This window comes from Lissotriton vulgaris, chromosome 7 (assembly GCF_964263255.1).
Source record: "Lissotriton vulgaris chromosome 7, aLisVul1.2, whole genome shotgun sequence".
In the NCBI taxonomy this organism is placed as follows: domain Eukaryota; kingdom Metazoa; phylum Chordata; class Amphibia; order Caudata; family Salamandridae; genus Lissotriton; species Lissotriton vulgaris.
This window is the reverse complement of record NC_141695.1, coordinates 42,206,763-42,458,033: the sequence shown is the minus strand read 5'-3', so window position 1 is coordinate 42,458,033 and position 251,271 is coordinate 42,206,763. Positions and strand designations below refer to the sequence as shown.

Genomic DNA, 251,271 nt, shown 5'->3' with positions numbered 1-251,271 from the left:
CTTGCCAGAGAGAGATAAAGAGGCACGGAGGGTCTGGTGATGGATTAAAGTTGAAGCATATGGAATCAAGAATATGCAGCTTTAGTATTTGGCACTCCAACTTTCCTTTTTTTTTTTTTTTAAATCTTTTTATTAACATATTTTTACAAATATTTTCCCCCCTCTGAAACCGAGAGGGGGTGAGGAACAGTTTGCTAAAGTAAATCAATAATGCTTCCGCCGTGGAAGTGTAAAAAATTAATATATAATCTTAAAGTATACACATCATATGACACATTATAACTTAAATTGCATCTAAAGCTTCTCCCTCATACCTTAGTATTTACACAAACCATACTTAACACAAAAGCAACACATCCGTTAAACTTACATATTTACATATAAACAAATTATACATCACTTTATTTCTTATTAATACCAGTTCCCCTCCCTTATACCCCGATGATCCTTATGCCCTTTTATGCATTATATACACATTATATACACTTTATATACACTTTACACTTCTTCCTTCCATTTCATTATTGGCTCCCATATTTTCAATCCTAGTTTCCTTGCATTCTTTCCTCTTCTTGAGTATATTGCTTTTTCTAGATTATATATACTTAGAAGCTTGGCTAACCATTGCTGGAATGCTGGTGCCGATTGTTCTAACCAGGCTGAGGCAATACATAATCTAAAGACTGCCATGGCGATAAAGATGAAATAGTTACCCTCTTCATGTTCATTGCCCGAGTCTACCCCCAGCAGAATAATTACAGGTGTTAAATTAATAGATAATTTCAATGCCCTTTGAAGAAATATTTCTATCTCGTTCAATATTGTCAATAGGCATGGGCATGTTGCAAAAATATGAATAACATCTGCCTCTAGACTTCTGCATCTAGGGCAATTTATACCAGTAGTCGCCCCCCATTGTGCAAGTTTCGCTGGAGTGTAGTATAGCCGATAGATGGTTTTATAATGCTGAGCCTGCAGAGACGCAGAGCACAAGATATTCTTTCCTAGTTCTACTGATATATTAAAGCACTCCTGCTCTATGCCCAACTTCGCCGACCAACTTTCCCCCCACTTAACCATATCATCTGTTTTAGAGTCAATTAGCTCTGCGTAAAACCTTTTGATTGTGCAATCTGCTCCATTATGTATTGCCTCTAGTATGCAATTTTTCTCAAATCCTCTCAATCCCCCCCTTTTATTTTGCAGGAAACTTCTTACTTGTAGATATTTGAAGAAGTGTCTTGTTGACAAATCATATTTCACCTGTAAATTTGCAAATTGTTTCATCCCCTGTGGGGCCATCAGATCCCCCACTTTTATTATCCCTTTTCGGTACCATTCTGTGTACACTAAGTCAGAAAATATATCTTCAGGAAATAACGTATTCTCTTTTATCCTCGTGTATCTATTAAATTTCCCCAGTCCAAATTTCTTAATAAACACCTTCCAAATATTATGTGCACCCAAAATAGTCTTAAATCGTGTTCTTTTAAAATAAGCTGTGTCAAAATGTTTCAAAAATATATTTTTAACTTCTTCTCCCATCAATATGCCATATATCACTAATGAACCCAGGTGATCTTCTCCTTCCACTTCTGCTCCACCTATTAATCCTACCATATATTGTAGGGCTGCAGCTCAATAGTAAAGTTTTAGGTCCGGTAGTGCCCATCCTCCTCTTTCCCGTGGGAGTGCCATAAATCTTGTTGCTCTCCTAGTTTTACCTTTAGACCAGATAAATCTGTTAATCATTCGTTCAGTTTTTTTGAACCAAAGGTTATCAAACCACAACAGGATTGTCCTGAACAGATATAAAAATTTCGGCAATATTAGCATTTTTATGATATTTACTCTGCCAACCAATGTGAGATGTAGATTGTTAAGTCTATCTAGCTCTATCCCCACTTTCCGTATAATGGGGTCTATATTTTGCCTCTACTAGCTTTTCTAATTCTGTGGTTATAGTTATGCCCAGATACGTTCCTGTCTGTACCACCCGTGGATCCTGACATATAGCCTTGTTATTTTTTATAATTTGTGTTTTTCCAGTGTTCAAAGAATATCCTGACACTTTCCCAAATTCTATAGCCTCCAGCTCCACATATCTTATAGCCTCTGTGGGTATTGGTGTTACGACAGCCACGTCATCGGCATAAGCAAGTATCTTACAGTCCCCCCTAGGTGTGGCAGCTGGAGGTATACTCACATTTGCTTCTAATCTCCGTATTAACGGATCTAAATATACTGCAAAAAGTAGCGGGGAGCACGGGCATCCCTGCCTAATACCCCTATTTATTTTCACTTGTTCCGTTGTTCCCGAATTTATTCTGATCGTAGCTACTGGATCCCTATACAAGGTCTTTATCGCTGTAAGAAAACCATTTCCAAACCCCATTCTTTCCAGAACACTCCACAGATATATCCATGATACACGGTCGAATGCTTTTTCAGCATCTAACAATAAAACCGCGAACGGCCCCCCAATAACCTCCATTTTATCCATAAGGGTTATTAATTTCCGTATGTGATGCGTGGTCCCTCGCCCAGGTATAAATCCATGTTGACTGGCAGTGACTAATGGTGTTATTACACTGGCGAATCTTATTGCCAGTGCTTTTGAATAGACCTTTGTGTCGGTGTTCATGAGCGTGATTGGTCTGTACGACCCCGGATCTGTCGGTACCTTTCCTTTCTTTAGAATAACAACTATTTCAGCCCCGGACCAGGAATTTGGTATTGACATTCCCTTCTGTGCTTGTTTCATAGTGCGTACCATATCTTCCCCTATCTCCTCCCAAAACACCTTGTAGAACTCTAGCGGGATCTTGTCAGGCCCGGCCGCTTTTCCAGATGGTAAACTCTTCAAAGCCCCTTTTATTTCCTCTTGATCTAATGGGTTATTTATCCTCTGCTTCTCTGTTTCATCCAGCTCAGCCCCTTCATAATGATTCAAATACTCCATTATGTCTTCGGGATCTTTTACATCATTTTCGTGGTATAGATTCGTATAAAAATTCCTGAAGACTTCTCTAATTTGTTGCACACTTGTTACAATCCCTCCTGAACTATCTTTTATTGCTTTTATCTCTCCGAATGATACTTTTTGCCTTGCTCTAATTGCTAGCATTTTACCAACTCTTTCACTCATCTCATAGCAATTCTCTCTATTAACCACATATTGTTTAGCCGCCTTCACTGCTATATATTCTTCTGCTTCCATTCGCAATTTCGCAAGCTTCATACAGGCAGGATCTAATGCACCTCCATTACTACTCTGATCTGGTCTATTACTTAATTCTTCCTCCGCTAGCAATAATTCCCTCTTTAAGGCATCACTTCTCTCTTTCTCCTGTTTCCTTCTCCTAGCCCCAAAACTAATATTCTCCCCCCTCACCCCTGCCTTAAAACAGTCCCATACTGTCCCTACAGCTGCTGTATCTCTATTTGTTGTCATAAATTCAGTTATCCAGCTCTTCATGTGTTGAATATATGCCTCATCCTCCAGCAGTTCTTTTTCAAATGTCCACTCTGAGACCCTCCTTGCAACTACCAATCCCTTTAAGGTGACAATTAGGGGATTATGATCCGCTAGTAATCTTGGTAATCTCTCAATATCTGCACCATCAATGCCTTGACTACTAATTAAAAAATAGTCTAATCTTGCACTTAGTTTGTGTGGTGCTGAGTAGTACGTATACCCATCTTGTCCTGGCTTAAGAGTATCCCAAACATCCAATAACCCATTATTCCTAGCTAAGGAGCAAACTGCTTGAAACACTCTTTTCTTCCTTCCTTTATATTTAACTGGAGGTCCTAACCCCAGACCCAATCCCCCTGCTCCGTTGATATTGAAATCCCCTCCTATTACTACATATGGGGCCCAGGTCGCCAACTCAATATCGATCTCTTCAAAGATTTCCGAATCGTCTCCTGTAGACCCATAGATAGAGCCAAGGGTTACCCATCGTTCTCCTATCAAGCATTCTATTAGAGCCCACCTTCCCCAAGCGTCCTCCCATTTTTTCCTAGTAGTGATGTCTCTTTGTCTTGCCTTTACAGCCATCCCCTATTCCTGGCCCCCTGTCTGGAGTACGCTATGACGGTAAGACCTAACTGATCAAGCAGTTGAATTTCGGACGCCTGTATATGTGTCTCTTGAAGTATTAAAAAATCTAGTCTTAGACTTTTAATCAGGACAGCCACCTTCTGCCTTTTTAGTTTATCATTAAGTCCGCAAACATTCCACGTCATTATTCGAGTGTTCATCCTGGTTTTTTAGGTAATTTATCCTTAATTTTACAAATACCGAACTGATTCATAATACATATTGGGCAGCCTTAGTATTTGGCACTCCAACTTTCCAGAGCACCGGCTGCAGGCTTTTGACCAAAGTTTGGAACCTGGCACTTACTCTTTTACAAAATCAGCCCTGAGTAAGTCTGACAAAGCTCCTCAGTCCTGACCTGCAGCACCATAAAAACAAGTGCCCTTAAAAGCAGATCTGCCAATAGATGGCAACCTTGATCCACAGCACCATTACCTCGCTGTTTACAGTTGGATCGGGCCACAATTCTGGCACAATCGGACAAAAAAAAGTGGCCCACATTCGCAGATTGCAACCTTTCGCAATACACTGCTTAATGAAAGTATTTTTCGGCTTATAGGCCCAGTACTTAAATTGGAAATTAACATTCAATTGAAAAAATATATATGTTGAAAGCTCAAAAATTATGAAAAATACTAGGAACTAGTCTTAAACTGCTTTTTGATCACGTACATTTGCTGTGGATAGTTTAATTAATGTCCACTGGGAAACAGGAAATGACAGAGACCTAGACTGCCTCTTACATTCACCCTGGGATTTTTAGATATTCACTTTATTTTTTAAAGAACTTAAGAGAGGCCCTTCAATGCTCAGGACTGGTGAAAGGTGCATCCGTTTTTAGGTCTCAACTAGGCAGTACGCAAGCGCTGCTTAAAGGAACCTCTTGCTATTGCTCTGTACTTTTTGAGAAACTATGCATGTTTTGCACTGTTTCCAATGCAGAGCGTTTGCTTTGCGGGAGCCAGCAGCGGGGCCATCTGTATGCAATTATCATGCCTTGCTGCTCTCTCCAGCAGGGCAAACACTCTGCATGAACGAGTACTCGTTAACTTTCGCGGCCGCGGGCCGCGCTTGTGTTTCAGCACTCGTTTCTTCTGCAAGCATTTTTGTTTTTCAAAGAAGCTCTGTCAAATGTCACTACGCCTTTGGTGAGGTGACTTACTGGCCAGCACCCCCGCTCTAAAAATCGTCCCAGCCCCTCTGGCTGCCGTAGTTCCCAAAAACAAGGTAGCACTCTACCGTGTACTTGTAAAGCAGTGGTGTCGTGCCCCGCCTCTTCAAAGTATAAGTTGCAATTAGCAAGGTGATCAGTACCAGTGGCGTAACGAAACTTGAGGGGCCCCCCTGCGAACTACATGGAGGGCCCCCCCCATTCTCCGTGCCATTCTAGAGCTCTCAAGGCAGCGACCCGCCATACTGCTCCTGGGGATGCAGGGCTATTGTTACGCCACTGTCACCACTACAGCCGTTATAAGTAACACTGGATGGTGGAGTTAAAGGTTGGGCTTAGTCTGCCAGCAGGCTGTCATAGGTGGTGGTCCATTCATTACAGAGTCCCTGCCATCAGTAGGCCGGGGAAGTTTGCCTAATTTTAGGTGGGTTTCCTGATGCAGACTCCTGTCATGATATACAACATCGGACCCACTCATCGTTCTGTTTTGACAAAAGTGCATCCACTGCTCCTTCTCGTTTCCGTTTTAAAACATTAGACAATGCGACAATGCTGTATTTCAAAAGCAGATGTAACTACAAAGAACAAATGTTGATAATACATTTTTATCAGCAGACAATGGCAATCTTAAGAGGCATTGCATAGCTTCATACACACTGTGACCCCAATTCCATCACAGTCTCTCTCTTTCTCTCTCTCTGTCAGTCAGTCTCTCTCTCTGTCTCTCTCTCTCTCTCTCTCTCTCTCTCTCTTAGTCAGTCAGTCTATCTCTCTCTGTCATTCAGTATCTCTGTCAGTCAGTCTCTCTGTCAGTCAGTCAGTCTCTGTCAGTTTGTCAGTCAGTCGGTCTCTCTCTCTGTCTCTGTCCCTGTCAGTCCCTATGTCAGTCTCTCTCTCAGCCTCTCTCCCTCTCTGTCAGTCTCTCTATCTCTCTCTTTCTGTCAGTCTCTCCCTAAGTCAGTCAGTCTCTCTCTTTCTGTCAGTCAGTCTCTCCCTTTATGTCAGTCAGTCTCTCAGACAGTCTCTTTCTGTCAGTTTCTCTCAGTCAGTCAGTCGCTCTCTCTGTCAGCAAGTCTCTCTCTCTGTCAGTCTCTGTCTGTCTCTTTCTCTTTCAGAGTCTGTCTCTCTCTGTCAGTCTCTCTCTCTTAGTCTCTCTCTCTGTCAGTCTCTCTCAGTCAATCAGTCTCTCTATGTCAGTCCCCTCATTCTATCAGTCTGTCGCTGTCTCTCTCTCTCAGTCAGTCGCTCTCTCAGTCAGTCTCTCTCCCTGTCAGTCCCTCTCTCTGTCAGTCTTTCTCTCTGTTAGTGTCTCTCTCTCTCTGTCACTCTCTATTTCTCTCTTTCTGTCAGTCTCTCTCACTCATTCAGTCTCTCCTTGTCAGTCTCTCTCTTTCTGTCAGTCAGTCTCTCACAGTCTCTCTCTTTCAGTTTCTCTGTCTGTCAGTCAGTCTCTCCCTGTCAGTCTCTTTCTCTCTGTCAGTAAGTCTCTCTCTGTCAGTCTCTCTAGCTCTCTCCCTCTCTCTCTCTCTCTCTCTATCTCTCTATTTCTCTCTCTCTGTCAGTCTCTCTCTGTCAGTCTCTCTCTGTCAGTCTCTCGGTCAGTCAGTCTCTCTCTTAGTCAGTCTTTCTCTTAGTCTCTCTCTCTGTCATTCCCTCTCTCTCTGTCTCTCTCTCCCAGTCAGTCAGTCTGCCAGACAGTCTCTCTCTCCCTCTGTCATTCTCTCTGTCAGTCATTCTCTCTCTCGTAGCCAGCCAGTCTCTCTCAGTCAGTGACTCTCTCTGTCAGTCTCTCTCTCTGTCAGCCAGTCTCTCTCTCTGTCAGTCAGTCTCTCTCTGTGAGTCTCTCTCTCTCAGTCTCTCTCTGTCAGTCAGTCTCTCTCTCTCTGTCGGTCAGTCTCTCTTTATCTGTCAGTCTCTCTCTCTCTCTGTCAGTCTCTCTCTCAGTCAGTCTCTCTCTCAGTCAGTCTCTATCTCAGTCAGTCTCTCTCCCAGCCAGTCAGTCTCTCAGACTCTCTCTCTCTTAGTCTCTCTCTCTGTCAGTCAGTCTCTCTCCCCCAGTCAGTCTCTCTCTCTCCCAGTCAGTCAGTCTCTCTCAGGCATTCATTCTCTCTCTACCTCAGTCAGTCAGTCTCTCTGTCAGTCAGTCTCTCTGTCAGTCAGTCTCTCTCGCAGTCAATCAGTCTCTCTCTCAGTCAGTCAGTCGCTGCCTCTCTCTCTTAGTCTCTCTCTCTGTCAGTCAGAATCTCTCTAACTTAGTCAGTCAGTCTTTGTCAGTCAGTCAGTCTCTCTCTCAGTCAGTCAGTCTCTCTCTTTCTCTCTCTGTCAGTTTCTCAGCCAGTCAGTCTCACGGTCAGTCAGTATTCAGTCTCTGAGTCAGTCAGTCTCTACCCTCGCCATTCTCTCTCTCAACTCTGTCCACTCTATCTCCATTGTCTCCCTCTCCACTCCCTCTCTCTCCACTTTCTCTCTCTCAACTCTCTCTCCACTCTCCCACTCTCTCTCCACCCTCTCTCCACTCTCTCTCCACTCTCTCTCCACTCTCTTCACTGTCTCCCTCCACTCTCTCTCTCTCTCCACTCTCTCCACTCTCTCTCCACTGTCTCCCTCCACTGTCTCCCTCCACTCTCTCTCCACTCTCTCTGTCTCCACTCTCTCTCTCTTCTCTCTACTCTCTCTCCACTCGCTCTTCACTGTCTCTCTCCACTCACTCTCCACTCTCCACTCTCTCTCCCCACTGTCTCTATCTCCACTTTCTTGCCACTCTCTCTCTACTCTCTCTCCACTCTCTCTGTCAGTCTCTCTCTCTTTCTCTTAGTCTCTCTCTCTGTCAGTTTCTCTCTGTCAGTCTCTCTCTCTCTCTGTCGGCCAGTCTCTCTCTCTCTGCTGGTGTCTCAGTCTCTCTCTCTGTCGGTCTCTCTCTCTGTCAGTCTCTCTCAGTCAGTTAGTTTCTCTCTCTCTCTCTGTCAGTCTCTCTCTCTGTCAGTCCCTCTCTCTGTCAGTCGTTCTCTGTCTCTCTCTCTGTCAGTCTTCCAGACAGTCTCTCTCTCTCTCTCTCTCCCTCTCCCTCTGTCAGTTTCTTTCAGTCATTCTCTCTCTCTCGCAGTTAGCCAGTCTCTCTCTCTCCTTCAGTCACTCTCTCTGTCAGTCACTCTCTCTGTCAGTCAGTCGCTCTCTATCTGTCAGTCAGTCTCTCTGTCAGTCTTTCTCTGTCAGTCAGTCTCTCTCTCTGTCAGTATCTCTTTCTCTGTCAGTCTCTCTTTCTCTGTCAGTCTCTCTGTCAGTCAGTCTCTCTGTCAGTCAGTCTCTCTCTGTCAATCTCTCTCTTAGTCTCACTCTCAGTCAGTCTCTCTCTGTCAGTCAGTCTCTTTCAGTCAGTCAGTCTCTCTCTTTCTGTCTGTCAGTCTCTCTCTCTCTCTGTCAGTCTCTCTCTGTCTCTCAGTCAGTCTGTTTTGCAGACAATCAGTCTCTTTCTGTCGTCTCTCTCTCTCTGTCAGTCAGTATCTCTCTACCTCAGTCAGTCTCTGTCAGTCAGTCAGTCAGTCTCACTCTCTGTCAACCAGTCTCTCTCTCTCTCTCTCTCTCTCTCTCTCTCTCTCTCTCTCTCTCTCTCTCTCTCTCTGTCTCTCAGCCAGTCCTTCTCTGTCAGTCAGCATTCAGTCTCTGAGTCAGTCTTTCTACTCTCTCTCCACTCTCTCTCTTTCTCTCTACTCACTCTCCACTCTCTCTCTCTCTCTCTCTCTCTCTCTCTCCACTCTCTCTCTCTCTCTCTCTCCACTCTCTCTCTCTACTCTGTCCACTCTATCTCCACTGTCTCACTCTCTCCACTGTCTCACACTCTCCACTGTCTCACTCTCTCTTCACTGTCTCACTCTCTCTCCACTGTCTCACTCTCTCTCCACTCTCTCCACTCTACATCCACTCTCGACTGTCTCGCTCTCTCCACTCTCTCTCTCTCCACTCTCTCTCTCTCCAACCTCTCCACTGTCTCTCTCTCTACTCTCTCTCCACTCTTTCTCTCTCTCCACTCTCCCCCCACACTCTCTCTCCACTCTCTCCACTGTCTCTTTCCCCACTCTCTCTCTACTCTCTCTCTCTCCACTCTCTCTCTCCACTCTCTCTCTCCACTCTCTCTCTCTCTACTCTCTCTTCACTCTCTCTCTCCACTCTCTCTCTACTCTCTCTCTCTCTCCACTCTCACTCTACTCTCTGCACTATCTCTCCACTCTCTCCACACTCTCTCTCCACACTCTCTCTCCACTGTCTCTCTCTCCACTCTCTCTCTACTCCCTCGCTCTCCACTCTCTCTCCAATGTCTCCCTCCACTCTTTCTCTCCACTATCTCTCTCTCTCTCTCTCCACTCTCTCTCTTTACTGTCTCGCTCCTCTCTCTCTGCACTCTCTCTCCACTCTCTCTCTTCACTCTTTCTCTTCACTCTCTCTCTTCACTCTCTCTCGGGTCACTCTCTCTCTCTCCACTCTCTCTCTCTCCACTCTCTCCACACTCTCTCTCCACTCTCTCTCCACTCTCTCCACACTCTCTCTCCACTCTCTTTCCACTCTCTCTCCACACTCTCTCTGAACTCTCTCTCCACTGTCTTCCTCCACTCTCTCCGCTCTCCCTCCACTGTCTCTCCATTGTCTCCCTCCACTCTCTCTCCACTCTCTCTCCACTGACACTCTCTCTACTCTCTCTCTCTCCACTCTCTCTCCACTGTCTCCCTCCACTCTTTCCACTCTCTCTCCACTGTCTCTCTCTCCACTCTCATTCTCTCTCTCCACCCTCTCGCTCTACTCTCTCTCCACTGTCTCTCTCCATTCGCCCTCCACTCTCTCTCTCCACCCTCTCCCCACTCTCTCCCACTCTCTCTCACAAAGTAGTGTGCGTTCTAACAAGAGTGCTTACCTGAGGGCACCATTTTGCTGCCTCATCCCTTCTCATATGAGCATTGCTCTGGAGAATGCTGTCTCTGGGGACCCCATCCTTGTCCTTGTCTCTTTCAGAGGAGCAGAGAATGCTGTCTCTGGGGCCCCCACCCCATCCTTGTCCTTGTCTCTTCTCAGAGGAGCAGAGAATGCTGTCTCTGGGCCCCCACCCCCATCCTTTTTCTGGGCTGGGCTCTGACTGAAGAGAAACAATTTAAGTTGATACTTTGTTTCTCTTCAGTCAGAGGGAGGGGCTCAGAGCAGGCTGCAGACAGACTGCATCTGCTTTAGTGGGAGAGAGGCTTGCTTTAGCGCAAGCCTCTCTCACAGTTCTCACTGAAGAGCTGAGGGGGCCCCCTTCATTTACTGAAGAGAGTGGGGCCCCCTTTCACCGCGGGGCTTCAGGGGTGTTCGTTACCCCTCTGATTAGTACCCCTTCGAGCCATTTTCTCTCTCTGTGATGCTCGCCCGTACACAGACAGAGCTGTACCTACGGTGTTAAGTGGGCATCAGAGCATGTAAACACACGGCCATTGTCAAGTTAATTGGGGGCTGCACTGAGGAAAATGCACGTGCACACATGGGTCTATTGTTTCCAAACACATTACACTGTTTGGCAAGATCAGGGGACAGAATCAAGCCGATTATCTGCAGGGCCTGTCACAATCAGCAGGGGGTCCCTGGCAGCTTTTCGAAGGCGATTGTGCAGCAGTAACTTTGTGATTCTGAGACAGGAAGGGCTCTGCTCTGTCTTTCTGTGGCTGCTGATCTGACTTTGTGTCGGCCATCAGCACTAAGCGTCCAGGCTCAGGGCTCCTGGAGTCACGTGAGTAAAAACATAGCTGGCCTAGTTGGTGATTGGCAAATCTTGAATCTAGAGTTATTGGCCCACATGCATCAAGCACTTTTTCATTCGCAAACGGTGCGATTCCTTTAAATTGGCCGTTTGCGAATGCAAAAGTGCTTTTTGGGATGCATGAAGCAATTTTAGAATTCGTAACATGTTTGCGAATTCTAAAATTGCGGGTGCTTTTAAGAAGTCGCAGATGTGCGATTTCTTAAAAGCAATGCATCAATATTTTAAAAAGTGAAAATTCGCAAATAGGGTGCCAAATTTACCGAGTGGTTGAACCACTCGGTAAATTTGGAAAAAGTGTTTAAAATGTTGAAAATGCTTTTTTTTCAACATTCATGTTACGGACACACATGTCCTTAGGACATGTGTGTGTGCAACATGATGCGAAAAATACATTTCAGGGGTGCATGGGGGGGTCCTTTGGACCCCCCCCTGCACCCATGAAATTTTCTAAGTGCCACTCGCAATTTGCATTGACTCCTATGGGCCTGGCCCATAGGAATCAATGGGAATTGCGAAAATTAACTTAAGAATTCGGTATTTCTTTGGGATTCGGTAAAAATTGCGATTTTTACCGAGTCACAAAGAAATACCGAAAAAAATGATGCATAGCATTTTGCACTTCTTAATTTGCGATTCCTTATTTTTCGCAAATTAAGAAATGCAAAATGACACAATGATGCATGTGGGCCAAAGTCTCCCCCCAATACCGCAGCGCAAAAATGTGTGCTACAATGAGCATGACAGGTTTGCATTAGTGTTAAAGTTTTTTTGGGGCCTAAAAATGTTGCTAGCCTATCATCCGTGGGAACGTGCATATCTACAGTTGAGAATCAGTGAGAGCTCTCGCTGTTCTGTGCTGTGTGTAAGGAGGGATCTCGGAGAGTAGAGCAGAAGGGCATTTGGCTTGAACCTCAAGTGAACATGCATTGGCAAAGTCATTAGGTCTCACCTTTATGACCTACTGGCTTTGCCAATGCCTTTTGGCGCTGCTATACAGCTTCAGAAAGATACTATGCAACATGACTAAAATAAATAAGCATTTGCAGTGCAATAGGTCTCACAATTGCGACATTTTGAGTTATTGGTATTGTAAATGACAATGCGTTTTGTGTTTAAAAAAACCCGCAATAATAAAAGACATTGTCATTTACAATACTAATAGGCCAAAGTTTCTAAAATGCAAGACCTTTTGCGTTGCAAATGCTTGTTTTGTTTTACTTCTGCTAGGATCAATTGTAAGTTCCAATAAAGGGAATGATGCAGTGTGTAAATGTGAAAATAAAAATAATAGTGGCATTTTCCTCACCTACATGGAGTTTTATATAGCATGTAATTGGCCCAGTGGCATTGGAGCACTTTACATGAGCACCAGATAATAGTACAGAAGGTCAGATTAATTTATTTTGGGCATGTGTAGACGAAGAGACTCAGACCTGGTTTCCCAGATTCAAAGTGGGTTAAACCCACAACCTCTCCCTGTTGACTACAGTAATTGATTTCTCTGCAGGCAAAGGGGAAGAGCAGATTCTATTTTATGTCTGCCTGTTCAATGCAGGAGAGAGTGACCAAATACCTGAAGAGCCCCCTTGCTAGTCCTCAGCCCCCCCCCCGCCACTCGCTCCTGTCCTCGCTCCTGCCTGAGTCCTCTGCAAAGCAAGTTCTAATGGCTTCTCATCATCAGCTCCTTGAAGCCTCTGTCACACTTGGAGGGAGCCAGGGGGCGGGCACACCTCATGCTGTGACAGTCGGAGCAACCCATTGTCATTCTGCCTCTGACAATGAGGCGACCTGACTTAATGTGCATCAGTTCCTGCTCCTTATACCCATGCAAAGGCTTTAACAAACGCCTATGAGGCTGTGTCCTTGTGGTAGAGTCTGAGACGGCCACAAAAAAAGGACTACCAACGGGTCTCAACCACAGGCCCAACGGCCACCGGCCAATTGCCCGCCTTGCCAATCCGAGGCGGTTCCAAAACCAGGGCCCTTGAAAGCAGTTCTGCCAAAGCACCTCAATCCTAATCTGCCGCCATCACTATGTTTTCTATGAACTAGTGTCCTTATGAGCAGGTCTGAAAGTGCCCGGGATCCGGGATTCCTGACTTCAGCACCTTTGTCCTACTGTTCCAGAAACAGGACCTTACAAGTCTGCCAATGTACCTCAGACTGAGCTGCAGCATAATCAGCCTTCTGTTCCTTGAACACGGCACGTGCAAGCTTCTCTGCCGATGTACATTATTAATGATCTGTATGACCATCTTGCCTCCAACGCGAGTGGTCGCTCCCCCCGCTTCCTCCCTCACCTGTGGTATTGTAGCGCCTACATTTGCTATTTGCTTGCTGGCTGGGCACTGTGTTTGTACTTGCTAGCGTGCACTGTTGTTTATTCAATTGATAGCGCTTTGCTGATTGGTAACTGATAGCGCTTTCACCGTGCAGTACCTGGAATAATTGTAGCTGCGCTTTGTGTGCATTACATTGGCTGTGCTCCTATTTAAAGTGTGCCACGATCTCCTCTGTCTCCGCGCACGATCTCGCATCTTTGACCCTCATAGCGCTCCATTGCTCCTTGTTGTTGTTGTTGGTCGGCCATTTCCCAGGTTGACCCGAGCCCTCCCTCAACCTCGCCCCCGCCTCCCTGCTGACCCTCCCACGCTCCGCCCCCTCCACTCTCCATTTATGTCAGATGTACCAACGCGCAGCGTCCACGCGCTACGTACACGCCGAAGGTGCGCCAAAGGTAAGCCCGTCTACGCCCGTCCGCGCCTGGACCGCGCCCAGCGCCAGCGCCAGACCCCCTGCCCCTCGCGCTGCCCAGCCCCCCCACGTTACCTACGATGCCGCCACCCTCCTAGCCCTTAACCCCGGTCGCGCCCCCAACTGCGTCCAAGCCGCTCCTGGACGTACCCATGGTCCGTTCTCCTGCTTCTCCTGCAAATTTAGCGGCACCGACAACATCCCCGCTACGACCACACCACAGATTCCCGACCCCAACCACCTAGAATGCATCCTTCTCAACACCCGCTCGGTCCACAGACACGCCATTGACCTTTGGAACCTACTAGACACCATCTCTCCTGACGTCGCCTTCCTAACGGAAACATGGATGAACGCTTCCTCCGCCCCTGACATCGCCATCGCTATCCCTGATGACTATAAGATCACACGCAAGGACCGCACCGACCATACAGGAGGTGGAATCGCTATCGTCCATAAGAAAACTATCCGCATCTCAACCAGCTCTGATGCCAACCTCGCCAACTCCGAACACCTTCACTTCCAGATCCACATCGACCCCAAGACCACACTCAGAGGCACCCTCCTCTACAGACCACCAGGACCCCGCGCAAAATTCAGTGAAGACATCACGGACTTCATCACCCCACACGCGCTCCCCTCCAAAGACTACATCCTTCTGGGAGACCTCAACTTCCACCTTGAAAAGATCAACGACCGCAACACCGCCACCCTCTTAGACAACCTCGCCAACCTCGGACTTAAACAACTGGTCACTTCCCCCACCCACATCGCAGGTCACACTCTCGACCCCATCTTCACCTCCAGCAACCATGTCTCCTTCAGCCACACTACAGATCTCCTCTGGACTGACCACAGCTGCGTTCACTTCACCTACAACAAGCCGAAACCCATCATCCACCTCCAACCAACTCTACAAAGAAACTGGAACAAAATCACCACAGAGCAGATCTCCACATCACTCCTTCAAACCTCCCCAGCCCTCTCTTCTAACGCCAACGAAGCCGCCTCCAACCTCACCCTTTGGTTATCCAACACCGCCGACACCCTAACACCACTGAAAAAACGTCAACACAAACTTGGCATCAAGAAGGCCTCATGGTTCAACGACGACCTCAAGAAATCCAAGAAACTGTGCCGCTCCCTTGAAAAGGCCTGGAAAAAAGACCCATCCACCAGCAACAAGGACGCCTTCAAAAGCGCCATCCGCACTCACCACCAACTGATCCGAAAAGCCAAGAAAACAGCATTCAAAGATCGACTTGACAACAACGCCCACAACAGCAAGGAACTTTTCAACATCGTCAAGGAATTTTCCAACCCCTCGGCCAACTCCAACGACATCACCCCCTCTCAAACCCTCTGCGATTCCCTAGCCTCTTTTTTCCACAACAAGATTGCTGACATCCACAACAGCTTTGACAACCAACCCGGAGACCAACCCACCCTACCATCAACTGACCATCTTCCCCCCGTTAACACCCTTAACGCCTGGAACCCAATCTCCACTGAGGACACCATCCGCCTGATGAACTCTATCCACTCAGGATCCCCCACAGACCCATGCCCCCACCACATCTTCAACAAAGCTGACTCCGTCATAGCTCCGCACCTCCGAGACGTCATCAACTGCTCCTTCAACTCCGCTACCTTCCCAGAAGATTGGAAACACGCTGAACTCACCGCCCTTCTGAAAAAACCAACAGCAGACCCCACCGAACTCAAAAACTACCGCCCCATCTCGCTTCTTCCATTCCCGGCCAAAGTCATCGAGAAAGCGGTCAACAACCAGCTCTCCGCCTTCCTCGAAGCCAACAAATCACTTGACCCCTCACAATCCGGCTTCCGAGCCAAACACAGCACTGAGACCGCCCTCATCGCAGCAACAGACGACATTCGAACTCTACTGGACAATGGAGACACAGTCGCCCTCCTCCTCCTCGACCTCTCTGCAGCCTTCGACACAGTCTGCCACAGCACCCTTTTACAACGCCTCAGAAACATCGGAATCCAAGGAAAGGCACTGGAATGGATCACCTCGTTCCTCACCGGAAGAACCCAGAGAGTCCGCCTCCCACCATTCAAGTCCGAGGCCTCTGAAATCATCTGCGGCGTACCACAAGGATCCTCACTCAGTCCCACCCTCTTCAACGTATACATGAGCCCCCTCGCGGCCATCGCCCGCCAACACAACCTCAACATCATCTCTTACGCGGATGACACTCAACTGATCCTATCTCTCACCAAGGACCCCAGCACCGCTAAAACTAACCTACACGAAGGAATGAAAGAAGTCGCCGAATGGATGAAACAAAGCCGTCTGAAACTGAACTCAGACAAAACAGAAGTCCTCATCTTAGGTAAATCCCCCTCTGCATGGGACGACTCCTGGTGGCCGGAAGCCCTCGGAAATGCACCCATCCCAACAGACCACGCACGGAACCTTGGCGTCATCCTGGATTCTTCACTCTCAATGAACAGACAAGTCAGCGCCGTATCCTCTTCCTGCTTTAACATTCTTCGCATGCTCAGAAAAACATTTCGCTGGATCCCCTCCGAAACAAGGAAAACAGTCACCCACGCTCTAGTCACGAGCCGACTGGACTACGGAAACACCCTCTACGCAGGTACCACCGCTAAACTCCAGAAGAAACTACAACGAATCCAAAACGCCTCAGCCAGGCTCATATTAGACATCCCACGCAACGAACACATCTCTGGTCACCTTAAAGACCTCCACTGGCTACCCGTCAATAAGAGGATCACTTTCCGACTGCTTACCCACGCACACAAATCACTCTACGACATCGGACCAGATTGCCTCAACTCTCGACTGTCCTTCTACACCCCCTCCCGCCAACTTCGCTCCTCCAGCCAAGCCTTCGCCACTGTACCTCGCATCAACAAGACCACCATGGGAGGCAGATCCTTCTCATACCTGGCTGCCAAAACATGGAACTCACTCCCCGCTTACCTTCGCCTCACCCAGAATCACCTAGCGTTCAGAAAGCAGCTTAAAACGTGGATATTTGACAAATAATCCAACTCCCCTTCCTAAGCGCCTTGAAACCCTCTGGGTATGTAGTGCGCTATATAAATGTTTTGACTTGACTTGACTTGACTATGCCCTGCCATGTCACTCTAGGACCTTTGCAAGCAGCTCTGCCGATCTACATAGTGATCTGTATCACTGGCTGATGCAACTCAACCTAGCTCTGGCTAAGGTCAGTTTGCAGCTGTCCCAGCAAGGCTGGTAACCTGGAGGCTGTAAATGTGCAGCCTTTCCTAACAAAGAAGCACCCCACAACCTTCCTGAAAGCACCAACAGCATACAAACCAACATTTTGGAGAAGACAAGTGGGAGATTTAAAAAATAGTCGAGAGAATGTATTTTCCCCACTCACTTTTATTGGAGCCGAGGCAATCTGCCTGAATTGAGTCTAATGGTGGGTATGGTGACAATCAGCATTTAATTATCATCAGTTAATAACATAGCACAAACAAAATAGGAGTTCTGACCTCTGTTTTTTGTTTGCGCTATGTAAAACTGGCAAAAATAAAATGTTGAGGGCTGAAACATGCTCTAATTTCCCCCTCCAAGTATTAAAGACAAAGCATAAACATTGGATGTCAGAGGTAATTCTGGGAGGGGGGGTTGGAACGTGACTAACAGGCATCAGTATTTCATTTTTGGCAGTTTTACAAAACTCCGAATGGGGTTTCACATGCAGGAGACTAGCCTTGAAATCGGTTGCCTAACCGTCTGTTTCGGGAGGATAGGCATGCATGCAACAGTGCAAGGCACCTGATCCAGCGCGACACCAACCTGCAGACAAGTATCACTAAATCACACAAATTCGGGCCCATTAACCACACTCACTTACAATATCCAGTTGATGAAACCCGCCGGGTATCAATTTAGGGCATTCTTTATATGTCCATTTGCCTAGAGAATTTGAACCTATTTATTTATTTACTAAGCCCTTCCTTTACTCATGGATCTATTAGTTGAGTTAGAGATGGTAATTAAAGACATCACAACATTTGCCTTATTTATTCATTGAATAACCACAGACTCAGTTTCTAATTTAAAGTTTTATCTGAAAATATGTTAGTGAGTCAAATACAAATTGCAGTGTTAACTCCGTCATTCTGGAAAGGTAAAATTCAGTAGCCTAAATTAGTCTATAAATGTAATGACGAGTACCTCAGGAAGAGAAGACAGAGAGAAAAGGCACAGCGACACAATACAGTTCTATTTACCCAAGATGGTGTGAGATCAGACCCCTCTGGCCAAGAGTTTGGACCCCACGAATTACCAGGTATCGGTTCAGGACAGGATTAAGACAGGACAGTTCACCTCTTCTGGATTCAACACCAGCGTCAAACCCCTCTTAGATACTAGTTCCCTCCTCGACTATCTTCCACACCTCATTCCTAGTCCCTCGCCTCCTCGGTCCTCTTCCGCACTCTCGTTCCTCAATTTTATTTTAAAGTTCTAAGTCTGCTTTCAGGTAATCAATCAGCAATCGGACAGCATGGCTATCTCTCAGCGTTCTGTCAGCGATCCGCTAATTTCATTTTGCTATATATCCCAATTATACCTTCTGGTGGCATGTTCCACTCCCAAATGTTTCAAACTTGTGTAAATTGTTTATTCTGATAGGACAAGCCAAGGGAGATGATCGTCACACCATACTAAATTTATTACTTTTCTAAAGAGTATTGTCTTATGTTCCTCCCCATTTAATTAGTTTTTTCCCAAGCTTTATTCCCACCCGTTTCTCATATTAAAATTAAACATTGTATTACATTTATACATTTGTTCATTGAGTCTTTAGGATGTTCCATCATTTCCCCCTATGAGAAAAGATCGACCATGACCATATTACAAGGCTTGAGATCACGACTCCAGGGTTGCTGTTTACTGAGTCTGTGCACATTACCCACATGGGTTTAAGCCTCGTCTGTCGATTGGGGCCCAATTACAAACTAACAGAGAAGTCAAAAAGACAAGATGTTCGATTTGTATAAAATGGTTTCACTGTATACCACTTATGTCTACTCTAATCCCATTTAATTAAAATAATTCTTTATGCAATATGCGCCCATTTTAGTCTTATTTAGTTACTTGCTAGTAGACACATAGGCAAGCTTACCCTGCTTCTACATTGTGTACGAAATTCGTGTAAATTAGTATAACAAACAATTATTAATACTTTACTATGATTAAAGGAGAGGATTCATCCAGTAAATTGCTTATATGGAAAACCTAGCTTCATCACACCCCAAACCCAGACTCGCCCTCGTTGCACAACACAACCCTCCTTTCCTTTCATCGGTCTCTTCTACACATCCTTCCTTTTAACACAGCAAAGTGTCCGTTTGTGGTGCATGCTGGTTGTGTGGTTCTGTGCATCAGTAAAGCAGTGTCTGATGCCTGATCTTGAAATCCCAGCATGCCCCGCGGGCCTCGCCCCACTCCTACTGGCCAAGTCCAACCCCACCCCTCCCACCTACCAAGCAGCAAAAGATTACAAACTCACCATTAAAAGCAAAGCAATATACTAACTACAGCCTCTGGAACCATGTAAATTTGACGATTCTTACCCTCACCCCTAACATCTGTAGTACCTAAGTGATAACTTATTGGCTAAAGGAGAATAAATAAATGTGCCAGAGGGAAGGCCACCTTGTGTGCCCTGGTTAGTCATCTGGGAGCCCCACCCGTTCTTTAGAGGGGTCTTCTCAAATTCCCAATCACAGGCTATGCCTGGAACAGAAAGAACTATTTGTTACTTCATTTCTGGTCAGGCCTGGTCCAGCGGGGCCTCCTCTGAGCGAGCCTGCTACAGAAGGCATGTGAAATGGGGACACCATCACACAAGCCAAGTACACAGACAGCTGGAGCCCCCCTCCAGGGCTGGGGGCCAGTCCCTCGCCCCCACACTGCGAGGGCTGCCAAGGCGTGTTTCATGCCCTTGAGCTGCACATGGCATTCCCAGCTGTGGCTCACACTAGGGTCCCAGGACTATACTTAGTTCAGCCAGGTGGGTATTAGGGTCCCAGGACTATACTTAGTTCAGCCAGGTGGGTATTTAGCGCCTCCATGGGGGCTCTGCTCCTTACATTGGCAAAACATTTCGCTGTAAGAGGTTTTTGCGTTTCCTCTTGGCAGAGGTACTGGAAGTGGGGGTGTGGGGAGGTGCCGCGGCCCCGCCCCCAGAAATAACCAAGCTGAAGTTCAGAAGGTGAATGAGCAATAAAGATGCCTTAAACTTTAGATTTGCTGTGTGTTGGAGCCAGAGGTCAAATGTCAGGCTGTGTCTTCTGTCAAATTGATGTTTATTCTTCTAATATTGACATTGGTGTTTTCTTTCCTTTCTCTGCTTTGACTGCAAAATAAAAGAAGTGTGAAAGGACAATCTGTAGGACGTCATCTTTCTAACCCAATTTTTAAATATATTGTAAACATATTTCAAAATATAGGAGCTGTTAAGCAAGCTCAAAGGAAGTACTGTTTTGTAAGTGAAGTGTGATGGAAGCAAAGATTATGAATGGATGAAAACAAAATCAAGGCGCTTTACTTAGTGATGTGTAAATGAAACCCAATTACTCTCCTGCTGAATGGGTGGCAATCTCCACTCCCTCTTCATGAAGTCCCAACTCCTTCACACCATTTCTCCTCCGGGTTCCTAGACTTTTCAGAGCCCTCTTCTCCACCAAAAACATCAACTTCATGGCCTCTTATATTTGTCACCATTGTTCTGTCCACATGACTTGGATTTTGTATGTTTACAACACAATAAAGATTGTTTTCCATCAAACCTGATATGTGCACCCTGCTTACATATCTGTACTTTGTGCATAATGCACTGCAATTGAAACACTGTATAGTGTCCTGTGCAAATGTTTTGTAATTACACACCTTGTAGTTTTAATGTACAATATTTGCAAAACGCGAACTAATCACCCATAAGGTTCTCAAGGCACTGGGGGCCGTCGGGGAGATTAAGTGAGCTATTTCCCAGAGACACATGGTGCTGGGCCGGGCTGCCGCTGGTGCCGGAGATCGAACAGTGAGCCACGTGCTGCATAGTCAGCCGCCCTGGCCGCTGCACTACACCTCTCTCCGACAGTGTAAAAAGTCATTTACATCGAGTGGCCTTAAGCACTACTACACAACTTAAAATTGCACAGCAGAAAGTTACAAATGTAAACAAAAAAAAGATTAATAACAGTTAATGAAAGGCTTACCTATTGATCAAAACACGAATATCGGTAAAACCAATTCAACAGTTAACATTAGTTAGAAGGCTTTTAATTTTGTCTGTATTAAAGAACCCCATCTATTGGTTACCTTGTCAACTATAAATACACTCACCAAGGGTAGGTGGGAAAACTTTAACCAATCTTATATATGCAGATGACATAGTGCTGCTTAGCCACACTTACATCGACCTTCAACGACTATTGACTGAAATGCAGAAATACGCCACAGAAAACAACCCAAAAATAAATCTTAGCAAGACACGGACAATGTCAATAAATAACATAAAGAACCCACAGAAGATCTGGTTCCTCCGCGGTACAAAAATTGACCCAGCTTGTGAATACAAATATCTAGGAGTTACATTCGACAAAGAAGGGTCTTTTGTGCGTCAGAAACAAGAATTAAGAAGGAGAGGCTTATTGATCGCCATGAAGATGAAAAACCTGGCAAATCAAATGAAAGGCCCGAATTTGACCGCATTACTGAAGGTAATTCAGGCCAAACTGCTCCCCTCGATCACCTATGGTAGTGAGGCAATGCGGGGAAGAGACGCTAAAGACCTGGATAGTACGCAGGTTAAAGCCTATAGAACCATGTTCTCACTCCCGCTTTACACAGCACCTGCTCAAATAAGGCTGTAGTTTGGCCTGCAGAAACAAGTTTTAGCCAGGTACGGGGCATATATCATCTGCTGGCACAAGATAAGAAGCGCCACTACAAACACGCTAAACTATCTGCTGTGGCGCGACATAAAACACAGGGATTTCTCTGAGGCGAGAAATCATCTTCGACTAGTCTTGGAAGTCACTAAACTCTCTGATCTTTGGGATGCACAATTTGGTCACCCCAACTTCAAAAAATGTGTTTGGAAAAATGTAAAGTCACTCTCCTTACTGGGTATAAGGAGGTTTTCTCAAAAAGATCTCACGCACGGATGACTCTCAACTCCTACAAACCACTAACTCCACAAATGTACTTTATTCAGGGCTATCCCAAAGCCATAACATTGAATTTCTTTAAGCACAGACTAGTAACTGGGCACCTACCACCGATGCTGAGGAAAAATGGACAAGATGCTTGCAGGATGTGCTACTTCAACAATGGCGACATCATTCACGTAATCTGCCTATGTGAAGAGCTGCACCAAGCTCGACAACAGTTTCTTAAAGAACAATTCAAGCAGAAAGGCATCCACACCAGAAGGCAAGCATTGCTGGCCTGATTAAACCCATCAAACACCAAACTAAATTGCAGATTTGTAAAATTTCTGATGGTGGTCGAACGGAGAATGCACAAAACAGTGAAAAACTCTCTACAAAATCCGCCAACCCAAGCCGACCAGTAGATGGGCAAAAGCACTTAGCGGAACCTTATCAAAGATGTCCATTTAGCACCAGGGGGACAATTTGTGCAACAAGCAGAGTCCATGTGGAAAACGCGACAAATGGTCAAGCTGGGCGAGAGATAAGCACATTCCAGCAGCCAGTGTATAAATGCTTGTCTTTAATCAGCTCCATTGAACTATCATTTTAAACTGTAATGAATTTCTCACTCTTTTGCTTTTTATTGGTTTTAAACAAGGATGTTTTAAGAACTTTGGAATATTTTATTGCAATGGTTTTAATTAACTATGCAAAATAAAAAGAAATGTGTAAACTGTAAATATAAGAAAAGTTAGGCAACATGTTGGTCAATCAAGGAATTATTAGACCATGAATTGACAATAGTAATGTTAGACCCAGTGTACCAGTATTAATTATGAAAAGCTAAATTTTCTTAATACAAAATGTTAAAAAGAAGGTTAAAAAATTCAGCAATCTATACATAAGGAAAATAGGCATAAAATGACAAGACAATATGACACAATAATCACAAAAATAGTCAAGGACTTTATCACAATGGAGTTGCAACAGCTGTAGAAACTTTAATATTGTTTTTCACACAGTGAAATATGAATCATCACAAAGAATGAATATAACAAAAGGCTATATACAAACAGTACATATAACTATACATATAACAAGCCAATGAGAAATGTAAGGAACAAGGAAACGCAAGGAGTTGTTGAAATGATACAATGTTGTTTCTTCAGAAAATCAAAGCGCGTTTTGGCCTTCATCAGGAAACCAACATTAAAGGAAAAAAACAGACCCAAACTACAACAAATGTCTTTGCATTTATATGTACTTCAGAGGAGAGCCACTGGGGGCATCAAAATATTTCGATGGAGTAGGTTCTTATCAAATGACGATAAATCAGTGGGTGTGATTTAAATAAACCTGATCAAGTGTAGAAGATGTCGACGATAAATGGAACAATATCTTTAATATGTAACGATGTCTACTCAAACAAGCATTGAAAATGCAATAGATCTCGCCTTGGCTTAAGTTATAGCCATTTGCTTTGCTAATGGTATTGTACAGCAAAGCAAATGGCTTTAACTTAATCAAAGGCGAGACCTATTGTATTTTTAATGCTTGTTCAGACTTGCAGTGCTCAGCTATATCAGAGGGGCTCGTGGACAGAGTTTGGCCTGTGTGTGACTGTGTAGTAAGCTGTACCCAGGGCATCAATAGCATCAATAAATCGGCATGCTATACATAACACACTCAGACAGAAAAATAAGCGTGGCATAACACCCATACACCACTATACTGGGGATACAAAAGCATCCACATGCAGAAGATCAGACTTGCGTAAAAGAAACACACCTAGGCAGAAATGAGATATGGCATGAAACAAAAATGGCAGCAGAATGATACCAGAACTAGAAAAATACATAGCATAGCATCATCACCAAACTTATGATGACAAAGAATAAAAGTGACCAAAACCATCAAAGTCTTTCCCCTCCCCTGTGAGCGATTTCTCACCTAAATAAAATCAGTACAATATTGCACAGTTCTTTTGCTTAAAGGCACCACAGGTTGTACCAGGTCCAATTGTCCATAGCCGGCTCCCTCCTTTGCTTGCTGTTCACTTTAAGGTAACACGAACCAGTCCTTCACGTACGCTGCAACCACTTGAGGGTGGTTCTAGTTTTCCTGTGACGTGGGCAGGCACCACTGCGCAGACACATCTTGGCAACACACATCACAACGCGTCTGACTGAACGTAGCCGCCAATACTCGGCATGAGACCAGGACCCTATTCCACGCGCTTCCCGTGACAAGCATGCCCCTCCCTTGGCAACGAACACCTCACAACAGCAGCACAGCCATATAAATCCTTTCCTGCAGAGTGAAGACTCACCCTTCCGTAGCTGCATCCTGGGAAGCACAGATGACGTGCATCACATCAATCAGAAGTTGCAGTTTAAACGTCACCATACGACGTAGTGTGATGCGAACAGGCGATGCGTAACACCAATCAGGAGTACCTTGATGTGTGATGCGCACAAGATTGACACGTGTCACACAAATATCAATTCAGGAATCTCGAGGCAAGTAACTTGCAGGCTCACGAGCTCCCCGCACGAGCCGACATCGGAGTTTGCACTCACCAGCATATACACTCTGTATACTCTGTCACGTGGCCCCCGTGCCATCTTGCAGCTTGAGAAGTTGAGGTGAGTAACTTTGAAGGTAAATACATTCTCAACGTTGTACACACTCCAATTAAGTTCGAAAAGTTCATAGAAATACCTTTAGGTGTAATTCATGTCCAAATGAGTGCACCACCAAAGTCCCTTTGGTGAATTAAGCACTGCCAGATCTGTCAGTTCACCTCATGACTTGCCACAAATTTGTAAACAGCGCTGCCGGTTAATTTCAAGTTAATTCTCATGTACCGCTACCTGTAAACTAAAATACAGCAGAGAGGGAAAGCGAAAGCACGCCACCAGGCGAGCGCAAGGGAGGACAAGCGAAACAAGCGGCCGGGCTGTCTACAAGCGCTTGCATTTTTTTGTCCCTCCATGTGTGTTGCCATGACAATACAAAGCTATTTGGCACAAGTTGGCGTCGGACTGTCCACTGTTCGTACATATGCGTGCATGTTAGCTTTGGTTGAATGGTGAGGGCAGCCATCTTTGTCCATCCGTAAGCGTGCATGGAAAGCTTCGGAAGAATCGATCGCAAAAGGCCCCCCCGCATGGAGAGTGCAGCGCATGTGCGCTGCTAACGCCAGGGGAGACCTAAAAAGAAGTGCTCGAAATAAATCATTCCTATGGCGAAGGCAGAAATTCAGTTCTTAATCGTATGAGACACAAAGTCCTCAGAAGGGGCATCACCGTTAGGAAATAGCATCGAGCTCAGGGCCTCAACTCACATGTTGCTCTACGAAGGATATTTTGCAAGACATGAACCGCACAAGAACCCTATTGTTTACTATGTCTTCAGGAGGTTCTCTTGGGCACTGTTCAGCTACTTTGGCAGTACAGGCATCTGCATGTATTTTCAGAACCACTCTAGGTTGTATTGATTTACCATCATTTGACCAGCAGTGCATTCTAACTTCTGCATTCCCCAGTAAAATGTGCTAACCCGCCGCGTCTCTCATCTTGTTTTGTGCGCTGTTGTGTCATTAACACATCATTGCCACCATCAATAGGTGGTTACTGGTCACTTGCAACTGGGATCTTATGCCACTGCTGATTTGGCAAATCAGCGTTCTACTGTGTGTACTTCTTAAAGGAAGATCTCCTTATCAAGCATTTCCTCTTCATTCTTTTGAACTTCAGCTAAAAAATCATAACTTGGATTCAATTCAATAACTAAAAATTGCAAACTAGCTACTAGTTGCTTTTCAGGCTCATGAGTACCTTCATTAGGAGCGCAACATAAAACACTACTCCAAAAAATAAAAAATGAAAGCACAGTGAACCACCACTCTTTTTTATGTCATGGGCAACACATTTTTAGGTTTTGCCTCTCTGTAAATACATTTTAAAAATCTTAAGAGGCTTAGCGCCAATCCATTACTTACCTTTACTTATCAATAGTTGACTCCCATGTCACTCTTGTTTCCTTGCTTTCTATTGGTCAGCATTTCCTCTAGGACCAAGTACTGCTTCCTGTGGCTAGTGACATTCCACTGGCCGCAGGTGGCTGCAGGTACTCTTTTTTTCATTTTTGCAGATGCACTCTTGTAGAATGCACATGTCTGCAGTCCCTCTCCCTCATCACCCCCTCATCCTGCTGTCTGTTGTCACCCAAACCCTGCTCTCCTCATTCCTGTTGCTTGCCCGCCTCCCAATCCCCCGCCGTTTTTCTACGTTATGGCCCAATGAATGCTCCTTATTAAAAACACACATAATGGTTCTTACAACTGTGGGAGATAAAAAGGTTATCCTATAAACCATGGCTGTCATTTGTTTTACTTTTATGAACACTTTAAACTGTGCCGTTCTTTTTCATATTTCACATTTCTTTATTAACATTTTTGTTCTCAAAAGTACAAAAACACTATTCTGCCAGCAGAGAACTCTTCTACAGCCGCCTCCCAAAACGTCCTGGGACTAAATAATCAGTTACTATAGTGAAGGTGGCGATGCCGATGTGTCTAATAAGCGTTGTTCTTGAGAACAGAGAGGTATATAGCTCAGGACCTGTAAACGACTGCTCCGTTGAAGGGACACTACATGAACACTGGCAAGTTAAAAACAAAGTCCATGAAACAGTGAGTGCATAATTAAGTGACTTATTTCTCTATGGCTTCGCGCTGTCTGCAGATATTTATTTGTTTATTTATTTAGGATTTGTAGTGCGCATGGTTGCCTCAGCGACAAGGCGTCCCAGCGCAACCAGAAACCAGAGAAAAAAACAGAGAGACCTCCTAGCGCCTAAACATCAGATAATGGAGACAGCCAGGTTTTTATGGTCTTGCGAAACATCAAGAGATTGGGAATACCTCTAATGTGCTCTGGGAGAGAGTTCCAAAGTTTAGCCGCTAGAAGGCCAAACTAACGGCCCCCTGCCCTCGCTCTCCAAACTGGAGGGACACAGACAAGCGCACGGTCGGCAGATCTCAATGCGCGCCTGGGCACATAGGGCGTCTGTAGACAAGATAGCCCAGCAGGGGCTTGGTGCATCAAGATTTTATAAGAGATGCACAGTACCTTAAACTGAATGCGCTTCTCGATGGGCAACCAATGAAGCTTGGGAAGCACATGCGCCACCGAGCAGGATCTAGGTAGAGCCACTAACAGACGCGCCACCGCGTTCTAAACCCTGTGCAGGCGTTTAATCTTGCTTTGTTGGCACTTAAGTATAAAGAATTTCCATAATCAAGCCTAGCAAGAATGGAGGCCTGCACAATAGTCTGACGCACTCTGGGAGGAAAAAAGCCAAACAATGGTCTGAGTCCTCTCAAAAGCCCAAAACAGACAGCGGCAACAACTTTTGTCTGTTTGACAAATGTCAATTCATTATCGAACCAAACACCCAGGTTCTTACCAGCCTCCTTGGGTGACGGGGCGGGTTTAAGATGATCTGGCCACCACTGTTCGAACCAGAGTTCCTGATCCTTCCCAAACAGTAAGATCTCGGATTTGCTGGTGTTTAACTGAAGACAGTTAGCACTCATCCAATCCGAGATGACCGACAGATCCTTCTTAAACTTCTCCAAGTTGGCACAGCAGTTTTTAGAAAAGGCAATCACCAACTGGGTGTCATCGGCATACAACACCAAGGACAGCCCCCTGCCTCTAGCCACTCCCGCCAAGGGTCTCACATAAAGGTTGAACAAGAGCGGGCTCAGAATAGAGCCCTGTAGTACCCCCTGGCACAGGGCATAATCCTGGGAATGGAAAGGTGGCACTGAATCCTGGAAGGACCGCCCTTCCAAAAAGGACAGGATGCAATCCAGGGCACCGCCCCTAATCCCAACTACACAGAGGCGTTCAAGAAGGATCGTATGAGACACTGTATCGAATGCGGCACTCAGGTCCAACAGGAGAAATGCCGCAGAGTCTCCCACATCCAACCTACTCCTGATGGATTCCTTTACTGCCAAAAGCGCCGACTCGGTGCTATGGCGTGGGCGAAACCCATGCTGAGATGAACCAAAGATGTTAAACTTATCGATAAATTTGGACAGGATGGAGTTCACATGTGCTTCCACCAGCTTAGCTAGAAAGCTTAGCTGGAAAAGGCAGCTGGGAAATAGGGCGATAATTGCCAGGGTCTTCCGGGTCAAGAGACAACTTTTTTATCAACGGAATGACTTTAGCGTGCTCCCACGCCCTGGGGACAGAGGTTAGCCTCAGAGACAGATTGGCCAGTTCCACACCCACGGGGCACTAGATGAATGGAACTGGCGAAAGTGGGCAGATGACATCGGGACGGCTGGGAAGCCAGACTTAATTTTAAAGCACAGGGCCTCAAACTCCTGGGGCGTCAACAAAGAGAAGGATGACAGGCAGTTGCCCTCCATAATGTCCACCCCACCAGACACAACATTCTCAATATAAACAGTCTCCTTAGAAAGGCCCTGATAAATCTGCTCCACTTTATTCACAAAGTGGTGCGCTAATACCTCACATTGATGGTTGGAGGCTATAGAGGAGGCACTGGTAGCGCCCGCACTCTTCATATTTTTGAGCAGGGAGAAAATTGTCTTTGCGGGATTCGAGCTAGCCAGGATTTTATTAGCTACAAACTCCGCCCGAGTTCTTCGAATGAGCTTATGGTATTCCTTAACCACCACTCGATATTCTAATTTTGCAGAAGCCTCATAGGAGCGACGCCAGGCACGCTCCAGCTGCTTGCACCCCTTATTTGCCTGAGTTAGCGAGTCGTTAAACCATGGGTTTGATGGCCCACATCCTTTTCCACCCCGTTTGGCTGGGATGCAACTATCGAAGCCGGCCAACAGCCAGTCTCGGAAACACAAGTTCGCCCCCTCAATATCTGTGGGAAGTTGGGGTCGATGCTCCGCTAACCAAGTAGCTAACACACCATGGTCTATCTTGTGCCAGGGCCATTTTTTCACTGGAGCTGGACGGGACACATCAACTCTGCCCTGCCACTGCAGAGAGAATGTGACCAGTGAATGATCCGTCCAAGCCTGAGGAACTGGGGGGAAAGTTTTTAAACAACTAAGATTAGAAAAACATGGGATCTAGCAAGTGACCAGCCACATGTGTGCCCTCGAGAACATGTTGCGGCAACTGGAAGGCTTCCTGGTCCACCAAAAAACTGGCAATCTCGGCCTTCCCTCCCTTCTCAAGATGAAGGTTAAGATCCCCCAAAATGGTAAAGTTTGCTGCCTTGTTGGCCAATTGTCCAATTTTGCTCACTAGATCTTCTCGAAACATTCCAGATGGCCCAGGGGGTCTGTAGATTAAAAGACCGGACATTGTGAAGTTGCAGCTAAGATTGATTTTAAACAAAGCACTTTCACAACCCGCTATCCCCTCCTTGCCCAGGCTAACAGCATAGGCTTCCTTAGCCACCACTGCGATGCCGCCCCCCCTCCCCCTCTGTTAATATTTTTTAACACATAACTGTCATGTATACATGCACCCATGGCATCTGTATATTAAACGTGGGACTGGTGTTTTGATGCTGCCTATGGCTATACACCATAATGACACCACGCTTATCCCTTCACCCCCACTCCCTCTTTCCTCCACTCCCTCTTTCTTCCCATGTTTTGCAGTTGTGACACTGTGTTTTCCCTTAATAAATGGCAATAAAAATAATAAAAAAATAACATTTGGGACTGTTGAATGTCACTGTATTATAACTCGAGAGTAAGTGTGCGATCACGTAATGAGCGTGATGCCCAGTCCTGGGTGTAGGAGGAGGTTCCTGTTATCCTATTTTTGGTGGTGATGCATTGGTGGAGTTGGTATTAAATTTTAATATGTGTGCCAAAATGAACCACTGCCAACAAAGGATAAGACCCTCTACAACAACTTCGACAAACTGACTCCGGACACCGAATCCACTCCTCCTCCCAGCAATGACAACCAGACCACCATCTCCTCCTGGACCCGGCCACCACCAAAGACACTGCATTGACCATGAAAGGCATTCACTCAGGAGCCCCCATGGACCCCTGCCCTCCACACATTTTCCATGGCACCTGAGCTACAATGCACCATCAACACCACCTTTGAAACTGGCACTTTTCCTGATGACTGGAAACACGCAGAAGTCAAGCCCCTCCTTAAGAAGCCCTCAGCAGATCCAACGGACCTTAAGAACTACCAATCCTTCTCTCTCCTCCAATTCGCAGCCAAAGTCACCGAGAAGATCGTCAATGTCCAACTAACGAAATTCATCGAAGAGAACTCCATCATTGACCCTTCTTAATCCGAATTCGGTAGCAACCATGCACAGAGACCACCCTACTCACTGCCACAGATAGCATCCGCACCCTCCTCGACCTAGGCCAGACCGCAGCCCTAATCCTACTCGACCTCTCTGCAGCCTTCGACACGACTCCCACCGTACTCTCACCGCCGGACTCCATGATGCCGGCATACAGAGAACCACCCTCGACTGGCTCCGCTCCTTCCCCACCGGCAGAACCCAAAGAATCAGAATGCTGCCCTTCCTCTCCGAACCCACAGAGATCGACTGCGGAGTACCCCAAGGATCATCGCTCAGCCCCACGATCTTCAACATCTACATGGTCTCCCTCGCCACCATTGTTAGACATCATGGACTCAGCATAGTATCCTACGTAGACGACACCCAGCTCATCCTCTTACTCATCAAGGACTCCCTCACCACCAGACTCAGATTCCAGGAAGAAATGAAAGACGTTGCATCCTGTATGAGCAGCAGCTGCCTGAAGCTTAACTAAATGAGGAAAGAAGTCCTTGTCCTCGGACCCTCCCCCTCTGCAGAGGGCAACACCTGGTGGCCCACCGCCCTCGGCAGGCCCCCAACGGACCATGCCCGGAACCTTGGCATCATACTCGACTCTTCCCTCACAATGACCCACCTGCTTCTACATTCTGCATCCTTTGCAAGACCTTCAAATGGTTCCCCTCAAATCAAGAAAAACCGTCACTCACACACTCATAACCAGCAGACTGGACTACGGAAACACCCTCTATGCCGGGTTCAACAAATCTCTGCTCTGCAAGATCCCGAATCTTCAGAACACTGCAGCCAGACTCGCCCTCTGCATCCCTCAACACAAATACATCACCCAACACCTGCAAGACCTCCACTGGCTCCCTGTTGCGAAGAGAGTAACCTTCAAGATACTTACCCACGCCTACAAATGCCTCCACAACACTGGAACCCAACATCTCAACGAAGGAATCTCCTTCCACGTACCCAAGAGAGACCTCTGATCTGCCGACCTCCCCTCGCCGAATCCCAAGCATCCGCAGAGCCAGAACAGGAGGAAGCGTCTTCTCCTACATCGCGTCCAAGACCTGGAACGAGCTCTTGATCAACATCAGATGCAACCCACTCTTCACATCTTCAGGAGGACCCTCAAGACCTGGCTCTTTGACTGACCGGCGCTGCACCCCCTCAACCCCTTCTGCCCAGCACCTTGACACCCTTATGGGTGAGTAGGGCACTTCACCATTCCCTGATTGATTAATTCCTAAACATGCATTAAAGTTGCACTTCGGCCAGGCAACCTACTACTCTGACAAAATCCTGGAAGCTAAGTCAAAGCCCAAGGAAATTTTCCACATAATAAAACAATGCACCAGTGTCAACACTGCCCCCCCTCCGATCAAAACTCAGGACCAATGCAATGAGCTTGCGGAATTCTTCCATAATAAAGTTTTGAAAATCTACTCCACCTTCCCAACAATAGCCACAACCCCGGATGCGACTGATCTACTCCCCCCTAGAATCCCTTTTTCCCCAGACCAGCCAACTCTTGATGACTTCCCCCCTCTGGACCTTGACACCCTTGGCAAAGTGGCACGCCAAGTTAAGTCGGGCTCTCCACGTGACCCAGCTCTACCAGAAGTCCTGATGCAGGCATGCGAAGCCACCTTGCCTGTAATCCTGGAACTTCTAAACTCGTCCATATCCGCATGCTCAGTCCCCACAGCTTGGAAGCAAGCCATGGTGCGGGCGCTGTTGAAAAAACCCAACCTGGACCCTGATGATCACTCCAGCTACCGCCCCATCTCACTCCTCCCTTGGGTTAGCAAGGTGCTGGAGAAGTATATAAATGCCCAGTTGGTCCAGTTCCTAGAGAACCACTCCCTATTACATACGTCCCAGACAGGCTTCAGACCAAAGCATGGCACTGAAACCGCCTTATTAGCGGTCACCGAAGAATCTCGAAGGGTACTGGATCGGGGAGGATCAGTGGCAGTGATCCTCCTTGATCTAAGTGCCGCCTTCGATACGGTCAGCTATGCCACCTTGCTGAACCGTCTCTATGACATCGGAGTTTCAGGTGACGCATTAAGGTGGTTCGACTCTTTCCTGTCTGATAGATCTTTTCAGATCTTCGACGGTGATACAGTGTCATCCAGCAAACCTCTTAGCTGCGGAGTACCGCAGGGCTCTTCCCTGAGCCCTGTACTATTTAATGTATACATGAAACCGCTGGCTGGGGTCGTCGAACCGTACGGCATTAAAATTGTGTCGTACGCCGACGACACTCAGCTAGTGGTTTCATTGGCCCAAGAGAACAACAGGCAATCCCCGGTAGGTCTGCTGAAATGCTTAGAGGACGTCAAGGAGTGGATGACCAACTCCTTCCTCAAGTTGAACGGAGAAAAAACAGAGCTCATGCTTCTAGGCCCAGCCTCGCCAGTACCTTTCACTTCCTTGTGGCCCCGCGGTCTGGGCGCTCCCCCCACCCCCAAGGAAAGTGTCAAGAGCCTAGGAGTATGGCTGGACAAAAAGCTCTCCTTCTCCATCCAGGCCACCAAGCTGTCCGCCACCTGTTTTGGCCTACTCAGAACCTTGAGGAAGGTCCTCCCGCTTTTGCCTCTAGAAGCCAAAAAGGTGGCCGTACAAGGCCTCATCCAGTCCCGCCTGGACTCAAACAATGCCCTATACGTAGGGGCCCCTGAGATGACTCTCCGGAAGCTGCAGGTGGTACAAAACTGCGCTGCACGTACCTTACTCCAGATTCCACGAACCCAGTCAGCCAGACCTGGACTGAAAAGTCTGCACTGGCTGCCAGTGAGGCAGAGAGTGGCATTTAAGGCGCTGTGCATTGCGCATCGGGCCTTTTGGAAGACGGGATCAGCAATCAATAACAACCTTGTCATCCCCTACCACCCAAACAGGAACCTCCGGTCCACGGAGGCTTTCCTGGCAGTTGTTCCAAGAGTGAAGAGAGCCAGGACCGGGGGTAGGCTGTTCTCGTTGAACACCGCCAAGCTTTGGAATGCTCTCCCCCTCTCACTTCGGTCCAACCCTGACCTGCTCTCATTCCGAAAAAAGCTGAAAACACTACTGTTCGCCAAATCCTCCGAGTTCTAATCTCCTCTGCTCCGTCACATCTCTGCTTCAACTCAGCGCTTGGACGCCCGTGGGTAGCAACCGCGCTTAACAAATTTATTTTCATTTCATTAATTTCATTTCATAATTTCCACAAACAAAGGCACGGTTACAGGAAGAAGTTCAAATTCAAATTTGGCCACTATTCAACAGGTGAAACTGTTTTCACTGAATACGGTGTGAACACAGGCCATTCTGTGCTTAATGTGGGCCGGTGTCTTCCCGTGCTCGGCACCGGTACTGAAATGTCAACACTGGAGCTTGACAGCCTGGCACAAGGTGGCGCTGTCTGGCTATTTTAGAGATTACCACCAGAACAGTTAATTATCAATTCAATGTACATTATAAATGACTATTATGTGCCACCCAAGCCATTCTCAGAGCTTTGGGGGGCTGAAATGGTCTGAACTGTCACACTTGTAGGATTGTGGTGGTCAGTAGTTGTGTTGTTATTATCAGTTGCAGCACAGCAGGGGAACAGCTGTGTTAACTAAATTATTGACTGTACTAAGGCCGATTCATGCACATTGAAACATCTAATAATGGTGGAACTCTGTTGTAAAAATGTAAGAGATCTCCAACTATCTAGTATAATGATGGAAATAGACTCCTATGATCTGCCTGTTATACAGGAGATGCGGCGAATGACCAGGGATGTGCGGAAAAAAATAATATGTAAAACATTAAAGTTAACACAGTGGAATTTTGATCTTCTACAAGCCGGGAAATATAAACATACATGCTTAATAATTGACACATATACCTTGCAAGAATACTTGGGATGGAATCTCACCAGTTATATTAAATGGAAATACCTAAGGTTCAGACAATTTTACATTCCGATAGGGGAGTTCGTAGGGATTTGGAATTAGGCACTCAAAGATACACAGGTATGTTGGCTCTGTGGAATCGGCAAGGAAACTCTTGAACATTTAATATGCATTTGCTCGAGGCTGCTGCCTAAACAGAGGAAATATCTATGCGCTATGTTTAAGAATGCTAAAATAAGAACAACTACGGAGGCTATACGTTATTGTTTTAGGCTTGCAGGGGCAAGTGCAGTTAGAAGGATGGTTCCGTTTTTAGGACATGCTGATAAAACATTAAACTACTAGATGGCTTTTACTATTGAATATGTATATATATGCAAAACAAGTATCCAGCACTATGTATGTTTTCTTTTATAGGATACCACACATGGAACGTATGTGTTATTTTATTCCATTTTTATGCTTGTGTAATGGCGGGCTTCGCTCGCATCGCCTTTCTCGTGGGTTTTGGCTCGTGGGGTTTGGCTCGTGAGTTCGACTCGCGTCTTATCACGAGCCAAAGCCCGAGGCTAACTTTGTTTCTTTTCAAAAGTCGTATCCACGAGCTGAGGCCCGTGCTTACTGTTCTAGCATGTTGTGTTTCAAAAGCCCTTCCTCGTGCTTGGTCGGCTGTGTCTTCCCGTTAGCCATTGTAACCGCAGGCTTAACGGAGACAGGACGTCCATCACGGGTGGAGTCATGTACTATGGATTAAACTTCTCTTACCTGGAATATTCCGCCTCTTCCTAATTTATTACATATTTTGGCGACAAGACGGAGACTCCACCCCACCCACGCTGATATTTTTCCGTGATTCAAACCTCGTCAATCACAAGCATTTTCATTGGACGGTCGAATCTCTGGCTTTTCCAATCATTAGAGCTGCCTCTACAATTTCTCAAACCGGCAACTCTTATTGGACGGTGACAATCCTCTTCGAAACGATCGACCTCATTGGATATCCCTTTTTCACAACTTTATTGAGGTATCGTACGAAGACTGGTTTCAAGACGCAGCCACAAGGTACTGTGTTGATTTAAAATATTTCTTTATTGTGCGCTCCTTCAACGATACGCACGTTGTAATTGAAAACTTTGCGTGTCACTTCAGCGACACGCACGCTTTCGACTTACAACGCACCTGGCAATTTAAATATCTTCTGTTAAGGATCCAAGCATCGCGTGTCATTTTCAACGATACGCACGTTGTTGTTGGATCGACATGTAAACATCGCGTATCATTTCAGCGATACGCACGCTTTCAGCAGATAATTTCAGGATATTTACAAGGTTGTGTACAGCGTATCTTTACAGCGATACGCACGCTTTTTCATGTGTTGAATTTACATATCTACAACGTTTTAGACGTTTTTGAAACATTCTATCATCATTTAAATAACATATTGTTAATGTTAAGATAATTGTGATTTTAGAACTATAAACCCCTCTCGTTATTCTACTTTCATAATTAACATGGCTAATAACCAGTGGCATCAGATCACCCAACCTCCACCGTTCTTGAGCAAACCAGGCACTCCAGACATAATTTGGTCTGAGTGGTTCGGGTTGTTCGAGAATCACTTAATTGCTATTGATGCCACTGAGTATTCTGACAAAAGAAAATTCGCTATTCTTTTTGGTTGCTTAGGACAAGCTGGTCAACGAATATTTAAGAGTATTGTTCCCATAGCACCACCTATTTCATTAGATGAAAGCGGAGACAATCTTTGGAACGTTTACATTGAAGCCATTGCAAGATTAAAAAAGCAATTTTGTGATGAACCTAACATTATGTTAGAAAGACACAACTTCTATGCCAGGAAACAAAATGAAGACGAGAAGGTAGAAGAGTACATCGCTGCACTCAGAGTTTTAGCTATCACTTGCAATTTCGAACCTTCTCCTGATAAATTTATAAGGGACCAATTCGTATTTAATTGCGCATCAAGGAAGATTAAACAGAGAATTCTGGGGTGCAAGAACCCATCTTTAAGTGAAGTCATAGACCTTGCTCTTAGCATTGAACGTTCTACTTTAACCAGCAAAGTTGTCATGGACCAACCTAAACAGGGTGTTAATGTTATAGACTGCTATGACTCTGATGAAGGAGAAACTCTCTGTGCCATTACTAATAAAGGCAGAGTTCAACCAAATAAGTTTAACCAAAAGAAAAAAACTTACTTTTGTTATAGGTGCGGCTCAAAGGATCATATTGGGAACGCACCAAATTGCCCTGCCCTCAAGAAGCGATGTTCTATTTGTAAAAAAATCGGACATTTTCAAGGGGTTTGCAGATTCGCGAAGAAACCCCCGAATGTTAATATGGTAGACTTTGATGCATGTACTGAGTCTTTTAAGAACATTATCGTAACTCTTGATGCTAATGGTGACATTGATTCTATTAAGGGTCCACTATGTGCAGCTATTATTGATAATGTACACCTTCAGGTCATGGCGGATTCAGGCTCCCCATACACTATCCTTAGAGATTCAACCTTTTATGAAAAATGGGACAAAAGAGTTAAACTGATTGAATCTGATGTTAATCCACTAGCATTTGGGGAGAAGAATATTAACATGCTAGGGTATTTTGTAGGATTAGTACAGTGCTTGGGGAGGGAGACTGTCACTAAAATTTATGTAGCAGAAAAAGGCAAAGACATCGTAGGCTGGAAAGACTTAGCCTTGATGGGTCTTTATTTAGTTCCAGGTGACGAGAACCCCATTAAAGTTGGGAAGTTACCTACCTTTAAATCTGATTTATCTGTTACTGTGATTGATGATCATAGCGCAAAGGTTCAAGAAATTTTGTCAGAATTCAAACCAGTATTCATGGAAACGGTAGGGAGTGTCAGAGGATTTGAGCATAAAATTAGACTCATTCCTGGGGCACAACCAGTTAGTCATAAAGTTAGAGCTGTCCCATTGAGTGTCAGATCTGAATTAAAAATAATGTTGGATGATTTGTGCAGACAAGGTATAATTTCCCCCATCAATTCTTCACAATGGGTCGCACCAATCGTGGTCGCACGCAAAAAGACTGGGGAAATTAGATTATGTGCGGATTTACGCACATTAAATAAGAACATTATTGTTGACTGTCACCCGCTACCGAGAATCCACGAGCTTCTGGCTAACATAGGCGACGCTAAATGGTTCTCTTTGATTGATCTGAGGTCAGCGTACCATCAGGTGCCTTTGGCGAAGGAATCCCAAGAATTTACCTCTTTTATTACTCCTTTCGGAGCTTTCAAATTCCTTCGCCTCCCTTTTGGGTTAGCGTCTGCTGGAAGTGTTTTCCAGAAGCTGATGGATGTGATGTTTCAAGGCATAGCGGGTGTGCAAGCATACCTTGATGACATCCTGATTTTTGCCAAATCATTAATTGAACATGACGCTATTCTTAGAAATGTGCTTTCAATTTTAATGTCTAGAAACATGACTGTTCGCGCTGACAAATGCAAGTTTGCAGTTAACAAGATTGATTATCTGGGACATACAGTATCAGACCAAGGTATCACCCCCAAGTTTTCAGTCATTAGAGCCATTGAAGACGCTAAACCCCCTCCTGATAAGGATGCTTTACGATCTTTCCTAGGTCTTGCAGAATATTATGCAAGGTTTGTCCAATCATACTCCCAAATAGTGGAACCTTTAAGAAAGCTTTTGAGAAAAGGGTCTAGTTTCGTTTGGACACAGGAGTTAGACAAGGTTTTTTGTGAGATCAAGAAAATGATTGTTTCCGCAAAAGCCATACATGCCTTCAGAGAAGATGCCACCTCAGTTATCACTGTAGATGCGAGTATTTCTGGTCTAGGGGCAGTTCTTACACAAAAAGTGAATGGTCAGGAACAAACTGTGGCGTTTGCATCCAGAGCACTCAAAGAGTTTGAACAGAGGTACAGCACCATCGAAAGGGAAGCTCTAGCTTGTGCTTGGGCGGTCCACAAATTTAAAATGTACATTTGGGGTAGGAAATTTGAGTTGGTCACTGATCACAAACCACTAGTTTACATCTTTGATAAATCCAGTTCAGCGTCCATGTCAGCTCGATTGATGAGACTAGTCTCAAAATTACAAGAGTTCAGTTTTACTGTTAAACATATTGTCGGTGGCAAGAATTTTCGGGCTGATTGCCTATCTAGAATGGCTATGGAAAAGGACGATGAGGAGGATTTTCTTGTAGAGGACGTCGAATGTGTTACCCTTGTGGATGCAGTGGATGAAGTTAGTGATGTGATTTCTGAGGGCGATTGGAAGGAAGCCACTGCTTTAGACAATGTATTGTTAAAAGTGATAGAGTTTACCACACGGTGTTGGCCTGAACCAAGATGTCTGAATGGCGACCTACGTAGTTTTGCCCAAATTTCTGAGGAACTGTCTGTCGAGAACGGTATTGTACGAAGAGGCGAGAAATTTGTCCCTCCTTTTAAACTGAGGGAGTCTATTATTAATAAGGCACATCAAGGGCATCTGGGGACAACTAAAACCTCTATGCGCATTAAGCAGCGCTATTGGTGGCCCTCAATTGATGCCCAAGTCAAAAAATTGATTGACTCGTGCCCAGAGTGTTTATTATCCGATAAACATTGGCGCACACTGAAAATTCCCCTGCATCCCACGGATTTCCCTAGTTCCCCCTGGGAGAAAGTGGGGGTAGACTTTTCGGGGCCATATTCCATTCTCCAACAGGAGAATAAGTACATTATTCTTTTGGTAGACTATTTTTCGAAGTGGATGTACTTTGATTTTGTTAAGACTCCTGATTCTGATTCCACTATATCCTTTCTCAAGCGGGTGTTTGAGTTAGAGGGATCCCCCAAGTTTATCGTCACTGATAACGGAACTCATTTTGTTTCGGATAAGATGTCTAAATTTTTGAAACAATTAGACATCAAACAACTCAAAGTCTCCCTTTATTCCCCAGCTTCGAATGGTCTCGTCGAGAGGGGGAATAAGGTGCTTAAAGAGGGTGTTCAAACGGCGATTTCTTGTGGCTACAATGTGGTTGATTTCGTAAAACAAAAAGTGTGGCACTACAATACCTCCCCACACTGTGTAACTGGGATCTCCCCGTTTTCCTTGCTTAGAGGTAGAGAGGACCGTTCTGTACTATTCCCTTCATGGTTGCATCAGGACTCTGCTGGTAAAGTTATCGATTTGGATTCTGTTAAGAAATCTGTTCTAGAAAAACAGAGTCAAATGAAGCTACAGTTTGATGGTACCTCAGTTGGTAAATTAGTAGACCTGCAGGTTGGTGACTGGGTTTTAATCAAGAGTCCAGGTAAAGTAGTGAAAGGACGCTCAAAATTTTTTGCACCCATTCAGGTAATTAAAGTAAGTAGGGGAGCAGCCTTTCTGGGAAAAAAGGGTTGGTGGAACAAACGCCAACTGGTGAAAGTCTCTGATCACCAAGCGGAGATTATAAAAGGAAGGAAGCATAATGGTCACTCCAATAATTTGGATTGGAGTTTTTGGATGGATGTTCCTTCTGTTTCCAGTGTTCCCAACCATTCCTTTTCACAAGCTCCTCAGTCCTCATTGCAAATCCCTGGGGAGATTTCTCGGGATCCTGTTGTTAGTCAGGGTGCCCCTTCTTACACAAAAGTTTCTTCTTTCGGCAGACACATCAGGGCCCCCGAGAGATATAATGAGTTCATTAGATTTTAAGCATTTGTATTATTTTTGGTCAGATCCAATGTGTTTTTTTTTTTTTTTTTTTTTTTTCTTCTTTTATTGACTGTTGTAAGGGGGAAGGTGGTGTAATGGCGGGCTTCGCTCGCATCGCCTTTCTCGTGGGTTTTGGCTCGTGGGGTTTGGCTCGTGAGTTCGACTCGCGTCTTATCACGAGCCAAAGCCCGAGGCTAACTTTGTTTCTTTTCAAAAGTCGTATCCACGAGCTGAGGCCCGTGCTTACTGTTCTAGCATGTTGTGTTTCAAAAGCCCTTCCTCGTGCTTGGTCGGCTGTGTCTTCCCGTTAGCCATTGTAACCGCAGGCTTAACGGAGACAGGACGTCCATCACGGGTGGAGTCATGTACTATGGATTAAACTTCTCTTACCTGGAATATTCCGCCTCTTCCTAATTTATTACATATTGCTTATTCTCTATTACTGTAATCACATGATTCATGCAAGAAAGTAATTTTTGCTACTACAGCAGGGGTCAATGTGTGGTGCGAGCTGCAGTGGCCTCCTGACAAGAGCCCTGGCGCTTATATTTTTTTCACAAATTAAGCACTGAGGCCATTACATGAGAGTAAAAAAGCAGTTGGTTGGATATTATACTTTGCTTTTGCCATACAGAAAAACCAAAGCAACAACTGTAAACAGACAATTATACCTCCGCGCCTGTAAAACAAAGTACAATATTACATTATATCAAATTGACAGATATTCCAAGGTGTGATCAGATATACAATTTGCTTGTGATTTATTCAATCAGCAGTATTTCGCTTGTTCTACTAATGCTACTACAATATGTGCACACGATTTTCCAGCACAAATGGTTATGTAACGCACAGATATCTGTAACCAAGCACTATGTGCATGATATGGAAGACATCTGCTGGTAACTACAGCGCCGCTGCTTCTGTTCATGCAGACGCGTTTACGTCACGCTGCGCTCTCATCACCTGCGCCTAACATCACGCTGTGCCTCGCGCATGTAACGCTGCGCCTCGCTCACGTCACACTGCGCCTCGCTGTCGTATTGCATTATGTGATATAGAAAGGGCTTAGAATTGTCACAAAAGAGTTTACAACACAGTGACTTAAGAGGGGACATCTAACATCTCAAATGTGTTTTTTTCCCACCTTTGATTTTTACCAGTCAAACCTGAGATTTTTCAACAGAGTTTGTCGTACCTCGGCACTCAGATATTTATATCATAGAAGCCACTGCTTCTAAGGCGTTTATTCCCTGTCTTGGCCTGCTTAGAGAGTCAAGACCACCGATTGTTCATATACACAGCACCATAGAGAGAACATCCAAAACATATATTGGCTTAGATTCTTTCGCTGGGGTTCCAGAAGTGTTTTTTGAGACTCAAACCACACTTCCGGAACCCCAGATTACCGCGGCGCGACACGGCTTTCAAAGGGCCTATTATAGCTCCCACACTTGAAACTACAGCGAAAGAATTGAGAAAGTCAAAGAAATACTTTTCCGTCGTACTTGCAAATCGACTGGAACTGATCCAATTAGAAATTTTAGTTTGCTGGCTTCGTCGTTCTTTCAGACTACTTTCATGACGCTTGGAAGCACAGCAAACTCACTTATAGGATTGGGAGGCAATCCACTTGCTAAATTTAAGGTGTAGCAATCCCTTTACCCATGAAAATTCCGGATTGACCTCGACACCTCCTAGCCACAAAACTTAGAAGCCTTGAGGAAGTTACTTTTTAGTAACGAAACACGTGTCGGCTGCCTGTCTCAACCTTTTCTTTCTGGGATTTCAGCACAGAAGGATTTTTAGCAATAACAATTTGTGTATTATTACAAAGGACTGTACAGATATATATGTAGAACAAGTTATTAAGACATCTAAGCCAATATATGTTTCGTATGTTCTCTCTATGGTGAAATATTGGTGCTGTGTATATCGGTGGTCTTGACTCTCAAAGCAGGCCAAGACAGGCAATAAACTCCCTTAGAAGCATTGGCTTCTATGATATAAATATCTGAGTGCCGAGGTACGACAAACTCTGTTTAAAAATCTCCGACAACTGACCCTATTTGGGATCTGAGTGGAAGCTGACATCTGAGATAGTGGGATGTCAAATGTTACCTTGAGGGGCACCGTATTTTGAATATGAAATAATTTCAATTGACAGATTCATCTATATTGACAAAATTAAGCACAGGATTGGAAAGTGCGACAATCTAAGCCACCACTACCTTTGTCGTTTTATTGTGAAACCATTTTGTTTTCGAGTGTATTTCTATCCCTCACGTTCGTATGAGAGAAGAATACAAAACAACATGGTATTCATGGATTTACGGGAAAAATGAAAACTCACAGGTGCGATTCCATAAAATTGACCACGTAGCAACGCTTGATATGCTGACCATGCAAATATTTTAAAATAATTAGGTCTACAACACTCTACAACAGTACTTCCTGCAAAAAAAAAAATAGTCTGACCCTCATCCTTCATGTTTTTCATGTTGTACAGTAGTGCGAGCTGCTGTGCAACATGTAAAAAAGCATTGACAAAGCCAATAGGTCTTGCATAGGCTAAACCTATTTGCTTTGTCAATGCTTGTTTTATATATATTAGAGTAATCCTTTTAAGCAATAATTGTGGAGCAATAATTGTGGCCTAGTGGCTTAGTGGACTAATGCGTCCACTGCAGGGGGCTGTGTTTGACCTCATGGTCACAGGTTCAAATTCCGGCGGGAATACTCAACAATTCATCCTTTTGAGTACCATTGAGTTGGGTAACAATAAACATCTGTTATTCAGCGCCAAGAGGGCCTTCTAGTTGAACGTGTGCTTAACAAATACACATGTTATAAAACTAATGAAATAACTTTTCATTAATCATGAAAGATGGATGAATGGTGGAGGCGCAGAATTTATTCTCTTAGCTATGCTAAAACAATTTAGCGTAGCGGCAAGCATTCAAAGATGTTGTAGATCATAATTGGGGAGAGTTTTTTTCGGAAGACATCTGCAGAATGTTTAGCAATAAGCAAGGTTAGAACATGTACACATATTAGTGGAAAATTTTCAGTATTTTATTTTTTATATGGGGTGCAATAGTTTGTGTTTATTTAATGATTTCCTTTATCTTGTGTGTGCCCTGCACAATAAACTCTAAACATGTACAATACATAATACATTTATATCAAACTTCTTTGAGCAATGCACGGGCCAGGCCACAAAGTTATATCAAATGCACGATTTTCTGCTTTTTCACTTCACACGTTTGATGGTGAAGCCAAAAGCTTTGTAACACTTGTATCTAAACTCTACACCAGAGAATTCACCAGCAGCTCAGAATAGTTCAAGTTCAAGTTCATCTTTATTTCGATGGTTAAAAACCATCATAAAAATACATAATACAAATCCACATACAACAATTTACAATGTATTTCTGAACTTTACAATAATAAAAATTGTTAAAAACAATTTTAAAATGTTGTTAACATTAACATTAATTGAGCAGCTCAGAATATCTGGGGGGGGAGGGGGGGGGGTTTAATGACTGCTCCCATTTCACTCCTCCTTAGGGTGATTGATGCGTGTGCCGGTTCACAGTGGGGTGATTGACACGTGCAGGTTGACGAGCGGTATGCAGATCACAATGGGGTATTTGATGTTTTAAAAATATCTAAAGCTAAATATAAAATGCAATAGAAAAAGAACCTTAAATGATTACATAAAAAGATAAAGCGAACATGAAACCAGGCTAAATTCTGCAACATAGGTAGAGCTATCATAAGAGCATGGCTCACCTCCCTGACGAGCACTCGACAATTGGCCATTTTCCAGAAGATGTATAACATTTGCATGCAATGTCACCGCAATCTGCTGCTGAGGTTTTACCAATGGAAAGATGACACCCACCTCCTCATCTTCAGTATCATTTGGCCTAGATTTACTGGGCCTAGGTCTATGCAGACATAAAGCAACGCCAAGTGTCCCGAAAAGCATCGGTTATCTAATGTTGCATGCAAAAGGAGGGGCATATTTACAAGCCCCTATTGCCACAGGAACATCACTTTCAATATTCCTGTGAAGATATGGGCATCACCTTATATAGAACTGGATTCAATATGCTTACTTGTATTATTACTTTCTATGTTTGAACTGAGTTTTTACAGTTATTTTTTGTGTTGACTGCATTATAATACTTGATGTAAAGCGCTCTGACACCCTCGAGTCTTGCTAGCGCTAAATAACACTCTTAAATAAATAAATGTGCAGGTTGATGTGCTCTTGTTTACATCACAGCGGGGTGATTGATGCATGTGCAGGTTAGATCACAGTGCGGCGATTGAGCCGGTTGATGTGCAGTATGTAGATCATTGTGACATGATTGATGCATGTGTAGGTTGATGTGCGGTACGTAGATCACAAATGGGTGATTGAAGATTGTGCAGGTTGGTATGCTGTACGTAGATCACAGTGGTGTGACTGATAATTGTGCAAGTTGATGTGCCCTACATAGATCACAGTGGGGTGATAGATGCATGTGCAGACTGATGTGTGGTACATAGATCATAGTGCGGAAATTGATACATGTGCAGATGTGCAGATTGATGTGTGATACTTAAAATCACAGTGGGGTGATTGATGATTGTGCATCTTGATATGCGATACGTAGATTACAGTGGAGTGATTAATTCATGTGCAGGCTGATGTGCAGAACGTTGAGAACAGTGCAGGTTGATGTGCAGTACCTGGATCATAGTGATGTGATTGATGCATGTGCCGGTTGATGTGTGGTATGTAGATTACAGTAGGGTAATTTATGATTATGCACCCTGATGTGTGGTACGTAGATCACATTGCGGCAATTGATGCATGTGCAAATGTGCAGATTGATGTGCGGTACTTAAATCACCAAGGGGCGATTGATGATTGTGCAGGTTGATGTGTGGTGTGTAGATCACAATGGCATGAGTGATGATTTTGCAGGTGGATGTGCAGTACCTAGATCATTGTGATGTGATTGATGCATGTGCAGGTTTATGTGTCGTACGCAGATCACAGTGGGGTGATTGAGCATGTGGGGGCTGATGTGCATTATGAAGATCATAGTCGTGTGATTGGTGCATGTGCAGGTTGATGTGTGATACTTAAATCACAGTGGGGTGATTGATGATTGTGCATCTTGATATGCGATACGTAGATTACAGTGGAGTGATTAATTCATGTGCAGGCTGATGTGCAGAACGTAGAGAACAGTGCAGGTTGATGTGCAGTACCTGGATCATAGTGATGTGATTGATGCATGTGCCGGTTGATGTGTGGTATGTAGATTACAGTAGGGTAATTTATGATTATGCACCCTGATGTGTGGTACGTAGATCACATTGCGGCAATTGATGCATGTGCAAATGTGCAGATTGATGTGCGGTACTTAAATCACCAAGGGGCGATTGATGATTGTGCAGGTTGATGTGTGGTGTGTAGATCACAATGGCATGAGTGATGATTTTGCAGGTGGATGTGCAGTACCTAGATCGTTGTGATGTGATTGATGCATGTGCAGGTTTATGTGTCGTACGTAGATCACAGTGGGGTGATTGAGCATGTGGGGGCTGATGTGCATTATGAAGATCATAGTCGTGTGATTGGTGCATGTGCAGGTTGATGTGTGATACTTAAATCACAGTGGGGTGATTGATGATTGTGCATCTTGATATGCGATACGTAGATTACAGTGGAGTGATTAATTCATGTGCAGGCTGATGTGCAGAACGTAGAGAACAGTGCAGGTTGATGTGCAGTACCTGGATCATAGTGATGTGATTGATGCATGTGCCGGTTGATGTGTGGTATGTAGATTACAGTAGGGTAATTTATGATTATGCACCCTGATGTGTGGTACGTAGATCACATTGCGGCAATTGATGCATGTGCAAATGTGCAGATTGATGTGCGGTACTTAAATCACCAAGGGGCGATTGATGATTGTGCAGGTTGATGTGTGGTGTGTAGATCACAATGGCATGAGTGATGATTTTGCAGGTGGATGTGCAGTACCTAGATCATTGTGATGTGATTGATGCATGTGCAGGTTTATGTGTCGTACGTAGATCACAGTGGGGTGATTGAGCATGTGGGGGCTGATGTGCATTATGAAGATCATAGTCGTGTGATTGGTGCATGTGCAGGTTGATGTGTGATACTTAAATCACAGTGGGGTGATTGATGATTGTGCATCTTGATATGCGATACGTAGATTACAATGGAGTGATTAATTCATGTGCAGGCTGATGTGCAGAACGTAGAGAACAGTGCAGGTTGATGTGCAGTACCTGGATCATAGTGATGTGATTGATGCATGTGCCGGTTGATGTGTGGTATGTAGATTACAGTAGGGTAATTTATGATTATGCACCCTGATGTGTGGTACGTAGATCACATTGTGGCAATTGATGCATGTGCAAATGTGCAGATTGATGTGCGGTACTTGAATCACCAAGGGGCGATTGATGATTGTGCAGGTTGATGTGTGGTGTGTAGATCACAATGGCATGAGTGATGATTTTGCAGGTGGATGTGCAGTACCTAGATCATTGTGATGTGATTGATGCATGTGCAGGTTTATGTGTCGTACGTAGATCACAGTGGGATGATTGAGCATGTGGGGGCTGATGTGCATTATGAAGATCATAGTCGTGTGATTGGTGCATGTGCAGGTTGATGTGTGATACTTAAATCACAGTGGGGTGATTGATGATTGTGCATCTTGATATGCGATACGTAGATTACAGTGGAGTGATTAATTCATGTGCAGGCTGATGTGCAGAACGTAGAGAACAGTGCAGGTTGATGTGCAGTACCTGGATCATAGTGATGTGATTGATGCATGTGCCGGTTGATGTGTGGTATGTAGATTACAGTAGGGTAATTTATGATTATGCACCCTGATGTGTGGTACGTAGATCACATTGCGGCAATTGATGCATGTGCAAATGTGCAGATTGATGTGCGGTACTTAAATCACCAAGGGGCGATTGATGATTGTGCAGGTTGATGTGTGGTGTGTAGATCACAATGGCATGAGTGATGATTTTGCAGGTGGATGTGCAGTACCTAGATCATTGTGATGTGATTGATGCATGTGCAGGTTTATGTGTCGTACGCAGATCACAGTGGGGTGATTGAGCATGTGGGGGCTGATGTGCATTATGAAGATCATAGTCGTGTGATTGGTGCATGTGCAGGTTGATGTGTGATACTTAAATCACAGTGGGGTGATTGATGATTGTGCATCTTGATATGCGATACGTAGATTACAGTGGAGTGATTAATTCATGTGCAGGCTGATGTGCAGGACGTAGAGAACAGTGCAGGTTGATGTGCAGTACCTGGATCATAGTGATGTGATTGATGCATGTGCCGGTTGATGTGTGGTATGTAGATTACAGTAGGGTAATTTATGATTATGCACCCTGATGTGTGGTACGTAGATCACATTGCGGCAATTGATGCATGTGCAAATGTGCAGATTGATGTGCGGTACTTAAATCACCAAGGGGCGATTGATGATTGTGCAGGTTGATGTGTGGTGTGTAGATCACAATGGCATGAGTGATGATTTTGCAGGTGGATGTGCAGTACCTAGATCATTGTGATGTGATTGATGCATGTGCAGGTTTATGTGTCGTACGCAGATCACAGTGGGGAGATTGAGCATGTGGGGGCTGATGTGCATTATGAAGATCATAGTCGTGTGATTGGTGCATGTGCAGGTTGATGTGCATTACGTAGATCACAGCTAGGTGGTTGATTATCGTGCAGGTTGATGTGTGGTATGTAGATCACAGTAGGGTGATTTATGATTATGCAGGCTGATGCGTAGTACATAGATCAGAGTGGGGTGGTTGATGCATGTGCAGACTGATGGGTGGTATGTAGATCACATTGCAGCAATTAATGCATGTACAAATGTGCAGATTGATGTGTGGTACTTAAATCACATTGGGGTGACTGATTGTGCAGGTTGATGTGTGGTGTGTAGATCACAGTGGCATGATTGATGATTTTGCAGGTGGATGTGCGGTACATAGATCACAGTGGGGTGATTGTTGCATGTGCAGGTTGACATGCGGTATGTACATCTCAGAGGGGTTATTGATGATTGTGCAGGTTGACGTGCGGTATGTACATCACAGTGGGGTGACTGATGATTGTACAGGTTGATGTGCGGTGTGTACATCTCAGAGGGTTTATTGATGATTGTGCAGGTTGACATGCGGTACGTACATCTCAGAGGGGTGTTTGATGATTGTGCAGGTAGACGTGCCGCATGCACATCTCAAAGGGGTGATTGATGATTGTGCAGGTTGACGTGCCGTATGTACATCTCAGAGGGGTGATTGATGATTGTGCAGGTTGACGTGCGGTATGTACATCTCAGAGGGGTGATTGATGATTGTATAGGTTGACATGCGGTATGTACATCACAGTGGGGTGATTGGTGATTTTTCAGGTGGATGTGCGGTACATAGATCACAGTGGGGTGATTGTTGCATGTGCAGGTTGACATGCGGTATGTACATCTCAGAGGGGTTATTGATGATTGTATAGGTTGACATGCGGTATGTACATCACAATGGGGTGGTTGATGAATGTGCAGGTTGATGTGTGGTGTGTAGATCACAGTGGCATGATTGATGATTTTGCAGGTGGATGTGCGGTACATAGATCATAGTGGGGTGATTGTTGCATGTGCAGGCTGACGTGCGGTATGTACCTCTCAGAGGGGTTATTGATGATTGTGCAGGTTGACGTGCGGTATGTACATCTCAAAGGGGTGATTGATGATTATGCAGGTTGACGTGCGGTATGTACATCACAGTAGGGTGATCGATGATTGTGCAGGTTGCCGTGCAGTATGTACATCTCAGAGGGGTGATTGATGATTGTGCAGATTGACTTGCAGTATGTACATCTCAGAGGGGTGATTGATGATTGTGAAGGTTGAAGTGCAGTATGTACATCTCAGAGGGGTGATTGATAATTGTACAGGTTGAAGTGCGGTATGTACATCTCAGAGGGGTGATTGATGATTGGGAAAGTTGACGTGCAGTATGTACATCTCAGAGGGGTGATTGATGATTGTGAAGGTTGACGTGCAGTATGTACATCTCAAAGGGGTGATTGATGATTGTGAAGGTTAATGTGCAGTATGTACATCTCAGTGGGGTGATTGATGATTGTGCAAGCCTGTTCTAACTCTCGTTTTATTGTGAAAACTGCCCGTTATTCAGTTCAGTACCTACTGTTGTCCCTTCCGTACGAGCAGAGAATGGTGATTTGCAATGAGAGCATGATTACCTCGGTTTATTTGTATAATATATTTTGTGGTCAGCATATAGCCCGAAAGTTAGAGTTACGTCATTGTATCGTCCTGCGGATTTCTTGTAAGTCACTGCGTTGCCCCTAATAGATGGCTTGGATCTGCAGGTCAGTGTCTTCCGCCTACAACCCTGTGCTGGACGTGAGCGATTGGGGCTGGCCTAGATGTGGTTTCCTCTTCCTGCCAAGATGAACATGTTCTGGGGTTGCTGACTTTACACCAACAGAAGATATGAATGAAGCTGACTCCCCGACCCTCCACCAGATTGAGATGGCGGTTCAAGAGTGGGGCGGGCGGCCAGCCACAAAACTCAGACGAAGCCAGGAGCTGCAGGACTTGGGTCTGTTGGTGATGTTTTTCCAAGTTATAGTCAGTGTATGGGTAATGCAATGATTGTGCTCAGTAGCAGTGGCAGGGCAGATCACATCCTCCACCCCCATGAAATGTTGTCTCTTTGCCTGATGGGGTAAATGCCTCAGTGACCAGGAAGCGGAAATCCTTGCACCAGCATTAGCTCTAAGTCCACTGGTGAACTGTGTCACTGTATTGATGGAGGAGAGAGGCGGGGGGATTGGTCCTTACCACTGTCAGATATGAGGATTAACAGAATCCTATGGGAGTATGGGATGGGAGAGATGCTTTCTCAGGCCACAATGAGATGCTTTAGTGCTTGAATACCGCTGTCAGGGTTGCAAAGTTTTGATGGGTTACCACGAGCCACCACGGGGCGGGAACCCCTCTGCAGTGTGGAAGCTTGTTCAATAGGACAGCTTTCACCCTGTGAATGGTAGCACAGGTGACACTTTAAAGAAAATGTCAACATGCATGGTATGTAAATTCATGGATGGAAGCCTGCTGTCCCCCAAGGCATCCATGCTGGTGTTTGTGGGAGGGGGCATAATACTTCCTGAAGAGGCAGGGGCTGGTGCAACCATCTACGAATTAGCATTTTGCGAATTAACTGAATGATACAGAAGTCGTATCACAAAATAAAAGGCAGCCAGCCAGTTGATGTGCAATAACAGTGTCTGGTTGAGACCAGCCTTTATTGTTTTTCGAACTAAAGTTTTTGGACTATGAGGGAGTAATGTTGCATGGGTAGGGGCTGTGGTCTGATTACAGAGGATGAGGGGAAAGATTGCCATGTCTGCAGTGTTCACCATGGCCATAGAGTCTTACAAATCTGGCAGGTAGCTGTGGTATTATGTAGTTTAACACAAGAAGGGGTAGAATATTTTTTTCGCCGGGTGTTTAAGTCCACTTCACAGAACGAGAGCACCTTCTTGATTCACTCTCTAACCAACTGCACATGGGAAACCTGACCCTTCTCAGTAAGTGAAAATATGCATTGTTGAATTTTATGTCTCGGCTGCCCTGTCCCACACCTACATGAATGTGCTTATAAAAATAATGCAAGCTAGCTATTAATGGCAAAGGCATGTGGTGAAAATCAGTGAAGGGACAGAAAACTGGGACACTGATAAACGGTTACTTATTTTTGCACTGTATAGAGAAAAGACACTGCTAAGCTTTGATAAAATGCAGAGAAACCGTTATAGGGCAATACACTAGAAGCAATTTTATTTAATGAATGTGCACACTCCAGTAGCTGCCCCTGACAAATTCAGCGTGTGCAGAGGGTTGAACAATGTTTCGGCAGACGAGTACCTTCTTCAGGACCAGTAATTATTAATTTGATGCTGAGTAGTCACCACAAATATGGGTTATGTTGATGGAACTCTGGTCGAATCCTTGTTATCAATGTGGATCAAATAAATTAAATACGAATTTAAATCAAATTAAATATATCAGACACCTAAGGGTGCTTTGATAAGTGGCAGACAGAACAGAGGTGTTCATTTTCACACAAAGATCCGTTTGTTATTTTGCAATGAATATGATTTATTATTGACACAATGATGTTCTTTAAAGATAGCAGGAGGTTACATGAATAAGCATGCATGACCTCCATGAAGCTTATTTGGTAAACTAGTAATTAGAGCGCACTTTGTGGCTTCGCGCACAGCAGATCATTATTGTTATCAGTGCTTATCAAAGTGAGAAATTCAAATCATTCCAAACAACCAGGCACTGTGCTAAATTGCAAAAACTCCACGGAACAAATTCCATTTGCATAGCGTTTCTTCCCAGTTTCGGAGCCTAAGTTTGAAATTGGATTTTTTAGGCCTGTTTTGCCTGATGTATCACCACACCTTCACTGTTGTCAGCTGGTTTTACGGTGCACAAAAGGAAGCGAGCACAATTAACACTAAATCTAAACCTGTGCAGTGCCTATGCAAGCACATACACTTACACCTGCCTTAGCGCTGCAAGCACCTCTGAAAAAAACAGAAACATGTAAAGTATTAGTAGCTACTCTGATATCCATCAAAAAAGCTGGCTGAAGCCGAGTTTATAAAAATTCTATATTTGATTTTTAGAATACAACTTATTAGGGCAAAGCAACATTTAACTACTTTTAAGAAGCTGGGTGAAAGAACCCGGGGGAAAGTGTTTAGAGGAGGAAGGCACTTTATTTGCCAGACACAAACTTTATGATCAGAAGAAAGTGACTCAGAAATCATTGTCACCTAAGACTATACATTTGTGCTTTGTCTATCAGGCTGTAAGAAACTTTAAGAAACATTTAAAAATGTGGCTAAGCATTGCACCTATCATTTAGGTTCAATTTACTCAGAATTATTCAGTTTCTATGTTTCTATAATTAGAGAAGCATGTTGGAAAGGTCACTAAAAAAGATTATCCTTGGTGTATCAAAGGTCTTTTTTTAACAGAATTGTGGGCTCTTGTTGAAATTCATTGACAAGATTTAACTTTATTTCCACTCAAATCTGACCAAAGTGTAGACTAGAGCATCTCTTCCAGACAAACCTTTCAATGGCTATTATTTGAAACATGCACATATGTGAGTTGTGTAACCTTTTTATTTAGCGGACGAAAAATACTCCCTAGGTTTCAAGAATGTTTTCTCCTACTTGGCATTGTTGAGCTGACCATTGTTGTGATCAAATTGTCATTATTCTGGTATAATTTCCAGGCACATCAGAAGGGCCTTTGTTAGTCATGCTTTAACTCATTATCACAATTGATTGAAAACTTAAGCACTTTGTTATGGGAATCAGTCAGTCAGTTAACGTGTCTTCATTTGGCTTAAAACAGCAGCCAAAAAAAAGGGCAGAAAACAACACATATAATATATTGATTAGATGTAAACAATCAATGCCTTCAGCAAACAATTAATTAAAAACATTCAGTGGACAAAAGCTTGACAGACTAAAAATAATTTATTGTAAGCAAGCCGTTTAAACAATTTATTATACACTTAACAACAAACCACATTATTTCCTTAATTTCAGAGCACTTTGAACAATTACATTTTAATTTTTCAATTCTTTGAACATATTGAATTATAGCCGAGCAGATTTCTTCTGATGCTAGTTATTGTGAAGCCAGTAATACCTGTCTTGCCCTTTGGATCTTTACATATCACAATAATGACAGAATATGACATTTCCTAAGCCGAGTATAGAATCTACAGAAAACTATGAAGTGCAAAGTGCTCAATGCATTATAGCTGTTGCAAGGGCATTCAATGAGATTCCAAAACAAGGTACCACAATTAGAGAATGCAACCAAAACGTGCACCGACTTGAAGCGGTTACGCGGCAGGAACCTACACTGCTCGCTTACGGGAATTTGTGATTTATTTTCCGAATAGAATGCTAAGGTGACCCCAGAAGATATTGACCTGGCCTTTACCAACGTCTGGCCCCACGTAGGATACACATAGCATCCAACTGGATGGGCCATCTTCACTGAATTAAACCTAACCAGGCCTCTCCCCGATAATCGTTAGGCTGCCACTTCACCCTCAAGTCCTGATGAAGACCCGCATGACGATTTAATATTGCATACATAGGGTTGAAACGTCGACACATCTTGGCCCAGTTCAACGCCCCGCTTGCAAAATACCTGAATTGTTTAGAGCAGCAGGGTCATTGTTTCTGTTTCTCGTACTGGCCTCCCATAAACCTGTACATAACTTTGTAATCACCTCGTATATATCGCGCACTTATTGTGTCACCAATCTCACCATCATAATCACAGCTCACCTTGAACTTTCACATTGTTGGCAGCTACCTTTGTTACGAAAATTACGTGTATGTGGGTGAATATAAATGATGTCATTTATATAAAAATATCCTATCTCCCAGCAAACCTGATTTGATTGTGGTTACTGTATCCTTGTTTCATGTGTTCCTTTTCAAAGATTTTCCTTTCACATTTGTCTGTAGCGTTGAATAACTTCTGTTTAGATTCAATTATAATAGGAAGAAATTTTGTGGTCATACCCGACAGAACCACTGTACTCTTGAAGCCAAAACATGCACAGCATTCCATCTAAAACATGTTACACGAAGTCTGTGTTGATGATTTACAACCATCAGAAAGTGGGCTCCTGTTCCCTCCCTGTCAATAGATCTAAATGATCCTGGATTGAGGATTTATTCAGTTATTTTGCTAACCTGGTATCTTCAAGCATAGTAGTGTGCAGTTGGCTACTTGAGGCCATTATCCTTTCTAGGTTACTAAAAAGCTCTGACAACCCCAGCAAAAAAATGTGTTTTTTTAGATATGTTGGTGAAGGAATATGCAGTGCCTTTTCCGAATTTAAACAATCTTTTATAATCAGTTTTGTGCGATGAGGCTCCTGTTTCAGCTACACAGAAACCCATAATAGAAGTGGACACATTTTAATTAGATCCCAACAAAAGGCAATCCCAACTCAGTGTGGCATATATAGGATGAGCAGCCTTGCGGGACCGCCAGTATCCACCATTAAGAGTTATTCTTAGCTTTCCACATTTGGCCGGCCACTTCATATCTCCACATACTGCCTCTTTGTCCCTCCTTTTCTCTTTCACTCCCGCCAGCAGCAGGGACTAACTACGGAATCATTACACTTAGTTGTGTTTATCTGTTCCATAGGGACTTTATTTTTCTTGGTTTCCTGCTGCTGTTTGGGGAATGTTCCCTTTTGTTTTGCAGAGCATTCTTGCTCTGGGCTTAGCTTCACTGCAAGGCTGTTTCTGTAAACATGGCTGAAAATCATGCTATCTCTATCACATTTACAACAGACTTCCCCAATTGTGTTTTTATTTTTATTTCTCCATCAGGCCCACTGCTGTGCTTGGGTCATATCAGTGCAACCGGGCCCTGCCCCATGCTTTCCTGTCTCTTTCACATTCTTGCGGTCTTCTGCTGTACTGAAGGTCCCCACACCCTCTGGCTAGTTTTTTAGGTCTCACCTAGCAAACACAGCGCATGCGCTGCTTCACTTGGCAAGCCTCTATTGTTGTGGGTTTGGTGAGCGAAGGGAGACAAACCCTGAGCGCGCACGGACAGGCGATGTGCCCGTGCATGGTGTCTCCTCTATGCCTCACACAATCCCACTGCGCGCTTACACTACAAGGCAGACACGCGGTTGTTGCTTACTGAAAACCGTGACTTGAAGAAACGGTTCACAACCTCGCTTTCCTTCTTTCATTTAGTTGATTTTCTGTGAAATGGATCCAAAAAAGAAAAACACTTGCGGGAAATGCTTTTTTCAGAAATGTTTCTATTCCATAGTGCAGCCTCAGGATTGAGAGAAATAAAAGGAATTAAATATGAAAAATAAATACATAACTAAATAAAGCAAGGCAGAGTGGTTGCAAAGTGACCAGATTGGTTTTATTCAGATCCAAACACATCAGCCTCACTCTACAGACTTTGCAGTGAAGCGCTAATTTTGTTTTCTCGTCTTTCTTTGAACAGCATTTTTGTCCCCAGGTGGGGAAGTGTACCATTCCTGGATGTATTGCAATACCTGGTTGATGGTTGGATTGGAAAACAAAATGTGTACCAAGGCTCTGTGTTTATGGACGTGGTCTTTTTGAACCATACTTCTTACGTTTTGTAAGGATATAAGCAATGGACATTGAAACGGTTCCATTCGGGGCCCTGTAGTCATGTCCTTAACTTTTCAGGTAAAACCACTCGCTGATTTCTGAATAGTGATTGAGAGATCATTAAGGTAACCATGTTGTTTCTGCTTACATTTCACATGCTTTACTTAATCTTGCACTCCCTATGAGTGTTTGCTTTTACTTTTTTTTTTTGGCAGGATATTACTCTTATCAAGTGCATAATTTGAAGTGAGCCACATTCAAGTGTTTATAGCGGGCACAATTTGGTTGTAGCTGAAGGCAGTGTGAGTTTCTCTCAGTGGGGCAGTATGGTGTTCAGTGGGGAGAGGATGTGGCACTATGGACAGAGCTGTCTAATTTGGAACTGGGAAACTGGGTTCAGCCTTCATGACCAGTCCACCAGACCACTCTACTGAGGGAGAATATTCCCATGCTTGACCTTTGAAGGCCCTGAAAGACATTAGAAGGCTTGATGTCTTGGCACAAGCAGGTGTACAATAGTGGTGTCAATTGTGGGTTAACCATGAAGGCCTCTCCACCACAATCCATTCTGAAGTTCATCTCCAGTCTTGCGGGCAGGCCTACGAAGCAGCACACCCTAGAGCAACAGTGATCCAGTCACTGTGACTCTGCCACTGAGGTCACATGAACCTTGAGCAGGTTAGGGTGGTGCGAACGGTGTGACCACACTGGGTACCTATTTCGGGTGGGTGCGTAGTGTTTGCAAGTATATTATGGTTTAAAAAAAAAACTTGCTGCTTCCTTCCTGGCCTCCAGCAATTTTCAGCAACAATAAAAATGGCATGATAACTTCGGTGATTAATGTTCTTCCTAGAGAGAGATCAGAGTTTTGTCTAGTGGAAGGGTTGACTCCTGGAAAGGTAGCATAGAGGGTTAATGGGCCTGCTGCAAAGAACATGTACCATGCAAATCACAAAGTGCACATAATTATAATTAGGTTAGTAGGTTACTGCTTTTGTCAGAGAGATCCTTTTGTTACTTGCAGTCTATAATTGAACATCCTAACATAGAACAGTGAGCTATTAAACTATACTGCCTACTAGTATGGTTGTCATGTGGCTTCTACACCTTGTAGTCCTTTGTCTTATGTAACATTTCCTATACAGTGATTTATACACATATAAATGATTGTCTCTGTGTAGTGTGTGTGATGTAAAGTGCTCTGACACCGTACACTGGTATGCTGGCATTGTAAATCAAATTAAATGCAATCTGAGAAAAGAGTGTGGTTATGGAGACTTGAGGGGGACTGTTAAAGGGTGGTACTGAGGGAGTCCGAGGTGTAGGTGATCATTGGAGGCACCAACAAACATTGTTACACAGGGCGCCACCAGCACTAAAGCCAGCCCTGCCATCGAGGCCAGTCTGTCGCACCCATTGGTACCTCCATTTGCCTTGTTGCAGCTCAGCAAGGATCGGCTATGCAGGATTTACACGCACACCAAACTAAGTTTGCAAACTCCACAGTCTCTCTGCTTCATGCACAAGCACTTTTAATATTTTCTACCTGCTCTGGAGCTACTGGAATTATGCAGCAATGGGGACAAAATGATGCTGCAGTGTTGACTAAATTATGCAACAAAAAAGAGGCTGCAGCGTAATGCAATACATTTTCTTATACTTTATTATTTAGACATTTTTACAAATGTTAAGTCCGCAAAGATTCTGCCTCATCAGTCCCAGTATAAAATATAAATGCAGCAGTGAGAAAAGTGATCAGTCAACCTTTACAAAGGGCCATCCACTTTGCAGCAACTCAAGTCATGTTTTTTAGTAACTTTTTTGTAACTTTTTATCAGTTTGAGCTACAAAAATGATTAGTTAAAACTGTAAGATTATGCAGTGGATGATGTATTATGTGGCAAATATGGCAGAGCCATAATTATATAGAAAACATTTGCAAACTAGGATATGTTGCCATTCATGTTTGAACTGCTCTTGTGGAAGAAGGGAGTAGAAGTGCTAATGAGAGAAACTGCATGGCTTGGAGAAAAATGGCCTGTGATTCCACTTTTAAGCCTACTTGGGACATTGTGTGATTGGAAATATATCCCTCTTTGTGAATGTATTTAAATGCCAATAACTCCTATTAAACGTTAAATGAAGTGTATCCATTGGTTGAATTAAATAACACAATAAACTGTAACTGGTCGGTGGAATGCAAAACAAACACTAAAAATTGGGATGTCTGGCACATTCTGGCCACACCTCTGACTCCGCCCACTGATCCAATCCTTGGGTTATCCCCACTCTCGGAGTCCCCGCCCACAGTTCCCCTTCTTTTTTCCCCCCACTTTGACAACAGCATACATGTAGTGACCCGCATCAGCACTAGAACTCCCCATGTCCTTCCGCAGGACCAGGGTGGAACATGAACCCCATTCTTTGGAGGGCTTCACCCCACGGTGTAACGGTGCCCATCATGGGTGGCAACAAAGTGCGAACTGCGCTCTTCGAACGGAAACAAGGTCCCTATACAAGGCGGTATTTACTTTGCTTTTGTTCTCTTAACACACAACAGTGCCATCTTCTGTAGCATTTGCTGCTCTGCCCAACCTCCTCCCTTCGCTCCCGGGGGTCTCCTCGCTCGACCATGCAATAAATGTACCGCCTGCACTTGGTAAGCGGCATGCTTTATTATGCCCATTTGAAGGTGTTTGGGACTGTTTAATTCGTAAGCTATTGTGGCACACAATTATGCAGTAGTAAAAGCATTTATGCCCGCTACGTAGACTTTTGTTGAACACTGAATGCAAAAAACATAGTAATTGTGGGCTGTAAAAGTATGCTTACCAACAAAAATGCCTTTGTAAATTGGTCCCCAAGTTGTTTTAGACCCCCGTACCCCAGAAAGTGAACATTCAGCATTTGCACCACTTAGGATCTTTGCCAGAGTGCAAAGACGGGCCTGGAATCGGAGCAGGTTGGCGCTGAGGCGCAGCTCCCAGGAATGTGTGTAGTCTGTGTGGGCCAGGCTGTTTCAGGCTCCCTCTTGTCCATGTATCTGAGCACAGACCTCTTCTTTTGCTTTCATGCTGTGTGAAAACGAAGATTCTTAGACTACCTGCCTGTTATTACAGATTTGGTGCTCAATTGTTACCGCCCTCACATTTTTAATTAAACGATTTATGACTCAAAGTAAAGTCACAACATTGTTTATTCGCCCTGGCTTAACCTGGGCAGCCTGCCACCCTGTGCATCCTTATTTTCCTGACCTACATCCGGTTCGAACATTAGTTTGGAAGAGGGTAGGGGATGGGGGTTGAGAGGTCATGCACTTCCTGCTGTAATTTGTATATTATCTGCAAGTCACTCGCTCGAATCCAAGTGTCTGATTAGTCATTTATTCCCTTTCATTTTATAGCACTTAATACTGTGGCTTGGGCTTCAAAGAACTTTGAATATTGCCATTAGTTATTACCTATCGACACTGGTCCCCATTTTACTGGCCTTGGTAAGATGAGCGGTGGTGATGTGAGTCCAGCTTGGTGTTTTGAAGGGCTGGTCTCCCCCCACCCCCATCCTCGTTCGTTACATCCAAGGGAGCTCCCCCCCCCCGCTTTAATGTGATAGATTAGTGAGCTGTTGTATCTGTGTGTCGCAAGTTACAGTTCAAGCTGGACAGTCTTTCATCTTTTAGCTGTCAAGACATTGCGTACTATTCATCCTGTAATAGTGTTTTTCATCAAACGTTTTCTGAGACAAGTCTTCCTGTGATAACTGATATGAATTTTCAATAACATCAAGGCCCTTGTGGGCATAGCACAGAGGCAGCCTCTCTTTTTAGGTCGAGCCTGGCCAGCGCATGCGCTGCCCTGGGAGGCATGCTGTATTCAAGTATGGACCTGAAGCTCTGCCCACTTTCCATCCATATTTTTCATTGGCTTGTGTCATTGTCCACTGTGAACTGTGGCTTTTCATTGGTCAATAGGCTTAGTAGTCCCTCCTTTGTAGCGCTTTGTCTTATTTTGTAACCTCCCATAAGGACACCCCTGTTACGTTTGTTGTTGCATGGTAGGCTTTAATTATAGCTTCTAAAAGCACTATTTTTTAAATCGCTTTGTCCACGCTCTGTCCTATCTCTCCTAACGCTTAAAAAAAAATCTTTATAGCACTTGCGCCGAACGCATTTGCAATGCTAAAGGTCTTGAATATGCAAGAGTTTGAGCTATTGGCATTGTAAATAAGAATGGCTTTTATTTATCTGTTTGAAAAATAACACATAAATAAAAGACGTTGTCATTTACACTGCCAATAGCTCAAACTCTCGTAAAAGCGAGCCCTATTGCAGGCTGACCTGACAGCGGAGGTCAATTCCCTCTTTACTGGGGGAACACTCGGGCCTTGTGTCCGGCTTCCTCGTGGGTTTCACTGAACATTGCAAAACAAATATTTCCACACACCCAGCTCGCTCGGTGCCCCGTTATCATCTGAATCGAGCCATGCCGCAGTTGCTCACCTTGAAAAAAATATTCCAACGGATGAATGAGAGAACCAAGTCATCATTCAAATGCAGAAGTAAACTGGTAATTTTCTTAGCATCACACAACTTTTAAATACATTGGGCAGATTTACAAGCCCCTTGCAACACTTTTACGCCGCCGTTGTGTCACATTTGTGATGCAGCGGCGGCATAAACAATACACCACTATGCGACATATTTACAACATGACGCATCTAGTGAGATGCGTCACGTTGTAAAGCCCTGCTCTACATTATACCTGCGCCAGGTATAATGTATGCAGGGTGGGCGTTCCGTCACAAGGAAGCCCTGTAAAAGTGACGCAGTGAAATTTGCAAGATTTCACTGAGGCACATTTACATCTGCGCTGCGTCAAAACCTTACACCTGCTTGTAGCAGGCGTAAGAAGTGACACAGCACAGGAAGTATAGGGCGCCCTTGAGCAGTGCTGGTGTTGCGTTGCGCTTGCAACACAACTCCAGCACTGCGTCACCTTTACGCCGTCAGATGCATCACGCAACTCTCTATCCGTGCGCCACATTGTAAATGTGGTGCATCCATGGTGGCTCAAGGGGTTTTAACTGTCACGCAAAATAACTGGCATATCCCTGCTGATATGCAGGGATGCGCTAGTTATTGTAAATCTGCTCCATTGAATGCTGAACACGTCAAAAGTGGAACTGAACATAGGCTTGTATGCAGACCGTTAAGTAAGTCTAGGGGACGCAACAGTGGGCCATGGCCCTTTCAGAATCAATCATTTTTTAACACATTATCAAATATGTGCAGTATAAAACAAAAAAATGCCTTTTTAGGCTTTTTACATGAAAGCGTAGTCAATAGTTTTCAACTGTACTTTTTCCTCATTATTATGCAGTAGCTTCATATAACAACATAGTTTTGACCCTCACCTCAATCCGCTCGTTTTTGGAACACAGCCTTTATAAATTATAATATAAAAGTTATCTTTGGTAAAAACGTGCCGCCCTTCAGTTTGTTGTTTTTCTTCAGTTTGTACATTGATCCGTATTTTGCTAACCTGTATTGATTGAGTTAGTTATTTTCATTCAGTATTTTTTTTCAAACACAATACATCCACAATATAATGATGCGGTGCTGTGGAAAACTACTGTTTCTACTTTGTATAAGAACACAGGGGCATATTACCAACAAGTAGCGATATTTATCGCTCAATAGGCTTAGCAACGATTTTTTTATCGCTGCCTATCGCTGGATAAGTTAGCAGAGAAAACATGATATTAGCAAAGTTTTTCTCCATTGTGCTAAAATATACAGCGATAGCGGTGAAATGCGTGAATATCGCTGAGAATACGACAAAATGCTCTTAGCCATGTTATCCACCTCCCATTGGATAACATGGCTAAGAACTGGTCTGGGCAGGTGTTAGTATTTGGAGATATTCGCGCTTGGCACGAATATTTCCAACACTACGCCTGTCTTGGCAATAGGCGATAGCGACGTTAGCGACTGCTTTCAGTCGCTAACTGGTTGAGTAAGCCCACTTTGCATGTCATTAGCGATAAACATCGCTGACATGCAAAGCGGGCCCCAAACCGCTCGCTATCGCCTAAAAGCTGTCGCTAACATAAGTTAGCAACAGCTTGCTAATAGGGCGATAGAATTATCGCCGCTTAGCGGCCGAAAACGGTCACTAAATCGGCGATAATTGCCCATCGCCCCCCTTGGTAATATGCCCCACAGTTCTTACAATAACGCCACAAGATGCTTTTTGTAAGAAAACTGAGCCCCTGGAGATGGTATTGTGAAAGTGCTACCCGTTGTTAGGAAGGCGCTCTTTAAGAAGATGTATTACAGGTCGGTCCTGAGTTACCAGTACCTGCTGCCTCTATTGGAGGAGCTGCCTGTGATTTGAGATTGAGTGTATGCCGCCCCTATCCCTGCTGATGCTGTATTTTAAAACTCCCTGCACCGGTCTTGTGAGGTAACAGGAGCTGCATGCGGCCCCCCTCTTCTCAAACAAGCAATGCCATGCAGCTGCCTAAGATGGAGGCTGACCATAAATAAATGTCTGATACCAGCACACTGTACCAAAGTCTTCACCCTAAACGTATTATAAAATTCTATTAATTCAGCTCAATATAAAACATTTGGATGGGTGTTAAATTACAGCAACAGATGCATTTTTCAATGCTGCACTAAATTTACTTTTCTTTCTTTTCTTGGTTCTTTCTTAGTTTTTTCCTTGTTTTCCTTTCGCTTCTTCTCTATCTTTTATTCTTTCACCTCTCCTTTCCTTCTCTCACCTTTCCCTTTTTTCGTCTTTCTCTCTTCCTCTTTCGTCCTTTCTGTCCTCCATTCTTCTTTATTCTTTTTCTTTGTTTCTCTCTTCCATTCCATCTACCTTTGCTTCTTCCCTTCATATTTTCGCTTTTCCTTTCCCTCCATTCTGATTTCATTATTTTTCCTTCGTCTCTTCCTTTTTACCGACATTTTTCTTCAATATTCTCTCATTTTGGGCTTGCCTTATTAATGTCTTTCTTTCTCTCAGGCTTCTTTCTTTTTGTCTCTTTTTTATCAATCTCCTTCCTGTGTCTTTGTTACCACCTCATTTTCACGTTTCCTTCTTTCTCACCTTCATACCTTTTACTTTGTTTCTTTTTCGTTCTCCTCTGTATTCTTCCTTAAAAAAATTCTCTACTTCTACTCTTTCCATTCATTGCCTCTATCACCTTTGTTTCTCTTCTTTGTTACTTCAGGGCTTCCATCCTTTTCTCCTTTGTTCCTCCATTCTGTTTTAGATCTCGCCTGGGGAACGATTTCTTTGTCCCTGCGAAACATGCTGTATTCAGGATTTGGGCTTTAAAAGCTCTGCCCATTTTCAAGAACTTCCCCTGTTACATGTGATGTTCCTCAGAGTTTGTGAGCGCTATTTATTTCTTTAAGATGGAGCACTGGAGACCAGTGCTCATGGTTTACAGAACTCTGTTGTAAACAGGGCTGCAAATATTGCTCTTATCTTGCCTTATTTGCTGTGCATTGAAAGACCAAGGTCCGTTTTGACTATATCTCTAGTAAAAGAGAGGGACCCACAAACCAAACGGGTGGGGTTCCAAAAGAATATTAGTCACAGCAAGAAATCCCCTTTGGACAAACTTTTTCGACTGTAGCCAGGGCCGGACTGGAAGCTTAAAACAGCTCTGGCTAAAATTAAAAATTAAAATTAAAAATTAAAAAACAGCTCTGGCTAAAATTAAAAATTCAGGCCGCAAGAATAAAAGCAACTCTTTCAAGTTGCGGCCGGGATCGGTAATGAGCACCACCATTCCTAGAGGCTGAACCCGGCCTCCAAGTGTCAGAACCGACCTCCTGGCGCTCCAGCCTCCCGGGGAATTGCCTGCTTGCCCGGCTGGCCAGTCTGGCCTTGACTGCAGCCACCTCCTCCTCCCTCCAGCTTTTGAAACGCATGGCCTGGCGTAATGGTCCCTGCCTTCCTATGGTTGCTGCCGCCTCCGTTTCAGAACTCAACAAGCATTTCCAATGCAATAGGTCTCGCAAGAGTTTACGTTCTTGGCATTGTAAATGACAATGCCTTTTATTCATGTATTTTGAAAACCTGCAAGTGGTGCATGAACACGCACTTTGTATCTATAGTCGTTGCTTATCAGAAGCAAGACTGAAAGTAACTGCGCCTCTTTTACGGCCAGCCCTGCTTCTCTTGAGCAACAACTATAAGTATAAAGAGAACAAATGCGAGACCTATTGCATTGCAAATGCTTGTTAAAAGCAAGTGAACATTACAAATTTTTAATGTGAGCAGGGGCATGAAGCACAAACACCTTCTCTCCCCTGCAGTATCCCTCTCACAAATCATACTGATGAGCACATCAGAGAGGGGGTATTGGAAGGGCAAAGGTCACATACAAGATGACATGGATGGCTTCCTTGTTAAGATTCAGCAGCATGTGCAAGGATCGAGGTTGTGACTCATCACCTTAACACAGCCACTTCCTGGACATATCAACAGACTGGGTGGGGGGGGGGGAGTAATTAAATGGAGCAACACAGTTGTGTAAAACAATAAAGCCAGCACTACAGGAAGTTGTACCCACACCATCTGAAGCTATGGGATGATGAGGGAAGGAAATATTGAACACAGACAGGAAAAGGGGCATTACAAATGAAGTTAAAACATATTAAGAAGGAGAACAACGGAGAAAGAATATCAAAACCTAAAAAAAAGAACGTAGCATACAGGGAAGAAAAAGAAGAGACAAAAATGAGGTGAAAGCCAACTTTAAAATTCCAAATGAACAAACCACAACTCCAGTCGTTCTTCATTCTGTGCCTGTCCTGTTATGCTGTGCTAATTTAATTTAATATACCGCACGAGTCACACCCGAAGGTGTATCTCAGCACTTTGCTTACACACAGGTAAGTTAATATTCAAAATTAACACAGAGTTGTCTTACGAAGTTTCCTGAATTCGATCGACATGATCTGTGCAGGAACGGATGTGAAAAGGTAGATTGTTCCAGTAGGAAGGGGCAAGATAAGAAAAAGACCTGCCTCAGCATCTGACTAGAGGAATCCAGGGGACGATAGGTAAGGCTTCACCCTTAGGTCTCAAGTTCCTCACTGGACGGTGATAATTAAGATTCTGATGTAAGAACCTGGGGCCTTTTCCCATTAGGGATTTGTCTGTAAGGCAGCAGAGTTTGAAAATTGCTCTTTTTAGGTTTCGAACCTGGCGAGGGGCACGTGCCCCTCCCAGTTTGAAAACTTTTGTCTTCAGTATGGATGTCTGCACAGCCTCTGCCTCTCATTGGCTAGCTCCATAAATGGAGACTAGCCATTGGGAGACAGAGGCTGTCAATCGCGCTTTCTCTTGAAAACGCGATTCGGGGGCGTTTCTGGTGCTTTTTTTAAGCCCCACCCCTTTGTCCCGGGCCGCGCTGCGATTGGCTGCCGGCCCGGGACACCCCGTGACGTCATTCCCGGGCCGCGCTGTGATTGGCTGCCGGCCCGGGACACCCCCGTGACGTCAGCCAATCACAGCGCGGCCCGGGACCTGACTTGTTATGGTTTGCGGTCTACCTGTACATCTGTTTTGTCAAAGATGCGTCCTACCCAAAAACGTTTGTATTACACGGACTGCTGCGAAGACAGATTTAGGAGACTGAGTTAGCTAGGCCCCCCTCAAATATTTATCAGAAATAATTTTTAGATACAGTTTAATTCATGTAATTCACAACTAAGTTACATGCTCGCGAGGCCCATGCACTCTCCAGTAGGAGTTTGACAGTTCCAGCAAACCAAGCAAAAAAATTATTTGGCCCAGGCCAGGCACAAATAAAGCCACATAACATTTTACAGTGTGGCTTTTAGAGAAAGCTTCGTTTGCAATATATGGAAAAACATCAAATAGGGCGGCGAAGAACGGCAGAACTTCACAGCACAAAAAGTAATTACCTTTGTAAATTTGTTTGTAAATGAACATAAAACAGATGCAGCTGCATTTCCACACTGGCTCCCGAATGAGTCGCAGTCATTTTTATGTAAATGTTCTTTTCTGCAAGCCCGCCACTGTATGAAGCGGTTGCAAATAAATGATTTTAATATTCCTCTCATGCTCATTTTGCCCCTTATCGCGGCTCGCGCTTAACTCCGAGACGCTTGTCTGTCCTAGAGCAGAATGCTGTTTTTATGAAGATTTTTTTTTACGTAACCAAAATAAATCGAAGCCTTAAATCATTTTGAAACTGTGTAAGTGAAGCTGCGGCAAGCTGTTATTTCTAAGTTATCACCGGTATAATTCTTATTTTGCAGGAAAAAAGGCCAATTTACAAAATCACTGCATCAACTGTAATTAGGGCTGCCATATTCCATTAGGGGATAATGGAATATAAGTGCGCGGTAGGGCAGCGCGCGGCCACACTGGGGCGGCCCTGATAATCCTTAATCCTTGAATACTTAATGGATGCGCCAAGGATGTGTGTGCAGCTGAACAGAGATGTCCTGAAGCACAAAGAAAAGAAAAGGCAGATTCTGTGTGCTATAAACACAGATGTCTAAACTGTTTGTGCTGTAGAGGGGGAGGACGGGTGGAGAGATTTGGCAGGAAGATGTATGCCGCGCCTTTGTTACTTGTTTGACTATGTGGGTCTAGACTAGACTTTACTTAAAAATGTCCCCCTACACAGGCATTTCGAGCTGTTTGCATTTCTAGATACAACCAAACTGTGCATACATTTCAGGGGGGTTGAATTCCCCCACTGTTCTGAGTCTAGTCCAAGCGCATGCAGGGGACAGGGCTTCATCGTGGGAATAGATGACGGGCAACATTTTTCGGAGTCAGATATTAATGTGAGGGGGAGAGTTTGGCTTCTTTTGTCTGGGAGTCTATGTTGTTGCAACTGATGTTATTGCTGTCTATTAGGCCATCTAGGATCTGGTGGAGTTGGAAAATTCCCGAAATCTGACAGAGCTCCTGGTCCACCACACCTGTGGATCACCCACCTTTATTTAGACTAGGGGGACAGTGCAGTTTCCAGGGGCACTGTGCCAGGTCCCCCCCCCTTCTGAAATCTTTGACAGGCGCCCTATCCACCAAAGGGCTAGTGACCCTTAAATTCATGTTTTCTGCCTGGGCCGCAATCTCGTGCTCAGCGTAACCAGGCGGGAAAATGGCAGCAAATGAAAACTCCCTGTCCGAGGGTTCTAAACTCAAAAACACATGTTGAAGGGGCAGCAATGACATGGTAGGCCACCAAGATGCATTTTTGCTGAAAGTGCTTCCGTTGAGTCAGAAGGAGCACTTTTGGTGCAAATGGCTCACCAGGGCATCAGTCAGCTCCACGCAGAGCGTGGCAAGTGGAGTTGGACACCTCTACCACCCTAGAGACATGGAGATCCACCCTCCTCACTTTAAATAGTCCCTATGTTTTCATGTGCTACAAGCGGTATAGCTTTATACGTAGACTGCCAAACAAGCACATTTGAAGAAGGAGAACCCACTCACAGGCCTGAACATGCACCCTGTACATGCTCATGCACGTTTTAATGGATTCGCAATGACACTGAAGTGCTTCTCTGGGGACAGACATCTGTAAGAGTCACTGCTACTAATCATAGCAGATGATAGATATTTGACAAGATTTATCAGCTACATGCACACAGGCTCAGATGGTGCATAGCTCAAGTTTCTTATGTCACTGGGCATTGCAGATTTATTATCAAGCTCACATTTTGATGGATGGAAATTCACAATAGTGTGGAGCTCGCCTCTGCACAGGGAACTCAAAAGAACCCTCACATCGGATTCTAATTTGTCCACTGTGGAATGGCTCGATTGATGAAGTGGGAGAAGGGAAAGTACCAACATTCCCATGTTGTGTTCTAGACCAAACTTAGCACTAAATACAGATTAAATCTAACTTCGAAAGAAATCTCTTAAATAAGCCCCATTACTATTTTTTTATGCAGGACCATGAAATGTTGCTTCATGCTGTAAATGATAAGGGGCAATGTTCATGTAATTTCAGGTCCCAGGGAAATCCACATCACAACGTTGTATCGCAATTTCCTTGAAACACATAATACAAATCTTCCTTATTATATGCAACGGAATACCACTTGATGTTGTAAGTTCTAAAGCACACATCAATTAAAGTTTACAGTATGTTCTCATAAACTACTACTGTATTATGCTAAAAAATGTATGGTGAACCGAACACAGTTTCACGTTGTAAATACTAATCAACACTCTTTCTTCAGCTTCCCAATCCAAGGAACACTCTTACAAGACAATTATAAGTTCTAAACTACTTGGCTACTTCAGCATGCCTGCCTGCACATGTGGTGGATGATCGACTGTAAAGCGTCTGAAACCGGCTCAGACGTAATGGTGTAACTTTGGTGTGATCTTTACATGTCTTCCATACTGACACAGGCCAGAGAGGGTCTTCGGGCGTGGAGCATGCTTGTTCGGCAATGACAATACCAGGTTAGTGTTATGATGGACATGTAATGGGAGTCAGGTTCTGGTCCCTTCTACTTGAGGCGGCAAAGTTCCTTCTGGGTCATACTAAGCAACACGTACACACATTTAATGCAGATTTGCGATTCAATGGACACCTTTGATGCAAATTTCATGTTCTAAGAAGCATTCCAAATAGGCTTATGTGCTATAAGAACACTTATTAAAGAATAGTGTTTAACTTTAACTGTTTCCATATTAAAAGGCTTCTTGGCATGAGAAACACACATAGTAGTTGTCACCGCCGTTAGGAATCTAAGGCCTGTTAGCCTGGATCCTGTTTCCCTGGATATGATAGATTACCTATTGGGCACGCCAACATCTCGGATTTCTTTATTTACCCCGTCATCGATCCACCAGCCTGCAAACATAAATATAATTTGCTCATGTAAACGGTCTGCCATGGTTCGCGGCTCTGGTCATAGGAACGCAGACTCGAATAAACGCACCTACTTCAATGTTTGTGCACCATGGTGAAATACAGAATATGAGAAATGGCGCCCATCAACAATAAAAGAAAACACGAGGATATACATTAGATCAATGATTTCGAAATGATAATATGACCCAAAAGTTACTTTGTGGATATAGCACAAAAGTAATAACACCTGTGTTTGCCGATAAATCTGGACTGCATCGGAGGGGGAAGTGGTGATTTTGCAAAGTTCTGTAATTTAACTATGTTCATGCAGATTAATACCAAAATTAAAATAATAATGGATTAGTAAACGAGGAAAATGCATGTCTAATATTATTGAACTGTGATTGCCATCTGGTGATATAATACCCTTGACATCTGTGCAATTGTAATAATTTAGCATCATTTTAGAGTTATTTCCTTTTTAGGTTTCGCCTCGCCGAAAGCTGCACAAGCAGACTTTCGCGCAAGGCGAAAACTTTTGTTTACCATTATGGACAAAAGTCCCGCCTCTCATCGCCTCCCACTTCCATTGGCTAGCTCCATAAATGGAGGCAAGCCATTGGAAGTGAGACCTGTCAATCATGGCGATTCGTGGGCGTTCCGGGGATGTTCTTCTCATCCTGCCCCTTTAGCACGTCAGGCGGCTGTGGGCGGATGTTAATTTTTTTTTTTCGACGCCATGTTTTGATCATTTGCCGGATTAATGTCCAGGTGAGTGCGCCCCCCTCCCGCTGTCCGTTTGCCCGTTCCTGCCCCCCCTTCCGCTGTCCATTTGCCCCCCCTTCCCCACCTGTCTGTTTGCTCGTTCCCGCCACCCCCCTCCCGCTGTTCGTGTGCCGCCCGCGCCACTTCCATTTGTGCAACTTTTGCTTCCATTTAGAGAGTGCGTTTTGTTCGGTCCCAGAAAGCGTTGGTTTTGCTCGCTAAGGATGCAGCCTGCCCTTCTACCCAGCCTTTAGTAAACACACTTAAATATAATTACTTTACGGTGATCGTATGTGATTGTGAGGGTTTTCAGAGGACCAGACACCTCCCGAATTGAATTGCCTGATATAGGAGCTGCGGTCCCCACGTTCGCAGTCACAGTACGGGGGTGGGGGGTCCTCCAAGGGGCAGACGAGCAGCTCTTCTACTCCCATGGGAAATACAAAGGGAACCTCCCCGGCCCCAGAAGCCAGGGGACAAACAACATTTAAACCCTTCGGGCTCCAGCTGCACTCTGGATTACACTTTGGGACAGCCGTCTCGAGTTTCCGAGGGGTGTTTGGAATTGCTTCTGCGCCTCTGATTTCTGAGAACTACTCCTGGCGGCCTGGTCCCTTCCAGAATTGCAGATGTATGCTACAAAGGAATAGCTACATACTAGTATCACTTATTTAATGAGAGCCCATATGACGCATAAATAAGCATTTTGTCCTCACTCCTCTTCCCGCTCTTTTTGCGAGCCCTTCTTTCACTCTAGTCTTATTCCTACTCCCCTTTCTGTCGCCGTTATCCGTCTCTTCCGCCTCCATCTCTCAGACTTGGTGTGTGTTTCCAGGCAGAACCGTGGTTTCTTAGACAGTTCCTGCCTGCCGAGTAGGCTTTTTTTTTAAAAAAGGTTTTCTCCATCAATTCGACTTGACATTTTTATGATTAGTATTTTAACAGCCATTACGATTTCCAGGGGTCTCTGAACGCTTAAGCGCAATAAATAATAGTTCCAGATCCCCAAAGGATTATTATGATAAAACACAAAAAAGCAATTAGGGTTGTCAAACGTTTTTGAAACGTAATTGAAGTGTATACATGCTTGCTAAACTCCATAAGCTAAGTACTAAGCATAACCAGTAATTGATTGCACATGGGAGCTTCCAAACCGGGACTACATTGTGTAAAGATTTGTATAAATGTCGCAATTTTCAAGAGGAGATCTCTTAAGCCTCCCGAAAATTGTACTTCAGATGCCTCGTATGAAAGGCACAGAAGGTGGCCCTGCCCTGGAAGCAGGCAGGGAGTTTCAAACTGTACCAGGTCGCGAAAGCCAGGGCTGGGCAGGCTGATTTCCGTGTTTCTTAAAAACCGCCCTCTTAAAGGCAGCGTCCTAAACTAGGACTAATATACGAGTCCCACAGTTATATCGTTTTACGAGGCAGGATGCTTCTTTGTTCCCATTATCGGCCGAAACCCAGTATGTCTTCCATGTGCTCAGTTGTGCAGATCTTGTGCTGTTTTATGTTTTGGACAAGACAAGACACCCGGAAGTGACCTCCCTTCCCCGGGGCTCAGAGACAAGAGGAAGTGGAGAGCTCCGGGGTGCAGTAGCAGAGTCCTGCAGTCGGCGCCTTCCACGGGGCTCCCAGGAGTGAGGGAAAGCCCCGCGCTGCAGAGAGGTGAGCCTGCGCCGTTTCTGCTTCCCCCAGGCGGGAGGAAGCTGTCTTCAATCTCGCCGTCAGCCCTCCCCGGCTCCGGTCCCAGGAGAGGATCGGACAAGAGGCCAGCACCAAGCGGGGGCTCTTCTGTGTGAAGAAAAGCCCCGCTCCATGCCGCATCACCAGAGAACAGCCCGACACAGAAGACCCGGTGAGTGTGGGAATCTTGACTCCGGGGGCATTGCTTGTTTTCAAATGAATTCTGGAGCTATATCTATTTGCTTTTGTGTAAGCTGAACAGAATGTTGACCCGCAAGTGATTTTTCTCAGGTGAACCCCATATTTCATTAGGCTGATGGAGGCATTATTTTTTTATTTATTTATTTGTGCAATTTTATATAGCACGAACTTTACCCGAAGGTGTCAGAGCGCTTTACATAGGATCCAGTTGAAAACATAAGGACTAACGGTTACATGCGAAAAAATTGCAAATTTTTGCTTTACATAAGAATCAGTTGAAAACATACGGACTTAGGATTACATGTGTTACAAAAAAGGTACAAACAGAAAAAATTGCAAATGTACAAGAGATAAAGTCACTCAAGGAGGAGATACAAATGGATATACTCTAGGCATATACTAGTAATATCTCTATCTACATAGGGAGGGGATTTACTTGGATATACTCTAAGAGTCACATAGGAATGGTAGAAAGCACAGCGGACTACTGCATATACTAGTGATTAGAGTTAACTCTATATACATAGGGAAGGGATACACATGGATATACTCTAACAGTCACATAGGAGACTAGTCGTTAGAGTTATCTCTATATACATAGGAAGGGATAAGACTGGATATACTCTAAGGGTCACATAGGAATGGTAGAGAGTACAAAGGTCTACTGCATATACTAGAGATTAGAGTTATCTCTATATACATAGGAAGGGATAAGACATGAGTTGGTCACCTTTGAGGCAAAGAAACCGCACACTTGGGTGTTTTTTAAAACTCCGTTTCCTATTCAGCTAAGCCATCTCCTAGGAATTCAGGTGTGTTCCCTACTGGGTTTTTACTGCATGTCGTATTGTACTGCAGAATTTATAGCGCGCCATACTCTTGATGAGGCTGCAAAGCACGTTTGCATCTGACTCTTACTTAGACCAATAGTTGTAAGGATCGCGGATGATGTAGGTCCCTTGAGACAGCATTTCAGGTTTGAAGACTTGCTGCTTACACAATGTGGTATAGGACGCTGTTCATGAGTCGTTGGGCAGGGTGTGAGGATAGTCATTTGGAAACTTACTTTCATTTTAGTTTCTTTCAATTAAGTGAATGGAGAGAAGCCAGGATTTTGGTGCACTCAATTTTTTTTTATACTGCAATTGATCACATTCAGTAGGCTTGCTGTCTAGACTTTGGATTTCAGTGGTTGGAAAATTATCATTATTTTACTTACAGTGCAAAGGTCCTTTGGACCTGCCTGGAATGTAAGGGCATTGTTAACTGATAGGTGCTCTGTCTGTGTAGTGGTCCATTCTCCTGGATTGCTTGATTGGCGATGCATATTACTTTGAAGGAGATGTCTACAGGCTGCCTGTGTGAAGCTGTTACACGAGGTGCTCGGAGGTTAGTGTTTGCACTCTCTGGCGAGAACGTGTGAGGCTCACCTGGACTTTCATCAGCCTTTTGTTCTGGGCTTCAGAGACCTATCCTCATGTAGAACCTTAGTAATCCTGGTGGAGTTACTTCTTGCTGAGCTGGTGGACCTAGTTATGAGCAAACACAAGGAGATGACGTGGGGAGTGCTGAAACTTTTCAACCCCCACCCAAAATCACAGATCTGGGTGAAATCAGTCCTCATTCTTTAGCTCAGTTCTCCAGCCCATACCCAGCCATATGCAGATCTGTGGCTCTGGGTGTGTGTGGGGCTTTGGGTGTGTGTGGGGCTCTGGGTGTGTGTGTGTGTGTGGCTCTGGGTGTGTGTGTGTGGTAGTAATTGCTCTCTGCTGAGCTCGTTTGTAGGGTACAATAGGTCTCACATTTGCGAGAGATTAAACTATTGGCAATGTAAATGACAATGCCAGTTATTTATCTGTTTTCAAAACCAACACATAAATACAAATTTTGTCATTTACAATGCCAATAGCTCTAACTTTTCCAAAGGCGAAACCGTTGCATTGTAAATGCTTGTTTCTTACTGGCAGCCGAATGTGAGGCTCTCAGTAAAGGTGCAGAGCTGGAAGGAAGATTGCAAACGAGCCGAGCTGCGGTGTTCTGGACCACTTGCATTCTGGGCATCGGAGTCTCATTTCCTGATGCGAGTAGTGCATTTCACAAGCCGTGCCTGGCCTAAGGGTTTCCTGGCAGAAAGAGGAAGCAAAGGAAAAGCTCTCCTCAGCAAGCGCATCATATTGAAACAGTTCCCACTAGTGGAGGCAACACCCTCTCCACTGATAATGGTTGATCCAACTTGATGGCAAGGTTCTTAACTGACTGCCTAGGCATACGTGCATGAGCCAGCTCTGGGGCCCGCCATTCCAGAGACCAAAGTCATTGAGCCTTGCCAAACAGCATCATCTCTGTTTTATCACAGTTTATTTGTAAACATGTTGTGGTCACCTAGTCTGAAATTCCTTTCATGCCTTTGGAAACCAACCTTTAACTCCATCCAGGTCTTTCTAAAAGGAATACCAAGCTGAGTAGCATCAGCGTTTGATAGCATTTCAAATCCATAGGTTTTAACAATCTCGGCAAGAGGGGCCACATAGATGTTAAATAATGTAGGGCTCAAACAAGACCCTGCGGGACACGATCACCATCTCTGAAAGAGCCAAGAGAAATCATTTGTGCTCTGTGAGCTGCAAAGTCTCTGAACCACTTCAAAGGAGAAATTTACCAAGATCCTTTACAGCTCTTAAAAATTAACAGTGGATTCATTGTATCACTCAGTTAGTATATATTTTTTCGATTATCATTATTATTGTTTTGAGGACTCCGAGATATTTATTGGAGAACAGTTATCCATGAGCGTTATCGGCAGGGAGAGAGTGAAGACCTGCTCTCCTGAGATGAAAGGGAAGACTCAGTTCGTGTAGGTCTAAACAGCATCAACTATGCATAGATGGAACGGTAAGCAAAAGTGTATATTACGGCTTTTGTTATATGAGATTATCTGAAGCCTCAAAGCACCTCTGTCAGAACCTGTGATTGGTGCTGTCGTCTTGCAGGGGATAGAGGCAAGACTGCCGCGGCCATATTGAGTTGAGGAACTACATTATTTTGTATATGGAGTTCATTGTGCCGTCTTCATAGTACTATTTCTGATGTTTATGATAATGAGTTATCCTACATTTTTGTACTGCTTGCTCCCTCTCCAGTGCGGAATGCATCAGCCCCTTCAGAGAAAGTGTAAAGTGCAGTGCACTCATTTTCCGATGGATGTGCACATGTAGGGGCAGATTTATGTTAACTGGCGCATCCCCAGGGATGCGCCAGTTAACATGCGCCACAGCTCCGCCACCCATGTTGCGCCGCATTTATAATGCGGCGCACCATGGTGCAAAAACAGCACAGATGCGTGACGCATCTGTGCCGGAAATGTGGCGCATTGCTGGAGTTGCGTCACAAGGGCGACGCAGCTCCAGCAAGGCTCTGGGGTACACCATGTGGACAATGCTGCGTCAAGACCTACGCCTGCTTCAAGCAGGCGCAGGGTTTTGACGCAGCATTGCCCTGAAAGTGACTGAGTGAAATCTCATAGATTTCACTCAGCCACTTTCAGGAGGCGTTCCTGCGCAGGAACGCCCCCCCTGCGCAGGAACGCCTCCTTATGGCGCAGTGCTTTACAACGTGACGCATCTCCTAGATGCGTCACGTTGTAAATAGGGCCCATTGTTTGCGCCGCAGTTGCGTCAAATAAAGTGACGCAATTGCGGCGCAAAGAGGCGCAACGGCCTCATAAATCTGCCCCGTAATTTTGCAAAAGGCTGTCACTCACAATCAAAGTCAGCCAGTGGCTAAAGGGGGCAGGCTCACTACTCTATCACTATATGCTGGGGAGAGCAGAAGCAAACTATGAGAGACAGCGGAACAGGCCCAGGGTGAGGATGGCTGGCTGAAAGCCCTTCTATGTATGTATGTATCTAAGGATTTATGTTTACTATTATTTTTCGAAAATATGGAGCTGGCAACACAACTATAGCTGTCCCTAGGCCAGACCTAAAAAGTAGTACATTGAGAAACTGTCAGGGCACTGGTTACTGCTGAAGCTGTCTCTTGATCAAAGCATTTTTAGAAACAAAACAGTCTCCCACAGCCCAACATTATGTAAAATTGTATAATGTAGAATTCCAGAAAGGTTTTGAAAATAGACGGGTGTAAAATTGACATATTTAGCACTTTTGATAAATGTAATTGAAATTTTGCCTATCTGGACATTACACTGTCTGAACAATTTGGGTGGGGCCCAAAGATGGCTAAAGCACGGCTTAGGTTCACCCAGACAACGAGTGGGATAACGAAACTATATAGAACATCTGCTTTTAAGCCAGCAGTTCCTGTGGTGGAGATATTCAAGGCCCAAGCAAGAGGGGCTACACTATATGGGGCGGAGCTTTGGGGGCATAGTTCCACTGTGGACCTTGTGAAACTAGAAAATAATTGTATGAAACAACTTATAGGGCTACCACGCATCACCCCACTAGTTCCCCTCCACATGGACCTGGGCATGAGGCCAATTGATGAAGAGATCGCCCTTAACCCATTAACATTCTGGTGGCGGTTAAGGGTGACTCCCAAGCTGTCCCTTTACAAAGATGAGTTAAAGGAGCTCCTCCCCAGACTCAACCCCAGTAAAATACAGTGGCTGGCCCATATCAGGAATCTCTTGACTCGGCTTGGGAGCACAGAGTTATGGTCATCACCAGAGATATTCTGTGCTATGATATCCGGTTGGATCTCACAAAACATTACAGAAAAGTGCTAAAGAGGGCAGGCTGACGATGGAGGTCCTACAAATAAAAGAGGTGTACTTGAAGGAACCCTTCTTGGATGGAATCTACCCACCTATGGCCAGGAAATTGTATCTGCAATTTAGATTGGGGAATTCACCATTGGCAGTGCACACCAGTTCATGGGCTCCCGAGAACTCACGTGTGTGCCCCATTTGTAATTTAATGGCTGATCTGAAATTCATGTGCTGTTCTTCTGCCCTGCTTATGTGTTGCCTCGTAAACGCTGGATAATCCAAATATGTAAAAACCTAGGGTTTGTCCGTTGTGTAGAGACTTTTAGAGTTTTAAAATATGATACTGACCCTCCAATTGTATTTGCGATATCTCGTTTTTTAAATGCCATGTGGTACATTAGGAGAGGACTTTTAAAGTAATTATAGGGGAGGATCATTTGGAGGAATTCTTTGCTAACTTTTTTAGTGTACTGCAATGATTGTTTTTAGGAATCTAAATCTGATATGAGTTTGTCAGTGGTTTTAACTGTGCATAAATCTTGGAAGTGTAATTACTGAATAATTTGTGTAAATATTTGGAGATTTTTTCTATGCACTTTTATGGCCTGAACGACCGAAATAAAGTTTTAACAAAACAAACAAATTGTGCATAGTTCTATTAAGTAAGCATTGGCATAACACTAACACATCCCATCATTGATTGCTCATTAGAGAATCCTATACAAAAGGACTGCCAATATATTTAAATAGCACCTTTCCTTACAAAGTCTGTACCGTTTTATTCATTGTTCGACATTTCTTATAATTGGCATGGCAAATGAGTGTGTGGGCTGTACCCAGGCAAGTATGTCGGACCTGGCTATTGACTAGGTGACATTCCCCCTTCTTAGCTTGAAACCTCCAATATCAAAAGTTTTCAACTTCCCGGGATTCATTACTGTGACCATGGCGACTGCTATGGGCCTGTGGTGATGGGGCGGGTGGGAAAGAGGGGGGACCAGCAGGGGGAGGGTGATAAAAAAAAGAAAAATGCACTTATCTGGTCCCTACCACCTCTCCTCTCCTCCAGTCTTCTTACTTTGAGGCAGGAACAGGAAGCACCCAAGCTCCGTAGTCCATCAAGGCACTGCTGATAGCAGTGTCGTGATTGGTCTGAGCTTCGTGGATCGGCGCTCAGAGAGGGAGTGGGAGCCTGGGCATGTTCTCAACCCAGGCTGTGATGCAGCATGGGTGGAGAACATGCAAAGTGTGCATGACTGGTTTGGCCGGGCCGGGCCGAGACAGCCTTGCACCACTACTTACTCCAAACTGTCCTAGCCCATTACCATAATAAAAACGTTATGTTATTATAATTTTATTTTTCATGTGGGACGACGCTCATCCTTCTTAGCGGAGGAGCCGCCACTGACTGTGACCTTCCTATAACACACAAACTTTAACTCTGAGCTTTGCTGCTAGTTAAATACCAATATACATCCAATTTGAAAGTGCAATTCATAGACTTCACTTATCAAGATCTTTGCCTCAGCAGTGCAAACATGTGCACACATGCAACCCCCCCATCTCCAGGGTAACCCCTTAGCAAGTATGTACATTGAGTTTCCCCACAGAAAATGCATTTTGCATGTTAGACTTTGTATGCTTTGGGGTTTAACCGCGTACAATCTGTTCATGTCCTGAAAACATATGCATGCTATAAGAATGTTTCAGCAAAGCTTATAATCTTCTGTCAAGCATAGGCTTGCATTAAGCAGGAGCCATGTGCTCTGCCTACGTCAAAATGCACTGCGGCAGAGATGCACAGCAATGAAGACGCTCTATAGCTGTCATTTTCTTCTCCATGTCCCACTCCTCTAACACCAATGGGTGGAATCCTGCTGAGTTACATAAAAACTCCACAAGATTGCGCTGAGTTCCACAAGCAGGTGGAATTGGAACATTGGGCTAATATTTAGCGCTGGGAGCTTGATCTGCGCTGCAAAATCAGCACAAACTGCACCATGGAGCGCACCAGAGGGTGCCGCTTCTTTGCTGCCGCTTGAGTAGATTTTCGAATAGAGCTGCAGCTTTCTCACCGCGAGTCACAGCTTTCTATCCTGCATTTTTTAATCACTATATCGTTTTAAAAAGCAGTAATTGGTTTTCCTTGCACTTACTTGTTGCCTGGTGTGTTTCCCCTTGCCCCGGTCCATCACGGCTGTATTGCTGATTGCGTGGAGGGTAGGGCGCCATCTTAGGTCAGTCCCCAGACCGGCAGGACCCGAGGTTGCGGTCTAGCTGGGGGCGGGGCTAGCCTACTTATTGCACATGTCAACTTGTACGCGCAGCGGGCGCGTCGACGGAGCGCCGAAGGTGCGCCTAAGGTAAGCCCGTCTGCGCCCGTCCGTGGCCGACCGGGGCACGGGGCACGTTCTTCTGCCCGTTTTCTCGAATACTCGTTTGCAGATCTGATTCGATTGCATGCTCATTGGCCCCCTTACCCTGTCACCTTGTCGAGACTTGAGCCACTGGGATTACTCTGTGTTAGAGAGACCTTTCCTGAGATAGCTTCTTCCCTGGCCTCAGTTCCCCTCCTGGCCACATCGCCTCTCTCAGCTATCAACCCCCATCCCCCCCACAATAGAGTCTATACATTCTAAATTTACAGTGAGCTATCTTAATACCCGCTCACTGGTAAAACACCAGCTGGAAATTTTTAATCTTCTAGATTCTGAAAAACCGGATATATTACAACGGACAGAGACTTGGCTCAATGAGGAGTCGTCCCCAGATATCCTCGCCGCTATCCCCCCTGGCTACTATATTCTTCAGGCTAATAGAGCTTCTGGCAGGCCAGGAGGTGGGGTAGCAGCGATTATTAAACGCCCTATTAGATTTTCCGCTCTGACTACCGCCAGTATTCCCTTGGTGGATTACCTTGTGCTAAGATTGGATTCTCCAGTGACACCCCTCATCTGTGTTCTTGCCTACCGTCCCCCTCAGTTCATGCCTAATTTTTCTACGAGGTTTGGTGACATGCTCTCTCAGTTAGTCATCAACAATTCTAAAATTTTAGTCCTAGGTGACTTTAACTACTGGCCCTCCGATGAGAATGAGAGTGCCTGCTCTGTAACATTCTCTGACCTGTTATCTGGCATGAACTGCCTTCAACATAAAAAATTCAGCGACCCACATTAAAGGTCACGTCCTGGACTAGGTCTGGACCTCCAATTTGGATATTTCTGTTCCCCTCATTTCACCCTGCCCATGGTCAGATCACTTTATTATTTCCTTTTCTCTCACAGTTACCACCTGCCCCAGTAGGGCTCTGGAGGGTAACCTCTCGGCCCGGAACTGGAACTGGGCTGATCTTCGCAAATTTGTCACCTTTCTTAGTACCTCCACTCCCTCTAACTCCGGCTCTATTGATACCCAAGCTTCTGCCCTAAAGTGCTGGCTTGAATCAGCCAGTGACATTGTTGCCCCCCTTAGACAGGTTAAACTTAAGCCCCTTCACGATGCTCATAGGTGGTTCACCGAGGATCCTAAATCCCAGACTCAGGCAGGCTGAGCGCCGCTGGTGACGCGGCTACGCTCCCGACACAAAGTTGCGATTTACGATCCTGGTTAAAGAGTATAAACTAGCAAAAACCTCTTATTTTTCCAAAAAGATTGTCGACTACGCCACCAAAACCAAAGATATCTTCTCCATTGTGGAGGAGTTGTCACATCCAGACAGGGTTACTATTAAACCTCTCCCTTCCCGTGTTCTTTGTAATTCCCTCAACCAGTTTTTTGTGGACAAAATTGCCAATATTAAAAATAGCATTCTGTCCCTGACCCCGTCCAACCCCCCTAGGTTCGATCCTCACCCGCCCCCGTCTAACCCTCAGTGGCTGACCCAGATCCCTCCAATTCCGGAGACGGAGTTCCTAGCTCTTTTAAACAAGGTTGCCTCTGGATCCCCCACTGACTGTTGTCCCCCCTTGATTCTTCGCGAGGCCTTCGCGGCCTGTCCTACTCCCCCTTTGACGCTACTGAATAATTCTCTCTCTTCTGGCCTGGTTCCTAACTCATTTAAAGTTGCCGAGGTTGTGCCCATTCTTAAAAAAACCCACGGCAGACCCTATGGTCATGAGTAACTTTCATCCCATTTCCCTCCTTCCCTACCTCAGTAAAGTCCTCGAGTCTCATGTAACTAACATCTTGAGCTCATTCATTGAAGACTCACATTTCCTTGATCCCCAACAGGCCGGTTTTAGACCCGCCCATTCTACAGAGTCCGTTATACTTTCAGTTATGGAGGAACTGCGGAGAGGGGCGGACTCTAACATCAGTCAGGTTTTGATACTCCTGGATCTGTCGGCCGCCTTTGACACGGTCGACCACGATATTCTGATCAACCGTGTCAGGGAGGCTGGCATCCGGGATACCGCCCTTGACTGGGTTCGCTCCTTTCTGAGAAATCGCCACCAGGCGGTCCGGCTTTCTCCGTTTTCTGCTGACAGGGTCGGGCTGACATGTGGCGTCCCACAGGGTTCCTCCCTATTCCCTCTTCTTTTTAATTTATACCTGACCCCCCTTATCCGATCTCTACGAGGTAGCAATGTCACCGCGTTTAATTATGTGGATGACATCCAGCTGGTCTTTGACATTAACTCCTCGGACCAATGCATTGACAATTTCCAGTCTACCCTCTAACCATCTCAAACTGAACCCCGACAAGACAGAGTTAGTTCTTGTCGGGGGGCTGCCAATCCATGGAAATCCAACTTTTGGCCAGCAAGGTTGGGTCTCCCCCCCTGTCCAGTCAACTCAGCGAAAAGCCTGGGGGTTGTCATTAGCAACAACCTGACGATGAAGCCCCAGATCAGTGCTGTGGTTTCCTCTAGTTTCTTTCAGCTGAGGAAAATCCGAAAGATTGCTCGTTTCCTGTCTACTGAGGCTCTCACCCTGGTCTTGTTGGCTTTAGTCATCTCTAGGATAGACTATGCCAACTCTCTTTATGTTGGCATCCCGGCCTATCTACTAAAGAGGCTGCAACTTGTTCAGAATCAAGCTGCACGCCTCATCTATCGTCAACCTAAACACCAACATGTCCGCCCTCTGTTAAAATCCCTTTACTGGCTCCCTGTCTCTGAGCGCTGTAAATTCAAATTAGGCTGTATTACTTTTAAGTCGCTGGCCGGTACAGGCCCGTCTTTTATTTCTTCACTTTTGCACTCCTATGTCCCCTCTTGTAACCTTCGTTCCTCCCATTTGGCCTTACTTAAGGTCCCTGCTTTTAAACGGAAGAAGCCGGGAGGATTGAGATTCTCATCCCTTGCTCCTTGTCTTTGGAATGCACTCCCTTTAAGTATTAGACTTGCCGCTTCCTATACCCATTTCAGGTCCCTTCTTAAAACTCACTTGTTTTGTAATGCTTACAATTAACGCTCTTCGCTCTGCGAACTGTCTGTCCCTCCATGCACGAGCGCCAAGAAACCGCCTGGTGTTAGTTGCGCTTTATAAATCTTTTTTACATTACATTACATTTCTCACCGTGAACGGTTGCGACTGCCCTTGTCAAGAATATCTCGCCAGGTGCTGTCCTAGCGCACGAAAATTGTGCTGTGGTCACCAATTCTCGCTCATGCAAGCCAACTTAACTTTGAAAAAACTTTGCCACATGGCGGTTGGCGGAGTTTTGCTGGAACTCCACGTTACATGCTTAAAGCGGAGTGGTCAAAACTCGGCAAACTCGGAATTCATCCCCATCCCCCACCCCTAATGAAAACACACCTTTTACTGCTAGGGTTTAGCAGGACATTTATAAAAGAAAGGAAGCCAGGTCAGCTCTTCCCCATGTTTTAAGAGGACTCGCAAATAGGAATGCTGTTTTAAGCAGAACAGATTTTTTTTAAATCTTCAGCAGCAAAGGCTTGAGAGAGCTGATGCCATTTGTACTTTCTGCAGGTAGCCCTTGTGACAGAAGTGACCCATACTTGATGAAAAGAAAAGTTTTACCGCTCAATGTGGCACATTTTGTGACAGTACTACTCCATTATTTTGTCTGTTTGCACATTTAACACTTTCTGGGCTAATATTCCTCCTCATAGGGAGGGGTTTAACACTTAAAACAGCATTTGGCAAAAGAAAGGTCACCAGTGGACTTTTGGGCAGGGCCTTCCACTGTGCTGCAACACCTGTGATTGCATTATTAGTAACTTGTAATCTATTTGAGCAAAAAAAATATTTTGGCAAAGTCTGCAAATTATGCAGCAGATGATGGAATATGTGGCAAATGCAGCAAATCTATAATTATGCGGAAATGGCTGCAGCGCCAGAATCGCATAATTCCAGTGGCATGAGGCAGTCCACCGAGCCCAGGGGAGAAGCCTCCTGTGACCTCATCGGCTTTGTGTTGCTTTCATGTACCATGGTAATCTGCCCAGCACTGGGTACTTTGGGGCTTATTTACAAGCCCCTTGCGCCACTTTTGCGTCACTTTTAACATGGGGAAAGTGACGCAAAAGTGGCGCAAGGGGCTTGTAAATCTGCCTCTGTTGTGTCTGCAGTGGTTGGTTGATAGTTGAGGAAATATTTAGAGCTCTCGCAGCAACCGATGCCCTTTCTGCTCCCCTTAACCACAGCTTAAAAAAAAAAATTTAAAGGTGTGAAATAACTTCTGAGATACGAGAAGCCGCACGGTCACGCGCCTGCAAACAGGAAGAACGCGCGCAGTGTTATCCGGAGCAGGCAGGGCCGAGTGAAAGTGAAAGTGGAAGTGATATGGGCGCGTAGGACGGTGAGGCCACAAGCATTCTCACCGCAGGGCGTCTGAAGAGAAGCACTTCATGTGATGACAGGCTCCACAGACATGGAAAGGGCAGAGCAGGCTCTGGGCGACAACACTGGCAATGAACTTTGTTCCAGACGGAAATTCCCTAGAAGTCGTAAACTTTTATTCCGCAGCCAGAAGGGCCAGTTTCACTTGAGTGAAAATCAATGCCTCATTTACAAAAAATGGCGTAGGGCAGTCATGCACCATATTTACGAGATACAGGGTCACATTTAACAATATATATTTATAATCTTTTTTCTGGGCACGTACCAAAAATAAACCTCATCAGAAGTGAATCAGTTGTTGAGACTGACTGCTTGTTCTTTATTTGTAGTGAAACCCCTGAAGAAGAGCCGTTTAGGGCTTGAAATGCATTGGTTCACTTCTGAGGATGTTTATTGTTGGTACGTGCCCAGAAAAAAGCTTGGATGAGCATATCTGAGGCATTAGAAGCAATTCAACTAATAATATCTCACGTGTGATTGAACTTTGGAAAGAAAGGAATATATAACAAAAACTTCAAGGAGAACTGTGATTATTGTTTACAATTTGAAAAGAAGCATAAATGGAAAACAATCGCTGAGCGCCCGTAAAGGATTGCTATCACGGTCCATTTATTTCACTATTAACTTAAGCGTGAACCAGGGCGGATCAAGTGAAAACGGGTTGCACGCCAAGCCGATGATCAAGGAGGAAACGTAGAAACAAGTCAAATGAAGGTGTGCACAGTAGCACTTCTCAGAAAATATGTTTGTATTTAACCAGGTTTGGGGTGGAAATATTGCCTGAGGCCCACAAGCTGCTAAACTTGGAATTGGAAACAAGCCTAGAGTCCCGGTGGTGGGTCAACGTCCTATCTCCCCTCCTAACAAAAATCTGACTTTGCGCAATGTAATCTGGTGCTCTTGTAAATCACTTTAATGGCCATATGCCAAGTTTACTCTGTATAAAATTGTAATAAAAAACTTGTGAGGTTTTTTTACTTCCCAAAGGGAAACCTGCACATTTGTCTTCAAAATTATATTTAACTCCTACAGATTTTCTATTATAATGGTATCCAAGTGTACTTAAAAAATGCACAGTTTTCCTTTATACTCACTCTCTGACAATGCTTCTGAGTCATATCAAAGTTCGGTCAGTGTAACTTGATCAAAATGCTCACAGATGCACCGTTAGCCATTATTTTCCTCAAACTTAATGAGAGAACAATCAAAATCCACTGTAAGCGTGACACTGATCTGATCAAGTTTTACTTGCCTGAAGTGGTAAACACTATATATTTTGCAATGCTAATCCCACAAGTTCCTTGAGATAGAGCCAAGATCTGGGAACAAATATATGGCGTTACTTCGCAAGCCATTAGTACGCATGGCATTATTACAAAGTATTTACTTCGCAATGACCATTACTTCGACAGTTTATAATGCGAAATCATTTACATTGCGAATTAATTGAAATGTACTTAAAATGCGTTTTCACGGCATGTAATTAATACGCAGACCATTTGAACTTCTTTACTGTACAAAAAAATCTCTAATACTAACCTATCCCCTGGAACAGGATGAAAGGGAATTATTGTTTTTGGGTGGGGGAGTATTGCACATGTAATTAAAAACCACTTTAAATTTTCAAAAAGTCACGTAATTAATGTATTTTAATGTTTTCAGCATGCTTTTAATAAATTAAATATGTGTTTTGGGTGAGGGATTCCTTCCACTTTTTTTAACACATTCACATTTACAGATAGGAACAATACACTACACAAATCCTCAAACACTATACTACCCTACACTACTCAAACACCTCTACACTACCCTAAACCCTAAATCTCTACCCCCTAAACATCCTTCCCCCAGTCCTGTCCCTATAATCTTACACTACACAGGATGACCCCCTCGACACTACCCGAAAGCCTAAAACTGTACCTACACTACTCAAACACCTCTACAGTACGCTAAACCCTAAATCACTACTCCCTAAACGTCCTTCCCCCTTCCCCCAGTCCCGTCCCTACATTCTTACACTACACAATATGACCCCCTCGACACTACCCTAAAGCCTAAAACTGTACCTGCACTACACAAACACCTCTACAGTACCCTAAACCCTAAATCACTACCCCCTGCACATCCCTTCCCTGACCCACTGTCCTGTCCCTACTCCCAAACACTACCCTTCACGACCCCAACACTACTTTAAACCCAAAAACAAAAATAAACACTACACAAACAAAACACTACAACCTAAAAGACTACCACCTGCACAATCCTAAAAAATACACAACCCACTTACCTCTCTCTCCTCATGATCCCTCTCTTCCCCTTCATCCGTGGTTCCTCTAAGTAAAGGCATGCGTACAAAAAGATCCTGCAAAGTTATAAGTGCGTACTAATGGTAATGCATACTAGTGCCCGCTAAGTAAAGGTAGATTACCGCCATAAACAGGCTAAAGCCATTTCCACCAACCTGTCAGCTCCACTGACTCTCTTAGATGTGGGTCAACCGCTGTATTCCCAATGTCTGAGTCACTGCTAGCTCCACTGTCGGAAACAGCATCACGACTGGACAACTGCTACCGTGAGGTGGCAGCCATGGTGTAGAAGATCCCCCTTCCAACAGTGGAGCCTTCCAACAGCAGGGTCACTATTCTATCCTCTGGCATGTCGAAGGTAATTTTTTTAGTAAAATGTTTTTGTCACATGGGTGAGGATCCTATACTATGGTGTAAGGACCATGGCTGAGACATTATAGATGGAGGCGGGACATGTCCACTCCCAGCTGGTTAGTGTCCCTCCCACTCACTTCCAAAGAAGGCTCTTTGTCTATTATGGTTGGTGTGGTACTGTTGTCCTTTTGGACTTAGCATCTTTTGGTACTATTCTATGCTGTCCAGATTGTGTGTACTAGGTAACAATGGAAACGCTGTTGTCTGGACCCAGTCTCCCTTGTCAGACTAGTTTAAAAACTCAGATTCACCCTTCTCAATCAAAAGTACAGATTCTAAGTTTGGAGTATGCAATGACCCTGCCATGTCACTTCTTTCTACATTTATAAAGTAATGCCTTGGCTGCTTTGTGTGTTGGGCTTCCCTTGCAAGGTGGCTGTTTCCATTTTGTCTGAAAACTGACCCATTCCCATCAGAATCCTGGCATTAGAGACACCTCCAGCCAGTTATCCCAAACAGTAAGAATTGACTTCATGATATTCTGGGGATCATCAGAAAAGGTTTGGTGGAACAGACCCTATGACAAGAATCACTTGTGTGGCTGCAAAGTGAATCATTGATTTCCCCCTCCTTAGGTATGTTTCCAAACACAGATAGTTACCTTTTGTGCCTTTGGAAATGCATTACCCAGTGGTCGGTCCACCGCGGGTCAGGGATCACCACGTCACTAATCTTGGACTATTTAGGGCAGACCTTCTGATTTACATTTTTCTAACCCATGTCTGCCATGGCAAATTCTAGAGCAGTCCCTGAGTGCAAGGAGATAGCTTCCTACGTGTCAGGATGTTTACTTTTTGTTTGCATTTGAAAATGAAACCCATGTCACTCAAGTATGTTTCCAAACCAGGCAAAAAATGCCGACCGGATGTTAAGGGTAGTTGGCAGAAGCCCTTTCTTCAAAACAATACTCAAAAAACCAATGGGCGTCTTTAAACTCAATGGGTGGTCACTTGCCAATTATTTGGTGTCTCATGACTGGCAGACACATAGATAGTTTGGAGACATTCTTCTCTGTGACTTGCTGCCCACTGCCCTGTTACCCAGCAGTAGCCGGGCACCATACTTGAGGAAGTCTCTGTGGCGTGTTGCTTCTGCTGTCTGCAGGGTGGTGAGGTTACCTTGAGGATTTCATTTGGCTCTTGTTCCTTCTAACTGGGCCCTTTTTCCATCCACAGATTCGCCCACTCCTTCCCGCTGCTTGTCGCTGAGCACCGCCTTGGAGACCCTGGCCATTCTCCTGCTTGGGATGGCGATAGCTGTCGGAATTCTGAGTAAGTATCTGGTAGTGGAAGCCAATGGACATCTTCATCACTGCATTAATCATGGATGGAACTGGTTCAAGAGAATGACCACTACAGCCGAGGTTTGTAGAGGGGCAAAACCCAAAGACACAAGGGCAGAAATCCCAGGGTGGTGGGTTAGACATATTCAATGGATGGAATCAGTGCAAAAAATGGTAAAACACCTGATTTATCGATTTCTCGATTCAAAATCTTTATTCCGATTTCAGCAAATCCATAAAAGCAGCACATTTAAAAAACATAAGAATTGTAAGAATTAAATTCATTCCAGGAACTATATACTACAAAAGGTGCATACAGACACAGGTATAAACATTCCATATAAAACCAATTATTAAAGTGCAAAATGCTTTGACAACTGTGGAACACATAAATGATTCAAGGGCATTCCATCGTTTTGCGTGTATAGGAGATAACTTTCAAAAAAGAACTTACACGAAAAATCAATTCATCGTTCTCTAATTTTAGGAGCATGGAGTAGGATTGATTCAGCGAAAGTGGTCTATGTTTTTTAAAATATGGGGCTAAAAACCATTTAGTGTATTTCATATAAAAATTGCAATTAAAAAAGAAATGTAGATCATTTTGCCTGCTGACTCCATCGCATGGGCAAGGCGTATTTCCAAAGTTCATCATACTATGGCCCAGGGGAAAACAAAGTGAGAATTTTATGGTCCCTGCTCTCATGCGAAATAATAACGATCTCTCCCAATTGGTCGTTGGCAGTGTTAAATATAAAGGGATTTGTTGCAACAATAGATCATTATTTACATTATTCACATAGAACTCAACAGTTTGTTTTCGCAATTCTTCTTCCAACCTCTTTTTCCTAAAAAGGGCATATAGTCCAAATTGTACTTCCTTTTTATCAGTGTTCTTAATCTGAGAAGGATCGTCAAAGAGGTGGCCTTTGCCTACACTGGTCAGGCTTTCCTGCGTCGCTCGGAGCCATGGAATGCTCATCCCTTTGTCACAGACCAAGCACTCCTTCAGAATGTCCTGTGTTAGGGTAGCACAGTCATTGACCCAAATAGCCAGCCAGAACAATGCAGGTCTTCCTGCGTTGAAGTCAGTTATGTAGGGCAAATTTAGTTCAGCATGGCAGATGTACCCAGATGAGGAAATTGGGGCTCCCAGTAGTTTCCTGCACAACCGATTTTCTTCTATTTGCAGACTGGGAGTTTTTACTGCCCCCCAGATCTCGGCGCCATAGGTTGCTACCGGGGCGCACTGCAATCTGTATATCTTTAAAATCGCTTTAGTTGCTCCAGTCCTCTTTGGCCGTGGGAGAGAAAGAATTGAATTTATGGCTTTTGAGAACTTGCCTGTGGCGTGGGCAAGATGCCCACTCCACAGGCCGTTCGCAGCAAAAACCATGCCTAAGTGGGGGAATGTTTTTGTTGATTGCAACTTGTCCTGTCCTACAGTAATAGAGTTAAGTTGTCTGGACACTGGCCCACAGGACATAATAAAGGATTTTTTAAAATTTACTTTAAGATCAAGGTACCCCATATAGTGTGCAAAGTTCTTAACCAAAACACGTAAGGCGTTTGGTGTTAATCCCATGAGCACCTCATCGTCGGCGTACAGAAGTGCGGGTAACAATCCCCCTTTAATTTTGGATACATCAGTGGTCGTCCTCTTCAGAGAATCACTCAATCCGTTTATATAAATAATAAACAACAGGGGTGCTAAAACGCACCCCTGCCTCACGCCTCTTTCAACCTTAATTGCGCCCTCCATGCCAATCCGTACCTGCGCTTTTGTGTCTGTGTGTAAATAGGCCAGAAAGTGCACTAAGGGCTCATCAAGACCATAGGACAGAAGGGTCGACCACAGTTTAGACCTATTTACCAAGTCGAATGCGGACGATAAGTCCATAAATGCTAAGTAAATAGGCGATGCCCTAGCTATATTATATTTGCTAATTATAAGATTTAAATTCAGGCATTGTTCAATAGTCCCGACCTTACTTCTAAAGCCCATTTGGCATCGATCCAACACCCCCGCTTCCTCAGCCCAGTCATTCACTCTATTATACAGTACCCGGCCCAGGATTTTCAAAGTGTTGTCCAAGAGCGAAATGGGCCTGTAATTTGCGGGCTCAGATCTTTCGCCCTTTTTGTAAATAGGGACTATTATACTTGTTGACCAGGTTTCAGGAATTGGCACCAGCGGGAGACTATTAAAAACATTTACAAGAATTGGTCCCCAAAATTCCGGCTTGTGTTTGATTATATCTATTGGGAAGCCATCAGGCCCAGGCGCCTTGTTGCCAAGGCTCTGGTTAATGGCCGCGGTGACCTCCCCCTGAGTTATGTCTAGTGGGTGCAAATTACCGGGACTATAGTCTTCTATAGCAGTGCCCGGGTTGGCATATATTGTGGAGAAGTGTTGTTCCCATTGCTGACTTGAGATGGTGCAACTTATTGGGGATAACTGCTTTCCCATATCCCGCATCTTTCTTACTGCAGGCCAAAAGGTAGCACCATTCCCCACAGCGGCGGAGACAGGTAATTCCTCCCAGTGCTCTTCCACTATGGCAGCCTTCCTTGCCCCTATAGCTATTTTGTAATTCTGTCTGGCGGCCCGTACTTCTGTTTGACATCTGGGTTTGGAGTTTAAAGCCCTACGAAGGGCCTTATTTGCTGCTGAACAACGACTATCGAACCACCTGGGTTCATAATTAGTCCTTTTATTGGGAACACTTAGAAGGGTCTTTATAGTATTACAGAGATTAACAAAATCTTTAACTATCCTCTGATGATTCCCATCAGTAAGTGAACAGGAGTCAACTATGGGTCGATGATTACGTGTGATTGCATTCATGATGCCACCACTATCCACCCCCCTCCATTTCAGCCTTAAATTATTGGTTGAGGGCATGATATCCCTAGCTCCAGGGGTACAAGCAGGGGCATTGGCGGATCCTAATCTGATGTTCACCTCCAGTGCATTATGGTCTCCAAAGGCGGTTTCTAGGACTCTAGCCATAGTGACTCTGTCTATTAATTCTGCTGACATAAAAATATAGTCCACTGTGCTAGAGAAATCTCTGCCTCTGAAGGTTGGGATGTATGTGGATGCATTGGTCTTGCTTACGTCCATTATATCCATTAGGATGTGTTCATTGATGAAACTTTCTAATTCCCTGCCCCGTTTAGTGGCCCTATCCATTTGTGTGGTGCCCTCTTTAGCGTTGGGAAACTTCGCATTAAAATCCCCAGGTAAAATAATCCTATTGCTCACACAGTTGTTGGATAATTCAGCTATTTTTGATAGATTTCCAAATAGTTCTATATAATTCTTATTTGGGATAGAATGGAAATCATTATTGTAAAAATTAATCAAGTAAAAAGGGAACCTATGTGTAAACTCAATTATTTGAATATTTGGACTTTTAGTAGGTATTAATTTAATGGACCCCCCTAAAGTTATCCTGAACCCGATCAATAGACCTCCAATCGGGCGTCCAAAAACAGGTTTTTGAGCATTGATACTATAGCAGTGGAAGCCCTCTATATCTACAGCAGAAGTAGCCCATGTCTCTTGCAGCAGTATTATGTCTTTTTCGGATAGGATGTTTAACCATTCCAGATCCGACACCCGCTGTTGGAGTCCTGCGACATTCCAACTAAGGATCCTAAGCTCGTTGTTAGGTTGCTTTTTTGGGTGTTGTTTCCCATGGGTTGTATATATATCGAGAACTTTTTGGGGGCGACTTAAATCTTGGGGCTCGAATACCACGGCCTCCTTGATAGTACCACCTATTTGCTCTTCCCTTAACGGTGCCATCCTTGGGCCAATTGGGCCTGAGATTGTACCAGGGACCTCCTCGACACAGGTCTTTTTAGTCTTCATCACCTTCCTATGACTGCCCCGATTATCTCCCTCCAGTTTGATATTTTGCAGCCTAGTCGGTGGTAGAGGTCAATCAACCATCTCTAGGCTGCTAAATCTGTTAAAAGTTGGGATTCCCCAATGGGCATCCCCACTTATTATGCTTCTCTGGGGATTTCTATAGTTGTCTCTCCCCCACTCTCCCCAATTGTTCCCCGGGTCCCTCTGCCCTACCCGGCACCAGCCTCCAACGGAGCCATGGTCATGGTAATCAAACCTAGCATGACTCCTAGATGGATAGAAGAAGGAGAGGTGCCGTGTCTCAATACCTTCACTGTACCCCTCACTTCTCCAGGAACAGATATAATCTACCGTGCGTGGGTCTTCGAAATTAATATTCACACAGTCACCCTGTGTTTTCTTTCTCTCATGGCCCACCCACGGTACTCTCCTGACTGTTAAGATTTTACTTTTGCAGTATGGGGGTAGGGGCCTGTTGTTATTTAGCCAGTGATTGACCTTGTTTAGTAGGGACCAGGTGAGTTCATCAGTGTTATCTAATGTCTCTGGAACCCCGTCATCACAAATACAAAGGGGTTTGAGCCTGGGGGCAAATTGGCGGCAAATCTCTCTTTGTTTCCTTTATTCCCATCCTTATTGCTGTTGGAACTCCCGCCCTGCAGTTTTGGTGGATTCCCTTGCGAATTTGTATTTACAGTTGGAGGGGTTGGTCTATTTACTACATCCTTAGGAGCCAAAGATGGCTTTGGTTTGATGTTTGAGGCTACCACTGCTTTTTTTGCGGGTTGGCCCAGTGATTGGGGGGTACGAGATTTTGCTGCCTCTATTGTGGGCGTTGTTTTTATAGGGGGGCTTCTGACTAGGGTACTTAATTCAGTTAATTGTTTTTCTATGTTCCCTAGTCTTGCATCTATAGTTGCCAAATGGGCACTTATGAGTTCCCCAACTTTCATTATCAGTTGGCTATTTGAGGAACAGTCTTTACATGATAGCCCCAAGGTGGGCAAGTCCCCTGTGTGTTCCAACCCTGTATTTGCTTTCTTATTGCCCTTTTTTGAGATGTTAGGTGGACCTTTCCCCTGCTTTCTCTGTGGTAGAGGGTTCCCCTTGGGTATAGATGTGCTTGAGCCTCTAGGCTGTTTCTGTATGGCTCCCTCCCTTAGACCTCTCAGCGCTCTTGGGCTTGGGGTTGGCTCCACCAGTGTGTGAGTAATGACTGGTTCTGTTGCAGGGATAGAATTCGCGGCCACCAAATCTGAGTCTGCGATCAGAATCAGATCAGTAGCAGAGACATGTGTAGTATCCGTCGTGGTGGTGGGGGGTAACTCAAACTCCAAAATAGGGATCGTGACCTGAACCTGAACCGGGCTCACAGCTGGGATCGAATTGGTAACCAGATCCAGTTGTATGTTAAAGTTATCAGTTAAATCTAGGTTTGGAGATCTTTCTAGACTTAGTTGTGAATCGGAAAGTGACTGTGTTGCTGACAAGTCAACTATATTAGGCATACTATGAATTTCCACTCTAACTCCAGGCATAGCACCAGTGTCATTATCCCGATGTGGGGTGTTAGCTGAGGCAATAAGGCCCAATGATGAGCGTTTTGCATGTGCCAGATCTAAAGAAACTCTGCGTTCCAAGAGTGAAATCCCATGATCTATGGCCTCATTGGCCCTTGTAATAAAGTTATCAATTGGGCCAGTAACCTTACCTCCTCCTGCCGCAGTCTTACTCCGACTGCCCCTTGTTGACATGGTGGTTATTATCAAGAGTGGTCACCCGCTGAACAATAGATTTTGAGGCAGGTACTTCTCTTTAGGTTTTCTGTTTTAGATATCAGGGATGTGGAATAGTCAAAATATAAGGGGAGTGGCCCGTCCCGTCCTCCTCCGTCCCCGGACGGCCACAGACGGCCCGCTCTTTGCCCGGGCTTCGCCCCGGGCGCTCCCGCGCGCTCCCGCGACGCGGGTGCTGATGTTTAATTTATGCGCCTCCTGGCGCGTTGCCAGTAGCAGCGCCGCAAGGGAGCTTGGGAGTTGTGGTTTCCCTGCTCCCCTCGGTCCTCCCCACACAGCGGCCGTGCAGCAGTGGTAATGCAACAGTGGCGGAGAAGGACCAGGCGGTGGCTGCGCTGCTACGGGTGGGTTTCCGCCTCCTCCTCCTCCCTGGTGCACTCGTGTCAGCTCCTTGACCCAGCAGGTCGGCACTCGAACAGTTGATTACACGCTGGAGGTTTCCTGATTTATCAAGCTTCAATGCCTCAAGACCATGACCAAAGGCAAGGACACCTGGCATGCACTCCAAGTGGCATGTGTCAAGAATGATTGTGCACTTTTACGTCACAAGCAATAGTGCTCCATTTTCCTCTTGGGTATTCTACAGGTCACATCTATGTTCTACCTCACCTACACTTCTCCAAGTGGATGCATGGTGTAAGCAATGTTAGATGGTTATGAGAAACTGAGGAGTGGGAGATGAATGTACGCAGACCACACAGCACCACCATATTTGTTGTAAAGGACTGGACATCCTCCTCGGGGACCTCAACTTCCACCTGGAGAACAACAACGACCGTAACACCACCACCCTGCTGGACAACCTCGACAACCTCGGACTCAAGCAACTGGTGACCACCCCCACCCACTACGCCGGACACACACTCGACCCGGTCTTCTCTTCAAGCAAGGACATCGCCTTCAGCCACGCAACGAGACTCCACTGGACGGACCACAGCTGCGTCCACTTCAGCTTCAGAAGGACCACGTCCCACCATCACCAGCAACAGGTTCCCCGCAGAAGCTGGAACAAGTTCACTGCAGACCAGCTCGCTACCTCCCTGAGCAAGAACCCTCCCACCAGCACAACGAACCCCAGCCAAGCGGCCACAAACCTCACGAAATGGATCAGCGACTGCGCAAACGACCTCGCCCCTCTGAAGACCCCGTCGAGCAGACCCGGCAGCAAGAAAGCACCATGGTTTAACGACGAACTCAAGAGCTCCAAGAAGAACTGCAGAGCACTCGAGAAAACCTGGCGCAGAGACTCAACTCCGGACAACATGACTGCCCTCAAGCTCGCCACCCGAAAACACCACCAACTGATCCACGCCACTAAGAAAACGGCATTCAAGGAACGACTGGATAACAACGCACACAACAGCAAAGAACTCTTCAACATCGTGAAAGAGCTCTCCAACCCCAACGCCGGAAACAACGACATCACCCCACCACAAGACCTCTGCAACTCCCTCGCCTCCTACTTCCACAACAAGATTGCGGACATACACAACAGTTTCAGCACTCAACCGACGCACGCCACGACCGAACCACCGCCCCCCACAACCACCCTCCGCGCCTGGACCCCGATCAGCACCGAAGACACCGTCCACACGATGAACTCCATCCACTCCGGATCTCCGACGGACCCCTGCCCTCACCACGTCTTCAACAAGGCCAACGCTGTCATCGCACCCCACCTGCAGGACATCATCAACACCTCCTTCGACACCGCTACCTTCCCGGAGAGCTGGAAGCACGCCGAACTCAGCGCCCTACTTAAGAAGCCATCAGCCGACCCCACCGACCTCAAGAACTACCGCCCCATCTCGCTGCTCCCGTTTCCGGCAAAAGTCATCGAGAAGACCGTCAACAAGCAGCTGGCCGCCTTCCTCGAGACGAACGGATCCCTTGACCTCTCGCAGTCTGGCTTCCGGGCCAACCACAGCACCGAGACCGCCCTGATCGCAGCCATCGACGACATCCGAGCCCTGCTCGACAACGGAGAAACAGCGGCCCTCATCCTCCTTGACCTCTCCGCGGCCTTCAACACTGTCTGCCACCGTACCCTAGTACAGCGCCTCATCAACGTCGGAATCCAGGAGAAGGCACTGGAGTGGATCATCTCCTTCCTCGCCGGAAGGACACAGAGAGTCCGCCCCCCCCCCCGTTCAGATCGGAGGCCACCGAAGTCATCTGCGGCGTTCCTCAAGGCTCCTCGCTCAGCCCAACACTCTTCAACGTCTACATGAGCCCCCTCGCAGCCATCGCACGCCAGCACAACCTAAACATCATCTCCTACGCCGACGACACCCAGCTGATCCTCTCCCTCACCAACGACCCCGCCACCGCCAGAGCCAACCTACACGAAGGGATGACAGACGTTGCCAAGTGGATGATCAACAGTCGCCTGAAACTGAACTCGGACAAGACGGAAGTCCTCATCCTGGGATCATCACCCTCCGCCTGGGACAACTCCTGGTGGCCCCCCGCCCTGGGCAGCGCACCCAAACCCACAGACCACGCACGCAACCTGGGCTTCATCCTGGACTCCTCCCTCTCCATGACCAGACAAGTCAACGCCGTCTCCTCGTCGTGCTTCAACATCCTGCGCATGCTACGTAAGATCTTCCGATGGATCCCAACCGAGACCAGGAAGACGGTCACCCAGGCCCTCGTCACCAGCCGTCTGGACTACGGCAACTCCCTCTATGCCGGAATCACCGCCAAACTCCAGAAGAGACTCCAGCGGATCCAGAACACCTCAGCACGACTCATCCTGGACATCCCCCGCCGCAGCCACATCTCTGGACACCTGAGAGACCTGCAGTGGCTCCCGGTCAACAAGAGAATCACCTTCCGGCTCCTCACCCACGCACACAAGGCCCTACACAACCAAGGCCCAGGATACCTCAACAGCCGCCTCAACTTCTACGCTCCCAAACGCCAGCTCTGATCGACCAGCCACGCCCTCGCTGCCGTCCCCCGCATCCGAAGAGCCACCACAGGAGGAAGGTCCTTCTCCTACCTGGCCGCCAAGACTTGGAACTCCCTTCCGACCCACCTCCGCCTGACCCAAGACCACCTCGCCTTCAGGAAGCAGCTCAAGACCTGGCTGTTCGAGCAGTAGCGGACCCCCTCCCCCAGCGCCTTGAGACCCTCCGGGTGAGTAGTGCGCTATATAAATGCATTGATTGATTGATTGATTGATTGATTGATTGATTGATTGATATCTCTTTGGCATTGAGGAGTATTCCATGCAAAAAAAAACATTTCCATCTCTCAGTGCAGGCCAGCCTTGAGTAGCATCTGGTTTGAATCTTCAGCTTTTGGGGGAAGAGTAGAGAATATGAGTGTTCACCCAAGGAGTAGAGGTTAAAAATCCCAGGGTGGTCCAAAATAAACAATGCCTCTCAAAGTAGAGGGTTTTTAAGTCAATGAAAAAGAAGACAGGACAGACTTACAAGAGAGAACCCAAGATACACTAAAATAATGTAAACTAACCGAAAGTATGCAATCTATATATACAAGGAAAGAGAGGTTTGTCTTTTGTATGGTGTATGCACACAAAGGAAGCTATCATTTGGGAACCTATGCAGATATAGCGCATCGATACATGCTCGCACACCACAACTCAAGCAGCCATACAGACACCCGGACACAAAGGCCATTCAGGGTTGTCATCAATCTGCTTATCTCAGGACTCTACTTGAACTGACTCATTTGTCATAGTCCCAGCTCAGCCTGGGATCTTATGCTCCTCATCTGGTAGGGTTTATGGCTGTTAATATGCCACAGTTGTAAGCATAGTGTGTGCTCACACTGTGTCCACCCTGTGAGGGAAGAGAGGCAGTGCTTTAAATGGGCAGGTACTGTCCGGTGCTGAGTACCTGCACTTCTTTGATTTGAAATTAAGATACCTACACTTCTCAGTACTGCTGCAATACTTTTAATGGGAGAGATCTGGCACTTATCAGCACTGCTATATCAAATTTAATGGGAGTGTACCCGCACTTCTTAGGACTGCAGCCATACATTTAATGGAAGAGTACCTTCACTTTTCAGCACTACTGCAATCCATTTAACGTAAGAGTACCTGCACTTTTCAGCTCTGCTGCAGTGCATTTAACCTCATCCATGCTCATGACGAACCCAGCTCGTCATGAGTCACAGTGGAGCTGTGCTCATGACGAGCTGGGCTCGTCATAACGGCCGCGATCCGCCCACGTGCAATTGATTCCCCGCCTGTGCAAGCGAATTAACCAGTGGGCGGAGTCGTAACGAGCCCAGCTCGTCATGAGCACAGCTCCACAGTGACTCATGACGAGCTGGGCTCGTCACGAGCACAGCGGCGCCGCGGCCACCCCTCCCCCCACACCGTGGGGGAATTACCCCCGTAGCGAAGGGGTTAATGGGAGAGTACCTGCACTTCTCAGCACTGCTACATTACATTTAATAGGAGAGTACCTGCACTTCTCAGCACTGCTGCAGTACATTTAATAAGAGAGCACCAGCACCTCTTAGCACTACTGCAATACATTTATTGGGAGAGTACTGGCACTTATCACCACTGCTGCATTACTTTTAATGGGAGAGTACTGGCACTTCTCAGCACTGCTACATTACATTTAATGAGAGAGCACCAGCACCTCTTAGCACTACTGCAATACATTTAATGGGGGAGTGCCTGCACTTCTGAGCACTGCTGCAGTACATTTAATGGGTGAGTACCTGCACTTCTCAGCACTGCTGCAATACATTTAATGCAAGAGTGCCTGCACTTCTCAGAACTAGTACAATCCATTTAATGGAAGAGTACCTGCACTTCTCAGCACTGCTGCAATACATTTAATGGGAGAGTACTGGCACGTATAAGCACTGCTACATTACATTTCATTAATTCGCAGAAAAAGATAAAATGCAACAGGTTCTGTCTTGTTTTGCAATCACAAGGGCAAGGATCCAGAGAGGCCTCATGATAAGTTTGGCTCGGATATGAGACCGGTAAGTGAGCAGAGCCAAACCTAAATCTTGTGAGGCAAAACCTTTTATAATGACTAAAAGGATACAAAAGATATGGCTCAATTCCTTCGGTCGTAATCAGGGGTGAATACTCAGCGTCCTGCTTTTTACTGAGCTCCTTGTGATCTCTATGATCTCTTAAGATATTCAAGAAATCTCTTTTTAGTTGGGTTTTTGTGACAGAGCTAATAAACTGGGGATTATCGAAGAAATCCTGGCTCCCCATACGGGTCAGCTGGGTCTTCACATAGCTCAGCCAAGGTATTTTATAAGCATGGTCGCAGTTTAAGAAATCCTGAATTATCTCCTGGTTAAGCGACGGTTCTTCATTAACCCAGATTGAGCGCCATAACATGATGGGAGTGCTTTCAATGCCATCCACCAGGAGGGTTAGCCCTAATTATAGAAAACAAATAATGGAAGGCAAGCTGGGGGGTGCCAGTAATCTTCTGAGGAATACATTTTCAGTTCTTTGTAGGATGGCCGAAGTGCAGAAACCCCACACCCCAGCACCATAGAGAATCATAGCAGAGCATCGGGCATTATAGATGTTGGTCTGCCACAAAGTTTCCTGGAGAACCTAAATAGGGCCTCAAGTGTTCTACCAAAACTCCTCTTCTTGACATTTATGAGGTGGGTCCAAGAACCTTTTTGATCAAATGGGATGCCTAAATAGCAAAAGGTTGACACCTGAGCTATATTTTCATTTTTAATAAAACAGGGTCTCATTTTGCATTTGGCTCTCCCCACCACCATGACCTGTGACTTAGCGGTGTTGGTCTGCAAACCCAACCCCCTCATAAAATCATCAAATCTATTTAAAAGCTTCTGCAGATCCACACCTGTTCATGAGGTTGAATGCACAGTCATCTGCATACAGTAGTGCTGGGAGATCTCTCCCCCGCACTCGTGGCACATCAATCGCCCCCTCATTCAGAGAACTCTCCAAATCGTTTATATATAAACAAAGCAGAAAGGGGGCTAGCACGCACACCTGTCGGACGCCACTATTCATTCTGCTTGGGGCTGAGAGTGCTCCATCCGCCAAGGGTGGGGGCTTCAGGAGGCGACACACTTTAGCCGCCATCTTGGTAGAGGGGCCAGCGGCTTGCCCTCACGGGACTTCCGCGATCGTAGGTGGAGGTTACTTAAGGCAGGACCGGACGCGTGGAAGGTAGACTTGCTGACTTGCGCGACCGCGCTGTTTTATTCTTTTATTATTGACTGCACTTGTATGACTTTTAAAATAACTTCTCTCTAGTGTAACGCTGCTGGGTATTTCGCCCTACCGCGCTGCGCTGTGTGTACTTTGAATGCAGACGCCTTTAGATATACTGGCTAAATAGAAATACTGGGCTTCTTGTTAGTTCTTACCCGCATCATAATTGTTGCTTCACCCGCACTTGCGGGACAGAGGGATCTTGTGGGTGGGCTCAGATTGCTCAACGCCGTATTCTTGCCGCCATATTGGGTGGGGGCTTCAGGAGGAGACACACTTTAGCCGCCATCTTGGTGGAGGGGCCAGGGGTTTGCCCTCACAGGACTTCCGCGTTCTACGGTATAAAGGATGGATATTCCCCAAGCGCGCAGCGATGGCGCGCAGCGGGCGCGATGTAGGCACGCCGGAGGTGCGCCAGAGGTAAGCCCGTTTGCGCCCGTTCGCGCACAGGTTGCGCCGGGCGCCGGGAACGCTGCCCGTCAGCCCTCAACCCCTATTGTATATTCTAGAGACGAACTCCTAAGTATGGACCCTCGTTCCTCTCTGGGCTATCAGTCTCCAACTACTGTTACTGATCTTGAGAGTTTGTCTTGTGGGCTCCTTAATGCCAGATCCCTTAGTAAACACTATGTTGAAATTGGATCACTGAAAGAGACGTATGACTTAGATATGCTCTGCATGACAGAGACATGGACCACACCAGATAGCACGGTAGAACTGGGCCTGGCCTGCCCTTCGGGTTATAAAATTAGACACAAACCCGAGTAAAGAATAGGGGGGGGGGGGCTAGGCCTTATTTACAGAGAAAGCATAGATATTTCCCAGTTTGAGACAAGAGAAATACCAGGATTTGAAACAATGGGTTTCTCTTTACAGGGACAAGGGGGTGTCCTTTATTCTGGGCTGCTGTGCTACAGACCCCCAGCCAATGCCTTATCAGCCATACCTGATTTACAAGCTCTCCAACTCTCATACTAGGTTGCTGGTCCTGGGAGACTTCAATCTATGGCCAGGAGGGCCGACGGATTCAGCTTACAAAGAGCTGGTTCAGTCATGCTGCAATATTCTTCTGCAGCAGTTGATACTCTACCCAACTCACTCAAAGAGTCATGTTCTGGATCTGATCCTAGCAGATTCTAATCGGGTGCCGATACGGGACATTGTCCCCCAATGCTGGACGGATCATTCACTTGTCCAGTTCTCTCTGTCTGTACCAGCTAATTCTTTGAAATGTGGCAGGACAAACGCTGTCTCAAAGCTGGGTAGACAATGGTCACGGCTCCTCAAACAGTCGTGTGTGCCAACCTTGCTAGCTGATGGTTTTTCCCTGGGTAACAGCGTGGAGGAGAGCTATGAAATCCTCAGTCAGAACATTTCTAAATCTTTAGATGAATTGATCCCTTTGCGGAAAATTAGAGATAGGGTTAGACCGGCTATGCCTTGGTTCACTAAAGAGCTTTTTCAGTTGAAACTCCAGTGCAAACGAGCAGAACGAACTTGGAGGAGACAATATCTTGAATCTGATAAGGTTGCTTTTAAGCAGGCATTACAGAACTATAAAACTCAGATAAAATGCGCCAAAGCTACTTTCCTGGAGGAAACCCTACTGACAGCGGCAAATAAATCTCAGGCCCTGTTTAAGATTGTCAGGGAACCATCGCATCCAGCATGTGCCTCCAAGGACATTCCGGCCTCCAAACTGTTATGTGATTCTCTGGCTAAGGCCTTTGAGGATAAGATTACTCTTATCCTGAGCAACCTAGGCTCTTCGCCCGCGATGTCCCCTCGTGATACGCTTAATCTGGCAGGAGGGACCACCCCGGACATCCCGTTGGAGACGGATGCTGGGAAGGCTCGATTAACTAGTTTTCCTCTCCCGTCCTTTGAGGATTTTTGTTCTGTGGTGAATGGGATCTCGTCGGGCTCCCCCCTCGACCCACTGCCATCCAAATACTGGAAGCTATTTCAAGAAGAGCTTTTTCCCGCTCCTCATGCCATCTGCTGCCAATCTTTCAATACGGCTCAAGTCCCGGATTGCTGGAAGCTGGCTGTGGTCTCGCCGCTTCTAAAAAAGGATACACTGGACCCGACCTGTCCAGCAAACTATAGGCCCATTTCCTTGCTTCCTCTGCCAATCAAGATCTTGGAAAAACTAGCGACAAAACATCTGTCCAGTTTCTTAGAGACTAACACCTGCTTGGACATGGCTCAGTTTGGTTTCAGACCAGCCCATGGCACTGAGTCTGCATTGGTGACCGCTTTGGATGACCTTCGTTCGCGTGTCGACTCTGGTCGAGCAGCCTTTCTTGTGCTGCTCGACATGTCGGCCGCGTTCGATACGGTCAACCATGCCATCCTGATCAGGAGACTTGCGGAGAGTGGGGTAGCTGGCAAGGCCCTTGACTGGTTGGTCTCTTACCTTGGTAACAGACACCAAGTGGTAGCCTTACCGCCCTACCATTCGGACATCAGGCGGGTGGGGCAGGGCGTGCCGCAAGGGTCGGCCATTAGCCCTATTTTATTCAATCTATAGCTCCGTCCCCTGGTCAGTTTATTTAAGTCCTTTGGCATCGCGATCATCAACTATGCGGATGACACGCAACTTATCTTCTCGTTTGAGGGTAGGGATGCTGTGTCTCAGGAGACCTATCATCGTTGTATGGCAGCTACTGCAGAGTGGCTGAGTCTGAACTCATTGCAATTTAATAGCTCAAAAACTGAGGTATTGCATTGCTCCTTGGACAGCATTCCTCGTCCTTTGCCACCGGAATTTTGGCCTCCTTCCTTCCAGGGTACAGGGGCAGCAGCAGTCTCCACTCGTAATCTGGGGGTGCTGTTTGAATCCAATCTGCAGCTTAACGAGTTTGTCAATAAAACCGTGGCAACGTGCATGCTGCTGCTCCGAACACTGCAGAAGATTCTATCTTTCCTGCCGGCTCATGCCCAACCAGAGGTAGTGCGCAGTATCATCTTAAGCAGGCTGGATTACTGCAACTCGCTACTTCTGGGTGCACCGGCTGCCCTAGTGGGCAAACTGCAGAATATGGCGGCCAAGTTGGCTCTCTCCAGACGGCGTCTTGACTCATCTTCCTTGGCGCTCATGGACCTCCACTGGCTGCCTATTTCCCTGCGCATTGACTTTAAGGCATTATGTATTGTCTTCAGGGCTCTTCATGGCCAGGGACCTTCCTCTCTACAGCGGATGTTCTCCTGGTATATCCCCACCAGATCTCTCCGTTCCTCCTTGGCATGCCTGGTGGTAATTCCCAAAATCCTAAGGACGCGGATGGGCGGACGCTCCTTTAGGTTCACTGCAGCCAAGTTATGGAATTGTTTGCCCCTGTCCTTGAGAAGTAAAGAAGACCTCCCTTCCTTCAAAAAAGGTTTAAAAACTCACCTCTTCCCCAGGTCGGTGTAAAGCTATAAGGCAGTACAAAGCTGAGTATGGCAGATCAAGTCAAGCGCCAGGATACCCTAAGGGTGACAGTTTAGCGCTATATAAATATGCCATACAATACAATACAATACAAGTATCTAATCTGCCCGTAACATTGGGATGCATTTGTGCTAGAAAGGGTACCAAGGGGGCATCTATCCCCATTCCCAGCATATTTTGCCATAATTTACCTCTCACGACTCAATCGAAGGCCGATGTCAGGTCCATGAATCCCAGATAAAGGTTGGTGTTTTTTACCATGGTGTACTTGCCAATCACTAAATGAAGGTTAATGCTTTGTTCCACCGTGCCAAGGCACCTTCTAAAACCATATTGAATATCTACGAATTTCCCCTTTTCTGCTATCCAACTTTCAAAACGGTCGAGTAAAACCCTGCCCATCATTTTGCATGTTGTGTCAATTAGTGAAATTGGGTGGTAGCATTTGGGGGACGACCTATCTCCCTTTTTAAAAATGTGAATAATTATTGCTGTTGACCACGAGGCGGGGGCCGTAACTGTGACACAGCATAGAATGTTAGTTAAAATTGGGAGCCAAAGGGCAGGTTTGGCCAGGAAGAGGTACGCCTGTATACCGGCGGGACCAGCCACCTTATTTTTCTTAGTTAAATCTAGGGCCTTTGTGACTTCCTTAATTGTCGGTGGGTCTAGTTTTCTTGCAGCCCCTTTTATGTGGAGACCACAATCTACAGTGTCAGATGGTCCCCCGTCATTGTTGTAAATTTCCTGGAAATGATCAACCCACTTGTTTAAAGGAATTGGGGTGTCGGTACTATTGTTGTGGTTATCTTGAAAGAAAGGGGCGTTGATGGTCTGACAGAAAAAGCTGATTTTTTTTAGTGCTCGCTTCCTGTAGCCTCTCCCATGCCTCCTTCCTAACAGACACTCTATAGATTTTTTTATACTGGGATCTGCAGGCTCTCACCTGTGCAAGATCTCTGAGTTTCTGTTTAAGTGCTTCAACAAGCTTTTTATGACTCTTTGAACAATTGTTATTGAACCACTTAAACTGTCTGACGGTCTTTTATTACATTCTTTGGGCCTCATTTAAGAGAAATGACGCATCGCTGCGTGAAAGCAGCGATGCGTCACTTCTGAGTGCGCACTCCTTGCAACATTCCTGACCTGACTGTGGTCGGTGACGGTCGCTCCACCCGCCGCGCGCCTCCCCGTGAGTGTGCCCTGTGCCCCCACCTGCCTGTCCCTGCTCGCTTCCAGTGCCTCTGTCCCTGAGCTTGTTTTATAGCCTTCTGGTTCCTCCTTGGTTCCTCTTTGTTTTGCCTTGGTTCTCCCTGGGCTTCTCGCCGTCTCCTCGCCCTCCCCGCTCCCTGCCGCTGCACCCCTGCGCCCCCCCCCCCTGCTGCCGAGTACCCGATCCCCTCCCCGTGCCTCCCAGCTGCTCCTCCCTCCCTCCGGATTACTTAAGTGGCGGCCAGCACGACGGGGGGCTGTGACCTGACCTGACTGTGGTCGGTGATGGTCGCTCCACCCGCCGCGCGCCTTCCCCTTGAGTGTGCCCGGTGACCCCACCTGCCTGTCCCTGCTCGCTCCCAGTGCCTCTATCCCTGAGCTTGTTTTCTAGCCTTCTGGTTCCTCCTTGGTTCCTCTTTGTTTTGCCTTGGTTCTCCCTGGGCTTCTCGCCATCTCCTCGCCCTCCCCACTCCCTGCCGCTGCTCCCCTGTGGCCCCTGCCCTCCCTGCTGCTGAGTACCCAATACCCTCCTCGCGCCACCCCGCTCCCGCCTCCCAGCTGCTCCTCCCTCCCACTCCGCCCCACCACTATGCCATATATGGCGGAGTCCGCAGGTACGTGCAGCGTTCATGTGCAGCGGGCGCGCCCTTTGCGCACCGAAGGCGCGCCAAAGACAAGCCTGTCTGCACCCGTCCGCGCCTGGACCGTGCCCAGCGCCAGACCCCCTGGCCCCCTCAGATGCCATCCCACCCGCCGGACGTACGACGCCGCCACCCTCAACGCACTCAACACCGGCGGGATCCCGGATTGCCACCGAGCCACCCCAGGACGCACCCACGGACCTTTCGCCTGCCAATCCTGCAAGTTCACCTGCATCAGGACATGCACCGCACCAGCACCCGTCAAGCCGAGCGCCAACAGCAACCACCTGAAGTGCATCCTGCTCAACACTCGCTCTGTCCACAGACACGCCGTGGAACTATGGAACCTGCTCGACACCACAGCTACAGACGTCGCCTTCCTCACGGAAACCTGGATGAACGCCTCCTCAGCGCCCGACATCCCCATAGCCATCCCGGACGGCTACAAGATTATCCGGAAGGACCGCGTCAACCAGACCGGAGGAGGCATCGCCATCGTCCACAAGAACACCATCCGGATCACAACCAACTTCGACGTCACCCCCACAGCCGCCGAACATCTCCATTTCCAGATACACACTGACCCCAAGACCACTCTCAGAGGCACCTTCATCTACAGACCCCCAGGAACCCGCACACAATTCAGTGAAGACATCGCAGACTTCATCAGCCCACACGCCCTCGCCTCCGCCGACTACATCCTCCTAGAGGACATCAACTTCCACCTGGAGAACAATGACAACAACACCACTACCCTACTGGACAACCTCGCCAACATCGGACTCAAGCATATGGTGAACACACCCACCCACTACGCCGGACACACACTTGACCCAGTCTTCTCCTCCAGCAAGTACGTCTCCTTCAGCCACGCCACCGGACTCCACTCGACAGACCACAGCTGCGTCCACTTCACCTACAGAAGGACCACAACTCACCACCACCCGCAACAGGCTCCCCGCAGGAGCTGGAACAAGATCACCTCCGACCAGCTCACCACATCCCTGAACAAGAACCCTCCCGCCAGATCAACGGACCCCAACCAAGCAGCCGACAACCTCACACAGTGGATCACCAACTGCGCTGACGACCTCGCACCCCTGAAAAACCATCCCAACAGACCCGGAAGCAAGAAAGCCCCCTGGTTCAACGACGATCTCAAGAACTCCAAGAAAAACTGCCGTACCCTTGAGAAAACCTGGCGAAAAAACCCGACTACAGACAACATGACCGCCCTCAAGCACGCCACCCACAAACACCACCAGCTGATCCACACCACCAAGAATTCTGCATCCAAGCATCGGCTAGACAACAATGCACACAACAGCAAGGAACTCTTCAGCATCGCCAAAAAGAGCTCTCCAACCCCAGTGCCGGAACCAACGACATCACTTCCTCAGAAGACCTCTGCGACTCTCTCGCCTCGTTCTTCCACAGCAAGATCGCAGACATACCCAACAGCTTCGGACCACAGACCATGCACCCAACCACCGAGTCGACACCCCCCACCAGCACCCTCCGCGCCTGGGCCCTGGTTAGCACTGAAGACACGATCCAAACGATGAACACCATCCACTCCGGATCGCCAACCGACCCATGCCCCCACCACGTCTTCAACTAAGCCGACTCCATCATCGCACCCCAACTCTGGGACATCATCAACTGCTCCTTCGACACCGCCACCTTCCCGGAGAGCTGGAAGCATGCCGAACTTAGCGCCCTCCTGAAGAAACCCTCGGCAGACCCCACCGACCTGAAGAACTACCGCCCCATCTCGCTCCTCCCGTTTCCTGCCAAAGTCATCGAGAAGACCATCAACAAACAGCTTGCCGCCTTCCTCGAGACGAATGGATCCCTTGATCACTCACAGTCAGGCTTCCGAGCCAACCACAGCACCGAAACCGCCCTCATCGCAGCCACTGACGACATCCGAACCCTGCTCGACAATGGGGAAACAGCGGCCCTCATCCTCCTGGACCTCTCCGCAGCGTTCAATACTGTCTGCCACCGCACCCTAGTACAACGCCTCGGCAATGTCGGAATCCAGGGGAAGGCACTGGACTGGATCACCTCATTCCTTGCCGGAAGAACCCAGAGAGTCCGCCTCCCCCCATTCAGATCCGGGGCCACCGAAGTCATCTGCGGCGTACCACAAGGCTCATCACTCAGCCCGACCCTCTTCAACGTCTACATGAGCCCCCTCGCAGCCATCGCACGCCAACACAACCTCAACATCATCTCCTACGCAGACGACACCCAGCTGATCCTCTCCCTCACCAGCGACCCAGCCACCGCCAGAACCAACCTACACGAAGGGATGAAAGACGTAGCCGAGTGGATGAAGACCAGCCGCCTGAAGCTGAACTCAGACAAGACGGAAGTCCTCATCCTGGGATCATCACCATCTGCCTGGGACGACTCCTGGTGGCCCCCCGCCCTGGGCAGCGCACCCAAACGAACGGACCACATACGCAACCTGGGTTTCATCCGAGACTCCTCCCTCTCGATGACCAGACAAGTCAACGCCGCCTCATCATCGTGTTTCAACATCCTCAACGTGCTCCGAAAGATATTCCGAAGGATCCCCACCGAAACCAGAAAGACGGTCACCCAGGCACTCGTCACCAGCCGACTGGACTACCGAAACACCCTCTACACCGGAACCACAGCCAAACTGCAGAAAAGACTTCAACGCATCCAGAACGCCTCCGCACGACTCATCCTAGACATCCCCTGACACAGCCACATCTCTGAACACCTGAAAGACCTGCACTGGCTCCCCGTCAGCAAGAGGATCACGTTCAGACTCCTCATCCACGCACACAAGGCCCTCCACGACCTGGGCCCCAAGTACCTCAACGACCGCCTGACTACTACACGCCCACCCGCCAGCTACGGTCGACCAGCCACGCCCTCGCCGCCGTCCCACGCATTCGAAGAGCCACCATGGGGGGAAGATCCTTCTCCTTCCTGGCAGCCAAGACGTGGAACTCCCTCCCCATCCACCTCCGTCTTACCCAAGACCACCTCTCCTTCAGGAAGCAACTCAAGACCTGGCTGTTCGAGCAGTAACGGACCCCCCTCCCCCCAAGCGCTTTGAGACCCTCCGGGTGAGTAGCGCGCTATACAAATGTCTTGATTGATTGATTGATTCCTGATGCGTCATATTTAATGTATGACGCATCATGTCGCAAGGAGTTACAGAAACGTCAGTATTTCTGACGTATCTGTAAGCGCAAAAGTGACGCATTGCTGGAGTGTGTCACAAAAGTGACGCAACTCCAGCAATGCGTCCTTTCACATGGGGCAAGCCCCATGTGAAAGGGCCTGCGTCAGTCTTACGCCTGCTGTGAGACAGGCACAAGATTTTGATGCACCTGCGTCCTAAAAGTAACGCAGTGAAATCTCATAGATTTCACTGTGTCACTTCTACGACCCTTCCTTGCGTCAATACGCCCCCCCTTGCATACATTATACCTGGCGCAGGTATAATGTGGCGCAGGGGTTTACAAAGTGACGCATCTACCTAGATGCATCACTTTGTAACTATGGCGCAACAAGGCACATTTTTTACGCCACTGGTGCGCCACAAAAAGGGACGCACCGGCGGCGTAAAAGTGACGCACAGCCTCATAAATGAGGCCCTAAGATTTTATTTAAGGTCAGGGAAAAATCTGTGAACGCTGCTAGCATGGTCTTTGGATTTACTTCATCTTCAAGGCAGGTCCGAATTTGTGACCTATTTTTTTCCACAAGTTTTCCAAGAACCACCTCAGGGTTCATCGAAGCCCATTTGCACAAGAGACCCTTATTTTTTTTGTGGGTTGCAGGTGGTGCTACGGTTGAAGGTAAATTCTTGTTTTGTGTTTCAAATTTGATTTCTAGCGGAAAATGGTCGCTAAAGGGGACTTTTAAAATTACAAAATTCATGGACTTGGGTTTGTAATAATCGGAAAGGGTAATAAAGTTAATAAGACTGCCCTGTCTACGACTAATATAGGTAACTCATCCTGCCCTGCCCCCAGGGTCAAATCAATACTTAAAAAAAGAGAACGTTTAGATGAAATGGAATTAAAAGCATTTCCACAGGGGGTATGTTCAAAGTGACTTTGGCCCTCATGAAGATCTTCCATGTGGGTACAAGCAGATACCTGTGATAGTGTACAAAGTCTGCATTTGTATTTACAGAGGAAAAATTATCATGATAAAAATTAACAAATATAAGTATGACATTTAGTTCATATGCAACATTTATAAAATGAAAATACGGATATCTAGGTTGAAAGTGTGTATTTGTTGTCCCAAGCTGTAGTTATTAAGGTGAGCAGGCCACCTTGGTCATGTCCTCCACGGGAGCAGGCAGCAGGTGTGTCGAATGATATAAAACCATCTATTCATGTCTTCTCACAGGCCTCGTCTCTTGAAGACAGATGATTTTGTAGCCTTATAAAAAATCTAACCAATCAACATTATTCACTTTAGACGCAAGACCAGATACATTCCAGAACATTCAACTGAACTTTTTACCGCCGTGCGTGAAGGGACCAGACTATTCATGCAATTGGGTGCAGCCCATATAACTTTTCCTTTTGTGTTGTCTGTAACCGTACAGGGGGAAGCCAAGGGCACGGAATTGACCACATATGCTTGATTTGTTGCCCTCCCATAATTACATAAGCTTCAACCAAAACAGTCACCAGATTGTACAGTTAGTCAATTAGCTCAAGGGGTGAGAAATGGTTGTAAGATGGAATTGAAGGATGCTCCAAACCCCCCCATGCCCAAAAAAATCCTACATTGGAGTTTGCATAGTGGGCCTATGGAAGTAACCCAAGGCTACTGCCTCTATTGCTCCCCCCTCCCAATGTGGACAAATGGAATGTTCTATCCAGGAGGCAACCCACCATATGCTTGTTCCTGAAGCACTTCGGGGTCCGGCATACGAGGGTGAGGCAGGTGCCAAGCGGATGCCTAGCTAACAGGGCGGTGTTCCAATTTGCTACCACCCCCCTCCCGAGACCTATGGTGCTTTGATATTTAACGCCTCCTAATAAACTCGGTTCCACTCCAACGCCCTGGAATCTTAAGAGAACATACTTTTCTATTTTTCACACTAGTAACCCCAGGCTAGGGTAGGCCTTAGCGCGCCCATACCACCGGGGTTCTGACACTACACTTACTTTTTATATTCACTGGTCCTGACGAATGCCTGATATACCATTTCACGTAGGCTGAAACATGTTGACCTCACACTAGGATAACACTGGACTTGTAATTTTGGTCCCTCATCCTACACTTCCATTCTTTTATCCTTGTCCAATTGGCAAAACCAATAAATTCCTTTTTTGACTCAATTGTGCCATTTTAGTATTTCACTTCTCACTTCACATTCACAACAACCTGCTCTGCAGTAACCTGGCGTTGCAGCACACCAGGGTGGCACTCGGCCACTCCTGGTGGGGCCCGATGATGAAGCATGTCACCAACCAGGTTGGTGATTGAGGGCTTTCTATTTAACCTATAAAGGTTTTCATTTGCAAGCAACTTAGACTGTGTGCTAGACTACTTGCTTATCCTGCTCTTTTACATTGTAGTCATTCTAATAGTGACGATCCTCTGTTGATTTTTTGGTTTACTGCTCCTCGTTCCCCTTTCTCTCTTGTTGTTAAAAGGTGTTCCTGAAGTTAACCACAATACAGTCACCAGGTGTCTCTTTTGGACTGTTGATATGAAGCGTATGTGTGATTTTTGAGATGTATTGATGAGTACTGATTGTATGATAGCATGAGAGTGATGTGTGAATCTTGCTACTTATGCCTTTTTTACTGGTGGCGATCCGCTTGGTTGGCTTGGATCATTGAACGCGATCATGAGGTTGCCATTAAAAATGCATGGATTGCCAATGTCCTTGCAAATGTGGGCCTGATATATGGGCTGTGAAGGCTCGGTTGTATACCCATTCTCGGCAACGGCCCTCCAGGGGTTTCGTATGTAGTAGCCCCCATCCTCTCCTCTACACACCCAATTTAATTGTAAATCGCCCCCATAGCTGTGGTCAAGAAACTCGTTATGGTTGCAGCCAGTGGGCGCTCCCTAGTGTTCAACATGGCTGCCTTCGTCTTCCCCATGCTCTTACCTTGCCGGAAGGCATAGATCCTTTCCTTGGCCACAATCCAAAATGCAGGAGCCAAGAGATGTGGCCCAGCCCAGCTTTGAACAGTTGCGGACGGGCGCAGGCGGGCCCAGGCATGCCCGCGCGCGTCCGTCGCTGCGGGGAGCCGGCAGAAGAGATGTAGGTGAGTGGGGCTCCTCCCCATCGCAGGAGCAGAAGACTTCTGGGGGACCGAGTCCCAACACAGAAGAGTTGCAGCGATGGCGTTTGCGGGCTCTCGGTGGCCCAAGAGGCACGATCATTTTCACATTTTACACCACAAATCAACTAACACCCCTATAAGGCCTAGTATTTCACACTCTCATCCGGCATCCCATTCATACCACACACCACACACTTGTCATGCAACAATCTGGAAAAACAAACATCCCCCATACCCGGGCAGAGTCTGACCTCTTCCCTCCTTCTGGTGTAGTGGCCGGGACTGGACTCGCCCATGGTCTGGATCTGTTGACGGTCGGATGTATTGCCTTGAGAAAAGTAATTCAGGCCAGTGGGACCCCTGTGCATTTTATTATACCGCACACACATGTGGGAATGTGCTGGGAAATAGTTTGGGGGGAGTACGAGTGGCCTTCAGTATGTACAGTTTTATTATGTTTTTATTGTACTCACTGGGGTCAAAACACTGGATGAACCCGTACACCAGATCCCGCCATACATATATCCAAGAAAAGGTTTGTTCAGTGTGAAGCAGGCACCTCAAAAGTGTTACTCACGCGTTTTCCAGACTTTATTGCCCCTGTGAGACATGCTAAACCCCCTATAGAAAGGGGAGGAAGGGGAAAGAAACGGACCTTTGAAATCCTTTATTGAAAAATTCACATGTGGGAAACGCAACTTCGGGTCCTCGTCTCAGTGTGGCCCCCACAAAATGTAAACCCCGCCCTGGAAATGCTGCGCCCAGGCTCAGGGGCCGAAATGGAGCCCATCACCCCCATGGTCACCTGCCTCCACCCATGAACATCAGACTGCATGTTCAGCTTCTGCCAGTCCAGCCTGGGCTTGTTTTTCATCACTTGCAGCTGTGCCAGATGCCAAAGGAAGACAGGATTACAGAGTCGAGGACTCCTGACCCCCAGGCTGTTTGAAACACTAAAATCAGAGGTTTTTGGGGATCTGTCCTTGGTAGCGGGAAACAATTCAGAATCACATAATGTGATCAAGCAGATGGGACAGAAAAGTGCAAACATCAACAACCACTTGACCACAACTGCTCCCCAGGAAGAAAGTGGTTCTTGACATTATAAGTGACTATCAAGCCATTTCAATTATTTTCCCAGTTGATGGAGGTACGTCTGCCAACCAAACCTAATATGTTATGTTATGTTATCCGGGGTTTTGTAGAGCGCTCAGCTACTCAATCAGAGTGTCCCGGCGCTGTCAGACCCGGCAAAGCACAGAACAAGGAAGCAGATGGAGTTATTCTCGGTTAATATAAATGGTACAGTAAAGGTGCTTAACACCATCTCACCAAATTATTTAGCACTCGAAGTAACCCTGCCTAATAATAATAAAATGTTATATATTAACTTCTATATTGCAATGCAGGGAGAGCGCCCAAATGAGCACCTCCAATCATTAGCACATTTTTTAATCACATATAAGGAAGCTCAAACCACTTTTTTCTACGTTATTTTGATGGGCGATTTTAATACTCATTTATATGTTCTAAATTGCCAATATAGAGATTCTAATTACCCGGATCATTCATCTTATCAGCACTTTGAACACAGCGCAAAGGGGCTGCACTGGAAGATCTGCTCTCGGTCACAGACCTGTTCGAGCCAGGGTTTGCTGACAAGAAGGAACGGGTTCCCACATATAGTGCTAGGGATAGTGAAACTATTATAGACTTTATGTTTATATCTCCTGGCTTCTAAGTTCAGTTATATTTTATAATGCTATACAATCTATTTTTAGTGATCACAACCCAGTGGTGCTGGAACTTGATAATAACTTACTTTGCTTTAATAAAACAGGGACCACTGAGAAGTGTGGCTCAATGGTTAGAACTGCAGACCCTGATGCAGAGGTCTGGCCCAAGACCAGGGTTCAATTCCCCGCCTCAGCGGGTCTTGGGCTCAAAATTCCACGGACCTGATAATTCTCGCCTCGGTGCCTATTCCAATCATGGAGTCCCACTCTGCAACTCTGGGCAATAGCTTGCTTAATCTCCACAACGGCCCCCACAACGCTAAGGGTGCCTGGCCACCACCTTGGGGGTGCCCCGGAGTGGACGCCTCACAGGGAAAGCCAGGATGGGTTCCACAGCGGTATTTGTAAAAGCGCCTTGAGACCCTTGCGGGTGAGTAGTGCGCTATACAAGTATCAATTTACAATTTACTGAAGCTGTAGTTGAGATTTTAACAAAGGACCAGGGGAGTAGATTAAAATTGAATAAAATCACCCCTGAGGACTTTTTTAACACAATCAGATCTAGGGTCGGGAAAGAGCTTAACACCTGTAGTGATCTGCTTAGATTTGGTGGGGATGTAATTACCTCATACGAAGCAATCTGTCAACAGGTCTCAAGTGATCTCACAGTGAAGGTACAACAGAAAACAAAACCGGCGCACGGATGGTTCAACCACAAATGCACACAAACCCGTATTGAGCTCCTGAGGGCACTTAATAAGAATCCTAGAGACAAGTATGAAGTATCCATGTTAAGGAAAAAATATAAAATCATCCTGCAAACACGTAAAAACGAAGTTAAGAAAGAGGCATGGGACTCGTTATATGAGAAAGCCACCTTGAAGAACAGCTCCAAATTCTGGTCAATCATTAACTCCCCTCTGTTTAGCGGTGACGAGAATGCCCCGTTAGAAGTTAACATCACAGAAAGGGAATGGCTAAACCATTTCGAGAACATTTATGGAAGTAACCTAGAGCTTGATATCTATGTGCCACATAATAGAGAAACAATGGGGTCTCCCCTGAGTTTCACTATAAAGGAAGTGCAGAAAGCAATAGCAGATACGGCTGGACACAAAGCTCCTGGCCCTGATGGGGTGCCATCTGACATGTATAAGGCCAACTCTGACTTTTGGTCAGTAATTCTCACAAATGTTTTTAGCTTAGCAGCCTGCTCTACCCCTGTCACCTTCCCCGCCTCTTGGTCCCGCTCCATTATAATCCCGGTATTTAAAAAGGGCCAAAGGGGGGATCCAAGATGCTGCAGGCCAATTTCTTTGATTCCTCAATTAAAATATTGGGGAAAGTAATTTTTGCCAGGATAACAGCCTGGCCCACAGAAAATGCCATCTTAAGTAACGCACAATACGGCTTTAGAGCCGGGAGAGGCATCGAAGATCAGTGCCTAAACTTACATCTTATAATTAATAAACATACGGTTGCGGCTAAAGGATCAATATTTCTGGCTTTTATGGACTTATCCACAGCTTTTGACCTAGTTAATAGGTCAAAGCTGTGGATGATGCTTCTGGAGCTAGGACTTGACCAGGCCTTGGTGAATTTTTTGGCTGAATTGCATAGAAACCTGACTGCATCTATCAGGATGACGCAGGAGGGAAGATGTACGGCTGGGTTCAAATCTTCTAGGGGGGTGCGCCAAGGGTGCATCTTGGCTCCAATCTTATTTACATTATACATAAACTCCCTGGAAGAGGATTTGGTATCTGCAACAGCTGATATTCCGCGTATGGGAGGAACGTCCTTCCCTGTACTCCTATACGCGGATGACACTGTGCTACTGGCTAGGACTCCAAACGCCTTACAACGTCTCCTTAACTCCTTTGGGGAGTTTATGAAAAAATTGGAGCTAGTTATTAACACTGAGAAATCGCATGTCATGTCACTAGGGAATAGGAGGAAGTGCTTTAAAACTGTCTCATGTAACGATTCAGTAATATCTAAAGTAAAAGTCTTCACGTACCTAGGGGTCGTGTTTGACGATGTAGGCTCATGGGTCCCCAAAGTTCTGAATAAAGTAGCCGTCGTAAGAAGATCCTCGGCTGCTATTTTAGGATTTGCTAAGAGACTGGGTGGTAAACCAGGAGAGGCAATATTGTCTACCTATAAAGCTAAAACTATGGCCATTGCAAGGTATGGGGCAACAATATGGGGCTATAAGGATACAGCTCTCATTCAGAGAGAAGAAAATAAATTCCTGCGAGCCCTATTAGGTCTCCCCCAATCAACCGCTACATATGCAGTACACTTGGAGCTTGGGATGGGATATATCTCAGACTTATTAAACATGGCCCCCATCCTACTATGGATCAGAACCTGGTTGAACCCCAATCTCACATTGAACCATAAGATCATCAGGGACTGTATGCTACTTGATAAAGTGACGAAGTGGCTGTCCTTCATTAAATCTACATCTAACTATCTGGGACGTCCAGAGATTTATACCAACCCAGAAGGTTTAACCAAAGCTGACATCAACTGGGTAAAAACAAACTTTTTAAGGTCTAGAGAACTGGATTGTGAACTCACAGAAACAAGTAAACCAACTGTGAGGGCCCATTATATGTTGATATTATCTATGTCCATTCAACCGTACCTGTCAATTGTCACTAAACCCTTTCATCGATGGTTGCTTACTAAATGTCGTTTTAATCAGTCGCACTTGTTATTGGGAATTTTTAGTGAGTGGTGCAAACCAGATGGATGCCGCTCCTTGCAAGTGTGATGACCATTCATACCAGGACACGATGCACTTTGTGTTTTTCTGCCCATTTTATTATGGGAGGTAGGAAAAAGTTCATTATCCCACTATTAAAACATAGGGGGTTCCTGCAGGTAAAACCTGTGTTACTCTATCTCCAATTAATGGAATCCCCCGCTGTTATGTTTGGGGTAGCAAACTTTATGGTAGCATCCATTCGTAACAAGAAATACAGATCATTGGGGAAAACATCCTCGGAATATGTAATATCTCAAACTGTAATAAATTCCACCAACTAATTGAGAATGCACATGAAGTTAAACCTGCTGCTTTTAAATATGTATTGAATCGCCGACTATCTTGTGCAATTTGTAAGCTATAATGAACAATTATCAATTCGACACCTCCGTGTGTCTTGTATATATGTAAATTTTTGTAAATTAATTTTTATATATTTGTATTTCTGATTTTATCTTGTGATTGAATAGCAAACTTTTATGATTTTAAAATAATCGAATAAAGTGGATTTGATTTGATTTGAGATGGAGTTATTGGCAGAACAGCCAAGTTTTGAGCTCTTTTCTAAATGACAACAGGTTGTCAATCTTCCTTAATGACAATGGCAGTGCATTCCACGCCCGGGGCGCCAGATGTTTAAAGGAGCGACCCCCGATACGAGCACGCCTAATTGCCGGAATCGTGGCTAGCGACAATGAAGCTGAGCGTAAGGCTCTAGCCGGATAGTGAAAGCCAATCCTGTTCCTAAGATACGGGGCACCATTGCCATGAAGGGCCTAGAACGCAATTGTGAGAGTCTTAAAGACAATGCGTTTCCGAATGGGCAGCCAATGGAGAGATTTCAGAAGTCCCAGATTAATAATGTCCCAGATTATTGAGGCCTGGTTTTTATGTGGAACTTGGACACATTAATGAGATACCAGTATGCAATGACCCCCAAAACTCAGTCCGTTCACAGAGCAATGTTCACTTGTTCTAAAGGTCTCTGTTGTTTGGTCCCCCTAGCCTCTTCTACTGGATTTGACCCATTACTCTTCACACTTTAGAAGGGATATTGAGCTAAAGCAATCATCTCTGAGGCTGACCATCTGGACACCAGCACATAAGAACCTCCACCCTAGGGAGTCAAACGCCTTCTCCGAAACCATTAGTACATCTATCACATGAGGGTCTGGGTCAGCTTGGTTTAGATGGTCAAAGATTGTGCATAAGCGTTGTGCCATGCAACACTTAAGGACAAACTCGGACTGGTCTGGATATATGAGACCCAACATGGATGGCATGAGTTTCTGAGCAATTATCTTCACCAAACTCTATATTGAATAAGTGCAATGGCCTGTAGGAAAGTATTCCTTCTGGTGCTTTCAAGGCCTCGGGACCTTAGTCATCAATACCTCTCTCAAGGCTGGGACTAGAAGTCCCACTGGCTCTAAACATCTCTTGCCTTGTGTATAAGATGCTCCATATCCCAGGTCTATCACCATTTGGACTAGACTTGCGCAACATAAGATCTGAAATTTAAAACATTATTGACTTGGAACTGTTAGACCTGGCATCCCGGGACTGGTTTCCCCTGTCTTTTTGCCTCTACCTCCTGTATTTTTGATGGTGTGCAGGACTTCGTGTTTGTGTTGGTTTGTGTACTCTGGGCATTTTATCACTGCTGATCAGTGCTAAAGTGCAAGTGCTCCCAGTGTAAATTGTGATTCTGATTGGTTATCCATGATTTGCATACTTGACTTACAGGTAGGTCCCTAGTACAGTGCACTGTGTGTGCCCAGGGCCTGTAAATTAAATGCTACTAGTGGGCCTGCAGCACAGGTTGTGCCACTCTCATGAGTAGCCCTGAAAGCTTGTTTCAGGCCTGCCATTGCAGTGTCTGCAAGAGCAGTTTTAAACTGCCATGTTGACCTGGCAAGTGCGGCCACTTCCCAGGCCGAAACCTTCCCTTCTACTACATGCCCCCCTATGGTAGGCCCAAGGTACCCTCCTGGGCAGGGTGCGGTGTGAAAACAATTGCCTATTAAATGTACTTCAAATTTTTATGCATTAGGTAAGCAGTGGTTCCTGATAAGGCATGGGGCATGGGGCACCTGAGAAATGACTGACAAGCCTCACACAGATGGAATTTTTGTTTGTCAAAGACCGCATGTAGCTTAGTGCCACTCATCTCTGCTTTTTGTCTTCCCAGCGCGATGTAAGATACACAGTACCGACATGACTCCACTCTGCCGCAACTTCACCTTGGAAAACCACAGCGCCTCGCTGATGCTGGAGACATTCAAGGAGCATCTGTGTGGGAGTACGGAGCCACAAACCCAAGGTAAGGGAGTGGTGCTCCCTGCAGCGGAAACTACCTGAAATATCTTAAAACCTACATGGATGTGATGTCTGTCCGCATAGCCACCTGCAGCCTTCCAACCAGCCAGTACAATGATGCCAAATGCTAAGCCTGGTCACCAGGCTTAATTAAAGACCTAGGTTCAAAGCCTGTGCACTGATGCATAGTTAGCACTGAGGGTTGGAGAACAGATCCAGGGATAGGCAGGGAGATTGGCCGGTAGACAATAGACAATCGGACAGACAGTGCTATAAACAGACAGATAGTCAGGTAGCCTGACAGCTGGATAGGTGTATACATAGCTAGACATACAGGTAAATCGATTGATTAACAGGTAGTAGACAGGCAGGCAGGATGGATGGATGGATGGATGGATGGATGAATGGATGGATGGATGGATGGATGGATGGATGGATGGATGGATGGATGGATGGATGGACAGATGGATGGACAGATGGATGGACAGATGTATGTATGTCTGGATGGATGGATGAATGGGCAGATGGACTGATAGATTCATGGACAGGTAGATGTACCAATAGTTAACTAGATAAGACATTAGACAGGGAGATCGAAAGGCAGACAGGTGATTGGAATATAGACAGCTAGAAAGGTGCACAGATAGACTTGTAGATACTTACACCATGATCATGAGTTGCTTGGTACTGGGGGGTGGATCCCTCTGCACCTGTAATCACCTGCACCGTGCAGTAACACCCTGCGAGTGTTGTGCAATAACACGTTAAACCCTTTGGAGCGGGTGCCATTGCGGGGGGTTTAATACAAATATTTACCACCTGATCTGAAGTGAAATAGCAATTCTTTACACTATCTCTTTATCACATCTTTCTCAGACCAGACTCCCTCAATATTCCTGTCTCTGTTAGCTGAGGCTTTCTCAGCTGTCTTCCTGTTTCGTCTCCAACCTCTCTTCCTCTCTCTATCACTCTGCAGGTTATGTTTCATCATGTTGCCAGTTTGCTATTTTAATTCACCTTTCTTTTTTTTTGTTTTTGTTTTATTGTCATTTTATTTGACAGTGGAAAGTTGCAGAATACAGATACAAAAAAAATCATGATGAGGAAAAGAAGAAACAGAATAAATAAAACACCATTTTCAAATAAATATTACAAATTTTACATCAAATACAGAATAACATTATCCTAAAAGAAAACAGATTCACTTTGTTTTTAGAAACATAATAAACCAGTTAAATCCAATTACTAATGGGTGACCATAATTTTTGACCAAACATCCTCTTACGCCGGCCCTTAAGTTTATATACCGCATTTTCCAGCCGGTATACACTTAATAACTTTGATTGCCAATGATAGAAAGCCGGGGGCTCCACATCCAACCAGCGTGAGGTAATACAATTTCTATACACAGACATAGCTATAAATAGAAAGCCTTCTTCTTCGACTGTTCTAATACCAATTTGATCAACTTGAATTCCCAATATCACTAGTTCTGGTGATAATACTGGTGTTGATTCTAAGATACTATCTAAAAAGCCTTGCACTTCTCTTATAAATTGGTTCAGTTTTGGGCATTGAACAAACATATGGATTGAATTGGCAGCTACATATCCACAGCGATAGGCAAATGGTACCATATTCGTACTTGCAGGAAAAATATAGTTTAACAAGGAGAGACTTCTTCAAATATCTCCAAATCCGCAGCTTTATAGTGTTTAAGAATCTTCTAAATACCAGTTCTATGAACAAAATAGATGTACTTGAAAGCTGTATTAGGAAAAATAGAATTGGCACGATATACCAACTGATGCTAAATAGAATAAAAGATGACCTCGAGATATATACCGATAAATGGCAAAGGAATCTGGGAATAGCTGAGATTGACATATCTAGATCCTTAGAAATGGCCAGTATGGTGTTATTCAACGGGTCTTTTAAAAGCCAGCATTTCATGGCCGTTTTCGATTTATACTATACACCGTCGAAATTGGTGCTATGGAAAGCCAAGGGGGGCACGAATTGTAATCGCTGTGGATATTAATTCACCTTTCAGTGTTCTTGCTGAACTGTTTATAAAGGCTTCACAGCAGACTGCCAAGGCAGCTCAGGCCGAAGCCCCCCACCCCAGGAATGGTGGCAACAATTGTTTCATTGCTTTACGAGTTTCACTGTTGAATGTATTTAAGGCTGTAGAAGTCCCTGTGAGCTGTAAAATAACAAGCATTGGCAAAGCTAATAGGTCTCGCCTAAGCAAGAGTTATTGGCTTTGCCTATGTGTTATAGCCATGTTGTACACCAGCATAGCTGCTGTTCAGCATGGCTAAAGATTAATGGCATAGAGGCCAGGGGTGTGAAGTGGAATGGAGTGACATATTCTGGAGTAGAGTGTTGTAGTGTGGAGTTGCGTAGAGAGGGGGAGAGTATCATTGAGTGGAGTACCGTGGAGTGGCATAGACTGTAGACCAGTAGAGTGGAGAAGAGATATGTTGAGTGGACTGGAGTAGTGTACAGTATCGTGGAGTGAAGAAGAGTGGAGTGTTTTTGAGTGCGGTGCAGACAGTAGTGTTGTAAAGTGGACTAGAGTGTAGTGCAGTGGAGTGGTAGAGTATTGTAGAGTGGCGCGGAGTGGCATAGAGTAGAGTAAAGCATTTTGGAATGTTGTAGAGTGGAGTGGTGTGGAGTAGAGCAGCACGGAAAAGAGAAGCATAGAGTAGAGTAGATTGTTGCAGAGTGGAGTGAAGTAGAGTAGAGTAGAATAGAATGAAGTGGCATAGAGTGTCGCTGAGTGGAGATGTGTAGAGAGGGGAAGAATGTCGTTGAGTGGAGTGCCATGGAGTGGCATGGAATGGAATGTGGTAGAGTGGAGTGTTGTATAGTGGAACAGAATAGAGTGGCATAGCGAGGAGTAGCATACAGTGTTGTGGAATGGCGTAGAGTGAAGTGCTCTAGATCGAAGCAGAGTAGAGTGTCATAGAGCGGACTACAGTGTAGTGTTGTGGAGTGGTAGAGTATTGTAGAGTGCAGTAGAGTGGCATAGAGTGGTGTGGTATAGCTTAGAATGGAGGGCCATGGAGTGGAGGAAAATGTTGTGTAGTGGCAAAGAGTGGCATGGAGTGGAGTAGAGGGTTGTGGAGTGGCGTTGAGTGTAGTTGAATGGCATAGAGTAGAGTGCTTGTAGAGTAAAGTGTTGTAGAGTGGACTGGCATAGAGTGGAGTGAAGTGGAGGGGCTTGGATTGTCATACAGGGTGGTGACGTAGAGTGTCGTAGAGTGAAGCGGCATAGAGTTTCATACAGTGGAGTGGTGTAGAGTGGCAGCTGGACACTCAACATGAAGGCCACATCTAGCCTTTATATTTTTTGCCAACAGCACTTATTTATTTATTAATCAGTGATGCAAAGTGCAATGTGCCTCCTTTCTGTCGCTCAAGATCACTTGACATAAGTTTGGAAAAGTGTAACCCTACTGCAGGGTTTTAGCACCCAGGGGGATGGGGGTTTAACCATGATTGAAATTCTGCTCCTGCACATACCTTCTCCTCCCCGCGCCGTTCTGTGTCTAGGGCAGGTAAAGGCAAGTTTGAAGTGTTTGGTTTTTGAAAGTTACCTGAGCTCTATGTAGTGGTTTGGGATCTTCAGTCCTGGAAAGGGCTCCCCATCCTTTAGGTCTATGTGAGCCCAGCAACCTTCCTTGGTTGTTCAACCTCTTGAATGATTGTTGGGTGATCTGAAGGGCAGTGACTGAGCAAAGAGCTCTGGTTGGGTCATAATGACATGGACGTTTCAGTAGTATAACTGTTCTTTGCCCCAGTATACTTTGTAGATGGTGAAGAAAGCCTTGATCCTGGTAGAAGTTCACGTGAAGCCTGCCTTCATGCTTCCGATAGATCTGAAGTCTGGCACTGGTGTTTTGGGTGACCGGGGTAGATGATCTTGCAGTAATCTAGACACACGAGAATGAGGGTGGTACTGGTAGTCAGCTGCACTCTGGGGCCTCTATGGAGGATTGAAAGGATGCTCTGAAAGAGAGAGAACTGGATGTTTGCATCCTTTGTCAAGGCCTAGTCGCTGACATGGGCACTTTTTTATGTTAACAATGCATCACGGCAAATACGTTAGGTCCTGTCCAAATACTATGGCAAATTACAAGCGGGATCTCCAAATCTCGACCTCGCCTCGCCTCTGACGGGCCTCATATTTTGCTTTCCATTGGCTGATTTGAGCCTGGGAGGCCAAGGCCAGCACTGCCATGCAAACCATTTGCAGAATCATTCTTCTGGCCGGGCTACAACTGGATTGGCCACATTTAGAAACCTTTCCACAACGAATAGGAATTGTCCAGTTAACCGAATTTGTCATGCATTTACATTGACTGTAGTTTGTGATTTTCTAATACATTTTTTACTACAAATACCAGAATGCAATGGAAATCAGCATGGAACAAACTACTTAAACCAAACAGGGTACAAATCAGGGTGAATCCATTACATTGCAAACACAAATATTTCCCCATTGCTTCGTTATGGGAGCGGCATCGGCACAGAAGCTGTGTCTGAGAAAGGGTGATCAAGTAGGATGGGGCTGTGGCTGGCAGAGGGCAGCGTCATCCTGCAGCTTCTGCTATTAATGCCCGGGCACATATTTTTTTAAATACAAATTAAATAATGGCCTGTTGTTTAAAACAGGAGTTCCCCATCGCCCATTTCAAGTAAATACCTTTGGAGCTCAGGTACCTCCATTGCAATATCTTCATAAATGCGCAAGTGAGACCTTGAGTGGGTTGCACACCCTCGAACCTCAAAACCATGATGAGTGCACGTATCGTTGGCCCCTGTTCTTGTTTGTGCCACTACTGTACTCCTGCGGTTGGCTGCAGGCGAGATACGGAGCCACTTCGGGTGTCAGTAGTTTAGACCAAAATAAGTAGAGCATTTTAACCAAATTTTTGTTAACATACCATGTTTACATTGGAGGACATGAACGGGCAGTCTCCCAAGGCATCTCCTGCCTGCTCAGCTCAGACTGCCCTCCCACTGCCTCCTTCCAGTCCCCAGTGGGCCAGTGGATCCTGCCTCGTAGCTGTGCCTCCCCTTTTGATATCCAGAGCTTAATTTAGAATTGGACAAATAAGCGCAGAGAGTGACATATCTCTGCAGTCAGCTAGGATTTCTTGGATTTGAGCAGAACAAAAACCACACAAAGAGTGGACAGACCTGCAGCCCTGCCAAGGCAGCCTTCTCCCACTATTGCAGGCACGGCTGCAACTGCTACTTCCTCCTCTGGAAATAAGGGCTTCAGTTATGGTATTTTGGCACAGGGCAGCGCAGCAAGACACCTTCTTGTGCTTGCCTACGCCAAACTGAAAGCACAGGAATTCACCGTATTTAAGCAATCCTGTTCATGCCTGTCCTTTCTGGCAGCGCTGGTGCCGTTTCGGAAGTCTAGCTCCAACGTAGGCACCCTTGCACCATGGTACAAGAGCGCCTCTGTTGCACAGAAAAAATCCTATGAGGTATTTTCGACTTTCCGTGTGTGCTGCACTATGCAGCACACATGGAAAGAGAAAAAAGTGAGGAAAATGTGCATATTTCTCCTTGTTACATCTCACTTCGGGAGGCATATGGATTTGCTGCTACCCCAGGTTTACATCACTTTATAAATCTGGTGCAGCGTCAGATTCCTTGGGCGTTGCATGGGAAAAACCATGGCAACGCCCATTGAAAGTCTCTCGGCCTCTAGTAAGGCAACGCAGTGATTTATGCTGCATCCTTTTACTCATGATTTATGAGGCCACTAAAAGCCACACTGCATGGCTTTTCGTGGGTTTACATGTCTTTATATGAGCCCTGCGTCATGCATGTACCTCTGTACGTGGTGCAAAAGTGGTGCAGGGCTCTCTTAAGTAAGCCCCCAAGAGTCCTGAAAAGCAAATCAAGGTGCATCTGCCGGAACTCGTTATTTTTTAGATCATTAATAACAGCTGTTTATGTAGGGCTTACACCCGAGTAAGAGTGCTTCGTAGCGGTGTAAATCTTTGTACTAGTACAGGTCTTTCCTGGACTGGAAACAAGCATCCTAGGACCGGTTTCGGGGTTTCACTCCTCATCAGCCAGGATAGCATGTTTCCAGTGGCATGGAGAGCACGGGACCCATGTCTGGGCATATCTGTCCCACTCAGGGTGACAAATGCAAAAAGAACAATTGATGGACAGAATGCAGAACAATGTCATACATTCACCCCTGTACAGAGAGCTGGGCCTAAATCCGACGTTTTGTTGTGCTCCCCATGCCATTCCAGTTTGAAAGCAGCCATATACAAGTCAGTCTTGACCCTGCGTCCAATGGGAGCAGTCCAGCCCGAACTGCCAGGCCAGGTCTTCCCTGGGCTGCAAACAGGCATCCTAGGACTGGGTTCGTGGTTTTACCCCTCATCAACCAGGATAGAATGATGCCCAGAAACCCGTCCCAGGAGGCTTGTTTCCCGGTCCAGGGAGGACCTAGCTTGGCAGTTCGGCTGGACTGTTCCCACAAGGAACAGGGTCAAGACTGATTTGCATATGGCTGGGTCCAAACTGGGGTGGTGTGGTGAGCAAAAGAATGATAGATTTAACCCAGATCCTTGTGGCTAGGAGTGAATGTTTGCATTGTCCAGCATTCGCTTCATCAATTGTTTCTTTTGCATATTTCGCCCTAAGTGGGAAGGGTATGCCCAGACGTAGGTCCTGTGCTCACTACACCACTGGATTCAAGCTAGCCGAGCTGATGAAGGGTGATGTTCAGAAACCGGTCGCAGGATACTTGTTTCTGGTCTAGGGAGGACCTTCCTTGGCAGTTCAAGCTGGACTGTTCACATGAGGCACCGAGCCAAGACTGATTTGTATATGGCTGGGTCCAAACTGGGGTGGTTTGGTGAGGAAAAGAATGATGGATTTAACCCATCTCCATGTAACTCCGGTGAATGTTTGCATTGTCCAGCATTCCGTCCATCAATTGTTTCTTTTGCACATTCTTCTCTGCAGCAGCAGATCTGATTCAGTGGGGCTAACGCCTTCTGGCATTCGAAGATGTCGAACCTTTTTTGCACCCAGCCTGCATCTTGCCCGACTTCAGGTAAATTCTCGAAGTCCGAGGGGGAAATGTTTTCCAGGCCTGAAGCTATGCAGCTCCAGATCATAGTTTACTTCCTGGGCAGGAAGTCCTGTCTTTTCCTGTTCTAAGCTGTTCCGGCCTTCATCAGCGGCTTCACCAAGACCTCATACTTTGAATTGCATTGTCAATGAGCCAGTGTTCACCTCTAACCTGCAGCCTTGCCCTGCACATGACGTAGAGGATGTTACCTTCTTGAAAATTTGTGTGAAGGTAACTGTCCAGCCTAGACCAACCTGGTCCTCATATCTGACCCACGCTCCATCGCGGTCGGCCTCAAACATTACCCGTACTCCGGTCTAGCATGACCAGTCACCTGGGGTTGGTGCTTTGCACTTTTTAGCTCTATTTTTATTAAAAACATCACAAATGCAAAATCTCTGGTTCCACATATTTTTTATTGTTTTAGTGTCATTTTGTTTAATAAAATATCTTTTATTTTTAGAAATTGCAGATGGCAGTTTTTATTCTGTTGTGTTGTTGACTTTTTAGCTGTTTGGTTCTGACCGTGAGAAAGACTGAGCAGGTTGAAATGCATCGGTTTTGTTGGCGGTAGCCCTGCTAAATACTTCATTACGTTTCGGAGGCTCGGTCCACCACCATATTGGCACCAGCTAACAAGTGCGCAGTCATTTCACATTGCAGCACCACATGGCAATATATATGTAAATATTTAAGGAACGTAGATGTGTAGTTTAGAATGTTAAGTATAGTGATTACTTGCCTCTTTGATATTTTGCTACTTGATATTCTTGTATTGATATTCTGTCCCATTGTTGTTCCGCCTTCGATGCACCACATCACAATCACACCATTGCGGTGGTTGTATTTCAGCTAAGCAAGCTCTGTGTACTGGGAACACAGCTGGCTTCCTTTCCTGGTCACAGTCTTCTCCTGGGAGCCCAGGCGCCCTCCTTCCCTGTTTGAGCAGACAGTCAGACAGCCAAGCTTCTAGTTGCAGTACATAACATCAGCTTCTCAAACCAATTATGTGGCCTTGCGGTAATGTTCATGCACCTCTGGGAGACTGACTTTCATGCAGACATCAGCCCTGCTCACAGAGCAGCCCTTTTGAGTACTGTGTGCATCACTCCCTTCTTTGGTCACGAGGAACCTGCAGGAACAATTAACTACTTAAATACACTTAAATACATATTTCCCAAGTAGGGGGTATGGATCCACTATCCATGTCTTCAGAACCAGTTTGGGTTGGTTCTCCTTCGAGTGTTGTTTCCCGGCGGAGAACATCGTTTACAACAAAACGTTTACCACGCACAACCATTACAACGCAGGAATTACAACGCAAGTCGTTACGACTTTCGCTGGAGGGCGCTGTTTGATAGGGAATAGTTGAATTTTCTATCCAACACCTTCCCTACTATCCACGGGGACTGGAGTTGGAATAGAAAATTAAACTATTCCACTATCCAGCGCCCCCAACGCATGTCGTTGTAACGACTTGCGTTGTAATACCTGCGTTGTAAAGGCATGCGTGGTAAAAGCATGCGTTGAAACGTCATACAACCAGACACAGGCATCTGTGTAAGGTGTTGTTCCTCACAGCAAGTGGAAATGGGGTTTCCCCACAGACTGAGTATCCAAAACAGGGGCACAATGGAGAGTCTCTGCCGTTTGCTGCATTCAACCTTCATTAAGCAGTAATCAGAGACAAACAAAAGGACAGGAACTGCCTAGAAACTTCCTCACCTTGAGCAATAGAAAGTGCAGTCTCACCCTCACCCCTACCATCTGCCAATGTTCATTGAGTGGGCCGCGGGTCAGTTACTTGCTGTTGATGGATGGCTTTCTTTTCTACCTCAGTTGTCTACTCTTGACTCAGATGCATTCTTTCTTAGTCATGTCTCTGTACTGTCCAAGAGCATTTCGGTCTCGAAGTGTTGTGAATAGTTCATTTGTATCCTTCCACCACTGACCTTGCTTGGATTTAGGAACTACTTTTTTCATTTTTTTATCACTCCATGTATATGCCCTTTCTTTTTCTCTGCTGTTGCCTTTTACATTCTCCCACTCCCCGCTCTGTGTTGCTTTGCCATCTTCTCCCAGCTCCTTCCCTCGCTCTGAATAGGCCTGGACAGTAAACAGCTAAAGTTATCCATAGCAGAGACCTAATTAGTAGGCATTTCCATGTTATTTATTTTCAAAATAAACATCAGCGTTTCATACGTGCCTGGTCAACATCTGGTCTATAGAATGGAGTTGTCTTTCTGCACCTTTTAACAAACACAGCAGGCAGAGTGGTGGCAACACAAGGCAACTCTCCTTCTCAGGGGTAGTAAGAGCTTTATAAATACAACTGCAAAACACAATGCAATATCATCTGATATCACACTCTTGTAATGCAGTATTTTATCAGGGTACGGTTCCCTTACCAGTGAACCTATGAAAACCTATCTTGTCTAAACTCTCTCCTTGAGATGATCTGGATTCTGGATGACTTGGTCATGAATATTCTATGTACCCAGAGCACAATTCAACATTTTAGCCTTGTAATCGGGAAGATGCATCAACCGACCTCCGTTGAGTGATTTTTTTATGAATTTCAACAAAAGCCCGCTTTACAAGAGGATCCTTAGGAGTCGACTCCCAAACTGTACAATACAAGAGAAAAGGTGAATGCGTGTCAATTGCGCTGGAGTATGACAATAGTAAGAGTTCTCAGTCTATCAGAAGCTCAAAGGATAAGGTTGCGGTCACCCACCAACAACCCAAATGGGTAATGTTCCACACAAAACCACATATAGGAGGTAAACAAAGTATATCCTGAGCCCGGCAACAGTACGTTAATACAGGTGAACAAATTCCAAAAGACGAGGGATCTTCAGATCTTCCTTTATTAGTGCTGTTTTTCTTCATAAAACACACTAGCCGCCTAGTGTGTTTTATGAAGAAAAACAGCACTAATAAAGGAAGATCTGAAGATCACTCGTCTTTTGAAATGTGTTCACCTGTATTAACGTACTGTTGCCGGGCTCAGGATATACTTTACTCCCAAACTGTATTTTGTATTATTTTTATTTAGAGTAGTACTACAGGAGACCTACTCACATAGCATAAAATGCTATTCACAAACCTCGGCTTTGGCTTCCCCTTTCTTTTCAGTGTGGAGATCTTTATCCTTTTCCATGCTCATGACGAGCTCAGCTCGTCATGGGCCGTGGAACGCTCAGGTGCGGGGATAATTCCCCTGCTGTGCTGAGCGTTCCACGGGAGCCAATGCACCTGTGACGAGCTGAGCTCGTCATGAGCACAGGAGCACTGTAGCTCATGTCGAGCTCAGCTCGTCATGAGCATGCGGGCGCTGTGCGCGCCCCCATACCCCCCAGCACAGCGGGGGAATTACCCCCGCAGCAAAGGGGCTATGAAGGCGGTGGGGATCACAAGCGCTGGTATACAATTTAGTAGTAAATGTAGGAGTGGTCAGCGGGAATGGGAAAATGGGGAAAACCTACTGCAAATCAGAGGGGCTAATGAAATTCAAGGAGGGGTTTATGAAGATATATGACAATACAAGCATACACCCACAAAAGACCAAGAACATTGCTATTCACAGACTCCACTTCTAAAGTTACTACAGCTCTAAAGGTGACATATCAGGCGTAAATGTACTCCAGAGTGCCATAAATAACTCAAGCCGCACATATGGCTAAAGACTTATACTACAACATACTCCCATAGAAAACAATGGTGGCAGGGAATTACTATAACATCCAATTTTGTGTGTTTGGTGAAAACAAATATAGTTATCAATTGATTATTTTAAATTGTAATAATAAACCTAATTTGAAAAGCCAGGTCTGGTGGCTTAGTGGACAAATGCATCTACTGTAGGGGCCTGCGTTCAATCTCATGGTCACAGGTTCAAATCCCTGTGGATCTACTGACCATTTCATTCTTCTGAGGTTCATAAAATGAGTACCATTGAGTTGGATTACAATAAATATATGTTATTCAGCACCAAGAAACCCTTGGGTAAACATGAGATTTACAAATGCACATTTCATGTTATAAAAAAATGTAAGTTTTGCACTTTTATTAAAATAGTTCAAAATAATTTTAATTAAGTTCATATCTTCTAACAAAATGTACTAACTATTAATTCTTTATATATTCATGTTTTTAAACTAATGATTTAATGCACCAATAATTTCAGTTGTACTAGAACAGTTTATTTTTATTTGTTCTAGTTTAATACAAATTTAAAAATTATTCACATTTATGTTATGCATTATTTTTTCAGTTTTTTAATGATTAATAATCTTGAATGATTATTCCCTTACTTTGCTATAGGAGGATCTATGCCGCCAATACCAGTAGTAACGTAACACCTGTACATTCTATTGTAGGAGGCACCGCCCCTTTATTTGAGGGTGTGGAGACATTTAAGTGTACACCTAGATGTAAATCTACACTCAGACATGGTGAATATTATTAAAGTGTATACTTACACCTAGGTGTGGTAGTAAGTATACACATGACTGAATATACATGTGTATATATATATCTTTATGAGTCAAGCCCATACAGCTTCCTTTAAAAAGCTTGTCGCGTCTATAACTCTCGCACCCTCTGATTTCTCTGTTCCCCAGTGCCGCCTGCATGCAAGCTTTGCCCCAGCGGGTGGTTGCTGACAAGAGGGAGATGCTACTTCTTCTCTGAAGCCCAGTGGTCCTGGGAGGCCAGCCAGGAGCACTGCCGGAAGCAGGAGTCTGACCTTTTTACTATTCAGCATGAAAATGAGATGGTAATGTGTGAATTCCACATTTTGGTCATTAATTTGTTTTTGGTATGTAAAATTTGTTTGCCTTTGAAATGGAAGCGTAGGAAACAGAATGTACAGTGGTGGCTCCTCCGCTAAAGCGGAGGAACAACGACCCACCACTCTTTGAGCAGTGGAAAAAGTCAAAGTAAAATGATAATGGCTCAATGTAATTATCAATTTATTTTTCCATACTGAAGTAGGTTTACGGACGGGGCAGGGCTGTGCTGTCGTCACAGCCAGCTGGGGAGGCTTGCGCGCGCATGACAGTTTGGCAGGCCGTTTTAGCCTGGCCCAACCATCATGCCCACTATGCATGTGTATTGCACAGCTTGGGTGGAGAACATGCACATGCTCCCACTCCCTGTTTGAGTGCTGAACCAAGGCTCTCAAACCAATCACAAAGCGCATGTCATGCTAGTGACAGCAGTGTCAAGATTGGCTTAGAGGACCCTGTATGTGCTTTCTGCTTCCAGCAGGAACAGAAGAGGACAGAGATGAGGCGGCAGCCGGCAGCCAGGTAAGTCACTTTTTCTTTCTTTTTTAGCCCCAGCCTCACCCGTACTACTTGGTGGCAGCCACCACTGATGTACTTAACCTACCTTTTATGGGCTCAGATATGGTCCAGCCCCCAGGTTAAATTTTTAAGGCTGCAGGACAAGGACAGGTTCAGGGGCTTCTTCCTTGAACTAGAGTGAATGTCTCACGGTACCATACCTCAGTGGCGTAACTAGGGGAGGGCGAGGGGGGCGGTCCGCCCCAGGCTGCACCATTTTTGAGGCGGCCGCGGTCGCGCGGCACTGGCGGCCCGATGCGGCTGCGGCGGCCTTTATAATTTATTTGGGATTCTTGGGAACGATTCGGGAAGTGAACACAGTGTCCTAAATAAATTATTAAGGCGGCTGCAACGAGCCTCCAGTGCCGCGGCCGCCGCAGACAGTAAAAGTGTGCAATCATCCCAGCCTGCTCTCCTTCTGACATGACCTGCTTCGGTGGGTAACTGCAGACTGCATGCATTGCACAGTGCACACAAACGCGGGATTTACTTTTGGCAATTTAACTGAAAGTCCCGCGTTTGCACGGTCCTTGCCTGCTGCAGTTAAAATGTTAAAGCAGGTCAGGAGTGTATGCAGGCTGTGTCCTCGTCTGTCCTCCGACCGTTGTTGCTCCCCCGCCCAGCCTCGCTCAGAGTCCTCCTCTAGGCCAACCCTCGCCTCCCGATCAGAACGTAGCAGTGACGCGTTACGCGCTCACCGCTACGCTCTTGTCGTGTGACTCGTGTGGAGGAGTCAATTCTGGCCTGGGGGCGTTGGCAGGAAGTGCTTGTTTTTAATGCCTTTACACTTGCAGGCACAGTCACTGCGGGTGCAGGCAGCTTTCAGACAGACTCAGCCTGGACTAATTAATTGAAGAGGTGAGAGAGACTCGGTCTTTGATTCGGCATTTTGACAGCAATGAGGGAATGCTGCCAGCTTAGAGGGGGTATTGGTGTCTCTCTCCTCTGCCCCAGTCCTGCAAGTCGTCCAGGTGAATCGGAGGCCAAACAACTTTTCTGTCAGAAATTCTGAAAACACAATATACAATATATTGCTATAGACAGACACAATTAGGCCATTTCATGAACAGACATATGTCATTGTTGATTGTGGTCTGTCACTTGTCACTCCCTGTAAACACACCAATTGATCTATCAGTCTCTGTCTAGCTTTCCATTACTTTCTAACCTCTATTTCTATTTCTGAGTGCCACATATTTGCTATCTGTCTCATTTTGCTCACCCTTTCGTATTCGGTGTGTGAAGTGTTTAGCTCCCACCTAAGGTAGTAAAGCAGCCACGAAGGTTATGCTGAATACCTGAATGCTATTTCCACGCCCACCGAAATTACGCATTACCTCCTCACCCGTCTTACTCCTCCCAATCGTTACCTATAGGAGTGATTGTTTTGCGCATGCAGGCTTTGTTTACCAATCTCAGCAATAGCATTAAAAAAAACTTATCCAATATAACTTCATCCTATGACTTCACTGTTCCCTCCTCTAGAAAAGGAGAAAGCACACCTCCAAACATCTTGTATTATCCAGGGTATATAAAAATGAAGCTGTACAGTCGGTTTGCATGTCTGTGAAGAGGGAGGGTTGTTAACTAGAACTGCGACAAGTAATAAAGATTACAAGTAATTAAACTGATCATTACCTCGTCGCCCATCGTCCTCGCTCCATTTCCCACATACATGCGATATTACCCAAGAACATTCAACAGCTGGTTTACAAGTTAAAATTAAAACTCTATAGTTATATATTCAGCAACACCAGTGATTTAGTCATATTTATTATTTTAGCTATTCTCATGTATGCTGCTGATGATGTATGTTAATCGAATAACCAATTTTTTAGGCCCCTCTAGAAATCCTGCAGGGTGGCAGTCTGTGTGTTCTCCTTTGTAATGCCGGTCACTGGTGTATTCAACTGTGTAGCCTTGGACCGTGTCATGTATGTGCATGTAACTAGCATGATCGAGGTAACTATTAGCGGCAATACTACGTGTCTCTTGGTACTTTTTCCCCAGCAAGTATCCCTCCCCCCCCCCACCAGGGGTGCCAATTTGAGGGATAGCCCCGGGCGCCACAGGCTCTAGCTACGCCTCTGCCATACTTACCAAAAATTGTACTGAGGTTCACGTTCCTTTACCAAAACAAGGGATTCTGCCAGTGCTTAATTTATATTAAAATAAGTGGTAGGGCCCTCTTCGGGACTTTACTGCAGCTTGCACCATCCATTCCTCCTTGCAGCATTGTCAATAACCATACTAACACATCAAAATCCATCACACTCCTACAAGTGTGACAACCCAGACTATTCTAGGGTCCCCAAGCTATAAGAATGGCTTGGGTGTAAGGTATTCGTAAATTTTTGTTGTTAATTGATTTAATTAACAACTGTTGTTGTACTCATTTCTAAACTAGACAAACATCGCCACCTTGTAGCAGAGTGTCATAAGTACCGGTGTTGACTATTACGTGCTGGTACCTGCTCAAATTAAGCATTTAGTACATTCAGATGTTTCACAGCAACAAAAGCATTTGCTAGTCTGTGGATTTGGGAGGTATCCCTACGTGAACTTCCAATGTTTTTCCCAGGACATTTTATGTGGATTTGAACTGATTGGATAAGCAACAATCAACACAAAGAAAGGACTGCGATGCAATATTGGAGCGGCCTGCCCTAGAATTCCAGTGAGGTTGTCACTGATATCATTATGGGTAGTGCATCATAAGAGGTCTGCGTAGAGTGTAAATAAGAGGGGTCTCGTGTAGTTTAGGGGTAAACAGGGTATGAGAACGAATGAATGAATGAATGAGTACGCTCTTGTATTGCGCATGGCTACCCTGAGGCATCCCAGCGCTGTAAGACCACGGACAGAAGAAGACAATCAGTGGAACAAAAATGTCTTCAATCGCTTCCTGAAAACAAGATGATTCATTTCCAGCCTGATGTTATCTGGGAGTTTATTCCAGGCCTTGGCTACATGGAAGGAAAGCTGGCGGCCACCCATACGGACTCGCTTCACCCTGGGTACCACCAGCAGATTTAGCTGATTAGATCTCAAGGATCTAGCGGCATGATGCCGGCAAAACAATGGGCTGGAGAATGGTAGGACCAACATTACTTATAGACTTGTGCGCCATACAGAACGTTTTAAACAGGATCCTTTCCTGGATCGGCAGCCAGTGAAGTGACCGAAGTGCCGCCTTCGCCGAACAGCGTCTAGGAAGATTCATAAGCAGCCGAGCTGCACAGTTTTGTACTGAATGAAGGATTTGGATAGAACCAGCTGGAGCTCCCAAATAAACAGCGTTTGCGTAATCCAGACACGATAAAATCAGCGACTGGACCAGCACGCGTCTGGCCTCAAAAGGTAGGAGGGGCAGGACTTTCCTGAGGACCCTAAGCAGTCCATAACAGGTTGCCGCCACCTTCTTGGCCTGGACCTGAAACCCCTAGGAGGTGTCTAACCAGACCCCCAAGCTCTTTATTTGGGTCTTTGGGGTGGGAGGGGAGCCCAGACAGTGCGGCCGCCAAGTGTCAAGATTGATGGGAGCTTTATAACCCAGGATCATGATGTCAGTTTTGGCCCCATTTAGCTTTAAAAACGACGTCGTCATCCACTCCAGAACCTTGGTGAGACAGGGGGTCAAGTTGTCACTCCCCTGGTCTCCGGCGTCATCCCTTGCCAGTGAGACGACCAACTGCATATCATCAGCGTAGGTGATAAGCTGAATTCCCCAGGGAAGCACCACCTCAGTCAGTGGACTCATGTAGATGTTAAACATGGTTGGACTGAGAGAGGAGCCCTGGAGAACGCCGTGATAAAGGTGCAGTTGGTCGGATGAAAACTCCTCCTCAAAGACGGAGAAAAAACTCTCCGCCAGAAAAGACTGTAGCCATTTAAGGGCCATTCCTGAGATCCCTGCCCGATGGAGGCGCTGAAGCAAAAGTGGATGATAACACAAATTATACAATCCAGCTAAAACGTGGAAAAATGTAGGGCCGTATGTAACACATTTTCCCATTGACACCGAATTGGTAAAACCCGTTGATACATCTGGCCCTTATTTCCAAAGAAACCCCCCACACAGATGGGTGGATCGGGTCGGTTCAGAGAGCAATTTCATCTCAACATGTCAACGCTCTGGAACACCATAAACATTCTAATAGACTGCAAAGCATAAAAGAAACAGTAATACATTAAAGACGCCATATAACATTAAATGAACCTGTATAATCAATCAATCAATCAGTGACACTTATAAAGCGCGCTACATACCCGTAGGGTCTCAAGGCGCTGGGGGGGGGGAGCCGCTACTGCTCGAACAGCCAGGTCTTCAGCTTCTTCCTGAAGGAGAGGTGGTCTTGGGTCAGGCGCAGGTCGGTCGGGAGGGAGTTCCAGGTCTTGGCGGCCAGGTAGGAGAAGGACCTTCCTCCTGTAGTCGCTCTTCGGATGCGGGGGACGGCGGCGAGGGCGTGGTTGGCTGATCGGAGGTGGCGTTTGGGAGCGTAGAAGTTGACTCGGCTGTTGAGGTAGCTCGGGCCTTGGTCGTGTAGGGCTTTGTGTGCGTGGGTGAGGAGGCGGAAGGTGATTCTTTTGTTGACGGGGAGCCAGTGAAGGTCTCTCAGATGTCCGGAGATGTGGCTGGTTCGTGGGATGTCGAGGATGAGTCTGGCTGAGGCGTTCTGGATCCGCTGGAGTCTCTTCTGGAGCTTGGCGGTGGTACCGGCGTAGAGGGCGTTGCCGTAGTCCAGTCGGCTGGTGACGAGGGCCTGGGTGACGGTCTTCCTGGTCTCGGTGGGGATCCACCAGAAGATCTTCCGTAGCATGCGTAGGATGTTGAAGCATGCCGAGGAGACGTTGTTGACTTGCCTGGTCATGGAGAGGGAGGAGTCCAGGATGAAGCCCAGGTTGCGTGCATGGTCTGTCGGTTTGGGTGCGGTGCCCAGGGCGGGAGGCCACCAGGAGTCGTCCCAGGCGGAGGGAGAGGAGCCCAGGATGAGGACCTCCGTCTTGTCCGAGTTCAGTTTCAGGCGGCTGGTCGTCATCCACTCGGCTACCTCTTTCATCCCTTCGTGCAGGTTGGCTCTGGCGGCGGCGGGGTCGTTGGTCAGGGAGAGGATCAGCTGGGTGTCGTCGGCGTAGGAGATTATGCTGAGGTTGTGTTTGCGTACGATGGCCGCGAGGGGGCTCATGTAGACGTTGAAGAGGGTGGGGCTCAGAGATGATCCTTGGGGGACGCCGCAGATGACTTCGGTGGCCTCTGACTTGTACGGTGGTAGGCGGACTCTCTGTGTTCTCCCGTCGAGGAAGGAGATGATCCATTCCAGCGCCTTGTCCTGGATTCCGACGTTGCTGAGGCGCCGTACTAGGGTGCGGTGGCAGACCGTGTCGAATGCCGCGGAGAGGTCCAGGAGGATGAGGGCCGCTGTTTCTCCGTTGTCCATCAGGGCTCGGATGTCATCGGTGGCGGCGATGAGGGCGGTCTCGGTGCTGTGGTTGGCTCGGAAGCCGGACTGTGAGGGGTCGAGGGATCCGTTCGTCTCGAGGAAAGCGGCCATCTGCTTGTTGACGGTCTTCTCGATGACTTTGGCTGGAAACGGGAGGAGCGAGATGGGGCGGTAATTCTTGAGGTCGGTGGGGTCCGCTGTTGGTTTCTTGAGTAGAGCGCTGAGTTCGGCGTGTTTCCAGCTCTCGGGGAAGATGGTGGTGTCGAAGGATGTGTTGATGATGTCACGCAGGTGGGGTGCGATGACAGCGTCGGCCTTGTTGAAGACGTGGTGAGGGCAGGGGTCGGTCGGTGATCCGGAGTGGATGGAGTTCATCGTGCGGATGGTGTCTTCGGTGCTGATCGGGGTCCAGGCGTGGAGGGTGGTGGTGGGGGGTGGTTGTTCGGTCATGGTGTGCGTTGGTTGGTTGTTGAAGCTGTTGTGTATGTCCGCGATCTTGTTGTGGAAGTATGAAGCCAGGGAGTTGCAGAGGTCTTGCGATGGGGTGATGTCGTTGTTTCCTGCGCTGGGGTTGGAAAGCTCTTTGACGATGTTGAAGAGTTCCTTGCAGTTGTGTGCGTTGTTGTCCAACCGGTCCTTGAATGCTGTTTTCTTGGCGGCGCGGATCAGCTGGTGGTGTTTCCGGGTGGCAAGTTTGAAAGAGGTCCTGTTGTCCGGTGTCGGTTCCCTTCTCCAGACTTTCTCGAGGGCTCGGCAGTTCTTCTTGGAGCTCTTGAGTTCGTCGGTGAACCATGGGGCTTTCTTGCTGCCGGGTCTGCTGGGCGGGGTCCTCAGTGGGGCGAGTTCGTCCGCGCAGTTGCTGATCCACTTCGTGAGGTTGTCGGCGGCCTGGCTGGGGTTCGCTGAGCTGGCAGGAGGGTGCTGGCTCAGGGAGGTGGCGAGCTGGTCTGCTGTGATCTTGTTCCAGCTTCTGCGGGCGGCCTGTTGCTGGTGGTGGTGGGTCGTTGTTTTCTTGAAGGTGAAGTGGACGCAGCTGTGGTCCATCCATTGAAGCTCTGTGGCGTGGCTGAAGTCGATGTCCTTGCTGGATGAGAAGACAGCGTCGAGTGTGTGTCCGGCGAGGTGGGTGGGGGTGGACACCAGTTGCTTGAGTCCCAGGTTGGCGAGGTTGTCGAGCAGGGTGCTGGTGTTGCGGTCGTTGTTGTTCTCCAGATGGAAGTTGAGGTCTCCCAGGAGGATGTAGTCAGCGGAGGGGAGGGCATGTGGGCTGACGAAGTCGGCGATGTCCTCGCTGAATTGTGTGCGTGGTCCAGGGGGTCGGTAGATCAGGGTGCCTCTGAGGGTGGTGTTCGGGTTGGTGTGGATCTGGAAATGCAGGTGTTCGGCGGTGGTCAGGGAGTTGTCGGTGCTGGTCGTGAGACGGATGGTGCTCCTGTGGATGATGGCGATGCCTCCTCCCATCTGGTTGGCGTTTCGGTCCCTCCGGACGATCTTGTAGCCCTCTGGGATGGCGATGGCGATGTCGGGAGCTGAAGAGGCGTTCATCCAGGTCTCCGTGAGGAAGGCAACGTCTGGAGCTGTGGTGTCGAGGAGGTTCCAGAGTTCGATGGCATGTCTGTGGACGGAGCGGGTGTTGATCAGGATGCACTTGAGGTGGGTGCTGCTGGTGTTCGGCTTGGTGGGTGCTGGTGCGAGGCAGGTCCGGATGCAGGTGAACTTGCAGGCGTGGCAGCTGAAGGGTCCGTGGGTACGTCGTGGAGAGGCTTGATGGCATTCTGGGAGTCGGCCGGTGTTGAGAGCGGTGAGGGTGGCGGCGGAGTACGTCAGGCGGGTCGGTCGGGGTCTTCGAGGTCCAGGGGTCCTGGCACTGGGCGCGGTCCAGGCGCGGACGGGCGTAGACGGGCTTACCTTTGGCGCGCCTTCGGCGCACAATCGGCGCGCCCGCTGCGCGTGACCGCTGCGCGTTCGCACGGTCGCCATTTAAGGCCAAGTGCGTGGGTGGGCGGAGAAGCTGGGAGGCGGGAGCGGGGAGGGTACAGAATAGAAAAGGGGCGGGGAAAAGCGGCGGTGGCGGGAAGGGAGGGCGGAGGGCGGCGAGGTAGGCGGACAACAAGGAAGGAAACCACAACACGGGGGAAATAAAAATTATACAGAACGGGCACAAATTCTCAACAAAACAAGGAAAAACAAGGAAAAACCAAAGTTATATCAAACAGGCACAAATGTTGGACAAAACAAGGGCAAAAACAACCGCAGCGGCGCCCGCCGGCAATCGGCAAAACGAGGCAGCAGCGAGGCAGAGGGCAGGCAAGGGGCACACGCAGCAGCTGGTGGCCGTGCGGCGCGGGGGTGTCCCACAAGTGGGTCACACTCACCTGCGTCGCACGGTCGCCATTTAAGGCCAAGTGCGCGGGTGGGCGGAGCAGCTGGGAGGCGGGAGCGGGGAGGGTACAGAATAGAAAAGGGGCGGGGAAAAGCAGCGGTGGCGGGATGGGAGGGCGGAGGGCGGCGAGGTAGGCGGACAACAAGGAAGGAAACCACAACACGGGGGAAATAAAAATTATACAGAACGGGCACAAATTCTCAACAAAACAAGGAAAAACAAGGAAAAACCAAAGTTATATCAAACAGGCACAAATGTTGGACAAAACAAGGGCAAAAACAACCGCAGCGGCGCCCACCGGCAATCGGCAAAACGAGGCAGCAGCGAGGCAGAGGGCAGGCAAGGGGCACACGCAGCAGCTGGTGGCCGTGCGGCGCGGGGGTGTCCCACAAGTGGGTCACACTCACCTGCGTCGCACGGTCGCCATTTAAGGCCAAGTGCGCGGGTGGGCGGAGCAGCTGGGAGGCGGGAGCGGGGAGGGTACAGAATAGAAAAGGGGCGGGGAAAAGCGGCGGTGGCGGGAAGGGAGGGCGGAGGGCGGCGAGGTAGGCGGACAACAAGGAAGGAAACCACAACACGGGGGAAATAAAAATTATACAGAACGGGCACAAATTCTCAACAAAACAAGGAAAAACAAGGAAAAACCAAAGTTATATCAAACAGGCACAAATGTTGGACAAAACAAGGGCAAAAACAACCGCAGCGGCGCCCGCCGGCAATCGGCAAAACGAGGCAGCAGCGAGGCAGAGGGCAGGCAAGGGGCACACGCAGCAGCTGGTGGCCGTGCGGCGCGGGGGTGTCCCACAAGTATAATGAGTAATTGACACAGATATCATTACATGGATCAATATTACAGCATGCTTGAGCCCCGGGGCCGCAGGCAAAGAACCAATAGAGTGACCCCAAGACAAATGATATGATGAGAGTAAACTACCTTGGGTCGTATTTATTAGAAAACTCATTATAATTTACAACTTAGGTCAACATGAAACACCCCGCAAGAAGAACCTCTCCAAATAACTATGTCTAAACAAATAAAACATTCTATAAATTTAGGGGCATATTACCAACGAGTAGCGATATTTATCGCTAACTAGGCTTAGCAACGATTTTTTTATCGCTAAGCATCGCCGGAAATTATTGCTGAGATAACGTGCTATTAGCAACGTTTATCTCCAAAGCAATAATTTTTCCGGCGATAGCATGAATATCGCTGAGAATACAGCGATATTCACGCATTAGCGACGAAATGCTCTTAGCCATGTTATCCACCTCCCATTGGATAACATGGCTAAGAACTGGTCTGAGCAGGCATTACTTTTTAGCGATAGCGGGAATATTTCCATCGCTACACCCGCCTTGCTAATAGGCGATAACGACGTTAGCGACTGCTTTCAGTCGCTAACAGGTTGGGAACACCCACTTTGCATGTAATTAGCGATAAATATCGCTGACATGCAAAGCGGGCCCCAAACCGCTCGCTATCGCCTAAAAGCTGTCGCTAACATCAGTTAGCGACAGCTTGCTAATATAGCGATAGAATTATCGCCGCTTAGCGGCCGAAAACGGCCACTAAACCGGCGATAATTGCCTATCGCCCCCCTTGGAAATATGCCCCCTATTTTGCTCACGATCTGCACCAGTGCAGGAGATTTTTTAAGCAAAACCAGTTATCCAGGGGTCTCAAACGACCTCTTGTACCCATTTCCTTGTAACCAGCTAAACAAGCATTGGAAATGCAATAGGTCTCGCAGCATTAGAGTTAGTGCTTTTAGAATTGTTTATGGGTTTTTTTTGTAAATCTTTAGCATTTTTGTTTCCTGTAGCCAATGCTAAAGAATTACAAATAAAAAAAGCCATAAACAATTCTAAAAGCTCTAACTCAAATGCTCCGAGACCTATTGCACTGTGTGAGGGTGAGGGGTTGAGGGTGAGTGAGGGTGAGGGTGGGTGAGGGTGAGTGAGGGTGAGTGAGGGTGAGTGAGGGGTTGAGGGTGAGTGAGGGTGAGTGAGGGTGGGTGAGGGTGAGGGTGAGTGAGGGTGAGTGTGAGTTAGGGTGAGGGGTTGAGGGTGGGTGAGGGTGAGGGGTTGAGGGTGAGTGAGGATGAGTGAGGGTGAGTGAGGGGTTGAGGGTGAGTGAGGGTGAGTGAGGGTGAGTGAGGGTGAGTGAGGGTGAGGGGTTGAGGGTGAGTGAGGGTGAGGGGTTGAGGGTGAGTGAGAGTGAGGGTGAGTGAGGGTGAGGGTGAGTGAGGGTGAGGGTGAGTGAGGGTGAGTGAGGGTGAGTGAGGGTAAGGGTTTGAGGTTGAGGGTGAGGTGTTGAGGGTGAGTGAGGGTGAGGGCGAGTGAAGTGACGCATGGCTTCTCCTGGTGATTAAGTATGCAGCAAAGCAGAGTGAATCTGATTCTAACAAATGGTAAGCAATGGGCAGGTTGCAAGCCCTTTACTGTATACAACAGAGTATCGCTAGCAAGAGTGTATATTCATGAGCTGTTGCAGGTTGACCCTAAAAAGTAGCACCTGAGAACACAGCAGTGGAAGGACACAAGGAAGGGGTCCTTTCTCCAGGGGAGGGGCAAATGGTAAAACTTGAACTTGTTTTGAGCAACACCCTTAATTACACCTGCAATGCCTCTTAGAAAGGATGTATGTTCTTTTTTGGCCACATCACGTTTTGTTTTATCCCAACTTAAAGCAGTGTATTGTACAAAACCATTGTTAGCCGAGTAAAAGGTTTTCTTAATGAAACACGTCTTTTAATACGTTAAGGTAACAGGCACTTCAAGTCATGTGCAATGAACGCCACAGGGTGGTTCTAGGAGATAACACTTGTAACTATCACCAAAAGAGTTGCACTGATATACTAGGACGCAGCATGTTCTATGGAAAAGAAAAGCCAATACATTTTCTACTGTGAACGGAGCAACGTGCTTCTAAAAATATGGTTTTTCCGTTCTTCCCACAAGAAATAAGACATCGATGAACACATGTTTGCAGACAAGAAACGGTGGGCACTTATTTTTTACACATTTACTCTCACACAGTGAGAAGCCCCGCTTCGGAGCATCAACTAGCTGGAAGCCTGTGGGTTATGATTAGAGTATTTGCCGTATAAACCATACCAGAACAAGGGCCAGAGAAGCACAGTGCTATGAAGGAGCACCTTAGCAGGGACCAAAAGCGCTAGTTTAGATGGCAATAAGAAAATAAGCTGCAGGAGATGTGTCACTACTCACTGCAAGGCGCGTGAGGCAGGCGGACCCCACTGGGTCTCGCAAGACTTAGGTGGGGCTGCAAGGCCATAGCTCTAGTTACTGTTCCCAGCACGACTGCTCTGGGAGGACTGGGAGCTAGACAAAGAAGACAGACTACCCATTGCTCCTTGGTCGCCGTTTCTGTGCATATAAGGACCATACCTTTGCTTGCGTGCAACCGTTTTTGGGCCCCCTTCAGATCGCCCTTCCAAAATGCTAAATATTTCCACCGAATTAGTGTGCCACTCTCCAAAGTAGATACTCAAAAGCGAAGAGTCGCCCTCATATAAAAGCACTCATGGACTGCCATGATCGCCATCTTAGGTGAGAGCGGCTGCAGAACCGGAAACAGTAGTCCAATGAATGTCTTTGCCCAGATTGAGTAAATTAATGTCCCCCATTAGACCTGGCTACCGCATAAGGTGCGCATGTGCTGCCGTAAACTTTACATGCTAAACGAATGTTGCTCTCCAGTGGCATTTCAGTGTATAGCACCAGCGCATGCTTGCTATTTAGCGAAAACACACAAAAGGTATGGCTCGGGCGTATGCTGAGAGGCGAATGCGCCTCTAATAAACAAACTGCGTCTAAATACATTTTGAGGAAAGAAATTAAGGGAATTGAAAATTAGAAAAAAAACAAGACGGACGGAGGAGAGGGGAGGGGGGAAGAGAAATGCGACACGGTGGGAAGGGGAGGGGGGGAGGCTATGGCTGGAAAACGAGAGCGGAAAGGCGGGCGGGGAGCGGGGAGCGCGAATTGTCGAAGGAAAGTCAAAGAGAGTGGGTGAAAAGGACGGGGGTGCGAAGGGAGGCTGCGCGGAGGAAGGAGGGAAGCAGAGACGGGGAGAAAGAGAGAAGAAAGCTGAACAGGGAGGGTCTAGAAAACTAGACTTTAAACGGCGAGCGGGCGGGCAGAGAGAGTGAGGGGGCGGAGCGGGGGTGTGGGAGGAGTGCGGCTGGCTGCCTGATAGAGTGGAGAGCGGGCGGGCAGAGAGAGTGAGGGGGCGGAGCGGGGGTGTGGGAGGAGTGCGGGAACAGACGGGAGGGGAGGAGAGTAGGAGGAGGAGTAGGGGAGGCACGGCCTAGCGGCCGTGCAATCAAGAAGTGAGGGGGCGGGAGAGTAGGCAAGGCAGGCGGCTGGGGCCATGTGCACGCGCTTTTAAGCTCAATGCGCATGCGCATTGAGCTTAAAAGTCACGGGCACTGCAAGGAATCGCCACGATTCCTTGCAAGTTAGATAAAGAGTCGATGAGCCCCCATAGTCTCGCTTGCTCGATGCGCATGCGCATCGACAGGCGAGACCTAAAAAAAGTTAATGTGAGACAATGACTCTAATCCCAATAATAAACAATGCGTTCTCTACATGACAAACTCAGACCTGGCTATCGGTTATGCTTCTCTGAGTCTTCATTGCCTCACAAAATGTGATGGCTCCTTGGAGTTCTTCTTTGAGAAGCACCCATTTAAGAAAGAAGCCAATTCTAGATCATTGCGTCTGACTGTTTCTTTATCCCGTCATTTGTTTCTTTCATTTTTGCTTCTGTGACCGCCAATAAAAGCATGGTGGGTGCCCTCTGTGGGCACCAGGGCACCCACTTTTAGCTGTGCAGGGTTCAGGGTGATGGGGTCCCTGAGGCCTAAATCGGATCAGGAAGATGGGCCATATGGCCCCTAGAAATGATGCTCGGCCCTTGGGGATAGGGTCTCCAGGGCCAATGTCCCCCTAAAAATTGCACTATGGAATAGGGTTCCTGGGGCGTAATCAGCCATGGGACAGGGGTCGCGTGCCCCCTCCCCCTGAAAATTACATTGGGCCCTAAGGGATGGGGTCCCCAGGGCCCCCTTCCCCTAAAAAAACTACATGGCCCTGGGGAATGGGGTCCCGAGGGCCTAAAGAGGCTGTGGGAGGGGAGCTATGTGGCCATTCCCCTTTCTTTAAAGAAGTGGCCCCAGGGGGTGCTGTCCCCAGGACTGATAACAACTCAGGAAGGGCAGCTGCACAGCCCCTCTCCCCTTTATTTTTAGAAATGGCCCAGTGGGATGGGTCTGTAGGGCCTAACCTGGCTTGCGGAGGGGGATCTCGCGGCACCCCTCCGCCTTTTTAAATGAGTGAACCCAGGGAATTGGGTCCTCGGGCCAATAACAGCTCAGGAGGAGCCTTACAAGGTTCGGGGAGAAGAGACACGTAGCTCCCCTCCCTTTTTAACAGGTATGTACGGCCGTGGGGATGGGATCCCCGGGGCCTAAAGAGGCTCAGGAAGGTGAGTACTATAGAAGCTTGGATGATATCACGAGTCATTTCATCAATGATTCTGCAATTTGAGATGTAATCAGTGATATTATAAACGATTGAGTTATTAGACAGAATTGTGTCAGCATTTCAATTTCTACATAAAATAGAAGACTGTGTGCACTAGCTAGTAAATTATGTACATGTGCTTCATTTGCTGCAGAAGGACTGGCAGTAAAGGTCTTACCACTGTATAGTAGGCTGCAGGTAGGTTGATCTTCAGCACCTTCAGACATTTGGTATGTTAAGCAAATAGGGTATTTTTTGACAAGTGCACACTGGCATTAGTGCATTTCTATACTCTTTGTTGTACTTCTCATGTGAGTTTCACTGTCTGCAAGCAGTGTGGTGCAGAGCAAACTCTCAGTTAAACAAACAAGTGGTTCAGTTGGGTAGAAACCATTACTTTGAAAATGCTAATACATGCAGTTAGCAAAGAAACTCTCTGATACACAAATGCAAATGAGAAATGAATACTCAAGCAATAAGAAAATATTCTTTTAGCCAAAAGGTGAATTCATGTATCTTTATCATAGAATTCAAACAGTGTTTCCTGAATTAACTCATTCAGAGATAAACATTAGATATCAAATATGACTGTCAAATCCAAGTGAAAACAAGTGACAAGTGAAGACAAGTGCTCAGTGCATGGAAACATATACAGTGAAAAACATTTTATACAGTTTTATACACAATTTTTTAATAAAAAAGGCCAGGAATAGATTAGTGATTTTTAAGGGATCCTGGAGTGTCTGCGCCTAGGGTTCCCGTCGACGTTTCGATCCTAATGCGCCCCGGTTGGTGGTCGCTGCAGGTCTTTATCAAGACAGGTGTACAGGGGTTGACAGTGTGCATCAGGTGGAGTCTCTGCCTGATGAGATGCCAAACCATGGTTGATCGAATCCGACTGTTCAGTCTAAGGCGGTCCGTGGGGTGCAATTCGGGACTTGTCACTTCTCCTCGCCTAGCCGGCATCTGTATGATTTGTCTAGGTGCTAGGGTCTGACCCGAACAGAATAATAAGGGGCATTGTTATTCGACCTTGCGCACAATGTTCAGACTAAATCCCAGGAACATGCAGAATGTGAACACAGCTACAGGTTCTCATGTGAAAAAGGCCGAAGAAACATTTGCAAAATAAACGTGTCTAGTAATGTGTGCAAAACAGCGGATTATCTGCAGTGTGCTCATGCTAACTTAGAGAAGACGACAAATGTCCCCATGGGCCATGTGACAACAGCAGCTGAAGTGTGCGGTGAACTCATTTTGTAAATTTTGCGAGGATTCGTCAAACAACACCAACGTTCTTGGTTAAACAAAAAACGCTCTTACTATGGAAAGTACATCCTAACTATAACTACCTACTGGCGAATATGTTATAGTATATATATATATATATATATATATATATATATATATATATATATATATATATCACAGTTAATAGGGGTCACCCATGTGATAAGAGTGAAATTTGTGTTGAAAGGAGATTGGTCCATCTCCATGAATTGTTTGAGCTGCCACTCACCTTCCTTTAAAATGGATCCCATAAAACTCCTGGCACCAGAGGTGGGAACAGAGGCCCGAAATTATATTGATCCAGGTGGCTAGACCGAGAGGCACCTGCAGCGAGTTGTGTAATACATCTTTGCATAGGCGAACAGCAATATCTCTGGCTGCTGCTTTGACCTTTATCTAGAGCAGATAACACACCCTATTTTAGTTTTTGCAGGAAAACTCCAACACATGTTTGAAACAAGCATTGACAAAGCCAATAGATCTTGCTTTAAAGTACTCACTCATGAGAACAACATCTGAGCATTCCTGTATTTTCATGTGTTGCCTCATTAAAGTTAGATGCAATATCTTTGGGAATTCTATTTAACTGAAAATAGAAAGTGGAAGAACAAAGGGTATGAGACAGATAAGGATAGTCAGTAGGAAAGACACTGAGTAGAAAGCACAACACAATGGTGGGGACAAACAGGTAAAGCGGGCACAGAGCACTAACTGAATAGTTAAAAAAAAATACGGCTGCATTGAAAAAAGCTCTCTGTATAAATTGCGTCTCTGAAATAAGTAACTAAGGGGCATATTATCAAGGCAGGCGAAATGAAATTATCGCCGCTTTAGCGGCCGTTTTCGGCTGCTAAGCGGCGATAATTTCAACGCTTTATTAGCAAGCTGTCCCTAACAGCAGTTACTGACAGCTTTTAGGTGATAGCGAGCGGTTTGGGGCCCGCTTTGCATGTCAGCAATATTTAACGCTAATGACATTCATAGTTGGCATACCCAACCTGTACGCGACTAAAAACAGTCGCTAACATCGCTATCGTCTATTATCAACACAGGCATAGCGATGGAAATATTCACGCTAAGCGCGAATATTTCCAAAACCTAACGCCTGGTCAGACCAGTTCTTAGCCATTATATCCAATGGGGGGTGGATATTCTGGCTAAGACCCCATTGGCGTTAATGCGTGAATATCGCTGTATTCTCAGCGATATTCACGCATTTCGCTACTATAGCCGGAAATGTTATCGCTTCAGAGAAAAACGTTGCTAATAGCATGTTATGTCTGCGATAAAATCTGCCGATTCGCGGCGATAATAAAATTGTTGCTAAGCCTACTTAGCGATAAATATCGCTATTTGTAAATGTAAATTGATACTTGTATAGCGCACTACTCACCCGCAAGGGTCTCAAGGTGCTTGTACGAATACCGCTGTGGAACCCATCCTGGCTTTCCCTGTGAGACGTCCACTCCTGGGCACCCCCAAGATGGGGGCCAGGCATCCTTTGCGTTGTGGGGGCCGTTGTGGAGATTAAGCAAGCTATTGCCCAGAGTTGCAGAGTGGGACTCCATGATTGGAATAGGCACTGAGGCGAGAATTATCAGGTCCGTGGAATTTTGAGCCCAAGACCCGCCGAGGCGGGGAACTGAACCCTGGTCCCAGGCTAGACCTCTGCATCAGGGTCTGCCGCTCCAACCATTGAGACACACTTCTCCACATTTGTTGATAATATGCCCCTCAGTCTGTGATGATGCAATGTGCTTCTGAGATGTTAGACAGCCCCTCATGCTTTGCGATTCAAGGAGTCCATGGGACGAGGAGTGATACATGATGCAGCCAGTAGCAGGAAGTGAGAGGGAAGTACTCCTTGGGCGGAGCCAGTGACATCTTAAGGATTTTGGGGGCCCTGGGCCAATCCTATTTTGGGGGCCCCTGCTAGAACAGCTTTGAACTTATGATCCAATTTCAGCTGTAACATGCCCTCTTTGGCTAGGACTCTGGCAGTGCCCCGGCATTAGTGTGCAAATTCTAAATGTATAATATTAAAGAATAGTGACATGAGTTCTCAATATCGTTACAAAGCAGCAGCTCACTAACATTACTGGAAATAATCTCTGTGACCCCCTCACATTTCTCATGTGTGAGGTCACGTTTTGATCTGAAAGAAACATTTTTGGATGGATGTTGCATGACACAAACTCATTTATCTGAAAAATGTCTGAAATATAGTCTCACAAATCATAAACACATTAAAAATAAATGAAAGGAAAGCGGTATTATAAATCCACCTGTTTCAAAATCACTGAAGGTCATCGGGGACCCTCTGAAGAACTGCGTTGGCTCTACGAGGCCCCAACCCCCTGGAAGGCAGGGGCCAGGGCCAAAGCCCACTCTACCCATCATTAAAACATCTCTGGGCGGAGCCAAATCCAATGAATATATATTTTAAAGAATTGGTAATAACAGGTCTTGCAAACAGCTGCTTGACTAGCCAAACCAAATAAGTTTCTACCAGCAAAAATCTATTTAATATGTTGTTAGATATACTAAAACCTCAATAAAGTCAAACTTGAAAAAAGATGTACTAAAACCTGTATTACTTGCCATCGCTCCATCATGCTGCTAAGGTACTGCATTGTATGATGCAAGCATAGTCACTGTGCCCTGATGATACCCACCAGGTGTACCTTGGTGGATGAGGAACCCTCAAGATGTGTGTGGAACCCCTCTATGCTCAGGGGTCCATCCCCCACAGCAGGTGTTCTGCCCCTCCTGAAGGAGGACGAGCGAGCCGCGTCTCAGAGGGGATCGAAGCCCTCAGAAAAAAACTGTTCTTGAATCGTGGTGGACACTCACTCGCCTCTTTTCGTGACTTGGGAGTTTCACAGGCAGGACTGAACAGAGCTAAAATGACTGCTGCAAATGACAAGCCTCGTTCCGCACAGATGAAAAGGGAACACCACCCACACACGGGACATTAATAAATACAAGCGCAGGCAGGACATACAATCGCGCCCCAGGACGCACCACACGTGCGTGTTCCGCTGAAACCAGAGCCCTTGGCAGCGTGCCTGGAAGCCCCGGGCCTCTGAGCACGGCAAGTACCGGGAAATGACATTCCTTTTCTTGAACAGACGGCCCTGCTGCCAAAAAGCAAACACCACTGTTGATTTCTACTATGGTCGGCACCGGAAGTGGGGGCCAGAGAGGCCTTACAGATATGTCTCAGCGGCTGAAGGGCATTCAACCGTGGGGACCGTGACCTTGAGCGCGAGGGAGGCGGGGCCCTGACCTCAGAGCTGGCCAAAAAGAACAACGTATTCTATAACTATTGCACGAGTCTTTCACTTTTAGGTAACGGCATTCATAGTAAAGCAAACGCCGCACATAAAAAATTAAAAGCAAGGTAAACTAGTCGGTGGGATACGTGCAGAAACCTCAGCAGGTGAATGCAATCACTGCAGAGGGGCAGGTAACAAAAGTCACAGAGTTCACGTGCACTCGGGCTGGTGTACTGATACTGGGAGCAGCATGCAAGGCATTGTTTCAAAGTGTTATCACTCACAGTGTGAGAAGATTGCTGCAAAATGTGCAAAAAAAGATGTTGGAGCATATTTACAATGAATTGGCGTTGGGCAGCGGTGCAAGTCTTTTTGCTGCGATGAACTACAAACAAACACTCTAACAGGGAGGAGGCAAATAAAACTAGCAGTCCCACAAGCAACTGTCCTGGTTCCAGCCCTACTGGCCGGTCAAAGGAAAGAGCCGAACATGTATCTGACTCTGCTCTCGCAGCATGCTCCTATCACAGACACTTTACTTGTACGATGATCGCCTCTAGATAGAAAACTTAAAAACAAGCATTTGCAATGCAATAGGTCTCGCATTAATTAAGTTTGAGCTATTGTCATTGCTAAATATTGCAACACCAATTGCAACAAAAGTCTATAAAGTGTAGGCCAAAAAATTGTGTATTTATTTTTGTAGCAATAATGGCATGCTGCGCTTTAGATGAATATGTTTAAAAGTAAAGTGCATCATATTGCGATTGCTAATATTGTTAATTGTGGATTCGTTAACAATTGCTGTGTGCACCGATGGCTGGTGGTGTGTGTGCCTGTAGAAATTGTGCACTGATGGCTGGTGGTGTGTGTGCCTGGTAGAAGCGTGCACTGCCGGCTGTTGGTGTGTGTGCCTGGTGAAAGCGTGCACTGACGGCTGGTGGTGTGTGCCTGGTGAAAGAGCACTGATGGCTGGTGGTGTGTGTGTTTCTGGTGAAATCGTGCACTGACGGCTGGTGGTGTGTGTGTGCCTGGTGAAAGCGTGCACTGACGGCTGGTGGTGTGTGTGTGTGCCTGAAGAAAGTGTGCACCGACGGCTGGTGGTGTGTGTGTGCCTGGTGAAAGTGTGCACTTATGTCTGGTGGTGTGTGCCTGGTGGAAGGGTACACTGATGGCTGGTGGTGTGTGTGCTTGGTAAAAGAGTGCACGGATGGCTGGTGGTGGGTGCGCCTGGTGAAAGCATTTTCGTTATGAAATGAAGCAGAATGAGAAAGCCCCTTTACGCTACTGCACAGGTGAAAGAAAGGCATAGCTGAAAGCTGCCTGGAGCACTTTTCTTTCTCATTCAATGGTGACTCAGTTGGACATCAGGGCATCTCATGTTCAAGCTGCATCCCTCGCCAGTCCTATCTGCTCAGCTGATTGTAAACAGGATCATTGTAACCATTAGTATGACATCACGGGGGGCATTAACACCCTGTCTGGTTCAAATTCTCTGTGGTAACGCACCAGCATTGGAACGTAAAGAATTGAGAATGGCACTGGGGGCAGGATCTTGTTAAATTGCCACCACATCTGTGAAAAGAGACTCAGTGTTTTAGGAATGAATGTTGAAGAACAGAAATGGACTTTCAAACAATCCTTTAAAGGCACGAAATGCATGCCTCACAATTAGAGTGGATTGTGTTACTAATGGTTAGCTTGTTTTTAAATACATACTGGCGAGTTACTGCAGGTTGTAAACGACAGTGCTTAATAAAGGGCACCAACTGCCTACTGGCAATGGGTGATTGCTGTTAAAACGTTGTCTGAAACCAGCTTTTGAAAGCACTTCGCACTCTGGGACAGGAGGTTTCGAATTTAGCATAATAAAAGTGATGGGCTAACTATACCAGCATTCAAGCGTAACTCTAGATAGAACGGTACATTGTGTAGTTTTTTTTACAAAATATTTTGCCCACATTTTTTTGATGCATCGGCTTGCTCTTGGGGCCAAAAGAGACCACTCGCTCATCTCTGCCCATCACTTCGTTGACGTTTTTGCCGCTGATACTCTGCATTGAGCGCAGAATAGGATTGTATGAAAATTACGTGACTGAGCTCCACCGAGGCTCCAGTTTAGTAAGAGACTACCTGTGGAAGAAACTTTTCATGCCGTACGATCCAATTTCATCATATCAAATTCTTTCAACAAGCAGGGCAGGCAAAGATACTCCGTTTTTCATCTCAAACAAATCCCCCCGTGGGTGCCATTAATGTGTGTACATCACCTCTGTAATCCTAGCCACCAAAGACAAAAGCATTGGCCGCGCGGCAGGGCCGCAAAGAAATAATAAAGAAAAAAACGTGAGCTGTGCGCACGCGCGCGTCGAAAAAGGTGCTGTGCACGTCGCGCGCGTACGCTTGTGTGTGTTCTTGCAAGCTGATCACCGGCTGGATCAGGACGAGACTTAACAAGAAAACCGTTCAAGGCATGCCAGGACAGTGATAGAAAACTGCATTGGTGCGCCTGCATTTCAAACCAACACTATAATAAGAAGCGAGCGCGCTCCGCTAACCCTTCATAGAATTAAAAACCAAGCACGGCAACACCAGGATACAAAAATATGTTTACATGTCAATCAAACAAAGAGCAGTTCAACACTTTTAAGTTTACATCTGGCAACTGATTGATCCAACGTAAAAGTCGAAGCTCAAGCTAAACATAGGTCTTTCAGTTGCTGTCCCCACAAAACCACTGCAGTCAACCTCCCAGTATTAACCCCAGACAGTAACTCATTGCACTGCAGCGTTTTGAAGGTTCGCAAAAGTCCAGTCACACTTACCCCAACCTATACAATTACAAGTTAGAGGGATCAGAACGCGTGAAAACGTGTAATTTCCAAACGTTGCCTAAGCGATTCAACAAAGTGCCTTTTCACGGCACACTTCCCGTGGCGTTTTTTATCAACGCTTCAAAACATGCTGCAGAAAAAACATTGCATGAAAATACGCGCAAAGGTTAACCTAATTAGCGCTGAAAACGGTAACAAATTCAATGTGCCGCCAGACACGTTTTGCAGCACGCGAGAGCAGGTTACAGCGTGACCATTTAGAAGTTATACACTAATTAATATAGCCGTATAACGAGAGGAGCGAAGCGGGTGCCACTCACCTGGTTTTGCACTCTCCGGGCCATTTTGATATTCCGGCAGCAGTGCTAGGTGCATGGGCAGTGAACGGCACAGCGGCAGTAGCTCCTGCCCCCACTCCCATAGCTCCAGCCCTCAATGGCAGACACCTGGGATCTGCACCGGTGCCCCACCTAGCGCCCGACAAACTTCCGAAGGGCCGGGTCTCTTCTTCCGTCACACAGCCACTCCAAGCAGGCTAACAGACGCGAGCGCTTCGATTTACCAGGAGACAGAAGCAGTAATACTAATGAGAGCTGCGGCTCACAGCGCGAACCCTGGCGCTGCCAGCGCAGCCAATTACATTTCACGTGACACATCTTGCCCACAAGTAATTTGAGCTCGGTTGATTAAGTGAGGTTGCAGCTGGATTTTTTTCATAAGAAAAACAACAAGCTGAGGATCGCCGGGCGCGAAACAGCGTGGTGACGCAGCACGAGAGCAGTCGCCGTGAGCGTGCACGGAGGCTGAGGATCACTGACGAAGACACGCAGAGTTCCGAGTCTGCCTGCTGCCGAGACTGACCCGCTGGAGGAAAGAGCCCGGTGAGTGGGAGGTAGAGAGGTGTGTGTGTGTGTGTTTGTGTGTGTGTGTGTGTGTGTGAGACACTGAGAGAGTGAGGCACTGAGAGAGGCATGGCTGACTTGGAGATGTGCACAGCTCTGGGGGGCTGGGCATGCGCGTCCACGCTGTGAAATCTACGCGCATGCCCCTGTCTGTGTCCCTTGAGAGCCGACTCAACAGCAATAGGTCTCGAGCGAGACCTAACAAGACGGTCACTCAAGCTTTGGAACGCATCATGGGACTGCATTTTAATTGTGCATTCTAAAGAAGTACCAGCCATCTTATTTTTTTTCAAACCATATTTTATTGGCATTTGAATATTAAATTGTTTGTACGTTCTGATCTGGTTTCTGGTGTACACACCTTGCCTGCAACATTCTTTGGTATGCCATCATCAATACCCCTTAACAACAGAACAACCCCCCTGCTCCCCTTCACTTGCATGCTAATAGGTAAATAATGGTAATGATGTGGTAATGGGTAGTCGTCTGTGAGGTCTCTAATAATCGTGTGCTATCCCGCTACCCCTTCTGAGGTACTGGGTTTTTCAGAACCGGTACTAATCCGGTAACCCAGCGGTGTCAGGGCAACACCCAAAGACCCCGGATTCCCCTGTCTTGGCAAACAGAGACACTGGATACTTCTTGATGACGTCAAAGACCAAAGTTTATTGGTTTCAACCAGGGACAGAGATCTACGAAGTACACACGGGTAGTTCGTCAGAGACTGCACACTTAGATAAACTGAGCTCGGTCTTTTATGCCGATAATCATGCCTCAGGCAGCATCACAATTTACATTTGGTGCATAGAAACTGACCAATAACAACGTAGCATTTCAAAAGTAGCAAATGACAACAGTCAAAGACAATCCCATTTTCCGTTGTCCAGCCCACCAAAAACGATCGCACACATGCTTGGTTTCCTGTTTGATCAGGCCGGACAAACCCATCATAAACCCTTCAACCCAGATCGATGATCAAGTCGTAAAGGAAAGGTAGAAACAGATGGAAAGGAGATAGAGGAGTGGGAACGGTGTGCCATAAACTCGGACACGTCCTGCCCTTTGATCTTTATCAGGCCAGCTGTTGAACAAGGAACTGGCTCAGCGGGATTCGCCCCAGGCGAGGAGTCAGTTCGGCCAGGTCAACCAGAAGTCAGCTAAGGCGTACGTGTCTCAAGGACTTTCTCGGCCGCAGTCATCGGGCCTATGTTAGGGCAACCACACAAAATGGCTGCCACATACAAAATGGAACCCGGAGGTTCAGACTAAATCCTCGAATACAGAGTGTTCTCCTATATCGGTTCATACGAAAACACTCAGACACGTTACACTCGCCATTTGCGGTCTGTTGAGACCAAAATCGTCCATTTCCGACGATCTTTATAAATCGGGTTCGGAGCTATCGAACCCAATTCGGGACCACGGAACCACAGACCCTCCTTTTGCCCTATCATAGGCAATAAACCCAGACCCATTTTAATCTGAATCCAGATCTATATTCATCAGGTCATCGATATGCTGCTGTAGCATTATCCTATTACTAAGCATCTCTCTCTGGACAGGTTTCCGTACACACAAAGTAGCACAAAGGCCACAAATAGCAGGAGCACACTGTACGCAAAGACAGAACATGAACAGGATTGCTAAGACCATCCCAATGACCATCAAAATCTTACAACCCCAAGTGGATATCAATCCCCATAACCATCCCATCAAAGACCAATCTCCTTTGTCCAGATGGACAGAATCGGAGATTTTGTGCAATTTAGAAATGGCCTGGAAGACCGATGGAGCGTTGTCTGGAATAAAAACGCAGCAGCTTGATTGAATCAGTCTGCATACTCCACCTCGATCTGCTAGAATAACGTCTAGGGCAACTCTATTCTGAAGTGTCATAAGTCTATCCGACTGGAGCTCAGCAGTCAAGTTACCAAGGGCACCGGCAGTCTCAACTATGGTGGACTCAACCACTCTCGTAAGCTGGCGAATATTCCTACTGTTAGCCATAGGTCCCCAAAACGGCAGAAAACCCTTAACGAAATCTCCCAATTCTTGACCTGCAGTGTCTTCTTGGCTAAAGACACCTCTAGCAACTCTCGTCTTGTGGTAATCTGCCGCAGCTGTAAAAGTGGGAGGTAACAGAAAGGAAACAAAACATGTGCCTGAGAAGTCGGGGGGCAACCATGTATACGCTTTGTCATAGCAAACAAAGTAGGTACCCTTAGCAGTTAAGAACGCTGGGGAAGACTGAGACGGAAACACGTAAGTCTCAGCACAAACACTCTTCCCTTCGGATTCTTACCGTTGCCCTGCAGACAATAGTAGCCTTTGTGGGGCACTATCCAGATCGGTAGAGGACTTTTCGCTCGCTGGTTAATACTCAGACTAACTCCATATCCAGTGACGTTCCAACCACTATATGGTTGTCTCTTATCTTTCGGAATAGTCTCAACTGCATTAGTCCCTTTATTCATGTCGACTATGCCTTTAGCTAAAGGACTATTCTTCGGATTATCTTTCGGTGAACGTAGGGGATGGACACTATGAGCATAGATAAACATGGTTCTGTAAGCTCGAATCGAACCATTTAGACTGAAGGGCAAGACTAGATAAGGAATACCTTTATCAGTTGTATGAGGCATCAAACCACAAATCCAGCAGTTCGTTGTATTAATCACTAACTGATGCTGGTGCAAAAGCTGTATGAAAGAATTATTAGAAAATTCCAAACGTCTGACTTACTTCATATTCGGGCAAAGCATGAAAAGAATGAGAAGAAATAGTAGGTGAAGGTATAGGTTGCACAGTGGAATTAGACGTCATTTTAAAAACAAATGCTACATAACCGGCTATGAATACTACGAAACTCAATAGCAAAAACAAACATGGTATCAAAAAGCATTTCTTTGACATTATTTTGCATGTACGTTCTCTAAAAGTCAGTGTCTGTACAGGTCTCTTCAACTCAAAGAAATCCATCCTAAACTAAATGTGCTGCCCGCGGTGGTTGGTTGATTCTGCTTGAGAGTGCCTCTGCTGCACCCAGGAAGGCTGCCTCGGGCCAACAGAACCCTCGACCTAGTGTCTCAGGCTTACACTCCCAAGACGGGTAGCAACCGCGACCCTAGCAGCGAGAACCGGATGGCAGTTCAAGAAAAACAAAAATGAGTAGATCCTTGGTGGAGAGTTAACCTGCAAACAGTAAAAAAAAATCAACTTTATTAATATTTTTATTTGTCCGTAATTCTCGATCTCAAATTGTATCGATCTCTTCCAGATTGTTCTTGATCAGTAAACAAAAGGTGAGGCTCCGTAGTGTCCAATCGCTCTGCAGGAGGTACTGATGCTTGTAAAATTTGATCGCTCTTCTTTTCTGAGCTAGTTCCAATCAACCGAGCATCACTGAACGGCAAGAATCGCGGCACTGCTTCTGTCTCGGAGTCCGCAAGACCTTCCTGGACCCACTTGTCAGAAGGCAAAGGTGCCTTTTTGGTGTGCGAGCCGTGGATCCAGTGTCGTTTTCCACGCACTCGCACCGCAGATCTTGTAGATAAAAGGACCTGATAGGGCCCAGTCCAGCGGGGTTGCTCGTTCTTTGTACGCTGGAAGTTCCGGACAAAGACCCAGGAACCAGGTTCAAGGGAGTGACCAGGATCCTCTGTAGCTTGTGGAAGACTGTTGTATACCTGTTGGCGTAAAACACTCATTTTAGTTGTCAATTCACGCAAATAATCAAGCAAAACAGGATACTCGAGGTCACTGAACCTCGTCGGTCTTGGGACGCCCCAAATATTCGCCGGGCGACCAAACACAACTTCGTACGGACTCAAACCCATTCGCGAGTGCACAGTCATTCGGGTGGACAAAAGTGCTAATGGCAAGGCATCTGGCCATTGTAAACCAGAGCTTTCTTGAATTTTGGCCAACTTCAACTTAAGGGTGCCATTATAGCACTCAACTAAACCAGCTGATTGGGGGTGATTTGCAGCGTGGAATTTCTGCTTAATCCCGAGGCCCTCACACACTCTCTTCATAACTTGACCCACAAATTCACTTCCATTATCACTCCAAATAATTCTCGGCATTCCAAATCTCGGGAAAAAATCTTTTATCAAAACTTTCGCTGTGGACAAAGCAGTATTGTCCTTAAGGGGGTAAGCTTCTACCCATCTAGAAAAAGAGAAAACAACCACTAACACATACTTCAAGTTGTTGCATCTTTCCATATGGATAAAATCTAGCTGCAAAGCCTCGAACGGATACGTAGGAGGAGCAAAATGACCAGCTGGTGTTGGAGTTCCCTTACCAGGATTATGCATCAAACACACCATACAGTTCTTAACTAAATTCTCTGCACATCTGGGGATCCCTACGTTCTGCCAAACTGGAGCCAACAACTTGCAAATTCCTTTCACACTAATGTGTGCCATTCCATGTGCCATTGTAACAACTGGAAGCACATACGCGTTAGGCAACAACCTTCTCTGATGTTCGGACAAATCAGTCCAACAACCATTCGAGTCCAATCTTCCCTTACTCTCTCTCCATTCATCCAACTCTTTCTCTGTAGCCTCACTCTGAATAACTTTCACGCTCTCGATGGTGTCTTCACACATACTCTTCTCTGGAACCCATCTCGCCGGACCCACAACATACATTCGACTCATCAGGTTCCTAGCAGTTTCTTTCGCAACTTCATCCGCAAACGCATTACCACGACCAACGTCATCCGTAACCTTTTTATGGGCACTGCATTTCACAATCGCTATTTGCAAAGGTAACGTAAGAGATTCAAGGAGTTCATTCACCAGTTGTCCATGCTGGATCTTGGTCTCATGCGATGTCAAAAACCCACGTTCACGCCACAATCGTCCAAAGCTATGAGCCACACCAAACGCATACTGACTATCCGTGTACACATTCACTCGTTTCCCTTTTGGTAACACACACGCTCTCGTAAGTGCAATCAATTCAGCCGCTTGTGCGGAATTATGTGGGATACGTGCAGCTTCAACGACCGTATGCAAAGTCGTCACAGCATATGCTGCAGTCGTATCGCCATTCGGTAATTTAAAACACGAACCATCAACCCACAAAGCATCATCACAGTCAGGAAGAGGAGTATCTCTCAAATCTATTCTCCCTTTTGTCTCTTCTTCGGTTCTAAGAAAACAATTGTGTTGCTCTTCACTATCCTCATCTTTCTCAAGCGAAATCGGCAATAATGTAGCCGGATTCAAAGTATTGCACCTCTTGATGTGCACATGGCTCGCTAACAACGTAAGATCATACCCTGACAACCAAGCACTAGTTAAGTGCTGTGTCTTCGTACGATTCAGCAAGGTATCCACTGCATGTGTAACCATGACCACTAACGTATTGTCCATAACCAAACCCGTAGATTGTCGAATGGAAACAGCCGCTGCCAATGTAGCTCTCAAGCAACTCGGCAACGCTCTGGCTACAGGGTCTAAAGTTGACGAAAAGTACGCACATGGGCGTTGCTTCCCGCCAAACTGCTGAGTCAAAACCGATAATGCACATCCCTCTCTCTCATGGACGTACAATGTGAAAGGCTTACTGTAGTCGGGAGTACCCAACACAGAAGCCGAACACAACGCATTGCGTAATTCAGAAAAACTCTTTTGACATTCGTCAGTCCAAGGAATAGGATTTGGAGTATCCTTAACTGTAAGAGCTATCAAGGGCTTCGCTAACAGAGAAAAATTTGGGATCCACTGTCTACAGTACGACGTAATACCCAAAAACGCACGTACTTCTCTCTGTGTCGTAGGGACACTCATTCTTGCAATAGTCTGAATTCTTTCTGGGGTCAGTTTCCTTCCCTCCTTCGATAAGAGGTGACCTAAATAGGTAACTTCTTGGCGACAGAATTGTAATTTCGAGAGAGAAACTTTATGATGGCAATCAGACAAATGAGACAACAAGGACACAGTGGCATCCCTACATATGTCTTCGGTATCAGCAGCGACCAACAAATCGTCGACATACTGAATAAGGGCTGCACCTTCAGGAAAAGCTAACAAGTCAAGTTGCGTCTTCAAAGCTTGACTGTAAATCGATGGACTCTCGCAATAGCCTTGAGGAGCACGCTTAAAGCGGAAACTTCGTCCTCCTAAAGAGAATCCAAAGATATCTCTACTCTCTATGGCAATCGAAATGCTGAAGACAGCATTCTTCAAGTCGATCACCGAAAACCACGTGGCAGAAGCCGGAATCAACGTCAATAATGCAGTAATGTCGGGTACAACAGGGAATTGCGGAACAACAATCTTGTTCACTTCACGGAGGTCGATAACAAACCTATATACAGGAGGCTGTGAAGAATCAGTTCGCTTCAGAACAGGCAAAACAGGACTATTACACACATTACCTCGTGTATCCTCAATAACACCCTTGTCAATCAGATCATAAATGATCGCCAAAAGCGCTCGTTCACCATCACTTGAAATACGGTATTGTGGAATGCGCGGTAACTGAGCATTCGCCTTCAATGTCACAACATATGGGGGAATATCTAACAGGCCCACATCGTTTGGACCCGTAGCCCACAATGAGTCTGGTAACGAAGACAATTCAGGTGGGAGACAATCTTTCGAGATATATATTGGAGAGATCACATTCTCACCCAATGTAAGATGTACTCCTCACGGAGAACAGTACAAAGTCGCATACAATCTCTTCAACAAGTCCAGACCTAGCAAGTTCTCCTTACAACCTGTAGTCAAAAGAAGGGGTGCTTCAAACCTACGAGGACCAACAGAAAGAGGCAATGGAACGGAAATCGGATTCATAACGGGGCGCCAGAAAAACCTATAGAAACATTATTAAAGCCAGACAAAGGTGCGCCAGGGAGTTTAGAACGCATAATAGAACTCTTCGTAGCACCAGTGTCTAGCAGAAAAGGCTCTGACACACCTGATGCAATCACTTCCACGTAGGGTCCACTCTGATCTACCGGAACTGAAACAACTCCCTCTCTTTGTCTATGGCTGTCCTAACAATCATTACCTTGCTCTTCGTCACCTTCAACATAGTAATCATCCACGTAGTACTGTGTAGACCTACCAGACGAATTCTGCTGTTGGTCAAAACTGTTCATTGAATTCTGCGGAGGCAAAGGGCGCGCGTTCTGTCCGCGACCTCTACCTCTAGGCGCTTGCTGAGCACCTCTACCTCTAACACCAGGAGCACTATTTGCACGTTGCAACAGAACAGGACAACTATTCTTATAATGACCCTCTTCTCTACAGTACGCACACTGATTAGGCCCATACTGAATACGCTGTTGAGGAGTCTCGTCTCTTTGCGAGTTCCTCGAATATTGTGGTGATTGTTGATAATCACGCTGATTATTAACACGGGGTGGATAAGCTTGTTGTAGAAGAACTTTAGTCTTCAATTCCTTAGTCTTCTTATCTGCTTTCTCTAGCTCATCCTTACGCCTATTGTCGTAGTACTGAGCCGTAGCAAGAATCTGCGCCGAAGTAGAAACGGGCCAAGCACTCTCGGAATCCTTCAACCTGGTACACAACTCAGGAAGAAGATTGTGCACAAATTTATCAACGAATAATCTCTGGCCACCCTCGGTAGCCAAATCCTGACCACTATGATCAACAAAAGTTTCTTCGAAATGCGAGAAAAAGTCCGAAACAGACTCATCTTTCTTCTGCTTACAAGCAGACAACTTGTCCCAATTAACACGGACTTCAGGCAACAAAGTCTTCATAAAAGTAATAATTCTACCAGGATGTTCAGTAATAACACTTTCAGGCTTAGCACCTCCAACTTGTCTATCATTTGCAGCAACAAGATTCACCCATGAATCGCCCAATTCATTATCATGATCTGTATGTCGAATGACATTCCAGATGGGCTGTGGAACAACATTCCCAAACAGCATGTCTATGTCCACCAAATTCATGACGCACAAACTCACAGTTTGCGTACGCTCTTTATAATATCCCGCCGGTTTCTTCCGCGGATCAGGTAAAGTCTGCTTAAGTGCTAAAACTTCTGCACGTTTCCATGGAACATGAACCCACACTCGCTGAAAGTGTGCTTGAACAGGTGGAATAGCAGCAGCATCAGCAGGTCTCCATACTGGAGGAACCTCTCGCATCGGATACTGACGCGCATGTCTTCTAACTGACGAATCTGGCTCAAACAGCCGTTCAGTAGGGACATTGCTTTGGAGCGACAGTAACGTCGACACCGCTCTCTCGATGTCGTGTAGACTCACAATCGTTCCTTTAGCAAACTCGGAACAATTCTTCAGGAGCTTTACCCACTTCTTCCGTCCATTGTTCATGGAGGAACGCACACATAAGCTCGAAAACATACCATTGCTTTGGTGCTTCCCATTGCCGGAAAACATCCATAATGCCCTCTAGATCGTACTGGGACTTATACGTCACCCATCTACGTGCCATATGATCCAAAACCACTCGCTCATCTGTATCGGGCAATTGGCTACGCAGCTGTCTACGCTCACTCACAGGAGACATACCCAATTGTCCCAACCAAGGAGTCAAGAAACCAGAAATAGCAGCGGCCACCCGCTGTCGAGGAGAAGGAGTAGTCGGAAGGACAAGAGGAGACGAAACAGTAATAGGAGAATTCGTAGTCGGAACAGGCATAGAAACAGTAGTAGTAGGAAGAGACAAAGTTGGCGGCCCCTGAGGAGGCTGCGCCAAAGGGACAGTAGCCAACGAAGGAGCTGGCTGTAGAGGAATCACAGGAGGCAAAGCAACCGGCAGTTGCACAGCCACAACTGGTGGCGGTGGTGCCGTAGCATTCTGCACATAAGGTGGCGGTGAATTAAACAAGTGCGACATTAAAGGGTCTTTCGCAAGATCCTTCTCGTCTTTCTGCTCTTTAGACGGCAGTACTGGATAGCATCTACCTACCGCTAACTTCTTCACTCTAAGCATCTGTTCGCTTTCCTGCTCTTCTTCATTATCTCTGTATGCAATGGCAGCCTGCACCATAGACATACCCTTCTTATTCTTCTTCGCTAACTTTATTTCTTTCTGTTTGGCTTCTTTGCGCCATATGCGGAAAGAGTCAAACATCGCCGGCCGGGCTTTCTTCTTGAACAACTTCACTTCAAGGTTATCTAAGACTTCTGTCTCAAAACTACCATAACGGAGCCACTGTAGGACACCGTCATTCTTCGTGTATTTAACCCAAATCTCATTATAGCTAATAGGACCCACGCCATGCTTCACATACAGGTCGTAGGTAGGAGTTCCAATCGGAGGAACCGGACACGAATCCTCTAACCGGGAGTCCCTCGAAGTACCATAACTAAACAATTTCCTAAGACTGCTAAAACCAGGCATCTTGCTCACTAGTCTAGCTTCAAACAACAAGGGGAATCTGAAATCGATAGTCTTGTGAATACACAAATCCCTTGGCTTTGGGGCCTGCAGGTACCAAATCAAAGCTATCCACTAAAGGATACAAAACAAACTAAAGACTAGGAGACGCTCCGTTTATACTTAACTGAGATGTCAATGGCGTCACCAGAAGACCCGTCAATCGTCTCGCTCTACAAACGTCTAAGGCTCCAAAACAGGGCGACAGTCAGGGCAGCAGTCCTTCGTAGCCGTCGGAAAGCGGGAAACCTCGCAGCAAAGACTTTCGGACCACGACGACATACAGGGGTCGATGAAGTGGCTGGCCTTCCTCCAGAATTTTCTCACGAAGCTTCTCACGAACCTCTGGCTTGGACCGGTACCGCTGAAGTCGCCCAACGTTGGGCGCCAATTGAGGTACTGGGTTTTTCAGAACCGGTACTAATCCGGTAACCCAGCGGTGTCAGGGCAACACCCAAAGACCCCGGATTCCCCTGTCTTGGCAAACAGAGACACGGGATACTTCTTGATGACATCAAAGACCAAAGTTTATTGGTTGCAACCAGGGACAGAGATCTACGAAGTACACACGGGTAGTTCGTCAGAGACTGCACACTTAGATAAACGGAGCTCGGTCTTTTATGCCAAAAAACATGCCTCAGGCAGCATCACAATTTACATTTTGTGCATAGAAACTGACCAATAACAACGTAGCATTTCAAAAGTAGCAAATGACGACAGTCAAAGACAATCCCATTTTCCGGTGTCCAGCCCACCAAAAACGATCGCACACATGCTTGGTTTCCTGTTCGATCAGGCCGGACAAACCCATCATAAACCCTTCAACCCAGATCGATGATCAAGTCGTAAAGGAAAGGCAGAAACAGATGGAAAGGAGATAGAGGAGTGGGAACGGTGTGCCATAAACTCGGACACGTCCTGCCCTTTGATCTTTATCAGGCCAGCTGCTGAACAAGGATCTGGCTCAGCGGGATTCGCCCCAGGCGAGGAGTCAGTTCGGCCAGGTCAACCAGAAGTCAGCTAAGGCGTACGTGTCTCAAGGACTTTCTCGGCCGCAGTCATCGGGCCTATGTTAGGGCAACCACACAAAATGGCTGCCACGTACAAAATGGAACCCGGAGGTTCAGACTAAATCCTCGAATACAGAGTGTTCTCCTATATCGGTTCATACGAAAACACTCAGACACATTACACTCGCCATTTGCGGTCTGTTGAGACCAAAATCGTCCATTTCCGACGATCTTTATAAATCGGGTTCGGAACTATCGAACCCAATTCGGGACCACGGAACCACACTTCTACTGGGTCTGCTTCAGCAGTTCTCGGAGTACTCGCCCCACTGCGAGCGCCTGGGTCAGCCGCCACTGGTTCTCTCACTAGGTTCTCCCGAGTACCAGCCATCCTATATACAAATTTTCTTTAATCTTAATATAGAGCTGAGCCTGTAATGTAAGGGTTAGAGCGGCCGACCTTGAATCTGGGGAACAGGGTTCAAATTTCTGCGGAAGCCTCAACACCATGTGATTCTGTGCAAAACATTTACACTGAATCTCCGCGCGCCTGTGAATCTGTTTCTGGAATGGCACTGGTGGCCATGAAAGGCGCTCCGATCCCGCTGTTTTGTAGCAAAAACTGGAGCATGTTCTTTCCCACGGACACCGTTTGGCACAAGGGCACACATGATCACAAGGTTCTATTTCATAATCTATCTCCATAAGTCTGACTTTTCTGAGGAGTAAAACCTCGGTTCATCGTACAAAAAGTACTTCTGGCACCCACTCTATGAGATTTGCATTTAAAGTGCCATAGACTAGAGGGAGTGGACAATTTGGATAAATGACTTCATAATCCGGGGCCGGCTCAGTAGCTTTGTCTCGGGAAACCCAACTCTGGGGCACAGCACTTTTCCTGCCCGCACCTGTGTGGACAAGAAAACCTGTGTTTGCTGTCGCTTGGCAGGAGCCTTTTTTAATTTACTGTCAAGCAGGAGCAAACACCAAGCTGGAGCAATGCTGGCTCCTGCTGCATGTGGGGAGCCGGCTGGATCCTTGGGGCACCCTCTGTGTCCGCCAATGAAAGCATGGTGGGTGCCCTCTCTGGGCACCAGGGCATCCACCTTTAGCTGTGCAGGGTCCCGGGTGATGGGGTTCCTGATGCATAAACCGGATCAGGAAGATGCATCGTGTGGCCCCTAAAAATGATGCTAGGCCCTGGGGGGTGGGGTCTCCAGGGACAATGTCCCCCTGGAAATTGCACAGGGGAATTCGGTTCCTGGGGCGGAATCAAGTGCCCCCTCCCCCTGAAAATTACATTGGGCCCACAGGGGTGGGGTCTCCAGAGCCCCCTTCCCCTTAAAAAAAACTACATGGCCCTGGGGGATGGGGTCCCCTGGGCCTAAAGAATCTGATGGAGGGGAGCTATGTGCCCCCCCCCCCTTTCTTTAAATAAGTGGCCCCAGGGGGTGGGGTCCCTAGGACTGATAACAACTCATGGAGGGCAGCTGCACAGCTCCTCTCCCCTTTATTTTTAGAAATGGCCCTGGGGTTTGGGGTCCCTAGGGCCTAACATGGCTTGCGGAGGGGGACCTTGCGGCACCCCTGCCCCTTTTTAGGGCTCGTCCCTTTCCTATTCCGCAGGAATAGGAAAAGAGCCCTAATGCAACCAAACCATACTTCAGGCCAAGGGCTCTCTAGCGGATTTTGGGAAGTGCACGCCTTGTGCACGAGCTTGCCTGAGCCTTCTGCCTATCAGCCTGCCAGTTCTCCTCCCCTAATTATTCACTTCACTGACTCTGGCTCTTCAAAGGCTCTGCTCCCTGCCCCCCGCCTGCACTTCACGGCCGCTTGTTGCATTCACAGCTCTCCACTTTCCTGCTTTGTCCATCTTGCTAAAAACACCTACTCCCCTCTTCCTCTCTCCCTGCTGTCTCGGGCTGCACTCCCTGACCTTCCCTGCCCTCTCACCCCACCCGCACCCCTCTGCATTCCACTTGCCTCCCCACCTGTCCTCATCGCAGTGCTCTGTATAGCATAATTTTTTCATGTTCTCCCTCTGCCCACACTAATTACTGTGCAGCTGTAGATACTTTTCCATGCTGTCCACTTTCTGTGGTAATGGTGTCCCTTCCGGAAGGTGTGGCATGTGTGGGTTATTCTTTACTCGTGGCCAGGGATCATACTGAACAGATAGACGCCTTCCGGGTTGGGAGTTAATTACATGGCCCCAGAGCTCTGCAATGTCTGTCATCCTTGATTTTTTGTGTGTACACAATTGTGCACACAGGCCTCCATCCACAACTCTCGCATAACAAGAGTTTAAAACACTGCATCTGCTGTCAGGGGCACAATTAGACACAAAATTTAGTGGGGGACTAACAATTTGAACGGGGGCGGGCTTTCTTCAGAACCCATTGACAATTACTTGCGGGGTCCTTTCACTCTTGTGGCACACTGCATAATAAGGGACGTTCTTTCTGAGCTCATATTTAGTCAATAATGTACCACAGGCCACTAATGTTGGTGTCAGCTACATATTCTTTACAGGGGTTTAGGGTTTTTCTAAAGGAGTTGTAACAGAATGGCTGAAAAACGCTTCATTTTGAACACACTGGGCCGGCGGACCAAGCAAAATTGGGAAATTCTGGTTCTTTTGTCAGGGACAATCAATGGCGCATTCTTACGGTCTAAAAGACTCTAGGGGTTGTACAGCAATATTTTCACCTCCTATGTGATTGTAGGTGCTCAGAAGTTATTTGTGTAAAACAGCCACATTACTGGTATTTGTTGCTGAAATAAACAGCACCCACATGCCGGCCACTGGTATTGTATTTCAACATTTAATCCCGTCGGTATCTCAATATATACTCCATGCAGACATTTCAATGGCCAGAGTGTCAGGCTTTGGGCGAGAGGCACATAAATCCCCCGTTAACAGTCTTTGAATTACCTCTGTGATGTTAGTTCTCCCCTGCATGTGTGATTCCATAGCCAACATTGCAGTTGTGTTTGCTTTTTCTGGACCATGTATTGATGCCAGTTCACATAGTGCATGAAAGCACTTCAACATATGTGAGTTCAGACTGCCTGTTTTACAAAAATAAAACTTTATATAAGTACTACTTAATGCAGTTCTGTGATATGCCTAGTTTATTATCTCTTCCTCCTCATCGCTGGCTCGCTCTGCCTCTGTCTTGCTCGCCCCTCCCCCTCCACTGAGAGTCTTGCGGTCCTTATTGTCACCTCGGCTTGCATTCATCCCTCCTTTCTCCCTTTGGCCCGCTTTGATCTTCTCAGTGAGCTGTGCGCAAATGCTTGTGTGTGATTACATGCCGGAGACTCTGGGCCGGAGCGGGCGCCTGCTTCAAGACTCCGCTTGCCTCGCCTCTCTGTGTTAATTTGTTAGGTCACCACTTCTCAGCATCCCTCCTCGCCGTGGCACAGCGCAAAATACAAAAGTAATCTTCAGGACTATTGATGTCTTCAAATTACTCAAACTGGGCAATAAAACATGGTACTTCTCTTTTCCGTAACACCTAGAACTGCCAGAATTAAATGAAGGCACTAAAGTATAAGAAGCTATCGGTGCGTTTGGCATAGCGTCACTTACATGCCAGCATACTGGTCTCCTGATTTGTTAATAGATAAGAAGTACAATCGCAATTATTTTTACTAGCCGGGGAAATAAAACAAAAGCGAAAATGAAACTTCTACTAAAGCTTTCCAGTTCTTGGGTGCTTCATAAACTGCAGGGCAGGGAGGGATGCGCTCGGCTGGCAAGGTTGCTCACAATTGAACCTCAATAGCTGGGTTTTAACCGCGGCTTTGGCATTTGATCAAATATTGTGAACTTCTTTACAAATGTTACAGTCCACATTCACGAGTCACCAACCTGTCTGGCTGGCCAGTAATGTGCCACGCAAACGCCTCTGCGTTAAGCAGTCACGACTGCGGGCCACAGCTGGCCTGGGACACACGCATAACCCAGCTGCCCAGAGCCCTTACTAGATTCTGTGAGCATGGTCCCTGGTCGCAGCAAGTACTGAGCTGCACCCACGCAGAGATGGCACCCGACTATGAGCCTGCTCTTTCCAGGTTGTGGCCAGGGCCTGCATGCAGGAATACTGGAGGTGCAGCGCACTGTAATTAGCCATATTCACATTCCAGAACGAGGCCCTTGGTACTTGCGCTTTTGATTCCTGCATGGGAATCAAAGTTGCCCCAACTGCTTGCACATCTGCTGCATTTTTTTTTCTTGCATGCTATAAACAGGGCTCCCGGTTTTATTGCATTTTTTAAAAATAATTTCCCAATGTATTTATCCATATTTATTTTCTGGCCATCTTACTGGTATTTATCCATATTTATTATGTGTTTTGTGAATTAATGAAGGTGTAAAATGTTATATTTCGGCATTTAACTGATAAACATGCACACTTACTTTGGTGCCTGTTGTGTTTTACCAAAATAAGCAGCCAAATATAACATTACAACACATAACAATAAACCCACAGGTACATTTTTTACCACCAGCCGTCAGTGCACGCTTCCACCAGGCACACACACCTCCAGCTGGCAGTGCACACTTCCACCAGGCACACACACCACCAGCCATCAGTGTACGCTTTCACCAGGCACACACTAGCAGCCGTCAGTGCACGCTTTCACCGGGCACAAACGCCACCAGTGCAAGCTTACACCACACACACACCACCAGACGTCAGTGCACGTTTCCAGACACACACACCACCAGCCATCAGTGCACGCTTTGCCACCAGGCACACACACCACTAGCCGTCAGTGCACGCTTTCAACAGGCACACACACAACACCAGCCGTCAATGCACACTTTCACCAGGCACACACACCACCAGACGTCAGTGCATGCTTCTACCAGGCACATACACCACCAGCCTTCAGTGCACACTTCCAGACACACACACCACCAGCCGTCAGTTCACGCTTTCAACAGGGACACACACACACCTCCAGCCATCAGTGCACTCTTTCACCAGGCATACACACCACCGGCCATCACTGCACACTTTCACCAGGCACTGACACCATCAGTCGTCAGTGCACGCTTTCACCGGGCACAAACACCACCAGCCATCAGTGCACGCTTTCACCGGGCACAAACACCGCCAGCCGTCAGTGCACGCTTCCACTAGGCACACACCACCAGACGTCAGCACCACCACATTATCACTCAGCACCACCACAGCACCACTCAGCACCACCACAGCATCACTCAGCACCACCACAGCATCACTCAGCACCACCACAGCACCACTCAGCACCGCCACAGCATCACTCAGCGCCACCCCAGCATCACTTCAGCACCACCACAGCACTACTCAGCACCACCACAGCACCACTCAGCACCACCACAGCATCACTCAGCGCCACTCCAGCATCACTCAGCACCACCACAGCACCACTTAGCATCACCACATCATCACTCAGCTCTACCCCAGCATCACTCAGCACCACCACATTAACACTCAGCACCACCGCATTATCACTCAGCACTACCAGAGCACCACTCAGCACCACCACAGCCTCACTCAGCACCACCACAGCATCACTCGTCGCCACCACAACATCACTCCACGCCATCACAGCATCAATCAGTGCAACCATTCAACAAAATCTGGTTCAAATATGTTCTCTCAATATTTCAAGCTTTATTACAAATGTCACAAAAAGATGTTAATATTTCACTTCTGTTCTTGGATTTTCATCACAATAAAATGCACGGAACATAATCTTCACAAAAGTTTTTACAAAAGTTTAAGCTATTGCCATTATAAATTACAATCACTTTTATTTAAGTATTAATTATTTAAAAAAAATTAAAAGCCATTGTTATTTGTAATATCAATACATCTAAGTCACATAAATACAAAACATGTTATATTACAAATGCTATAGGTGTCACATTTGCGAACGTTATAACTATTGGCATTGTAAATGACAAAGCTATTAATTTAGCTATTTTCAAAATCAACACATAAATAAAAAAATTGTCATTTACAAGACCAATAGCTCAAACTTTCCTAATGCGAGACCTATTGCAACTGAACAAAGTACTACGGCTAGGCATCGTGCACACTAACTGAGTTTCACAAACGTCAAGGGTTATAGGACTACAATGTCCCTGCAAAAGAGCAAAAACCCTCGGTTTTTGGCGACTGCAGACGTCAAATATCACAACAAAGAACAAAATACCAAGAACCACGAACGCAATGGAACCATGCAACAACTAAGCACCCACAACAAAGGACTCTGGGAGCGACCCACAAATACTTAACTCAAAGATCAGTGGCGTCACCAGGAAGGCCCGTCAATCGTCTCGCTGTACCAAGGTCTACGCCAGGCACCAAAACAGGTCTACAGTCAGGGCAGCAGTCCGTCGCAGCCGTCAGGAGGCGGGGATCTTTGCGGGAAAAGTCATCGGGCCACTTGTTTCGACAACAGGATCGATGAAGCGGGGTGCACCTTCCCTCGGAGATTTCACACGAAGTTCCTCACGATCGTCGGGCTTTGGACCGGTACCGCTGATGCAACGCCACTTTGGGCGCCAACTGAAGGACTGGGTTTTTCTAAGACCCAGCGGTGCCAGGGATAACACCTAAAACCTTCGTGGGTAACCTGTTCCGGCGTACAAATGACAGAGACACGGGACACTTCCTTCGGCGTCAAAGATTCGAGGTTTATTACTGCAGGGAACACAGAAGTCACAGGAAGTACAACATGTGCAAGTTCGAGGAGTCTGCTTCAAATTGTATCTGTGGATCGCTCTTCTTATACAGTTTTTTGGGCATAGGATAACATGGTGCAAAAAGGATTACAACCTGGTTCCCATCGTAAAGATCATAGGGGGTCGCTTTCATGTATTCAGGGCCCGGAACATAATTACAGTAGTATTTGGCAGTTCCCAACTGTATAAGTACATCTTCCCACCATTAGTACATTCCGTTTGGCTGTAAAAGAATCGAGGAAGAGACAGAGACAGGTGCAGAGGAAGACGAGAACAGTGGACAGATCGAAGAGGGTGTAAAGGGGGTGTTATCAGGAAACACGAGTTGCAGGCATCAAAGGGGACGTACCTAATGAATGCACAACTAAGACAATAGACCAGCACGGCAAGATGAGCCTCGAGCGGGGCCATCTGCCTTACAGTGTCATCCCCCTCATCATAAAGACACCTTCAAAGGAACACGTGTCTTCCGCAGGAGTTTGGGAATCCCAGGGTCGTGAAGCGGACAGCGTCCGTTCGCTGGCTACTTGAGGGCAAGAAACAAAATGGATGCCGTATCTAAGATGGAACCCGTGGGTTCAGATGAAGAAACCCACGAAACAAACAAACGGTTTAGGCTAGCACAGCGAAAACGCGTACACCCACTAAACTCGTCATTTGCGGTTCATAGATACCAGACTCGACCATATTCGTGCGAGTCGAAAACACCACTTAAAATTGTCACGGAACCTCAAATGCTTGTTAAATAATTGAACCCAGGGAATTGGGTCCTCAGGCCGATAGCAGCTCAGGTAGGAGCCTTACAAGGTTCGGGGAGAAGGAACGCATAGCTCCCCTCACTTTTTAACAGGTATGTACGCCCCTGGGATGGGATCCAGGGGCCTAAAGAGGCTCAGGAAGGTGAGTACTATAGAAGCTTGGATGATATCATCAGTCATTTCATCAATGATTCTGCAATTTGAGATGTAATCAGTGATATTATAAATGATTGAGTTATTAGACAGAATTGTGTCAGCATTTAAATTTTTACATAAAATAGAAAACTTTGTGCACTAGATAGTAACTTATGAACATGTGCTTCATTTGCTTCAGAAGGACTGGGAGTAAATGTCTTACCACAGTATATAGTAGGCTGCAGGTAGGTTGATCTTCAGCACCTTCAGACATTTGTTATTTAAAGCAAATAGGGTATTTTTTGACAAGTGTACACTAGCATTAGTGCATGTCAATACTCTGGTGTACTTCTCATGAGAGTTTCACTGTCTGCAAGCAGTGTGGTGCAGAGCAAACTCTCTCCATAGAGTAAATACTGTTTACAGTGCCCACTTTTCTACTTCTATCAGCTTCATTTCTCAATGTAGAAATGGTGACAGTAAGGGGATTGATACAGATAAAAGCTGTCCATAGTAGGGCAATTATTTTGGAACAGATATTGAGTATCTTGAGGTACTGGCTTTCTCTGAACAGTTGCACACAGATTCAAAGCTGTGCAATGACGTTTTCACATATATCTGTGGTTGATTGTCAATGTGAACTAGGCTACTCGTGAAGTGTGTGGTGTAGGGTCAATGTTTAACAAAACACATGCTTGCTACACCTAAGGGAGGTGTATCTGTGATGGCATTAGTGATGCTTTATATTATTCTGAACCATTTGAACTTACTTTCAAGCCTCTAACGCCATACTAGTTTATAGAGTAATGTGTACAGAAGAAGCTTCGATGACGTCATCAGTGATGTCATTAATGATGATATAATTTGAGATGTGATTAGTTAAATTACACATGATGTCATAGAGCATGTAATAAGTGATGTATTATGTGAGATCATAAGCAGTGCACGTTATGCTTAGCATTGGTGAATTTCAGTGGTGTTTAGAGTCAAAAACGTCAATGTTGTCAAAGTTTACAAGGACATTATAGTTAGGCTCAAATTTCACTCATATAAAACCAGTGAAATTCTGTAGTTATAGTTACCTGACCTAACTATAACTTACGCCCCTGCAAGGCACTGCTTATGACCTCACATATTACATCACTCATGACATGGTCAATGAAATCACTGATGAAATCTTAAATGACATCACTAATGACAGCATCAAGTGAGTATGTTTTCAAGCGTTTATGGGTGTTAAACATATATACTAACCTACTACAAAAGTTAAATTAGTATACTAGGTACATTACTACTGAGTGATACTATTTCTAACATATTATGTGAGTAGCTGTGTGACTGTATGCATCTTTGTATGTATGGGTGTGTAAGTGGCAGTATGGGTATATAAGTGGCTGTGTGAGTTGCAGCATGGGTGAATGATATGCTGTGTGAGTGGTGGTATTGGTGAGTGGATGTGTCAGTGGCTGTATGAGTAAGTGAGTGGCCCTATGGGTGGGTATGTTGTGACTGTATAGGTGAGTGAGTGGTGTCTGAATGGCTGTATGATTGAGCGACTCAGTGTGTAAGTGACTGTTTCGGCGATTGAGCGGCTGTTTGACTGGGCATTTGCTTAAGTTAGTTGCTGTGCAAATGGCTGTTTTGGAGAGTGTATGTGAATGGCAGTATGAGTGAGTGAGCAGATGTGTGAGTGCTTGTATGGGTGTGTGAATGGAATGGGTATATAACTGGTTATGTGGGTGTGTGAGGGAGGTTGTGAGTATTTGTATGAGTGAGTGAGTGGCTGTATTGAGAGGCTGTATGAGTGAGTGAGTGAGTGGTTATGTGAATAACTGTATATGTAAATAAGTGATTGTGTCGGTAGCTGTATGTGTAAGTGTGTGGCTATGTGAGTGGCTGTATGGGTGACTGAAAGGTTATATGAGTGGCTGTAAGAGGGAGTGAGTGAGTGTGCGACTGCCTCTGCGGAGGAGTGAGTGGGTATAAGAGTACAGGTATGGGTCTGTGAATGGGTATGTGAGTGGGTGTATGGGTGTGTCAGTGAGCGTACAACAGAATCTATGGAGGTGTGAGTGGAGGTGTGAGTGGTTCTGTGGATGATGTCATCAGTGATGTCATTTGAGATGTCATCAGTCATGTCACTGATAATTTCATGAGTGATGTAATATGTGAGGTCATAAGTAGTGCATTGCGGGGCATAAGTTGTAGTTAGCTCTGGTAATTATGTCTGCCGAATTACACTGGTTGAGTCCATGTGAAATTTGAGCAGAACTATATTGTCCCTGTAACCTTTGTTTTTTTTAGTGAATTTCTAATGTTTTTTTAAATCTGATTTCTACGGTTAATGCAATTGTATTTGCTAAACATAACAACCCTATAACTGTATCTATTTGAAGAGTATTTTAAATGTTTTATTATACTTTTCTTTTTTAACATAGTGTTCTTTTAATATCGATGTTTTATTTAGATAATGTATTATTTGATATTGTAATATAAATAACGTTTATTATTTATGACAACTTTTAAGTTTTGTTATGAATAATAGTTTTTGAAATTGAATTTCTATAACTTTTTGTCATTTTAGACAAGGTGCATTACTGAGTGCGTCTGTTAGTGGTTCTGTAAGTAGATGTTTGAGTCTGTGAGTGGGTGAATAAGTGTTGTCACTGGGTTTGACAGTGGATGCATGAGTCTCTGATTGGATTCATGAGTGGGTGCATAAGTATCTGAGTGGTTTGTAAGTGGGTGCATGAATCTCTCAGAGGATCTGTGTATCTCTGAGTGTGTGTGAGTAGGTGTATTAGTATCTGAGTGGGTGTGTGAGTGGGTGTATTTGTCTCTGACAGAGTCTAGGAGTGGGTGTGTGAGTCGCTCAATGAGTCTCTGAATAGATACTAACATGTTTGAGTGTGTGAGTGACTGGGTGCATGAGTGTCTGTGAGTGGTTACATAAGTCTTTGACTGGGTCTGTGGGTAGGTGTATAAGTCTCTAAGTGAGTCTGTGAGTTGGTGCATGGGTGTGTGAGTGGATCTCTGAGTGCATTTGTGAATCTCTGAGGGAGACAATTTTAGGGGTGCGTGAGTCAGTCAGTCAGCCAAAATACTTTATTGCGATAATTTAATATCATATAAAGACAATGGCAAAGTACAAGTTATTTAAAATACATATATATATACAAAAATTACATACTTTGAGAACAATTAAAATACAGTAAAAATAAAAGTCATGCAGCATATTACATGTCATATCGATATAAAGTGCAAAATGCAAAATGCTGAAATGCTAAAAAACCCCAGAAAGGCAGACATAACTAGGGACAGATATGTCCCTGTTACAAGTCCTATTATAATTACAAAGTGCCTTTTAAAGTGCTCAGTTTGTGCTACTATGGGGGGTAGCCGTATTTTTTAATCTAATGTTCCTGCTCCTAATAGCACTCACCAGGAAGCTAGCCACATGAAACATAATCTTAGGAGTCTGTAGAAGCTGTAAGTAAATAAGGGCAGGTTTAACTTGAACAAATCCAGCCTCCTTAAGGATGGGCACAAGGAACTTTCTCCTTGCATCTATGTAATGACTACAGAACATCACTAGATGCATAGTATTTTGTTCGGAGAAATGATCACAAGAACATAGTAACACCTTTTCTGGGGTGCTCCATACAGGATAAAAACCAAGATTAAAATGTATCAAGTTAAAACGAAAACGGGTTAAAATAAACCTGTGGTAAGGGTGAGTCACCTTGTTCAAATAATTTTCTGGGCCATCAGGTATAGATAATATTAGACTGGCCCTAACACTTGGATTTTTCAGCTCACACTCTTCTCTCTCCAAAGATAAAAGCTCTCTCATTGCACTCTTTGTGAGCGCAATATCTTTGGGTGTTATAGATTCTATTACAGAATATAACCCTGGCCTCCCCAACCTGGAAAAATGTTCCTTTATGTAAGTCAACCACTTAATGTTTTAGCTTTGTCCAAACACAGACAATCTCTCATAATAGTATGGTTTAACGGGATTTCTTTGTTAAGCCACATCCACAGCCATGCTACTAAAGGTGCTGTTTTTATCTGGTCTGTGATGTAGCCTTCCCCTAGTTCCATGTGAACAGTATAGGACGGGGTCGATTGTGGGACACCAAGAACAGATCTGAAAAATTTATTTTCCATGATCTGTAGGGGATCCAGTCCCCTATATCCCCAAATTGAACTGCCATAGGATGCCACTGAGATACATTTAGCCTTGTAAATTTTCATCATGGCTGCAATTGACCTGGCCCCCAGTTTCTTAGAGAACCCCTGAAGAGCTGAAGATGTTCTTGCTAACGAGGTTACTCTATTCTTTACCTGGGGTCCCCAGTTTCCCTTATCATCAAATGTGATCCCTAAATAGGGGAAGGAGATTACTCGAGCAAGCTTCTCCGGACCGCAAAGAAACGTTTTGTGACAACTTTTCCTTGCTACGCTGCCCATAAGCATAATTTGGGATTTCTTCGCATTTATTTTCAGATCAAGTGAACCCATAAAGATTTCAAAGGCGTCCAGAAGGCGTTGGAGCCCCACCCCGGTACGCGCAAGAAGAACCGCGTCATCCGTGTAAAGGAGAACAGGGATCCCCTGTTCCCCTGCACGCGGAATATCGGGAGTCACGTCCCTAAGAGCAGGCTCCAAGGCATTCACATATAGTGTAAACAGTAGGGGTGCCAAAATGCACCCCTGTCTGACCCCTTTTTCTGAAGCAAAGACATTGGTACACCTTCCACCCGTGGTAACTCTAATTTTAGCTGTAAGGCCCGAGTGCAGGTCAGCCAGTAGATTGACTATTGTCCTATCCAGGCCCATTTCCAGCAATTTTGACCAAAGCTTTGATCTGTTAACCAGATCAAAAGCAGAGGAGAGGTCCATGAAACAGAGGTACATGGACCCCTCCTTAGCCTTAGTGTATTTCTCTATCAACAGGTGGAGATTAAGACATTGGTCCTGGGTGCTTCTTTTAGGTCTAAAACCATATTGCACATTTGTCAGAATACTGTTCTCAGTAGCCCACTCATTTAATTTTGCTAATTTGACTCTTCCTAAAATCTTAACTGATGAGTCAATCAATGAGATTGGTCTATAACATGCAGGATCCTGCCTGTTTCCCTTTTTAAACACAGGGATAATTATAGAGGTTTTCCATGACTCTGGGATATTATCATGGCTTAATGCGTTAAAGACCCTGCAAAGTAGTCTAGACCAAAAAATTAGGGAAACATTTAAAGGCGTCTGCAGGAACACCATCGGGTCCTGGCGCCTTTTTCTTCAGAGTACAGTCTATTGCTTTTAAAACGTCTGGTACCTCAAAGTGCAATTGGTTCCCATTGGCTATACTGCCATCCTGAGCCCCAGGGTCTCCACTACTGTGGTCAGAGTAAATATCGCTAAAGTGTTTTATCCAACCTTCATCAGGTATATTGGTTTCAAGGGGGGAATTCTCCTCCCCTGTAAATAAAGGTTGGTTAACAATCTTCCAAAATTCTCCGCTGTTTTTCAATATTGCTGGATCTGATAGCAGGGTCCAGGCTTCATCTTAAATCTCTTTTTTCCTATCTGCTATAGCTTTTTTATACTGGGCTCTACAGGTAGTGATAAGTGCAGGGACTTTCGGAACAGCCTTCAAAGCATTTAACAATGCAGAGTGTGCTTTTGAGCATCTGTGATCAAACCATCTTTTGATGGGCAATGTATTCAGTTTAGAGCCAACAAGCAGTCTGAGATTAATCTTACTGCAAATGCTACCAAAGGCAGATATCACTTCCCTATTGTGAGCCTCACTAGATAGGCACACGCCAACCTCGTCCTCAGCATCAGAAAGTACCTCTTGTACAAAGGATTCTGGAGTTATGCTATCCCATTTCAATCTGCGACCCTGGTCTTTGACTTTAAATACTGGCCTATTGTCACAAGGATCATCTTTTCGCCCTATGAGATCAGTAGTTACTAGGTCCAAGGAGACAGGATTATGATCGCTAAAAACAGAGACCACAGTTTTGTACATTAAAACCTTACCTAAGAAACACAATGAAATGAATATATAATCAATAATAGAGCCATTGTCTGTTCTCTTGAATGTAGGGGCCCTAACCCCCACCTCCCCGCACCCAGACTCATATAAGTTCCATCTTGCTAAAAAGTTTTCTAGACATTCCCCCTGTTTGTTATGTTCAAGGTGGATAGGCGAGCAGTTAGGAGGGGATTCTTCTTCATCGCAAACACACATTAGTAAACACAGGTGTATATTAAAGTCACCCAAGAAAATGATTTCAAAAGAATTTACATTTTCATAGTAGACTGACAAAAACTGATCCAATCTATCTAGACTATGTAAAGTACAGTCAGATGCATTGGCATTATAAAAGTTTATAAATAAAATATTGGGATATTCTGCTGTGGAAAGTTCAACAATTAAACAATGCTCGGAGCCCGAATCACATTTCTTCAGGCGACCTTTAATATCTATTTTAAAAAGACTTAACAGGCCTCCCTTGGCTCTTCCTGCAACGCTGGACACTGCTGGAATACAGAAATGACTATATCCATCTAATGAAAAACTATTTTTTGTGTCCCAGGTTTCTTGTAATGCAATTATGTCGAACTTAGACATGAAATCTGACCATGCCACGTTTCCTACTTTTGCCTTAATTCCTGCAATATTCCAAGTAAGCATGCTAAACACAGGTACATATTTCCCTTCATGGCTATTTTGTTTGGGCAAAAGTCAATCGTTTTGGTCCAAAAAGGATAAAGGAGCATAACGGTTAGACAGCAAAGGAGGTTGTGCAAAAGGATTTTGGTGAACTGAATGAGCTGGATGGTTTACAATATTACGGTTTTGATCTTGCCCCCATCTGTTATTCGTATCCCAATTATTATTGTCCCACCCGAATGCAAGAGTCCTAGGGTAGGTGACATTCTGTTGTTCTCCATAGTCTCTCAGTGGACCAGTGACTCGGTGCCTGAATTTCTGAATGGTTCTGTGAGTGATTGTGTGAGTTGGTCTCTCAGTGGGCGTATGACACTGTCAATGATTCTCTGAATGGGTGAGTGACCGTTTCAGTGCTCTTCTACGTGGGAGTGGGCCTCTCAGTGAGCAAATGCATCTACGAGGGGGTCTGTGAGTGGATGTGTGACTGGCTGTCTGACTCTGTAAGAGCATGCATGAATGTATGACTCTGTTTTGATCTAAAAGAAACTTTTTTGATGGATGTTGCATGACACAAACTCATTTATCTGCAAAATGTCTGTAATATATTCTTCAAGGGACTTATTTCGAAATTCTTCAGTTTGATTAGTGAGTTATACCAGAGTAACACACTCAGTAGTATCCACAGGATAACAATCTTATTGCACAATTGTAAATAAATTAATGGAAGGGTAAAGGAAAACAGAGCAAAGGAATTATATTTCAAACAAGATTTTTACTACAAAAACGTTTTGGGGAGATCGATACAAACAAATCAATTAAAGCAAAAAGTCATGGACAAAGATGGACAATGTTTTCTCTATAGTTCATAACTAAAAGCATCAACTCCTCGTGAATGAAGCAAACAACCCAAATTAATCAATAGAAAGTGGTTGTAAGTTGGTGTCAAAAACAACATTAAAGGAGAGGATGAGGTGTCGACGTTTCGGTCTTGGCTGCAGTCATCAATAAGACCATCGTCAGGACGATATTTATTCAAATGCTGAAAAGAACTCCCTTAAAGATTGAAAGGTGGGACCACATCCGTTGGTCTAGGAAAGACCGACTGTCCACGAATGAATTTCTGAAAGATTGAACAGTGAGACCACTTCCGTTGGTATAAAAAGACTGGCTATCAAGTCAAGTCGAGAGTGCAATCTGTTTGAAACGACGGCTCACACGGCGTATATGTATCCTGACAGGATACATATACGCCGTGTGTAAGTTGGTGTAAGACACCAACTTACAACCACTTTTTATTGATTAATTTGGGTTGTTTGCTTCATTCACGAGGAGTTGATGCTTTTAGTTATGAACTATAGAGAAAACATTGTCCATCTTTGTCCATGACATTTTGCTTTAATTGATTTGTTTGTATCTATCTCCCCCAAACTTTTTTGTAGTAAAAATCTTGTTTGAAATATAATTCCTTTGCTCTGTTTTCCTTTACCCTTCCATTAATTTATTTACAATTGTGCAATAAGATTGTTATCCTGTGGATACTACTGAGTGTGTTACTCTGGTACAACTCACTAATCAAACTGAAGAATTTCGAAATAAGTCCCTTGTAGCATCCTTTGACTTGAATCGTACAGTGCCAAAGCCTACAAGGGTTTATTGGGTTTCCCCTGCCTATAACATTGTAATATATTCTGACAAATCATACACACTTTAAAAATAATTGAAAGGAAAACGGTATTATAAAACCAACTGTTTCAAAATCATTCAAGGTCATCGGGGCAATGCCCTCTGAAGAACTGCGTTGGCTCTACATGGGCCCCGACCCCCTGAAAGGCAGGGTCCAGGGCCAAAGCCCACTCTACCCATCATTAATACGTCTCTGGGCGGAGCCAAATCCAATTAATATATATTTTTAAGAATTGGTAATAAAAGATCTTGTAAACAGCTGTTTGACTAGCCAAATCAAATAAGTTTCTACCAGCAAAAATCAATTCAATATGTTGTTAGAAGTTCTAAACCCTCAATAAACTCAAACTTCAGAAAAGATGTACTAAAACCTGTATTACTTGCCATAGCTACATCATGCTGCTAAGGTGCTGCACAGTCACTGTGCCCTGATGATACCCACCAGGTGTACCTTGGTGGACGAGGAACCCTCAAGATGTGTGTGGAACCCCTCTATGCTCAGGGGTCCATCCCCCACAGCAGGTGTTCTGGCCCCTCCTGAAGGAGGACGAGCGAGCCGCCTCTCAGAGGGGATCAAAGCCCTCAGAATAAAACTTTTCTTGAATCCTGGTGCACACTCACTCGCCTAGTTTCGTGACTTGGGAGTTTCAGCATGGACATCTTAAGGATTTTGGGGTTCCTGGGTCAAACATATTCTGGGGACCCCTGTTTGAAACAGCTTTGAATTTCATGATAAATTTATGAGCAATTCCTGACTTTGAGGCCAGATCGCTGCCTCTGCGCAGGCAGACTCGTCCAAATTCTAAATGAGGTTCCATCTAATATGCAGGAATAGTGATATTGTGATATTGCAGCAGCTCACCAATATTATTGCAAACAATCTTTGTGACTAACTGCCATCTCTCATAAAATGTTGCCTAGAGTTGGAAAACGCACCTTTTCTCAGCAGCGCATCTGAAATAGACTTCCACACATAGCCATACAGGAAAATGGGTGACATTTAAAAAAATCTGTGTTCAAAACTCATTGGATGACATCAAGTCAGGACTGGGTGAAGAACAAATTCACATCTATCAGGGGGCCCCCGGCCCCCCCTTAAAGGCTGGGGCCCCGGGCCAGAGCCCACTTGGCACATGCCTTAAAACGTCTCTGTTTCACAGGCGTGACTGAACAGAGCTAAAATGACACACTGCAAATTACAGCCTCGGCCCACACAGATGAAAATGGAACACCCACACACGGGACACATCAGTACATGCGAGCGCAATGCATACAATCGAGCCCCAGGACACACCACCAGTGCGTGTTCAGCTAAAAGCAAACAGAGAAAGCGTCCTTGGCAGCGTGCCTGGAAGCCCCGGGCCTCGGAGCACAGCAAGTACCGGGAAATGACGTTCCTTTTCTTGAAAAGCGGCTCTGCTGCCAAAAAGCAAACACCACTGTTGGTTTCTAGTATTGTCGGCACCGGAAGTGGTGGCCAGAGAGGCCTTACGGATGTCTCAGCCGCTGAAGGGCATTCAACCGTGGGGACCGTGACCTTGAGCGCGAGGGAGGCGGGGTCCTGACCTCAGAGCTGGCCAAAAAGAACAACGTATTCTGTAACCATTGTTCGAGTCTTTCACTTTTAGGTGACGGCATTCAAAGTAAAGCAAACACCGTAAATGAAAAAATACATGCAGGGTAAACTAGTCGGTGGGATTTGTGGAGAAACCTCAGCAGGTGAATGCAATCACTGCAGAGGGGCAGGTAACAAAAGTCACAGGGCCATATTATCAAAAAAGGCGATAACATTATCGCCGCTTTAGTGGCAGGAAACTGCTGCTAAAACGGCGATAAGGGGCTTGATAATATGCCTTCGAGAATTATCATAGATGCCCAGGTTCTGGTGTGAAGGACATCAAACCTGGCCTTCTATGGGGATTCACAAGGGCATATTATCAAGCCCATTCTCACCGATTTAGTGGCAGTTTCCTGCCGCTAAAGCGGCGATAATGTTATCACCGTTCTTGATAATATGTCCGACAGAGTTCACTCTGGGTTGGTGCATTAGAGCTTGTGTACTCATACTGTGAGCAGTATGTAAGTCATTGTTTAAAGTTTTATAACTCACAGTATAAAAAAGATTGCTGCAAAATATGAAAAAAGATTTAGGGGCATATTTACAATGAATTGGCGTAGGGCAGCACTGCAAGTGTTTTGCTGAAATGAACTACAAGAAAACTCACTACCAGGGAGGAGGCAATTCAAACTAGTAGTCCCACAAGCAACTGTCCTGGTTCCAGCCCTACTGGCCTGTCAAAGGAAATAGCCGAACACGTGGCTGACTCTGCTCTCGCAAAAAGAACAATTGATGGACAGAAGGCAGATGCTCCGATCAGAGACACTTTACTTTCATGATGACCGCCTCTAGGAAGCACATTTAAAAACAATATGGCCAGCGATCCTTTGCAAGGCATCATGGGCGTGTATTTTAATTGAACGTTCCACAGGCGTGTCAGCCATCTTGTATGCTGATTTTCTTGAATCTTAATATAGAGTCGAGTCGGTAGTCGAGTCGGTAATTTATATAACGCGCTACATACCCAGAGGGTCTCAAGGCGCTTGAGGAAGGGTGGGGAATTACTTGTCGAATATCCAGGTTTTAAGTAGCTTTCTGAATGCTAGGTGGTTCTGGGTGAGGCGAAGGTGAATGGGAAGTGAGTTCCAGGTTTTAGCCGCCAGGTATGAGAAGGATCTTCCTCCCATGGTGGATTTGTTAATGCGAGGGACATCAGCAAGGGCTTGATTGGAAGACCGTAGCTGGCGGGATGGGGTGTAGAATGAAAGTCGTGTGTTGAGGCATTCGGGTCCAAGTTTGTAAAGTGCTTTGTGTGCGTGGGTTAGGAGGCGGAATGTTATCCTCTTATTGACGGGAAGCCAGTGAAGGTTTTTCAGGTGACCAGAAATGTGGTCTTTACGCGGGATGTCTAGTATGAGTCTGGCTGATGCATTCTGGATGCGTTGGAGTTTTTTCTGGAGTTTTGCGGTGGTTCCGGCGTATAGGGTGTTACCGTAGTCCAGGCGGCTAGTAACCAATGCGTGGGTGACCGTTTTTCTGGTTTCGGTGGGGATCCAGCGAAATGTTTTTTTGAGCATTCGAAGAATGTTGAAACAGGAGGATGAAACGGCGTTGACTTGTCTGGTCATCGAGAGTGAGGAATCCAGGATGACGCCCAGGTTACGCGCGTGGTCTGTCGGGATGGGTGCTTTTCCAAGGGCCTCTGGCCACCAAGAGTCGTCCCAGGCGGAGGGGGAGGTACCTAAGATAAGGACTTCTGTTTTGTCTGAGTTCAGTTTCAGACGGCTGTGCTTCATCCACTCAGCTACTTCTTTCATTCCTTCATGTAGGTTGGTTTTGGCGGTGTTGGGGTCTTTGGTGAGCGAGAGGATTAGTTGAGTGTCATCCGCGTAGGAGATGATGTTGAGGTTGTATTGGCGTACGATGTCCGCGAGGGGGCTCATGTATACGTTGAAGAGGGTGGGGCTGAGTGAAGATCCTTGTGGTACGCCACAAATGACTTCAGTGGCCTCTGACTTGAATGGTGGGAGGCGGACTCTCTGGGTTCTTCCGGCAAGGAACGAGGTGATCCATTCCAGTGCTTTTCCTTGGATTCCGATGTTTCTGAGGCGTTGTAGGAGGGTGCAATGGCAAACTGTGTCGAAGGCTGCGGAGAGGTCGAGGAGGATGAGGGCAACTGTGTCTCCATTGTCTAGTAGAGTTCGAATGTCGTCTGTTGCTGCGATGAGGGCGGTCTCAGTGCTGTGTTTGGCTCGGAAGCCGGACTGTGAGGAGTCGAGGGATTTGTTGGTTTCGAGGAAGGCGGCGAGCTGGTTGTTGACAGCTTTCTCGATGACTTTGGCCGGGAATGGAAGGAGCGAGATGAGGCGGTAGTTTTTGAGTTCGGTGGGGTCCGCTGTGGGTTTTTTCAGAAGGGCGCTGAGTTCGGCGTGTTTCCAGCTTTCCGGGAAGGTGGCGGAGTTGAAGGAGAAGTTGATGACGGCTCGGAGGTGTGGTGCTATGATGAAGTCCGCTTTGTTGAAAATGTGGTGAGGGCATGGGTCGGTAGGTGATCCAGAGTGAATGGAGTTCATCAGTCGGATGGTGTCCTCAGTGGAGATTGGGTTCCAGTCATTAAGGGTGTTCAAGGGGGGTGGAGGTGCAGCCGAATTTAGTTTGGGTTGGACTCCGGGTTGGTTGTCGAAGCTGTTGTGGATGTCTGCGATTTTGTTGTGGAAGAACGAAGCTAGGGAGTCGCAGAGGGTTTGAGATGGGGTGATGTCGTTGGAGTTGGCAGTGGGGTTGGTAAACTCTTTGACGATGTTGAATAATTCCTTACTGTTGTGGGCGCTGTTGTCTAGTCGGTCCTTGAATGCGGCTTTCTTGGCAGTCCGGATCAGTTGGTGGTGTATGTGGGTGGCGTTTTTGAAGGCGTCCCTTGTGCTGGTGTTTGGGTCTTTTTTCCAGGCCTTCTCAAAGGAGCGACAGAGTTTCTTGGAGTTCTTAAGATCATCGTTGAACCAAGGGGCGTTTTTGCTGCCTAGTTTGAATTGACGTTTTTTCAAAGGTGCTAGGTTGTCGGCGCTGTTGGTTAGCCATTGAGTGAGGTTAATGGCTGCTTCGTTGGGGTTCGAAGAGTAGGCAGGGGGGTTTTGAAGCAGCGATGAGGAGATCTGGTCGATGGTGATTTTGTTCCAGTTTCTTCGCAGAGTAGGTTGAGGATTGTTGTGGGCTGTGGTCTTTTTGTAGACAAAGTGAAAGCAGCTGTGGTCCGTCCAGTGGAGAATTGTGGTGTGACTGAAGGAGATATGTTTGCTGGAGGTGAAGATAGGGTCGAGTGTGTGACCTGCGTTGTGAGTGGGGGTGTTGACAAGTTGTTTGAGTCCGAGGTTGGTGAGATTGTCTAGAAGGGTGTTGGCGTTGCTGTCGTTGCTCTTTTCCAGGTGAAAATTGAGGTCTCCCAAAAGAATGTATTCCTCGGAGGGGAGGGCGTGTGGGGTGATGAAGTCAGTGATGTCTTCACTGAATTGTGCCCGGGGTCCTGGTGGCCTGTAGAGGAGTGTGCCTCTGAGTGTGGTCTTGCGGTCAGTGTGGATCTGGAAGTGAAGGTGTTCGGCGCTAGCGAAGTCGAAGTCTGAGCTGGTTGAGATGCGAATGGAATTCTTATGGACGATAGCGATGCCTCCTCCTGTTTGCTTGTAGCGGTCTTTTCGGATGATCTTGTAGCCTTCCGGGATGGCAATGGTGATGTCTGGGGCTGAGGAGGCGTTCATCCATGTTTCTGTTAGGAAGGCGACGTCCGGAGAGATGGTGTCTAGTAGATTCCAAAGGTCGATGGCGTGCCTGTGGACCGAGCGGGTGTTGAGCAGGATGCATTTTAGGTGGTTGGTGTCAGATCTCTGTTTGGTGTTCGTGGATGAGGAGTTGGTCTTGGTGCCGTCATACTTGCAGGAGTTGCATGTGAAGGGTCCATGGGTGTGTCCAGGAGCGGCTAGGGCGCAGTTGGGCTGTCTGCCGGGGTTTAGGGCTAGGAGGGTGGAGGCGTCATAAGTAAAGCGGGTGGGGTGGGTGGGACGGGGACCAGGGGGTTTGGCGCTGGGCGCGGTCCAGGCGCGGACAGGCGTAGACGGGCTTACCTTTGGCGCACCTTCGGCGCAGCTGGGGCGCGACCGCTGCGCGTGACCGCTGCGCGCAAAAGCAGCTGTCATATGTGGATGGTGGAAGGGGAGGGGCGAGGGAGGGTCAGCTGGGAAGGCGGGAGTGGGGTGGAGACTCGGGCGTGGCGCCACAAACAACAACAATATTAACACCAAAATGGCCGGCAGCGCGATATGGAGCAGGCAGCCACAGTAATAATCAAAGTGCAGGAAAAAGTAAACGAAAAGGCAATCAGGGCAACACAGGGACGGCACAGTGGTACAAGCAGCAAATAAGCAGACAAAGTGGTTAGCGCTATCAGGCAACAGTAATTGAACAACAAAACGATCCTGCTATGTTATTAAAATAATTAAATAATAGCGATGTTTATGATTGCAGCGGTCCTGTAATGCGCGTTCTGAAACAGATAGCAAAGTGCACAAGCAGCTGAGGAGAACAACGATACCAGGCTGTGAGGGGAGGCAGGTCGGGAGCAGCGAGGAGGAGCGGCCGCGTCTGTGGAACACAGGACGGTCACAGCGCGATCTTTGCAGCGTGGGGCAAATGGCCTAAGTGGGAGGGAGGGTCAGCTGGGAAGGCGGGAGCGGGGTGGAGACTCGGGCGTGGTGCCACAAACAACAACAATATTAACACCAGAATGGCCGGCAGCACGATACGGAGCAGGCAGCCACAGCAGAGAATGTAGTGTGAGGGCTAGAGCGGCAGAACTTTGAGCTGGTGAGCTCAGCTGTGAGGAGACAGACTGCGGCGCTGCAGCTCTCTGTCTGCTTGTGGGGTCATGAATGTGATCAATCCTCACCCCCTTACCTTGCACGGGGAGCTCTGCTCTCTACCTATGCTTCTGCTCAACACCTTGCTGACTGCTGGGAAGTTGGCGTCCAAAGTGACCTGATCAGAAAAATAATGCGCCCCTGAGTTGTTAGGCAGTGCTTTGATTGTTCCAGGGTTGGAGGAAGCGTGGGTATTGAGACATATTGTGTGTGCTGTTGTTTTGAAATCACAAAAGTATTTAACTCAGACACGCATAAAAAACCAGACTTTTCTTCCCCCAACCCCCCTCGTAACAGATGCAGTCAGGTGCAAGGGACCATTTCAAGGCAGCACACAATGGAACAGGCTAGACTTTCCACTTAAATACATATATATTCAAAGAAGATGTGGTATTGTGACTTAGTACCCAGCCCAAAAAATGAGGGCAGGGGTCGCCATTATACCTAATTGTGGAACCGTGGGCAAATCTTTATCTCGCTCTGCTACAGTTCCAATTTTTATCAAAACTTGGTAACAAAAAATTGACAAACTCTAGTTAATTTTGTAAATGTTCAAACCGATGATTTACACCTATGTAACTGTCTCAAAAAATACTAATCAATTAAAATCGGCTTCTACCCAGCTATCTAACATGTTATGTACTTTTTTGGTGTATCTGTATAGCACTTTACTGCCATTTACATGGTCCCTTAGGATCACTGAACTCTTTAACAGATGAGCCTAATTTTGTAGTCACTGCATCTGAGGCACAGGAAAATGGCATGATTTGCCAAAGATCACTCAGCGGCATATTAGCAAGGAGTAGCGATATTTATCGCTAAATCCATTTAGCACACTTTTTTTTATCGCTGCCTATCACCTGATATTATTGAGAAGATAATGTGCTATTAGCTATGTTTATCTCCAATGCGATAAAATATCCGGCAATAGCGGCTCAATGCGAGAATATTGCTGGAAATCCAGTGATATTCTCGCATTAACGCCAATGGGGGTTTAATGTGATAATCCACCCCTCATTGACTATACAGGTAAGTCAACTTTTTAGCAGGCGTTAGATTCTAGCGATAATCGCGCTTAGCGCGATTATTTTTATCGCTTCCCCTGGCTTGCTAATAGGCAATAGCTGTGTTAGCCACTATTTTCAGTCGCTAACAGGTTGAGTATGCCCACTTTGCATGTCATTAGCGATAAATATCGCTGACATGCAAAGCAGGCCCCAAACCTGTAGCTATCGCCTACAATCTGTCGCTAACTGCTGTTAGCAACAGCTTGCTAATAGGGCGTTAAAATTATCGTCGCTTTAGCAGGAAAAAGTCCTGCTAAAGCAGCGATATGGCCCTTGCTAATATGCCCCTCAGTGTGGTCACAGCTAAGTCAGGAATATGACCTGCTTGCACCATACAGCGACAAGAGCTGCAACCTATTTTCCATCTAAAGTACATAATTGATGATTTTTGCAAGACAAAGAGGTGCCTGGATCGTGCCTTTAATGCAACCCTCTCTAAGATCTAAGCAGGCGCAGTGCTGGCGTCATGGTTTGTTTTCCTAAAGTCTCTAGAACAAAAACATAAAAGTAGGACTTGTAAACACCCATATTTTAGCCCAATGGGTGAACTGGGCTTTATTTCCTAACATTTACATAGCAGCCAGAATTGAGAAGAACACCAGAGTATGCCACCCTAATGATTACCAACTATCCAGGACATTTCTATGAATGTTGGCATAAGAAAGACAGAGTTATTCGATTTTCCGTAACAAACGTTTTGTCATAAAAAAAACACAATCATTCACCAAAAACTACTCCAGCGATCACAACCACATTGGCATACGCCATTTCACTTTCCTAAAATACAGTGGTAATTTATACTGTTATAAATAAACTGATTTACAGTCTTAACACACTATTCACATACATTTAATACAGCAAAAAGTACCATTACAATTCATAATTTGTACAATAGTTGTAGCCATTACAAATTGTTGGCAACAACAAACAAAATATAAGCCTCTCCTCACTGGTTCTGCGGTGCCGTTTCGTGTGTAATGCTAAGCGCTTAAATACCTTTCGGACGAGTTTGTGCTGATAAAAATGCAAAGAAAATGCGTTTTTGCTCTTTTTATGTGTGCTGCATTTTGCAGCACACGTAGAATTGGCAAAACCCCATTAATGATTGTTTTTGTGCAGGAAGATGTCTCTAGCGCCGGGACACCCCGTTGGGGTAGCTGTGCGCTTTATAAAATACACAAATAAATAAAAATACATTTCTGTACAAAAGCAATCATCCCAGCAACACAGGCACCCGTGCACCATGGTGTAAGGGTGTCTTCTTTGGCACACAGTTGCTGTTTGTGTGCCGGCGCAGGGGTGAGTAAAGGAATGTGGCATATTTTGGTAAATACAGCGCATTGCTGCACTTAGACAAAGGCGCAGCTGGACGCAGCAAAATTGCTTGCGGCACCACACTGCGCCATTTCCTCGTAAAAAATGCCCTATGTAAGTAACACTACTTACATGGCTCCATTGCCCGGTTCACAACTGCACATGCATACATTTATGTAAGTGGTAAATGCACATCCACACTTTAGTGTCTCTATTGTAAGTGTGCTGAACAGCTCAAAATTGTAAAAAGTAAACTCAGCTAAAATCATTAGCATTATAATCCTAGTACGTGTGCGGATCCGCGGCTACTTAAGTTTCGTTAAGTATTTGTCTTTTTTTTAAGCTCCCTATGCTGCTAATATGCATTGTTTTTGGCCTGTCGATTATGACAGAAGGCATTGAGAGACTTTACCAGAAGGTACATCTGTCTATATTACTGTCTCCAAAAAGAAATAACCATAGATCAACACATGTTTTCTGTTCATACGCATGTGTGTAAATCCATGAAACCGATACTTGGGGAGCCTTATTTATAAATAAGAAGCTTTGAAAGGAATATTTCAATTAATACCTGTTGTCAAACAAGAGCCGCCTATTATAGGTTTGATGCTCACAGTTTTACCTTTCATGCACTGGCTGAGATGGAAGATTTAACAATTGTAATTCAAGAGAGAAACTGGCGCATATATTTGCTCTAAGGGGCGCGTGCACTATCAGAGACCAAAGGGCGGGCTGTTCAGCCATTGGTTCGCGGAAACCCCGCCTCTGCTGACCTCGCGATGACCCTTGCTCTACATTGAGTTTTGTCAACAGGAAGGGGACAATTTTGATGAAAATGCCTGTGCTGACGGGAAGCACAGGCGAGCCATTTTTACATTTTTCAAAATCCATCCTTAAGAGTGTTAATTTGTTTTTGATACATATTCAAATTGCGTCTTTGACCCTCAGGCGGCATACTATAAGAGCTGGTGAGACATTGACACTTTCTTTTCTGCCCAGGACTGCCCAGAGGTGCATGGCAGAGCCTGGCAGGATCACACATGACCAACATGGCGTTGGAAGGCCTTTCCAAGTGTGGCATGTTGTAATTGGTGCACAGGCAGATGACGTCTGATTGTGTATTTATTTGTTGTTTCACACTGACAGGCATGCCTTCAGCCCCTGCCTGCCTGCACAGATATTCCACAATCCTGCCCCTGCACAGGTATTGCTACTAACGTTATCTTAGATGAGGAAGGTTGGCCAGCCTGTGGTGACTGGCAGTGTGCCACTCACTGATGAGGCTTGGCTGCAAGTTGGCAATTTAAGTTCGTCAGCCCTGTGTGGTAGCCCACATTATCAAAGAAGTCCATTCAATAATAAAAAAATAAAAATCAAGAGCACGCGGCAGCGCGCTCTGCATAAGGAGGAAGGCGGCTCAGGTTGCGGCGGTGGACTTCCTGTTCTTCTAGTTTCAGGAAACTGGTGCTTGTCATTAAAGTGACTTTGTGCTCAGAGCGGTGTTAAAAAAGATCCCACAGGGCTTGTTATGAGCAGTGGTGATGTGGAGACACCGCTCCTCATTTGTACTTACATATGGGGTTATTTAGACCTGTGAGTAAGTGCTGACACGAGAGCAGGTAACCCTTGCACTAGTGTTAGCATCTGTTCGCATTAGGGGGTTGAATGCAAGAGGCACCTTCTCCAGGCCTGGCACATGCAGGTTTAGAGGACTCTAGCGGGGGTAGCTGCCCATCGGAAGTGGCCTGCCTTATACTACATTGTGCATAGTATCTGAAGCATATGGTACACAGATTACAAACTGATGGCCTCATTTATCTTCTTGCTGTGCTGTCCTACGCCAATGTGCAATGACAGGAATGCACAGTTTTGATGAAATATGGTGCATTCATGTTCTTCCCCCCTGCGCTGGCGCAAAATCTGCTACCTAGCACCAATGTAGGTTCTATGTCAGAACAACGAGTTCCTTTACGATGCCTACCTTAACAACGCTGTCTCTAATACGACCGAGTCTTAACCACAAATTGCTTTCCCATGCATCTCTTTACCACAATTTTTCCTGGTAAAGGCATGCATAGTAAACAGCTCCTCATGGCTAAGTTTACCACACCCCTCCTTCTCCCCCTGAGCCCTAAATACACCCTCCAACCGCTTTAAACTATCTTAACTCCTCCACCCACTAAAAACTACCTCAAACCCCCACCCACTAAAAACTAATCTGAATCCCTCCCACCACATAAAAACGACCCCAAACCCTCTCCCATCTCCTGAAAACGACCCCAAATCCAACACCCCCTAAAACGAACCCTTAATCCCCCCACCCCTAAAAACAAATCTGAACCCCTCCCACCCTCTAAAAACTCACAAACCCTCTCACCCCCTAAAAACGAGTCTGAACCCCTCCCACCCCTTAAAAACTACCCAGAACCCTCTCTCCCCCAAAAACCTACCCCTGAAAATTACCCTGAATCCCCCACTTCCTAAAAACTACCCCAAACCTCCTGCACCTCCTAAAAACTACCACAATCTCCCCACCCCCTAAAAACTACCTCGAATCCCCCACCCCCTAAAGACTAATCTGAACCTCTCCAACCCCCTAAAAACTGCCCAATCCCCCATCCCCTTAAAACTAATCCGAACCCCTCCCACCCCTTAAAAACTACCCAGAGTCCCCTCCCACCCCCTAAAACTTTCATGAAATACTACACCCTGAACCCTCCCACCCCTAAACACTACCCCAATTCCCCACCCCTAAGAATTACCCCAAACCCCTCTTCTCTTTCTTTCTTTTTTTTCACACCCATCCGGAACACTAGACTGACTTTGCCTTAACCACGCACATGCGTGGTTAAGGCAAAGTCATTGTTCAGGCAAGTCATGGTTCACCTTGCGGGCTTCCGGAACTCGTGGCTCTTGCCTCGTTGTTCCGAATGTTCCCCCCCCCTTGCACTATTGTGCAAGAGTGTCTGCATTGCAGGCAGATTTTTTTTGTGCAGGAAGGGGCACCTTCCTGCACAAAAAAAATCCCTAGATGCGTTTTCCTCTTTCTATGTGAGCTGCAGAATTCGGCACACATGGAAAGAGGAAACAAGCATTTACAATGCAATATGTCTAGCAAATGACATTATTTTGAGCTATTGACATTGTAAATGGCAATACCTTAAAAAAAACTAAAAAGGCATTGATATTTACAATACCAAAAGCAACACCTAGTATTGCATTGCATAGGGCGGTGTCCGTGAAGACTACGCCACGCTTATTAAAGTAAAAAAACTATAAACACAAGCTGAACACAAAGGAAAGAGAGACACGGGCTGAAGCACAAGGGAAAGAGAGACACGGGCTGAAGCACACAGGAAAGAGAGACACGGGCTGAAGCACAAGGGAAAGAGAGACACGGGCTGAAGCACAAGGGAAAAGCACAAGGGAAAGAGAGACACGGACTGAAGCACAAGGGAAAGAGAGACATGGGCTGAAGTACACGGACAATATTAGAGACAGGATGAAACACACGAAAAGGGGATTACGGCTGAAACACAAAGGAGGGAGGCTTAATTACAAGAGCAAGGGGGAGAAACAGCAGACATGAACACAAAAGGAAGACCATGAACATCATTGTGGAACATGGGAAAACCGAGCCTTACAGAGGAGAGGAAACGAGCCGCAGGTAGGGGCACTAGTGGAACGGAGAGAGACACAAGTCGTGAATGTAAGGGGGGGCAGCAGACCACACCTGTGGACTTCAGGCCACCGCCAGGACGACCTATGCTACAGATGAAGAGGCAGCATAAGACCATAGAACAGAGGGCACCAAAGAGAGCTGGGGAAGAACTAGCTTTCTGGTGCACAGAACATAGTGTAGGGACACATTTTGGTGGAAGGAAACATAGCTGATTATTCAAAATAAGGGAAAAGGTGAACTTCTAATTTACGGAGTGATTTAGAGGGAAACAAAAACACATTGTAAAGGGACGACAATCGAAACACAGAAGAGAATGTTTTTATGAACAGAAACTAAGACAACAAACTGCAGTCAGCTGGGAAAAGCAAAGGGAGCTTTCTAACATTAAAACTGGGCTTGCTGGGTGGAAGGGGGCAGAGAGTCAGAGGTGAGACTGGAGGAGACGGGAAGCCACATCAGAGACATTAAAATCTGGATGAAACTCATTGCATCAGTGACTGAGCTCGCAATGCTCTAGGGGCAGATTGTCAATCGAATTTTCACTGGACCTGCAGTGTAAAAGAATATTTATCTGTTTTGCACTGACGAGCAATTGCAAGTACTGGTGCAAAATGCTTAGGTTCTGACGCCGCACAATGTACGTAACACTAACCGAGACAGATAGCCCCAGCATATCTACCGATACTTGGGGGGGACAGATAACTGTCGTTGAGTCTGATCTACTGACATTTCCCCAGAGATGGGGTTTTTATGCTCCAGCTGTTCAGCAGCTGTGATCAAATGAGCAGAACTCATAGTCGCGATATGTGCGATAACAGCTTTACCGCCCACATCTTAATTCATGGGCTGCTCAAGGTGAGGCCGCACCGTTTACTGTAGGGAGTATATATGTTGAGGGGAAGAAACAAAACAGGTCCCTCGAGGTATACAAAGGTGGAACTGCTGTAGCACCTGTGGCTTCTGGCATCAGAACCCCTCTGCTGCTGGCCTGTATGCCCCCCCAGCGGCTCAGTCCCCGCCCGATAGCCCTGAAATGACACTTTACTGTCCACGGACGTATTGTGAATATGAACTATTAAAATGAGAGTAAACTGCTCCATATCCGTCCTTCCCTAGAGGGGGTGAACAGGCTTCCCTCAGGCATGTGCAGAGCTGACACAGGCTAAACATGTTCAACCACATAGTAAGACAACACGTGTGTGGTTTCAATCCCTTGCACCAGAGCCACAGGGCTGGGCACAGAGTACATGCTTTCCAACACGACCTTCCCCCTGCACATACACCAGGTGCCGGGTCTTTTGTTCAGCTTCACCTGGGGCTGTGGGGGCGGCCTCTCTCCTCCCAGGAGTCGCAACGGTCTTACTGTGCTGTTCATCGCAAGCCTCTCTCCTCTCTGAGTAATTCCTAAATGTTATCTCTTCAAGTCAGTCCCCGAGCTGGGGGTGCCCGAATAAAAGCAAGAGATTTAATTTCCTCCTCTCTTGTTTGGTCTGTCTATTGAGTTTTTATAGATATGTTTGCATTACAGTGTCAGGTCATATTAACATCACAAGGTTGTTTACAGAGTGATTAGCAATAAAGCATGGCATGTTTGGGATCACATCATGAGGTGTTACGAGCAGGTGTCCCATACAGATCTGGAATCGGCTAGAAAGGATGGCAGTGCACAGACAGCTATCCTACACCTAAATTACAAAAAAGGGACAAGTTACGTGTGCTCTGAGGCGGAGGGTGTGGGGGGCTAAAGCGAGGAGAGGCTCCCTGAGTGGACGTGTGATGGGGGAGGGACGTTGAAGCGAGGGGACCTCAGTGTGCAGGGTAGTGCCCTGCAGACTTTATTATCTTTTGGGGGGGCCATCTGTTTCTAATTAGCATGGCCACGCTAAGGCCATGCTAAAACAGATGGCCCCCCTAAAGATAAGAAAGTGCTTCACGACAGACGTGAAGCAGACGACCCAGTCCGATGGCCCATCCAAAAGGGAGAAAGGGCAGTGTCCCAAAAGCATCCTTTTAAATGGGAACCCAGCGTTTAGCATAACCGTTGACGCCACCCAATGAAAATTATGGGCGGGGCTTCAAGTCCCCTTCTGAAATCTCCTCTCTCACTATAGGTCTCGCCGAGCGGGCAGCGCATGCGCTGCGACGCTAGACGAGACCTAAAAACTAGGAAACAAATGCTCTGATCTTGGATGCGTACGGTTTTGGCACTGCAACCGGTTTAAGTGATTGAGTACATCTGGGGAAGCATTAAAACCTATTGGTTCTGCATGGGAAAACCGACCGCAACCCGCATGAAACATCTCCTTGATGCAGAGTAAGGCAAGGCAGTGACTTGCACTGCTTTGTCATGCTCAATATCTCTAGGGCCAGACAGAGCCATGCAGAGTGGCTTTGCATCGCCTCATAGATTTGATTAGGAGGCTCATGCATCAAAGTAAGAGACGATCCGGCGGTGCACCCCTCTCGTAAGTAAGCACCTGCATTTCCAGGTTCATATAATGCACACTGGGGTGAGACACCTTAGTGTAGAAAGGAGTTTAATCTATGTCTCTGTCACTTTTTGAAGCTCTTTACAAGGTGGATAGTAGGTCAAATACCAATGGCCACATTCAGACAAGATGCTGTTTAGCAGTGTCACATTTTAGGTCAGGCCTATAGACCGCTTCAGCTGGAGAATAAGATCCATTGCCATCACACAAAACACAACACAACACCCCCGCACACATACACTCATGAGCAAAAGGGTGCTAGACAAAGAGCTAGAGAACCGCCCCTTACAGTCATTGGCTGCAGGGGCCTAGGCTTAGGCATTGGTTCATAGTTCTGTCCATCAGCATTGGAGTCAGCCCATGGCACTTTGCAGATGTGAACCCCTGAGAAGCATTGCTTGTCCTCATTGTGAAGTTCCCTCGAGGTTGTTCCTTTAGCGCCTGCCTTCATGGGTTCATTCATTTCCTCAGCCCGCGCTGCTCTAGATCGCTCTTTTCATACATGTCCAGCTGGTTCATTCAGTACTTCAGCGTGTGCTGCTCTCACTCTTCCTGCTGAGCCACTCCTGTTATGCACACCTGAAGGGACATCATTTTTGGTCTTGTCTGAGACATCTCATGCGCTGTCGGCTGTAAGTCTATTGTTTTTAAAAATATCTAAAAGGGTTCAGAGCCCACCCATTGCTTACCATTGGTGGGTTTCCTCGTCACTCTCACTTCTTTTGTTTTAATTCGTCTGCAGTTGGTTTCATTTTGCTCACTTCGTTAGATTCTGCAAACACACCACACTTGTTTAATCTAATGATCCTTCGCAGATCGGTATGTAGGTTCTTAGCTCGAGAACTATTGACTTTGCCAATGCCTGTTATAAATGGCACCGCCGCTCTGTGAGTTTTCTGAAAGACATTGCGGCTCAAATTGGCACAGGACTTTTTCCAGTTCAAAAGTAAGTGTGTTGAGAGGCCGCTGAGGACAAACCGCTCACGGGACTGCTCCATACACTGATTGCAGCTCGATCCAACGGGATTTGCTTTGGATTTGTCCACTCTGAGCACAGTGGTGCAGGTGTTAACTTCACACAACATCTGATAATTTTATTCTGCTTGGTGATTTTAATCATCACGCAGAACAATTGCATGACACAGATTCCTGTAATCTCATAGCCTCTTTGGACACATTGGGTCTTACACAAAGGGTAACCCGCCCCACCCACCAACCTGGCCACTCCCTTGATCTAATTTTTACTAACTTTGCCAATTTTACTTGTGAACTACCCATGCCTATGACCTGGACTGATCACTTTTTAATACATTTTAAATTTCCTATACCACTAGGGCAAGGACTACCACTCAGAAACAAATAGTAGTTATCCGTCCTTGGCATAAACTAACTCTTGAGGCATTCTCGTCTCACTTCATACCTCCCAATAACAACCATGAGAACATCGGACTTATGGTAACCCAATTGGAAACATCTATAAAAATCACTTTAGATGAAATAATCCCGGAAACTTCTGTTAAGGCTAAGAGCACTGCTTCACCTTGGTTCACTGAGGACCTGAAGTGTGAGAAAGCGACCTGTAGAACAGCTGAAAGACGCTGGCGGAAGAAGCGAACGCAAGAAGACCGCGATAAATATAAACTCACTGATTCCAAATATCTAAAAAACATAAAGAAAGCAAAAACACACTACATTTCTCAAAGAATAAATAAAGCGGCCCAGTCAAAAAAAGAACTGTATAAAATCTTGAAGGAGTTCACTGCCCCCCCTAGTGGAGCGTTCCACTTTCAGTCCCACCTCAGAGTGGGTAAACTCACTATCTTGTTATTTCGACAACAAAATCAAGTCAATCTACTCCTCTTTCCCAGTAGATAATCAGGACAGGCCCATGTCAGGCACAGTATCTCAAGAGAACATGGCTTTCACTGACATCACTCACCCTCCGTCTCTAACTGAATTTGAGCCTACCACTTCGGACGAAGTATTAGAAGCCCTAAAAAGAATTAAATCAGGTTCTCCCACCGATTTATTGCCTCCTCTTAGATGTAGTGGGATATTCCCGCTTTTGGCTGGGACGTTGACTAACATCTATAACCGCTCCTTTGAAAGTGCCTCCATTCCTAGCAGCTGGAAGTTAGCCCAGGTCAAGCCTATTCTCAAGAAGCCCAACAGTGACCCCTCCACCCTATCCAATTATAGGCCTATATCCCTTTTACCATTCTTTGGGAAAGTACTGGAACATCTGGTGAACAAACGACGTACCACCTATATTGAGACACATGCTTTGTTTGATCCTTCAAAGTCAGGGTTTCGCGCCGCACATGGTACAGAGACTGCAGTCATTGAGATAGTGGACAACATTCGGCTCTCCCTGGATAGAGGTGAGTCAGCAATCCTGATCCTGTTCGATCTATCGGCGGCCTTTGACACCATCTCCCACAGCATTCTGAAACATCGACTGTGGGAGATTGGTGTCAGGGGCAATGCCTTAGCCTGGTTCGAAGATTATCTCACCGGCCGCTATACCTATCTCAAAATGGACACCCATGTGTCTGGAAATAGGCCTCTCACTGTGGGGGTACCTCAGGGGTCGATTCTCAGCCCCCTTATGTTCAATCTATGTGACCCCACTGGCCATTATCATAAAATCTTATGGCTTTTCCACAGTATCCTATGCAGATGATACGCAGGTATTAATCACCTGCAATTCTCGGTGTCCGGACACATGTCTTAAGGTTCAAGCAGTGCATGGTTCACATTAGCAGATGGATGAGTGATAATAAGCTCCAGCTCAATTATAGCAAAACCGAAATCTTGCTATTTGGCGCAGCCAAAACTATTTGGTCCCAGGAGTGGTGGCCTCACGAACTTGGACCCTGCCCAGAGCCAAAAGAAGTGGTACGTGACTTGGGCATTATGCTAGACAGCACTCTTTCAATGAAAGCACATGTGAACCAAATATCAGGCATATGTTATGGTATACTCAAACAACTGCGTAAAATCTTTAAATGGCTTCCTCTAGAGGCAAGAAAACCTCTGGTTCAAGGGCTTATTATCAGCCGTCTAGATAATGGTAATGCCATGTTTGTGTCAATCAATGAAGGTGTGCTTACTAAACTCCAAATATTACAGAATGCGGCAGCCCGGTTGGTACTGGGATTACCACCGAGGTCTGCCTCTGTACCTAGCCTAAAAAAACTACACTGGCTCCCAGTGCGGCAAAGATGTCAGTTTAAATCCTAAGTCTCACCCACAAACTCCTTCATGGTACAGGCACCACCTACCTGGCAAAGAAATTCGCGTGGTATAAACCGTCCAGAACTTTACGTTCAAGCACAAAGTCCTTTCTTGTTCAACCTAAGGCGCGTACCTCCAGAAATGGATGCAGGGCTTTCTCCTATCTGGCACCACAGCTATGGAATAAATTGCCTTCCCATTTGCTGTCTCTCTCTAACAATCTAGCGTTCCGCAGGAGCCTGAATACCTGGCTCTTTCCTAAGTAATCTCCCTCTCACCCACTTTTTGCTCCCTGCAATGGTTAATTGCCGTTTCTCTGCCAAGCGCCCTGAGACCTTTTCGGTGAATTGTTGCGCTATATAAAAGCTTTTGACATTTGACAACATATGTCTGTCCACATTTACCTGCGGCCATTAGAAGAGTGTATGCGTCACTGTGCTCAGATATTTCTGTTTTATCCACCTCTAGAGTGAACAAAGAAATATGTTAATTGTCTGGCATGTCAGGGGAGGCCTGAGGGCGCACATAGCTGCTCCCCGCTGAATGAATCAATACATGAATCAATCAAGGGATTTATAATGAATGCTACTCACCTGTGAGGGTCTCAAGGCGCTGGGGGGACTGTGGGGGGGGGGCTTTTTAGGAGGGGGGGGACTCCGGTTCTCCCTTTGCGACCCCTGGCCAACCCAAGAAAGAAGGTAAACAGTCTTTAATGTAAGTGAATCCAGCAGAGGAATGCCGCTCTTCTGAATAGACAAAAAACGTTACATGAAAACACACATTTTAGAACAACTTGTATTTTTTTTAGCCTGAATACTTGAAAATGTATATTAGAACCAAAGCTTCACTTTTGTGCTTAGTAAGAGTGATTGTAAAAAAAAAACCTTTTAACAATCACAGAAATGCAGCAAGCCAATAACTTTTTTTGTTTTTGTAGCCCAATCTCTTCCAGCTCAAAAGAAAAGGAGTGTGTAATGTGTCTCTGGCTCATCATGTCAGCGTCCCATTTAGAATGCAGATGTATATAAACAAGACATGTGTATGTGCTAGTAACTGCTGTATTCAATTAACTGTGCAATTATTATGGGGTTCTTAAGGTCAGGGAAAAGGTCATATGATGTAACTTCCTGTGATGTCACTGAGGTCATAGGATGTATGATGTAACTTTTGCTACCCCTAGCATTGTGATGAGTTGATGTCCATGGTAGTACCGTACCATCATGCAGACAGTGGCAGATGTCACACTCCAATTTAATCAAACATTTGCGCCACCACCTTTTTGGCAATTTATGCAGTCAAATGACCTGGTGTAGCCACTTTCTAGCATCCATTCTTGACATCAGCACTGTTGGGTACCATCAGCCATTGATTATGTTTATTCTACTGTAGCTTTCACCCCATCAAAAAGACATTTGAATGCTCAATAATATAAAACCGTTAAAGGGTAATGTATGTCGGTGAGAACTATTAAAACAGCATCAAACTCAACGTAAATAAAAGTCGAAAGCAAGTAGTGCCCTCTACTAAGGTTCTCTGATAGATGGAGTTGTCATCCGTCACATGACCTGCGATGGGAGGTAATGCTGATCTGTGGTGAAGCCCTTGAGCAGGCCCACCCACCGGTTGTCTCATGTGCATGCCCTTGCATTTTAAGCAGGCCCACCCACCGGTTGTCCCATGTGCACGCCTAGGCATGTTGAGCAGGCCTGCCCACCAGTTGTCTCATATGCATGCCCTTGCATTTTAAGCAGGCCCACCCACCGGTTGTCCCATGTGCACGCCTATGCATGTTGAGCAGACCTGCCCACTGCTTGGCCTATGAACACACCTCTGCATGTTGAGCAGACCCGCCCACTGCTTGTCCCATGAACACGCCTATGCATGTTGAGCAGACCTGCCCACTGCTTGGCCAATGAACACACCTCTGCATGTTGAGCAGACCCGCCCACTGCTTGTCCCATGAACACGCCTATGCATGTTGAGCAGACCTGCCCACTCCTTGGCCTATGAACACGCCTCTGCATGTTGAGCAGACCCGCCCACTGCTTGTCCCATGAACATGCCTATGCATGTTGAGCAGACCCACCCACTGCTTGTCCCATGAACACGCCTATGCATGTTGAGCAGACCCGCCCACTGCTTGTCGCATGAACACTCCTAGGCGTGTTGAGTGGGCCCACCCACCGGTTGTCCCATGTGCACGCCTAGGCATGTGGAGCAGGCCTGCCCACCAGTTGTCTCATGTGCATGCCCTTGCATTTTTAGCAGGCTCACCCACCGGTTGTCCCATGAGCACACCTAGGCATGATGAGCAGACCCGCCCACTGCTTGTCCCATGAAGATGCCTATGCATGTTGAGCAGACCTGCCCACTGCTTGTCCTATGAACACGCCTCTGCATGTTGAGCAGACCCGCCCACTGCTTGTCCCATGAAGACGCCAATGCATGTTGAGCAGACTTGCCCACTACTAGGCCTATGAACACGCCTCTGCATGTTGAGCAGATCCGCCCACTGCTTGTCCCATGAACACGCCTATGCATGTTGAGCAGACCCACCCACTGCTTGTCCCATGAACACTCCTATGCATGTTGAGCAGACCCGCCCACTGCTTGTCGCATGAACACTCCTAGGCGAGTTGAGTGGGCCCACCCATCTGTTGACCCATGTGCACGCCTAGGTATGTTGAGCAGGCCCTCCCGCCGGTTGTCCTATGACCACTCCTAGGCAACGTGAGGAGCCCACCCACTGGTTATTTCATGAACACTCCTAGGCATTTTGAGCGGGCCCACCCACCTGTTGACCCATGTTCACGTCTAGGCATGTTGAGCAGACCTGCCCACTGCTTGTCCCCTGAACACACCTAGCCATGTTGAGTTGGCACTATCCTGAGGATCCAGGGAGATGGCTAGGATTCCTATGCGAGGTTGGTTAGGCCCACAAATGAAGATAGAAAATGTACTCCAGAACTTGTTTTCAAAGGGAGAAGCTCAATCTTTAAGTGAAATGCAACTTGCAGCAAATACTTTGAGGTGTGCGTGTGCAGCAAAACACAGACCTCGCCAGCGGCTTGAGAAGCCTTCTGAGGGAGCTTCTGCAGGGAAATGCTGGATTCACATCATCTTGAAGCATCCAGCAAAGAAGGGCTAGTCACTCAAGATTGAGGGCTGCAGTAGGCAGCAGTATACTTCTTTGTTCTGAGAGACGGCAATACCACAATGTGACAGTATCTGTTATATGAAATCCTATAGCCAGATACTGTTATGACATGATTTCTATGTAGCGTATATCCGCCAATTACTTGGCTCTTAGTGCTTTTACGTATAGGCTCAAGCGTCTCTAGTTGTGGGTCTGCTACAGTCCCTTCCAATGGTCTGTGGAGTTTTGTTGTAATGAATCTTTGGTTTCTCCTGTGGTTGTGTTCTCAGGGAGGTCGTTGTGACCTCTCATACGCATCAATTTCCGGTGCTTTGCAGATGTCTCTCACTGGTTGTATTGCAGGGGACGTTAGTGTGAGGACACTCCATGTGAGCCAAGCTTTAGCCTCATGAGCTGCTTCAGCTGCTTCATCAGCTGGGGGCCCTGTAGATGCCAGCCACACTGTAGGTGTTTGCAGGGTGCAGCTACTTTACTAGGTGTGAGTTTGTGCCACTGGTGGCGTGGCGTCTGTCGGGGTGCCACTATTAGTCAGAGTGTTTAAGTTGATTCTAATATCAGACTGCTGGGATCCTGGAGTGCTGGTTTCAATTCATTGATTGGATAGGTCTAAGCAGTCAATTCACTCTGTTTTGTGATTTGCACATGGCAGCATTATTCTGCCAAACTCCCCATCCCTGTGACCCCTGCCCCCTTGTGTCCCTGTCTCCCATCTCTTTCTAGTTACCATAGGTCTCCTTTCTGGTGAGCATGTGGTTTTTATAACATTTTTGGAGTATTTGCACAGAATGACTATCACCAGCCACAGGACCTCTTGCACTTGATGATATTGTGGACTCAAGGGTGCTGCACTCATTTCCAGGTTAGTGTAGGTTGTCATGGATTGCTGGCCCTGTTTAGGGCTACTATAGGCTGCCCTAGGTTGCAGAAGCTCTCTAGGTAAATATTAGTATTGCATGGGAACACTGTCTAGGCATATCCATAAAATACTATACCAAACCATACCAAAACATACTATTCAATGACAGGCCATACCAAACCATGCCAAGCTATATCATACCATGACAAGCCATACCATACCATACCAGCCTAGCCCACTTCTAGACACCTCTGGGTTTTAGTGCGTGTTACAAATCCCAATTTCAATTCATTTAATTTCATTACCATACCATACCATACTATACCATGACATGAAAAGCCATACCATTCCATATCATGAGAAACCATACCATACCATGACAAGCCATACCATATCAAATCATGACATACCATCCCACACCATACAATGACAAGCTATACCATACCATAAATTACCATACTATACCATGACATGCCATACCATGCCATACCATGACAAGCCATACCATACCAGGACACACCATACAATGACATACTAAACCAGGAGAGAACGGGAACGGACGTGTGGAAGCGCCGCCACATTTTTTTAGCTGGAGATACCAAGTCCTCAACTTACCCAGACTCCATCTCAGGACTAAAGAAACGTAACTGAATATCTTCACAAACACTTTCAACCTCTGATACTGTACCATACAAAAGTCCTTTGTTTATTTATCCTGAGCAAAATGCAGGAGTTTTTACATAGTAAAGTCTTCTAACTTAATTTTACATTCGTGAATGATGGGCACTGAACATTCCAAAATGCTGAAAGGCGCTTATGCATACTTTCTTAGATTGACATGCCAATGAGTGCCTTTACTGCACCTTTTGCTTGTCCCTGATGGCTGCGACTGTAGGGGACCCTCTGCTGACATTGCTGCCGAGACTGACGCCCTGTTGGTGGGCTGCTGTGGGGATCCGCTAGTTCCTCCACCTCTACTGGAACAGCGCCGCCGCAAAGGAGGGAGCATACAAGTCTCAGGCTGCACCGCACCAAGCGCAGCTGCCGCGAGTGAGGGGGAGGCGTGGTGATCGCGCTTAAAGCGCTGCTTCTCCACCCACGGCGCGGGACGCAGCACGGACGAAGCCCGGACCAAGCGTGGGCCTGTCTGAGTCCGTCAGAGGCCGAAAGAGGCTGTGCTGGCCCCCCCCCCCCCTTTCCAGTGTGTTACGATTGATTTTTGACTCCGACACTGATTGACTGTGAAGTTATCTTTTGTGTTTTTTAATGGCCACTAAACATAAAGTTACTGGACAGAGGGTGGGGGAGGGGTGTGGTGGGTACGCTGGATGCGTTTTTATCAAGGGCACCATCTGTCCTACAGCATGAAATACAGCTTACAGAGAAAAAACTTTATTTGGGGTCATATGTGGAACAGAAAAAGATCATCCCTGGGGCCTATAAATATGGTTAAATATCCTATGGCGGTTCCGCAAGCTATGACTCGCCCAAGTACGGATTTATTAGAAGCCGGTATGGCTGGCATTCCTGGCATTGATCTTACTTCTGATTTAGGGGCTGTAGAGGCGGACAACAAGTATTGTGGAACCTAATAAAAACCCAAGGTTGAGTGCCGATGAGGCTTTGGTGGGATCTCCCCCTGTGCAGAATTTAGACCTCCCCGTCGTCCCTGCCTTATCCCAAACCCACACTTTAAATACGCCCCGGGCAGCTCAAGGTGACCGAGCCACTAGATCTAAAAGAACGGTCAAAGAAAGGGAAAGTGTGGCATGTTCATCTAAATCTGGGTCGGGCACTAACAACGAGGGAGGGAACGGGGAACCACCCGCAAAACGCACAAGGGGTGGTGTAGCATTAAGGGGTAAGGCCAAATCTAAACTTAACCCCTTAGGTGCTGCGCACGTTCGCCGGCCGACGGCACCTCTACATCGGGAGTGCTGCCGTCGGCCGTTGAACGTTCGAACTGCACCTGCGCAATGGAACGTCCAGCACTGGAGCTGAACGTTCCATAGCAGCTATGAGGTTAAACACCAAGACCCAGGATCACGTGAGAATCATTCCCCGAAATATAATAATGGTTCACCTCTTAATGTTAATTCTAATTCCCCCATGTTGGTGGAACATGGAGGCGATCTGGATCACTGGAAACGATTGGAGACCCTAATTACTGTTCTCCTAGCTCCGTTCTGGAACAAACTAGGAGCGATCGAAGAAAAATTGTCTCTTCTCTTAAAAGGTGCTCAAGTGTTGAATAACTCGGAGGCATCTGGGGCTCATAGCACTATCGGGGGGAGCATGGGACCCGTGGGGCCCGTATTGCCCAGAAGCAGTGGCCTTGTGGGGGACCGCACTGGGGATGTGGCCCATGGGGTAGGAAAATTTTTTACTGGCAATGTGTGTACGGCAAGGTCGCAATCGCCCTGCCTGCCACCGGGATTAGGGGGGACACCCCGCATCTGACCTCAGGATGCTCAGGTCTGGGTGGGCAGGAGAATGTCCTCCATATAGGCAAACAAAATCTGCCTATGTCGGAGGGCCCACAGAGATTATTAACAGTTGAATGGGGAAACCCAACCCTGAACTCTAGTAATCGACATGGAGACGGCCATATCATATCAATCCCTGTGATCACAAATCCCTCACGGGACATCCTAGATTTGCCACCGGCGGCCTGTCCTTATATCGTGGTCTTGGCCGGTGTACCCCCGCTTAGATCTGACCAACCTGAATCCTGGACCCAACTCAGAAATAAAACTGTATACTGGCTGTCCAGGCATAAAGCTTTAGGGTAGCCATGAGTAACAATATCATAATGGAGCGCAGAGTTGAGTGGGTGGGGCAGTCACCAAAGAATATAGGGGAGGATTGTGTCTACCTGTCACCAACATAGTCTCAGTGGCTACTTTGAATCTAGAGGAAACAATGGAGGAAGAAATACTTGTCCTGACTTTAATTCCTCCTCCCACTTTAGAGCCCCTGCCCACCTTACTTGGTATTGACACCCTTAATTCTATCTGGCGACCAAGCAAGGGAGGCTGCACAAAAGTATTATCATGGAACATAGATGGCCTAAGAGCCAAAAGGGGGATACCAATTAGGAACTCTTCCTCACCAGTCATCATATTATAGCCCCCCAGGAAACATGGGAGGCTAAAGAATCCTATTTTTTGAATGGGTTCTTATCGTTTTGCAAATATGCCATACCATCTTGCATGGGGAGAGCCAGGGGTGGGCTTTTGCTGCTGATTTAAGGGCTCCCTCTGCGATGTAGCCAGCTGGATGAATTCCAATTAAGTAAAATTAAACGCAGGCAAGACGGAGGTGGTATTTTTTGGGAAAGGCATACGACCCTCTCCGGACCTGTGGTGGCCATCTGAAATGTGCCCTCCGCCGCTCCCCAGTACTAATGCAAAAAATTTGGGGGTGAGATGGGATGACAGCCTCTCCTTCTCCTCCCACATCCAGCAGGTCACAGCAGGGTGTCTAAGTAAACTCAGGAATTTCCGCAAGTTTCTCTCGCTATTACCGGTAGACTGCCGGAAAACGGTAGTCCATGCGACTGTTACTTCAAGGCTGGACTACGCGAACAGCCTCTATCTTGGCCTACCAAAATATTTGATTCAACGACTGCAGACCTTGCAGAATGCGGCTGCGAGGCTAATAAAGCATATCCCTTTTAAACAGCATGTCTCTCCGCATCTGCACGATCTGCACTGGCTCCCAGTGGCAAGCAGAATCAAATTCAAGGCACTGACCCTGGCTTTCAGGGCTCTACGTGGTTCCTGTCCTAACTATTTAAAACTAAGACTCCCCGTTACCAGCAGGCGAGATGCCTGCGTTCAAATTCCTTACTTCAACTACACGTCCCGCAAGTCAGAAAGGCTCGTCTTGGAGGCAGGACTTTTTTACTGCTGGCACGTCGAAGCTGTGGAATGCTCTTCCGCCTTCCATTCAGGCTGCAACTTCTGAAGCAGGGTTTAGGAAGCAATTAAAGACCTGGCTTTTTTCTCAGAGAATCTAAACCACCTTTGTTACTCTCTCATCTAGCTGCTCACATAGCGCCGGGACACCTCCAGGTGAGGTAGCTGTTCGCGCTTTATAAGCTTCAGTATTATTATTAACCTTAAATTGTCATATAAGGCAAAGCTAATAGACTCATGCTCACCTAATATTCTGGCAGTTGAATTAACCGGGAAGAATCCACCAACTTTTTTAGTGGTCAACTTTTATAATTATTTTACAAGAGGTGATGACTTAGAACACTTAAGATCCCTCACCATTTTTTTGTCTAATTATGAGGTCAAGGCTGGCACGTATTATAATGTATAAGTCCTGGGAGATTTTAATATTCATGTTTGCCCTATTAACTGCTTAACAAAACTAGACAAAGAGTATGGCTCGCAGGGGTTAACGCATTTTGAACATACTGCCTCTGGGACCTTTTTAGAGAGTTTTTTATCGACCCATAATCTGATCTGCCCAGTACAGTCGGACAAGTCACCACCTGTACCTAAATATATTGGCCAAGGCCACCAAAGCACCATTGATTATATTTTAGTTCCAGGTTCTTTGTTGGCTTTAATAGGCACACTGTAACAAACACAAACACTGTAACAAACAATTGCCTTAGTCACCATAATAATCCATTGACATTGGACATCAACATTCCCGCTGCCATTAAGGCTAGATCAAGAAGGGTCGTTAAGTCCCTGTCCAAGTGACAACTTCTTTGAACAGAATACCCTCCACTTGATATTTTTCTGTGCTTAATATGTCTCCCTGCGCAGGAAATGTATTATCCCCCTTCTAAGAGGTCGTAATTTTGAACAAGTCAGGCCGGCGCTGGCCTACTTGCAAATGCTGGCATCACCAGTGGTGTGTTTTGGGGTTGCAAGTTACATAATAGGCGCAATCAAGCGTAGGAATAGGTCATCACTGAACAATAGTGTGGACTCTAGTTATTATTTTATCTTCGTGTGTCAATGGTTACGTTCTGATTTTGCTAATTTTCATCTTAGATATTTATTTAACTCCCAGGACAGACTGCTCTGGGCTGAAGTGCTTAACTTTGGTTTCTCTTACCACGGATTGTGTGGGGGATGATCTTACCTCATGATGTCATAGTGCAATTTTGAAAAAGCGATATAATTTGATTGAGCTATGTTTATGCATCTATTCACTGTGCTTTGAATTGTTATGTTCTGTGTCATGCACTTTGATGGTTTTAAATTAACCGAATAAAGTTAACTGGAACTTGACATACCATATCATACCAATACATACCATTCCATACCAGACAAGACCATACCATACCATGTCAGGCCATATCATACTATACCATATCAAGAGAAACCATACCATGACACACCATACCATACCAGATGCGACCATATCATACCAAACCAAACCATACCATACTAGATGAGACCATACCATACCATACATCCCATACCATGCCATACATCCCATACCATGCCATACATCCCATACCATGCCATACATACCATACAATACCATTCATACCATACCAAACTATACTATACGATGACAAGCCATACCATACCACACGATGACAAGCCATACCATACCATATGATGACAAGCCATACCATACCATACCATGACAGACCATACCATAGCATACTCTGCAACCGCACAGACACATATTTATAATATTATGATATGGTATATTATAATATAATAGTCCTTTTGTAGACAAGATCTACAACATAACTAAAAAGAAACATTGACAAAGCCAATAGATCTCGCAAAGGGGAGACCTGCTGGCTTTTCTAATGTATGTTTTACAATTCTAAACTCCCATGGAGTTAGCTCTTCCCACCGCGCTGCTTCTTCACGCGCGCCCATCATCTCAAGTTTGTTTGGCATTGTCATTACCTACAAACTCCATTCGTTCAGTTTTGGGAATCGAAATGTCGATGCAGGGGCAGCATGAATGTCTGTTCTCACATGTGGAGGGAGGGCATGAGCTCTGAAGGTGGCTGGGCATTGAATCACTGCTGCTCTTGACACTGCCTACAGGGCATCTGGGGCTTGTGGAAGTCCTGGACGGACTCCGCCTTTGATATGTTTTAAAAGGACAGCGCAGGAATTAAAGATGCCACTGGGCTAGGAAGGTGGGCAACTGAACCTGCTCCATAAACAGTGCTGCTAAGATCTTGCTATAATGTGGTGCAAATTACTGCAGCCTTAGGCACACAGGACAGTGGTGTACTTGACCCCCGCTTCAGCAGGTTAAGCGGGGGCTGCCTCTGTGCCCGATGGTCTGGTGAAATGGGCACTACTATACATTAATTACCTGTATGTGGTTCTTCTCTGTCTGCACAACAAAATGCTCATAAATATCACTGTTAGGCAAGAACCATTGCAGATGACAGAGACTGATATGCATAGTGAAGGAAACAAAGAAATATTAGTGATAAAAATGAAGCATGAGAAAAAAGTAAGAAAGGGAAAATTATGAAAACATAATGGCCTTTCCTTGTCCCACTTGTGTTTGTCCCTCCCCTGGAGCACAGGCCCTTTACTCTAGCTTTGATTGGCTGGCTTCTATCGTTCCACTGCTCATCCTTAGGGAACCTTTTATTCCTTTTGGTTAACTAGCCCATGAGGGAGCATGTGTTTTTCAGCTCTCTCCTTCTCTCCCCTGTGTGCTCCAAATAAATGTGTTTACCATCCCCGCCCTCTGGACCTTTTTTTAATTTTAGCGCTTTTCACTGAAAACAAATTTAAATTGTATTTGCCGATCCATGTGGCATCCACCATCTTAAATCAGTAAATACAAAGATTAAAGAAAATTGTGCCTGCCTCATTCTTCTGGTGCACATACGCTATCATAAATGTGCGTGCCAGCGAATGAAGCAACCACCAACCATGATTTAATCAGGTTTGGAAGGTCATTTGGTAGACTTTGAATAATGGATTGGATATAATGGACCCCTGAGGAATGGCCCCGTGTTGGGTGTGAGGAGCTGATGATGTAGGTGGGAGGTAAAACTACACTTTGTCTTTCTCTAACTTAAGAAACAATCCATTTTTAGAACATTTTTCTACTTTTCCATGACAAAGTTCTCTTTGCAATTGTGTGTGGTGATGGGAAGGATCACATACAGCTGATAAATCCAGACGCAATGGGGCGGCCACTCCGTGCTCATCCCCTCTGAGTTGTGGGTCTTCCCAAACTGACCTGATGGCCTCCTCTATCCCTCAGCTTTGTCTGAAGCCTGACTGTTGATCTGGAATTAGGCCATTTTCTTCTAGAAATTTTGAAAGTTAGGGGAATACTTCTCTTTCAAGCATTTTTCCTAAGAATGGTCCATTTGATATAGGCCTGCAGTTTGCTGGACTGGATGGGTTGAGGTTTTTCCTGCTTTAGGTGAGGTCTAAAGTAGGAGGTTTTCAGCCCGGGTCGGGGTGAACCTAGTTCCAGAGGAAGAGCTTCACACAGCCCCAGGTCTCTCCTTCGATACCCAATTTGCACCTTTTTTTCTACATTCCTCATGGTAATGAGGTGTTAATTGCATTTATCGCCAATAAAAATAAGTGCTCCGCAAGGTAACATTTATTTTAATTTCTGATTCACCCCACAATGGAATGTGGGTGTATGTATGTACTATACTAACGTTCTGCATTTTCTGGCAATTCAAAGTGATGGGATACAGATATTTACAGTGATAAATTGTGTTGAACCACTAGTCAGTTGCGACTTCAAAGTCAGTCACTCCAACGTTCATTTTGTGATTGGATTTGGCATTCTCAGTCAGCTGCCATCTTGATGATGGACTTCTATGTTACAATCATCTTACCTGCCAAAGCCCGGCCAGTGCAACCGCTGCTTGTCCTACTTCTGTTGCTTTTATGGTGTGCTGCCATCAGCCATCTACTCCCTTGTTAGACGCTGCCATCAGCCATTTACTCCCTTGTTAGACGCTGCCATCAGCCATTTACTACTTTCTTAGATGCTGTCATCAGCCATCTACTCCCTTGTTAGACACTGCCATCAGCCATTTACTACTTTCTTAGATGCTGCCATCAGCCATCTACTCCCTTGTTAGACGCTGCCATCAGCCATTTACTCCCTTGTTAGACGCTGCCATCAGCCATTTACTACTTTCTTAGATGCTGTCATCAGCCATCTACTCCCTTGTTAGACGCTGCCATCAGCCATTTACTACTGTGTTAGATGCTGCCATCATCCAATGACTCCCTCGTTAGATGCTGCCATCAGCCATTTACTACTGTGTTAGATGCTGCCATCATCCAATGACTCCCTTGTTAGACGCTGCCATCAGCCATTTACTACTGTGTTAGATGCTGCCATCATCCAATGACTCCCTTGTTAGACACTGCCATCAGCCATTTACTACTGTGTTAGATGCTGCCATCATCCAATGACTCCCTTATTAGATGCTGCCATCATCCAATGATTCCCTTATTAGATGCTGCCATCATCCAATGACTCCCTCGTTAGATGCTGCCATCAGCCATCAACTCCCTTGTTAGATGCTGCCATCATCCATTGACTCCCTTGTTAGATGTTACCTTCAGCCATCTACTCCCTTGTTATTCGCTGACATCAGCCATTTACTCCTTTGTTAGATGCTGTCATCAGCCATTTACTCCTTTGTTAGATGCTGTCATCAGCCATCTACTCCCTTATTAGATGCTGCCATCATCCATTGACTCCCTTGTTAGATGTTACCTTCAGCCATCTACTCCCTTGGTAGACGCTGCCATCAGCCATTTACTCCTTTGTTAGATGCTGTCATCAGCCATCTACTCCCTTATTAGATGCTGCCATCATCCATTGACTCCCTCGTTAGATGCTGCCATCAGCCATCTACTCCCTTGGTAGACGCTGCCATCAGTCATTTACTCCTTTGTTAGATGCTGCCATCAGCCATCTACTCCCTTATTAGATGCTGCCATCATCCATTGACTCCCTTGTTAGATGTTACCTTCAGCCATCTACTCCCTTGTTATTCGCTGGCAGCAGCAATCTGCTCCCTAGTTAGATGCTGCCATCAGCCATCTACTCCCTTGTTAGATGCTGCCATCTGCCATCTACCCCCTTGCTAGATGCTGCCATCAGCCATATACTCCCTTGTTAGACACTGCCATCAGCCATTTACTCCTGTGTTAGATGCTGCCATCATCCAATGACTCCCTCGTTAGATGCTGCCATCAGCCATTTACTACTGTGTTAGATGCTGCCATCATCCAATGACTCCCTTGTTAGACGCTGCCATCAGCCATTTACTACTGTTAGATGCTGCCATCATCCAATGACTCCTTTGTTAGATGCTGCCATCAGCCATTTACTACTGTGTTAGATGCTGCCATCATCCAATGACTCCCTTATTAGATGCTGCCATCATCCAATGACTCCCTCGTTAGATGCTGCCATCAGCCATCAACTCCCTTGTTAGATGTTGCCTTCAGCCATCTACGACCTTTTAGTCGCTGTCATCAGCAATCAACTCCCTTGTTAGACACTGCCATCAGCCATTTACTCCTTTGTTAGATGCTGTCATCAGCCATCTACTCCCTTATTAGATGCTGCCATCATCCATTGACTCCCTTGTTAGATGTTACCTTCAGCCATCTACTCCCTTGGTAGACGCTGCCATCAGCCATTTACTCCTTTGTTAGATGCTGTCATCAGCCATCTACTCCCTTATTAGATGCTGCCATCATCCATTGACTCCCTCGTTAGATGCTGCCATCAGCCATCTACTCCCTTGGTAGACGCTGCCATCAGCCATTTACTCCTTTGTTAGATGCTGTCATCAGCCATCTACTCCCTTATTAGATGCTGCCATCATCCATTGACTCCCTTGTTAGATGTTACCTTCAGCCATCTACTCCCTTGTTATTCGCTGGCATCAGCAATCTGCTCCCTAGTTAGATGCTGCCATCAGCCATCTACTCCCTTGTTAGATGCTGCCATCTGCCATCTACCCCCTTGCTAGATGCTGCCATCAGCCATATACTCCCTTGTTAGACACTGCCATCAGTCATTTACTCCTTTGTTAGATGAGGTCATCAGCCATCTACTCCCTTGTTAGACGCTGCCATCAGCCATTTACTACTTTGTTAGATGCTATCATCAGCCATCTACTCCCTTGTTAGATGCTGCCATCAGCCAGTTAGTCCTTTGTTTGATGCTGTCATCAGCCATCTACTCCCTTATTAGATGCTGCCATCATCCAATGACTCCCTCGTTAGATGCTGCCATCAGCCATCAACTCCCTTGTTAGATGTTGCCTTCAGCCATATACTCCCTTTTAGACACTGTCATCAGCAATCAACTCCCTTGTTAGACGCTGCCATCCGCCAGTTACTCCTTTGTTAGATGCTGTCATCAGCCATCTACTCCCTTATTAGATGCTGCCATCATCCAATGACTCCCTCGTTAGATGCTGCCATCAGCCATCAACTCCCTTGTTAGATGTTACCTTCAGCCATCTACTCCCTTGTTAGATACTGCCATCAGCCATCTACTTCCTTGTTAGATGCTGCCAACTGCCATCTACCCCCTTGCTAGATGCTTCCATCAGCCATGTATTCCCTTGCTAGATGCTGCCATTAGCCATTTACTCCTTTGTTAGATGCTGTCATCAGCCATCCACTCCCTTATTAAATGCTGCAATCATCCATTGACTCCCTCATTGGATACTGACATCAGCCATTTACTCCCTTGTTAGATGTTGCCTTCAGCCATCTACTCCCTAGTTAGACGCTGACATCAGAAATTTGCTCCCTTGTTAGATGCTGCCATCAGCCATCTACGTACACTTCCAAAACATATCGCTGAATCTGAATTTAACACCCAACTTACCCGTTCAATCGACTCCCGCTGCTGCTCCGGTCTGTACCTATGCTGCCCGGACTCCTGCACTGCTCGGCTGATCTGCTCTGAGGCCAAGCTGGTGCTCGATGACAGATGAACACTGCGGCAAGCCCCTGGGTCTGAAGCTGTGAGTCTTGCCTCGAGCCCATGGTCCAACGTCCGGCGAACTGAGGCTTCCTCCTAAAGCAGAGCGCATGTTGCAGAGCGACCATTCCTCAAAATGGCCGCTGTTTTCCAACTGACCAACGATGCAGACCTCCCTTGCTTAGAGATTACGGCGTGGGTGAGCAGCGAAGAGAAATTGGATTTCCGGGAAAGCAAGAGGCTGATTGACTTCGCGGCTGTTGGCGCCCGCGTGAAACCTCGTGACCACTGCCTGCAGGAGACTTGGTTCGCCAGTATGAGCGGCCCCTTTGCTACGCAGAGGTCAGACGGGGGGGGGAGGGGGGGAAACGCACCTAATCAAAGCGTGGGTGCCTGGGGGGCTGAGATGTGTAGGGGAAGCCACCCGATAATCTGCCTAATCTCAACATGGCGCCCAGGCGAGACTTGTCTGACCTTGACATGGCGCCCGCTGCTCAGAAAAGCAGCAACCTGCAGAAATGAATGATTACTGCCCCGCTGGAAGTCTGCTTTTAGCAGTGCTCAGAGAGCCTGGCTAATGACGAGCGGAAGCCTTGACCAGTAACGGCTTCAGCCCACTCCAACTTTCTCCTTCTCTGGAGAATTAATGATCCCCAGCCCGCCTGACTCCATCATGGCACCATTGCTACTGTATCTACTGGCCCACTGTGAGAAGTTGGCCTGGTATATAATGCTCACTAGTTCTAGTGATCACTTTGTACCATGCCAAGCAACCCTTATGATGATGGTTGTAATTCAACCTTGTAGACCAGTTATCCTAGTGGTAACGTGGACAAAGCAGTCTTAGGCTAAACTCTGAAAGGCATGTGAAGCCAGCTGTTATACCATACACAACCCCCTTGAATACCAAATGAAAGGGACACCACACAGATATATATTGAAAATATATATTGATTTATTAACTATAAAATCCCCTGGACTCTTTATGAGCACAGAAGGACAAGCGTTAAATCACAAGACAGTTTAAAATACACAAAAGTTGCACAATATGGATGAGCCCTAGGGGCCACCTAAACCATATACTAAGAAAGTGGTATAAGGGATACCAGGAGGAAAGTGAAGAGGCCTAGGGCCTTGGGAATCGCTGGAGCTATTCGAGACTGGAGTTAGCTAAGTCGGGAAAGGCCCACGGGACTCGGGTGCAGTGTCCAAAGTGCACGCACTTCTCAATACAAAGTCTATGGTGCGTAAAAAGCACAAAGTTAGAAAGTTAGGAACCTTCCGAGTGACCTACGGAGCTGAAACTTAAAACACAGGCCCTTGGGATGTGTACCAGTGCAGGAGCACCGGCGGAGCTGAGTTACCTCACCCACAGGAAGCGGGTGCACAGGGTCGAAGATGTGTCGGGTTTCGTCACGCTGGTCGATGGTGCTTGGAGCAGGAGATGCTGCAGGCGGCTCGATGAGAAGAGTTCCGGTGGATCCAAGGGTGGATCTGTAGATGTGAAGACCTGAAAGCAGAGGGGACAGTGTTCAAAGTCACTAGCCAGTGACTGCCGTGGAACCAGAGTGGAACCAGGTGATGTCGGGTGCAAACAGGCGTTGTCGGGTAGCTTCTTTCCGCAGCCACGTGGATACCCGGGGTCGAGGACGTCCAGGAGTCGGTCACGAGCTGTCCCACGTAGGCTTCTCGCTGTTGGCGGTGTCGGCGACCTGATCGGAGCAAACAGGCCTTGGCAAATGCAAGCCACGCAGAAGTTGAAAGATGCTGTTCACTCGGACCAGCAAGGTCAGAGCGGGTGCTCCTTTTCACAGGAGCTTGGGTAGGTCTGGAGCAACCAGACCTGCTGTTTAAATCTTCGGGTTCGTCGCCAAGATGGCCGCTGGCCGCGTGGCTAGTGGCCGGGATGGCGCGTCGAGTGGCACAATGCAAAAGGGCCCCACGCAGATCGTGGAGATGCTGGAGGGCTGATCTTCGGTGCAAGGGCTGCTCGGTGGTGGGGGTTCTCAATCCCCAAAGCACAACGTCGAGGATGCCTCAGAAGCTGCGCAGTCAGCTTTTCGGGTGTCTTTCAAGAGGTCCGGTCCCACGTCACTCTGTGCCTCCACGGGTCCCTTCTTTGCAGGGACTGTGGATCGGGCTCTGAGAGGTCTGGGAATCTGGTTCTTGTCGGGCTCTGGGCTCGGGCTCCGGCGGGAGGCGGCGGCAAAGCAGACGTCGAGTCGCTGGTTGGTACCTGTGTTCACAGGGTGGTCACTCCTTGGCCACAAGGGAGATTCTTCTTCAGTCTTCTGTGCAGCAGAATGTCGAAGTCCAGTCTTCTTCTTAGTTTAAGTTGATTTCGGGATGATCTGCTGTGCAATGGCACTGCTCCCCCTCTTATTCCAATCTAGGGGGTGGATCACCTACTAGGTCCCTCCTCTGGGAGGAACCAGGAAGGGGGGCGGTTACACCCCCTTTCCTTTGTCCAGCTCCGCGCCAGGACTGGGGCTGGAAGGCCCCAGAACCGGTTTGGGCTGGCCTATGCACGGGGACACCTTGTGTGCCCCGGGCATGTCTGATTCTTTTCAGCCCTGTCCTACCTAATACACAAAATCCTGTCTGGGGTGGTGCTCGCACCTCCCAAGGCAGGAAACCCTTTGTCCAGGCCACCATCTGCCGAGTTTCGGTCAGCAGCAGGAGGCCAGACTTGTGTCTGTGGTGGCAGCGTCCATTTTGTGAAGCTGAGGCTCTGTTTAACTTTAACCGGGGTTAAGGCCACACACATGTCGTGTCCCTCTAGAAGGGTGGAATGCTATCCCCGTCGCCAGAACTGGCGAGGGGATAGTATTCCAATTCGTATGACACCTTACTCGACATGTTTTGATAAAGCCAAACCAAAGATAGCATTTAACCGCGAGGATTATAATGCACTTAAGAGTATATGGTATGGCAATATCCCGGAACAGCTTAGGGAGTGGTTCCCGACAGCTGCAGACAGGCTCAGCTCATGCTAGAGCACCATCTCACATATTTCCAAGCACTCTGCCTCCAGGATTGATGAGGCCTTCCATAGGAGTGGCTGATAGGAACATATGTGTCCAGTTTAGGGTTAGGCACAGACATACTGTACCTAAGTAAGAGGTGGTTACACCGACTTACCCCAGCTGAGTGATCAGCCAGTTGTGTCACAGATGGAGGCCAGGCCAGGGGTGGCACAATACGTGCTGCAGCCCCTGGTAGGCCTTGGATACACCTATGCCCTGGGCACCTAGGGTGCACTATTACAGGGGCTCATAAGGTGAACCAGTTCCAATTCGTAATGCACCTAGAGTGCATTGGCATCAATTTAGAGAGAGAACAGCAGGCTGTGGGTCTGATTAGCAGGCCCACAGCCACATTAAGTCAGAAACCAGTGAAGCAAAAAGCAAAAATTTGGGGTGACCATAGGATAGCAGACCCTACTCTCCTACATAACCCCCCCCCAAACGCAGGGACATTAGACTAACCTTGACCAGTTGTGTCTTCATGTTCTAAGTGGAAGTACCTGGAGAGACCATCTGCGTTGCCATGGTCAGTCCCTGGGCGGTGCTCCACTGTAAAGTCCATCCCCTGTAGGGAAATGGACCACCTGAGTAGTTTGGGGTTTTCACCCTTCATCTGATTAAGCCATAGGAGGGGCTTATGGTCGGTCTGAATCTTGAAGTGAGTGCCAAATAAGTATGGTCTCAGCTTCTTCAGGGCCCACACCACAGCAAAGGCCTCCCTCTCTATAGCTGACCAACGTTTCTCTCTGGGGGTCAGCCTTCTGCTAATGAAAGCAATGGGCTGGTCCTGGCCATCTACATTAAGCTGTGAAAGCACTGCTCCCACTCCCAACTCAGAAGCATCTGTTTGGACAATGAACTCTCTTGAGTAGTCAGGACTCTTCAGGATAGGTGCAGAGCACATGGCCTTCTTCAGGTCATCAAATGCCTTTTGACAGATTTCTGTCCACTGAACCTTTTTGGGCATCTTCTTGGATGTCAGATCATTAAGGGGAGTCACAATGGACCCATAGTTCTTAACAAACTTCCTGTAGTACCCAGTCAGGCCCAAGAAAGCTCTGACCTGAGTCTGGGTAGTTGGAGGGGACCAGTCCTTGATGGTCTGGATCTTACTCTCCAGTGGTTGAACTTGGCCTCCACCTACAAGGTGGCCCAGGTATACAACCTTGCTCTGCCCTATCTGGCACTTTGTTGCCTTGATAGTGAGGCCTGCCTTCTGCAGAGCCTCAAGCACTTCCTTCAGGTGGATCAGGTGATCCTCCCAGGTGGAGCTAAAGACAGCAATATCGTCCAGATAAGCTGCACAAAAGTCATCCAACCCAGTGAGGACTTGGTTCACCAACCTTTGGAAGGTGGCAGGTGCATTTTTCAAACCAAAGGGCATCACCACAAACTGATAATGCCCACTAGGGGTAGAAAATGCTGTCTTGGCTTTAGACTCCTCAGCTAACCTGATTTGCCAGTAGCCAGCTGTTAAGTCAAATGTGCTCAAATATTTGGCAGAAGCCAACTTGTCAATGAGCTCATCTGCCCTTGGAATAGGGTGTGCATCTGTCCTGGTGACAGCATTGAGTCCTCTGTAATCCACACAGAACCTCATCTCTCTCTTGCCATCTTTGGTGTGAGGTTTGGGGACCAGAACCACTGGGCTAGCCCAGGGGCTCTCTGAAGGCTCAATGACACCTAATTCCAGCATCTTTTGCACCTCAGTCTTTATACAGTCCCTGACGTGGTCAGGTTGCCTGTAAATCTTGCTCTTTACAGGAAGACTGTCACCAGTGTCCACCACATGGGTACACCAGTTAGTCTGACTGGGGGTCAAGGAGAACATATGCCTGTATGCCTGTAGAACTTGTCTGCAGTCATGTTGCTGATGTTCAGTGAGGCTGCCACCTAAGGCCACACCATCAACTGAGCCATCCTCAGGGTTCTGAGTGAGCAGGTCTGGGAGAGGGTCACTCTCTTCCTCCTGTCCCTCATCTGTAGCCATGAGCAAGCCCATGTCTGCCCTGCTGACATATGCCTTCAATCTGTTCACATGGAGCACCCTGTGGGGGCTCCTGGGAGTTCCTAGGTCCACCAAGTAGGTAACCTCTCCCTTCTTTTCCAGAATTGTATGGGGTCCAGACCATTTGTCTTGGAGTGCTGCTGGGGCCACTGGCTCCAACACCCATACCTTCTGTCCAGGCTGAAATTCAACAAGGACAGCCTTTTGGTCATGCCAAGCTTTTTGTAATTCTTGGCTAGCCTCAAGGTTTTTGGATGCCTTTTCCATGTACTCTGCCATCCTGGAGCGGAGACCAAGTACATAGTCCACTATGTCCTGTTTAGGCTTTTTGAGAGGTAACTCCCATCCTTCCTTCACAAGACACAGGGGTCCTCTTACAGGGTGCCCAAACAACAATTCAAAGGGGCTGAATCCAACCCCCTTTTGAGGGACCTCTCTGTAAGCGAACAAAAGGCAGGGCAGAAGGATGTCCCATCTTCGCCTGAGCTTTTCAGGTAATCCTTTAATCATGCCCTTTAGGGTCTTGTTAAATCTCTCAACAAGCCCATTGCATTGTGGGTGATAAGGAGTGGTGAACTTGTAGTTTACACCACATTCCTTCCACATAGCTGTCAAATATCCAGACATGAAGTTGGTACCTCTATCTGATATTACCTCCTTAGGAAACCCCACTCTGGAGAAAACTCCAAGTAAGGCCCTGGCCACAACAGGAGCTGTTGTGGTCCTAAGGGGAATTGCCTCTGGGTACCTGGTGGCATGATCCACTACCACCAGTATGAATCTGTGCCCAGATGCTGTAGGGGGATCCATTGGACCAACAATATCAATCCCCACTCTCTCAAAGGGAACCCCCACCACAGGTAGTGGTATCAGGGGGGCCTTTGTTGTTCCACCTGCTTTACCACTGGCTTGGCAGGTTTCACAGGAGCGACAAAACTCCTTGGTGTCTTCAGACATGTGAGGCCAGTGAAAGTGAGGGACAAGCCTGTCCCAAGTCTTGTTCTGGCCTAGGTGTCCTGCTAAAGGAATATCATGGGCCAAGGTGAGTAGGAAGCCCCTAAATTGCAGAGGTATAACCAACCTCCTGGTAGCACCAGGCTTGGGGTCTCTAGCCTCTGAATAAAGGAGTCCATCGTCCCAATATACTTTATGGGCACCTTGAGCATTCCCAGCAGCCTCAGCAGCAGCCTGCTGTCTGAGGGGTTCAAGAGAAGGACAGGTTAACTGAGCCTGCCCCAAGTCTGCCCTAGAAGGTCCCCCTGTCCCCAGAAACTCAACCTGATCAGGTTCAAGTTCTTCAGGGACAGTTCCTTCAGGGGTCTCTAGATCAGTTTCCTGTGAAGCCTGATCCTCACTTGTAGGCAGTTGGGAAGGCACAGCCTTAACCCTCCTGTTCTTCTTCTTGGGAGGTACTTGGTCCATTGTTCCAGGATCCAAGACCTGAGGTTCAGAGAGGCACTTTTTGGCCTGTGACCTGGTCACAGCAAGGACATGTGATGATATCCCTAACATCTCTGCATGAGTCCTGTACTCAACTTCTGACCATAGAGAGTTCTCCAGGTCATTGCCCAACAAACATTCTACTGGGAGATCAGCACTAACCACAACTTTCTTTAGGCCAGTTACCCCTCCCCAGGAAAAGTTAACAAGTGCCACACTATGTGTAGTAGTGACATTGCTGGCATTGGTCACCAGGTAATCATCGCCTGGCATGTACTGTCCAGGGTCCACAAAGTTAGGTGTCACCATAGTGACACTGGCACATGTGTCCCTGTAAGCTTGAGCCACTTTGTTGTTAATCAAAGGTGTCTGTCTGTATTTGCCCAGGTTACTGGGACTTATGTCAGGGGTCAAATCTATGTCCCCTTCACAAACCAGAACAGCCTGTGTAAGGGTTCTGACTAGGTCAGAATCTCCTTCAGTTCCCAAAGTGATTCCCACTAAACCCTTGGCTTGAGGACCAACACTGCTAACTGTACTAGTGGGTGCAGGTGCCTTAGGGGCTGCAGTGTTGGGGGCTCCACCCTTTTTACACTCACTTGTCCAGTGAGAGGTGTTCTTACAAGTTTTACACCAGGGTTTCTTCTGACCTTCTTTCTTCTTCTTCTTGGAAGTTTGGGACCCACCCTCTGTCTCAGTTTGGGGCCCTGTTGAAGACTTCTGGTCTTTAGCTTTCTGCTCCCCACCCTTCTGGTCTGTTTTCTTCTGGTCACCACCCTGGTTCTGGTTCTGGTTCTTTTGCTTAACTCTGGTTCTTACCCATTTATCTGCCCTCTTTCCCAATTCTTGGGGAGAGGTCAAATCTGAGTCAACCAAATGTTGATGCAACTGCTGGTTCTGACAATTATTTAAAATTTGTTCTCTCATCAGCAAATTGTACAATCCTTCATAGTCTGTAACCTTGCTTCCCAGCAACCATCCCTCCAGAGCCTTAGTGGCACACTCAACAAATTCAGACCAGTCCTGAGTCTGTGTCTTCTGGGTATCTCTGAACATTAACCTGTACTGTTCAGTGGTTAAGCCTAACCCATCAATCAGAGCACTCTTCAGGACCAGGTAGTTTCTAGAATCCCCATCACTAACTGTGAGGAGTCTGTCTCGGCCTCTACCTTCAAAGGAGAGCCACAAGATTGCTGCCCACTGCTCCTGAGGGATCTGCTGTACTCTGCAGGCTCTCTCCATTGCAGTAATCCATTTATGGATGTCATCCCCAGCTTTGTAGGGGGGCACAATCTTACTCAGGTTTCTATTATCAAAAGACCTGTCTTTATCCTTGTGGATATTGCTGCCACCAGTGGGTTCTATTACCCCACTCTCTCTAGGCTGTCTTGCTCTAGCAAGTTTCTCCTTAGCCAGGGCAACCTCTAACTCTTGCCTCTGGATCCTAAGCTCAGCCTCTCTCATCTTGGCCTCATGTTCCCTTCTCTGAGGGCTAGTCATCTCCTTTCTGGAGTGACCATGAGAGCCTCTAGAGACATGGGAGGTGTTGGATTCACCTGAGTGATGCCTTCTCCTCCTATGGCCCTGGTTAAGTCCACCTGAGGGTCTGAATGGGTTGTTACCTGATTCATTCCCAAGTTGACTTAAGTTAGCCTGGTTCAGTCTACTGACCAGCACCTGACTATCTCTGTCATCATCTGACTCACTGCTTTCCACCTCCTCCTCCTCTTCTTCTTCCTCTTCCTCTACATCTACTTGAGGAGCTCCAGTGGTGGAGGCTTCCTCATCTACTAGGATGATAGGGGTAGGGGTGTCTACAGTGTCATCCTCTGAAGGATGGCCTCCTTCAGCATTCCCTGTGGGGTTTGCTTTAGAGGTCTTTAGAGCTTCAGACTGATCCAAAAGCTCTCTTAGGTGGTCTGCAGTAGGGGAAGGCCCTGTCTTCAGACCCCTTAAGACACAAAGCTGTCTTAGTTCCTTAAAAGGAAAAATAGCAAACTGGGATGGTGCCCTTGGAGGGTCACTCTCAACAGGAGTAAGTCCACTGGACCCCTCTGTTCCAGACATTGCTCTAGTGTGGGTGGATGTGTTGCAATCTACCTACACTGGTGTTTACCTACTAAACCTATCTAGTAGTTGTAGCTAGGGTGTGCTACTCCCTTTGCTCTACAACAACTAAGTTCAGTAGAACTTAAGTATACTAGTCTTGTTTTATATGTACCTAGCAGGTACCTGTGTGATCTTTCAGATGATAATCTCAAAGATTGTAATGGTAAAACAACAGCAAGCTCAGATCCCAATCCGCTGCTCACCAATGTGAGAAGTTGGCCTGGTATATAATGCTCACTAGTTCTAGTGATCACTTTGTACCATGCCAAGCAACCCTTATGATGATGGTTGTAATTCAACCTTGTAGACCAGTTATCCTAGTGGTAACGTGGACAAAGCAGTCTTAGGCTAAACTCTGAAAGGCATGTGAAGCCAGCTGTTATACCATACACAACCCCCTTGAATACCAAATGAAAGGGACACCACACAGATATATATTGAAAATATATATTGATTTATTAACTATAAAATCCCCTGGACTCTTTATGAGCACAGAAGGACAAGCGTTAAATCACAAGACAGTTTAAAATACACAAAAGTTGCACAATATGGATGAGCCCTAGGGGCCACCTAAACCATATACTAAGAAAGTGGTATAAGGGATACCAGGAGGAAAGTGAAGAGGCCTAGGGCCTTGGGAATCGCTGGAGCTATTCGAGACTGGAGTTAGCTAAGTCGGGAAAGGCCCACGGGACTCGGGTGCAGTGTCCAAAGTGCACGCACTTCTCAATACAAAGTCTATGGTGCGTAAAAAGCACAAAGTTAGAAAGTTAGGAACCTTCCGAGTGACCTACGGAGCTGAAACTTAAAACACAGGCCCTTGGGATGTGTACCAGTGCAGGAGCACCGGCGGAGCTGAGTTACCTCACCCACAGGAAGCGGGTGCACAGGGTCGAAGATGTGTCGGGTTTCGTCACGCTGGTCGATGGTGCTTGGAGCAGGAGATGCTGCAGGCGGCTCGATGAGAAGAGTTCCGGTGGATCCAAGGGTGGATCTGTAGATGTGAAGACCTGAAAGCAGAGGGGACAGTGTTCAAAGTCACTAGCCAGTGACTGCCGTGGAACCAGAGTGGAACCAGGTGATGTCGGGTGCAAACAGGCGTTGTCGGGTAGCTTCTTTCCGCAGCCACGTGGATACCCGGGGTCGAGGACGTCCAGGAGTCGGTCACGAGCTGTCCCACGTAGGCTTCTCGCTGTTGGCGGTGTCGGCGACCTGATCGGAGCAAACAGGCCTTGGCAAATGCAAGCCACGCAGAAGTTGAAAGATGCTGTTCACTCGGACCAGCAAGGTCAGAGCGGGTGCTCCTTTTCACAGGAGCTTGGGTAGGTCTGGAGCAACCAGACCTGCTGTTTAAATCTTCGGGTTCGTCGCCAAGATGGCCGCTGGCCGCGTGGCTAGTGGCCGGGATGGCGCGTCGAGTGGCACAATGCAAAAGGGCCCCACGCAGATCGTGGAGATGCTGGAGGGCTGATCTTCGGTGCAAGGGCTGCTCGGTGGTGGGGGTTCTCAATCCCCAAAGCACAACGTCGAGGATGCCTCAGAAGCTGCGCAGTCAGCTTTTCGGGTGTCTTTCAAGAGGTCCGGTCCCACGTCACTCTGTGCCTCCACGGGTCCCTTCTTTGCAGGGACTGTGGATCGGGCTCTGAGAGGTCTGGGAATCTGGTTCTTGTCGGGCTCTGGGCTCGGGCTCCGGCGGGAGGCGGCGGCAAAGCAGACGTCGAGTCGCTGGTTGGTACCTGTGTTCACAGGGTGGTCACTCCTTGGCCACAAGGGAGATTCTTCTTCAGTCTTCTGTGCAGCAGAATGTCGAAGTCCAGTCTTCTTCTTAGTTTAAGTTGATTTCGGGATGATCTGCTGTGCAATGGCACTGCTCCCCCTCTTATTCCAATCTAGGGGGTGGATCACCTACTAGGTCCCTCCTCTGGGAGGAACCAGGAAGGGGGGCGGTTACACCCCCTTTCCTTTGTCCAGCTCCGCGCCAGGACTGGGGCTGGAAGGCCCCAGAACCGGTTTGGGCTGGCCTATGCACGGGGACACCTTGTGTGCCCCGGGCATGTCTGATTCTTTTCAGCCCTGTCCTACCTAATACACAAAATCCTGTCTGGGGTGGTGCTCGCACCTCCCAAGGCAGGAAACCCTTTGTCCAGGCCACCATCTGCCGAGTTTCGGTCAGCAGCAGGAGGCCAGACTTGTGTCTGTGGTGGCAGCGTCCATTTTGTGAAGCTGAGGCTCTGTTTAACTTTAACCGGGGTTAAGGCCACACACATGTCGTGTCCCTCTAGAAGGGTGGAATGCTATCCCCGTCGCCAGAACTGGCGAGGGGATAGTATTCCAATTCGTATGACACCTTACTCGACATGTTTTGATAAAGCCAAACCAAAGATAGCATTTAACCGCGAGGATTATAATGCACTTAAGAGTATATGGTATGGCAATATCCCGGAACAGCTTAGGGAGTGGTTCCCGACAGCTGCAGACAGGCTCAGCTCATGCTAGAGCACCATCTCACATATTTCCAAGCACTCTGCCTCCAGGATTGATGAGGCCTTCCATAGGAGTGGCTGATAGGAACATATGTGTCCAGTTTAGGGTTAGGCACAGACATACTGTACCTAAGTAAGAGGTGGTTACACCGACTTACCCCAGCTGAGTGATCAGCCAGTTGTGTCACAGATGGAGGCCAGGCCAGGGGTGGCACAATACGTGCTGCAGCCCCTGGTAGGCCTTGGATACACCTATGCCCTGGGCACCTAGGGTGCACTATTACAGGGGCTCATAAGGTGAACCAGTTCCAATTCGTAATGCACCTAGAGTGCATTGGCATCAATTTAGAGAGAGAACAGCAGGCTGTGGGTCTGATTAGCAGGCCCACAGCCACATTAAGTCAGAAACCAGTGAAGCAAAAAGCAAAAATTTGGGGTGACCATAGGATAGCAGACCCTACTCTCCTACACCCACTCCATCTGATCTACTTCCCTCTCCTCCAGGGAGGCTCCTGTTGCTCATAAACCCAATCCTGGGAACTGACCTGTCTCTAACAACTAGGGGCAATAGCACCACCCTGCGCCTGACCCCAAAATGGCTGCCACTGATCCCATATAGTTTCAAGGAGAAGTCTTGTGGCTAGGCTATGGACCACTCACATGGATCTTGACTCTTGATTTTAGCTCACCTCCTGATCATCTCTCTAACTCTGGCGGAGCCCGAACCGCATGGCTGAATCCCGGTGGAGCTGCAGCGACAGCCATAGGGGAGACTGGCTCTGGCGCACTGCTTTGGCCGTCACTTACCCAGCCGGATCTCGGACATATGCCTCGCATTTTCTCCGCTGCTTGTCTCCTTCTAATTTGGTCTCCCAGCTCCCCCTGTTCTACTTGAACTTATACTCGCCTGGCGGAGCCCGAACGACATGATCGATTCCCGGTTGAGCTGCACCGACAGCTATAGGGGAGCATGGCCCTGGCATAACGCTTTGGCCGTCACCTACCCAGCCGAACTTCGGACATATTGTCTCGCCTTTTTTCCGCTGCTACCTCCTTCCAATTGACTGCCAGCTCCCCCTATTCTTTTTGAATCCTGATACTCGACTTGCCAATAACTTGAATTTGTAATTTCTCTGTAATTAATGTGAGATTTCTGTAACTGCTAACACGCTGTTTCCTTATGTAAAGCGCTCTGATATCTCCAGGTCTAGCTAGCGCTATATAAAACTCTAAAAATAAATAAATAAATTAGAAGCTGCCATCAGCCATTTCCTCCTTTGTTAGATGCTGTCATCAGCCATCTACTCCATTAGATGCTGCAATCATCCAATGACTCCCTCGTTAGATGCTGCCATCAGCCATCTACTCCCTTGTTAGACGCTGCCATCAGCCATTTACTCCCTTGTTAGACGCTGCCATAAGCCATTTACTACTTTCTTAGATGCTGTCATCAGCCATCTACTCCCTTGTTAGACGCTGCCATCAGCCATTTACTACTGTGTTAGATGCTGCCATCATCCAATGACTCCCTCGTTAGATGCTGCCATCAGCCATTTACTACTGTGTTAGATGCTGCTATCATCCAATGACTCCCTTGTTAGACGCTGCCATCAGCCATTTACTACTGTGTTAGATGCTGCCATCATCCAATGACTCCCTTGTTAGACGCTGCCATCAGCCATTTACTACTGTGTTAGATGCTGCCATCATCCAATGACTCCCTTATTAGATGCTGCCATCATCCAATGACTCCCTCGTTAGATGCTGCCATCAGCCATCAACTCCCTTCTTAGATGCTGCCATCATCCATTGACTCCCTTGTTAGATGTTACCTTCAGCCATCTACTCCCTTGTTATTCGCTGGCATCAGCCATTTACTCCTTTGTTAGATGCTGTCATCAGCCATCTACTCCCTTATTAGATGCTGCCATCATCCATTGACTCCCTTGTTAGATGTTACCTTCAGCCATCTACTCCCTTGGTAGACGCTGCCATCAGCCATTTACTCCTTTGTTAGATGCTGTCATCAGCCATCTACTCCCTTATTAGATGCTGCCATCATCCATTGACTCCCTCGTTAGATGCTGCCATCAGCCATCTACTCCCTTGGTAGACGCTGTCATCAGCCATTTACTCCTTTGTTAGATGCTGTCATCAGCCATCTACTCCCTTATTAGATGCTGCCATCATCCATTGACTCCCTTGTTAGATGTTACCTTCAGCCATCTACTCCCTTGTTATTCGCTGGCATCAGCAATCTGCTCCCTAGTTAGATGCTGCCATCAGCCATCTACTCCCTTGTTAGATGCTGCCATCTGCCATCTACCCCCTTGCTAGATGCTGCCATCAGCCATATACTCCCTTGTTAGACACTGCCATCAGCCATTTACTCCTTTGTTAGATGCTGTCATCAGCCATCTACTCCCTTGTTAGACGCTGCCATCAACCATTTACTACTTTGTTAGATGCTATCATCAGCCATCTACTCCCTTGTTAGATGCTGTCATCAGCCAGTTAGTCCTTTGTTTGATGCTGTCATCAGCCATCTACTCCCTTACTAGATGCTGCCATCATCCAATGACTCCCTCGTTAGATGCTGCCATCAGCCATCAACTCCCTTGTTAGATGTTGCCTTCAGCCATATACTCCCTTTTAGACACTGTCATCAGCAATCAACTCCCTTGTTAGACGCTGCCATCAGCCAGTTACTCCTTTGTTAGATGCTGTCATCAGCCATCTACTCCCTTATTAGATGCTGCCATCATCCAATGACTCCCTCGTTAGATGCTGCCATCAGCCATCAACTCCCTTGTTAGATGTTACCTTCAGCCATCTACTCCCTTGTTAGATACTGCCATCAGCCATCTACTCCCTTGTTAGATGCTGCCAACTGCCATCTACCCCCTTGCTAGATGCTGCCATCAGCCATGTATTCCCTTGGTAGATGCTGCCATTAGCCATTTACTCCTTTGTTAGATGCTGTCATCAGCCATCCACTCCCTTATTAAATGCTGCAATCATCCATTGACTCCCTCATTGGCTACTGACATCAACCATTTACTCCCTTGTTAGATGTTGCCTTCAGCCATCTACTCCCTAGTTAGACGCTGACATCAGAAATTTGCTCCCTTGTTAGATGCTGCCATCAGCCATCTACGTACACTTCCGAAACATATCGCTGAATCTGAATTTAACACCCAACTTACCCGTTCAATCGACTCCCGCTGCTGCTCCGGTCTGTACCTATGCTGCCCGGACTCCTGCACTGCTCGGCTGATCTGCTCTGAGGCCAAGCTGGTGCTCGATGACAGATGAACACTGCGGCAAGCCCCTGGGTCTGAAGCTGTGAGTCTTGCCTCGAGCCCATGGTCCAACGTCCGGCGAACTGAGGCTTCCTCTTAACGCAGAGCGCATGTTGCAGAGCGACCATTCCTCAAAATGGCCGCTGTTTTCCAACTGGCCAACGATGCAGACCTCCCTTGCTTAGAGATTACGGCGTGGGTGAGCAGCGAAGAGAAATTGGATTTCCGGGAAAGCAAGAGGCTGATTGACTTCGCGGCTGTTGGCGCCCACGTGAAACCTCGTGACCACTGCCTGCAGGAGACTTGGTTCGCCAGTATGAGCGGCCCCTTTGCTACGCAGAGGTCAGACTGGGGGGGGGGGGCGAAACGCACCTAATCAAAGCGTGGGTGCCTGGGGGGGCTGAGATGTGTAGGGGAAGCCACCCGATAATCTGCCTAATCTCAACATGGCGCCCAGGCGAGACTTGTCTGACCTTGACATGGCGCCTGCTGCTCAGAAAAGCAGCAACCTGCAGAAAGGAATGATTACTGCCCCGCTGGAAGTCTGCTTTTAGCAGTGCTCAGAGAGCCTGGCTAATGACGAGCGGAAGCCTTGACCAGTAACGGCTTCAGCCCACTCCAACTTTCTCCTTCTCTGGAGAATTAATGATCCCCAGCCGCGCCTGACTCCATCATGGCACCCTTGCTACTGTATCTACTGGCCCACTCCATCTGATCTACTTCCCTCTCCTCCAGAGAGGCTCCTGTTGCTCATAAACCCAATCCTGAGAACTGGCTTGTCTCTAACAACTAGGGGCAATAGCACCACCCTGCGCCTGACCCCAAAATGGCTGCCACTGATCCCATATAGTTTCAAGGAGAAGTCTTGTGGCTAGGCTATGGACCACTCACATGGATCTTGACTCTTGATTTTAGGTCACCTCCTGATCATCTCTCTAACTCTGGCGGAGCCCGAACCGCATGGCCGAATCCGGGTGGAGCTGCACCGACAGCCATAGGGGAGACTGGCTCTGGCGCACTGCTTTGGCCGTCACTTACCCAGCCGGATCTCGGACATATGCCTCGCATTTTCTCCGCTGCCTGTCTCCTTCTAATTTGGTCTCCCAGCTCCCCCTGTTCTACTTGAACTTATACTCGCCTGGCAGAGCCCGAACCACATGATCGATTCCCGGTTGAGCTGCACCGACAGCTATAGGGGAGCATGGCCCTGGCATAACGCTTTGGCCGTCACCTACCCAGCCGAACTTCGGACATATTGTCTCGCCTTTTTTCCGCTGCTACCTCCTTCCAATTGACTGCCAGCTCCCCCTATTCTTTTTGAATCCTGATACTCGACTTGCCAATAACTTGAATTTGTAATTTCTCTGTAATTAATGTGAGATTTCTGTAACTGATAACACGCTGTTTCCTTATGTAAAGCGCTCTGATATCTCTAGGTCTAGCTAGCGCTATATAAAACTCTAAAAATAAATAAATAAATTAGAAGCTGCCATCAGCCATTTCCTCCTTTGTTAGATGCTGTCATCAGCCATCTACTCCATTAGATGCTGCAATCATCCATTGACTCCCTCGTTAGATGCTGCCATCAGCCATCAACTCCCTTGTTAATTGTTGCCTTCAGCTTACTAGTCCCCTGTTAGATGCTGGCACCAGCCATCTACTCCCTTGTTAGAAGCTGCCATCTGCCATCTACTCCCTTTTTAGATGCTGCCTTCAGCCATCTACTCCCTTGTTAGACCCTACCATCAGCCACCTACTCCCTTGTTGGACGCTGGCACCAGCCATCTGCTCCCTTGTTAGATTCTGCCTTCTGCCATCTACTCCCTTTTTTGGTCTCGGCCTGATCCAGCGAATGCCCTGGTCTGGCCGAGACATTTAGAAGCTGCTTTAAAAAGTGCTACCAAAGCAGCGAACAGCTTACTGTTACGCGCCCAAGAGTGCCCGTGACATGCACAGCTGGCATTTGGCTTCTTTGATTGCGCGCATGCCCTCCCCTACCCCCTCCCTTCTCCGACTCCCTTCTCATTCGGCTCATTGCCGTCACGAGCGCCTCACTTCACTGCCCCTACACCTCCACAGAGCGCATCAAGTAAAACACTCCTGGAAACAATTTTTCAAAATGGAAAAATCACTTACCTCAGCTACACCAGAGTTTTGGGTGTGTTCCCTTACTGTTCCTGCTCTTGAAATATTTTCTCATATGGGTGAGCAACAATTTCAGTAAGAACTTATAAAATAGTGGTAACGTTTTCGGAAATGGTCGGACATATTGGTTGACTTATAAATAGAGACATTTTAAGCAAGTAGTTAAAGCATAGAACTAGAGCGTGAATCCCTATATCAGGACATGCAAAGCACCACAGGAGTATGGCGCGAGTCATTCACTGAGCACAAAGTTTTCCCTGTAATAGTAAAGATTGGAAAGCTGAAAACAATGTAAAGCAAACAGGTTCATGGTGGATGAAGGTATGGAACATTCACAAATGCTCAATATTTGACTGATTATTTCCTTTTTCTCCATCAATCTCCATGTTGATGTATTTCTCGCATTCTGATAATGTAAAAAGGAAAATTCCTAGTAACTCACCACATCCTGCGGTGACCCCAGTGAAACGCTGCGATACATACATTGCATAACTCTTCCAACATGACTGCAGTTGTTTCTAGGGCGTTTTTAGATGGCTGTAGTCAAGGCCCTTGTCAAAGCCAATTGGTACTGTAGTTCCTCCAGTTCTGAATTGTTTTGTTTTGATTTTCAGCAGCATTACTGTTGGGACTGGCCCTTCTTGCAGGTTTATCCCCAAACATTTTGCTTCTTCCTCCCTTATTTTTCCTGATCTGTGGCCGTTGGCAATCTGACTCTGCGCACTTTACCGCTGCTGATCAGTGCTAAAGTACATATGCTCTCTGTGTGAATTGTTATTGTGATTGGATATACATTTTTGGCATATTTGTATTACCAAGAAGACCCTAGTAAAGTGCACTGAGTGTGCCAGGGCTGGTGATGACAAATGCTACTAATGGGCCTGCAGCACTGATTGTGCCACCTACATGAGTAGCCTTAAAATGGTGTCTCAGGCCTGCCACCGCAGTACCTGTGTGCAGTCTGTGAACTGCCATGTCCTTCTGGTCAGTGTCCCCACTGACCAGGCCTAACCTGTCCCTTTCTGTGCACATTGGTCACCCCTATGGAAGGCCCAAGGTACCCCCTTGGGCAGGGTGCAGTGTATGTGAAAGGTAGAGCATGTACTTGTGCAGGTGACATGCTTGATGAAAAGCAGCCCCCTTTGAGATCCCTAAAGCTGCTTGGCTTATCACCTTTAATTCACTTTCTATTCTATTAAAATAACGAGGCAGGCGCTGGAAACTGGAAGGCAGGAACGAGGTTTATTACTCTAGAGGAGAGCACGTCTACCGAAGACACTGGGATGTCTCACAGGGAGGTGTTCTAACTTCAACTCTTCAACAGGCTACTTTTATACAGTGTTTCGACAATACAATCTTTATGAGCATTGTCATGTAAGCTTGGCACCCCGCCCCGGACAGGATGCCATACATTTCAGACAAGTTGGTTCGTACCCTCCCAATCGGACATGTGATGTTTATCGGGCAGCTGGCCTTTGCCTCAGGGTCGGGAACATGTGAGACTGGTCAGGGTTAACGTCCTTTACTGTTGATAGGAAAACAAGTTCCATTGTCCATCGGGAGGTGCATTCTTTGGGGTGCAATAAACCAGGTTAGTGCGGGACCTTTTGGTATCTACAATCTTCGGTTACATGCACAGAGATGGGGAGGAACAAGGAATGCAGAGGTTTGCGGTGGCAATAGAATGTCGTTCTTAAGCTAACATCAAACATGGGCATGTGCGCTAGAGTATGGCCCTTAGCACACATACCAAGTCGGTCAGAAGGTTATACAGATACTTGTAGAAGTACAGGTGAAACAGGGGTGAACACCAGAACCCAAAATGGTTGTGGTCGATCAAAATGGCTGCGGCACATGCCTAAGGCCGCCCCTGGCGTAGAAAAGGACATCGGGCAAGATGGCGCAGGTAATGTTCACGATTATCGGCCCAGGTTTCACATGCTCTGGTAGTGAATTACAGCCATTTTTGTTTTTCACTGCTGCAAGGCTATCTTGCTCCATAGGCTATCATGGGGGATGCTGGCTACAGTAGCTACCAGCATATATTCTCATGGGAACAAGATAGAACATCAAAAGGTGGTATCCCTGAACTAAGAATTTAATAACACATGTTTAGGAAATGTTGTTTTTAAATCCTGTGTTTGAGAACAGCACTTTTAGAAAGTAGCTGTTCTCTTGTCTGACCTTTCTGTGTGCCTTGGCCTGTTTGTGAATTGACTGTCTGGTTTGAGAGTGACAGGGGCTGGGGAGCCCCCAGGAGGCTGGCTGGGTCAGCCCTGGGCTGAATGACTGCATTTGCACCTTGAGTGGTGGGAGGAGATAGCACCTGAGCCTGAATAGGGCTGTGCCTGCCTTCCACAATGCTGGCTCCACCTCCTGCTGGGCGGCTGGCGACCCTGCCCCTCACTCTGAAAGGAAAGGAGAAGCCAGAAAAACAAAGTGCTGAAAGAACACTCAGAACTGGTTCAGACCGGGCTCAGGGCTCACTTGCACAAAGAGAACAAAGACTTTTAGGGGTATAAGTAACAACAGAAAATTAGATCATCCTGGAATCAAGAAGGAACCTCTGCCAAGGAGAAAGCTGATTCTGAAGAAGGAAAACTGTCCTGCTGTTGCTCTGCAGGACTGACCTGCTGTTGCTTTGCTGCCAATGAGAGGGGAAGGACTTTGCTTTGTGCTGTGTCCCCTTGCTTGAAGGAATCTCCAAGGGCCTGAGAAGAGCTGGCTCCCTGTTATGAAGTCCCAGGAACAAAAGGACTGCACCCCCAGCTTTCCTGAACTCGATTGAGAGAGTTCTGTCCTTCCTGGAGTGCGTGGCCCAGTTGTTGTGCCTCTGGAAGTTGTACCTGTGTTGGGAAGCTGGAAAGCAAGCTTTTAAAGACTTTCTGCAAGTTTTGTTGCATCACTCGCTTGCGGAGCGCATCCCCGACAGTGAGAGGAAATTCACGCTGCTGCGAAGGCCGAGATCGTCGCAGCGCCTGTTGCCACTGCCAGAGCCGTCGCATCCTTCATTTGCGGGACGCACCAGACTACCAGGAAGACTACCATCGCTGCGAGTGTCGTCGCAGAGCCTGTCATCGCTGGGTGAGATAGCCGCAATGCTTGCTTGCGGACCGCATCACGTCGCTGCGAGTGTCATCTCAGAAGCCATCGCATCGAGGAGCTGCGAGAGAGAGATCACCGCTGGTCCGCACATCGTCGCCCCGGAGATCATCGCAACTCCAAAGATCATCGCCTTGTGCCTTTGCGAGAGAAAACTTCCTAGGGAACCTACGCACCGGAATCCATACAAGTCCGCCTCTCTCTCCATACAGACCGGATTCGTCGCAACACGCCCGCTGCTGCAGCCGGGTTGTCGCATCGCCTCCCCAGGGTCTCAAGAGCAATGCATCGCTTGTTTTCCACCGCTCCAGCTTCTGCTTTGGAACTTTGTCGCTTTTAAAAGGTACTGTTGCAAAACGTGACGCAACTGTGAACTTTTCACGCAACTGTGGATTATTTTATCGCAACTTTAGGAACTCTTTTGCAACCATATTCTTGAACTGTGTATGTTGGATTTTTGTCGTTTTGGTCTTGTGTAGTTTAGATTAAAATACCTTTATTTTTCTAAACTGTTGTGGAGTCAGTTTGTGGTGTTTTCACAGTGTTACTGTGAGTGTTGGTACAAATATTTTACACATTGCTTTTGGATAAGCCTGACTGCTTGTGCCAAGCTACCAGGGGGGTGAGCAGAGGTTATCTAAAGAGTGTTTCCTCCTTACCCTGACTAGAAGCAAGGGTCCCTATTTGGACAGTGGCACCTACCTCTGCCAACTAGAGGCTCCCAGTTCTAACAATTACTGAGCCAATTAACTGTGTGGTAAGAAGTACTCTAGCTACGTCTTTTACTGGATACAGAGTTCGAACTTTTGGGGATTCATAAACGTGCTTCATATAACGACTGGACACCTCCAAGAGCCGCAGGCTTCCGGATGTACTCCCGCAAAACGTTTGTGAATTAAATAGACACATTACATTTTTACCCATGAAAAAAATGAGCATGCCCAAACGTTTTCTTTTTTCTCTACGGGGTTATATTTTGTATTGAGCAGGAGCTCGCTTTCCTTTAACACTGTAGAAATAGATTTGTTCCTGCTCTTGACAGGAGTTTATTTCGGACCTTTTCCAGGAAGGGAAGCAATCAGAGATGAGCTTGTGAATATCCACAACTGTGTAGGGTTGTAAGCCTGCAGAAGATCTCACTGTGCTCCTGTCACGGCTGTGATTGCCACTACCTGTCCAACCGCCTTCCCTCCTGCTAGATTTACTAGCCAAAAATACTTGTCAGCAAATCCTCTTACCCAGGCATAGACAACTTTCGAAAATAGAAAAAGTGAATTTGCACTGACTAGACAGACCAATGTCCCAGTCAAATTTACAACTAGTTGTGATACTCGGGCCTCCAGTTTTTCCTCTAGAAACCCAAAGCAGGCAGTGCCTCTATTCTCGCATGCTACCTGGCAGCCTTAGGAGATTGTTTCAGGTCATGTCTACCATATTGTAAAGTCTCTTCCGCTTCCTACCAATAAAAAAATGAGATATCTACTTTCTTTTGTGAGAGCACATTGTGTGAACTCCAGCTCAAGATTAAACCATGTAAGGATGTGGGTGTTCCTTTTCCCTCTTTTTCGGCCACAATTCCTGAGGTTTTCGGAAGTACTATTCAGGGCCGTTTCTGCCATTAGGCAGGACTAGGCGGCCGCCTAGGGCGGCAAAATTGGTGAGGGCGGCATTTTTTTGTGTGTGGCACTAGTCTGGAAACAGGAAATCATGCAGTGGAGTACACTGTGCAAGCGCACCTGCTGTTTGCAATTGCTTGTGACATGATGTTGCAGTTTAGAGCCGAGCGGCACACCCTAGATTAGTGGCGCGGACGGGGGGCGGCGCACATCCTAGATTAATGGCGTGTGTGTGTAGAGTGGGGTGCGGGACACACTAGTGTAATTGTGGGTCCCCAGCGCCGCCAATCTTGTAGCGCTGGATAGCGCTACCAATGACGGCCCTGGGGAACATTTTTGGCCAATCCATGAGCAGTGCTTCAGCCAGTGTGGGCAGGCCAGTGACGGTGACGCGCACAGGCGCACCAGTGCCACCATCTCTCTCGGCGTGCGCGGGGGACGGTCGGACTGTGTGTGTCGGCTGGCGCGCTTTTCCCCCTTTGATGGCCGTGAATTTACCATAATTTAATTAGTATACTGCAGCTGCCACCTGCCAGTGCCACACAGTCTTGTTGTCCGGTCCCGACTCCGTCTCCCGCTGGCCCTCTTTTTTTTCCTGACTCCAGCACCACGAGCCTGCAAACAGCACAGCTGTGGTGGTTGTGGGGACGTACGCAGGTCGTGACTTGAGCAGGGCACGCACCGGTGAGTCAGACTGTCAGAAGGCCGCTGGCTGCGAAAAAATATATAAATATATATTTCGGATCGGATGCCTTGCATGCAAATTCAATTGCAAATGAATCCTGTGTAATAATGTTGTTCATCTTAATTCATCACTCAGGCCTGCTATTGCTAATGTTGTAAATGAGGCGGCGGCGGGCGGGTGAATCATTATCTGTTATCTCCGACTCCGAGCCTGTCCTCACGGTCACGGCCGGAGTGGCGCAAAACACTGAGTGAGCAGGTGTTGGGTAGCAGCACTGTGAGGGGTGAGGTGACGCCGGGAGTCTGAGTGAGGTTTGAATGGTGGCGCAGGCGGGGCGGGTCTGTTTGTTGCATTAGGCCAGACAGGCTAAAAAGATCTGAGACAGATCATAAGATGGCGGTGGTGGCGGCCCCATGTCCAGGCCTCTGGCCTGTGACTGAGGTGAGGTGATGATGGAATCTATCTCCCTGCATGTGAGCGAGGCTGGAGCCTGGAGCCTGGAGGAGTTGTAGGACACGGGAGAGGGGGTCAAGGAAGCACGAAGAGAGTGTGCAGAAGAAAGAGCAGAGGACCCCTTACCTTATTTATGCGTTTTTATATAGCGCGGACTTTACCCGAAGGTGTCAGAGCACTTCACAATAGGAACAGAACTGATACATGAGAACATTACAAGTGAACAAATTACAAAAGCAAACGTTACATTAAATGAGGCAAAAGTGACAATCGTGAGCCAACAAAATACAAGAGGTAGCAAACGGTGCATTACAGGAGGAAAAAGTGGCATGTGTGCAGGTTACAAAAGCGTACAAAGTTAACATAGAGGTATAATACTGCAATAAATGGAGAACACTCAAACACAAGAATAAACGTTACGTAGGCACTGGTGGCACTTGTGCAGGTATCGAAAGCAAACAAAATGTAAGAGATATAAAACAGTGTGTTACAAGAGAAAAGTGACGTGTGCATGTTACAAATGAGTACCAAACACAGGTAGAAGGATAATACTGCAATAAATGGCAGACTATCTAATGCATTTATTCTTCTAGCCTGGATGACGGGGGAGAGAGTGATGGTAGAAAAAGGGAGGGGGCGGCATTTTTCAATTCTCGCCTAGGGCGGCACAATACCTAGAAACGGCCCTGGTACTATTGCATCATCTTTTGATCGTGAGGTGACGCAGAGCCACCTGAGAACTCAGGGATGGCATGGCAAAATCTTCCATAAATGCCACATGATTTGTGTTTACTTTAAAATGCGTGTTGCTTCTATTTAAGTGATGTTATTTGCTGCTGACGCCACATGTTCTTATGTACCAGAGTGCAATTTTGTTTTTACCTCACAGTATGTATGTTGGCCACTTGGCACGTAAGAATACGCCTCCGAAGTAGTTTTTTATTAAGTGCTTTGAAGGTGGACTCAGGGTAGTGACCTGTGGGAGCACCTGGCAGTGTATGTAACACCTTTTACAACATTTCATGCAAATGTTCAGTAGAAGGAGAACCACTGGAGCCTCTTCCCGCGAGATCTCGTTATGTCTGGAGGATACCTATTGTTACCAATACATAATCATCTACACAGTGGGCTTTTGCCAATCCCAAGAGGAGTATTACTCTCACCTAATGCTGTTGGCTCTTAGTGTATCAGTTTGCCTCATATAAAGTGCTTGCTTTTAAAGTGCATATGGGAATCGTGTACTTTCAAAAGTATTTACAGGAGCTGTGTGCCTCAAGTTAATATCTTCCTGACTCAGGTTTTCATCCTACAAAGATTACAAACAAGCATTGGCATAGCCAATAAGTCTCGCTTTTGGGACCTTATAAGTATTTAGTTATGCAGCACAATATCCTTGGTGCAACAACATCAACTGCTGCGTGGCTACAATGACTACCAAGAACGCATATGAACAAGTCTTGCTATGAGAATGTACTGTTGATATCCAAATACGAATAAAATATGTTTTTAAAAAAAATCTGCATGGCTAAACACTTATAAGGTCCCAAAGGCGAGACCTATTGGCTATGCCAATGCTTGTTAGACGCTGGCACCAGCCATCTACTCCCTTGTTTGATGGTGCCCTCTTGTCTCTCAAATTACCCACACTCCCACCCTCGGTTGACTGACCTTACCTGGCCCATCCCTGGGGGCTCCTGGTTCATGGCAGGGATTCCCTTCCTAAACGAATTGCAAGGCATTCTAGGCTGGCTGCTTCTTTGACTAACTCAATTCTTTTAACAGAAAAAGCATCCCTCTCCAGGTGATTTTATGCTTCTAATTCATGGCAGCACTTCCGACTTTAAGAAGTGCACTTCAGTGTCAGGTCCGATGCGCCCGTACTTTACTCTTCCAGCGCTTTTTATTTTCCATTCTTTTTTTGCTAGTTATCCCTGTGTATTTACACTTTGTCTTAAGGTCGCAGTATTTCAAATTGAATAGCATATTTTTTTGCATAAATAGGAATCATATTGCCCTCTGGTGGGCATTGCAAATCAAAAGCATTTCGATAACTATTCTAAGTACAACTGCCTTCAAGGAAGAACCTGGACTGTTATGTCAAATTTATTTAATCTCTAACTTTTGTGGCACATGGTTCGGAATATTTATATATATATGTATAATTACTATGGGGAGGAGTTGTGACCCAATGGCTGGAGTTTCAGGCCTGGACACTGGGTACCCAGGTTAGAGCATTGAGCCCGGCTCAACATCCTGCGATTCCGGCCAACTTGCTTCATCTCCCTGTGCCTAACAAAATGTGTAATGTGACCTGTTTCTTTAAAAACATTTTTTTAGAGTTTTATATAGCGTGAACTAGACCCGATATCAGAGCGCTGATGACGCATTCTCGTGCCTCCGGACCACGTTTGTGCCATATTAAACTGCTAAGAAAAGTGCACGTTTGCTAAGGCAGGCTTATTGGTTTTGTCAATGCTTGTTTCCAGTTGGCATTGTTCTGGTAAAGCAAGGAATGGGGTCTCACTCTCACAGCGATGTGGCTGCGGATAAGTTGACCTGAACCTTTTTGAAACTCCCTAGTGACACAAATATATAATGGCAAAATGTAAACTTTTTTTATTTGTTAATTGCAGAGCCCCCACTTTGCTGCCGGCATGTAATTTGTGTGTCCAATGTTTTCTCATTCAGGGCCTGTCCCGTGGTGCTTTTCTCCCTCTTCCCTCTTGCTGTGGGTGATCCAGTGGATCACAGTTGACTCTCCAGCTAACAGTGTGTCTTCATCCCTTCCAGGACTTGCTGGACAGGATGGGGGACGGCGCGGACTTCATCTGGACCGGATATGAGTACAACGAGACCCAGAAGAGGTGGACCTGGAAAGATGAAGCCACCAGCCCAGGGTACAGGTATGCATTGATTGCTGATCAGCAGGGGCAGCACACCATGACACCAGCACACCCAGCCATGTCCATGGTCATCAGGGGGCGGAGCCCTGCGGTGAAACTGACCACAAAGATGGCCGCAGCTCAAGAAGTCGATGTGGATGCCTGTGCTTGTAGCATTGTGTGTACAAGTTGTGATGAGCAGTGGGAACAGCACTGAGTGTGTGAAACGTGCTATGATGGTGACAGCAGAGAGCAGGAGGGTCATAGCAGCCCCTTCTGCTCAGAAAGCAGCCCCTAGCGTGGAGCCTCCCTGGGAAGTGCCAGAGGGGCAGAATGGGCAGTTTGGCGCTAGAATCGCCTTCCAGTGGCAGAAGGCCAGGGTTGAAAATTCACACCAGGCCGGAGAAGATTCCACATCCTAGACACCTGTCATATAGGCTCCTGATTCACAAAACGAGCAAAAGTCACAAATGAAGGCAACAAGATAAGCAAAATTTATAATTACAGTAGAGAAAGAAAACTGCAGCTGGGAAGCACATCTTACAGCATGTGCAGGGCTCTTTACATTCTGTCTGGGCTTTCTAACCTCCACTTCACCACAGATCTGTCACCTCTAATAGGGCCAGCTCCACACTCAGCATGTTGTTACTTGTTTCATACTGCATCTGTGCAGTCTCAGCATGTTGATGGGTCCCCACTGCATCTGTGCAATCTCAACACAGCATCTGTGCAGTCTCAACATGTTGTTGCAGATTCTCCACTGCATCTGTGCAGTCTTAACATGTTGTTGCTGGTCCCCCACTTCAGCCTTGCAGTCTCAACATGTTTCTGGCTCCCCACTGCATCTGTGCAGTCTCAGCATGTTGTTGCTGACTCTCCACTGCATCTGTGCAATCTCAACACAGCATCTGCGCAGTCTCAACATGTTGTTGCTGATTCCCTCTGATCTGTGCAGTCTCAACATGTTGTTGCTGGTTCCCCACTGCATCCTTGCAGTCTCAACATGTTGCTGGCTCCTCACTGCATCTGTACAGCCTCAACATGTTGCTTGCTCCTCACTGCATCTGTACAGTCTCAACATGTTTCTGGCTCCTCACTGCATCTGTACAGCCTCAACATGTTGCTTGCTCCCCACTGCATCTGTGAAGTCTCAACATGTTGCTGGCTCCTCACTGCATCTGTGCAGTCTCAACATGTTGCTTGCTCCCCACCGCATCTGTTCAGTCTCAACATGTTGCTGGCTCCCCACTGCACCCTTGCAGTCTCAACATGTTGTTGCTGGTTCCCCACTGCATCCTTGCAGTCTCAACATGTTGTTGCTAGCTCAATACTGCATCTGTGCAGTCTCAACATGTTGTTGCTGGCTCAATACTGCATCTGTGCAGTCTAAACATGTTGTTGCTGGCTCTCCACTGCATCTGTGCAGTCTCAACACAGCATCTGTGCAGTCTCAACATATTGTTGGTGATTCCCTCTGATCTGTGCAGTTTCAACGTGTTGTTACTGCCCCCCTCCACTGCATCCTTGCAGTCTCAACATGTTGTTGCTGGCTCAATACTGCATATGTGCAGTCTGAACATGTTGTTGCTGGCTCTAAACTGCATCTGTGCAGTCTCAACATGTTGCTGGCTCCTCACTGCATCTGTGCCGTCTCAACATGTTGCTGGCTCCCCACCGCATCTGTGCAGTCTCAGCATGTTGCTGGCTCCTCACTGCATCTGTGCAGTCTCAACATGTTGCTGGCCCCTCACTGCATCTGTGCAGTCTCAACATGTTGCTTGCTCCCCACCGCATCTGTGCAGTCTCAACATGTTGCTGGCTCCCCACTGCACCTGTGCAGTCTCAACATGTTGCTTGCTCCCCACTGCATCTGTGCAGTCTCAGCTTGTTGCTGATTCACCACTGCATCTGTGCAGTCTAAACGTGTTGTTCCTGGCTCTCTACTGCAGGTGTGCAGTCTCAGCATGCTGTTGCTTGCTCCCCACTGCATCTGTGCAGTCTCAACATGTTGCTGGCTCCCCACCGCATCTGTGCAGTCTCAGCATGTTGTTGCTGGTTCCCCACTGCATCTGTGCAGTCTCAACATGTTGCTGGCTCCTCACTGCATCTGTGCAGTCTCAACATGTTGCTGGCTCCCCACCGCATCTGTGCAGTCTCAACTTGTTGCTGATTCACCACTGCATCTGTGCAGTCTAAACGTGTTGTTCCTGGCTCTCTACTGCAGGTGTGCAGTCTCAGCATGTTGTTGCTTGCTCCCCACTGCATCTGTGCAGTCTCAACATGTTGCTGGCTCCCCCCGCATCTGTGCAGTCTCAGCATGTTGTTGCTGGTTCCCCACTGCATCTGTGCAGTCTCAACATGTTGCTGGCTCCTCACTGCATCTGTGCAGTCTCAACATGTTGCTAGCTCCCCACCACATCTGTGCAGTCTCAACATGCTGCTTGCTCCCCACTGCATCTGTGCAGTCTCAACATGTTGCTGGCTCCCCACCGCATCTGTGCAGTCTCAACTTGTTGCTGATTCACCACTGCATCTGTGCAGTCTAAACGTGTTGTTCCTGGCTCTCTACTGCAGGTGTGCAGTCTCAGCATGTTGTTGCTTGCTCCCCACTGCATCTGTGCAGTCTGAGCATATTGTTGCGTGCTCTCCACCACATCTGTGCAGTCTCAGCAGGGTTTTGCTAGCTCCTCACCCCATATGTGCAGTATTAACATGTTATTGCTGGCTCCACACTTCATCTTTGCAGCCTCAACATGTTGCTTGCTCCCCACTGCATCTGTACAGTCTCAACATGTTGCTGGCTCCTCACTGCATCTGTACAGCCTCAACATGTTGCTGGCTCCTCACTGCATCTGTACAGCCTCAACATGTTGCTTGATCCCCACCGCATCTGTGCAGTCTCAACATGTTGCTTGCTCCACACTGCATCTTTGCAGCCTCAACATGTTGCTTGCTCCCCACTGCATCTGTGCAGTCTCCACATGTTGCTTGCTCCCCACCGCATCTGTTCAGTCTCAACATGTTGCTGGCTCCCCACTGCATCTGTACAGTCTCAACATGTTGCTGGCTCCTCACTGCATCTGTACAGCCTCAACATGTTGCTTGCTCCTCACTGCATCTGTACAGTCTCAACATGTTTCTAGCTCCTCACTGCATCTGTACAGCCTCAACATGTTGCTTGCTCCCCACTGCATCTGTGCAGTCTCAACATGTTGCTGGCTCCTCACTGCATCTGTGCAGTCTCAACATGTTGCTTGCTCCCCACCGCATCTGTTCAGTCTCAACATGTTGCTGGCTCCCCACTGCATCTGTGCAGTCTCAACATGTTGCTTGCTCCCCACTGCATCTGTGCAGTCTCAACATGTTGCTGGCTCCCCACCGCATCTGTGCAGTCTCAACTTGTTGTTACTGATTCACCACTACATCTGTGCAGTATAAACGTGCTGTTCATGGCTCTCTACTGCAGGTGTGCAGTCTCAGCATGTTGTTACTGGCTCCCCACTGCATCTGTGCAGTCTGAGCATATTGTTGCGTGGTCTCCACCGCATCTGTGCTGTCTCAGCATGTTATTGTTGGCTCCTCACCCCATCTGTGCAGTCTCAACATGTTGCTGGCTCCCCACTGCATCTGTGCAGTCTCAACACGTTTAGTTTGGCTCAGGAACTAGTCCCTGTTACCGGGTGCTGACTCCCCCACTTGGCAACCTTAGTGACATGCACCACACTGCAAGAGCCAGGAAACATCAATTGAACCAGGATGCCAAAGGATGCATTGAAAGGGTCATCTACTGCAGGTTGCTTGCTCCCCACTGCATCTGTGCAGTCTCAACATGTGGCTGGCTCCCCACCGCATCTGTGCAGTCTCAACTTGTTGTTACTGATTCACCACTACATCTGTGCAGTATAAACGTGTTGTTCATGGCTCTCTACTGCAGGTGTGCAGTCTCAGCATGTTGTTACTGGCTCCCCACTGCAGGTGTGCAGTCTCAGCATGTTGTTGCTTGCTCCCCACTGCATCTGTGCAGTCTCAACATGTTGCTGGCTCCCCCAGCATCTGTGCAGTCTCAGCATGTTGTTGCTGGTTCCCCACCGCATCTGTGCAGTCTCAACATGTTGCTGGCTCCTCACTGCATCTGTGCAGTCTCAACATGTTGCTAGCTCCCCACCACATCTGTGCAGTCTCAACATGCTGCTTGCTCCCCACTGCATCTGTGCAGTCTCAACATGTTGCTGGCTCCCCACCGCATCTGTGCAGTCTCAACTTGTTGCTGATTCACCACTGCATCTGTGCAGTCTAAACGTGTTGTTCCTGGCTCTCTACTGCAGGTGTGCAGTCTCAGCATGTTGTTGCTTGCTCCCCACTGCATCTGTGCAGTCTGAGCATATTGTTGCGTGCTCTCCACCACATCTGTGCAGTCTCAGCAGGGTTTTGCTAGCTCCTCACCCCATATGTGCAGTATTAACATGTTATTGCTGGCTCCACACTTCATCTTTGCAGCCTCAACATGTTGCTTGCTCCCCACTGCATCTGTACAGTCTCAACATGTTGCTGGCTCCTCACTGCATCTGTACAGCCTCAACATGTTGCTGGCTCCTCACTGCATCTGTACAGCCTCAACATGTTGCTTGATCCCCACTGCATCTGTGCAGTCTCCACATGTTGCTTGCTCCACACTGCATCTTTGCAGCCTCAACATGTTGCTTGCTCCCCACTGCATCTGTGCAGTCTCAACATGTTGCTTGCTCCCCACCGCATCTGTTCAGTCTCAACATGTTGCTGGCTCCCCACTGCATCTGTACAGTCTCAACATGTTGCTGGCTCCTCACTGCATCTGTACAGCCTCAACATGTTGCTTGCTCCTCACTGCATCTGTACAGTCTCAACATGTTTCTGGCTCCTCACTGCATCTGTACAGCCTCAACATGTTGCTTGCTCCCCACTGCATCTGTGCAGTCTCAACATGTTGCTGGCTCCTCACTGCATCTGTGCAGTCTCAACATGTTGCTTGCTCCCCACTGCATCTGTGCAGTCTCAACATGTTGCTGGCTCCCCACTGCACCTGTGCAGTCTCAACATGTTGCTTGCTCCCCACCGCATCTGTTCAGTCTCAACATGTTGCTGGCTCCCCACTGCATCTGTGCAGTCTCAACATGTTGCTTGCTCCCCACTGCATCTGTGCAGTCTCAACATGTTGCTGGCTCCCCACCGCATCTGTGCAGTCTCAACTTGTTGTTACTGATTCACCACTACATCTGTGCAGTATAAACGTGTTGTTCATGGCTCTCTACTGCAGGTGTGCAGTCTCAGCATGTTGTTACTGGCTCCCCACTGCATCTGTGCAGTCTGAGCATATTGTTGCGTGGTCTCCACCGCATCTGTGCTGTCTCAGCATGTTATTGTTGGCTCCTCACCCCATCTGTGCAGTCTCAACATGTTGCTGGCTCCCCACTGCATCTGTGCAGTCTCAACACGTTTAGTTTGGCTCAGGAACTAGTCCCTGTTACCGGGTGCTGACTCCCCCACTTGGCAACCTTAGTGACATGCACCACACTGCAAGAGCCAGGAAACATCAATTGAACCAGGATGCCAAAGGATGCATTGAAAGGGTCATCTATTCTTTCTAGCCATTAACGAGAACCATCCACCGCACCTAAGTATGTTCTGATGGTCATACAAAATGCCCATGCATCCCTATGAATAGGGGTAAGTAGACTAAGGGCAAACCCAATTTTGTCTTAGATTTTAAAATTAATATGTGCACACTCAGCAACATTTCTCTTTTCCCCTTATTTTCTTTAAAATAACATGTAAATGCGGCAATTTAGAAGGGGACCCTTAAGAAAATATAATTTAGTTAAAACAATAGAACTCATCATGTGATAGTAAACCTAGGGGCTTATTTATGAGGGCCCTGTGTCCCCTTTGCACTACATAAAGCAGTACATGTGTGACGCAGGGCTCTCGGAAAAGATTTATGAAGCCAAGCAAAGCCACCCTGTTTGGTTTCGAGAGGCCTCATAAATCATGAGTAAGACGACAGAGTGTAAATCGCTGTGTCACCTAGTGTGCACCCGGGCGGTGTTCCATGGGCGCTGTGGTGAGGTTTCCTTTGCAACATCCATGGAATTTGACACTGCCCCAAAAATACAAAGTGATGAAAACCTGCAGAAGTGCCAAATCCATACACTTCTTGAGGTGAGGCATAACGAGCAGAACTAATTTTATTTATCCCCTATTTTTGCACTCTGCAGCACACATAGAATGAGGAAAACCCCTCCTTGGATTGTTTTTGTGGAGGAAGGTTACTGCCTGCAATGGAGACAGCCTTGCACTATGGCGCAGGGGTGCCTATGTTGGCGCTAATCTTCCGAAATGGCACCAATGCAGACAGAACAGGAAAGCATTGTATTACTTAAATAGAACGAATTCCAGCCCTTTCACTTTGGCGTTGGGCAGGGCAGCATAAATGAGGCCACTAGTTCTATGGCCTTTATCTGTTATGTTTGAAACCTGTTGACTTTTGTGTAAGGGTCAGGACCCTTCTTTACAGTTGTTAATCATACCAGGAACACCAATAAAAAAGGGATACTTCGGTGTTAGGCAGTATTTTAATTTTAAGATCCCAGCTGGAAATTACTCCCTGTGCTCCCTGGAATATGGTTGAGGCCATCCTGGTTTTTGGGGACTAGGATGAGACTCAATGATGAAGCATGACATCAATAGGATTGTGAGGGTTTAACAAGCAAACAATAAAGGACGTGGATTTGTGAAGGTCACTCTCCATATTGTGTATAATATGATACCTTTTGGTGGCATATGACGTGTGTTTTCTGCACTTCCAATTTATCAATGATGGTACCAGAAAACATACGGAAGATGCTATTTATTACGAATGTATGACGTTATAATGCATACATTTACAACGCATGCCTTTACAAAGCAGTTTTTACATCGCAACATCCTTTACAACGCATTCCACTACATCGCATTTTTAGAAACTACCTTTAAAACACATTCCATTACATCGCATTACACCTTTACAATGCATACCATTACAACGCATACCATTACATTGCATTTAAGGTGAGTATTGGATAGTATAAGGGTAAAAATTACTATTTGAACTTTTGATCTTTGTGTCACAGAATTGAAACAACCTGATTTTACTTTTAACACAGCCCCATATAGGTAGATTGTATTTCTAAGTCACATTGTGGAAAGAGAAACCGTAGTTAACATTAACACTAACAGTTAACAGTTATACAAGCAATAAATGATTGAACAACGATTAGCCCTTTTTTGTATTAACATAACGTTTCTTTGCTCACCCCCACACCTCCGTCCTCCACCCCCCACACAGGAGGTTTTACTTTAAACCTGCTCAGTGCAGTTGTGGTGGATGCAGAGGGAGGTGGTAGTGTTGAACCACATTTCCCTCCAGCTTACTAATAATGAAAGCAGATTCGGTCATGATCATTTGATCACGTTAACATTGCTCTGATGGACCTAGGCCACCAAAATGTCAGGCAGATCTGCCCTGTAGGCGTGGGTGCGCATGCTTCAAATCGAAGAGTTGTGAGAGGAGGTACAAACGCTGTGTCGGATCCAGGCGAGGGCTCTCCCTTCAGCGACTGATGCCAAGGGATTAGAGGGAATGCCAATCTTTACGACCTGTTGGCACAAACTATGATTTTAAAGATTTGTTTCTTGTCCATAGAATGTAGGCTTCAGATTTCTCTTATTTTTATTGTTCATTGCTTTCTGGTGGAACCACTACCACAATCAGACAAATTTAGAGATGTTACTAAACATGCAAAGTATGTAGATTTTGCACAAAATTCCAAACCAGAAGACATTTTATAAGGCGGCATTTACTCCCAAAACTTTTATGTTGGCACATTTCTTTCTGCAAAAATAGCTAATGTTCTAATTCACTAATTAAAAATAGGTATTGGTAATTTTCTTCAGAAAAAAAAATACTTTCTGGAAAGGAACATTTTACCAGTATTTTTTTTTACAAACTTAATGTAAGTTTATGAAGTTTGTGATTTAAAAAAACCAGCAATACAAAATTGGTGGAGTTAAAGTTCTCCAACTTCACACATAATTTTTGCACTTAGAGGAGTATTATCACTCATTCGTGGTCATATAGGAATCCCATTGTTAAACTGTTCTTCACATTGACCTCGTTTGGAGCCATCCTGGTTAGTGCATGAAGGGAGGGTTTATTTGTCACCCTGAATATCGAACCCCCTATATTGGTTTGAAAGAACCTTGGGGACAGAATATGAAAAAAGAAATTGACAGGTAAGTCTAGATTTTCTATATGAAACTCCAAATATAGGTGTGTATGTGGTACATATATCTTCAAGGTACGTAGATGTGAAGTTAGAAATAGTAAATATATGCTGCCTTATATGCACTTCCCTTACAAAAGTCCTGTCAATATTCTGACCTCGATAGTCTTGCACCACAATATTGTTGCTGTCGATATTCATTAGTATTACCATTCTCACCCACTTCACGGGACAATTCTAAAAGGTAAGTTTAGTTTTCATGTCTGTTGATCTATACACTACTCTCAAACTAGATCTTCTATTGGGAAATAGATGATACACAAGCATCCTGGGTCATCAGTGAATTCTTTGTTCCTCTGTGGTGTCACTGCAGTAGTCAAGATTTCCCTCCAATCTCATCCAATCTTTGGTCCCTTCTTTCATGGTTCGCCGTCCATGACTGGAATGGATCACCTCGTTCCTCACCGGAAGAACACAGAGAGTCCGCCTCCCACCATTCAAGTCAGAGGCCTCTGAAGTCATCTGCGGCGTGCCACAAGGATCGTCACTCAGCCCCACCCTCTTCAACGTATACACGAGCCCCCTTGCGGCCATCGCTCGCCAACACAATCTCAACATCATCTCCTACGCGGATGACACTCAACTGATCCTATCACTCACCAAAGACCCTAACACCGCCAAAACCAACTTACACGAAGGAATGAAAGAAGTAGCCGAGTGGATGAAGCACAGCCGTCTGAAACTGAACTCAGACAAAACAGAAGTCCTCATCTTAGGCTCCTCCCCCTCCGCCTGGGATGACTCTTGGTGGCCAGAAGCCCTTGGAAAAGCACCCATCCCGACGGACCACGCACGGAACCTGGGCGTCATCCTGGACTCCTCACTCTCGATGACCAGACAAGTCAACGCCGTTTCATCATCTTGCTTCAACATTCTTCGCATGCTCAAAAAAACATTTCGCTGGATCCCCACCGAAACTAGAAAAACGGTCACCCACGCACTGGTCACGAGCCGCCTGGACTACGGAAACACACTATACGCCGGTACCACCGCAACACTCCAGAAAAAACTCCAACGCATCCAGAACGCTTCAGCCAGGCTCATACTAGACATCCCGCGTACAGAACACATCTCTGGTCACCTGAAAAACCTCCACTGGCTCCCCGTAAATAAGAGGATTAATTTCCGCCTCCTAACCCACGCACACAAAGCACTTTATGAACTTGGACCCGAATGCCTCAACACACGATTGTCCTTCTACACCCCCTCCCGTCAGCTACGATCCTCCAACCAAGCCCTTGCCACTGTACCTCACATCAACAAAACCACCATGGGAGGTAGATCCTTCTCCTACCTGGCAGCTAAAACCTGGAACTCACTTCCCACTCACCTTCGCCTTACTCAGAACCACCTAGCATTCAGAAAGCAACTTAAAACTTGGATATTCGACAAGTAATTCCCCACCCTTCCTCAAGCGCCTTGAGACCCTGTGGGTATGTAGCGCGCTATATAAATCTCTTGACTTGACTTGACTTGACTTGGATAGACGTCTATCAATTAGCACGCAACCTTGTAATAGTTCTCTAAAATGATGCTCACCATATAATATAAGAGGGGTGTCTACAGGTTGGTTAATGACATATTTTTAAAGGGTGATCAATGGAAGATACGAACGAAGCGCTTAGAGGCAGTTTCTAAATCTTTATCATCTCTCTAAATGGACAGTTGCTAGACAGTGAGAAAGGAGTGCCTCGCCTCAGCTGAGGGGCAGGAGATTTAGTCCACATCACCATTCATCTTGTGTACAGCTTATGGGTTCTTCATCATCATAATGCCAATTTCTACTCAATATCTACACCAGACACAATCCTTCATTCCACCCTTGTGTACTGGAAATTCCATATTTTTTCCACAAGTGTCTTCTATCTGGAGGGTTCATTACAATGATATGAGTCTGATGCTCAATGTCCTAACATATGTGTGATTTTCATTTCACTCTAGGGAAAGCATAGCTTGTCAGTCTCATGTGTTTGGGTTCTACGTCATACAGCCAGGAGCCTCTTTCTGTGCATATTCTGTACACATGCCCAAATAGTTTCTAGTTTTATCTACTCAAAACTCACACATAGAGGGTAGATTAGATGTACTGAGACCATTCTGGTACACTAGGTGGAGCTGTATTTAAACCTGTTGAAGAGAGATGGGCACAAAGGAATAGAGCTGAAATAACAAACACTCATACCCCTGGACATGATTGCACACATACCAACACACACACAAGCATGTGAACACACACACACACATCCACACACGTTGCGCGGAGGGCGGGGCAGGGAGAGCCAGTGACTTCCTGCGGGGACACTTACAGAGCGGTCAGCGCTCTAGTGGATGCTGCTTGAGGGCCTATTTAGCCATCGCCCCCTAGTCGCGCGCAGCGATCGCGCGCAGCATCGCCGGAGCAACGCCGAAGACCAGCCAAAGAGCTGCCCGTCTGCGCCCGTCCGCGACATTACGCGGCGAGGGGGCGAGGGACCAGTCATTATGAACCCCCACTGTACAGGTACTACACCTATCACATATTCCGCGGATACACTCAGACAGCTACAACCTGCTAGGACATGTGATACTCGCCTAGCGTGTAATCTGCTCGAGGGTCGCTTTTCGTGTTTACAATGCCATTATCAATCAGATGTGGCCATAAATAGCATATACAACAAGGCACCTACACTAACTTCCTTTATAGAACTTAAATGCCTTCTTTTAAATGTAAGGTCCCTCCCCAAACACCAATTGCAGATCTGGGACCTGATTTCCACCCAGCAGCCCGATATATGTTTCTTTACGGAAACATGGATGAAACCCCACACGACTCCAGCGATCACATTAGGGGTCCCAGCAGGCTACAGGATCTTACATGTGGATCGCCCAGTCAAAACTGGGGGTGGACTAGCTTTTATTTTTAAAGACATCTACAAGGTTGCAATTTTAGAACAAAAATTCACAGCCCTTTTGGAAATCATTTGTTTTAAAATCAATTTAGCAAACACTATTTCATGGAAAGGAGCATTGGTATATCGCCCTCCAGGCTCTAATCCAGACTTTGCTCTATCCCTCTTAGAATTATTGGCCCCACTTATTAGGGCAAAGGAAGATTTTCTCCTACTGGGGGATTTTAATATACACATGGACAATTCTTCACTCTCAGAAACAACTCAACTAATAGCCGACCTATCCAATCTGGGACTGAAAGCAATAAATAGTGGTATTACACACACGGGTGGCCACACCTTGGACATAATATTCTCCAACTGCACCAAAATTAGATGCCTACCCGCCATAGAAATCTATTGGACAGACCACTTCTTGATTGAGTTCTTTTTGCCTGGTCCCACCAAACGACTGCATAGATCACCACCCCCGCCAATCTTTCGTCGCCAATGGCACAAAATATCTGCTGAAAAGCTGCAGGAATGTTGGCTAGAACCAATATTTACAGATGCAGACTCAGCCGAGTTGGCATTGGACAAATTCAATACTTCTCTTAAAACAGCTATCGACACCTTGGCCCCTTTAAAACTCCACAAGCAATACCCCTCAACCAAACAAGAAAAATGGTATACCTTAGATCTTAGGAAAGAAAAACAGAAATGTAGGCGGTTAGAAAAAACATGGAGGAGGTCAAAAAACGAAAAAGGAAAGGAACTTTTTTTAAAGGCCCAGGCAGTGTATTATAAGAATATAAAGATAGCAAGGAAAAATAACATCTCGTTGCAACTCGCAGAGGCTGGCAACTGCCCGAGGGAACTATTTAAAATCCTGCAAACTTTTGTTAAACCCACAGCAGGGGAGAGCCCTGATGATGCCTCACAAGAACTTTGTGATGAGATTTCTACGTTCTTTGAGGACAAAATCAATCTCATCTATAATAAAATCTTAGCATCACAAGACATAGGAACCATGGCCCCCCCTGCTAATGACTTGCCCATACAGCAAAAAAACTCTTTTCTTATTATCCCACCAGTTAGTGATTCAGATCTCTCACTCCTTGTTAACAACGTGAAAACTGGCTCCCCCAACGATTTCCTCCCTGCAAAAATGGTGGCCCCTTTGACCTCCATTCTGGCCCCATCCATCCAGTCAGTAATGAATCTCTCACTGGCTAAAGGGCAAGTCCCTAAGGAATGGAAGATTGCAGTGGTAAACCCGATTAGGAAAAAAGCGGCCTCCCCCTGGACAGATCTTTCTAACCTCCGGCCCATCTCCCTCCTCCCCTACATCGGTAAGCTGACGGAGAAGCACGTGAACACCCATCTATCCAACTTTATCGAGGCAGCGGATGGCCTGGACCCTTCTCAATCAGGGTTCCGGCCAAATCACAGCACCGAATCGGCCCTTCTGGCAGTGACCAACAACATCAGGATGACACTAGATGAAGGGGGGTCTATGATTCTGGTGCTGTTAGATTTATCCGCCGCCTTCGATACGGTGTCTCACAAAGTGCTTCTCCGTCGTCTGAGGGATGTAGGGCTGGGAGGTGCAGCTCTGTCCTGGATGGAAAGCTTCCTTTCCTGCCGCTCTCAAGAAGTCAGGCTGGGCTCCCATAAATCCATCTCCAGGGAGCTCACCAGGGGGGTGCCACAGGGCTCATGCCTAAGCCCCACATTATTTAATGTGTATGTGGCCCCCTTGGCCGACTTAGTGAGGTCCTATGGGTTTACCCCGGTGTCCTACGCCAATGACACCCAACTTCTGTTCCCTTTTAAAACCTTCACACCTGATCTGCTAAAATCCTTTGCAGAAGGCATGAGGGTAGTCTCAAGATGGATGGCTGAGAACTGGCTACAATGCAATGTGGGGAAAACAGAGGTCTTGCTGTTTGGAGAGGCGGTGACTCTGTGGTCCGATGAATGGTGGCCGGTAGAACTGGGCCCAGTTCCAATTCCAAAGCAGACTGTGAAAAACTTGGGAGTACTATTTGACCAGGCACTGACATTTAAACATCACGTCAACCAAGTCGCCGGCACATGTTTCAGGGCTATTGGTCTGCTGAAAAGGGTATTCCCCTATCTACCCGATAACCATAGGAAGACACTAGTCCAGGCACTAGTGATCAGTAGATTGGACTACTGCAATGGCCTTCTTTTGTCAACTAATGAAGGCCAAATGAACAAACTGCAAGTAGTCCAAAATACTGCAGCGAGGCTAGTCCTTAATGCTCCATCTAGGACTCCCTCCCGACCCTTACTGGTGCAACTCCACTGGCTGCCAGTGCGGCAACGCACTAAGTTTAAAATTCTGTGCACCATTCATAAATGCCTGATAGGTAAGGGCCCCAAATATCTTACAACTGCCTTTCTACCCTATGTTCCAGCCCGCTCTCTACGGTCCAGTAATCTTCACCTATTACAGGTCCCTAAAATAAAAAGGTCCCGTCAGGGAGGGCGTGCTCTGGCATACACTGGACCCGCCCTCTGGAATTCTCTTCCCCCTACATTAAAAAGTATTACAAACCATTTAGCTTTCCGCAAAACTCTTAAAACGTACCTCTTCACCAGTGGCTAATCTTCCCCCGGCCTTGGTTACTACTGGAAAGACCTGGCACACCTGTATTTCTCCTTCAAATAGCAAAAGCGCGGAGATACCCCTTCGGGAGTCTATTCAGGCGCTATAGAAGCACATAAAATAAAAATAAAAATAAATGCACACGCACACACACACACACACACACACATGCACACTTGTATTGAATTGACACTAATTCTTCCTGTTTTCTGCCCTCTGACTTCCACCAGAATGAAGATGCAGAATGGTAACTTATCGAACCAGAAACATAGCTGTGGTGCCTACAGGAAGAGAGAGATCCACCGAACCTCTTGCTTATCCTTGAACCAATGGATATGTGTGAAGAAAGCCTTCCAGTTTGAATTCTGAAGCCTTCACGGTGTGGAAACTCTCCTGCAGAAGACCCACCAACTGATCATTGAACGTTTCGCAGCGGAATCCATTTGTTAGATCTTTATTGGAATTGAGCGACCTTTAAACACCGAGAACAAATTTATATTGCAGATCATCTGCGATCCAAATGGAGAGACTGAGTTGGCCATTCAGGGATATTACATTGTGACTGTAAAATATAAGCTATGAGGTATACAGAGTGCCACACATCGTGCTTACACTTCACACCAAACGAATGTAACCATGCAGGGGAGGGGCCATGTTTCTGCCCAGCGGTCTCCTTTGAGGCCACCTCCTATACTGCCTTGGGTCTCCGCTTCTTCTCGGCTACTCTGTCATTTCAATCTTCCTCCGTGTTACGCAGGTGAACCCTTGCCACTCGATGGTATGATATTATTATTTCCTGTCTGCTTCTTTCCCATATCTCTGCCCCATGCACCATTAGCAATCTAGGATATTCCAGAACCTATTGTTTCAACGCATACCCAATGAGCGCAAATTGGTTTTACAGCTTCCTGCAGTCATCCTTCCAGAACACCGATGTGTTAACCCCTTGGGCGCGGCCGCGATTCTGCCCCTGTGCGGCACATTCTGATCGCGGGTGCGGTCATGACGGCCGGGAGCCGTCATCAGCACACGAGCACTGTGTGCCATGACGGCTCCCGGCCGTCATCAGCATGGAAGGGGTTAAATTCCAGTGTCCTCTGTCTCAGCTTCTCTATTTTGTCCTCTCTCCATAAGCCGACTAATGCTTCGTTCTTTTTTCCTCCAGTATTGTCAGTGATAAGTCTTTCTTACAAGAATGTTGATCTGAATTAAAACTGCATGATTCCGTGTTACCGTTTACTTGGAAGAGCCCATTATTAAAATGGGAATTGCCAGTTTGCCCCCAATATTTTTTCTTTGTTTACGATCTTCCTTTGAGCTTTTCCTCTTTCATTAAATATATGTTTCAAACTTTTGCTCATTATGTTATTTCCAGACCAACCTCTAATTCAACTCCTGTAAATATATTTTTAAATATCGGTCTCAATTGTGAAGAAGAGTTTTAACGAGTAAAAAGCACTATGTGAGACTTGCACTTTCAAGTTATTTTTGCTGACAGATGTACACTTATGTATGCCCCCTGTCACCTTTAACTTGTTCCATTTTTCTTCCTTTTCATTTTGTATGTCTTGCCTCACCACAGGTGTGTGTCCCAGTATTTGAAAATCTGCTTATATTATTTCTCTTTCTGAAAAAACAAAAACCTTCCCTTGCTTTTTTTTATT

The 251,271-nt window shown here is 46.4% G+C and overlaps 1 protein-coding gene across 1 annotated transcript; it reads left to right on the top strand.

Annotated features, from left to right (window-relative positions):
* The first annotated feature begins 81,846 nt into the window (after nt 1-81,846).
* LOC147700659 (CD209 antigen-like protein C) lies at nt 81,847-250,836 on the top strand. The gene is made up of 6 exons (XM_086929166.1): nt 81,847-81,976; nt 86,260-86,355; nt 116,569-116,700; nt 128,448-128,602; nt 235,657-235,769; nt 249,838-250,836. Exons 1-6 carry the CDS (start codon nt 81,847-81,849, stop codon nt 249,974-249,976), a joined length of 765 nt encoding a protein of 254 aa, XP_086785292.1. The 3' UTR covers nt 249,977-250,836.
* Nucleotides 250,837-251,271: the final 435 nt, after the last annotated feature.

Excerpts from the sequence above, each read along its gene's own strand:
- LOC147700659 (XM_086929166.1), top strand. The coding sequence starts at position 81,847 with ATGGCTGCAGCGCCAGAATCGCATAATTCCAGTGGCATGAGGCAGTCC. Across the intron at positions 86,356-116,568 it reads GATAGCTGTCGGAATTCTGA|CGCGATGTAAGATACACAGT; the intron begins GTAAGTATCTGG and ends TTGTCTTCCCAG. Across the intron at positions 235,770-249,837 it reads GCCACCAGCCCAGGGTACAG|AATGAAGATGCAGAATGGTA; the intron begins GTATGCATTGAT and ends GACTTCCACCAG.